The following is a 288,358-nucleotide window of genomic DNA, read 5'->3' on the forward strand; positions in this document are numbered from 1 at the left end:
GTTAATACTAAATATTGTAGGATACAATAAAATCCTGGAGTTAATTGTTTACACCCTCTTATGGGAATGAAAATAATAGATACCAATTATTCAGAAGTCAGCCTATACAAACTGTATAAACAATATTTTATGTTTTGTCTTGAAAACCAGTGATATAATAAATTTTACATAAAAGACTGCAAAATAATATAAATGGATTTAAACAGATCTTTACAATAAGAAATTCAAATGGAAACAGACAAGTAACAAAGAGAAGTAAAAAAATTTATTGCAGTATTCGCTCCACCAGGTAGTCTGGGGATCCCTTTTCTTGTATTGTTTTCAGGGTGACCTAATACATCAAAATCTACATTTACAAAAACTCCTTCTGCAGATAGGTCATAGATACTGCATGCTTTTTTTTTTTTTTCCAACAGAATAAATTATATATCCAGGAGATTCTGCCATTTTACAGCCTGGAAAAAACAATGCTTCCCTGGAAACTGGGCTAAGCTAAAGAAAGCCATCCGCTGCTAGGTTAAACTCCAAGAACACTTTATTAAGAACATTAACAGACTAATTTCCAACATTCACTTGTTTATTTTTAAACAGAAAGTTTTTTTTTCCAAGATATAAACAATTTTGTTAAACTATAATACAGTGGGAGTAAAAATGAACTGAGAATCTGTTTCTGCTGCACAACAGCGAAGGGAGCTCCCACAAAAATGTTTGCCCAACATTTCCTTCTTTTGTTCCTGCATCCCAGGTTCCATTCTTACTCTTCATAAAACTGATTTTTTTTTTTTGCCAGAATGTTGATATTCAAGTTTTTCTGCCTTTAAAAAAAACTCCTGTAAATTTGGCTGCATGTACAAATTCATTAGCTGGAAGTCCCATCCTTGGCGGCATACAGGGATCGTAAAGTCTGAACAACTTTATTAGTCAGCTTATTAGCACTCGTTAGAGCAATTTTTTTGTAAATAATGTCTGACTCTTTAATAGTGTCTACCCAAGGCACCAGTTTGCGGCCATCACGGCGCTTAGCCTCAGTCCAGGAGCCACTGTAGGAGCCTGCCATCCACTGAACACTGAAGCCACTGCTGGTTTTCTGTACTACTCTTGCAATTTGTGGTCGATCTTTGTACTTTGGACAGCAAATAGCGATGACATCCATGACGTCAACACTTTCATTCATCTGTGCTGCCAACTCCGTAGAGTCTGAATTTCGTTTTGACCTTCTCAATGACTAAAACATTGGGAGGGGGGAAAAAAGACCAAGTGTTACACAAAATAATTTTAGTGAAATTATTGTTTTTATTGCTTTTAATCCCTTGACGCCGGGAGTTGGGATTTCCCAGCACACTTCCATTGCCGGCAATGAGACGCACCGTGACCGCCAGCGCCAAGGGGTTAACATATATTTGTAAAACCATGTATCTCTTAATTTGTACCCGTGTCTTTACTCTTATTGATATATAAAATTATATATACATATGAACCATAAAGCTACATAAAATTTAGCAACAATAAAAAAGGGTAACACACATTAATACAATCCAAAGAAAAATTAATAACCTTTTATGCTGGATAAATCTCATTTCTGTTTTTTCTTTTTTATTGTCTTTTATGTTAAACTTTCTACAAAAAGATGTATAAATGGGTAAGTAGAGAATTTCTATCTACAAAATGTTTTCTCTCATAAGTATTACATTACTTGGTGTACATTGAATAGACTGACATATATAAGCACATAAAAATCATTTTACGTAATACGCTGCGAAATACGCTGACTCCTCCTCCGCCTCACCCCTGAAGTGCCTCCTCCTCTATCCTCCCCATCACTCTCATCATCTTCTGTCTCTGCTGCTGCATTAGTTTTAGGGCTGCCTCCTCCAAGCAGCGAGGTAATTGCTTTGTTCCGAGCATTTGTGCTGGCTGACACCTCCCCTTCTTCTTCCTCTTCATCAGGGTCCAGATGTTCCATGAGAAGTTTGAACTACAAAAATTAGATATTATCTTAGAATTTGAGGTAAACAATTCAAACAAGACTGTCAAATTCCTAAATGTTTTCCATGGCAGTAGTTTGATGCTGGTGAAAGAGACTTTAGCTACTGTCCAACTTGGGTGCTCAAAAATGTTTTTGGTAAAGAGCCAGATTGGAAGCATTTTTGGCTCTGCAAGCTAAAATGCAATACAGAAATGAATGCGCAGAGCTGTTTCAATAAAACTTTATTTTACACCAACAGCAGTTGACCAGATTTCGCCTATAAGCAAGATGTCACTAACCCTGATCCAAATTATCAAGCAGCCAGTGATTACTAATTACTGACAGACATTTAAACATTTTCTGTTCCTTCTGCTCTCCACCAAGAGGGTATAAGGATAAATGAAAGATGTGAAACAATTTTAAAGAACGAAAATAAATGCTAATTTTAAAGTATAAGGCTTGCAGTCTATGAATAATATGAAAACCGTTGTGTAGCTTACATTTGTAGTCAAGAAAATCATGATTAGTTATATTCAACTACCAGCTTTAAGTAGATTAAATTTAAAGACTTTATTTTTACTTTTTAGGACAATCTTGAAAAACATTTTTTAAAACATTAAAAAATTTTTATTGTGGTAAAACAGAAAATTTACCACTTTAAAGTGCTTAAGTCATTGACATGAAGTATGTTTAAAATGTTGCATAACCATCACTACCATTATTTCTAAAGCTTTTACATCATTCCCAAAAGAAACTCAATCTGTACCCATTTAATACTCCCTATTCCTCCCTCCCACTGGCCCTGGTAAACTTCGCTTCTATTTTCTGTCTCTCTGAATCTGCCCCCTTTATTTTTTTTTTCCCAGCTGCTCCACATGGCTTTCAGGATCTAAGTTCCCTGACCAAGAATTGAACCCTGAGCCCTCAGCAGTGAAGGTGTGGAGTCCTAACCAATGGACCACCCGGGAATTCCCTGCATTTGCCTATTCTTAAAGACATTTTTAAAGCATAATTAATACACTCACATACACACTTGTTAAATGGGTATTTACATACATATATATACACGTATGTGTGTGTGTGTGTGTGTGTATATATATATATACTTGTACTGCTTCTGTAAGAAAACATGAACAAGTTGTGACACTGGTTGCCAGAAGGAAAAGGAACAGAAAAGGCTAAAGACAGTAGCCCTCTCAAAAGTATTCACATTTTAAAAAGTCATTACCAAAATGAAACATATTTTGGTTTTACTACTCACATCTAGGTACTGTTTTACTATACTCCTCTTCACATCTTCAGTGATTTTGGAATTAGCCATATCACTCCGCAGGAAGTCCAGTGTTTGCTTGGGATGAAAATGAACTCCTGTTTTCCGGTTTATCGCTTTATCGTACACTTTTGCAGATTCAGATGGAGAATATTTCTGAATTTTACTGTTTTAGGAAAATAAAACCATTAATGTAAAAAATTTTTTCAGACATTTACATTTAAATGGATTCTAGTTAAGTTTTATTTACTTATAACTAAACTTTCTGTCATACAGATTTTAACCAGTGAAACTGTATACACAATAATTTTTAAAAGGGAAGTAAAGACACAAAATCAAAGATTAAAGAGTGCTATTCTCTTGCTTTCCTCAGTGCTTGTCTTGAATCGAGGCACCTTTTAAATGAAAGTAGTTTCTCATGTCTGTTTTCCAGTACCATGACTGTGACTGTAGCATAGGTTTAATATAATCACTCAGTGCTACCTAAGTGGCTTACCTTCTTCTTCTAAGATTTTTCATTCTCTACACGGCCAGAATGATTGTTTACAGACCTGCTTCATATTATTAACAACTTTATTTCAAAATCTTTCCATCTCCTTAGCACTGCTCCAAGATTTTACAAGGTTTTAAATTATTTTGAATTACAGGCATACCTTGGAGACATTACAGGTTTGGTTCCAGACCATTGCAATAAAGCAATTATTGCAATAAAGTGAACCACATCAATTTTTTGTTTCCCAATGAATATAAAGGTTACATTTACAGCATACTGTAGTCTACTTAAAGTGGGCAACAGCATTATGTTGAAAAACGTACATATACAATTAAAAAATACTTTATTGCTAAAAAGTATCATGAGTCTCCAGTGAATTGTAATCTTTTGGCAATGGTAACATCAAAGATGACTGATCAAAGACCATCATTAAAAAAACAATGAAAAACATTTAAATATTGTTGAATAACTACAAAATGTGAGAGACACAAAGGGAACAAATGCTGTTGGAAAAATGGAGCCAACAGACTTGCATGAAGCAAGATAGCCACAAACCTTCAATTTGTATAAAATGTAGTATCTGTGAAGTGCAATATAACACAGTAGGTCCTACAGCTGCTAGTATTTAACATCAAGGTTTTTCCATTAACATCTGGATTTTCTAGTTGCCCTTGAAAGAAATGGAAGCTTTGGCCACACTGTTCCCACCTTCTCCCATGGCAACAAGCTGATGAATATCTGAACCCCAAATGTGTTCTTTTCATTGTGCTAATGACCTACCTGGGTGCACTTTATTCATTTATCTGTCCCTATGAACATTTAACGTCATAAGGTTTCAATGAATGTGAAAAATGTCCAACATTCCATGGGTACAGGCAGTGTAGTGATTGATGACGAATAAAATTATAGTGCAAAGTTATTAGTACTTTTCTATCTCTTACCTTGATAGTGTACATTAAAGACTACTGGATCCTGTTAGAACTTAGCCTAGCTGGTCTGCATCTATTTATTCTTCATTCACAGCTCTTTAAAAACTTGAATTTGCCATCTTATTTTTTTAATATTTACTTGTATTGATTTTATTTATTTTGCTGTGCTGGGTCTTGGTTGTGGCATGTGGGATCTAGCTCCTTGACAAAGGATCAAACCCAGGCCTCCTGCATTGGGAGTGCAGAGTCTTAGCCACTGGACCACCTGGGAAGTCCCTGCCATCTATTTTTAAGGTTAGCCTAATTCTCTAATATCTTTTTAGGGAAGCCAACATAATAAGTCTTTTAATTTATGATGCATTATCTTCAATTAGAAGAATATAGCTCTCCTCTCTTCAATAACAGAATGCACAAATTATGGTATATTATACAACAAAAACACTATTAGCAGTTAAAAGGAACAAACTCCTTTTTATAAAAAAGGATTTTTAATATTCAGCATGCAATCAAAACTGAGTTTCATATTTCTTCATTATTTGAAGTCAGCAAGTTTTTCTTTCACTGCTTATATAATCTTACCTATCAGAAAATCCACAGAGATTCTTCAAATGTTGTTTTAACATCAGAAGCAATAAAATACCCTGGGAGACATTTGCAAACTCAATTAAAGGAGCTGAATTTTCTGGCAAACATTTCATCACCGAATTTATATCATCTTCTGAATCCGAATCTGAATCCGAATCTACACGTTTCCGTGACTTTCGAGGCCTGGAGACTTCTTCTTCACTCTCGCTTGACTCATTTTCCTTACCAGGAGATGATTTTCTCTCTTTCCTTTTGTCTTTTACCATAGACTGAAAAAAAGAGGAAATTATTCTGTCTAAAAAATAATAAAATGAAAATACCACTAACAACTATACATATGCTTCCTTCAACAGGTTCAAACGCACCCGCAATTTAATGTTCCATATATCAAAACTCTCTTTCTGTGAACAACTGGGGATGTAACCCTTAGGGAGAAAATAATGTTCCAAGACTAAATAAAATCCACTGCAACTACTGTGCCACTCTCCCTAAACCCTTCTGGAATGTCATTCCAAGGGAAAGAATTTTCTTATACGATAGCAATGAAAGATAAATTATAGAAGTAACAATCTTGTATATAGGTAAGCCATTATAGAGGAAAAGAAGTAATTATAATTTAATTATAGGAAAATATAATAGGTCTTGAATTCCCCCACCTTCTTTTAAACTCTCCCATTTAAGAACTTTTTAGCAACATAACATGCAGTTTTTCTTAAAAAATTAAATTGTTTCTTTGTACTTTATGAAACCGTTAGCTTTTTAAAAGAAACAAAGCCAACTGGTTTCCAGAGGTGGAAAAGATCAGATTACAAAGCAATATTCAAAATACAGCTGTTAAGAAATAAAACAGGAGAAACATGAACAAGTATATTTACAACAGTTAATGAAGTAAAATAAGATAACACGATGGATCAAGTTCCTGGGAAATGATTAACCTCTTAAACCTCAATGTGCATATTAAACACCTAGGCATTTTATCAACAATGCAAACACTGTGTCAGCAGGTCTAGGGCGGGCCTAAGGTTCTACACGTCTAACAAGCTCTCAGGTGAGGCTGGTGCTACTGGTTCTGGTCTGCACTTCAAGTAGCAAGGGTTCAGATACCTCTGTAATTCTAACTCTTAGGTATTAAAATAATCTCCCTAATTTATGAGTTTGACCAGGCTGAGTTTTGGGCACAACGATACTGTAAAATGAGAATTTTTACTTGTATCATCAGGTACATGAAAATATTCCAACTAATTTACAAAGAATGTAAACTACTGAGTGTACCTACTGTATTCCCAGGGCTACACCAGGTGCTTTTACAATTAAACCAACTATATTTTCTTCTTAAAAACCATGAAAGAAAAGATAAAGTTCACAACAAAACCTTAGTTAAGATTTTCGGCATACAATATACCAACTCCATTATGATTCTGGTGTTCAGGGATAAGGAAATCAACAGTATAAATTTTCTATGTTCCTTGTAAGTAAGCTATTTATATTCATATCTGTATCTCTTTAAGTGTACTATTGTTATCTACAGTATTTTCAGATTTATAAAAGAGCAAGGCGTTCTTAAAATGGGGTTTAAATGAATATATGAATGGACACTGAACATTTAAGGTCAGTGCTTAAAGTGGGAGAAATAAAGACATGGGATGGCTTATCAACAGAACAATCCATGTATGCATGCATGCATGTATGTGTGTGTGTGTGTGTGCACACGTGTGCATGCATGTAAGTATATGCATGTATAAATTCCACCTAAATGATCTGGAATGAAACGGTTTTAAGAACTTTCTTAATGGAAATGAAATGGCAACTCATTTCCTCTCTCCAACTCAAGCACTATTTAGATTTCAGTAAGTTTATTTACAAAGATTTTATATACCTGTGAAAACAATAAAAAGAACAATGAGAAACAAAACAGTGAAAATAGTGTGCCTGCATTTTGAAAGATGCACTAAGATTAGCAATGTGTGTGACTTACCTCCTTGAATGACTGCAGCAGGTTACTACCAGAAACAGAGAGTGTAATGTCTATATGATGCATTATAAACAACGGCTCTTCCTGTGTCTGGTATGGAAAACAGGCTAGATTGTCTGCTATATACAAGAGCATATTCACTTCTGTTTTCTGTAAAGAAAAAAAAAAGTACATATTTAGTAGATAATCCAGAAATCCATCATAAAAACCTTTTTAGAAAAAATATTACAGGGTACTTTCACCTCAGTTAATGTTTCAAAAAGGAAGGGACAGGGAGAGAAAGAAGGAAGAAGGAGGAGGAAGCAGAAGAGAAATGGATTTTACAGAATAATCTTAAATCCATTTTAAGAGATTTCCTAATGACTTAAACCATGGTACGTTGAAAAGGGAAGAGGTGAATGTTTTTTCAGAGACCCAGGCGGAAGTCCCGTAAGTTTTCTTATAGAGTACATAGAATCTTTATGATAAATACATACCACATCAGAAAGTACACATTTGAATTCATGATTATTTATCATTGTGCCTCTAAAAGTTTAACCCATATGGAGAGATTAGTTACACAGTTATTCTGTCTTCAAAAGTAAGAGGTAATAATTATAGTTCTAACACATGGGTTAAAAAAATCCAAGTTCATGTACTCTTAAAACAATTGTCAGTTTCCTGTGTGTGTATCATTTAAAATATCAGAGTCATTCTGACAGCTGCCAAAGATTCACACCATAAAAACGCTGATGTTGGCAAATGATGGTTACTAATAGTTGTTTGCTTTTAAAAGAAGTAACAGAGACTTTTTTTTAGAACTCCATGATCATACAGAATATAAACAGAAAGACATGTTAATATTTAAATTCCTTTAAAAATATTTATAGCTTAAAAAAAAAAAGGAAAAGAAAAAACAGGCAATTAAAAACACTACTTCCTGGTACTTCCCAGGTGGTATGGTGGTTAAGACACTGCTTCCACTGTAAGGGGCAGGGGTTTAATCCCTGTTGGGGAACTAAGATTCCGCATTGCCTGAAGCATGGCCAAAAGCTTCCCTAAAATCCCTCCCCAAACACACCTTCCTACCATCTCCCTTATCCTGCTGCCCAAACAACAGAAAATGCCCTATCAGTGGTAGCAAACAACAAAAATCCCAAAGGACAGATGGAATGAACTTGCTATTAGTATTCATGAAACTCCCACTCTATTTTTTATTTTTAAATATGTATCAACATGTACATGTTAAAGCTGGGAAAATACAGACAACCACCCTCACCTCCCTGAAACCTTTTTCTCTAGTTTTCTCTTCCTAGCTCTTTTACTATTCCTCTTCTATTTCCTTCTCAAACCAACTCCTTTTCAAACTGCTTTTAGCAACATTCTGTTTTTTGTGTGCTTAGGAGTCCTGAGAGTCCCTTGGACTGCAAGGAGGTCAAACCAGTCAATCTTAAGGGAAATCAATCCTAAATACTCATTGGGAGGACTGATGCTGAAGCTGTATTTTGGTCATCTGATGTGAACAGCTGACTCATTGGAAAAGTCCCTGATGCTAGGAAAGACTGAGGGCAGAAGGAGAAGAGGGCATCAAAGGATGAGATGGCTGCATGGCATCACCGACGCAATGGACATGGACTTGGGCAAACTTTGGGAGATGGTGAGGGACACAGAGGCCTGGCATCTGCAGTCCATGGGGCTGCAAAGAGGTGGACATGACTAGGGGACTGAACAATAGGACAAAAATATTCCAGTTATCCTTTGACTATTCTCACGTCTCATATAATTTATTCCTTCCTTGGTGTTTCTTCTTTCCTTCCATCCGTTCTTTTCCTTCCAACTCTCACCATAACAACTCAATCTCTTATACCTGCAGTGTGAGCACAATGCTAAAAAATTTGTGTTCCTAAAATGTTCTTTGTCACATGTCCTCATCAATGTATTTAACAACTTTCAATAGTTTTACAGAATCTATGAGTGAGTGAAAGTCGCTCAGTTGTGTCCGACTCTTTGCGACCCCGTAGATATACAGTCCATGGAATTCTCCATGCCAGAATACTGGAGTGGGTAGCCTTTCCCTTCTCCAGGGGATCTTCCCAAACCAGGGATCGAACACAGGGCTCCCGCACTGCAGGCGGATTCTTTACCAGCTGAGCTATCAGGGAAGATCCGCCATAAACCATGCCTCACTATGACCCTGCTGGTCTAGTTAAATAATGAATCTATTCATTATTTCCTACCTATTCTTATTTTTGTACCTTTATTTATGTTTTTACACCTGCTCTGCCTTAAACAGTAGATCCATCTTATTCACCTATGTCTTCAGTAATTTGTTCCTCCTCTGACATCTTCTGTTGGAGGTAGTCAGAAGAAAGCACTGTATTATGAAAACTAGATTTCCAATTTAGCAGGTTACATGCTGGGGTGACGAAGCATCCAGTTAATGACATACAGCAAGCAATGAAATCACGTAGGAATGAAGCTCAGGAAGAAGAGAAAGATTGGAGTAGATTGCCATTTTCTTCTCCGGGGGATCTTCCCAACCCAGGGATCAAACCCGGGTCCTCCAGTGTTATAGACACTTTACCTTCTGAGCCACCAGGGAAGCCCAAGAGAAGGACTAGGGTGATACAGATACAAACCATCTGGGACTCAGACTACGCTAATCTTAACCGCTATTTTACAGGAAGCAAGATCCAATGATGACTAGAGCACCTTATCATATCACTGTGGCAATGGCGTCCCACTCCAGTACTCTTGCCTGGAAAATCCCATGGACGGAGGAGCCCAGTAGGCTGCAGTCCATGGGGTCGCGAAGAGTCAGACACAACTGAGTGACTTCACTTTCACTTTTCACTTTCATGCACTGGAGAAGGAAATGGCAACCCACTCCAGTGTTCTTGCCTGGAGAATCCCAGGGATGGGGGAGCCTGGTGGGTTGCCGTCTATGGGGTCACACAGAGTTGGACACGACTGAAGCGATTTAGCAGCAGCAGCATCTAAACCTCTTACACACCATGAAAGCTTAATACTAATGACAGTCCTGATGATGATTAAATTATATTCCAAATGTTTCTAAAATAGAAGTTTATTATATTTATTTGTTAGATAATATAACCAAAAATTTCATGTACTATTTAAAAAAAAAAGGTCTAATAAGGCATCTGTATTCTGGTAATTTTTAGGGCTTCCCTCGTAGCTCAGATGGTAAAGAATTTGCCTGCAGTGCAGGAGACTAGGGTTTGATCCCTGAGTCAGGAAGATACCCTGTAGAAGGGAATGGCAACCTACTCCAGTATTCTTGCCTGGAGAATTCCATGGACAGAGGAGCCTCGTGGACTATAGCCTATGGGGTTGCAAAGAGTCGGACACGACTGAGCAACTAACACATAATTTTAATTTTACTTCATTGAAATAATCTGGTATTCGAACAGCAACAAAGTCAAGTCGTCAAGTGATTAAAATATGAAAAAAAAATTTTTTATTTTTAAAGCTTCACACAAGAACTGGTAAGTTCTATGTGGAAAGATACCACATCTTCATCTTCTAGCACAATGGCTACCATAATGCGTATGTTGAATACTGTTAAATGAAAACATTCAGAGGTAAGATTAAAGAATGGGATATTTTATTTTTCTGCCTTATAGTCTTGGCCAATGCAACTTGTGCAATAGCTCCTAAAGGGTCAAAATTGTAATTACACAAAAGTGGGCTTTTCATTAAACGAGGTCAGGTTGAACAAGCAGGAATCTCAGCAGCCTAAAACCCAGGACAGTTACTCTAAAACATTCGAGTCTGATACAAACAAGTGGAATTTCACTTTATCTATCTATCCATCCATCCATCCACCCTGAGAAGTGATAGTTTAGTAACATAGTTTATGTGAAAGCATGCTTAAAGGAACTGCTATAAAGTTTGTAACATACTCAGTATGGAGACACAATTATACTTTATTCCTCATTTTATTTTCATGCAAAATTTCCTCTTCAATACCTTGTAGTTAACATAGACCTAAATAAACACATTTAAGATAGTCACTATTATTTATTAAAATGATAATACTTTTAAAATGTTGCCTCAATTTATAGAGCATTTATCTTCTTAAAATAAGAAGTTTTTAATGCTTACTGCTGTGTCATCAAAGAGGTTGAGTAAAGAAATCAGAAAGGCGCGTCTGTGCTGGCGGTTTCCGCGGATCATGGAGTAAAGGTGTGAACACAAAGCACTGGAGGACTCATCCTGCCTGAAACCCCTTACAGGATCTTTCAGGCATGTGTTGATTGCCTGTTGTACCTGGTAAGACATCTTCATGCCAGCCACCGCTTTCATCTGAAATCAATAAAAGCCTTATTTTGTCACAGAAACTAAAAGAGCCAAATTAAAAATATAATTTGAGCATTATAGTTAGAGGCAAACTTTATAATTTGGTTTTATTTAAAATAATAAAATTCATAGAATGCAAGTACTGGAAGGAATACTAGAGACCATCTATTGTAACCTGCTCATTTTTATAGAAGAAAAAAGTGGAGACCCAGAGGAGCCATCACTGCCAAGATACACAGCAGGCACTAGAACCCATGCATCCTGGGCTTCAACCGGCATGCATGCTGTGCTGTTACTTTCAGCTCAATCTTAAAGAGCTAATTTTAAAAAGAATAAACACCTTGGGGGACAAACTTAGATTCATGTTTAGAAGTAATTAGTAAGCAAAATATTTTATTCGAATATGAATCTGGGTAGGACATTTGCCAAATAAATGGTTTACCAAAGAACAATATTTAAATTTAGGCTGCACAATTTAAAAATACATACGTGAATGAATCCAGCATATTTTTTGTCTATTTCCACAAGCTGCTGATCAGCCTTGTTCCGCATAGCTGGTTCTGGGTCTGTGCCCATAGCAATTAAATACGGCACACACTGGAAATAAAAATAAAGAATTCGTGAGACATCATAGTAGTAAAAGCTCTATATGTATCTTGACGTATATTAAAACTTGCTATATATCTGGGACATATGAATTTAACTCATTGGCTTTCCTATAAATGAATGCTATGTTTTAGTGTTCTTTTAAAATTTATTAATCTTCCCTTAGATTTAGCTAAAAGTAAAAAAGCACTGGAGCATCAGCAAAAATTTTAAAAAAAGTGATGTGGTGAACTTCAAGCAATTTCAATGTGAGTTTAAAGTTCTTTTATTAAAAAAAAAAAAAAAAGACTAAAGGGCTCCCAAAGTAAGGATATCCATTTAAGATTATGATATATACTACAAATTAATAATCCAATAATTTTTTAGGTCTAACTGAATTTTTTTTGTAAAGATAATACAGGGGGAAAAAATTTTGTCTTCCATACTCAACAACAGAAAAATGTAAATTCCCCCCCCAATGCTGATTTTAGATATGGCTTCAATGGTCTGACAGCTGGATAGCTAGTAATCTGGTAACAGCCATACTCACATACATCTAAAGGTCAGGAAACACCACTTCTATGTTAAGTGACTCTAAATTAGAGGTGAGGAAGCCAGAAAAATAGCAACAAACAAATAAAAAACAACTTAAAAAAAGTAGACATAGCACTGAATGGAATGGGTCATCAAGAATCAAACCCTGAATTGCAGGGTCGGGGGAGGCTCACAAAAAACATTATTAGCTTAACTTGTAAAATATGAAAATACATTACATACTATTGTATCAATGTTAAATTTCCTAAATTTGATGACTGCATTATGGTTTTATAAGAGAACGTTTCTGTTCTTTAAAAAATGTGTGTTGAGGTATTTAGAGGTAAAGAATCATGATATCTCAAACTTATCATCAAATGATTTAGTGTACGTATGGAGAGAGAAAGCAAATGTGGCAAAATATACGTAAAGAGTATAAAGGGTTTAATGTACCACTCTTGCAATTTTTTGATAAATATAAAATTTTTAAGTTTAAAAAAAGATACAATAAAAGCAAAACCTAAGACTATTAAGCATATCAGCAAAGAGCCCTAAGTATGTAAAAAACTGAAGAGTATCAACAGAGTACTGTACATTTTATTAAGTAATCTTGCCCTGAGTCACAAAGAACAGACTGAATATTCATTAGTGTGTTTTGTTTCAGGACACAGAGAAGAACACAGCATAATAATCAAGAACATATTTTTTAAAAGTTAAAACAGCCGAAATAAAAATCTTGAAGGGTACAGGCTGTTGTTATTTAACAAATTCACTTCTACAGCCTATGGTACTCTCCTGAACGTATCAGATGGTGAATACTACTACATAAGCACTAGCTGCCAATTCCTTGTACAAATATGTCTTGAGTACATCATCTAGGCTACAAATCCATGTTTTAAGGTATTGGGTGCTTGATCTTACTTCCAATTAAAGAGGAAGGAACAGAGCTCAGATTATATAGGTGACTTTTCTGTGGACTAAAATCCATACTGTTAAGATAGATTATACTCTTAACTCCATTTATATTACATGCTGTTGTTGGATTTTAGAGATAAGAGTCAATGTGAATTAAATCAAATCTATTATCCCTACTTAGAAGAAGTAATACTGAGTACATATTGTGCAAATATAAATTAAAGTTTGTATAATAGAGAATATATATGTACTTTGCAGTTAAAAACAACCCAAAAGATGGACTAAACTTGGGATTCCTAAGAGTTTGGGACAACACCGCCCCTCCCCCCTCCCCGAAATTGACAACTAAAAGGAATAAAGAACTACTTATTTTCTAATCACAATGTCTTCAAGTGGCAACAAATTCTTGGCTCTTTCTGTAAGTGCTATTGCTGTAAAACATACTTACCTGAACTGGATGAATAAGACCTTGGTTTAGAGTCAATGCAATGACATTTAGGGCAAAGTGGCGTACACTTGACTGGGTGTGGAAAAACGCCTCAAGCACCTGTTTGAGGTAAAGCTGCATGATGGAACTACTCATCCCTGAGGAAACATCACCCATTTCTTTCAAATCTTCCTGTTTTGCAACCTTCTTCCCTACAAATGGAAGTAAACATACTAAGAATATGTATATTAACTTTACTGCTGCTGCTGCTGCTAAGTTGTTTCGGTGGTGTCCGACCCTGTGCGACTCCATAGACAGTAGCCCATCAGGCTCCCCCATCCCTTGGATTCTCTAGGCAAGAATAAAATTAAGTCACAATCAAAAGCACAAAATGTGACAGCTGACCCACTGGTCCTTAGTTTTGTAATTTTTTTAGGTGTGTTAGAGACCCCTTGGAGAACATGATGAGAAAGTATAATCTCTCTCTGTCAAAATGTTAAGGTCTGCACGCACATTCAATTTATAAACTACTTCAGGGAGTTTATGAAGTTTCTTCTTTAACTCAACTCCTTTATCTAATATAGGGTAAGCAGGTATCAGGATTAAAAAAGAGTCTCAGAGTATGCTAACTGCAGCCCCACTGTGAACTCTGAAAATATATTTTCACTTACAGTCTCTATCTGCCTGCTGCATACGTGTATCTTCTTCTTGTAGGTAGGTCTGGAGGTTTTTTAACACTTGAATTTTTAAATTTACTGAGGAGTTTTTATCAGATAAAATATTATTGTATAGATTTTTCACCTCTTGCTCAAACATTAGACTTGGGTGCTGAATAAAGGCAAATCCTAAAGAAGACAAAAAAAAAATTCTCTTGATATATTCATATTAAAATTACATATAATTTATTGAAAATGTTGATAAAGTATATAAAGAGTTTCTTATTTCAAAAATTAAAACTTAAAATGATTGGAAGAATATGCTGGTGGCCTTACCTAGAGAAGTATTAGAGCAGGTACTTCTTCCCCCATGAATTAAAAACAAGAAATTGCATTTCAAAGGAGAATTTCACACAAGAGGAAACCTTGAGGAGGGAGCAGGGCCTAGTGGCTAAGGGAGTGGACTAGGAGTCAGGAGTCTTGGGTTCTATTCCTGGCTCCACCACTGACTTGTAGTGTGACCTTGAGTGAGTCACATAATCTCTCTGTGCCTCAATTCTCCATCTGTAAAATGGGGACAATAATATTTACCACCCACCTACCTCAATGGGATATTTTCAGGATTCAAGAGGTAATGTGTGCATTTTTAGTTCCCTAGTGGAAGGTACTAACCTTGGTGCTACTAAAATATATTCATCTGATGAAATGGAGTAATTCAAAAATAAAGCTAAAAATCTTGTATCTATTTCTATGTTGTTATAATGAAGCCACAATGCTGAATTCTATAATCACAAATTATTACCCATATTTATTACACAAAATAGTATTGCCCATGTTTATTTGTACAAAATGCTTATATTTATGAGATGAAACGAAGATCTTTGATGAGAGCAAATATTATGGATGCCAAATAACAAACTAAATTCAAAGCATAGAGTGATCAGATAACTAGCCCAAGGTGACACAGGATAACAATGGCCCAGGCAACTTTTATTAACTGGTCTAAAGGCACTATTTTCTGGATTGTACTGCTTCAAATTACAATTTACACTCTTTGTTCTCTGAATTAGATGTAACACTATTAGTTTTTGCCATTTTATAGAATGTATGTCCAGACTGAAGTACACATTTGACTTGAAAGGTAATACTCTACCAATACAACTCCCTAGGTATATGAATTTTTACTCTATTTGCTATATGTAATTTTCTGAAAGAGATGAAGAGGAAATAAGATATTAAGACTTAAATTATAAACTTTATTAATGCTACTAAATAAAATTTCTAAGTTATTAACCTTAATGAACACTTTATATGTATCTGTACAAAGTAAAACAAAACAAACAACAGCAACAAAAAACAACAGCACAAAAACATGAAGGGAGTGCTCTTCTAATTTTTTTTTAGTGCATTTAATTCAGGTATTAAGACTTTAAGGCTATCCTTCTCAAATTTTGCCCATATTCCAATATCTTTCCAGATAAACCTCAAAGATCTAACCTAACCACATGTATTTATTACATCAATGCTCTTGGAAAAATAATATAGAAAAAGTATACATCCAGCTGTTCCTATGTGGTTACCATGTGTTTTCTATTTATTAATAAATAGAAGCCTGTGTAGACTGCCCTCTGTTTTGTCTTTAGAAGAGGCAGACACATACACTGACAAAACTTTGCAAAGAAAAATAACAAAAAAATATACAACAGTACAAATTTTTCTACATCACTTTTCTTTATTAAAGTACTTTGAACCCTATAAAGTAGGGGGAGAAGAAAGTACTGTCACCTCTATTTTACTAATGAGGAAACTGACAAACAAGTTACATGACTTGCTGAAAGTCACCCAGGAAGTCACTGGATGAGCCAAGAATGGAACCCAGTTGTTTTAACCCCCAGATGTATATTCTAGACACCAGATCCTACTTTAAACAGAAACATACTTAAGTAAATCTACATTCTAGACTCACAAAATTTTTAAAACTTCCTCAACCTCTCAAACAACTAAGAACTAGGAAGAAATCTAGACTTAATTTACCTAGACCAATGATGGCTTTTGTTTGCACTTCTTCATCTGAATGCTTTGTAAAATACATCAATAGTTCAAGTACTTTATCCTTTATGTTAACCTACGGGGGAAAAACACATTAAAGTGTATAAGGAAGAGTAGCTTAGATCCATTTTCAACTGTGAAGGGAAAAAATATCTAAAAGCAAACTTCTGCATGTAAACTTTACTAAAGAATAAATCACCAATACATGTATAAGGCCATAAATTTTAGAACAATCTCATTCATTGTGACAGTTAAAAAATAAAAGTGCTGCCGACAAAGTGTGCCCACAAATACAAAGCAGATCTAACTTGCATTAATTTCTTATGGACTGGGACCTGACAGATTGGCTTCACAGACCATGTTTTGAATAGCATTGTTTTAGAATTAAACCAGACAACTCTAGGGACTTCCCTGGTTTGTCAGTGGTTAAGACCACTTGCTTCCAATGCAAGGTGTGCAGGTTCAATCCTGGGTTAGGGAACTAAGATCCCACACTCCATGTGTGCGTGCTAAGTTGCTTTGGTCGTGTCCGACTCTGTGCGACCCTATGGACTGCAGCCTGCGAGGCTCCTCTGTCCATAGCATTCTCCAGGCAATACTGGAGTGGGTTGCCCTGCCCTCTTCCAGGGGATCTTCCTGACCCAGGGATCAATCCTGCGTCTCTTACATCTCCTGCATTAGCAGGCACGTTCTTTACCACTAGTGCCACCTGGAAAGCCCTTTCATATGCCGCATATACAAAAAATAGAAAATAAAATACAATAAAATTAAAACAAAACAAAACCAAAACCCAGACTATTCTAATGCTGCTCATCCTGAGTCATTATAGTCACTTTTTAATGCACAGGTCACATAGTTCTATTTTTCCAGGATACTGAATTATATTAAGATCTTTACCTTACTGTTGCCTTTAAAATCTTCCAGATCAAAATCAAAATGCCGACACAGTGCCCCAACAGTGAAAAGGGATCTCAGAAGTGCTGGTTTGTTTGTTAGGAGTGAAGTGTTATTTGGGTCCTCTTGGTGTTGACTTTTTAATTTTGAAATGGCACCTAGTAAAATAAGTAACATTTATTTATATTATTTGTAACAAACCCTCCATTCTTGAACTGTTATGCTCAAATAATTACTGCTAACAAACTAAAACTAAATTTTACTAAAATTAAGTAAATATAAATTCAATTTAAAATGTACTAAAATTAAACTTTTCTAAGTATTAAATATGCCTAGAAATATGAGGGCATTCCAATTGAGCCTAAAAGAACTAATTTAAGAAAAAAAATGGTATTTAAATTTTATTTGACACAGTAGGCAAAAAACTTACAATATTCACTTAAGAGAAGATAAATTTCTGAAGTAAACACATTGGGTTATTGAGGGAATATAAAAGATACCCGGAAGTATTGCTTCTGAAAATGGACTATAGAGGACAATCACACCTCTTATAATTTACTTGATATTATCTTTTATCAGATATGTTAAAAAGGAACTGGACACTGCAGGATCTAGCAAAATAATTTTAAAGCCCAGGCAGTGAACTTACCATAGTATCTATTGAAACAGGCCCACACAAATTTAAAATTCTGTGTCACTTTATTTACAACAGCCCCAAGACAGCTTACACAATGTTGCACTACCTAAAAGAGAAAAAATGTTATTGTTTAGATAAAAGTTAAAAGCATGATTAAGTGATTTAAAAACACATGATTTGTGAATTGTACACTGATCAACAGAGGTGGCAAAGTGAATGCTTACAGTCATGCCATATTTGATGATAAGCTTCATTAGATCTTCTTCAATAGTGGCAAGGAAAGTTTCACTTGGATGTTCCATCAGAGGTACAACTAGTTCTAGAATTTTTGCAACATTGCAGATAACCATGAAGTCATTTTGTGTCTGTAAGGATAAAATCAAAGCTTTATGAATATCAAAATCTGAAAAGAAACTATATGCAGCTTTATGTATTTGGGGTTTTGGTATTATTTTATAGGTATCTTATATACATGTATGTATGTATGTGTGTATATATATATATATACACACACACATTAATAGCTTCCCCCCCCCCAAAAGAAACCAAAGTAGCATTATTAGGAGAGAGCTTTTTTAAAGTCTGAAGGGAAGAGGAGCAGATAGTGACAGAAACCTGGATTCTATTCTAGCTCTGTCACTAACTTACCAGGTGATCTTTGAGTCACTTAGTCATAATGCTACAGTTACTGTTTTTCTCCCTAATATGCACTAACAATCAGTTCTGAACAATGGTATTTAAATATTTAACAGTATTTTACCAAAGACTGGTACAATTTTTAAGATTAATATTTTTCAAATTAGGATAATAACAATGCAGTATCTTTCAATTGAGGGTGACTTTCCTGGTGGCTCAGATGGTAAAGAGTCTGCCTGCAATGCAGGAGACCCAGGTTTAATCCCTGGGTTGGGAAGATCCCCTGGAGAAAATGGCAACCCACTCCATTATCCCTGCCTGGAGAATTCATGGACAGAGGAGTCTGGCAGGTTATAGTCCATGGGGTTGCAGAGTCGGACACAACTGAGCAACTGATACTTTCACTTTGTCCCCCAATGGATATCTGGCAATATATGGGACAATTTTGGTTGTCATAACACTGGCATGAGGGTACTACTCGCATCCAGTGGATAGAGGCCAAGGATATTGCCAAACATCCTATAACATGCAGAAAAGCTCTTGAAAACAAAGAGTAACCAGGTCCTAAGTGTGAACAGTGCTGAAGTTGAGTGCTAACAATAGTGCTGTGTTAACCCCTTTTATGATACAGGAAAACACAAAATCCCAGAATTAGGTATAAGTCTCCTTTATTTTAAAATTTAAAATGTTAATATTACAATCTTTTTAAATTTTAGAGGTTTTAAAACTTATTAAAAATTGTAGGCAACAGGTGACTAAAGTGGGTGAAGGGATAAATTAGTTATTCTCAAGATAAATTCATTTGAAAACCTCTGACAGAATCTTACTTTAAAAATGCAGTAAAAATTTTTTGAAACATAATTGACTTGAAAAATCAAGTAAAGTATCTTAAAATCTAAAATAAAAATTTAAATGAAGATGAAAATCATGAAGGAAAAGAGCTGTAGAATATATGAAATATCTGAAATGAATATACATAAGATAGATCAATATCTCAAACATTTAAAGAGTTTTCAAAAAAAAGGTCCACAATTCAAAGGTAAAATAAGCAAAGGATAAGAACAGTCAAATTAAAGAAAATCAAGTTCAACTGGTTAATGTCATAAAAAGATGCTAAACCTTCTTGGAAATCAAGGAAGGGAAGCTGAAGCAACAAACAACTACATTCTTTTACATCTGTTAGCCTGGCAAAGAGTACAAAAATGACACAGAGCATCATTCACTGGTTTCCAAAGCGGCTATGAAACATGTCCACCAGCAATTTGACAAGAGCTATTCAGAAACAAAATCAAAACTGCAAAAACATTCCTTCAATCTGGGAAGTCAATTCCTCAGACTATGCCAAAGAAAAAGAAGCATGAATATTTAAAAGTATATGAATAGGAATGATTATTAAGGAATTGGTTGTAGTAGCTATCAACAGGAAACAATGTAAATAAAAAATAAATACTCGCCTAGATGGAAAAATGGTTAAAGAAATCATAAGATGTCCATAAGATGAATAATACACAGCTATTCAAAAGGATGAATATACATCAGTTGTTTTGAGATTAGGAAAAATGCCTGACAGATACATATATAACATGAAGTGATTTTTTAAAAATCTGGTTAACCATGTGTATAATGTGCGTCTGCAATTATAGAAACAGGGATAAAACGTGCAAGGTCACTCCAGATTGCTTATCCTGAAACAAGGGTAGGATATTAAAAACCGGAAAAAAAAAACACAAAAAAACCCAAAACCATTTAAAAAGGTGTCTATCATATATATGAAATAGCCTTATTTATATAAAACTTTATATTAGTGTGTGTATACATAACAAATTATACAAAATGTTTTCAAGTAGCCTTGCTTTAAAAAATATCCATTGAAACGGATACTCAAGGCTCAATTGTTGTTTAAATTCTACAAGTAAACAGACATGGTATTGAATTCTAGCTTTGGGACTCATTAGCTATGACACTGGGCAAATTATTTATATTCTCTAAGCTTTTGTTTCCTTATCTGTAAAACCAGGATAATAACGGTACTAACTTCATAACGTAAATGAGATGCTGCATGCAAAATTTTTTAGTGTTTGGCACTGTGCTCAATAACTATTAACTATTATTATTAGTCACAGATTATATATTAATCAGTTTATATCTGGATCTAACACAAGCCCTAAAGACAAATATATGTTGACTTAAATGTTGTTTCAGAAGTATTATATATATATTTTTAATGTATTTATCTTCTGATACTTTTCTCTGGTTTTAAAATTCCTCAGGACATCCTGAAGTTTTTCACCTAGAATTTATTAATTTAGATCATCAAAAAAACTGACCATAGCAGCAAAACAAATTTAGTAAACAGTTAAAATTAGCTTCTTAGGAAACTCGGAACATAGGAAGTAAAAAACTAATTACATTCACAGATTTTTAGAGTATTTTAAAATTTACTGTTGTAATAAGCCATTGAATTTACCATACTGTCATATAAACTGCTGGATTATCTGACCTAAGCAGTATTTAATCTTCACATTTGATTTTAGGAGAACATGTGTAATATTAACTTAAAAACCTAACATCTCTGATGATCCTTTATTTTTCATATTCAGTATATAAATACATTATATAAATAAAATACATCAAAAATAACAAATGAAAAGCAAAACCAGAATCCAAACGACAGTAAATTTCTCAGTGACAAGAACTTTGCTCACTCACTGTTTAAGTCCTAACAATAGTTACATTTATTAAGCATTACTGACAGTTTAGTTTGAGGAGCTAAGAGAGATGAAACCTGAAATTTATTTATAATACATCAGAAAAATGATGCTTGTAGATAACTTGCTACAAATATTAGAACCTATATTTGAGTACATAACCCAGTTGATCTTTCAGTGAAAATGACTGCCATCTGTCAGTGAAAAGGTGGATGACACAATGCGAACTCTAAATTTAAAATAGTTACTACATGGTTTAGATAAGAGAGAAAAACAGGACAGACAGCTCTATACTTACACTACATTTAGTGGTAAGATATGGCTGCATAGTCATGGCATGTTTAACCATGAGCTGGGGTCTTATTTTGCTGAATAAGAACAAAGTGGTTATGCAAGCTACCAATCTTCCAGAATTCACACCTTTATTGTCAGAGTCTGGAAAAACAAACAGAAAATAAGACACTAAAATATGACAAGGCAGTGGAAATGATACAGAATATTATTCAAATTACTCAGTACTATCCTCTGAATAGATTTAGTACATGCCTCAATACAACAGATTAGCATTCCTTATGATACTAGACTTCTTGCCTTTCTATATTATATAAAATTACATGTATTAAGGATAAAGGGCAAAAAGGCTGCACTATGGAAGGCAAGTTTCACATCAAGGGGAGGAGGACTGAAGTAAAAAGTAGAATGAAAGTTGGGAAGTTTAGAGATGGAATTCTGAGAATAAACATGGTGTTGGTTAGTATCTTAAAATGCATGGAAATGAGAATGGGAAAGAAATTAGCAAAGGAGGACAAAAACAATTTAGCTGAGGTGATACTGTGTTTAAGGGTACTGGGGAAAAAAGATGCTGCTGTGGTAAAATGTCAGAAGACAAGAATGATACATAAGTGGACCAGTGCTGTATTAAGACAAGTAAATGCTGTTCAGGTAAGAGAAAAGTGTAGCTAGTTAGGAGATACAATGTTTCTTGGTTCTTGGGAGTGTTGCTAGTTAGGAGATACAAAGTGTCTTAGTTCTTGGGCATTTTAGAGGACATTAGCAATTTCTTAACATTAAGTGACAACAGTATCACCTTTAAAATCTAGAAAAGGGAAAAACTGGGAAACAGAACAGGAGATACAAAGAAAAAGAAGTAAACATGGAAAATGAGAAAAAAAAAAGACTGCATTAAAATATAAAGACTATCAACAATTTTTACCTTAAATGGTACCTCTGTAAGAGGTAAATGGCCCCCAATTCTGAAAATTGACTGAGGCTGACTATTGTTCCTGATTAATATATATTAGGGGATGGGAAGTAATGTTAGTCTTGTGTGCTTTTAAGCAATAGATAACAATTATGACTTTTATGATTTTATAATCATTTATATTTTCATTAATAACTTCAATTTTGTGACTGAGTGATAGATAATATATATTATTAAATATTTAAGGAATCTGTCCATTTAAAAATTACTAACACCTTTCTAGGTCAAGATTAAGCACATTTTATATAATTATAAATGGTATTAGGAAGGTACTATAAATCATTTAAAAACATTTTTATAATAATTAACTTCATTTTGATAGAAATTTTTATATAATTTGAAAGATACTGAACAGTTTTTGGATAAGCACATTTACCTACATACATTAGTCCCTGGACTTACTTTAATTCTTGCTCATTATGACATCTAAAATTATGTTCTATTGAAAGATATGTGAAAGAGATGAGTCCCATGCTTCTATTACATTGCTGTAAATAATACCAGTCAACTATAATGTAACAATAACCTGGGATTCAACATAATAAAAAACAGAGTTCATTTAAAAGTGAAGTAATTATTAGGCTAAGCAGAGTGAGAGGCAAAAAGAAGAAATGTGCACAAAGTATTTTAAAATATCTTATAAAATCAACTTAATGACCAATATATAAAATGTCTTACCAGCTAGAGATTCCTCATATTTAAGAATGTGCTCAACTAGGTTATCAACAAGTTGAGTACAAGCTTTCTTCACAGGTTTATATGAGGAATCCTCTTCAGACTTCAACAACTATAAGTGTATATATATGAAAAAAAAAATCCCAGTATAATTCATTAGACAATAATAATATAAATGCATCAAAATGTGTCCACAAGTAATAAGATTTTCAATTGGTTATTAACAATTTAATACTGAAAGTGCAAATTCATAAATAAAAATATATAACAAATATTTTAAAATATAACCAGTAATTAAAGATATTTCCAAACAATTTTAGTATGAAGTTATTTAAATTGCTATGTATAGAACCTAAGGCAGAATATGAGAGAAATAAGAACACTGACCTTCCCTTAAGAGTACCCCTCAATGCTAGCTGAGTGATTTTAAAGAATTAGAATTCCATCTCTCATCATTTCAAGTTCTTTGATTTCTCAAAAAAAGTTTATTATGGGTTAATGACATTTTAAAAATAGCTGTAACTACATCTGACTTGCACCTTAAAATCTGCAATTATGAAACACAAGGCTGGATTTCTTCCCTGTGTTATCTTTTACCAACTTATTAATAAACAATGATAGAGATGTGCTACAAATAATGATATGAGAAAAGAGATCAGTCTAATTATAACTGTAAAATAAATACAATCTTTCATAATCAGAGGTCAATGGTAACAGCATCTAAGATACATTGGTTTTGTTAATAAAGAATAGCTAATACAATTCTTGGGTTATTAAGGAAGTTAAAAATGTGCAATTTCTGTCAAGGGTTCCAACGCTGTACAATTTTAACTTTCTGTAATGATGGATATGTTTTATATCTGTGCTGTACAATATTGCTGCCACAAGTGACATGCAGCTACTAAACACTTGAAACATAGCTAGTATAACTGAGGAATTGAAAATAAATAAAAATTCAAATAAAATGAAAAAATCACACGTGGCTAGTATAGGACAGAGAAGATTTAAACTTTCACTACAAGATGTGTGGATGATTACAACTGATAGCAATCAGAATAACGTATCACACACATTTCCCCTACTCCTTCCAATTTAAAGAAATAAATCAAGGTAGCTTCAATTTACCCAGTTTCAGCTCTAAACAGCAAGTTCTCCATGTCCTGCCTTGTAACTCAACCTTAAGCAGCTGTTAATATTATATGCTACCTTGGTCTTTTTGGGGAAGGGGTAGAAAACAGGTTCTTTACCCTTTTTTTTTTTGCTTTTTGCTCTTCAAGACATCAAGTACACATAAAAGTATTAATCATAAATTTTATGTTATGACACACTGCCAATACTGGTTATGTGCCCTTTTCTTTGAATATAAATATTATGGTACACTATGAACCTAACTTAAGAGTATCTCCAATAACTTATATTTCCCAATCTCCCAATTTCCTTTATCCCATCTTCCTGTTTCACTTTCAAAGGACCACTTATCAGAACTTTTCCCATTTCTTCACTTAAAAAAAAAAAAACAAAAACAAAAACCTAAGTTAAATACTGTTTCTAGTTTTGCTGGATTTTCAATTTTCTTAAAAGGTATCATGCTGGATGCAGTCTTCTGGGATTTGCCTTTTCCATTTACTATGTCACTAATGTAATCCAGGTTGTTGCGTGAAACTGTTACTTTACTCATTTTTGCTACTATAAAACAGGCCATTGTGTCTGTACTGCAATTCATTCATCCATTCTTCTGAAGACAGGTTAAGTATAACTTTAGTGGCATAATGAGCATTTTTATTTGTCTCCTGGTACACATATGTAAGATTTTCTTGGGTATGTACCTTGGCATGGAATTACTGGGTCATGGGTAATATGAATGTTCAACTCTGTGAAATAATGCTAGCCTTGATTTGCATTTCCCATATCATGAATGAGGCTGAATACCTTAAGTCACATTTCTTTTTTTCTTTATGAAATGTCCATTCATTACATTCTCCTGTTTTCCTATTGAGACTCTTGCCTTATATTGGTTTGTAGGAAAGGAGCTCATTATATTTTCTAACAATGCTCCTTTGTCAGTTATATATGTATCAAATATCTGTCCCACTCTGTATTTTTTCTGGATTCACAAATGTTCTTCATTTTAAGGCAGTGAAATTTATCAATCTTTTCAGGTTACTGGTTTTCTGTGACTCAAGAAATTCTTCCTTAAGAAAAGTAAAAAATATATTAATACATATACTGTCTTCTGGGGCTCCCCAGGTGGTGCTAGAGGTAAAGAACCGGCCTGCCGATGTAGGAGACACAAGAGACGCAGGTCAATCCCTGAGTAGGGAAGATACCCTGGTGGAGGGCATAGCAACCTACTCCAGTATTCTTGCCTGGAGAATCCCAAGGACAAAGTAGCCTGGCAGGCTACAGTACAAAGGGTTGCACAGAGTTGGACACGACTGAAGTGACTTAGCACACACATACATACTATCTTCTAAAAGTTTAAAGATTTCCTTTAATCTGTGTGTGTGTGTGTGTGTGTGTGTGTGCATGCGCATGCTCAGTCATGCCCGACTCTTCACTGAGTTGAAGAATTAAAAAAAAAAAAAAAAAAAAAAACCCTTATAGGTAGCCACTTATTCCAGTCCCATTTATTGAAAAGTTCAAGCTATCTGAATTACTCAATCTTTAATAAGTCCTGGTACCTGTTAAGACACATTAGTGCTCCTGCATTTTCAGAAGTGATGATTATTTTCAACTCTACTTTTCCATGTATGGTTTAAGAACACCTTGACATGCTTGATAAATATTTTCTATTCTTGATTTTTATGAGATCTCTTAACATCTTCCCATTTTGCATGATTTTTATTTTAGGTTTTATAGTTTATCAGATTTTACTTCTAGTTTACTAGATGTTATCATTCAAGGGTATTAAATTTTATCAACAATTTCTTTTGTATCCTCTGATATGATTACTTATTTTTTGTTTAATGTTAAATCATATACACATGTGATGTTAAATCAGCCCCACAATATGCATGCACAGATGTACATATATATGTATGCATATATAATATATATAGTATAAACATATACACATCTCTGTCCAATTTTTTGATGGGTAAGTAAGCTGTAGACATCAATATACTCTCTATCTTTTCCTTTAGAGATAAAATTTACATAAAATGATATGGACAAATCTACAGTTGCCCAGTTTTGTTAACTATATTCCCCTTTATAACTCAAACTCTCTACCAAGATAGAGGACAAACTTTTTCCATCTTTAAAACTTACATTAGAATCATCTGAAGACTGCTAAACTATAGAATGGTGGGCCCCAACTTCAGAGTTACTGATTAATTAAATCTGGACAAAAGTCTTAAAATTTTACTTCTAACAAGTCACAGATAATCTTGTTAACTTTTAAAACCACTGATATAGATTATTACCATCACCTTTGAAAATTCCCTCATGTTCCTTTCCATTTGATCCATGGCTCCCTGCAACCACTCTTCTGATTTTTTTCCATATAGATTAGTATAGCCTCTCCTAGAATTTCATATAAATAGAATCATAACATGTACTCTTCTGTATAAGACTCTTGTCACTTTGTGTAATGCTTTTATTATTTACCTATGTTGCTGTTAAGTATCAATAGTTTGTTCCTTTTGACATGCTGTACTATTTAGCTGTATAGATACATCAGGTTTTCTTTAGCCATTTACTGGTTGATGGAGACAAAGACACTATTTGACTGTAAACTCAGGCACGAGAAATCAAGCTGCACCTTCAACCCTTTGCTTAGAAATCTCCTCAGCTAAACATCCAGTTTCATCACTTGAAGTCTTCCCTTCACCAAACACTAGAAAAGGAACACAATTTAGCCAAGTGCTTCACCAAATTACAAGGACAGACTGTTCTCTGTTGTCCAACAGCATGTTCTTCATTTGCATCTGAGACCACATCATAATAGCCTTTTAACCATCCGTATTTTTAACAAAATTTTGTACATGATTATATACATCCTGAGAAACGTGTATGCAGGTCAAGGAGCAACAGTTAGAACCGGACATGGAACGATGGACTGGTTCCAAATTAGCAAAGGAGTAGTATGTCAAGGCTGTACATTGTCACTCTGCTTATTTAACTTACATGCAGAGTACCTCATGCGAAATGCCAGGCTGGATGAAGCACAAGCTGGAATCAAGATTGCTGGGAGAAATATCAGTAACCTCAGATATGCAGATGATACCACCCTTATGGCAGAAAGCAAAAAGCAATTAGAGTCTCTTGATGAAGGTGAAAGAGGAGAGTGAAAAAGCTGGCTTAAAACTCTCAAAAAACTAAGATCATAGAATTTGATCCCATCAATTCACGGCGAATAGGTAGGGAAACAAAGTAAACAGTGACAGACTTTATTTTCTTGGTTTCCTATGGTGACTGCAGCCATGAAATTAAAAGATCCTTGCTCCTTGGAAGGAAAGCTATGACAACCCTAGACAGAGTATTAAAAAGCAGAGACATCACTTTTCCAATAAGCAGCCTGCGGTGACCTCTAAAAATGGTGCGCTATTCACTCGAGCCAGAAAACCCCACAAAATCATGTAAATCAAGAGGTTCAAATCTTCATGTTCACTTTAAGAACATTCGTGAAAAGTGCCCAGGCCATAAAGGGTACGCATATCCGAAAAGCCTGCAAGTACCTGAAGGATGTCACTTTAAAGAGGCAATGTGTGCCATTCCATTGTTACAATGGTGGAGTTGGTAGGTGTGCACAGGCCAAACAGTGGGGCTGGATGCAGGATCAGTGGCCCAAAAAGGGTGCTGAATTTTTACTGCACATGCTCAAAAATGCAGAGAGTAATGCTGAACTTAAGGGCTTAGATGTAGAATCTCTGGTCACTGAGCAAATCCAGGTGAACAAAGCCCACAAGATGCGGCTCAGGACTTACAGAGCTCATCGTTGGATCAACCCCTACCTGAGCTCTCCCTGCCACATTGAGATGATCCTTACTGAAAAAGAACAGATTGTTCCTAAACCAGAAGAGGAGGTTGCACAGAAGAAAAATATATCTCGGAAGAAAGTAAAGAAACAAAAACTTAAGGCCCAGGAATAAAGGCCGCAAAAAATACATGCAAATAACAGTAAAGGAAAGAAAAAGGCAGAGACATCACTTTGCCAATGAAGTTCCATCTAGTCAAAGCTATGGTTTTTCCAGTAGTCATGTATGGATGTGAGAGTTGGACCATAAAGAAGGCTGAGCATCAAAGAATTGATGCTTTTGAACCGTGGTGCTGGAGAAGACTCTTGAGAGTCCCCTTGGACTGCAAGGAGATCAAACCAGTCAATTCTAAAATAAATCATTAGAAGGACTGATGCTGAAGCTCCAATACTTTGGCTACCTGATGCAAAGAGCCGACTCATTAGAAAAGACCCTGAATTATTAGCATAAGCTTAACCAGGTCAGGACTCCAACTGCAGCTCCTGTACCAGATGAGATGTCAGTGCTTCAACAAATTAACATCCTCTGGAACCTGGTGTACAGCTAATGATCTGTAAGATACCTTTTTTCCTCATCCTTGTTAAAGGCCCACCAGAAACAGTTCGCTTTTAACTGGCAAGGCCAGAAATGTATTGCACTGTCTCAGGGGTATCTTAACTGCCCAGTCTTACATTATAATTTAGTTTGTATGATGATGACTATCTTTCACTTTAACATGACATCACACTGGCCCATTACATTGATGACATTATGCCAACTGCACATAATAAGCAAAAAGGAACAAGTACACTGGACTTATTCGTAGAATGTGCGTGTCAAAGGGTGGGGAATACATCCAATGGAAATTTAGGGGTCTTCTACTTCGAAGAAATTCCTGGGGGCTTAGTGGTGTGGGACATGGTGTGATGTTCCCTGTAAGTAAAGAATAAGATGTTGCATTTGGTCCTTTCTATAACCAAAAAAGAACTCAATGCCTTAGTGAGTTTCTGAATTTTGGAGGCTTATTCCTCATTTGGGTATATTATTCTGGCCCATTTACTGAGTGACCTGAGAAGCTGCCAGTGCTGAATGTGGCACAGAACAGAAGGCAGCTCTGGAAAGGCAGGTCCAGGCTGCTGTGCAAGCTGCTTTGCCACTCATGTCACAGACCAGCAGCACTGAGGTGTCAGTGGCAGATACGGCTGCTGACTAGAGCCTCTGCCAAGCCTCTATAAGTGAACTGCAGTATAGGTCCTCAGGATTTTGGAACAAAGCCCTGCCACCCTCTTGGATAACCACTCTCTTTTTGAGAAATACCTCTTGGCACACTACTTGGTCTTAGTAGATACTGAATGCCTACCTATGGGCCACCAAAATCACCATGCATTCTGAGCTATCCATCATAAACCGGGAGACTGCCTCACCAAGCCACAAAGTTGGGTGTGCAAAGCAGCATTCTATCATCAAAGGTAAGTGGTGTACACACAATTAGGTCAGAGCAGGCTGAAGGGCACAAGTTAATTACATGAAAAAGTGGCCAAAATGCCTATGGTTCCCATTCTGCTACACTGCCTTCTCTCAGCCTGCACCTCTGGCCTCAGTTGGCCACAGGGAGTATCCCTGGTTTACAGATGGGTCTACACAACATGCAAGGATCACCCCAAAGTGGACAGTTACAGCAATACAGCCCCTTTCTGGGACATCCCTGAAGGACAGTGGTGAAGAAAAATTCCCCCATTGGGCAGAACTTCAAGATGTGCATCTTGTTCACTTTGCTTGGAAAGACAAATGATCAAAGTTGGTGACAAGGGAATCTGAAAAAGAGGCATCTCTGAATGGTAAAATATTTATATTCCACATGAATGTTCACCAAAGGGTGGCCTCAGCAGATAAGGGTCTTAAAAATCAAGTGGATAGGATGACTTGCTCTGCAGATACCTTCTCCAAGGGTAAGAGCCTCTTTTCGCAGCCACTCCTGTCCTCACCCAATGGGCTCATGAACAAACTATGTGTGGTAGCAGAGATGGAGGTCATGCTTAAGCTCAGCAACACGGACTTCTACTTACCAAGGCCACACTATCTATGGTCCACTCTGCCAGCAGTAGAGAACAACACTGAGTTTCTGATATGGAACAACTCCCTGGGATTACCAGCCAGCTACCTGGTGGCAGGTTGATTACAATTAGGCTGCCTCCATCATGGAAGGGGCAGCATTTTGTTCATACTGAAACAGGCACTCTTGATATATTTTTGCCTTTTCTGTATCAATACTTCTACCAAAACTACCACCTATGGACTTACAGGATACTTTATCTACCATAATATTTGTTGTTCAGGCTCTAAGTCATGTCTGACTCTTTGCAACTCCATAACTGCAGCACTCTAGGCTTCTCTGTCCATCACTACCTCCCTGACTTGCTCAAACTCATGGCCACTGAGTCAGTGATGCCATCCAACCATCTCATCCTCTGTCATCCCCTTCTCCTCTTGCCATAACACAAACCTGCTTTGGTTAAGAAAAGCACTTCAGTGCAAAAGAAGTACAGCAGTGAGCCCATGCTCATATTCCATGTTTCCCACCATTCTGAAACAGCTGACTTAGCAGAAGGTGGATACAGCCTTTTACAAATTCAGTTACAACATCAGATAGGGGGCAATATCTTGCTGTGGCTGGGGCAAGATTCTCCAGTAGGCTCCTATGCTCTGAATCAGCATCCAATACATGGTGCTGTTTTGTCTATAGCCAGGATTCATGGTCCAGGAATCAAGAGGTGGAAATTTGAAAGGCATCACTCACTCAAATTTGCTAATCAATCATTTGCTATATGAGTGATTAGCAAAATTTCTGCTTCCATTCCAGTGACTTTATGCTCTGCTGGCCTGGAGAGAGGTTCCAGAGAGAGGCATTTTTGTACCAGCAGACATAATAAGAATCCCACTGAACTGAAAGACTGTCAGTCAACTATGCACTCTTTATGCCTCTGAATCAACAAGTAAAGAAAGGAGCTGGGCTTTCCAGGTGGTAAAGAATTGTCTGCCAGCACAAGAGAGCTACGAGACACGGGTTTGATCCCTGGGTCGGGAAGATTCCCTGGAGGAGGGCATGGCAACCACTTCAATATTCTTGCTAGAGAATCCTCTGGAGAGAGGAGCCTGGTGGGCTACAGTCCAAAAGGTCACAGAATTGGAAACAACTGAACATGCACGCACCAAAAAGAAACTAGTGTAATATTCCACGATGGAGGTACATAAGAGTATGTTTGGAATGCAAGAGATCCCTTGGGCCATCTCTTAGTAATAAATACCAGCTATGACCACATTATCAGTTATAGATACAAGGACTTTGTCATGAGTATTTCCTGCTTATTTTGTCATAAATACATGTGTGTGTTATATGTATGGAAGTTGGGGAGAGGGCCAGGAAGAGAGAGACTGAGGGAGGGAAAGCGAGAAAATGTCTTTCTTCCCTCCCACCTCCTATTTCCTTACCACAGAACATAAAGTATATTGATTTTATATCAAAGTACTTAAATGTTATTATAAACTGACATGGTAGTAATTAAATTACGGGATGCCAGGGAGAAGAGTAAACATTACTCAAGGACTTCTTCTGGGAAAGGGGTTAGTGAATTTTTGGTTGTATGCAGGATAGCTGTATCATGTTAGATAGAATCATGACTTTGTTATTGTCTTTATTTGGAGATTTAGTATGGTATAAAGAGATGTATCAATATATGGGTTCCAAGTTAACAAAGGGTAGAGCTGTGATGATTAATTTTAAGCATTAACTTGGTTGGGCCAAAGGATGCCCAGTTATCTGGTTAAACATTATTACTGGATGTGTTGGTGAGTGAGGGTAGTTCTAAATGAGATTAGCACTTGAACTGGTGGACTCAGCATAGCAGACTGCCCTCTCCAATGTGGGTGGGCCTGAAAAGAACACAAGGTAGAGGAAGGAAGAATCCACCCATTCTCTGATCACCTGAGCTGGGACACTGGTCTTCTTTCACATTTGAACTGGGATTTATACTATCTGCTTCTGTGGTCCAGGCTTCAGGACACAGAACAAACTACACACTAGGGGCTTTTCTGGGTCTCCAGTCTGCTGACAGATTGTGGGATTTAAGAGGCTCTATAGTCACATGAGGGGCTTCCCTAGTGGCTCAGCGGTAAAGAATCCGCCTGCATGGAGGAGACATGGCTTCAGTCACTGCACTGGAAGATTCCTTGGGAAAGAAACGGCAGTCCACTCCAGTATTCTTCCCTGGGATGGCAGGCTACAATCCATGGTTGCACAAGAGTCAGGACTGACTTAGTGACTAAATGACAACAACAATCACACAAGACAGTTCTTACAATAAATCATTTCTCTGTCTCTCTTTTTCAGTATTTAGTTGGTTCTGTTTCTATGAAGAATATAATATTCTAGAAGAGATGACTGATATATATCCTTTCTGAGTAAATCCCTGGCTCCCTGAAATTACTCTTCTAAATTTTTTCAATACAGATTAGTTTTGTCTCTCCTTAAACTTCATATAAATGGTATCAGAATATGTACTCTCCTGTGTAAGGCTTCCCTCATTCTGCAGAGTGTTTTAATAAATGTCTATACTGTTGTATGTATTACCAGTCTGCGCTTCTATGATGTGGAGCACTATCAAATTATATGAATATTGATGTAGTCATTTTTCTATTCATTCACTGATTGATGGCAATAAGAGTATTTGATGTAAACTTCAAGAGGCAGATCTTATTTTGGATTACAAAGGCCAGGAAAAGATGAAATATAGGCTATATAAGTTTTTTCATTGCCTGCATTTTCTTGTAAACTAAAAAAAAAGGGGGGGTGCTGTAGTTTTAGAACATAAGCAATGAAAATTAGTGGCACTGCAAAATTAATTTTGGGTACCCACTATAGATTATGATAGTGATTTACACTGACTGGACCACTTTTTAGAAAAAGAAAAAGAAAAAAAAAAAAGAACTTTCATGATTGAACTCTTCCACATACTACTGAAAAAATTCAAAAGAAACCATGAATTCATTAAAAGTTAAAAGGGACATGAGTTTCCATTCATTAAAAAAATGTGTGTATGTGTGTGTGTATACTTTTATATATATATATATATATATATATATGTGACATTCTAACATTATGTAGTCAGCAGCAGAGTTTGATGCCTATGTAAATATGAAGTTATTTCATGTAGTACTTAAAATTTCCCAAGGCTATCACATTCCACAAATTGGGAATCACTATCTATATGAAGTCAATCCAACACAAAAATAATAATGAGACGTATCTAAAATTGGACAGAATGGAATGTGTATACATGAGCTCATGTGGAAATAGTAAGAATGTTGATTATTTTTGATTCAAGAATTTAAAATAATTCCAGCAGTCCCTTCTTTGTATCCTCAAGCTTTTCTGCAAATTTATGCAGTGTTGTTATTACCGTTAAGAGTGATTATACCTCCATCATGTATTTATACAAATATTTTAATAAAATGTTCTTTACTTCATAAAACTAAACTCTGCTAGTTTAATGACTATATCCAGAAAGTCACAATGTCATTTTGATCAATTAAATTGTTGGCAGAAACTAAAGCAGGAAAGCATAACACAGGGAGGAATAGAAAGAGCAATGAGCTTAAAAGAGGACTAGAGAGTAAAGATATAAAGAGTATAAAACTACTGCCAAGAAGTTATAAATCTAGTGTTCACTTATCTACTTCCAACTTGCCAATAACACACAGGAATGTTACCTTAGATTCTTTTTACTAACGACATTTCTGAGAGCTATACTAGTATCATATGAAACATGGGTATAGAGCTTTCTAGAAATTATTTTGTCCCCTTCGGAATGGTTGACACAAATATAACTAAGATGGTCATAAGGCTCTATAATACAGTTAATTATTTGACTTATGGGGGAAAGGGTATCAAATATATCACGTAAAATTATAAAATGGAAGATGATTGATAAAGAGAGTCTAAGATGTTACAGACTGGATAACGTAAGCAAACACCACGAGGGTGCTTAAAAAAGGCGTCTTGAAATTTTTTTAAAGGTAACATATTACTGAACACTACCAAAGGGTTAAACTTAAAAAAACAGACAATACCACGTATTGATGACAATGTGGATCAACTGGAACATTGCTGGTGGAAATGCAAAATGGTTCAGCCATTTTGGAAAAACAGCCTGGCAGTTTCTCACTCACATGACCCAGTAATCACGACCATGGGAATTGACCCAAGAGAAATGAAAACACCCAACCTCACAAGAACATGCACACAAGTAGCATTATTCATTAATAGCCTGAACTGGGAACAACCTGTAAGTCTATAAGTTTGTGAATTAACAGAGAAATTATGATACATCCATACTATTGCTACTACTCAGCAATAAAAAGGAATAAAACAATATACCAGCAACATTCTGCTAGAAGTCAAACACAAAAGACTACATGCTGTGTGATTCTCTGGACATGAAATTCTACAAAGGGGACAACTATATAGTGACAAAAAAGTGAATGCGTGGTTTCCCAGGGTTAGGGGAGAAGATCAACTACTACAAAGAGGCACAAGAAAACTTTCTAAGAGTGATATTCTTTACATCATTGTAAATAATTATTAAAATTAGTCAGGTTGCACACTTAAAATTGGTTAACATTTCTGCATGTAAATTATGTTTCAATAAAATAATTTGGTTGATTATTAAAAATATTGCTAAATATAGTTTAACTAAAAGTATTATTAAAAATTAAAAAGTAAACAAATAGAACAGATAGTAAACTGCTGACATATCAAACAGAAAAAACTATTTCACGATAGACTTTTAATGGTATGTGTTTAGTGAGCTACAGATAAAAAGAAATGCAAAAAAAGTCTTATACTGTATCTAGTCATCTTAATGTTAATATAACAGGGCAAAGCTAATAGGAAATTCGGAGAAGGCAATGGCAACCCACTCCAGTACTCTTGCCTGGAAAATCCCATGGACAGAGGAACCTGGTAGGCTGCAGTCCACGGGGTCGCTAGGAGTCGGACACGACTGAGCGACTTTACTTTCACTTTTCACTTTCATGCACTGGAGAAGGAAATGGCAACCCACTCTAGTATTCTTGCCTAGAGGATCCCAGGGACGGGGGAGCCTGGTGGGCTGCCGTCTATGGGGTCGCACAGAGCTGGACGTGACTGAAGCAACTTAGCAGCAGCAGCAGCAATGGGAAATTATTTTTGGAAATAAGATTTTTAGCCTAAAAGAAATAATAAAGGGAGCAGAATCTCATAGTCTTAAATTTGAATTAAAAATATTAATTCTTGATTTATTTTTTCTTTCTAAATAAATATATATATTTCTAGCTCTATCCTCTGAAAAAGTCCAAAGCTATGATAACCCATTAGCAATGACTATCCACAGTACCCAGATTATTCCCACAAAAGGCAATCAGGGCTCTTAGGAAAAAATGGCTGAGTTCAGATTTGGGACAGAAAATGCATAAGCCAAGTCTGGGGAATCTTGTAGAGATAGAAAGTAATCAGGCTACAAAAGCGTAATGAGGTTATACCAAAAAGGTACAAAATCGACTTGAAGGGAAAACTCATTATTCTGAAAACTGTTAAGTAATGGGAAAAAATAGAGTACTTTCCCTGCCTTTCTGGTACAAACTGTACTTCACAGCAACTAAATTTTCAGGATAAAATTCCTCTTTAAAGAAGAATCCTTGCCAATTAATATGGGATAAATAAAATAATTTGAAAAAGAAATCAGCATTTTGCAATTTGTAATGAAAATAATGAACCTAGGTAATAATCATTCGAAACCTACCATAAAAGACTTTATGAAAGATTAAGCACACAGTCAAAATCACTGAAAATGGGACAACCAAACATTACGTGCCTTTTGACGTGAGGCAACAATATTTAGCATCACTTGTGAAGTATTCTTGTCTGTTTTCTGAAAACTGAACTTCAATATCAGTAAACCTCTAGATCTAACTTAAGAGTTTACAGAAAAAAAATGGTGGACAGAGGAACACTAAAATGATACCAGAAAGAAGAGATCTATGAAATCTAGAACATGGGACACTCCACAGGAAAACGTAAGCGGCATGAGAAAAGGAACAGTGAAAGTTGACTTTTATTGACTAAGACTTAAGAGTCATGTCAACCAAAGCAACGGCAAGTCAACTATGAAAACACATTTTTGAGACAATCAGGGAAATGTGAACACGGAATAATTATTACATGTTAGGAAATAATTTTATTAAGTTATTTTGATACAGATGACAAAGATACTCTGGTTTTTCTAAAAAAGTCATCTCTGTTAGAGACAGATATTAAAGTATTTATGAGTGAAATGATATAAAGTATGGGATTTTCTTTAAAAGTGTTACTGCCAAAGAAAACTAAATAAAAAAAAAAATAGATGGGGTGGGAAAGAGATAAATAGGATATTAGGAAAATGCTAACAACTTTTGAAGCTGGGTAATGAGCACTTCTATTTGAAAATCCTTAAATAAAAAAATTCATAAGGAGCTAAATATTTCCATGTATAAAATTTTTAAAGAACACTAATTGTGGTTAAATCCTATACTACTATAGGACATTCTATATATTTTAAAACATGTCAAATAATGTAAACATATATTTAATGCAATCTATATACCTATTTATAGATCATGTCTATCATCTAGATTAAAGGGATTAAAAAATTATCTAGAAGGATGAGAAGAGAGAATATTAATATTAGTTATTCAGGAAACTTACTTGTAGCAAGCAATTGAACAACTGATTAAACAGGGGTATTAAACAAAATATTCACCCTAATACACTGAAATAAATTTTCCCTATCACAAAGTAAACACTTAAAAAAAAAACTGAAAAATTTCTTTCAAATCATGAAGTCTACAAATACTCACATTTTGAAGAAGCTGCTCAAACCAGTCATATCCAGTATCTCTGCATGCTGCAACCTAAGGGGAAAAATATGGTGCACCTATCAAAATTAGAAATTTACATTAAAACATACTTTTGCCTTGCTATAGTCTCAAGAATAAAAATGTTCAAAGTTCTAAATTTAAAAAATTATTTTCAGACTTATGGACATAGGGAGAGGGGAGGAGAGGGTGAGATGTATGGAAAGAGTAACGTGGAAACTTACATTACCATATGTAAAATAGATAGCCAATGGGAATTGCTGTGTGACTCAGGAAACTAAAACAGGGGCTCTGTTTCAATCTAGAGGGGTGGGATGGGGTGGGAGATGAGAGGGAGGTTCAAACGGGAGGGGATATATGTATACCTATCGCAGATTCATGTTGAGGTTTGACAGAAAACAAAATTCTGTAAAGCAATTATACTTCAATAAAAAATTAAAAGAAAAATAAGAAAAGAAAAAATTTTTTTTAAGTGATTGTGGATTAAATGATTAGAACTAAAAAGAAATTATTTTCAAATAAACTATTTTTTTCAGTGAGCCAATAATCTACCATGTTAAAGAACTTTACTCCAAAAGTATATTAGAAGCCATTCAAGATATTCACCTAATGTATTAAAATTAAAAATGGCATTACATTCTGAATAGTATATTGAATCACACACTATCAGGAAATCTGTAAGGTCTAAAACAATAAAAATGCAAATGTTTGCTTATTTTCCTTCTAGGGAGAAGATTTAAAGACATTAGTAAAACAGAGATGATCATGTAATCCCTAATATAAAAATTCTTAAGTTCAAAACATGAAAAGCATTCTGGGTCAAAAAAATTATAGTTTATGTGTATAATTAAACATGAAATTAATTTTAATTCATGTATTCTGGAAAAAGTAGAAATTACGGTCTCATTTCAGGTTGCTATTCATAGGTTATTATATCTTTTAATCTACTTCTCATTTCCCTTTCAATTTTCAATCACTGGAAGAGTCTGGAGAATTTTAATATCAGTGCTTAAGACAATGGATGCCCAAAAAGAAGTGGGGGTAGGTAGAAATACCACTCTCATCTTATTTGCATCCCTTGAGTTATCTCCAGAAATATGTAATAAGGGAAGTATCAGAGGGTAACCAAGTATCTTGTTATTGTCTCTCCCTTTATAAGACAAGGCAGGCCTCAGTGAAGTTTGCACCCACAGGAACCACCCTTGTTTCAGTCCTTCCTTACCACATCAGTGATATTTAAAATCTTCCTTGTCATTGCTTCTTTGTCATTGTGTGGAGTTGGAGTAAACCAGAGTTTTTGGAATGTTTCATTTACTAATTTCTAGGAGAAAGAAAAATTTCAAACTAATAAGTACAATAAATGTGGCAAAATTCTTAATCCCAAATTCTCATTAAAGCCCAAAGCAAAAGTATATATATGTGTGTGTGTGTGTGTGTGTGTATATATATATATATATATATATATATTTAAAACCCTGAAATTTCTGGTATGACATCCTCAGTTTCAAAAAGATCACCAATTAACTTATAAAAATTAGAATTTTTTTTCAGTTTGGCAAAGATTTTAAATGGGTTAATAATATGCCAATGCAGGAGATCTAAGAAAGACTTGGGTTCGATCCCTGGGTCAGGTGATCCCCTGAAGGAGAGCATGGCAACCCACTCCAGTATTCTTACCTGAAGAATCCCATGGACAGAGGAGCCTGGAGGGCTACAGTCCATAGGGTCACAAAGAGTCAGACATGACTGAAGCGACTTAACACAATACTATGTCTAGTATAGAAATGCTGGATATAATGCACTTAAATGCTTTTGATCAAACTAAAAAATAGTTTTGCTGCTTTGGTATAAGTTGTTAAAAAACAAAACAAAATCAAAACCCCAAAAAGAAATATAGGGACAATCACATATACATAGATTCACTAATGAACTCTAACTTTCAACAAAATATTTACTAACTTAGAAAACCAAGCACATACCATTTGAAAATAAATTTAATTTGAAATGAATTTCCTATATACAATGTAATCTCTACAATGACATTAAATATTACAATTGCAAATTGGTTTGATAAGATCAGATTTCATTAACTAATGCAGGACCTCAAAATAAAAATACCTAACCACGTCTTTTTCTTCAATTTATAGTCTATAATATTGATTTACTTTTACAGTTTACATATATACATAATTAACAAAACTTATATATATAAAGCAAACATTTAAATTACTTGGGCTTTCCTGGTGGCTCAGTGGTACAGAATCTGCCTGCACTGCAGGAGACACAGGAGACTTGGATTCGATCTCCAGGTTGGGAAGATTCCCCCGGAGGAGGTCATGGCAACCCACTCCAGTATGCTTGCCTGGAGAATCCCATGGACTACAGAGGAGCCTGGTGGGCTACAGTCCATATGGTTGCAAAGAGCTGGACACAACTGAAGTGACTGAGCATGCACACACATGTAAAACGTTAATGAAAAATGAATTTTTAAAGTAGTCAATGTTTTTAACTTACCTTAATGCCCTCTTCATCATTTACCCTGCGAATCATTTTTACACACATTTCTGTAATTTTTGGAAATGTTGGTTGTTCAATACAGATGTCTCTTAAAATCTTTATCACCCTTTTTCTGACACTGATACCAGTATCCTAGGACAGAAAGATATTCCAAATGTCAGAAAAGCTGAGATGCCAAGGTGTATGAAATTTGATAAAATAAAATTAGAAAATACCCAGAAACAGTATACATACATTTATTAACATGATAAACATGGTCCATATATTTTCTTTTTAAACACATTTATATTAATCTTATTATAAATGAGTTATTTAATTATGCTATCTTTGCTTTTAAAATGTAATATCCAACATATAGAAAATATTAAATAGCACTGAACCCAAGAGGACTGTATAAGCTTGCCAAAATTAAATAGAGTAACAAACATGAAACTTAGAGGACATGTTTGGCACTTAAACAGCATATGAAGTATATTTAACAAAAATGTTTATTTTTAACAAATCTTTCAAACCAGTATCACTATTTTATAATTTATAGCAAATATAAGGAAAAAAGGAACAGACCAAAGGAAACAAATCCATGAAAAAATAACAAGACTGGCTTGCCTTTTTAAATCTCTCAATGTCATGGTGGTTATGTGTAAGAAAGAGTTAAGAGAATACTCTAAATAAAACAGAGATGAAATACTGTGGTGGATACATGGGTGTTAACTGTACTATTTTTAACTTAACAGATTTCCATAACTAAATCACCTTTAAATAAAAAGTACTCAACACTCATTGTGCAAAATTATCTCCATTATGTAGTGTAGCAAACATGAAAATATTTTAGGGTATATTGGTAAGGTAGATGCTGTCAGAGTTCATTATACCTGAAAATCCTGTTGTTTGTCCTTCACTCTTGAAAAGAGTAAGACATTAAAAGTGAAAAAATTCTTCTACTTTTTCCTTAAAATTCTTTGTTTCCATCAAGATTTTATGCTAGTTGGAGATGAAATTATCTGTAACTCTCAGTCCCACAGTATAAATATTGGGCTAAAAGTGATAAATTCTTGTCAGTTTAGGAATACTGAAATCCTGTACCTAATGAATTTCTGTTGAGTTATAGAAGAAGTCAATAACCCTGCAGTGGGTGGTATGGAATTTCAACAGGTATTTTGTAATGCCAATGTTTCCTTTCATTTCCAAGGAAACACTTCAGGGCCACAGAATTCAATGCCATAGAAGAAAAGAATATCTTAGAATAGCATTTCTTATGTTTGCTCTTAAAACTCAAATGACTTTATTTAGCTTGCAGGTATCTGAGTCTGTCATAATTCAGCTTTAAGGAAATATGCAAATACACATAATAACCAAAAATATTGTCAGAAACCAAAGTTCCATATATAGCTCTCACTGAAATAATTCTTCCTGTTTATATACATATATATTTATAATTACTCAAGAATCCTATCCAAAACACTTAACTATGTCATGTAGCTCCTATCATTTACTCTTTGTATACCAGCATAATCAAAAGCTAATAGTAACTGGTAAAAGGAATCCAATTTTTACCAAAGATGTGCTTTACAATATTAAGCAGCCCTCCTCTTGAAATATGTTCTTCTTTAGAAAGTTGCTACAGTTTATATATTAGGTAAGATAAATACAGAATTGATATCTACTTTTTTACCTTAACATTTTAAAAAAGTGATATTAGAAAGGCAAAATTATATTTATAAATTATAATAAAAGTGACAAAACAGGCATACCAATATTCTTTCAATCAGCATATCATAATACTGCTCAGCAAGCTGAGGTCGACAAAGGACAAATCGACCTAGTAATTCCACTGCTGCTTCTCTGACACTAGTGGAGTTATCCATTAATCGCCCGTGAACTCCTCGCTGCATATCCAGCTGAAGAAAAATAAAGAAAATATAACTTATACTAAGTAGAGCTAATATTTTAATTTGAATATAAAAGTTACATAATAAGAATAATTTGTGTTCCTCTTTACCCTTGCTAGAATACTGGGGTCTACAGCAACAACCTCAGATAAACACTTCATGGCTTTTGTTCGAACGGCAATTGCATTTTCACCAAGAACTCGAAGGATCTGCCAAGCAAATATTAACATTTTCATTAATTTTAGAACACGTAACTTTTTAACAAAATACAGAAAGAAAACATGCAAAAAAGTATAGAAATATCAAACTTACTTTCCTTCAATTTTTATATATGTAAATAAAAAGATCTGTTATACTGATCCAAAGTTTTCACTTAAAACACTAAGGTATGGTGTTCTGTACTTTATGGCCTTTCCTTTCTTCTGTCATTCTCAATTAAACTTGTTTTTTATTGCTATGCTTCATTTGCAAGAAACTGTAGGCCCACTGAAAACTTTCTATGTGTAACTTTAATCAAGGACATTTAGTATCATTTAAATAATAATTTTGGTAACTGAATAATTTGTTTTTATAACATCAATCACTCTAACTATACCATCACTCTACCTGTACCATACAGATACATATCCACTTATCTGTAAAACAAGAATCAACAGGTAAAAAGCATGCAGAACAAACATATTTTAACAAATATGGAACAAAGAAACAAATGTTATTTTCATGATTTTTTAAAAATATCTGTTCTCAACAATGAACAGACATCACACACAAGTTTCCAGAATTAGAAAAATCAGTATCACTGTATAAGGAATTCTGGTCCAGTTTACCTGTGTCAAATAAATATCAAAGCTCTGGGCAAACGGCCTCATAGAGGCCAAGTATCGAACAATCAAACAAGCGTCATCATAGTCCACAGTATCAGAGTTCATTCTGCAATGAAAGTCATTAAATTGTAATTAATTTAACTTTTTTGTAAAGTAGGTAAATAGATATCAAAGAGACAACTGAAAACATTGGATCTTTTCCTTTTGGATCTTACTTTAATGTGCTGAACTGAGAAGGTGTGGTTTTGATAATGCTTCTAAGAAACTTCTTCCGGTTTTCAGCTCGATGCATAATTTGACCAGTTGTCTCAACTTCCTTTGCATGATGTGACCCTTCAGATGATTCTTCATCTTTTTGTGATTTCATTGCTTTTTCTGTTTCCAGTGTTGTATCACGGAACCACTGGGCAATATAGAATTTACGAGAAAACTGGAAAGAAATTTTAAGGCTTGAGTTTGATGAAATTAGTAACAAAATTTCCAACCTACTGACAAAGCGTTCACAATCAGAAACACAATTATCAAGGTTTACTTTAAAAAGAAGAGTTTAGAACACATGGATAAAACACTGAAGGTAGAACACTATAATTACTTTCAAAATTTTACCTACTTCTTCAAGAAATATACAGCCAATTATTGCTGAACTATATTAACACTAAGGTACATGTATAATCTGTTCCTGAGTTTTTTCCCCTCCACTTTATTGAGAAATAATTGACATACATCATTGTAGAGTCTGTTCTTTTCCACAAAGACTGAAGACCTGTAGTAGTTGGCTGAATAGCTTTAGCTATTTCCAACCTCTTTATTTTTAATTCTCCAAGTTCTGTAGATGCATATCCCATCAATTAAAAAAAATTAAAAGTGCCCCAATACAGTGTATAAATTTTACATACAAGCTTATTTTACTAATATTTTGGATATATATTAAAAAAAACACCAGAATTAAGGATTATATTTAATATATACATACAAAATTCTAATCATTTTATAAAAATTCACTTTTTATATGCTAATAGATTATTTCATACACTACCTGGCTCAATGATCTTTGTCTCAAAGATAAAACATGGAAAGATTTTGGATTACCCAAGTCACATAATATTAGGACACACCAATATCTGTATCAGAATTTGACTATCACATATTTCTATTTCAAAAATTAATATTCCAATACTGCTCTCCTCTTCATGACATTCTCAATTTTCTTTCAGACCAAATTTGAAATAAACATGTGAATATTACAAAACAAGGAATAGAATCCTACCACCAGTGAAGGATCAGTCTCCGTGTTTTCATCCAAGTAATCAAGCAATGCTTTTTGCAATTGCTGTATTTCATCTTCCCCTCCTGAAACCTATAAAACAAATCAGGTAATAACACAAAAATATTACTAATATATTTTAATAAATCATCTACTCACAAACAGAAATCTGAGGGAAAAAATCTTATAAATGATAAAAAATGTACAGGCATAGTTAACTAAAAGGAAGAAACAGAAGAATACTGTTTTTTGAAAAACATTATATACTGATCAGGTTACTTTCATGAATTACATGTTAACTTTTTATAAGGAAGCTCATAGGGAGCTGACATAATAATTATTAGAAAAATGTGTATGTAAATCTTCAGAGGTAGGAACCTCCTAACACTGGTTTTCTATTTGGTAAGAGACACCTCCAAACTTCTAATCTAGTAAATGGAAGCTGTTACTTGTATTGTTATGTATTATGGGTATCTTTGAGATATTATTGAAAAAGAACATTCTGAAAGGGAAATATTTGTAATTAATACAAAATACTTTATGTCACATAGATCAAATATACAGCTGATTTGGAAGCAGAAAGAGACTGAGTCTTTAGGTCCTGTCAAGAACAACGTTGTTGTTTAGTTGCTAAGTTGTGTCCAACTCTTTTGAGACCCCATGAACTGTAGCCTGTCAGGTTCCTTTGTCCATGTGATTTTCTAGGCAAGAATACTGGAGTGAGTTGCCATTTCTTTCTCCAGGGGATCTTCTAGACCTAGGGATCAAACCTGTGGCTCCTACATGGGGTACGCAGATATTTTACCACTGAGCTACCAAGGAAGCGCTTTCAAGAACAATACAGAGCAGGAAATTAACTCTGAGTTGACATTAATGTCTATAGCTTATACTCTGGTTTTACCTGTGTGAAACGCCAAATATATGGTTTAGATTATATATCTAAGCAGAAAACAAAGATGAGAATAACCTGTGTTCTGAGAGTGTAGTGAAATGGATATATTCAGAATGGTTTTATTTAGTTGCATCTGAGGTGTAGATTTTTCTTCTTTAAATTTTCAATTTTATATTGGAGTATAGCTGATTTAACAGTATTGTGGCAAGGTCAGGGAGACAGCAAAAGGACTCAGCCTACATATAAACGTATCCATTTCTGCCCAAACTACCCTTCCATATAGGCTGCCACATTAACACTGAGCAGAAGTTTCTGTAGTACACAGTGGGGCTTTGTTGGTTATCCATTTTAAATATAGTTGTGTATACCTGACTCAGTAATTCTTGGGAGACTCCTGAGAATCTGCATTTCTAACAAGTTCCTAGGTAATATAAAAGTTGGTGCTGCTTGTCCAGGGAATCACATTTTGAAATTCTAGGGTAATGGTGACATCCTGTCTGCTCAAAATGCTTCAGAAGAAAATAAAAATGAATATACAAACACATATGTATGTATATTCTAAAAGAGAATAATAAAGCAAATGCTAACCACTAAAGAAATCTGGATGAAAGATTTGTGGGAGCTTTTTGTGCTATGCTTAAAACTTTTCTGTAAGTTAGAGGCATTTGTCATGGCCAGCATGGATATGGTTATGGACATTAAAAAAATAAAAAAGAGTATAAAGAAAATGAAAAAAGCTTTACATGGTAGGATTACAGATCATTTGGGCTACTTGGTGGCTGAGATGATAAAGAATCCTCCTACAGTGTGGGAGACCTGGGTTCGATCCCTGGCTTAGGAAGATCCCCTGGAAGGGGGCATGGCAACCCACTCCAGTATTCGTGCCTGGAGAATCCTCATGAACACAGCAGCCTGGCGGGCTACAGTCCATAGGGTCACAAGTTGGATACGACTGAGTGACTAAGCCTACACATATCATTTACCTGTCAATTTTCTTAAGTTATCTTAGTATTACTATCAACTCCTCCACAATTTAAAATAAAAGTATTGTTAAACCAAATAGAAACTAGTATCATACATTCATAACAGAAGTTCACACACACACACAAAACTTAACTAAGGATTATATAAATCATTTGAAAGTTCCTGTTATACAGAATTCATCCTAAGGTATATATTTTCTCTGTGGCACTTTCACATGATTTTATTCTGAATCTACAGAATGAAATCCAACACTAACGTAAGAATACCTTAAAAAGTTCTTAACTATTTATGACTTATCCCCATAACATAAATTCTTTATCTCAATACCTGTTTTAAAATTCGTTCTATAGACCCTTGATCCATTTTGCTTGTAACAGCATCTTTCCTCAGTCGTGCAGCAACAGTTCCAAGGTAATCAAGAGATGCCACTCTTAAAGCCATCTCTGTTGACTTGTTACTGAACTGATGAACCTGCATATGAAAAATAATTTTAACTTAAAATATTTTTAATAGCAGTTTATATAAATTCCATATCTATGCTGTTTTACTTGAAATTTAAACATTTTTTCCCCGTCATATTGTCCCACAAAGTAATTACCCTTTAAAAATTTTTTGTTTTATTTTTTTGGCCGCATCCTGCACCTTGCAGGATCTCAGTTCCCTGACCATTGACTAAACGTGGGCCATGGCAGTAAAACCCAGAATATTAACCACTAGGCCACCATGGAACTCCCATTAATTGCCTTTTGAGTTTCCAGAATTTTAACATTTTCATTAAAAAGAAAAAAAAATTATAACTAAGTCTTCCTAAGAACACAGTCACTTTCTTTAAATGTAGGCTCAACTGTATAAAATGGGATTATAACTAAGAACTTCTTAGACTGGAATTTCAAAGTCTATTAAAAATATCTTGGTTTCAGAATAGTATTAATGTATTTTCCAACTGACAGAAAGTAAGGTTCCCAAAGCTCTGTAACAACTACACGAGTCCAAATGTAATTTAAAAATAAAAATCACAACAGCAGTTCCTTGTATTTATTTCCCTTACGGTATTACATGAGGACTAAAATGTGTCACGTTTTTAGAAGTCCTCTTAAAGATGACAGAGTTCATATTAATCAGTTTCATGCTTTGAAATGAATTAACTATAATAACATGACTCTGTGTTGAGATGCTTTTAACTAATAATACTTTCAAACAAATAAAATAAGTTTTTTAAAGCACTGTTATCTTATGTAATGAAATGAAAGCACCAAAAGTCACAACATTTCAAAATTTTATACAAGGTACCGACAGTATTATGTACAGTAATACATGCAAAAATAGAGATGCAATGGTCATATTTCCTTACACATTTTTAAAGAATTCATCATCTGTGAATCAGAGTACATCCTCATTATGTTGTCTTCTAGTAATCTAATAATCTTTAAATGCTATACTCTTACCAACAGTCTCCCTAACAAACTAAGGAGTAGTTCAGCAGCTGGCCATTCAGGCTTATTGACTGTTGAAAGAAGGTCTTGAACAAAATTTTCAAATAGTGGTCTGTAATCTTCTTCACCTTGCTTACTACCACATCTGTTCAAAGATAAATAATGAAAAAGCTGTGAGTTTAGGTGACATGTTCACCAATATGACTGAAATTCTGTTAACTAAGTTTCTCGACTTATATATCTAAACAAGGTGTAACAGAGCACATTAAATAAAATATGGTTTAAAATGAATCTATTTCTCAAGCTTCATTTTCCCCCCTACTACAGGAAATTAAATTCATTTACTGACTAATATTAACATTACTTTCTGGCAAGCATAATACACTTTAAATAATGATCACTGTTTTTCTATGAGATTACTATAAGTTCTTCTGAAAACTAAGTAAACCTCTATCCCTAAACTTTCCTGTTCAACCAGAACGTCTGAAAATTCAATGAAAAATTAAAGAATTTCAATCTTGTACTTTAGCTTCTAGAGTTCAACACACAAGAAAGTTCATGAAACTTTAGATTTTATAATATTCCAACCGCCTCATTTTAAAAGATAAGGATATCAGGAGTCAGGGAGATATAGTCAGGGTTTAGACTATGGAAGGAAGTTCAATTAATCTTTTACATAAAAGAAAACTATTCTCTCCATGGGGAAAAGAAAAATCAGATTATGTTAATTTTACTCACTTTTTAAGGAAGATGGAAAGGAAGTTTTGGGCTGTCCGCATGGCTGTTTCATAAGAATTGGTAATGACAACATCTTGGTCAACCTAGATTGAGAAAAATGGATGGACATAAGAAATAACCAACAAACAAATTATTTCAGTTGCTACTACCATGTTATTACTGACTATAAGGGCAACACAATTAAACACTAAAACTTTATGAACTTCCCTGGTGGTACAGTGGATAAGAATCTGCCTGTCAATGTAGGGGACACAGGTTCAATCCCTGATCTGGAAAGATCCCACATGCCACGAAGCCTGTGCACCATAAGTACAGAGCCGGCACCATAGAGGCCGGGAGTCACAACGACTGTGCCCATGAATCTCAACTACCTGAAGCCAGCACACCCTTGAGCTTGTGCTCTGCAATAAGAGAGAACACCGCAACGAGAAACCTACACACTGTGACTACAGAGTAGCGAGCACTCTCACAACTAGAGAGAACCTGCTCACAGCAATGAAGACCAAGCACAACCAAAAATAAAGAACTTTTAAAAATACTAAAACTTTAACTAAACTCTTATGTGTAACAGAAGATACAATCAGCACTGTTGTGTTCAGTCCCTCAGTCATGTCTGACTCTGTGATCCCACGTAAGGCAGCACACCAGTGTTCCATTTCCTTAACTAGCTCCCGGAGTTTGTTCAAACTTATGTCCACTGAGTCGGTGATGCCATCCAACCATCTCATCCTGTTGTTCCCTTCTCCTCCTGCCTTCAATCTTTCCCAGCATCGGGGTCTTTTCCAATCAGCTGGCTCTCTGCATCAAGTGGCCAAAGTACTGGAGCTTTAGCTTCAGCACCTGTTCTTCCAATGAATATTCAGTGATTTCCTTTAGGATTAGCTGGTTTGATCTCCCTGCAGTCCAAGGGACTCTCAAGAGTCTTCTCCAGCATCACAGTTTGAAAGTATCAATTCTTTGGAGCTCAGACTTCTTTATGATCCAACTCTCACATCCATACACAACTACTGGAAAAACCATAGCTTTGACTAGACGGACCTTTGTCAGCAAAGTAATGTCTCTGCTTTTTAGTAGGCTGTCTAGGTTCATCATAGCTTTTCTTCCAAGGATCAAGTGTCTTTTAATTTCATGGCTGCAGTCACCATCCACAGTGATTCTGGAGCCCAAGAAAATAAATTCTGTCATTGTTTCCATTGCTTCCCCACCTATTTGCCATGAAATGACAGGACCGGATGCCATGATCTTCATTTTTTGAATGGTGAATTTTAGGCCAGCTTTTTCACTCTCCTCTTTTCACCTTCAAGAGACTCTTTAGTTCCTCTTTGCTTTCTGCCATTAGGGTGGTGTCATCTGAGGTTATTGTTATTTCTCCTAGTAATCTTGATACCACCAGCTTGTGCTTCATCCAATATGCTTCATTCTTAACATATGTTAAGAATGAGAAACATGTGTAACAAATGAAATACGAATGGTTGTTTATCATGATCTCGGTCAGAACAATTTTGATAGAAAATACAAAAAGAATTTGAAAAAAATTTGCAGGTTCAGAGTTTATGAAATGCTGGAATATAATACTAAATAAAATTCAACTCCATCATTAGAAATTTAAAGATCAGTATATAGGTAATTCAAAGTTGTAGAAACCTGATACATGAATAAACATTAAAAAAATTCACTAGTAACCAGAAAAATGCAAAATAAAACATTGTATTATTTTACACTAACCAGACTAGGCAAAAATCAAAAAGTATGAATGTAAACTAGAATATCACTTTAGAGCAAACTGACCAGTTTCATTAAGTTAAAAGTGTATGTAAATTATGATTTAATATTCTACTTCTGAGTATACCTAGAGAAACTTATGCTTCAAGTTGTGTGTCACATATGATGTATTTAACCCAAGTCAAAAAGAATCTAGCATTAGCTACATGTATTAAAAACAATGGCATGTGAAAAAATGTGCTGTAAATGTCATTATATCATTTCTGTAAATTAAAACTTTATCAAATATGCAGATAAATAAATAAATAAAAGAAGATAAACATTCACAATGGTAAGGAAAGACTGTGAAAAGAGAATGAGATTAGGAGAAGTGGAGAACAGGGACCTCAACCTTTTTGATATTTGTTTTATACTTTGCACCTTTCTGATTATAGTAAAGAAATAAAATTAAACCTCTTTTGAACTTTTTGGAGGTAAAACTATAGAACCTGGAAAAATGTTAAGTGTTGATGGGTAAAAGCTACAAAACCAAAAGCAAATCATGGCTATAAGTTACTCAAATTGTTGTTGTTTAGTCTCTAAGTTGTATCTGACCCTTTTACAATCCCATGGACTGTAGCCTGCCAGGCTCCTCTGTCCATGGGATTTCCCAAGCAAGAATACTGAGTGGGTTTCCATTTCCTTCTCTAAGGGCTCTTCTGAACTCAAGAATTGGCAGGTGAATTCTCTACTGTTGAGCCACCAGGGGAGCCCCCAAGTTACTCAATAGAGAAGGCATAAATTCATTTTCAGCATGAATTAAATATTACATTAAAATTTTTTGTTACATGTGACTATAGATATTGCATACTATAATACTCATTTTCAAATTCAGTATCTCACTTGAACCTTACAACTTGTAATGGGCTTGTTAGGTATTATCATTCCCATCTTATAAAGAAACAAGATTAAACCAATTTATACATTTCATGAATGGTGGATACTAGAACTCAAGTCTCCTAAAATTTAGTCTAATGCTCGACAAGGATCTGAAAGCCCAGTCAAGAAAACCTAATTAACACCTTCAGTTTTATAAGAATGGCAGAGAATACAGGTACTTCTTCCTACAAAAGCAAACAGTTCTAAAACTTACAAATGATTCCTTACTTTTTTATTTGAGTCCTCTTCTGAATTAGAGTCCTTCTCTGATGATGGTAAGTGTACTACACACTGAATTAGTTGTAAAACCAGTGCTGTAACCATCTGAATATACATAGGCTCTCCATCCATATCACTACTATTTAACCTTTAATGGAGAAGAAAATATTTCAATCATACAGCATATGAAGAGAATTTCATTTTACATGTTATTTATGATCTGTAAGTTTCAGGATGCTTTCTTTACCAAAATTTCTAGGCATTATCCTTAGTGCTTATAACAGTGACCTTAAGTTAATTATTTTGGGAAAGTTAGAAATAATACCAACTAAATATCTATGTGTAGATCATTAAAATAGTCACAGAAAAAATGCAGTATATAAAATTCTATACTTTATATGTACTGCAGATTGAAAACTGTAATGTAAAACATCAAATATTTTTCAAAGTGATTTTAAAATGACAAGTCTTCAGGATTTCACAATGCTGAGGCATTCTGATATTTCTTTTCTTATTAAAATCTGCTCCATAGTCAGTTCTTGATCATACGTTAAGAGTATGAGGTCTGTGACACAGAATGTAAAAAACCAGATTTTAAATCTTTTTGTTTAAAAGAGTATTCCTTTATACACTGATAGCTTTTCTTCAGGTTTTAGTAGACAATAGATGTTTAGCAATACACAAGTGGTCCAAAAAAAGTAAGATAAAAACAATTATTTTATAGAAGACAACCTTCAAAGCAATCTAAATATAACCCTATATGCTAGGGTTATATTTAATCACCCAGGAATATTATGATAGTCATGGAAATTATGATGATCTATGCCAGCAAAGGCAATACTGCTAACAATAGTGGATAACATTTCTTAATCTGTGCTTAGTGATTTAAAGTCATGTCTATTGTCTATATTGCCATTAGAGCAATTTTTCAGCTCTCTTTTTCCTACTGCTCTTCTCACAGACCAATGGTTCTTAAACAGGGATGACTCTGCCCTTCAGGGGACCTTTGCCCGTGTCTAGTGAAAATTTTGGTGATCATAAATGGAAAGGGTACATTTCTTTTGGTTATCTAGTAGGTAGGGGCCAAGGATGCTGCTAAGCATCTTACGATGAACAGGCCAGCACTCCAAACAAAGTACTATCTGGCTCAAAATGTCAATTATGCCAAGACTGAAATTCCCTGCCAAAGATTTTTACACTTGACAATCACTGACCCTGTAAGTCCCTCAAGAGTGTATTGTTATTTCACGCATTTAAGCTATTCTTCATGCTGTTCTGACACAGAACTGCCTTTCTTTCATTCGATGATTAAAACAAAAATCAGAAATGATAAAGAATAAATATATGATGGCTATAGTATAATAGGGTTCTTCATCATAAACTTGGTGTTTGCTATAGTTAGTTACCTGAAGTTCCTTAAGCTCCTCTTGCTGGTAGGTAATCTTGCAAGTGAAGTAAAAATTTCTTCCAAAATTAACTGCCTATGTTTTTCATATCTTGAGAATACCTATTTAGCAATTGTAAGATTTCAACTTAAGTTATAATTATTTGAAAACAAACAAAAATGATACTACATTATGTGATAAAATTCTAATCTGCCATTTAGAATGAAAATGTTTTCAACATCTTCAACAGTAATGACTTAATTTGCTCAACTTTTCTATCATTAATTGTAACAATCTTATAGAAGTCATAGTATACTAGTTTCATGTAGAGGAATATGATATCTTGGGTATGGAAAGTAAGACAAGATTTAAATGACTTTAAATAATTGATTGTATTAAGAAATTATTAAATATTTTTAAATACTTAGAAGTGTTTAAAATCTAAGGCATACTAAAATAGCCCTCATGGAAAACTCAAATCTGCATTAGTTTTTGCAAATTTGTATTGAATGATATCAATATTATTTTTGGGGGGGATAACTAAAAATGTGTACTGATCATACTTACTGCAGTGACTAATTTAATGGCACACAATTGTAGTTCACTGACATTTTCCACAAAAAATGGTGTTATTCCCATTGAAGATACCTGCACAGACACAGAGAGTAATGATAATACACATCTGTAATAAATTTCAGTAACATTCTACATTACTAAGTCCCAAAACACTAAAAAACTTACTGAAAAACAATGAGAGAGCATTTTCTTTTCCCTCATCAATCAGTACCTAGTTTTTCCTTTGTCCCTTTCATCTTCAAGAAAATTAGTACATACCTTCCTTCCCAGATGCCATTCCTTTAATTACCAACTTTTAGACTGATAAATGTCACAGAAATGCAAAAAAACAAAACATAATTCACTATTCTGGAGAAATATCCTAACATATTTTAAAGGAAATGATCATATAACTTTCAAATAATTTAGATTTTAGAATTTACACTACATTTACCTTTCTTCTGCCCCAAGTGCTTCTTTTTAAAACTTCCCTAGACTTTTACTTCTTCCATTTAGATATAATATACTCAGAATAGAAAAAATTAACATAGTGCTGGTATTATTATTGAGTGTTCAAGGTTAAACTGAATCCAATTAGGTCCTTTACACTTGAATTATTTGGTCTAGAAATACGGAAAATGCTTTAAAAAAACTTACCTGAAGGATTGTTGTGTCTGTTAGAAGTTGTATTTCTAGTAGTTCTGATAAGCTGCTAACAATGTCACAAACTTTATTATAAAGCATTACTATTACTCTCTGCTTATGGGTAGAACATTTAGCCCGTTTTGCCTTTGAACTTAATAAGCCTCCTAAAATTAAAAAAAAAAAAACAAAAACAACAAAAAAAAACAAGGCTTATGTCAACTTTTAAAAATGTCTACTAGCAATGAAACTGCTTCCTGAATTAAAAGAACACATCTTTTTTTTCTTCCCTATATAAAACTTGGCAAAAAAAGCTATTTATTTATTGAAGAGAAAATTATTCTCTAGGGAATACTAAGAAAGTCACCATTGTTAGAACAGATTTTCAATGGCTATTAAATTCTTGTATCTTAAATATAAATTTATTTCTTATTTTTCTTTTCCATCGACTGGAGCAGGATAGTAAGATTATATTCCCCTTAAATCAACTTGCAATAATTAAATAATTATTTAATAGATAATTAACTTAGATATTCATGATTCAAGTTTGCCCTCCTCTCTTCAAATGTAAACATGTTAATATACTTGACTCATTTATAAAGATTATCAGTAAGAGGAAGAATATACATTTTTTAATTAATTTATTTTTTATTGAAGGATAACCGCTAAGAATAGACATTTTTAATCAACCCACTTTGTAGATAATATTTTAGGCAAAATTAGGGTGAAGTACTAAATGGAACCAGAAGCGAATATTAACATTATCTAAGATTGCCAGACCAGTAAAATTACTTGTTATTATATGTAAACAATTGCTAAAGAAATTATAACTGAACAAGTACCAGACTGAAAAAGTTCTATATTCCAGTCAAATGAAGGGCAGTGTTTATTACAATTTTATAATCTAGTAATTTTGGTGCCATTTGAAGTCACTGCATTCTGACCCAACCAACATGGCAAAATTATATTACAGGTTAATTTTGATATTAAACTATAAAATTATCAGTATAAAAGGGCAAACCAACCTCCATGAGGATCTAATCTGTAAACAGGATCATACTGAGGATAAAGTGTATTCTGCAAATGAAATTTAGTGTATTGTATAACTCTTTCGATTACATCCTCAATATATACAGCTTTTGGCATGTTAGGGGATGTCATGATGTTTATAGTTGTAAGACAGGCATCTGCTGATTTTGTCACTCTCTCCATAATAAGGTCTCTCCATAACCTTTCTTCTTCTTCGGTATCATTATTCTGTAAAACAGCACATTGTTAATGAAATGGAAATAAACACATTTATAGGTTAAAATATTTTTTAAAGATTATAATATATTTGACCTTCACTGTAAAACTCTGTGTCGGGAAGATTCCCTAGAGTAGGAAATGGCAACCCACTTCAATATTCTTGCCTGGAAAATGCCATGGGGTTGCAGAGTCGGACATAACTGAGTGACTGAGCATGCACAGTGGAAAATTTGGTAAGAGTTTTGATATGGGTCTATTTAAAGAATATCAGGAATGAAGTATAAATACTTATATTAGGTATGATTTTTGTGTTAATGTTTTGAAACATAATGTACTCTTACTTTCTAATTTCACCATTAGGTGACATTCCAATAACAAAGTTTTAGTTATGTTTATCTTCTGGGATAGACTTATTTTAAAAGTAAGTAAAATGTTGCAGACTCAATAATTTCTAATACCTATTTTTCAACAACACTGTATTTCTGAAACTGAGATTAAAAAGTGGTGATTACGCAGACTACTGAAAACATAGTTTATTTTCTAAAATAGATAATTCAACAACTGATAGACTACGTTTTAATTTATACATCAGCAATATGCATTACAATTGGAAAAAAGTGACTTTAATCTTACTTTTAAAGTGAAAATCCTTCTATCACATCCTGAGTTATAAGATATCGACTTTATATTCTAGGAATATTTTCATATGCATGCTATTGAAAGCTTATAACAGTGAGAAGAGGAATGAATAAAAGCATAATATATGTAAAGCAGAGCAGGGCTTTATACTAAGGCCAAAAAACTCCACATCTCTAGCTTTCTTTCATTTTACTACTTACATATCCACTAAAAAAAGTAACCATAAAATATCTTTTCTTTGATATTGAAACTGTTTCATCACTCATGTCAAACATTAAGGCTTAAAAGCAACACACTAAAAAGTGCTAAGGTTTTCAGGAATAAAAACAATTTCATTAAAAGTGACTCAGCAAGTTCTCCAGAACTTTGAACTCTAGATTCTTGCTATTTACCACAGTTTCTTGCTAAAGTATTAAACACACACACACACACACACACACACGAACACACACACCTTGTAAGACTAAAGATGTAGTATTGGGTTGGCCCAAAAGTTCATTTGGGTTTTTGTAATATCGTATGGGAAAACCTGAACAAACTTTTTGGCCAACCAATATACTGTCACTATAGTTTCTCTAATCCCTTAGGTTTATATGATTCAAAAGTTATTTTAAAAGGGCATTGGAAAAATATGGATATATTTAACAAACCACAGAAATACCACCTGAGATTACTTTTCTAAATTCCATGTAAATCACTTAGCACTCCCGTGCCTTCTGAAAACATCAAGAACACTTCCTTTCTTGATATAATCAAGATATATCAAGAGATTTATTTCGAGATATAATCCAGCTCATGTGCTAAACATATATACTATGTATGTATACATGAGAATGAAGTATTATCAATAATACTTGCTACCAGTTCTTCTTGCTAGATGAAAATTGGACCTTTTTCTGTTTCAAAATTTTCTATACTACTTTTATTATCAGTCATTTAAAAATAAATTTCATTCACTAAAAATATTCCCAAATTCTTATCTCTTACATTAAATTCCTATAAGCATTAGTGTTTGAATTTATTAATTGTTAAAGAGACACCAGGATCAATTCAAATGCACAGACAGTTTTGAAAGTCTGCTATGAAGGTTAGGAAAGCAGACCCTGGTTTATATAAACCATTATTATACCATGTTGCTACCGCTTTTGATAAAGCACACTAAAATGTAATGACAGCTGCAGTTAACATTTATTGAGAACTTACAATGTACCAGACAGTGTTAAGCAGGTTACATGAATTAATTGAGGAAACATCCTTTCAACAAACATTTGAGCTAGATATAAATATAATACATAAGGATCAACATTTTAGGATACATTAAGAAATTACCATATGGTTTCCAACTATTTAGTTCTCCAGGGAAGGTCAAGAAAAAGAATTACTTCCTACCAGCATTTTATAAATGAAAAGACATTTTAAAGACTCATCCACTGACAAAAGGAAAAGCATAATGTAAGATTAAAGAATGATCCTTTGAATTGAATGAATTTACATCTGTCACCATATTTATATCAAAGCTGTCAACTGATAATGTGTAACATAAATTTTGAACTACTAAGAATCAAATTCTAACTGCAAGGCTAAATGTGAATTAGTAAACAGTAGCAACAAGTTCAAATTAATAAATTTTGGAATTTTCCCTATAAATCAAAGTTGCTTATGAAAAACTGTATAATTTAATAGAGTAAAATTAACAATACAGATCTTAAACTTACATGATTTAACAAAGTAGAGAGCTTTGACCCATCTTGAATATTCTTTTCCAAGATATTTAGGACTTTCACAGTTTTGTCAGTGGAAAGCTAAACAAAAGCAAAAATTATTTTCTCAATCATTGGTAAACATAGTAAATTATTCAAGAAACATTCTGTACAATTATTCCCCTTAGTTTATGGATTATATAGCATTAACACTCGCTCAAAGAGTAGAAAAATAAAAATTTCTCACTTAGCTCCTCCACTCAGATCTGAATTATGTAGAGAATTACTTATTTATTTTTGAAAGAACAGCAAACGGAATGGGCATATACGTATGTTTCTAACGCAAATCCTACCATATAGCTAGTTAAGACGGAATTTGTTCTGGCCCTCTGCTCTGTGAAAGTGACACTGACATGCATACGATCACAGAGGCACCCACACATACTCTCTCTAAATATTTCATCTGTTGATTTTTTATTTTTAAAAACACCTATTTAATTTTTTACAAATAATGTTTTCTGTATTTAAAAAATTAGTAGTCATTGTAGAGGTTCTACCAGGAAGCAACTATTACCCATTCCTTTGACTAAGTCTCCCTATCATGTAGCTAGGACTCTCAATGGAATCAGTCAGAAAAGTAATATGGGAGGATCAAAAGAGTAAGTGACATCAGGTATATTTTCTTTATTTCTATACTGGTGTTGGAGAAGGATATGGCAACCCACTCCAGTACTCTTGCTTGAAGAATCCCATGGATGGAAGAGCCTGAAAGGCTACAGTCCATGGGGTTGCAGAGTCAGACACGACTGAGCGACTTCACTTTACATACTGGTGTATAGAAAAAATTTCCCCCAAATATATTGTTTTAGATAATTTCACAATAGATTAAACCACTGAAACTTTTGGTATATTATCCATGCTTTGAAAATACTCCGTAAATGGACTTTTTTGAAATAGCTAGCTAGTAGAACACTAGCTAATAGAAACATTATATATATTTTTGAAATAGAAACACTATAGAACTTATGACATAAAACCTAAAGGGGGCATTGGCACTTCGGAAAACTGATGCCATATTTGCATATACAAAATAAATCCATATATTCCTCACTGCACACAGTAATATCAATGTGAACCAATAGTACATTAATTCTTGGGTAATCATGTGAAATGTCTGTATAGCTTTAAAATCCTAACTCACGAAACTTCTGGCACTGTCAGTGGGAATGTGAATTGGTGCTGCCACTATGGAAAACCAGTATAGAGGGTTCTTTAAAAAGTTACAACCAATCTGTCATAATCAAGTGATTCCACCTCTAGGTACATATCTGAAGAAAACAAAAGCACTAACTTTGTAAGATACCTGCATTCCCATTTTTACTGTAGCAATATTTATAATAGTCAAGACATGGAAGCAACAAACGTGTCCATTCATAGATGAATAGATAAAGAAAATGTGGTGTGTGTGTGTGTGTGTGTGTATTTAGCCATGAAAAGAAGGAAATCTTGTCATCTGCAACAGTATGCATGGACCTTGATGGCATGATTCTAACAGAAATAAGTCAGACAGAGAAAAATAAATGCCATATGATCTCACCTGTATATGGAATCTTAAGAAAAAAAAGAATTTACAAATACAAGGAACAGGTTGGTGGTTGCTAAAGGTGTGAAGTGGGGATGGGTAAAGTAGATGAAGGTGGTCAAAAGGTAAAAATTTCCAGTTATAAGTCAGTCCTGGGAATGTAATGCAAGGCATGATGAATGTAGGTAACAATACTATGGTTTATGTCTGCAAGTTGTCGAGAGAATAGAACTTAAAGTTCTTATAAAAAAAAAATTATGCAACTGTAACTGTGTGTGGCCATGATATTAACTAGATTTGCTTTGTATCCTTTTCCAATACACACAAATATTGAATTGTTACACTGAACTCCTGAAACTAATATAAATGAATACAAATGAATAACTGATTATATTCTAACTTTGGAGAGAATATTAAAATATTTCCCAGTTTACTTTAAAACTAAATAAATAAGTTTAATTTTTGAGAAAACAAATTCTTCAGATAAATATAATCTTTCATTAAATCTTTTACTATGCTTGGAGAACAAATCATTATCTTTACATTACAGACTAAGTAGAAAATTTTGTAAAAGAGGAGGCTGATTAAGAGAGAAGAGGATTTTTTGGACTGTATTTGCACAGTAAGCATGCCGTAGTTTAGGAGGTGACTGCTGGATCATAAAGATTATGGGAAGCTAATCGTTGATGTTGTCACTACTGTTTGAAGTATTATTAAGGAAAAAAATTTCTGTTATTCCATTAGTGCAATGAGACTACTTGGCAACAGACAGCTCATAGGAAAGACAACCCACAGAAATTATTATGAAGCCTACAACAATGAGATTCTGTACTTATTAACAATTAATGTGTTAACAGACACAGAGAATAGATTTGTGGCTGCCACGGGGGGAGAGGTGGTAGGGGAGGGAAGGATTAGGAGTTTGGGATTGTCAGATGCAAGCTATTAATGTAGGATGTATAAGAACAAGGTATAATACCAGGAACCATTTTCAATATCCTGTGATAAACTATAATGGAAAAGAATGTTTACAGATGTATAACTGAATCACTCTGTTGTACAGCAGAAAGTAACACAACATTGTAAATCAACTATACTTTAATAAAATAAACCAACCCCCCCCCCTCAACAATTACTGTGTTAAAACCATGGCTTAACTCTTTCAATCAATGTAAATGACTAAAAGGAAATGTCAAAGAAAAATTTAGTGTATTTCTGCATTTAAATACTTTAAATATTTGGGACAATGAAAAAATAAACAGTGACAAAAAATCCAGGACTGTGTCGCTTTGAATGCAAAATATGATTTTTCTTTAGAATAATCTGCAGAATATGCCTTTGATTCAAGCCTTGTCATTTTTTAAAGAAATAATTGTCAGATTCTCAGAAAGAACAATGAATTGTCTTTTCATCATTACTTACTTTATATAAACTTTGAAATTTACCTTTAAAACTTTAATTTCAAACATGAGATAGTAAGTAAATTTATAAATTTTACTTTAGTGAGATACCTTATCCATTATACCCATTGCTTTAATTTTAGCAGATTCACTGCCAAGTTCATTAAGCTGATGTTTTCCTAAGAGCAGTTCCTGAGGAATTTCATCATCATCACCTGAAAAACCAATTCAAACATACATAGTTTAGGTAAAACAAATAGCTCAGAAATAGTTAGCTTTAGTTAATAAAATTTCTGCATATATACAAATAGACGTAAACAAACAAAAATAATATCCTAGGAGGCCTCTGTAAACCTCAAGCAAACCCTGAATAAAAGAGGACAAAGATTACAATTAGACTTCTGACTAAGATGGGAAGAGGAGATATATATCTTATGTTTACTACTTTATGACCCTTCTCAAGCAAACTTTCTGCCCCAGCAGGCTGACCTGTATGGACTACATCAACAGTCTCCCATGCCCTCTGGCTTCTGTTTGGGTTCAGCCAGTGGGATGCCCTGTCAGAAGATCAAAGAGAAGGAGAGTGAGGTCAGGGTGTTTATATTCCTGACTCCTTCCTTGCAAGGTCTCCTCAAGCTGCTCATGTCCTCTGACCAAAAGAACACTTGTTTTTGCAAGGCAACCTATTCTAAAACTTTTTCTTTTCCTATTGACTGAGTTCTATTGACTTCTCTTTACCCTTGCTCCTTTGGGGACAGGGGTGGTAACAGTTCCAAGACTGTTAACTTTGGGTTTCCGCTCTATTCTGCCCCTATCTTTGTAATCTTGGTCTCTTTGTAAGTAACTACTCAAATTATCTTAATTTGAGAATGTCATATGACTTCTTGTTGGGATCTTAAGTGACATGGAAGAGAGTTTTCCAGCACACAATTCTAAAGTTTTAGAAATGATGAAGTGGATATTCTAAGTTATCAGGGAAAGCATTAATGATACTTACACAAGTAACTGTCACAAAAACAAATACTTTTAAAATAAAGGTAATATACCTTTTAATGCATTTTTAAACATATGTACTCATACTAGGATTACTGTACTCCATCTAGTTTTTGTATAAATTAGGCACTAGTGTTTGTATCTACTGAAAGTGGCATAAAACTGTTGAGAGCAGCTCTAAACAATGTAAGCAGCTTAAAAAAAAATAAACCTCACATTTTTTATGTCTGTAGGTATGACCCATATATATTATTATAAATGTAACACAACATTACATTAACCCTACGTATTCTAATTGCTTTACAATTTTGTTTCCCACATTGGATACAGAATATGTACGTAATACATACGTAAACCTGGGGCTGGGGTATTTATGTTTGCATCTCTAGCACTTAACATACTACTGACAAGCAGTAATTATTCAATAAATATTGTCTTTTAGAATAAGTTAAGCAGGTTCTCATTTCTGCATCTTTTATTAGTACCCTTCTTCTCTAGGGCCTACTCAAGTTTCATCTGCATAAAGGCTTCCCTAATTATTCTAATTTACTATGGTAGCTGTACTCTCAGGACTCCTAAAACACTATCAGTACTAAACTAATTTAACATTTGAATTTTATACCAACATTTTCAGTTATTTGGTAACACAGACTAGATTTGATGCCACACTAGGTTTCAATTTCTTAAGAGCACAGATCATCCCTCTGAATCTACTAGAATAACTGGCAGAAAGCTTAACAAACAGGTAAATAAATATATTTTAAATTGAGTTTATATTTAGAGGTAAATAAATATATTTTAAATGATTTTACCAAAAGCAGTAAAATCCATATCTTCTAAGTTATCCAAAATATTCTCTATTGAGGCTGTGAATCTCTTAAAAGTTGAAGAATCCATCATTTCTGCAAAGGAAGAAAAAAATTCAAAACTTAATCTTCTACATTCCAAGTAGAAAACTGAAATTGATGACTATGAACAAAGACAAACTAAAACGTTACCTTCGGGTGTTAGTTTTGGTTCATAAGCTTTCCGCTTCTTCTGTTTTTCTTTTTTCTTCATTTTTCTAGCGACTAAATGAACAAAAAGAAATACTGAAATGCAGTAATAACAACCTAAAATACTTCTATGTCTACTTTCTTCCTGAACATTAATTAAAAACTTGAACAATAATCACTGCTAATACAAATTTTTGTCTTGATTAAAAATTAGCTCATAAAAAGGTATAAAAATTCTTCAAAGTTAAGACCTTAAGTTTAACATCAGCTTATGTAAGAAATCCATTGACACTGATGAATTACCCTCACTAAGGCTGGGAGGAGGAGAATAATCTTCCATGTCAGAATCTGATGGGCTTCGGTTTCGATAACGACCACCACCTGAACTCCTTCTTCCTTCATGAGAGTGGCCACTTCTCCTATGATCCCCAGAGCTTCTTCTGTCACGCTCTTCATATTCCCAAGCTTTATCATCATCTTTTTTATGTCGTTTCCTAGAGGCTAGAAGCAAATCCCCATGACAAATAATTTACCTCACTTAAAAGACTATTAAAACTTGTACTTTAAAAATGAACCACATTGGGCGGCGGGCGGGGGGGCGGGGTGCAATCTTCATTTGTGTGAGACTAGGAAATTCTGAGTCATTCTGATTAACCAGAAATATAAATTATGGTACAGAAATGGTATCACTTATTTTAGCATTTATCTAGATTTAGAAAATTTTACATGAACTTGGTTTGCTAATGAATATAGATAGGAATATTCTGGGAATTAAATCACACTGCTCATTTTAAAGAGATATTTGGTGAATCAATAATATCTAAAACTCAGGATTAATTAAGGCATGTAAAACAAACTTTATCTAGAATTGGATAAAAACCAGAAACACTTTAAAACATTTGGATTGCTGGTGGGAAGTGGGGTTTGGAGGAAAAGTAAACTTTTGAGCAACTGTTACAGAATGTGGGTAACCATGTATACTATCAATTAACAGCCAAGTTAAGCCCACAACATAGCTATAAATTCAACAGACTTGATCACGAGCTACCAATACAAAGACAGAATACACCTGTATAGTTGTAAATACCCACACACTGAATTCAGTTCTCCAACAATATACTTGCTTAAACCCAAAAAGATAGCTTTTAAGTTTATGCATGCTAGATAAGCATATTTATGTATGTTACCTTCAATCCCTTCCCCATCCTTCCAGAGGTATAAGCATTCTGCTAAAATCACCAGTACTGACAGGAGCCTCTAGGCAGAACTGGCAAACAGATTTCATCTGACACATCAACTCTGATCAACCGGTAGTAGCTGCCCAGAGCAAAATGTTGAGAATAATTCTGAGCCCTGAGACAAAGCACCATATTTCAGCAAGAAAGACTGATTAAAAATGTCTGTCCAGCGAGACTCGGAAGGAATACAAGCGAAAAATATTTAGCACATCTGTTCTAGGATATAACAATACCAAGTTAAAACCAGGATAGAGAACTGATGTGTTCTACATCCTGTGATCATACACTGGTTGTTGAAGTGACCACTTGTTGCTGACAGTGAATTACTTTCTAGTCTATGGTCCTGAACCTGACTCCTTTGCTTATCTTGTGACTTGCTTCTATTTTAAATCCTTAACTATCCCCAATACCCAAGTTCTTCACATGAAACTGTTGCTTGAGTCCCTAGTCCTCTGGTGCTAAGTCACTTCAGTCGTGTCTGACTCTGTGCAACCCCATAGATGGCAGCCCACCAGGCTCCCCAGTCCCTGGGATTCTCCAGGCAAGAACACTGGAGTGGGTTGCCATTTCCCTCTCCAATGCATTAAAGTGAAAAGTGAAAGTGAAGTCGCTCAGTCGTGTCCGACCCTCAGTGACCACACGGACTGCAGCCTTCCAGGCTCCTCCATCAATGGGATTTTCCAGGCAAGAGTACTGGAGTGGGATGCCATTGCCTTCTCCACCCTAGTCCTCTACTTGGCTAATATTTAAGGATGCCAATCTTTGGTTCATGTACTCTATCTACAGCTATGCCAATGTCTTGTGTGTGGATAAGCAATGTCTATGCGTGCTCAGTTACTTCAAGTTGTGTCCAACTCTTTGTGTCCCCATGGATTATAGCCCACCAGGCTCCTCTGTCCATGGGATTCTCCAGGAAAGAATACTGGAGTGGGTTGCTGTGCTCTTCTCCAGGGGATGCTCCCGACCCAGGGATCGAACCCGTGTCTCTTACATCTCCTGTACTGGCAGGAGAGTTTTTTACCACTAGTGCCACCTGGGAAGCCTTTTGCTTATGTATAGCATTCACTAAATATTTTTTCAAAAAGTACTGAAATACTTTGAAGAATGATAATTAACAAGCGAGTTCATTCAGAAAGTAGTATTCTTTGATCTCAAATATGACTTAAGAGCTTTTATTTAATTTCATAAGAATATATTTCAAGCCTTCAATTCTATGAGTAGGAAATGCTTGAAAAACTTTATAGTTAGCAAGTAGATATACTATGCTGAAAGACAGGGAAGCCTGGTATGCAGCAGTCCATGGGGTCACAAAGAGATGGACATGACTGAGTAACTAAACAACAACAATAATATGCTGTATTGGTGGCAATTTTTATAGCTCTTGGAAATTTCTGTTTCATATCCATTAATCTAAGCAAGTTGGAAAAAAAACAGAATGGCAAATTAAGGGGAAAAAATTCAACTTCTATGAAACAGTGTATATAGAAAAAAGGTTCTATCAAGACCCCAATTTACTATGATTAATCTTTCCATTCTTATATCATTTGTTATTTTGGAAAAAGTATGGGAAGAACTCAATCGGGTGTGTAAAATACGTTTTCCACGCTCCCTTTCTAAATTTCACCCATGTGCCCCTTTAGCATCTTAGATCTCCCCTCCTTCTTCCCCTGCAACCAAGTGACTTTATAATTGTACATGACTATCCATATCTGTGTGGCCCAACTTTTAAAGTTAACCCTTAATAGTTCCCCTTATTTTTCAACAAAACTATTTCCTTAGTTTTAGATTTTTAGGAAACCAATTTGATTGAACTGCAATAAAATTTTGTTTCATAAACATCTCTCTCCCTCAAAGCAGCATAATGCTTGTCACTTATGTTCTCATATTAGTTTCACATTTTGTACTGTACCCCCATTTTACTAATTTTTTGCTATGGTATAATGACAATTATGACAGCTAAGAATTGGAATTCTTTCATCACTCAAATCAGTGGCCAGCGAGTCAACTTTTCTAGTTACTTGTACAGAAATAAACCCCCAAAACCAGGAAGCTATTCTAAGATCTCCTGAAAAACCCAGAGACACTCCCCTTTTCCCAAGCAGAAGTTGAAGCTCAGGTTCCCTAACTAATATCAGCTTTCAATATCCTCAGACATATATATGAGGTCCATGGCTTTTAAGATGAAATATGTACTCCCATGAGACACCATCTCTCATCATAGAAAGCAAAGAAGAGAACAGAGGCTGCAATGACAACAAACATGGGGCATGTGAGGCTTTCTCTTCTGTTTTCCATTTGATGGGCTTTTCTGATTATGCCACCCTTTTTACTTGACTGTGAGGTAGCTTCAGAATTCTCATCAGCTTAGCAATGCAGGCAGCCACTCTCAATTAACTGGAGTTGAAGTGTGACTTGAAATCAGTCTGCAATTAAGGAACTCTTTAGTTATTCCCTTTAGAAATGGACGGGGTATTAGGGGAAGAGAGGGAAAGTGAAACAGAGGTATGTATATAAAGGGCAGTGAGTTTCTGGGCCACCAGATCGCCTTTCTCCTCTCCCTTTCCAGACCATATGTTCCCATATAAACAAAATATTTAATTATAATAAAAACGTATTAGCTTTAGCCATTGAAATATACTGCATATAAATACATCTCATTATAATACAATAACAATTATACATATAATTAAATGTCAGGTTAATTTTGCTGTATTTTATTTCAATTTTAAAACTGTATTCAGAGTTGTTCAGTATTCATAGTCTACTGTTCATAGCTCAAGAACTCACAATATTGAGAAGATCAGAGTAAATGAACATTGATCAAAAACTTTGGAGGTGAAGGGCTTCCATCAACAATAATACATTTTAAAATGGCAGCATGCATCTGTCCTTCCTGCCCTTGCTTGTCACACCTCAATCTACAGATACTAGGTGGAAAAGGTAGAACACACTGGTGGTCTTCCCACTTCTTTTGGTCATAATGACTAAGTCAGTTGGCACACAAGTGAAGATCTCCCATAGTCTGTTTCCACTGAATGCCGTTTAAGTCAAACAAGGTTGCTGACCCCTCTTGGCTAGGCTCAATTCTCTTGCTCCAGTAGAAGGAAGATAGGGATAAAAGAGAAGAACTTTTTCAGTGGACCAGTAGGAAGACAGGCGAGGTATAGCAAGTCTAGTGCAAAGACAGGTGATCACAGTGTTGTAGAGAGGTAGCTGTGTAGTGAAGAAGCCAGCTCTGGAAAACAGTGAAACAAGGGAGGAATTCCAGGACACAGCTGGGCAAAAAGGAGAAGCCAGGTCCAAACCACACAGATAACTGGCAATGTGGCTAATCCATTCATAATTTAGTGATAGTATGGTTTAAAATATTTCTTCATCTGGCTATCTCCTACGTGTCCTTCAAGACTCTAGTGTCACCTCTTCCAGTAAGCGCGCTCTGAACCCCAGTATAATTTTGATGCCAATCCAATTAATCCAATGTGCTCCCACAGCACCCTGGATTTACTATTATCATTGCTGTACTCCTCACTGTACTTCAACTATTTACATACTTCCCCCATTAGACTCAAGATTCTTCAAAGATGGGGTCACATACTTGCTATATTTTTATTCTCACTGCCTAAGATATAGTGGGAGCTCAATAAATGTTTGCTAAATGCATACAGAAACATACCTGTGTTATCTGACACTAATTATAACTCATTAAAAGATTTTTTTCTTGGTGCCAACTGATCTCATCTTTCACACATATTTTAAGTATAAAGTAAAAACTTGCTATACTATTTATTAAGATCACTGTTCTCTTGCTAACCCAAAAAATTATAAATGAAACAAATACATCAATCTGCTTTTTAATTCTAAAGTAATAATAAACTTATTTGATACTTACATTCAAAAGTTTCATCACTATCATTATCTTCATCTGAACTGATTTCAGCATATTTTGGTTTTTCATTAACTGTGCTACGCTTGCGTTTATTCATTTTCACACGTTCACAAAGTGGCATGGTGGATTCAATTTCTGCCAGGAGTTCGGGGGGTAATTCTTTTAACACTGATTGATCTATACTACCTATTAATAAAAGGTAAGAAAAAACATAAATCTGAAGATAAAAGGGAAATTTTAACTGTTAAAACACAAAATGAAATATTAATTATGTAAGTTTTCTAAGTTACACTTGTATTTTAATAAAACACATCCATATTTATAACTAGTCTTAACCCTAAACTGATAATGCAGTTTCTATACATATTATCATCATAAACAACTTTTAAAATAGATACTTGCTACATAGCAATAAAGGGTAGTTATATTATCAATTTTTGATATAATCAGCACCTTCATTTGTTTGCATTGACTGAGACCCACTTGCATTTTCAGGTGTATCTGTAGTAGGGTGTATACCTCACATTCTTGGTAGCACTCAAATTTGTTTTAGAGTTCTGGAGCAGTTAGTTTGAAAGTAATTATATCCCTCAATATAAATGTTAAGAGCTGGAGAGGATACCTGTCACCTCATTCTCTTCTATATGATCTTGGTGGTTGTGTATCGTGTCTGGGACAAGATTTCATATGCTTTTACCTATCTTTGTCTATGAGAGGCACAGTAATACCTTTACTATTACAGAAATTTTCCTCCAACCGCTAAACCAAAATATGTGTTTAACTGAAGATAACAGGAACATGAAAGGCAAGATAAACAGAAAAAAGCATTTTAAAATATGTCAGCTGAAAAGGGTAAATTCAAATCTGTTATGAAATAAACTCATATTTTTCCATGAAAGAATAAAGAATACTATTAAACTATTAACATAATATATACTATTTAATCCTACACACATATACACAAACATACAAATAGCTGCTAAGAAGAAATCAATCCTTAACATCCTGTTGAGAGCTTAAAAATAAAGTAGAACTAGCAAAAGTTATTTACTCAAGATAATTTGTCCTTGATGACTACTAAAGATGACAATTTTAACTTACTTTACTTACCCATGTAAATCTTTGACTGGAAGTATAAAAATGATGTCTTACCTAAATTTTAAGAACTGGGAGCAAAGAGTACCTTAGTGGTTTACAGCAGGAATATTAGTAACTATAATCAACATTAAGACCATAACATTCAAATGATAATAGTGCTTATGTAAAGATTAAATATAAATCATTCCCAAAATAAATAGGTACTGGTTAAGACAATTTAAACATCACAAGAATATACAACACTAATAATTTAAGAAGATGAAACATGAACTATCAGTCTCAAATGACAAATAATCCTTTTATTCATCATGAAGGAGTTATTTCAGCAACTGATAACTTCTATTCGTCCATATACGTGAATAGCAACAATTTACCCAACAAAGATGTAAAACTCATGACTAGTAAAATCCCAAAGACTTCATTGCTTAGAATCGTGACATACTAATGCTAAACTTAATTTATATAAGTCATTTTCAAATCATGTAATATTCCTTTGCTCTTTCTTAATTTAACTGTATTATATTAGTGAGGTTCACTTTCTAGAATATTAGTAGAGGTAAAAAAAAAAAATCAACTTCAGTTTTGGATCATCATTATCTTCAGTGCCAAGGTGAACATACTCTTCATCTCATTTACAAGTTCTTAATGCTCTGAACACCTCACTAAATAGGTGGTTTTTTGATGGAAGAATCATGTCATCCAGTATATACTTTCCCCTTTCTGCATGATCTATAATATTAAGTATGTATATGAAATGGTCAGTTAAGTGATTTCTGACTCGGTGGTTCACAATTTCTTATGTTCACTTACAGATGTACCACCTGTATAGTTTCGGAATTGCTGTATTTTATACAAATGAAGACAGCTCCAAATTTTTTAAAGATGGAAATTCTTTCTTTTTGTACTACATGAAACATTATAACTTTTGGGGATTTATAAATATGGATAATCCAAAAAGTATCTGGCTTTTAGTTCACCATGAGATTTTCTGAAGAAGCAAATTTGCCTGTTATGTTCTACTTAAGATTAAAATTTCCATTCATAAAGATATGCTGACTTGGTAAAATATCATAGAATTATTCTGGAGATAAATACACAATAAATAATCAAGGGTTAAGATATATATGGGTACTTGCTCTATCTTTACAATGGTTCATTATATCCCAAGAACAGGGACTTTGCTCTCTTCATTTTTTCTTGAGAAAAAAAAAAAAATCACAATAGCGAAACACAGAAAATTTATACCTTATATCTGACAAAGCAGGTAACAAAGATTATTCATTGTAGTTTACCATTTCTAATTCCTTAAATTAAAAATAATACTATCAGACTTAAGAGTTCTACTATTCTGTACATCATTTTAACTTCTGCATAAAGCTGATATAGCAACACAATTTAAAGACTTCGTGTTTCATTTCTAAAGATCATCCAACTAAAAAAAGAAAGATCCAGCAATGGTCAATGTCTCTCAATGTACTGTCCTCCAGAAGTGGACTTCCTCCTTTTGAACAGATATATCTACTTCATAGATCTATGTATTTTCTGTATTTCTTCCTTTTCATCAAACACTTTAGAAATTGACTCAGCAAGGTCCCTTGATTATGTAGGGTAGGCAATAAAATGCTTGACATTTCTATGCCAGAATCTTTATTACACTGAAGACTGGATAACTGACTCAGTTTTAACAGAAATGAATAAACAGTGAGTACTGTAAATGATTGCTAGAACATATTTGGTTATGATCATTTACCTGAATTAGAAAACAGTCCTTTAATAATGTAAAAACAATGTTTCACTGGCTGCATCTTAATATGTTGATGATTTTACAGATTATTGTTGTTATTTGTTCTTAAAACCCTGAGACTGCAGGTCCTTTATGATCATCTTTCTCACCTCTTTTCTCTCATGCCAACTACTTTATGCTTTAAATTAGGTTATTTGAATCACCACAAAATTTTAAGTTACTGGCTTGATAGTGCCATGTAGTTAATTTGGTGAGGCACCATACTTCTGTAGATGGATATTCCATTGGATATAGTGCATCTTTATCTTCTGGCTCTATTAAAGCTAAAGAATAAATATACTTCTACGTGTGCTACATTTTAGCACTCTTGAATTCCTAGCATAAATCACTCACACTAGGACACTTACCAGATTATTAAAATGAGAAGTTATCAAAAGATTAAAAGTCCCCGAAAGTCACTAATTTAATAATTAACACTGCGTTATGTATGTTTTTTCTAAATGGGGAAACAATCCTGAGATTAAAATAAACAACCCCAATCAATGGACTCTTTAGGATTGGCGTTTCAGACAATGGAAGCCAGAAACAATGTAGAAACAAACCAGAAAACTCATATAAACCTCAAAATTTTATGTCATAAAAAACATTTTAGGTAGGCAAAATGTAGCTCCAGTAACCTACCAATATTACAGAGGAGTACCATGAAAGATGATGCTGTGAAGGTGCTGCACTCAATATGTCAGCAAATTTGGAAAACTCAGCAGTGGCCACAGGACTGGAAAAGGTCAGTTTTCATTCCAATCCCAAAGAAAGGCAATGCCAAAGAATGCTCAAACTACCACAACAGTTGCATTCATCTCACACGCTAGTAAAGTAATGCTCAAAATTCTCCAAGCCAGGCTTCAGCAATACGTGAACCGTGAACTTCCAGATGTTGAAGCTGGTTTTAGAAAAGGCAGAGGAACTAGAGATCTAATTGCCAACATCTACTGGATCATCGAAAAAGCAAGAGAGTTCCAGAAAACATCTATTCCTGCTTTCTTGAAGCCTTTGACTGTGTGGATCACAAGCAACTGTGGAAAATTCTGAAAGAGATGGGAATACCAGACCACCATACCTGCCTCTTGAGAAACCTATATGCAGGTCAGGAAACAACAGTTAGAACTGGACATGGAACAACAGACTGGTTCCAAATAGGAAAAGGAGTATGTCAAGGCTGTATATTGTCACCCTGCTTATTTAACTTTTATGCAGAGTACATCATGAGAAACGCTGGGCTGAATGAAGCACAAGCTGGAATCAAGATTGCCAGAAATATCAATCACCTCAGATATGCAGATGACACCACCCTTATGGCAGATAGTGAAAAAGAACTAAAGAGCCTCTTGATGAAAGTGAAAGAGGAGAGTGAAAAAGTTGGCTTAAAGCTCAACATTCAGAAAACTAAGATCATGGCATCCGGTCCCATCACTTCATGGCAAATCGATGGGGAAACAGTGGAAACAGTGGCTGACTTTATTTCTTGGGCTCCAAAATCACTGCAGATGGTGACTGCAGCCATGAAATTAAAAGATGCTTACTCCTTGAAAGGAAAGTTATGACCAACCTAGATAGCATATTAAAAAGAAAAGACATTGCTTTGCCAACAGAGGCCCATCTAGTCAAAGCTATCGTTTTTCCAGTGGTCATGTATGGATGTGAGAGTTGGGACTATAAAGAAAGCTGAGCACCAAAGAATTGATGTTTTTGAACTGTGGTGTTGGAGAAGACTCTTGAGAGTCCCTTGGACTACAAGGATTTCAAACCAGTCTATCCTAAAGCAGGTCAGTCCTGGGTGTTCATTGGAAGGACTGATGCTGAAGCTGAAACTCTAATACTTTGGCCACGTGATGCAAAGAGCTGACTCATTTGAAAAGACCCTGATGTTGGGAAAGATTGAGGACAGGAGGAGAAGGGGATAACGGCGGATGAAATGGTTGAATGGCATCATCGACTCAATGGACATGGGTTTGAGTGGACTCTGGCAGTCGGTGATGGACAGGGAGGCCTGGTGTGCTGTGGTTCACAGGGTTGCAAAGAGTCAGACATGACTGACCAACTGAACTGAATTGAACTGAACTATAAATGGATCTTTTACTTCAATCAGGGGTAAAAAGAAGAAAAAGAAAAAAAAAAAAAAAGTTGAGCAGTGCAGGCTGTCAATCTGCCCTTCCTGGAATCCTGTGTTAATATGGTTTGAAGACATATTTTTTGGTGCAAACGGTTTCTAAACGCAAGCCAACTTTTTAATTTGAAACCACCACTGATAGAAAAAACATCCAAAGAGTATGAAATGCTAATGACATATCCATGAAAAAAGTTAACACTTGGGCCATAGAAACAAAGGGAGGCAATGTGAAGAGAAGCTGGAAAAGTGTGGGGTTCAACTATGAGACCAGGACATGAAATGTTCCTTCCAGAGGCAGCCACAAGGTTACCTAACCTGATGCAGAACAGGGGTAAAGATGAAGATTGTGTGCTAGGAACCAAAATTCAAAGCAAATGTAGGGACACTGATGAGGAAAAGTTTTGAGGTCACAGCTGACCTTAGAGGAAGAACTTTGATGTGTCTTATTTATTTTACTAATTATTTGGAGAGAGTAACAGCAAACTAGGAGAAAGATACTACTGAAGGGTTTGCTTTTTTGTAATGGTTTAGGATAAAAAGTATGAGATAATCAGGTCTAAAGTTGTCATAATTTTGGTAAAGAGGCAGAAATCCCAAGCATTAGCTAGAAACTTATTCAGGATTACAAAATTAAAAAAAAAAAAAATATATATATATATATAAAGACAGACCATTCATTTGTGACTATGGGGGGTCATCAGGGTCAAATCTGAAGCTATTCTCTTTCTGACGGTATTTGAGAAGACCATCCTGAAACTAATGTGAATCATTATATAATCATTACATAAAGATTAGTGTTAAACTGCTGGCAATTTTCAAGTTGCCTATTGTGACCCATGAGCAAGTTGTTGAGTCAGTTTTGTAGCTCTTAACTAGCAGTGTGCTTAAAATGAAAGAGAAAACGTGCCAGTAATAAAGGTAGGTGTTGTGTATGTATGTGTGTATTAGATCACAACATGCATTTTCTTTCTTACCTTAGTTCACAATCAAAGGAGTTTGAAAGTTTTCAAACCATAAAGACAGAAAAAAATATAGATGGAAAGGGTTCTTCTAAGTTAATCCACCCAGTTTTTTTTTGGCTATGCTACAGCTTGTGGGATTTTAGTTCCCTGACGAGAGATCAAACCTGTGCCCCCTGCAGTGGAAGCATGGAGTCCTAACCACTGGACTCCTCAGGAATTCCTAGCCCATCATTTCTTAAACTATAGGTTCAGTGAAAAATAAACAATAATTTGAATACTATACTCAAATTGATTTTACCCATTCTAAGTTGATACAATATTCACTATCTTGTATCAGAGAGCTTAATTATCTATGTTTATAAGTCTGATATAAAAGTAGCCCATGTTACTGTTTTGAAGCCATGTTACAATAAAACCTTGGATTATTCAGAAATTACTTTTATTTTTTATGTAAATATTTCTAAAAAGTACCATGAAAGTGAAAGTCACTCAGTCATGTCCAACTCTCTGCAACCCCATGGACGATATATACAGTCCATGGAATTTTCCAGGCCAGAATACTGGAGTGGGTAGTTTTTCCCTTCTCCAGGGGATCTTCCCAATCCAGGTCTCCTGTATTGCAGGCGGATTCTTTATCAGCTGGGCCACCAGGGAAGCCCAAGTATACTGGAGCGTAGCCTATTCCTTCTCCAGCGGATCTTTCCGACTCAGGAATTGAACCCAGGTCTCCTGCATTGCAGACGGATTTTTTTAATCAACTGAGATATCAGGGAAGCATCATATCCATCATTTTTTAACAAGATAACTTTCTTGACTCATGATCGCTATTGAAAAGATCAAGTTCTCCACTATGTTTATATGGCAATGCCTTTAGGAGTTAACTGCTATGCATAAGACTGTTTTAAAATGATATAAAATGATTTATGCTTTCCTTCTGAATTCTGTAAGTGTGCTTGCAATTAGTTGAAAGGTGGACACTCAGATTCTGCTAATAGTGTAGAATATATAACAGAAAACGGTGTTCGAATCTTTCAATCCATTTATACCACTTTTGGAAATTTATCCCAAGGAAATTTGAATATAACACAACAAAAAGCTCTATGAAGAAAGATGTTTAGAACAGTTTTATCTATTGTAACATCAAAATGTCCAACAATAGGGGACCACAGTAAATCACATTAGAGATAATTATGAATGATGATAGAACAGAGATAGTGAATGTAAAGAAAAGAGAATGCAAAATGACAATTATACACACTGTACGTTTGTAAAAGATAATTGTATCAGGAGTTGAACAAAACAAATGCTAACATTATACTAACTTAAGAGGTGAATTTTCCTAAAGAAATAGAAGCTATATTTTATGGAAACAAGAAAAAGGTCAATGATTATTTGTGAATGGCTAGAAGATATTTCATGATCACAGTGGGTTTTCACAGCAATGTGGTGGAGTGAGGTGGAGGATGGAGGACAGGGGCCTAGAACTAGGAGTTGGAGGCCATTCAGGAGCATTCCAGCTGTGCCTGCTCTGGACAGCATGATATTCAATAGGGAGAAAAAGTAGGTAAGGTTCAGATGTAACAGTCTTTTTAAGGAGGGAGAGAATCAGAATGTACTTTAGAAAAGTTATTATAGCAGTGATTTGTAGGATGGCCTGGAAGGGGAAAGACACTAGAAAGAAAATCTTCTAAGAGACAGTTACTATGTCTATGTCAAAGGTGTCTTCAAACTATGGTGTTGGAGAAGACACCTGAGAGTCCCTTGGACAGCAAGGAGATCAAACCAGTCAATCCTAAAGGAAATCAACCCTGAATATTCACTGGAAGGACTGATGCTGAAGCTGAAGCTTCCAATAGTTTGGCCACCTGATGCAAAGAGCCAACTCATTGGAAAAGACCCTGAAGCTGGGAAAGACTGAAGGCAGAAAAAGGGGCTAACAGAGGATGAGATGGTTGGATGGCATCACTGACTCGATGAACATGAGTTTGAGTGAGCTCCAGGAGTTGGTGAAGGACAGGAAAGCCTGGTGTGCTTCAGTCCATGGGGTCGCAAAGAGTTGGACATGACTGAGCGATTGATCAACAACGATGTGAAAGGTAAGAGAGAAGAGAAAGTAGATGCTATGAATTTAACCATTTTTGAAAAGTGATACTGTTATACACTTAGCAAACCAAACTTCAGAATATTTAGTTCAAAACAACTATTTAACATGTTTAAGATCATGAAGAAACCAGAAAATGTGAAATCGAGCACAACAAAACTCACATACTGATATCTGAATCAATCTGATCAGCTTATTAGTTACTCAACTAATTACTATTACCCTAAGCTAAATATACAGAGAATTAGCAACACTTATTTTATAGCATTCTACAAAGACATTTTCTAACACTCTAGAAATGGCATATTTTCTGATTATGTTATTACTACCAATGGCTGTAAAACAATTTTTAACTAATCTACTCTCACCTTACTTCTTCCACATTGTTCTCTTAATTAGCCAAATGGTTAACTTCTTTAAACTTATAGTGCTTTTTCCTACTGCCCTTGTGCTAAATACACTTGTGAATCATATTCCTCGGGATTCACACAGCACCTTTTTTTCTCCAGAGTATTACACGGTCACTACATCTGTAGTTATCCATATTCTCCATAGGACCATAATCTTGATAAAGCCATAAGACTGTGTTGCAGTTGCAGAATCTAACAGTGCATGGGATGCTGAAGACGGCCATAAATATTTACTGATGATCGGAGAAGGCAATGGCACCCCATTTCAGTACTCTTGCCTGGAAAATCCCATGGGTGGAAGAGCCTGGTAGGCTGCTGCAGTCCATGGGGTCCCTAGGAGTCGGACACGACTGAGCGACTTCACTTTCACTTTTCACTTTCATGCATTGGAGAAGGAAATCGCAACCCACTCCAGTGTTCTTGCCTGGAGAATCCCAGGGACAGAGGAGCCTGGTGGGCTGCCGTGTATGGGGTCGCAGAGTCGGACACGACTGAAGAAACTTAGCAGCAGCAGCAGCAGTGTAATCATTAGAATAAGTTTGCGGTCTTCCCAGAAATTTTTCCAGCTGAAAGTTCCTTTTTATATCCTGAAAGCAGTTGTCAGTTGTTCTATTTGACAATTATAGAGAAGCTACCCACAAAAAGAAGAGACTGAAGAGAAGATTTCATAATTGACTTGCAACAAGCGTAAAACATTTAAAGGTAATTTCAGAATGTATAGACTTGTTAAATGTTTTTAATATATCAATTATATATTACTATATTAATAATTTATGTATAATTCTACTACATAAAAATACTCACAAATAGTAAATATCCTGGCAAAAATACGGTACTTAGCTAATATCATATTGCATTTATAAATATTAGACAAAAAGGAAAATAATTCAAGTCTCTATCTAGATCAGTCTTTTTATTCACACATAAAAATTTTGAGTCTCATTTGCTACAGAATAAGGAAACTAGCTATCATATCCACCTATATAACAACTAAAGCCTGTGGGTTTAAATCTGCCTCACCACCCATTTTTGTATATAAGGTTTCATTAAAATACAGTGACACATAGTCATTCATTCACATATTGTTTTGGGCTGCTTTTCTACTACAGTGTTAGAGATCTAAATGGGACACAAAGCCTAACATATTTACTATCTGGCCTTTATACAAGTTTGCTGTCCCCTGGTGGATATTATGACATACTTTACTCAATATGAGATAAAGTGCCACTCACTCTGCAAGTGCTATCTATATAGTTATATTCTATATAGTTTAGGTCACAGCACATCAGTTTATTTAACGAAGACAAAATGCCAAGAAATTGGTTTATAGCAACTGAAAGAACGCTATTACAAATGAAGTATGCAGAAGAAAAGATTTTAAGAAAAATCTTGCTTTAAGCTATTGATACTGACTAGAACCTCAAAGATTTCATCAGTGTGTAGCTGTCAAACTACTATGAGGAAAAACTACAAAAAGAAACATTAAAAAAAAATTTTAAGAAGTGTATACTGTAAATGACAATTTACTACTATCTAATATAGAAAGGAGCAGAGATCATAAGATCCCTTCTTTCATATATACACACAGTGAGAAAAATAAACGGTATATCAGTTCAGTTCAGTTCAGTTGCTCAGTTGTATCCAACTCTTTGCGACCCCATGAATTGCAGCACACTAGGCCTCCCTGTCTATCACCAACTCCCGGAGTTCCCTTAAATTCATGTCCATCGAGTCAGTGATACCATCCAGCCATCTCATCCTCTGTCGTCCCCTTTTCCTTCTGCCCCCAATCACTCCCAGCATCAGAGTCTTTTCCAATGAGTCAACTCTTCACATGAGGTGGCCAAAGTACTGGAGTTTCAGCTTTAGCATCATTCCTTCCAAAGAACACCCAGGAATGATCTCCTTCAGAATGGACTGGTTGGATCTCCTTGCAGTCCAAGGGACTTTCAAGAGTCTTCTCCAACACCACAGTTCAAAAGCATCAATTCTTTGGCACTCAGCTTTCTTCACAGTCCAACTCTCACATCCATACATGACCACTGGAAAAACCACAGCCTTGACTAGACGGATCTTTGCTGACAAAGTACTGTCTCTGCTTTTCAATATGCTATCTAGGTTGGTCATAACTTTCCTTCCAAGGAGTAAGTGTCTTTTAATTTCATGGCTGCAATCACCATCTGCAGTGATTTTGGAGCCCAAAAAAATAAAGTCTGACACTGTTTCCACTGTTTCCCCTATTTCCCATGAAGTGATGGGACCAGATGCCATGATCTTAGTTTTCTGAATGTTGAGCTTTAAGCCAACTTTTTCACTCTCCTCTTTCATAACTACAACCTAACTTGCCTCAAGGAACTAGAAAAAGAATAAACTAAACCTTCTACTAAAAGTTAGTAGAAGGAAATAACAAAGACCATAACAGAAATAAATGAAACTGAGGCTAAAAAGAGAACAGAAAAGATAAATGAAAGTAAGAGTTAGATTTCTGAAATGATGAAGTTGATAAGACTTTAGGTTTGCTTACCTAGAGGAAAAAAAAAAAAAAGACTCAAAATTAAAAAGTAAAGGGGAGACATTACAACTAATACCACAAAAAGGATTGTAAGAGACCACTATGAATAATTATACACCAACAAACTGGACAACCTGGAAGAATGAATAAATTCCTAGAAACATAATCTACTGAGATTAAATCATGAAGAATTACAAAATCTGAACAGACCAATTACTAGGTGGCAGATCCGAAAAACCGCCCAGCAAAGAAAAGTCCAGGACTTCACTGATGAATTCTATCACACATTTAAACACCAATGCTTCTCAAACTCTTCTAAAAAGAGAAGAGAAGGAAACACCTCCAAGCTCGGTTTACAAAGCTAGCATTACCCTATACCAAAAGCAGACAAACACACTGCAAGAAAACCACAGGGCAAATTCCCTGATGAACAGAGAACCAAAAGTCTTCAAAAAAAAATTAGCAATAAAAAGATCATGCACTATGATCAAATGTGATGTATTACAGGGAAGCAAGGATGGTTCAACATACACAAATCAATGGATGATATACCAAATTAACAAAATGAATGATAAAATAATTATCTCAATAGATGCAGAAAAAAACATTTGACAAAATTCAACATCCATTCACAATAAAAACTCACAACAAACTGGATGTAGAGGGAATGTACATGAACATAGAGAAGCCCATGGTTGAAAATCCTAGCTAGAGTAATTAGCCAAGAAAAAGAAATAAAGGACATCTAAATCAGAAAGGAAGAAGCACAACTGTCAGTATTTGCAGATGACATATTATATATAGGAAACCCTAAAAACACCACTAAAATTTAGAACTAATAAACAAATTCAGTAAAGTTGCAGGATAAAAATTCAATACACAAAATTCAGTTGTATTCTGATACACTAACAATAAACTATCAAAAAGAGAAATTAAGATAATCTCATTTACAATAACAAAAATAATAAAATATCTAGGAATAAACTTAACCAAGGAGATGAAAGAGATGTATACTAAAAACAGTAAGACATAGCTGATGAAAGAAACTGAAGACATAAATAAGTGGAAAAATGTTCCATCCTCATGGACTGGAAAATTTTGTTGTTGTTGTTCAGTCAATCGTGGCTGACTCTGCGACTACATGGACTGCAGCATGCCAGGCTTTCCTGTCCTTCACTATCTCTTGGAGTCTGCTCAAACTCATGTCCATTGAGTCAGTGATACCATCCAACCATCTCATCCTCTGTTGCCCTCTTCTCTTCCTGCCCTCAATCTTTCCCAGGATCAAAGTCTTTTCCAATGAGTTGGTTCTCCACATCAGGTGGCTAAAGTATTAGAGCTTCAGTTCAACATCAATCCTTCCAATGAATATTCAGTGTTGATTTCCTTTAGGATTGACTGGTTAATCTCCTTGCTGTTCAAGGGACTCTCAAGAGTCTTCTCCAGCACCATATTTCAAAAGCACCAACTCTTCGGCACTCAGTCTTCTCTATGGTCCAGCTCTCACATCTGTACATGACTACTCAAAAAATGATGTGTGTATTTTATGTGTTAGTCACGCAGTCATGTCTGACTCTTTGCAACCCCATGGACAGCGGCCTGCCAGGCTCCTCTGTCCTTGGAATTCTCCAGGCAAGAATACTGGAGTGGGTTGCCATTCCCTTCTGCAGGGGATCTTGGAGATCCCCATAGCTGTGGCTATATGGAACTTTGTCTTCAAGATGATGTCTCTGCTTTTTAATATACTGAGTTCATCACAGCTTTTTTTCCAAGTGTCTTCCAGCTTTTTCACTCTCCTTCATCAAGAGACTCTTGTTCCTCTCGGCTTTCTGCCATTAGGGTGGTATCATCTGCATATCTGAGGTTACTGATATTTCTTCCAGCAATCTTGATTCAAACTTGTGCTTCATCCAATCCCATTTCACATGATGTACTCTGCATATAAGTTAAATAAGAAGGGTGACAATTGATAGCCTCAGCATACTCCTTTCCCAATTTTGAACTAGTCTGTTGTTCCATGTCTGGTTCTAACTGTCGCTTTTGCACCTGCATACAGGTAATGTCTATATAAGCCAGAGTAATCTACAGATGCACTGCAATCCAATCTTTATCAAAATTCCAATGATATTTTTCAGAGAAATAATCCTGAAACTTGTACAGAATCACAAAATAGCAAAAGAGTCAAAGCAATCTTGAGAAAGAACAACAAAGCTGGGGAAACCATACCTCCTGATTTCAAACTACATTATAAAACTATAATTAAATTGGTATGGATTGGCATACAAACAGACACAAAGATCAAGGGACAAGAACAGAGAGTTCAGAAATAAACTCATGTATATATGGTCAATTAATTTACTAAAAAGGAGCCAAGAATATTCAATGGGAAAATGATAGTCAATCCATCAAATGGTGTTGGACAAACTGGAAAGCCACAGGCAAAAGAATGAAACTGGACCACTATTTAATACAAAAAAATCAACTCAAAATGGATTATAGACTTGAATGTAAGACCCCAAACCATGAAATTTCTAAAAAGAGAAAATAGGCAGTAAGGATCTTGACACTGGTCCTGGCAATGATTTCTTTTGGAGCTGATACTAAAAGTGAAGGCAACAAAAATAAACAAATGGGACTACCTCAAACAAAAGCTTTTGCACAGCAAAGGAAACCATCAACAAAATGAGAAGGCAACCTACTGAATGGGAGAAAACATTTGCAAATCCAATATCTGACAAAGGGCTAATATGTAAAACATATAAAGAAATGATACAACTCAATACCTAAAGTAACCAAACAATCCAATTAAAAAATAGGCAGAAGATCTACATGACATTTTTCTAGAGAAGACATACAGACGGCCAGCAAGCATATAAAAAGGTGCTTAACATTACTACTCATGAGGGAAATGTAAATCAAAACCACGAGATATCACCTCATACCTGCCACAATGACTACTATAACAAAGACGAAAAATAAGAAGTACTGATGTGAATGTCCACACTCTCCTGTGTGCACTGTTGGTGGGAATGTAAATAGGTGCAACCACTATGATAAACAGTATGGAGGTCCCTCAAAAATTGAAAACTACCATATGACTGGGCAACTCTACTTTTTAAAATGTTTACAGGAAAATTGGTTTACAATGTTTCTGCTGTACAGCAGCACAAATGAGCCATAATTACACATATTTCACCTCTCTCTCAAACCTCCCTCCACTCTCACCATCCCAACCCTCTAGGTTATCACAGAACACCAAGCTGGCTCCCTGTGTTATATAGCAACTTCTACCAGCTATCTCTTTCACCCATGGTGGTGTATATATGTTGATGCTACTTCCTCCATTCATCCCACTCTTTCCTTCTGCCACTGTGTGCACAAGTCTGTTCTCTATTTCTGCATTTCCATTCCTTCCCTACTAATAGGTTCATGAATACCATTTTTCTAGATTCCATATACATATATATTAATATATGACATCTGTTTTCCTGTTTCAGACTTACTTTACTCTATATAACAGGTTCTAGCTTCATCCACCTCACTAGAACTGACTGAAATTCGTTCTTTTTATGGCTGAGTAATATTCCATTATAAATACACACACACACACACACACACACACACACATATACCACATCTTCTTTATTCATTCAACTGTTGGTGGACACCTTGGTTGCTTTCATGTCCTATCTATTGTAAATAGCGCTGCTATAAACATTGGGATACGTGTGTCTTTTTTAATTATGGTTTTCTCAGGGTATACTGGGCAATTGTACTTTCGGCTATATATCCAAAGGACATAGAACCACTATCTCAAAGACTTATGCACCTCCACTTTCACTGTAACAGTATTTATAGTAGCTATGACACGGAAAAAACACAAGTTATTTAGTACACTGATGGGTAAATAGATACAGAAAATGTGGTATATATACACAATGGAATATTATCCAACCAAAAAAAAAAGGAAACCCTGTCATTTGCAATGATGTGGTTGGATTTTAAGGACATTATGCTAAGATATTTAAGTTAGAGAAAGACAAATACTATATAATTTCACTTATATGTAGAATCTAAAACAAAACAAAAAACAAAATTCATAAGCAGAGATTGATCTTTGCCACAAGTAGGAGGTGGGTGAACTGGGTAAAGGCAGTCAAAAGGTAAAAACTTTCAGTTATATGTTCTGGGAATGCAATGTACAGTGTGAGGTGATGGATATTAACTAAACTTACTGTGGTAATCACTTCACAATAAATACGTACAGTCAACCCTTCGTATCTGTGGATGAGCAATCTGCAGATACAAACAGCTTACTGTACTATACCCTTTTACAATATATAAGGGACTTGGAAGCATCTGTGAGAGGTCCTGGCACCAACTCCTGTAGATACTGAGGGAACAGCTACATATCAAGTCATTATTTTATATACTTAAATGACTATAATGCTCTATGTTAATTTTATCTCAATAAAACTGAATGACATAAATGGTAACAGCAATGCCTTCAGATATACAGTGTATGTATACACAAATGAGACATCTTCAAAAATTACTTTCTTCATGGGATAAATTCAATTAAAAATAGGATGAATGCATTTCTTTATATTAAAAAATTGGACAAATTTTAACTTTTACAATAAGATTCACTTTGGTTTTCATGACTGCATAAAGTAGGAAGGAAACTGGTTTCTCTATTTTAAAAGTGAACGAGCTTTGAATCGTATCTTTGAACAAATCATAGCTATGTATAATGGGCTTAATGGAGAATTTTTAAGTTAGTATGTTAGTAGCCAGAGAAAGGCAATGTTTCTGTGGGTGGAGAAGAGGATCCATGTTAAAAAATTCAGATTATATTGTATCATATTATGTCATACTACAGTACACGTATACCATTAACTCTAATACATATTACTCTAACTGAATTCCTTTATTCTTAAAAAAGCTATTGAAAACTTCCTAGTACAAGAAACTGAGACAGATATTAAGATAATGAATACCTACTTGATATTATACTGTAATACATTATACATATAACATGAATTATTTACTATAATATTAAAATATTGTATTAACTATGTAATATAATGCTATGATATACTTAATTATGTTACAGTATCAAGTAGGCATCTATTATCTTAATATCTGTATCAGGCTCTTACAGGAGAGGATTTCAGTAACATTTTTTAGAATGAGAGGGAATTCAGTGTTTTAGAATAATGAGCATTCTCTTATAAACTGGAGTAAGTTCTCTCAAATTAATCATCTGTTTGTTTCTCACTGCTTTAATCATATTATCTATTTCTATAGATAGCAAAACCTTATAGAAGCTATGGCCTTGGCTGGTTTGAGATAACAAATGGGAATGAAAGAGACTACCACTAGCAAACTTTAATACATTTAACTTTTATGAAAAAATTCTATTTAATGAATCTCTTTAAATCAATATTAATTTCAGTTATCTACTAACCAATGCTTGGATCAGAGAAATTCTATGAATAGAAATCATGGACAAAATTTTTCAAAGAACTGCTCTGCAATCATAACAGCCAAGTATGTATTATGCCAATTTCTGTAACAAATATTCTCTAAAATTTCCCAAATATATTGCCAATAATAAAGTCTTTATCATAATTAAAAATTGAATGTTTTTAGAAAAACATTTTATATATTGTTCAAATGAGCCAAAGTAAATTTCTACTGCAGCATTATTAAGGATTCTGAATATGACAATCATAACTACTGAGAATCAACTTAGGAATTCAAAAACTATGCCAAAAATTCACTGTTAGAAACAGTATGTTCTCTCACACTTACAGAAGCCTAGGGTCCTAAACACAATCCAAGTAGACGGGTTAATGCTACATAAAAGGCAAAACCCAATTTTAGTGATCAATCTTTTACTACAGTAGTAACTAAGATGAAATAACTGTCTCTAATAATGACTACAATCATTAACTTATCAAATGAGCACTATATTTTAAACACTGCTGACTATGAGAACTATTAGATACTCTTTAAAGGCCTTGATCTCAAATAACAGATAGCACGTGATATTTCTTGAAAGCAGTAAGTGCAAATGATGGAAAATAATATACTATTTAGAAGGAAATAGGGGAACAAGAATAAAAAGTGATTTCTTTGAATATGAAACTAAAGTATTTTGAGATACACTGGAATTGCAAAAGGCCAAAATCAAACTGTTAAAGTGTGTAATTACTAACAATAAGCTGTCATCAATATAACGCGTGTTAGCTGATGATCATGCCTAGACTTAAAGATGGTGTGTGTGTTCATGGCAAGTCGCTTCAGTTGTGTCCAACTCTTTGCGACTCTGGACTGCAGCCCTTCAGGCTCCTCTGTCCATGGAATTCTCCAGCCAGCAATACTGGAGTGCGTTATCATTCGCTTCTCCAGGGGATCATTCTAAACCAGGGATCAAACCCGTGTCTCTTGTGTCTCCTGCATTGGCAGGCAGGTTCTTACCACTAGCACCACTTGGGAAGCCTAAAAATGGTACAATTTATTATTTTAATTTGGAGACATATTGTACATTAGGGTATACTTTAACCATAAAGATAATATTTTGGCATTTAATATACTGTCTGAAGTATATTTCAATAGAGATTTTTTTTTAATTTAAAGGTTTTACAAAGGTTATATTGGTTCACCACTGATCTCTTCTTGGCAAGGAAGAAACAAGGTGATGGTAAAAAGAAGGGGAAGATAACAGAAGTAGGAAATGAGAACAGAATGGATTCAGAGTCAATCTTGTAACAGGTATACAGCAAAATTAAGATAAAGAATAATTAAACAGATCTGACTGTAGGTCTCCTTTGGAGCTTAACAAAAACTAGGTAACTGGCAGGGTGGAAAGTTTAGGCAACATATGAAAATTACATAGCTCTTGAGCTAGGGGCTACTGGTGGGATCATAAAAGATGAATACACAATTTTAAACTGCACACAAACGACTTTTCTAAGATGTGAGCAACACAATCTATTTATTAAACAGATATTTAGTATGATCTTTTTATGTACTAGGTATTATGTTAGGTACTATTAACAGGAATATATACATATCCCCATAGAAATAAAATTAAACATAACATCACTTTACATTGTTCACATAAAAGACAAAAATACGTAACCTATACCAGGAGTCATAAACCTATACCCCTACCATTCAAAATTTATCAGCTCAAAGCATATTCAGAGAATTTAAAATTACCCTGAAGGATAAATATTTTAAATATGGATATCACATTAAAGTTTATACTCTTTCAAGAAAAGAAAATCTACCAAGAATTTTGGCCTGAGAAATCAACAACAAAATATCCCAGCAATACTCAGTTTTTACTCAGAAAACATAAATATGTCAGAATATGATTTTCTGTGACTCCAAATAAAATCCCAAGTAATGTATACTACAAAGGGTCAGTAATCCACAACTGGCATTCCTATGCATGTAATTTTAAAAATACACAATTATATACCTCTGCTATTGCTAACCTAACAGCAGAGATCTAAAATAAAACCAAAATTAGTCCATTACTGAAAAACAGATATTAAACCTATGGTATAAATAAAGCCAAAAGATATCCACGTAGCATCCTGAAATGAATCTAAAATTTGAATAAAGGGTCACTTTCAGTTGTATATGCACTGATATATGTGTGTGTATACACATACATGCACATGCATACACACAGACACCACACTCTTAGCAGGCAGACGTACCCAGATTAGTTACTAATATCAATGTATCAAGTATATGCATTTGTGTTAAAGGTATACTTAGGAAAAACACTGGATTAGTACTAAAAGTTTATATTCACAGGCAATGAAATTACATGTGAAAAAACCAAGAGAAATAATACAGTTGTTACTAATTAGGAACTATATTAATTTCTTGATATTTAGTTTTAAGGATTCTTTGTTAGAACAGAGTTTAGAAAAGCAAGGCTGGCATAAATAAGCTGACAGAGGGGCAGGGAGAAAAAGATGGTCCAGATCAAGGGGACAAGAGGGTACCACTTTCCATCTTTCCATCTGACTCTTCTATAATTGTATAACTATACTCTTTATTTTATACATATAAGCCACTCTGAAACTCTCAGTGAAAATTAATAAAGACAATCTCTATCTAAAAGAAAACAATTTTGGTGCTAGCCACTACACTGCAACAACCTCTTTTGCATAAATAATTCTGAAAAGATGCATTCAAGTTAAATACTAAAAACTATTCATTAACTAAAGCTAAGACTTTAATTTTTATAGGTCTCACAGCCATAATTTAAAATCTGAAAGCTTCACTTAAACTAGTACAAATATTAGTGATTCAGAGGCAATCTTTTTTCATTTTTGAAAGACAAAACCAAATAACTGACAGTGAGACAGTAAACATATGAGAAGACAAGAATAAAAACAGATTAGTCTTAACAAGTTATTTCTTTAAATAAAGAGTTTAGTAATAATACTATGTTTTCAATTAACGTTTTTTGATAAAAAAAGACACAACAGCATTTTACAAAGATAATAAGCAATACACCTTCTATATCTCCTAATACATCACATGTAGTTATATAATACAACATTCTGTGATGATGCAAATGTCCTCTCTGTGTTAATAACATCAGCACTTGCCACATTTGGCTACTGAGGATGTAAATTTTTAAATTTTATGTAGTTTAAAGTAAATAGCCTAAAGAGGCTATTAACTATCATTGGACAGCACAACTCTATAGAGTTTCATGTATTTATCAATAAGTATAAATCTAGGTTCTTAATGACCTTCTTTCACAGGATGTGAACTTAAAAATCAAACAAAGAATCACTTCTGTTACCTTAAAAACTATATCCCAACCTATTTACATTGTACAGGCTAAATAAGTCTAACCACATAGCATTATCAAATTTTATATAAATATATAAAAGAGTATACAAAATTATATTTTCTGTACAAACTGCTACTGTATTTTCAGCACTTGACTTTTCTTTTCCTCCTGGAAACAATACTATTTACATAACTAGAGAATTTAACACAGAAACCATGCAAACCCCCCCGCCCCAAAAAACCTAGAGCAGAAAATAAAAACACATCCAAACAAATTAAAAACACCAGAAATGTTTAAAACTGATGATTTAACCCAATTTAAGACATAAACACCATTCCCTATTATTCTTCCATAGAAAAGACCAAAACTCTGTATTTAAAAAAATAAAACATTCATTAACTAATCATCTTCTCCATAAAAAGATGAAATAACCTTTTATACAACTTTTTAAACTATATACATTCAAACCATTAATTAATGAATAATTAATTCTTTAATAATTAATAACTGATGTTTGTTAGAAAACAATATTAAAAGACATTTAATATTCTTAAAAGAATTTGTAATGTAGACTTTTGTATACCATATAGCTTTACTGAGACTTTAGAAATTAAATTCAGTCAATTTATTACCTCACTACAGAATGGATTATCTCTATAGTCAAAATAACTTTTTAAAAAGTTGTTAAATACACCTATGTTAATCGTGCATTCTAATCATTCACTTGATTAGCAAGCAACTTTCACAAATGCTGAAATAATTAAACAGCCAAAGGAACTTTTCTCTGTGAACCAAAAGTAAAAATCACAACTATGGTGAGTAGTAGAGGTGGGAGAGAAAGAATTTTCAATGAGAACTTTTTGTCTGTGTTACCACAAACAATTCACTGCTGCTTTATATTGTTTTCTTTTCATGCAGTAGTGTTTCAATTTTTGTAAATTTCCATTTTTAAATCCATAGTAACCCTAGAACTTAAAAGAAAACTCACTAGAATACAGATGACATCGAGTAAGTATTCTTACCTTTATTTGACTTTGATGGTTTATTCTTGAGAGGTTTAAGGGAACTTCTTGATTTATCCTCTCTATCTTTAATAAATTTTTGAACATCATCCAAAGACAGTTTTTGCAGGACAACTACAGGTTTAGCTCCTTTATTTAGATCTTCAACTAATCCCATTTTTTCTACTTTGTCTTTCTGCTCTCCTTTCATTTCCATTTTCTTTGTCTCCTGAGTAATATTGCCATCTTTATCCCTCTTGATTTTTGGAATGACAAAATTTTTCAACGCACCAGACCTGCCCCCCAACAAATAACTTGGAAATTCTGCCTTATTATCAGGGTGCGTTTTATTACTGTCTACTTTACTCTTGTTACCCTCTGTCCTTCTGTCATCCTTACTATTTGGAGATTTAAAACCAGGTTTATCAGGTCTTGATTTATTAGAATCTCCTTGTTTAACACGAGGACTGTCAGGTCTTGACTTTTGCTCCCCAGAAGATGGTCTTTCCCTTGAGTCCCCTGATTCATGTCTGTGTTTTCTTTCTAGTTTATCAGGTTTTGAACCATCAGATTTAATGCCATGGTCATTTCTACTAGAGGATCTCAATGTTTCTGGTCGTCGAACCCTAGACTGATCCCCTCGATGTCGTTCAGATTCACTCCTGTCATCTGACTTTTGTTTACTGTCATGATCACGTCTTAGTGACTCAGAGATAGATCGCCCATCAGGTCTCTGCTTTAAGGCTTCAGCTCTTTCTGATTTTAACCGAGGTGAATCAGACTTAATGTCCTGTTTATGTTTAGACACTTCAGGTTTTTTCTCTGTTGATGGCTTTCCAGAATCCCTCCTATTTTCATGTCTATGTTTTGGTGTTTCAGGCCGACCTTCATTTTTTTGCTTTGGAGTTTCAGGTCGGCCCTCACCTTTCTGCTTTGGAGTTTCAGGCCGTCCATCACCCTTTTGTTTGGGGGTTTCAGGACGCCCATCACTCTTTTGTTTAGGAGTTTCAGGTCGGCTTTCACCCTTTTGCTTTGGGGTTTCGGGTCTTGATTTTGTTGTCTCTGATCTGCCATTATTTTGTTTGTTGTCATTTGGTTTTGTGTCAGGCAGTCTATTTTCATTTTGTTTAGGCTCGGCTGTGGTGCTCTCATTTTGTCTGGATTCAATCATTCTGTTCTCATTCTGTTTAGGTTCTTCTGTTGGTACCTCAAGTTTAGTTTCTAACTTAGTTTCACTAGATTTCGTCTCTACCAATCTGTTTTCATTTGGTTTAGACTCTGCCAATCTACTTTCATTCTGTTTCATTTCACTCTTTAAAAGCTCAGGATCAGACTTTTTTTTAGGAGTCTCAGGATGGTTTTCTGGTGTAGATTTAAGATTTCCAATAATATCTTCCTGAAGAACAGAAATAGGTGCATCATTACATTGTTTGATTTCTTCAGGCTTTTTTATGGAGTCTGAATCCTGAGTTATAGAGGCCTGAGAGTCCACTCTTCCTGCCTGATGAAGATCAATGCTAACCATTAATGCTGGCCTTGACCCATTTCCCGTAGAACCCGTCTCCTGAGAAGCTGGTCTATTACCTCCTGTAGCACCCCCAGCCTCCTGTGGGTAAGAATCTTGTTTTCTTTTTTTCAAAGGCTTATCTGAAATTCAAAGATAAATATTCAGTATCAGTAATAGACATATATTCTTATCTTATTAAAAACCATATGGACTTTGACTATTTTAAAGTCACATTTTAAAAATATGTGGTGAATCAAATGTCAATATGCATATATAAAATAGTAGGCATGATGGCATAATACTTTTAAACCAAGGTTTGAGGAAATATTCACATCTGCTGTACCTCAAGAAATTTTTGTGACTAGAGTAAAAAGATAATTTAAACTGCTAATCTAATAAAAACTACAAAGAACCCCCAAATGCCAACATACAAAACAAGGTGCTTTTGCCACATGTAAGGAAAGTATGAAAAAGAATAAAACCCAAAAGAAAACAGAAATCATGTTACTGAAAAAAAAAAAAAGTATATGAGGAGAGTAAGACAGGAAAAAAAGAACATAATAGTTATTAAGCTTTGATCCAGGATTCAAATTCTTCAAGGTGTCAACAGCACAAATGTAATTTAAAAGCTAATGCACAGTTCATAAAATATATAACACGATAGAGCCTTGAAACTTTGCCTTAATGATACTTGCTGAATTGTCTGGCTATTTTAACAGTTATTTAAAAAATTTTTTAGGACCATCTTTATAGTCCCTTACAGTATTCATTAATATGATAAAGTATTATTTAAGAAAAAGAGGATCAAACAGTGAAAAGTCAAAGTGATCACTAAAAACAACCCCTTAAATATGACGGAACCAAGTTCTGGGGAGAAAAAAACACGTTTGTAATAGTAATGATGCTTTTATACATCAAAATTCCATCATTTTGTTTTCAAAATATGAAGCAGCAGCCCCCTACAGTTTATAATCTAATCAAATATTACTAAAATTTATTTTAGACATTTACCAGTAATTTTTTTAAGGAACTAATCATTCTGCTTTTTCAGTTATTCAGAAGTCAAATCTATCACTACATTTTCTCCATCTGCAAAGTAACTACATGATGATGATAATAAATTATGTTATCATTAAACTGTTTTCCCTAGTTAAAACTAACCTGGCAAAAACGTGTATGAAGCTTTTTGTATCAGTATTTAAGGAAAAAAGCACTCAGAACACTAATTTATAGAATTTTGCATCTGACTGTTCTGCCACACAAAACAACTTTTTTATCTTGCCAAAGGGCACACCAAATAATTACCTTAAAAACAGGATGCTTTATAACCTTATACTTATCCCTTAAACTTTTATAAGCATTTAGAAAAAAATCCATGCATCTAGAAATTTAAATGAGCATAATCCAAGATTTTTATATTTTTCAATGAAATATGCTTTATGAAAGCCATTAAAATGATAACCTAAGAATCTAAGAATTATTGACATAGATCTCAAACATCTGGAGACCTCTCTTAAGGGATGTGTGGCTCATCCTTTTACTAATATGAACAATCTGTCTTTTAGAAAAACATTAAAATATCATTAAGGCTAAATTTTAAAAGATTACAAAATACTTAAGCATTTGCACGTGAGTGATGTGTTAAGTTTGGGGAAGAACTGATAATTTTTTCTACAATGCATAAAATATTGCTAAATACAGAGTTTTAATTTTTGAACTAATGAAGGGTACTTCACCTCTTCTGTAAAACCCAGAATAATTCCATTACTACTGCAAAGATTCTTGGATATGTTAAAAGCACGCAGACTCTGATTCACTCAATCTGATTCAGCTCCACCAAAAACTTATTCCTGTAAAGTGGCTCTGAATCCACATAGGTCACTTTTGTCTATTCACTTTCGTTATTGGTCTTCACTACATGACCTTCACCTAATGACTGAAAGCCATCTCTATTAAGAATCATGTTAATATTTGCAACACCTGTAAGCTTTCTAAAGAACTGGAATTAGTAAGTTATGGTATTAAACTTTAGGTATTCCTGAAGAAAATGCACGTGAAAACATATCTTAATTTTGAGACCAACAACATTTGTCATCTTGATGCTGATATTTTGAAAATAAGATCTGACCCTTACAGAAATGATAAACTCAATTATGCTTATAAGAAACAAACTATATCACCTGTCTAAGTCTACTACAAGTGATAACTGAAAACACTTAAAGCAAAACAAGCAGAGCAATTGTACACAGAGTAGCTAATTATAAAAAAATGAAAACATCCCATCCCTAAACCAAAGTACAGGCTAAGTGACTAATTGTCCTATTCCTGTCCCAAATCCCAGTATCTTATTTCAAATGGCAATGGGTAATAATTTACTTCTAATAAGGGTTACAGTGCAAGAATATTTTAACATCATAAAAAACATTAGTGAAGCTAGGCCATTCCTTAAACTTGCTAACATGGAAAGTGGACCTTCGGAAAAGATGAAACAGGCAAAGATGAACAAAGAAACCCCCTCTTTAACAACAGAAAGCAGGTATTTTCAGCACATTGAGATATTAATGTCTATGACAGCTCATCCCAGAAGCAAAGAAAAATAGCCCTTTAAAATTAATTTATGTAATTAAAGATGTTAAAAGGTTGAGCAAAAGATTGAGAAGAAGGTCCTGTAGGAACATTATAAAATATTAGGTTGCACAGAATTAACCTGTCGGTGTATGTAAAACTGTCCAAGGAAGAGAGAACAGGCCAGAGGGACATGAACACACAGCAGCCAGAAAAGCATCTTCTGTGTGGACAGCAGTGCACTAGGCTATACCACAGCCTACGGGAGATATTCCTAAGGGTACTCTGTCCCTTTTCTTTAATTCCACAACTATCAAAACAATCGTGTTTGCTGAACTTTCTAATCTTATTCATAAGGTAAAGGTTTCTGACTTCTGGTCAACTGAGGGGAATGCTTCATTCATTCATTTATAACAAATATGATGGGAAACAAGCTTATAACCTAGAGCAGAGCTCTGAGCAAAACCATGTAGACCAGCCAAGTAGGCTTCTTTGTTCTTACTACCAGCAATAAAAGTTATAAAGAAGTACTCAGTGCCAAGCCTCAGAATACAGTAAATACCAATTTTACAATATAGTCCTAAGATGTAGCAGTAACTAGTGATAAATTCATTCAATACTTCTTTGAAGTATTTCATCTCTCAAGGGACTACCACTTCAGAAAACTTTAATTTATGACCTCAACTACAAACTTAGAGCAATACACCAAACCTTTAATCTTCTCAAAATTTCAATATAACTATTAATATATAAAACACTATCTCATTACACAATTCAGAAATTGAATACAAAATGACAAGATTTAAATCAAAGGTGTCAGCTAGTACCTAAATTCCAACCTTTTTCAAATAAAGTCATGGGGACATGGCTCTAAGAAGGCTAGGACAGCATTAATATAAGGTCAGCCAAATCAGCATAACCAATTTGAGAAAAATCATCTATATCAAACTGAAAATCAGACAGTTCATCTTTTCCCTTAAATCCTTACAGAACCAGCTGCCTCTGTAAGTTAGCTTACATTGTTTCAAAATTGTAAGTCAACTGTGGCCACTCAGCTTTTCAAATATCTTTGTTTTAGTCACGCCATCACAGATGACAGAGAAGATGGATAATAAAAATTTAAATATACATAACAAGTTTTAGGAAGAACAGTATTCTGTTTGTTTTCTTTTATTTTCCCAAAGAAAAGTTAGCAGTCTAAAATGCTTGCTAACATGCAGCCAGTATTTTACTATCCTTATTTCCATTCAGTTTTTAAAAGTAAAAACTATGGTTTCAACAAATATGATATAGTAAAAGTTCAAAAAAGTAAGGGAAAAAGCTCACCATTTTCTCCACTTTCATTCCAACAATTAAGTCATTAAAAAAGAATCATACTCTTTTTAAAAGAATGCAATTATTAAAAACACAAATTAAAATGTCATGCAAAAGTTCTCAAGGCAACTAATACTTCTTGGCAAAGAAATTACAGTAGTACATGCTTTTTTTACAAAACTGTCACAGGATTCAGGAAATGGAATAAGGTAATATTATCAAGAGTAGCTGAATAATATTGCTCTCTTCACTTGATATGCATTTATTTTTATGAGAGGCTGGAGGAAAAGATACATTTTGGAACCTATAAAATTGTTTCCTGAACCCCAAACTACTAAGCAAAGAGAAAAAGGGCAAGTGACACTTTATTTCATCTTTAATGTCTATGATCTGCTAGTTAAAAAAAAAAGTTTCCTAGCCAATAAAATGAAGACTTCTAGCAATTTTTTAATCTGCATCTATCTACATGTGATTTCTGCACTTAGCAAAGATGGTAATGTAACAATTACCAAGTACAGTTTATTCTTCCAGTAACATTAAAAACAAATGTCATGATAGGCAGGAAACATAATATGATCTTTGCATGTTTCTCAACATAGATACAGAATGATCTATAAGTGATCCTGTCACATGATGAGCAAGATCATATATAAAAACAACTTCAAGTCAACATCAGAAGTTTTGTTTAATAATGACCAAAGAGAAACTTGAAGAACTATAACTAAATCTAGAATATTTAACTATAAAATTAAATCAAAGTATTCTTTGGTTTGGATGGTCAAATATGTATATGCACCTACTGTAGAGACAAAATTTATAAATAACTAACTTTACTGATTTATTAGTCTCTCTAAAAATTTTCAAGAGATTTTAAACATAATGTTCACCAAACCAAACAACTAAGAACTTCACAGGATTTACTTTCATTATAATTTTTTATAAAGCACAAAAAGAAAGTCCATAAACTCACAGAACAGGTGTCTTGCAAATTCATCCTAATAAACCAGTCAGACAAAAGGGAACACCTAACTATAATCACCAACAAAAGATCCTTGATTCTTATTGCTATTTAATACTAACTTAAAATTCTTTCTTAATTTTTTTACATAAAAAAATTCACATTGAGATGACAAAATTAGAAACCAAGGGAAAAATCTAACTGCATAACAAACATACACACACTTTTTCCTTAAAACCACTGATGCAAAATAATCTATAGTGGTTAACCTTGTTTAGGTAGAAAAAAGGTAAAGATGCAAAATTATGTTAACATAATTTGTGGAAACAATCTTCATTTTGGAAGATGAGCACAGATAAAATCATTTGATATATAATAGGTGATAGACCTATTTGGTTTTATAGAATTACCAAATCTCAGATAGTTCTTTAAAATAAAAAATGGAATTAAGAATTTAACTTCTGAAGGATGAGCATTAGTAACAAAACCACAATTGAGGAGAAACATTAGAAATCATAAAATATAATAAGAAAAAAGAGTTAATATTAAAAACGTTAGGACATTATATAATTATATATTCACCAAGGGTATGAAGTGATAGTAATGAGATTATTTTACCTTTATCTTGAACTTCTTTTGAAAAACGCTCCCTTTCAATAGCTGATTCTCTCTCTATTCGCTCAATTTCAGCCAATGCATCCAATTCCACTTCATCATATATAGGTCCCTGTTGTGATACCTGTTGCTGATTCAGTACCACAGAAGTCTGGGGCTGTTTTGTAGCAACTGAAGTGTTCTGTTGTAAAACAGGCACTTGATTTGCTGGAAGGAATGCTGTTTGTTCTTGCTGCGACAAACACTGAGCAGCATTTAGTGGGCGGTTTACATCCTGTGGAGTAATGGGTGTTTTTGAAGTCTGTCCTGGGTACTGCACATTAAAAGGAATATCATTTTCTGAAACATTGCTATTTTCCATACCAGAAAGCATATCCTCTTGCTGGTCCATGTCTGAAGACCTTACACGAGTAAGTCTTAACGTAAGTTTAGTAGAGTCCTTGGATGGAGAGCTAATGATATCATACATTGCAGCCTTCTCATTCTGGTCTTTTTCATCTTTGCCTAATTTCATTTTCTTTTGCTTCTTTTGTTTTCTTTCTGGAGAATCTAACAAGATGTCTGGTGGAACATCTCGAGGTGATGAACAAGGTAGAGACTGAGACTGCAGGATTAAAGATGGTCTTGATCCTAGAAAAACAATTCAACAGGAAGGAACAGTTGTGCTAGTTTTATATTTTCAGACATATGATACATTAAATAAGCAACAATATAGTACTGCTAGAAAAAATGTAAACTATTTCATCCGGCTACTTATTTACAGACTATGAAAGCCTAACGATATATCCCCCATGGTCTTTCAGCTTGCTGCTAGATGACTCAGGTTTGAATTAAAGAATGGGTTTTCATCTTCCAGATCAGTACTATGTTTATTTTTTCACCTAAAAGTATAAGTACTTAGCTTGAAAACATCAAAAGAGTTCACTTTCTAAAGATGCAACACAAATGTTTTAAGAATGATAATCTCTATACTCTCAATTATTATCTAGAGAAAATGACATATCTAAAGCAAGAATAAGTTTGTCAAATTACAAAAAGGTTACAAATTAATCCTAGAGACTACACTCATAGGAATACTTAATGGTATAAGAAAAAGGAAGTGGGAAAAATTACAGGGATTAGTCTTCACTTACTTAACAAATTGGTGGTAAAGTATTAACTTATACCTTTATGTGGTCATCTCTTTTTCCCGCACTTAACACCATTTACATACTCTCTTCAGCTTGCTAATCCTCCTTTTATTAGAAAAATATGCAGGTTGAGCAAATTTCAATGCTCAATAAAACATGTTCAGCCCAGAGTCCATTAAATTAAACACTATATAAGGAAGTGCTAAAAATAAGCTAAACAAATGGGAAAATTTTTTGTTAACAAGTTTTAATGGTGAAAAATTGTATTGACATGCTTTAGAAACAAATGTAGAACTGTATCTGAATAGTATATACAATACTTGTCAATTAGACTACTTGTAAAAATTTTAAAAGACCATGAGAAATAATAAAAATCAGTCAAGGTAAAAGTGCTTTATAGAATGAACTTAAACCTAGGCTTGTCTTAAACTGTTTCAGTGTTTTTACTACAAATGTTAGTTTGAAGTTACATCAAAGATAAGACTGATTTCAGATGGAGCTTTTATGGAGACATTAAAAAGAAATGAAACTAACACTCTGGGCCCACTTATTTTGTCTCAGAGCTTGTACAAAGTTGCACATCAATTCATTTAAATGATTTACAACAATCTTGATGAGTATTATAACTATTTTGCAGAAACTAACATGACATTTATAGAGATTAAGAAATTTTTCCAATATTAAATAGCTAGCAAACCAAAAATTTAAACCCAGATCTGTCTAATGTGTGAATTATAATACATCATATTGTCTTTTCACTTAAAATTTATCTGTCAAATTATATATATGTTAGAACAAACTTTAAATTCGAACAATGAATCTAAAAACCAAACTAGGCTTACTGAAGATGCATTCAACATTCAAAACTAGTTGGAAAACCGCATGAGCAGAAATAGAAGCTTCTGAGGAGGAAAGTTAGTGAGCTTAGTTGTTCTAGCTTTCTTCTCTTTCTATCTAAAGTTATCTATCCATCTAACCATCTATTTATTAATCTATCCATCCTCAAGAGTTATAGGGAAAATGGTCTCATTATCCAGAATAACCAGCTATTCCACTGCTACTCTCCTCCCTGGCAGTCTAAATATTTCTCACTCTGAAAATACCTGTAAGACTTGTACCTAACTTTGACACTTAACCTACAAATGGAGTTGGCAGTTGTTCTCTTTTTCACAAACTGGGTTATTTTAATCCCTGAAAATTCATAGAATTAAAGAATTAGAATGGCTCAAAATTCTAATTATTGAATTAGAATTATTGAATTAGAATGGCTCATAAAAGTTCAGCTTTCACCTCATGAAGAATATCCCAAATCAAAGACCTGGAACATAAACTATGAAAAAGAAATTTTTACAGTGAGGCAGCCCAGTACATGTTTTAGACGGCCACAATTAGAAATTCTCATGAATAGTTAAAATTTATTATCAGCTATACTGCAATTAATTAAAAGCGAATTCTCTAAAGTGGATATGATATTCTCCTCCAACAAAATTGGATGATTAAGTTTTTCTTTTTAAGTCTGGACTTTAGTTTTAAGTGTTTTTTTTAAACTGAGACTTATTTATTTTTGACCATATTGGCTCTTTCTTGTTGCACAGGCTTTTCTGAGGTTGTGACAAGCAGGGGCTACTCTTCGGTGGTGGTGTACAGGCTTCTCATTGTGGTGGCAACTTTTGTTGCAGAGCATGGCCTCTAGGACGCACAGGCCTCAGTTACACCTTGCAGACTCCATAAAGTGTGGGCTCAGTAGGTGTGGTGCTTGGGCTTAGTTGTCCCACTGTATGTGGGATCTTCCAGATGTGGGATCAAACACTGCCAATGCAGTGTCTCCTGCACTGGCAGGCAGATTCTTCCAAGACTGAGCCACTGAGGAAGCCCAGTTTTAAGTATTTTTTAAAATAGCTCAAACCTGGATTTAAATTCAGAATTTTGTGATTTTACTATGCACAAAAGACTACACAAAGTACTTTGGGAATTAGAAGCTACAGAAAATGAAATTCATGTTCATAAACAAGTTATTAGAAAAAATATAAACATCTTAGAGACACTAGGGGAGAGTCCACAGAAGATCAGCCATTTAACTTAGAACTTGAAGGATTAACATGATTTTAGTAAGCAGAAATAAAGTAGATGTGCGAGATCAAATGAAGTAATTCACATAGAACAGGCCAGATTTTGATAAATGACTATCTAAGAAGTGAGAGAAGATTACGACAATTCAGGATTGAAATATCATTAAGCCCAACAAAAATGGCAGAAAGAACATCAAGAAAAATTTTGAACATGAATTTAAAATATCAGCTAGATGTGAAGAGGTTTTGTCTGGAATGAAAAATTACAATTTGGGAGACAGAACTGGAACCAAAGACACTGATTTTGGCGTCCTGTTCACAAAAATAACCAATGCTACTATCAAAACTGAGTAAAACAGTCAAGGAAAAAAGTAAAATAGAAGATAAAAATATAATGATAGAAATCTTGAGAAATGAGAGAACAAAGAGCTAATGAAGGGAAAAGTGACAATGAAAAAACAAGGAAAGCAGGTGGATTCACTACAAAATAAGTTTTGGAGGCCAAGGAGAGAAAGATCAATAATTTCAAATATTTAAGAAATATTAAAAGGATTATGGTTTGAAAAGACCATTGGGTAATCAGTAAGAATGATACTATATATATCTGAAAAAGTAAGTACAGGTTCCTTTTTTTCCTACAATAAATGGAAAGTCATAAAGAATAATTTTTTGGTACCTGCATTAAGAAGTTTGAATTCTTTACTCAATTTGAAATATGAAAATTTAAGGAAATTTTAGTTACAATGATACCTTTTGGAGTCCCATCACTTCCAGCAGGGGAACATACTGGCTGTGGAGACCTCAAGGGAAAAGACGCAGCATTCCTCATTGTTGAAGAATCTCCATCCTAGGAATAGAGTATAACAGTTATACCTTGAATGATGGAAGAGGCTTTATAGAAATCTTAAAGAGAACCAATAAAAGACATAGATTACTGACAGGTAAAGTGTTGGTATTCAAAAGCATAATTCTTCTGCACTTTCCTGTTTCCTTCGTGGTATATCTTAGAAGAATTGAAACTGTATCCAAAACAATCAACAGCCTAAGCATGGCAATGAATAAGAAAACTGGTATTACTGGTATGCTCCATTTTTGTTTACTATTTTATACAAAAGGAGCTCTGAATATCCTACTAGGTCATAAACGTAAATGTCTTGAAGGCAGAGTCCAATGTCATCTTTGTTCAACTTAAATACATGTAACGTGATAATACCACCAACAAATAACAAGACAAATTTCTAGTATGTGGATTATTTCAATAACATTAAAGTAACATTAAATTTCAGGGAAAAATGGTTTTTACAAGTCTTAGAGGGAAAAAGAGCTAAGTACTAATATATAAAGGCTCATAAGAGGACATCTTTGTGTGAACAAATACTTTAAGATGAAGTATGATTTCATTTAAGGACCTAAACCTCTAGACCACAGGTTGGCAAACTTTTTCTATAAAGAGACAGATAATGCACAAATTTTCTGGGTCATACACAGTTTGTCACATAAAGTTACTTGTTGCTGTTGTTCTCTTAACTATGAAAATCATTCTTAGTTTGTGGATCAGACTACTGGTGAGTTTAGCAACTCTTCTCTAGATTAAGCTTTAAGAGTGCAGCTAAATTCTCAGACATAGTATAATCCTCAAAAAAAGACAGATTTCCTTTTTATTATAGAATTGAAATACTGGGTTATGCGACAAATATTAGAACTATTTCATTACCTTAATGATAACTAATATGATTACATACGTCATTACTTAGCCTGTGCACCATGTGTAGGTAGTCATCACTTGAGCCATGTCTAGGATTATCAGCATGATGATTAGCAGAATTGCCAGACAACGAACCAGAAACTTTATTATCATGTAGGTTTCTCAAACCACCTGCAACAATGGGACTTGATACCGATGCTGAAATTAATAAGAATTTTAAAAGATTTATAAAAATAAACTGGTAAAATTCTTAGAGGATAGTAACAATAATTGTTCACAAGTAATACTTTTTCTTCATAAATTACAAAGACTAATATAAGCTGGCTGACTATACACAGCTTAATCAAATCTTAACATCGTGCCACAAGTCATTCAGATTGATTTCTGAAAAGAAATAAGATATTAGATATGGTTGAAGCTCTCCATATACCTGCATATACCTCCCCTTTATTTTCTTCCTCTTATTCACTAAAAGCAAGTGCTACTATTGAACTTAGAGTTTACTCTACCTATGAATATCTTTATAGTTTTGCTATAAATGAATATATTCCTAAATAACACATTACTGCTTAGCACATTATATAAATGGTATATGTATATATTCTTCTATAACTTTTCAATTTCAATATTGTGTTGAAATTATCTATTTTTATAGATGTAGTTTTAATTTATTTTAAATAAATAATGACATATAGTCTGCTGCATAATGTATACATTTTATCCAGACTTATGTTAGTAGTTTAGATTTCTTGAATATTTTTGTCATCATAAACAATGCTGTAATGTATTATGTATTCTTATAATGACTTATAAATGTGTCTAGGAGTGAAACTGCTAAATATTCCTGTTTTTAACCCTTGCTAAATATTAACAAATAGTTTTCCAAATTATTTATGACCACTTTACTAGTAACAGACAAGTATTCTTGCTGCTCTATATTCTTGCCAACGATTTTCATCAATATGAAGATGAGAAATGTCTCTGATGGTTACTTTGTGTTTCTTTCCTTAAATAGTAGTGAAGCCAAGCATCTTTTCATGTGTATTACACATTCAGATTCCCTACTTAACACAGAATCATAAAAATTACTCTCCGAAATTTTCTTTCAAAAGTTTCACAGTTTTGTTTTTTCATACTTAGGTCTTTAGTTCTAGTAAAATTAGAATATCCTTTCCATGAATGCTTGGTAGAACTTGAGATGGAACTGTCTGAACATGCTTTATAAACTCCCGCAGTTATAAAAGAGACAGATTTTGAAGAACTGAGGGAGATTTTAAACAAAAATAGATATTGTCAAACTGCTCTCTAAAACGGTTCTACCAATTTATATCCCTATGAAGACTGTATGAAGTTTGAATTTCCCTGCATACTAAAACATGTTCACTAATCTGATAGTTATAATAAAATTTTATTTCAATTTAATTTTGATTAACATCTCTAATTGTGAACCAGGCTGACCATATTAAACCTGCATCCAATTTGTTTTTCTTTTTCAGTAAATTATTTACTTCTTTAGTCAATTTACCTGTTTTTACTTGTTCTCTTCTCCTACATAGAAATTTATGATCAATTTGTTTTTTCCCCCATTTCTAGAATACAGTCCTACTTAGAAAGGCCTTCTTGACCCTTGGTGAGTAAATGAAAGTCGCTCAGTTGTGTCTGACTCTTTATGACCCCATGGACTATACAGTCTGTGGAATTCTCCAGGCCAGAATACTGCAGTGAGTAGCTGTTCCCTTCTCCAGGGGATCATCCCAACCCAGGGATTGAACCTAGGTCTCCTGCATTGCAGGCGGATTCTTCACCAGTTGAGCTACCAGGGAAGCCCATTTCTTGACCTAACTTTACCCAAAATTCACCCTCATGTTTTCTTCTTATAGTTCCATGAGTCAAAATACAAACAAACCTGTAAACCGTTTATCTACCTAGAACATTCTTCCTCTAGATGATCTAAGAATCAACTAAAATTTCAAAATGCCTAGCCAACCTATCCAACATGATTTACTTAACAATCCACTATTACATACTGATGCAAGATACCATCTTAGAATGACAGAATTGGAAAGAGAATCACTACTGGATGGTAAACCCTTTAGGATAAAGATTAATAGGAAACAGAGTTATGTGATCTCAAAGTATAATCTGACAAATTACTTACTAATTGCAAAGGAAAAATTATGTTCATTATAAAAGAAGTGGTTACCACCTAAACATTATTAATAGCAAAGCCACTTGTGATTATAAGTCTTCTGATGTGAGGCAATATGAAGTGCATATTACTTTAGTATCCTTTCCAAAAATATAAAACTAGAAATTAATAGAGCCTTTAATGATAAATTCCAGTTGGTAGGAAACATAAGGAGTATATGAGCAAATCAAACAACACAAAAGGAAATAGTGAAGTCTAGAATATGTGATACTCCACAACAAGGTAGCACAGAATTTCTTAAAAAAAAAAAAAAAAAACAGAAATTACTGTCCTGGAGAGACACTATGGGACCAAATAGATTTTTAAAAGAGTCAAAAGATGTAAAAACCAAGCACAATGTGTGAGAAACTAGATTAGATTATATATGGGGGAAAAAGGTTATAAAAGATGTATCTGGGGCATCTGGTGAAAACAATATAGACTGGATATCAAATGACACTACAGAAATGTTCTCAGTATTTTTGGGGGCAAATTATTACACTTGGTATTTACAAAGGAGAACTTTGCCTTCTTAGCAAATGTATTTAAGGACAGAGAGGTAGGATGCTATCGGTAAAATGGTCCACTGTGCTATTCTCTAGTTTTCCACGTGAAAACTTTTCAAGTTCTTAAGAATTTTAAATGTTACCTTTCACAAATTCTAAGTTCCCACAGACATCTGCCTTATTTCTGGAATCTTTTTTTGTCCATTTACCTATCTGCTTCTTACTACATTAAATGTTTTCTTTATGACAATTTTGTATCTATTTGAGGCTAATCTCTGAATATTATTTTTAGTTTCTCAAGTATCTGAACATTTCCAAGAAATGACTAATTACTGAATAGGCCCTCAAACTATGTATATATTTTTCGATTTTGTGATTTCAACTTATTCTTTTGAAAAAGCTGGGTTTATCTCCTTATAAAGTGACAACAGTATTTACAGTAAGAACTCATTTTTTTTCCCTACACATATATATGTAGATATTTCTGTAGGAAGCAAACGTGTTCTGTTAACGTTTCTCCTCCTTTTAATCACATTTAAAATGATCCTCATAACTTTGGCGTATGTGTGTGTGTTAGCTGCTCAGTCGTGTTCGACTCTTTGCTACCCCATGGACTATAGTCTGTCAGGCTCCTCTGCCCATGGGATTCTCCAGGCAAGAATACTGGAGTGGGTTGCCTTTCCTTCTCCAGGTAACTTTGGCATCCCAGAGTAAAATAGTAATATTTCACAAATATCAAGAGCCAGTCTACATGCATACTTCTGTCTGCATTCACACTAAATCCTATAATTTTGGAGGTGTCTATTTCAAAGGTGTGATTGATTGCCTGCAAGTTTTTCCCTGAGTTACTATATGAAATAAACTCAATCTAGTATTTCATTATCTAGTTTGGAAAACCAGAATCTGGATGTTTCAATAGATGACCCCAAGTTAAAACTTTATAAGATACTGACTCCACGCATAATAAAAAACTAAGAATACAAACAGGAACTAAAGACTGATTGTGACTGATAAAAATTTGCTGTTAATTATGAGGGACAAAAACATAGGTATATGTGTTATATTTTGTATTTTTCAAAATTTCTCTAAAAAAGTAAAAACAAATATATGTGAACATTAATACATTATTTGATAGCCATGGCATATATCCCAAGGTAGTATGATCTTAAAAAAGACATATTATCAACAACTAACTTCAAATAAGAACTAGTAATCTAATCCCAGAAAATTCTGCATCCAAGATTATTAATTTTCCTCTATTAGTACTGTAGTACTGTATATACTTGATACTAAATTTTTCACACTACATATACTTTACTAATTAATACATAATTCTTTGACTTAGTGCTACTAAAAGAAGCCTAATTAAATAAAGCAGTTCCTAATTTTATAACTAGATATACTCAGTTGTTAATATAAGGTAATCCAAAGACTGAAATTATACTTATCTTTTTACCTCCAAAATGATGAATGTCCAAGCAATAAATGTAATATGTTTTTAATTACATAAGCCATAAAGAAACATTTACTGATGAATAAGTATACAGTTTAGCATTTGTGTTTGAAAACTTATGAAAAGAAAAAAGTAAAGAAAAAAATGGATTTGCTGGAACTATAGGCATTCCTGTGGATAAGCACCAGCTTTCTTACCTTGCTGCATCTGTGGATGTGTTGTATAACTTGAAGGATGGGAATATGGCATGTATCCTGCAGGGCTTTGTGGGGCATATGGACTAGGCACTGGGCTATTTTGTTGTGGCATAAATCTGTTCCCAGAGCTTGTCTGTGGTGGCACAAACCGGCTAAAATCCAAAATCCAAATAAACAATATCAGGAAATGAAATGTGATATTCCTTGTTATTTCAATAAAATTGAATCTATGTACACAAAAAATTCTGAAAAATAATGTACAAAACTCATTCACAATTCATAACCTAAGAGTTATACTAAAGCAGTTTTCAAATAGAGTAATTCATTTATTTTACATGCTCCCTAAATTCTACTCCAAGAATTTTCTTATTTATCTCAAACATGCTCTATTTTAACACATTCTTTGTTTGCATTAAATTAAGTTACCATTTATTTCAAACAGTATATTAAAGCATTTTCACATTTAACATTTTAAGGCAAATATTCATGTGCTATGTAAGGATAAGCATCTAAACTTTTTAACTTTAGGTAAATTAGCTTTAGGAATTAACTTTAGGAATTTCACCATTAACCTAAATGCATGTACATACTGTATTTTTTTTTACTGCATATTTTTTAAACACATTCACTACAGAAAATAGCTCTTCATAAAATGATATATACATTACCTGGAGGGGCTATGTGAGATAGTGGTTTGTTGATAATTGGAAGATGCAGGACTACTGTGCATGGAATTCTGAGAAAGTTTATACTGAGACATCATCATTCCTACATAATACACAAAAACAGTAAGTGTGTTATTTTCTTCTAATGGTAAAGCATTCTTTAAGTGATTTAAATCAACTATTCTCTCACAAACACTCAGAAGTTCTTTCTGTTCTTTTCTTTTTGACCAACATGTTCATTTTGAAGACCAAAATACAGAAACTATAAATTTTAAGCACAACCAATTTTACCAAAACATCCTTTTAGCATGTCAACTAATCCAGGGACAGAGATAGAGAGCTATGTTTTTAAATATTACTTGCTTATTTACTGTCCTACATTCAGCTTTAGAACTGAAAAGAACTTTCAGAAGCCACTTCATCTAATCCAGGGATTCCCCAACCTCCAAAATGTGAACCAGTACCTCCTGTCAGATCAGTGACAGCATTAAAGTGCACAATAAATAGAAGGTGCTTGAATCCTCCTAAAACCATCTCCCATCCCTGTCCATGGAGTAACAGTCTTTCAGGAAATAGGTCCCTGCTGTCAAAATAGCTGGGGACCTCTAACCTAATCCCTTAATAAATACTACACACTTCTGTCTACAATAGGCTTTTGGATGGTATTTCCTATTATGCACAATATTTTATTACATTCATCTCCCCTCCAGTTCAGTTCAGTCGCTCAGTCGTGTCCGACTCTTTGTGACCTCATGAATCGCAGCACGCCAGGCCTCCCTGTCCATCACCAACTCCCGGAGTTCACTCAGACTGATGTGCATCGAGTCAGTGATGCAGAACTTAATTTTAACAACTCTATGTATTTTGTTGTGATTTGGACCTAACTTTTAAGAAGTACTTTTCTTAAAGGTCTAAGGTTTGAGGTATTGAAATTACCATCTCAGAGTCTTTTAATGAACAAAAGAATGTTCCTACTCTTTCTTTCACAATAATTCTTGCCATAAAATAGGGATTAAATGAACATTTGTTTAATGAATGAAAGTGTAAGAACAGCTTTCAGAGTCTCACATTTCCTTTCACACTGTTCTTTCAACTGTTACATTCTGTTATATAGGAGATGCAGAAAAATTCAGCTATTTAGACACTCTAAAATCAAAGATAAAAATCTATAATTAATGCTCACCTTTTTTACGATACATATAGCTACTCTTTTTGGGAACTTCAAGCATCACATTATTTCCCCAAAGTTCATTTTCTGCTGCTGATATGAAAAGTGCCTTTTACCAGAAACATCTAAACAAAAGTTACATGTTTATTTGCCAGGAGCTACAAAAAGGATTCTAGCTCAACGACAACAGCTGAATGACATGAGGGCACAAAATCACCTCAAAGTCTAACACTAATAGTATGTTTTCTTTTATAGGTAGTCTAAATTTCAGTTTATGAATTTTCTCTTCCAACCTAAATTCAGTACTAAGTCATATATCCCATGGCTTAATAATTTAATTACTATAACTACTGTTCCTGATTTTGATTTTTTTGAGAGAAGGGGACAAAACTCGAGAGTTAAAAAGTATTTTCCCCTGAATTAACTATCATTAATACGACAAGCTGGAATTACTAGTTTAGAGGCATTGGCTTTATAAATAAAAAGGTCAAATGAAATCCTAATAGTTCTTTCTGATTCTCTCAAAGATCCAAAGAACTGTGCTGTTAAGTTGCTAAGTCATGTCTGACTCTTTGTCACCCCATGGACTGCAGCATGCCAGTCTTCCCTGTCCTTCACTATCTCCCGGAGTTTACGCAAAGTCATGTCCATTGAGTTGGTGAACCTTTTTTTTTTTTTCTGAGCAGTAGGTCCCAACAGTGGGCTTAAAGTATTCAATAAACCATGTTATAAACAAATATGCTTATTATCCTGGTTTCTTGATCCATTTATAGAGCACAGGCAGAGTTGATTTAGCATAACTCTTAAGGGCCCTAGAATTTTCAGAATGGTCAACGAGCACTAGTTTCAACCTAAATTCACCACCTGTATTAGCTCCTTTGAAGCTTTGAAGCCAGGCATTGACTTTTTCTCTCTAGCTATGAAAGTGCTAGATGGCATCTTTTTCCAATAGAAAACTGTTTCTTCTATACTGAAAATCTTTTGTTTAGCATAGCCACCTTCATTAAGTATTTTAGTTAGATCTGGATAACTTGTTGCAGTTTCTACATCAGTACTCCCAGCTTCACCTTGCACTGTAAAGTTAATGGAGATAGCTTCTTTCTTGAAACCTCATAAACCAGTCTCTGCTAGCTTCAAACTTTTTTCTGCAGCTTCCTCAACTCTCTTAGCCTTGAGAACCAGAGTTAGGGCCTTGCTCTTGATTAGCCTTTGGCTTAAGCGAGTATTCTAACTAGTTTGATCTTCCACCCCGACCACTAAAACTTTCTCCATATCAGCAATGAAGGCTTTTTCACTTTCTTAACATTCAAGTGTTTATTGGGGTAGCACTTCCCATTTCCTTTAAGAATTTTTCCTTTGTTTTTGATAACTTGGCTGTAAGGAAAAAGAGGCCTAGCTTTTCTTGGCTTTTGACATGTCTTCCTCACTAAGCTTAAGCATTTCTGGCTTTTGATTATAGTAAAAGATATGTGGCTCTTCTTTTCACCTGAACACTTAAGAGGTCACTGTGGAGTTATTAATGGACTCATTTCAATATGTTCTGTCTCAGAAAACAGCAAGGCTCAAGGAAAGTGGAACTGCCAGTTCGGCCAGAACATACATTTATCTGTTAGTTCACTGACTTACATGGGTGTGGTTCCTGGTGCCCTCAAATATAATAGTGACTTCAAACATCACCATAACAAACACAGTGATAATGTTTTAAATATTGTAACAATTAGCAGAATGTGACAGAGACACAAAATAAGCAAATGCTTTTTGAAAAATGGTACTGACAGATTTGCTCAATGCACGGCTGCCATAAACATTCAATTTGTTAAACAGGCACCATCTGAGAAGTGCAGAAAAGCACAGTGCAATAAAACAAGATATGCCTATAGTCTTTCTTCCAATCAATGATGTCTCCATATTTTCTTTCATTCCAGCATTCTTCCAGAGTATGTTTAATTCTAGCTTTCCTTTCACCATTTCTATCTGTGACCTACTACTGCCATCCAAGACTGATGAAGATACAGTCTTGTCCTGCATACCTGACTTCAATTTCCTAAAAGGAAATTTCCCTAGATTCACTTTGGGAAATGGATAGCAACTATGCAATTGCTTTAAAAACACAATTCACACATAAGGATACACCATCAACATAGTAATACTATTTAAAAACAAAACTAACTAAGAAATGGAATGATGAGCTTCATGGAGGTACTGTCAGCAAATGTGGCAATATTCTTGAATACAAATAATCAATTAAATAAACTGGATCTTCCTGGGTTGTCTAACTACTCCCTTCTGGCTGTTTTAATCTTGAGAGGGAAGCAAGCATTTGAGCTTCCTAGATTCAGTAAGCTTCAGACCAGAACAAGGCTCCTAACTTAAGGATTCTCCTTGACTACAGAAAAATTATATGCACTAGATGTAGTATTTTTATGGTTTTTCTAATGCTTATTATAAATAGTTTTCCTTAATAGTAATACTTTAGTTATAAACCTTTTTCTATTTCTAAAGAACAGAAGTATTAAACCAATTACTATATAACCATGAATGTAATCACCATCAGTACTAAAACTAATACTTGGTATATTTATTTATACACATACTACATTTTGAGAAGCTCTGCAGATATTTTTATTATTTGATTAATGAAAAGACTTCTTTCATATCTATTCTAGGTTTCTAAAATAAAAAGCTCTTTCGTTGACTAAATTAATACATTTTGAAATATCTAGCAAACTGCATATTAAGTTTTGCCTAATTGAAATAAACTGCAAGAATGTTACTATCTATTATTTAGTTTCCTTTTTGTTCTTGGTTTGATTCAAGGTATCACAGAGCATTCACAGATGACAGGCTAGTTTGTTAAAGGAGACAGCTGAATTTACACGTGAAGCAAGTTCTGATACAAGACACATTAAAAATATATATACTGTGAAATTCAATTATTAAAAACCTCACCACTTTGTACATATCTGTTCTGCATACTTTTCTCCCTGAAAACGTTAGGACTCCTCGCCAGGACGGCCTGCAACAAGACTGGTATGTCGCCTTCTGGATCATCACTGCCAAGGTTGTCTTTCAACTCTCTGGCATTGAAAAAATAAATATAAAACATTAAAAAAGTGATGGTCATTAAGAATTCTTTATTTTCTATTACTTAGATTATAGACTTCTTTCCTTTCCCCATTTTAAACAACAGCAACAAAAAGAACCCCAAACATTATTTCATGGATTGGAAGTTTCTGTAAGAATGTTTATATTAGCATAAAAGTGTAAAATAAGTGTCTACTCAAAATAATGGAAGGGTAAAAGTGATAATTATGCACAGAAGTTGATATCCGGACTTGGAATATATTTTCTCCCTTATATCTAAATATAAGTGAGTTTGTCTTTTTGAGAATGTCCTCTGAATGAAATAATGTTGCCATGTTGATTAAGACGAGACCCAAGGTTATATAATTTCCCCCTCTTTATTCTCATCTCAAATAAAGCCACTGGAGAGAAAAAACCCAAGTAAGTGGTTAAGAATAGCTGCAGTTAGTAAGCAGCAAGTTAAGTTCACAACTATAGGTAAATGCTAAGAAATAAAATTTAGGCAGTATTTAAAATTTCACATTTTACATGTTACTGTTGCACTCATTAAATCTAATAAGAAAGATTCATAAAGATGGTGTCCAATGATAAAATTAAATACATTTCTGGGAGCAATCAAAGCAGCTCACCATATAATTAATCATAATTGTGCTATTCCTCTTTATCTCTCTAAATATGTGGTGAAAATCTTTCGATTAAGGATGTTCAGGTAGGGCCTTCCCTTGTGGTCCAATAATTTAAGAATCCACCATCCAAAGTAGGGGACACAGGTTTGATCCCTGGTAGAGAAACTATACCCCACATGCCATAGGGCAACCAAGCCCTCGAGCCACAACTACGAGGCCCACACACTGCAACTTCAGAAGCCCCCACACGCCACAACGAGAGAAAGCCGCGCACTGCAATGAAGAGACCACAAGCCGCAATACAGTCCCAACAGAGCCAAAAAGAAGAGAAAGCACAGGTATGAGAAGCAATAAAATACTCAGACACTGTTGAATTTCTGTAGAGATATACTTCCTTCTGATTTTAAACAATCATTTCTCAGTTTCCCATCAGAAAATTCACATTTATTATTTCTCCTAAATTCATCAGCTTAAAAAATGGCCCCAAAGTATGAGCTACAGGTAATGGCAGAGATCTGTTCATTATAATGTGTTTTATACTCATTCCCCTAAATGAATCTTTTAAGTTGAAAAAATTAAAAGAATGGAAGGGCATAAGTGTACCACTGTGCAGTGGGTTATGAACTTTTTATACATTTTTGTGTTGCATAGTGTGTTTTATACATTGTATTGAGTATATATATATACTGTTTTGGTAGTAAAAAGTAAATTTTAAAAAGTATACTTGTGCAAAAAGTCTGTAAATAAGCTATATATTTAAGTTCATATCATTTTAAAGTCAACTGTGTGAAAATACACATCTATGTTCACACTGTACAATAAGTCCTGGAGAAAAATTAGTTCCAAATTCTGTAGCAACCTTCCTTGAAATTAATCTCTGAGTTCTTGCTATACTTTACATGAAAAGCATATAAGCCTATTCCAAACAGAACCATCATTAAACTCCCTAGTGCCCAGGAATCCTAACTACTCCAGCAATTTCAGGAAAAGGAGCTAAATTAATGAACAACTTGAGACCTCTGCACAGATCCATCTTGATGAATCCCAAGATTATTCCAAGAATCAAAAAAATATTCATAGAATTACATGCATCAGAACTACCGTCTCAAAGTAACTATGGTCTATTTAAATCTCATTAATATCTCATCACAATAAGGCTATATTTTCAAGAGGATATTCCAATAATTTAAAATTATGTATTAAACTTTTTTAGAAGTAAAAGTTAAACCATGAATACTGATTCTCTTACTAGGAGCAAAACATTTCATCTTACTTTAGAATATACTTACATGTGATCTGTTGATACCTGGTTGAGGCTGTGGACAAGCTGTGAAACCAAATTATCATCCCTACAGGCCAAAAGGCAGTTCACTTCTTCTGCTATTCGTGCATTAAAGAGAAGGCTCTTTGTAGTTGTAGCAGGTAAAGGGGATGGAAGAGGCAGCTGGTTCAGGACTATTTGGAATAAAATCAGAGAAATTAACTGAGTAACAGTATGAAACCTCTTTCATGCTTAAATATATATATGGGATTAAAAATAAGTTGTAAAATATCAGTGTGACAAATTATTAAAAGGCATTCTGTCTCTCCCCATACAAACCCCAAACTACTCTACAAAACTCCCCAAAAGTCCCTTTGGCCACAATAGATTATACTACTGAGACTAAAACTCTGTGCTAACTTCTCATGTCTTAATATCTTTATTAATTTTATAAATAGCCAAAAAAGTAGGATTAAAAAAATAGGTAATTTCTAAAAATTGAGTGTATTAATTAATCCAATTTACTTCTACTGTAAAGATTTATCATAATCAAATAAATAAACCAAGTAACAATATCTGACTCTTCACCAGATAGACAACTAATGTGTGTTTTTAAAAGCTTGGGCAAATACAAAAATAGCTCACTTTGGTAGGAGAACAACATGCATAGAATAGGATTCTCAAGAAAGAAAAATATCTAAGGAATTTTGTTTTAAGTTGTAGATTCCTAAATAATCTCTTCATTCTATTCTGACAGCAAAAAAAAAAAAAAAGACATCAGTGTTCACAGTTATTTAAATTCAGTTACTTAATGTCTCTTCACATAGAAGGAATTTGTTCATTCGTTTAAAATAAAAGTTAAAAAGTTATCAACATTGCCTTTGTTTTTGGTTTAATTTTTAATCACCTATATAGAATTAACTATCATGCCACTCAGTCACTATGGGTAATAATAGGTTTCTGTTCATAAAAACATTGGAAACAAATCATTACTTAATAAGCAGAATTTATTGGGCAGAAAAAATTTTTAAATGAGGTACAGCTGAGATAATGCACAGAACTCACCGTCCCCCAACCAAAAAAAAAAGAAATTCCTGGTTGTTTATTTGACTCTGCACTCCTACAACGTATCAAATGAATTTATGCCTTACTTGAACAAAGTGATAACCAAAACTAAAGACTATTTCAAAAGCTTTCTTACCTATTTTAACCACACCAACTACTTTCTTGTTATATCAGATTTTATAAACTAGCCCTGCTTCAAAGCTGTAGGCCGTTATCTATTTTACACCCACTTAAACCAGCTGGAAATTAACCACAGAAAAAAACAGTATTTGGGGGAACATAAATGAAAACATTTCTTAAAGTTATTTTCCTATAGCTGCTTTTATGAAACTTTATATCTTGCAAAATGCTTGTTTTACAAAGAAAGGATGTGAGCTATTCACCATCAACCCTTCCTTCTCATATGTCTTCTCCCCTTTATTTATCAGGTAGGATAAGGACTAACATTGTGAGTAGTTTTTACACAAGGACTAAGAATTAAAGTTGCCTACCAAAAGAATGAGTCCCTAAAATACTGCACTCCACCAATTAAACCTGCCAACAAAGGTCCATCTAGTCAAAGCTCTGGTTTTTCCAGTAGTCACTTATGGATGTGAGAGTTGGACCATAAGGAAAGCTGAGTGCCGAAGAACTGATGTTTTTGAACTGTGGTGTTGGAGAAGACTCTTGAGAGTCCCTTGGACAGCAAGGAGATCAACCCAGTCAGTCCTGAAGAAATCAGTCCTGAATGTTCCTTGGAAGGACTGATGCAAAAGCTGAAGCTCCAATACTTTGGCCATCTGATGCAAAGATCTGACTCATTGGAAAAGACCCTGATGCTGGGAAAGACTGAAAGCAGGAGGAGAAGGGGACGACACAGGATGAGATGGTTGGATGGCATCACCAACTCAAGGGACCTGAGTTTGAGCATGCTCTGGGAGTTGGTGATGGACAGGTAAGCCTGGCGTGTTGCAGTCCATGGGGTTGCAAAGAGTTAGACATGACTGAGCGACTGAACTGAACTAAACCTCAAGTGAATGACAATGTTCTTAAGAAACTTAAGTGTTCATGGTAAAATAGACTCCTGACATCTGTGACAAACTCCAAAAGATTACCAAACATGATACCCAAAATAAATATCACTAAGAAATTAGATTAAGTGGGGCTATCAAATTTTCTTCTTTGAAGGGCAGTTTCAGTTACCATTTCCCTAAATGCTTTTTTAAAAGTGTGTAATAATTCCTATATGCAAACCATGTTTCTTCAGTTTCGATTTTTCTTAATGATTGTTTCACCTTCTCTGATCCTTACTTTTACATTTATCCCTTTCATGTAAGATCTTTAAACAAAAACATACTAAGGACCCATTTCTTAATGGGTCCTTAGTATGAAAGAGAAATTAAGGTCTTATTATTAGTTCACTAATTTTGTTACTTTCACACTTACGCCAGTAAACCAAAGGAAATAATAATGTGTCATTCAAAATCTAAACTCTCTACACACTTTGTGTTATTTATGACACCACCAACAATTATTGTCATAGTCTCTTTAAAATCAATGTCAGAGTAGAACGTTAACCAAACTTACGGTCTGTAAGACTAGCAATCCCCGCAAGAGTAGTGATGGGGACATGGGGCATATCCCCATTCATCCTGAAGTTCTGGAATGGTGTTGCCTATGAAAGTACTTAGTTCAGGTGCCAGCTGTCATTACTTTCCATTTCCCAAACACTGCAACAAAAAACAGATAATTATTTGTAACAATGTCAAATATATTACTTCTAGGGAAATGCTTAAAAAATAAAATGTTCTGTTTTCTTGCATACTCAAGCTATATATAACAGTAACAGCCATCACCCATATATTATTTACTGTATGTTCACACTGCAAAGTGCTTTGTATGCAACAACACATTTAGTCCTCACAACAATGAAGTAAGGTAGGTACTCTTTTTTTCCTGCATTTTACCGATGAGAAAATTAATTTACAAGGAATTTCAAGTAATTTGTGGAGCAAAGGTCAGAACCTAAACAATGTGGCTGTATTATTGGACAGGGATAGATACTCAATTTTGACAAACACTATTTTCTTTTCCACATCATATATGCATAAAAATTTATCTTCAACTTGCCTTCCTTAAATAATGTGCACATTATTAAAAGATGAGCCTTCAAACAATAAAGGCTGGAGAGGATGTGGAGAAAAGAGAACCCTCTTGCACTGTCGGTGGGAATGTAAATTGATACAGCCACTATAGAAGACAGTATGGAGATTCCTTTAAAAACTAGGAATAAAACCACCAGATGACCCAGCAATCCCACTGCTAGGCAAATAACCTAAGGAAACCAAAATTGAAAAAGACACATGTAGCCCAATGTTCACTGCAGCACTATTTACAATAGCTAGAACATAAAAGCAACCTGGATGTCCACTGACCGATGAATGGATAAAGCTGTGGTACATATACACAATGGAGTACTAGTCATAAAATGGAACACATCTGAGTCAGTTCTAATGAGGTAGATAAATCAAGAGCCTATTATTCAGAGTGAAGTAAGTCAGAAAGAGAAAAGTATTGCATAATAATGCATATATATGGAATCTAATAAGATGGTACCGATGAATTTACTTGCAGGGCAGCAGTGGAGAAACAGACATAGAGAACAGACTTATGGACATGGTGAGGGGGGAGGAGAGGGTGAGATGTCTAGAGAGAGTAACATGGAAACTTACATTACCATATGCAAAATAGATAGCCAATGGGAATTTGCTGTATGTCTCAGGGAACTTAAACAGGGGCTCTGAATCAACCTAGAGGGGTGAGATGGGGAGGGAGGTGGGAGGGAGGTTCAAGAGGGAGGGGACATAGGTACACCTATGGCTGATTTCATGTTGATATTTGACAGAAAACAACAAAATTCTGTAAAGCAATTATCCTTGAATTAAAAAATAAATAATTTTTGAAAAAGATGTGTCTTTATTAAATAGCTTCATAAACAGCAAACAAAAAGAGTCTGTTCTACATCAATTAACTAAGACACAGTGCTGAAATACAAAGCTGAATTGTAATTTTTAAACAGTTTAAATACTTCTCTTTTTTTAAGAGAAGCTAGTCAGTAACCTTCAGGAGAAACCTATGAGTTTTTTGGTTTATAATCTTCAAAACAGTATAATGATATAACATTAATAATTCCCCTTACTCATACATCTTAATTCAACTTTAAAAATTTAAGTTTTTATAAAGAGATTATAAAGAGTGCTTTAGAACTGTCTCCGAAGGCAGTGCTTTATTTAAAATCTGAATGGTGACTGATTTGTAGATTGTAAATTTAATGGGTTGAGATCAATTTTGAGAGGGATGAAACAGAAATATAAGGCTATATTGCACATTGCTTTGTGAGTCAAGGTAACATGTCATTCTAATTATGAGTCACCAAATCAAAGCAGTCTGAAAGTTGCTGGCTTAAATAATGGAAGAGTAAAGAAAGTAGCCCCTTCATAAGTGGTAATAAGAATAAAACAAAATAATGCATGTAAATCACCTGACATACTACCTGGCACACTGTAAGTAATGCAGAAAGTTAACTGTATTACTGCCAACTGGAAAACACTTCAGAGGAACAACAGGTGGATTAGTGAAAAGGAATCTTTCAATATAAAGTACTCCCTACGTCTGAAAACCCTACTAAAAATTATTATTTGAAATTCCAGTATATATTTCACCATAGTATTACAAATATGTATAGCAGTCCTAGGGACTGTGTTGCACAAAATTATTAATGGTTAATCAGTGGGAGATATTATGCTAATCTCTTACTTCAGCCCATTATAATGAGTCTGAAGGGACCTTCTAAGAACTTGGCAAGATTTATAAAGACCCCAGTTCTTCACTCACTTAATTTCACTTCAAAATATGATTTCCTCATGTAAATGATAGAAATGCAAATAAAACAGTATTGGTAAAAGTTACAATAATAAAATTCAAATCGAAATGGATTTGGAATAAAAAACAAGTGTATAATCTGATGGTAGATAAACATTTCTGGACAGCCACTTTTGTAACCCACAGCCAAAAAAATGTGTATAATCTTGTCTCAACAATCTCACTTAGTAATGAAAACTTGGCAGGATTGATAATTTAACATTTATTCAGCACCTACTATTTAATAAAAACTGATATATAAAACACTTTAAATGTACTCTCATTCAACTTTTATATAAACCCAAGGTACTAACACTCCAGGTAAGTGAAGTCGCTGATTGTTCCAACTCTTTGTAACCCCATGGACTGCAGCCCATCAGGCTGCTCTGTCCATGGAATTCCCCAGGCAAGAATACTGGAGTGGGTTGCCACTTCCTTCTCCAGGGGACATTCTTAACTCCGGGATTGAACCCATGTCTCTGTTATGGCAGGCGGATTCTTTACTTTCTTTACTGTCTGAACCAACCAGGGTGAAGCCAGGGAAGCTCCTGAACTCAGGTGTTTCTAATCTTATCTTACATTCCCAACCATATATGAAGGACATCAAACTGGGAGGTATCTACAATGCTATGACAAAAAAGACAAACCAGTAAAAAAGGTAAATGAAACGTTCCTCAGAGAAGAAAAATATTTGTTTAAGGTCTCACAGCTTGTAAACTGACCTACAAAAGTTTGGATTTCTAGTTCAGTGTTCTTCATGTTATGCTGTCTTACAGGATTATATTATTTTGAATAAACCAACATTTTATATGTGTGGACTATTTAGCTAATTTAGTTTTCCTTCCTTGGTAATACTAATTTCTCCTTTTCTTTGGTGAGGAAGGTGGGAGGGAGGGCTTAAAACTATTATATTTTTATTGTCTCAGTTTATATTACATTTAATAGAATATGCTGCCTCAAATTCTTTTGGGAAATAGGTAGAATATAAATCCTAAGCAGCTAGGTAAGTAAATCTATGTTGTACTATATATAGTACAATATAACAAGATTGATTTCTTTATCACAAGATGATTTCCTATACAATGGGATCAGAAATGCAAAAATCAAACAATGGTCATTTTATTTCTTCTAAACGAGGCTGAGGTCTTAAGGAACTATAACATTTAGATGTAGGTCTCAACTTTAGACCATAACACACTTGATGATATATAATCAATTGAATCTAAAATGTAAGAGAAAAATGTTTTAATGTTAAATCACTGAACAGTCCACAAGAGGGCACACTTTCAACGACTACAAAATTTTTATATTCACATTTATTTTCCCACTAGTCCAAAGACTGGCCAGATTCTTCTGAAATAATCATTCACCACCACTAGAAAGCAACAGATTCTGAAGTTTGTAAAATTTTTTTTAACACATATAAGCAATTTTTGGGTGCATATAAAATATAAGAAAAGCCTGAATACATGAAGACTTCTACAGTAATATTAAGTGATAAAAGCAAGTAATAGGTTTATCATTCATCTTCGTCCTATTAGCTATCTGCGATTTGTCTGCCCTTAGAATCTTTTCAAAAAACTCTGGTTACTCTGATTTTTTCGTTTTGATGCCACAGTAAGTTAATAAACATCTATCATCTCATACAAAGAAATTTTCTTGTGATAAAAACTTTTAAGACCTACTTGCTTAACAACTTTCATATATAACATACAGCAGTGTTTAATTATGTTTATCATGTTACACATGACATCTTTAGTGCTTTATCTTGTAACTGGGAGTTTGTACCTTTTGACTACCTTCAATTTCCTGACCCCCTCCCCCACACCGCAATCCCAGCCTCTTTCTGATAACCACAAATCTGATCTCTGAGTTTGCTTGTTTTTGAAGCTTAACTGATCTACAACACTGTTGGTTCCTAGTATACAACATAATGATTTGGTATTTTTATACATTTCAAAATGATCAACGTGGGAAGTCTAGTTACCATCTGTCACCATACAACAATATTACATTATTTACTATATTCCCCACACTGTACATTTCATCCTTGTGCTTCATCTATTTGCTAACTGGAAGTTTGTACCTCTTAATCTTTCTCACCTATTTTACTAATCCCCTCACCCATCTCCCCTCTGGCAACTACCTGTTTGTTCTCTGCATCTATAACTGTTTCTGCTTTCTTATGTTTGTTTATGTTTTGCTTTTAGATTCCACATATAAGTAAAATCATATGCTATCTGTTTTAACCTGACTTATTTCATTTAGAATACCCTCTAGGTCCATATGCGTCGCTGCAAATGACAGCATTTCATCTACTTGCATGTTATCAGCCATAAAAAAGAATATATGTATATATATATACATGTGAATAGGTACATATCTATACGACATCATTTTTATCCATTCACCTATCAATGGGCACTCAGGTTCCTTTCATACCTTGGTTATTGTAAATAATGTGATGAATACATAGTATATGTATCTTTTCAAATTAGTGTTTTTGCTTTCTTCAGAGAAATACCCAGAAGTGGAATTGTTTTGTATGGCACTTCTGTTTTTAATTTTTTGAGGAACCTCTATACTGTTTTCCACAGTGGCTGCACCAATTTACATTCTCAGAAACAGTTCATGAGAGTTCTTTTATTTGTTGACTTTTTGATAATAGTCATTTTGAAAGGTGTGAGGTGATATCTCATTGTGATTTTGAATTGCATTTCTCTGATGATTAGTGATGTTGAGTATCTTTTCATGTTCCTGTTAACTATCTTTAAGTCTTCTTTGGGAAAATACCTATCCAGGTCCTCCGTCTGGCTATTTTGATCCTATTATAATAAGTCCCTAGAAACAATGAATTCTTTAAGACAACTCAGTAGGAGAACAAATATGTTTCAGGTACTTTAGGAAATTATTCCACAGCTTAAGATCATTACTTAAAGTACCGAAAAGAATAACTGAGAAAGAGTACATGCGCGCTTGTGCTTAGTCACTTCAGTCGTGTCCGACTCTCTCTGACCCTATGGACCATGGTTTGCCAGGCTCCTCTGTCCGTGAGATTCTCCACGCAAGAATACTGGAGTGAGCTGCCATTTCCTTCTCCAAAGAGTACATAAAGATGTACAAAAAACAAATCATGATTGCTCATGTATAATGCACATTAATGATCTCTGTTCTGTGCTAACGCATTCAAAGAGGTCATTTCCAACAACCTTCTTCTCTCTCCTGTTTCATCAATTTTCCCTCTTATTGGATCATTCCAATCAGCATATAAACATCTATATGCTGATAACTGCTACTATTCCCCAAGAACAAAACTTAAAAAACCCTTGTCTCCTATATCCTCCACCGAATTGCTTCATTTTCTGCTTCCTTTCACAGCAAAATACTTCAGTTGTCACCTCTAATTCTTCTAATTCACCTCTAATTCTTCTACTTTCTCTCAAGACCACACTGGGTTTTTATTCTCATCATTCCACCGAAAGTCTTACGATGGTTAGTAATGGCATGAATCTACACTGTTAAGTGCAATGGACAAAACTCCTATTTCATTATTTGACCCAGCATTCAACAGAGCTGATTAATCTTCTGTTTGCACAATTCTGTTTTCCAGAAGAACATATTCTTTTGGTTTTTCCTCACAGGACAGGCCACTCCTGAATCCTATTTTGGTTCCTTCTCATCTTCCTGTTCTACCTATGCTGTTAATCTCATCTGATCTAAAGATTTTAAAACAGCACCTGTATGCTGATAACTCTAAAATTTATATCTCCTACTGTGACTTCTCCCCACAAACAATACACTCAATCCAACTACCTACTCAATATCTCTGCTTTGAAAAAGCTGGCTTGAAACTCAACCTTAAAAAAACTAAGATCATGGCATCGGGTCCCATCACTTCATAGCAAATAGATGGGGGGAAACTGGAAACAGTGACAGATTTTATTTTCCTGGGCTGCAAAATCACTGCAGACAGTGACTGCAGCTATGAAATTAAAAGATGCCTGCTCCTTAGAAGAAAGCCATGACAAACATTGTATTAAAAGCCAGAGACATCACTTTGCTGAAAAAGGTCCATACAGTCAAAGATATGATTTTTCCATAGTCATGTATGGACATGAGTAAGACCATAAAGAAAGAAGGCTGAGCACCAAAGAACTGTTGCCTTCAAACTGTGGTGTTGGGAGAAAACTCTAGAGTCCCCTGGACTGCAAGATCAAACCAGTCAATACTAAAGGAAATCAACCCTGAATATAAATAAGAAGGATGGTTTCGGGATGATTCATGCACATTACATTTACTGTGCACTATACTTATATTACTATTATATCAGCTCCATGTCAGATCATCAACTATCAGCTAGAGCTCCTGCTGAAGCTCCAATACTTTAGCCACCTGATGCAAAGAGCGGACTCACTGGAAAAGACTCTGATGTGGGGAAAACTGAAGGCAAAACGAGAAGGACAGGATGAGATGGCTGGACGGCATCATCAACTCAATGGACACGACTTTGAGCAAATTCCAGGAGATAGTGAAGGACAGAAAAGTTTGGTGTGCTGCAGTCCATGGGGCTGCAAACAGTTGGACTTGAAGAACAACAAGTGCAGGTCTAGAGTAGAGGTTGGCAGTTGGCAATCTTATTACTGACTTCTGAGAGCATGAATTATATGCTTTAGACAAATGTTCTTTATTAGATACTATCTGCAAATACTGTATCCTTATCTTTTGCCTTTTCACTCTCTTAACAATATCTTTTGAACTTTTTATGAAGTCCAGCTTAGCAGTATATTGATGGTGGTGGTGGGATGCGACTACAAAGAGACATGCAGAAAGTTTTTGGTGTAATGAAAATGTTCTGTATCATGGAGGGATGTTGGTTATATGAGTATACCCAAGATTTCTATTTTTCAATATATATATTACCAAATTCCAAAATACTACAGAAGTAATAATACTGCTACTAATAATTTAGCAGTGGTTACAGAATGGATGGAGGTATGGATGAAATTAGAATGACAGCATGCTGATTACTGTTGAAGATAAGTGACGGACATTAGGCATTCATTACACTCTTCTGTTTGCCTTTCATGTCCTTTAAGTCTCCCATAATAAACAGCCTGTTTCATATGTACCTTGCTCTTTCTTTTTTAAAATTTCTTTGGAGTAATTTAAAATGTGTTAACTTCCACATTTTATTTTAATTAAGGGAAATTTTTTGCTAGGTACAAAATATCATCTCATACTTAGGATTAAGTAAAGCCTTTCTTTTAACATACCTATTACTGTGAAACCATGTGATATGAAGTGAATGTTTCTATCTCCCCCCCTCACCCCATTTGTATAAGGAACCCTAATCCCAGTATGATGGTATCAATATTTAAAAGTGGGGCTCATGAGAGGTGATTAGGTCACGAAGGTGAAATTCTCACCAGTAGGATTAATGCCCCTAGGAAAGAGACTTCAAAGAGCTCCTCTGATACTTCCACCATGTGAAGATACAGCAAAAATATGGCCATCTATGAACCAGAAAGCGGGTTCTCACAAGATACTGAATCTGCCAGGACCTTCATGTTGGAATTCCCAACCTCCAGAACTGTAAGAAACAAATTTCTGCTGTTTATAAGCCACTCAGTCTACGGCTGTTGTTGTTGTTGAAGTTGCTAAGTCATGTCCGACTCTTTGTGACCCCATGGACTGCAGCATGCCAGGCTTCCCTGTCCTTCACTGTCTCATGGAGTTTGCTCAAGTTCATGTCCACCGAGTCGGTGATGCTATTCTTTTAAGAGACTGAATGGTAAGACATCATGTTTCCCTCAGGCTTTATTTCTGTAATTGGTATTAAAAAAATAAAAGAATTTAAAGAGATCCAAATATAGTAATTAAATAGTATAACTTATGAATGTGAAATAACTATATTAGGATAATTTTCAGGGAAAATAACCTTGTAAAAAGTCAATTAAGACTAGTAACTAACAACTCCTTTCTAAGGAGCTAAACTTCAAAATTATTTTAAATAGTCTTTCTTATAGGAAAAGAATAAAAACAGAGAAAAGCAACTTCTTACCCACATTACCTATAGTGCTTAGTCGCTCAGTCATTTCTGACTCTTTGTGACCCTCATGGGCTGTAGCCTGCCAGGAAGCCACCAAGGAAGCCCACATTATCTACAGTAACCTTTTTAATAATTTCCACTAGATCCTTCCCACTATGCTATTTTATAGGATGTAAATATATAAATTGGGCTTCCCTGGTCGCTCAGATGGTAAAGAATCTGCCTGCAATGCAGGAGACCTGGGTTTGATCCCTGCTTTGGGAAGATCCCCTGGAGAAAGGAATGGCTGGCTACCCACTCCAGTATTCTTGTCTGGAGAATTCCATGGACTGAGGTTAAGCATGTTATTTTTAAAATTTAATATGCTAATATTCAATGAACTAACCATAAAATACAGATTTTCATAACATCAAACGGCATATCCTTTCTATACATAAAATGAAAAAATATTTAGTTGTTTAAATTGCCATTATTGATAAATCTTTTATTAAGAAAAATGGGTTTCTAAATTTTAAATGAAGTTTCTGATGTATATGATTAGTCCCACAAAAGTAAAGTTACTATGAAACACAGATTATTAAAAAGAAAATAAAACATTAACTATATCCTGAGCTAGAAGGTTAATAGGAATACAAAATGTAAAAAGATATCTGTGTGTTATAAAGCAGCAGCCCCCAATCTTTTTGGCAACAGGGACCAGTTTCACAGAAGACAATTTTTCCCTGGACTGGGGAGTGAGGGGATGGTTTTGGGATGATTCATGCACATTACATTTATTGTGCACTATACTTATATTACTATTATATCAGCTCCATGTCAGATCATCAAGCGTTAGATCCCGAAGGTTGGGGACCCCTGTTATAGAGGACTTTCATGGTTGTTTACAAAATCTAGGAAAACTGATGGGGATAGGGGAGGTGTGCAGAAAAGAGGGATATAAAAAAATAGTTTTCTCAAATAATATTTTGACACAAGTCAATATCACAAATAAACACAAAAGCAAACTAAACTTAAAATGGAACTGAAACACTTTCCATTTCAGTCAGAATACTGAATTGCCTGGAGTTGAGGAAGCAGTTTGGCTTCTCTTTACCAGTACTTGATAGCTGATAATATTACATATGCTTATCAGCAGGTAATGAAATTTCTAAGTGACTTATCTCCATTTACTTGATGATCTGATTTCTTGATTTTTAAAACATTAAATCTTACGTATTCACCATCATGCATTTAGCATCTACTACCTAGAATAGGATCTGACAGTGAGTTTTGAGCATAATGTGGTTAAAAAAAAAAAGTTTAAAAACCACCCCAAACATGGTTAATATCCTCATAGAGCTTACAGAATCCATTGGTAGTGATATTATGACTAATCACCATGTAACAGATGATCACATTGTGATAAACTTCACAACAATAATAATGGATGAATACTTAGCATCTACTATACACCTGGAATTGTTCTAAGGGACTTACATGTTTAATTTCATATTAATTTATATTTAGTTCATCTTTACATATCTGAATTCAGTTAATCCTTATCCTATTTAACAGGTAGTATTATTAATTTAAGATAATAAAACCTGGGGCATATGAAGGTAATTAATTTGTCCAAGGTCTGATTCCAGAGTCCCTGATCTTAATATTTTGGAGTTCTTGCTCTTTTCTAAATGAAAAGAACTGGGCACTTTGAGAGACAAAAAGACTGCAACCAAGTTTAGAGTGAAGGGTGGACAGTAACAATGTCTCATTTAGGAAGTCTCATTAATATGAGTTACACAGGCAAAAGGCAAAGAAGAAATGGGGACAGGGTGGGGGCGGTGAATAGCATGCTCACGTCCCTACAGAAGGACAAAGGAAAAGGGGATTCTGTCGCTGTACACAATGATGCATTGATACAAGACTAAGGAGAAAAGATACATATAAATTAGATCATACCTAGCCTAATAGGTCAGGGCAAGGCGCTTTTGATGTCAAATCATGCCACTTAAAAAAAAAAAAAAAAAAAAAAGACCCTGATGCTGGACAAGATTAAAGGCAGGAGGAGAAAGGGACGACAGAGGATGAGATGGTTGGATGGCATCACCAACATGATGGACATGAGTTCGAGCAAGCTCTGGGAGTTGGTGATGGACAGGGAAGCCTGGCGTGTTACATACAGTCCATGGGGTTGTAAAGAGTCAGACACAACTGAGCGACTGAACTGAACTGGCCATTTAACATAAAACATAAAACTGAATGCTAAGTTAAAACATGCTAAGTTAAAACATATCTTAGTTACTGAATTCAGCAACTGTAGTTCCTTAATTTTTGAATCCATTTCTCTGTTTTCATAGAGACTCTATATACTCCTGAAAGATACCAACTTGAATTCAGCTCACTGTGTTTACAAAATTAGACATGGATTTAAAAGACTAGAAGGAAAAATGGTTTGTCACAAATATAGTTTTTCCAACAATCATGTCAAATGTGAGAGAACTGGACCTAAAAAAGGCTGAATGCTGAAGGATTGAGACTTTCAAATTTTGGTGCTGGAGAAGACTCTTGAGAATCCCTTGGACAGCAAGGAGACCAAATCAGTCAAACCTAAAGGAAATCAATCCTGAATATTCATTGGAAGGACTGATGCTGAAGCTGAGGCTCTAATATTTTGGCCACTTGATATGAAGAGCTGCACTGGAAAAGAGCCTGATACTGGGAAAGACTGAGGGGAGTAGAAGAGGATGACAGGATGAGATGGTTGGATGGCAGCACCAATTCAATGGACATGAGTTTGACTTGTGTGCTGCAGTCCATGGGGTCGCAAAGAGTTGGACATGACCTGCAGACTGAACAACAGCAACAAAGTATGAAAATTACTGCCTAAGAATAAACTTTAAAACATAAAACTGAATGCTAAGTTAAAAAAAAAAAACAAAAAGTAAAACCAAAAAATGTTTCTTGTGTGAAATAAACTTACGTTCATGCAAAAACCTGCACATCACTGTTCACAGCAGAATTATCTATAATAGCCAAAAACAGGAAACAACCCAAATGACCTTCAGTGCATGAATGGCTAAACAAGTTGGTCAATCTACACCACAGAATACTACTTAGCAATAAAAATGTACCAACTATTCACGTAACAACTTGGATGAATCTCAAGGAAATTATACTGAGTGAAAAATGCCAATCTCAAAAATATATACTGTATGATTCCATTCATGGGATACTCCTGACATACCAACTTGAGGATGAAAGGCTGATCAGTGGCTGCCAGAACTTGGAGATGGGGAATGCAGGTGTGACTATGAAGCGACAGTACAAGGAAGTGGTTCTTGTGGTGACACAACAGTTCTATATATTGAGTACAGTGGTGTTTACATATAACTACTTGTCTGTATGCTTGTGCTCAGTCCCTCAGTCAAAGTACATTTAGGATAAAACTATATAGAAACACACACAAAGTACATGCATAGCTGGCTAAATCTGAATAAACTGGATTGTACAAGTGTCAATTTCCTGGTTTTGAAATTTTAATACAATGTTACTTTTGTTGGAGGTTGGATTAATAAGGGTATACATGATATCCCCATACTCTTTTTTTTTTTTTGCAACTTCCTATGAATCTGCAATTATTTCAAAATAAAGAATCATTAAAAGCCAATTATAGTCTGTGGGTTCTAAACAATACCTAGTTCATTCACTTTATGGGCTTTTATTATTGAACCAAGTTAAAAGTTCTGATAGCTGATTTAGAAATTTTGCAAAGCAATTTATAGGCAGAAGTTTTTTTTTTTAGTTTTTCCTGAAGGCTTCTTTTTTAAAAAATTTTCTTAGTTGAAGAGATAACTTTTAATTTTGATATAATTTCAAGCTTACAAAAAGTTAACAGAGTTACACAAAACTGCTATACAAGAAACTGCTGTAATGTTTACCCAGATTCACTACCTGCTTACCTTTCGCCTGTCTGCTTTACCTTTCACAATCCCTTCCTCCTCCCTGTCCTCCTTTGTGTGTGTGTGTATCCCCCTGAACTATTTCAGAGCAAGTTGGAGTTGTCAGAGTCCATTTCTCTCAATCCTTAATTATGTATTTCCTGGAAAAGTCAGTTTTCATTCCAATCCCAAACCAATCCTAAAGAAAATCAACCCTGAGTATTCACTGGAAGGACTGATGCTGAAGCTGAAGCTCCAATACTGTGGCCAGCTGATGAGAAGAGCTAACTCACTGGAAATGACCCTGATGCTGGGAAAGATTGAGGGCAGGAGGAGAAGCGGGCAACAGAGGATGAGAGAGTTGGATGGCATCACCGACTCAACAGACCTGAGTTTGAGCAGACTCCAGGAGATACTGAAAGACAGGGAGGGAAGCCTGGTGTGCTGCAGTCCATGGGATTGCAGAGAGTCAGATACAACTGAACAACAAAAAGTGTATTTCATAAGAGCAAGAACATTTTCTTAGATAACAAGAAGCTAATGGAAAAAACCATGAAATTTAACATTTATAAAATAATATCTAATCCCAAGTCCCTATTCTATCCACTGTCCCGATAATATTCTTTTTTAACTGTTTTTCCCCCTTGGTTCAGGAACCAACCTAGAATCAAATATAACATTCAGCTGTCATGACTTTAAGTCTTCTTGAATTTAGATTGGTTCCCTGTACTTTCTTTGCATTTATTGACTTGTTTGTATAATCCATAGATCTGGAATTCCAGTGATATGTTATAGTAGGTATTATCATAGACTCCTAGTGCATTATAACAGGAAGCATCTGATACCAGTTTTTTGCTAATTTGATGTTAACTTTGATCACTTGATTAATGCAGTGTGGGCCATGTTCTCCGTTATTAAGTTACCCGTCTGCAGTTTGTGGAAAGAGGCTTGTGTAAGGGAGACTACTAAATAACTAATTCCCACTGAACTTATACTACTTAATTTTAATACTATCAATGATTTTCTATCAATGTTTTATTTATTTATGGTCATTCTACTGTAATGGGACATTTCCCTTCCTCCCTATTCATTCATGTCAGTATGGACTGGGCAATTTCTTTTTTACTGAATGAGTTGCAATCTATTATTATTCATTTATTTTGATGCTCAAAATTTTCCCCAATTTGGCCAGGGGCAGTTCTTGCCTGGAGAATCCCAGGGACGGGGAAGCCTGGTGGGCTACCGTCTATGGGGTCGCACAGAGTCGGACACGACTGAAATGACTCAGCAGCAGCAGCAGCAGCAGCTTCTCCAAGCTGACTTTCTTGTCCTTCTGTTATGTCCTATCACTCTTTAAGAGATTCCTTACTTTTCAGTGCAATAAGATATGCCAACCTCATCTCATACCTTTCCTATCCCAACAGTGGAAACCAGCCTTTTCTTCAGAGAGGTGCTCTGATTCTATTTAGTGGAGAATATTATTCAGAGACAGCACTAGTTGTGCTGTTACTGGTATATCATTGTAAGCCAAGCGCATTAAATGAAAAAATAGAGAATCAAGAGAAAATAAGTAAAACATGAGTTGCAAAACAATATAAATGTGAAAAACAATTTATAAATTCCAGAATCACACAATTTCATAGGTGAAAAATATCTCTGGGAAACAAACATCTATTTTATAGGCAAGAAAACCAAGACCTAGTGATAGTAGGTATGTTAAATATGGTCACAGAATAAATTATTAGCCAAAGTCAGCAAATTCTCAATTCAAAGTTCACCAAGTTTTGCTCTTATACTATTTATTCAATAAGTATTTACTAAGTGCCTATAACATGCAATACACTGTTGCAGCTAGGGATATAGCAGTGAACTAAACAGATAACAATTCCTGTATGGCCTCACAGAGTTTAATTTTCCATACGAAAAGGTGCTTTAGTTCATTAGTCTTTAAGAAAATGTAAATGACAACCATAGTAAGATATATTTAAAGTTAAAAAGTAATCACCTGTTGCAATGACAGCATAGTGACAACAGGAATGCTCACACAATGCTGGTGGGAGTATATAAAATGGGTACACACACTCTGGAGAAGGGACATTATCTGTTGGGTGATTACCCTAGGCCCTGTAATTTCACTCCTTGGTATATACCCAACAGAAAGCTAAATAGCTTAAAGCTCTCAATCTCCTCCTAGAACCAGTGGGTCAGGCTAGACATGTTGGTCTTCAGAGATGGCAGAGACACAAAAAGTGCAAGCACAATCTTACAATGTTTTTTCAAACCTTTGGTCATGTCACTGGCAGGAACTACACATTACTTGGGAAAGAGCCTGGATGCAGGCAGGGGTGAAGGCCTGGAGCTGTTAATACAATCTATCATATCCACCCATTCCAAGATGTTTCAGAGATGGAAGCTGATATTTTAACAACACTCCCCTGCAAGGTGATTTTGATGCTTGCTAAAGTCTGAAAACCAACAGGCACCAGAGATTGCTGGGTCTTATGCCCAGAGTTTCTAATTCAGTAAGCCCTGAGTAACAGCCAAGGATTTAGCATTTCTAATAATTTCCCAATGATGCTAATGCTACTGATCCTAGGGCTACAGTGGTAACTACTGGGCTAAAAGACAGGGAAAATCTTCTGAGGAAGATGTCACCTGTAATGAATTTTGAAAGCTTGGTATTGATGAAGAGTAGGAACGGTGTTGCAGGCAGAGGGAAAAGCAAGTGCAAAGGAAGAAAGCTGTGAAACTGCATGACGCCCATGTGGTCTGAGGGAGGTTAAATAGACAAAAGCCAGATTATAAACAAGCCTATGTGCTAGGTTAAGGAGTCCAAATTTGAAACACTTTATATTAAGAAAATTATATGAACAGATTCTGTTATTAGAGCATGATCTATAGCAGCACTATGGAAGAGAAGGTGCTAAACTTGTAGAAAGGTACTAGAAGAAAGGAAGAACAATTAGGTAGAAATAAACTACCACTTGAACAAAGAGAAAGCAAGGTTAATAGCAAGAAAAGGGCAGATATACAGAAAGAGATTAATCTGGAGACAACTTGGATGTGGAGAGAGAGGGAATCTAGGACAACTTTCAGATTCTAGCTTGGGTAACTAAAGGTGTAACATGCCCATATACATGCATTCATAAATACAGGTATCACGTTCTGTGTTGTTCTATAAGGATTTGAAACAGTTTACTACAAGAATACATAGGTTGAAAGATAAACAAGTGAAGGATTCTGAACAAGGGATACACTGAGATAAAGAAAATAAATAAAAATAGTACAGAGTAAAGCACAGTATAATGCTCTCCAAAACTCCCAAGAGTTGACCTTCAAATATGGCTTAAGTTCCCTAGTTAGGAATGAAAAGAAGTAAATACATAGTGTCTATAAAGTGAATCAACTGTTCAGGAGAAGTACAGCTTTTCCAAGATACTGGAAATCTGAGGGAAATTTCACCAGTGAGTTCACATAAAGAAGATTCTGGATGATATAACGAAGAAAGTCCTTGAAGGCATCCCTAAAAAAAAACCTCCCCAAATGTTTCGAGCTACTTTGCTTTTTTTAATCACATCCATTTAAAAGGACAATTCAGTAAAAACAAACCAACAAGGGGCCAAAATAATGCAATCCATCCAAGTACACAGATCTCTAATAGTATGGTTCTATCGAAGAGTAAAATTGTAAATATTCAGAGGAATGGATGGACAGAAAGTTGCCACTGAACAGTCCTTCATTAATTTTTCTCAGAACTGGACTTTTCAAAAACTGAGATGGTCCAGAGTACATGTTTGAAATGGAAAACAAACACGCAGTATTACTAAGGGTAGCAATATAAGTTTTATTAACCAACCAATCTAGGCAAGGAAAATGAAGAGAGCTAACTTCACAAAGTTTAAGGAGCTTACTCAAAATATGTTTTACATAGAAACTTCAGGGAGGTTAGAATCTTCTTTGGAAAAAAGTCTGATGCTGCTCTAACACATGGATCATGCTGCCAAATTTCTACTAACAACAGATTATGCAAAATGTTATTACAATTTTCAGAATATGAAAGCCAAGAAGTTAATAAAACACCCTGTGTGTGTGCTCAGTCGTGTACAACTCTGCAATCCCATGCACTACAGCCCACCAGGCTCCTTTCACTCTAGGCAATGTTCTCTACACTATTTAACACATCATAAATTCTCTGTTACAGAAAAGTCTTTCCCTCTCTCCCTCTTTCTCCCTCTCTAAATACACTTTCACCCACTGCCCCTTGGCCCCCACCTTGGACACACACTTACTAGACTACCTACTAGTAGGCAGTATATGTATATAAACTGAGGTATATATAGAGAGAAAAAATATATATTTTGACTACTTGCTAAGTATGTGCTGGGCACTGTGCCTGTTGCTTTACATTCTCCTCCCCCCCCCCTTTTTTTCATTTGATCTTCATAATAACTCAATGAATAGGTCTCATTTTAAAGATCAGAACAAACGTAAATGAAGAGCAGAAAGTATAAAAATTAATTAAGATGTAGACTCAGTATTCAATAACAATTTATCATCATTCAAATCATTCAGATATAAAAGCTTTAATAAAATGGCGCTTAAACACACAAAAAGAGTATGTTCAGCCTTACCGTTACTACAAGAATTAAAACTATACTGAGAGCAAGTTTCTGAATTCCAGCCAACCTGATAAATGAGAAATGTCAACACACTATTACGGATGCTGTTGAGAAACAAGTACTCTCATACAATGCTGGCTAGAATGCAAAATGTAGTTTAATTTGGCATATATATCAAAACTACATGGGCTTCCCAGGTGGCGCTAGTAGTAAAGACCCTGCCTGCCAATGCAGGAGAACAAAGAGCCAACGGTTCAATCCCGGGGTTGGGAAGATCCCCTGGAGGAGGAAATGGCAACCCACTCCAGCATTCTTGCCTGGAAAACCCCGTGGACAGAGAAGCCTGGTGGGCTACAGTCCATGGAGGTCACAGAGTCGGACACGACTAAAGTGACTTAGCACAGCACACACATATACATTTACATAAACTTTTGACTCAGTAATCCCATTTCTAGAAGCTGACCCTCCACAAATATGCAGAACATAAGCAAAATGTTATTCATTACAGCATTATTTGCAATATAAAAATTTGAAAACAATCTAATGTCTCAGCACAGGAATCTGACTGTATAGTACATCCACATCATGGAATATTATATAGTAGTTTAAAAGAATGAGAACTATGAACTGAAACAGAGTAATTCCTAGGAAAAACTAAGTGAAAAAAAAAAAAGGTACAAAATAAATGTATACAGAATGCAATCTGTCCTGAATGAAGGAGAAATGAGAATACGTATAGGTACTGCTTAATCATAAAAAGAAATCAGGGAAGACAAAGTTGAAAGTAATGTAATCATTATCCCCAGGGAAGGTAGGAATGGGATTGTAGTGAGGCTCTTGAGTATACCTTCCCAATACCTTCCCTATTGGGTTGACTTTGGAACCATGTAAATGTTACATTCAGAAATCAGTATTAAATCAAATTTTAAAAAAAGCAATCTCTAAAATCAAACACAAGCAGCATAACTATATTATCAAATAATATAATCATCAGTCTTTAATATTCATTCACCAGTCCTGAATATTCATTGGAAGGACTGATGCTGAAGCTGAAACTCCACTACTTTGGCCACCTGATGCAAAGAACTGACTCATTTGAAAAGATCCTGATGCTGGGAAATATTGAAGGCAGGAGGCGAAGGGGACGACAGAGGATGAGATGGTTGGATGACATCACTGACTCAATGGACATGAGTCTGAATAAACTCCGGGAATTGGTTATGGGCAGGGAAGCCTGGCATCCTGCAGTCCATGGGGTCACAAAGAGTTGGACACAACTGAACAACTGAACTGAACTGAATAACATCATCACACACAAAAAAACTTAACCAAGTAATTCTCACCACAGGACTCTGACTATATAAAATTATTGAGTGTGGTGGGTTGCACTGTAAGGCCTCCTCCAAAATATGTCCACCTAAATCAATGAATGTGACCTCATTTGGGAAAAGGGTCTTTCAAATGTAAGAATCTCAAGATAAGATCACCCTGAATTTAGGGTGGACCCCAAATCCAATGAACTTATTCTTATGAAAGACAGAAATGGGTGACACACTCACACACAGTGAAGAAGGCCGAGGGAAGATGACAGCAGAGACTGGAGTTATGCAGCCACAAACCAAGCAATGGCTGGAGCCACAAGAAGCTGGAAGAGGGCAAGGAAGGATTCTTACCCAGAGCCCCAGCAGGGAGAATGAGACTGTTAACACCTTGATTCTAGACTTATGGCCCCTAGAACTTCGAGAGAATAAAATCCTGTTGTTTCAAGACACCAAAATTATGGTAATTTTTTACAGCAGCCCTGGTAAACTAATACACTGGGATATATTCTGACGACAGAAAAGATTAAAGAGAACTCTTAAAACTTGCCTAGTGTGTTTTATTTTGGCAGTGGTGTCGATATAGGAATTCAAATACAATATATTCTTAGAAGTCAAATAAAGAACACCTTCTACTGTGTCACTATTGAAATCTGAGAACTGTTTTTATTATTTATTTCCATAAGAAACCTCAATAAAAACATCTACAAACTTAATTCCAAAGTCCCTTTCCTCATTTTTAGTTTATTTCTATTTCTATTTTCCTCTGTTCCAACATAAACTGTCCATTCTTGCCATACTGATCTTTTCATTGATTCCAAAATAGGCTTATCCTCAAACCTTGCATGAACAGACTTCCTTATACTGTTCTTTTTCCTTTCTATACCAAACAAACTCTACCTATTCTCCAAGCTCCACCTCTTCTTTGAAACCATCCTCTACTACTGTGCTTCACAATCTTTTTCTTTAATGAACTTGTGTGTTACATGTATCTAAGTAAGGATCTGTCTATGCATCAGCTCAGTTCAGATCAGGCGCTCACTCATGTCTGACTCTTCGTGATCCCATGGACCGCAGCAGGCCAGGCCTCCCTGTCCATCACCAACACCCAGAGTTGACTCAAACTCGCATGCATTGAATCGGTGATGCCATCCAACCATCTTATGCTCTGTCGTCCCCTTCTCCTACTACCTTCAATCTTTCCAAGTGTCAGGGTGTTTTCGAATGAGTCAGTTCTTCACATCAGGTAGCCAAAGTATTGGAGTTTCAGCTTCAATATCAGTCCTTCCAATGAACACTCAGGACTGATCCCCTTTAGGATGGACTGGTTGGATCTCCTCGAAGTCCAAGGGACTCTCAAGAGTCTTCTCCAACACCACAATTCAAAAGCATCAATTCTGTGGCACTAAGCTCTCTTTATAGTCCAACTCTCACGTCCATACATGACTACTGGAAAAACCATACCCTTGAGGAGACAGATGTTTGTTGGCAAAGTAATGTCTCTGCTTTTTAATATGCTGTCTAGGTTGGTCATAACTTTCCTTCCAAGGAGTAAGCGTCTTTTAATTTCATGGCTGCAATCCCCACCTGCAGTGATTTTGGAGCCCCCCCCAAATAAAGTCAGCCACTGTTTCCACTGTTTCCCCATTTACTGCCATGAAGTGATAGGACCAGATGCCATGATCTTAGTTTTCTGAATGTTGAGCTTTAAGCCAACTTTTTCACTCTCCTCTTTCACTTTCATCAAGAGGCTCTTTAGTTCTTCTTTACTTTCTGCCATAAGGGTGGTGTCATCTGCATATCTGAGATTATGGATATTTCTCCCGGCAATCTTGATTCCAGCTTGTGTTTCCTCCAGCCCAGCGTTTCTCATGATGTACTCTGCATATAAGTTAAATAAGCAGGGTGACAATATACAGCTTTGACGTACTCCTTTTTCAATTTGGAACAAGTCAGTTGTTTCATGTCCAGTTTCAACTGTTGCTTCTTGACCAGCATACAGATTTCTCGGGAGGCAGGTCAGGTGGTCTGGTATTCCCATCTCTCTCAGAATTTTCCACAGTTCATTGTGATCCACACAGCCAAAGGCTTTGGCATAGTCAAGAAAGCAGAAGTAAGATGTTTTTCTAGAACTCTCTTGCTTTTTCAATGATCCAGCAGATGTTGGCAATTTGATCTCTGGTTCCTCTGCCTTTTCTAAAACCAGCTTGAACATCTGGAAGTTTATGGTTCACGTTTTGCTGAAGTCTGGCTTGGAGAATTTTGAGCATTACTTTACTAGCATGTGAGATGAGTGTAATTGTGCGGTAGTTTGAGCATTCTTTGGCATTGCCTTTCTTTGGAATTGGAATGAAAACTGACCTTTTCCAGTCCTGTGGCCACTGCTGAGTTTACCAAATTTGCTGGCATACTGAGTGCAGCACTTTCACAGCATCACCTTTAAGGATTTGAAATAGCTCCACTGGAATTCCATCACCTCCACTAGCTTTGTTCGTAATGACACTTCCTAAGGCCCACTTGACTTCACATTCCAGGATGTCTGGCTTTAGGTGACTGATCACACCATCGTGATTATCTGGGTAGTGAAGATCTTTTTTGTACAGTTCTTCTGTGTATTCTTGCCACCTCTTCTTAAGATCTTCTGCTTCTGTTAGGTCCATACCATTTTTGTCCTTTATCGAGCCCATCTTTGCATGAAATGTTCCCTTGGTATCTCTAATTTTCTTGAAGAGATCTCTAGTCTTTTCTATTCTATTGGTTTCCTCTATTTCTTCGCACTGATCGCTGAAGAAGGCTTTCTTATCTCTTCTTGCTATTCTTTGGAACTCTACATTCAAATGGGCATATCTTTCCTTTTCTTCTTTGCTTTTTGCTTCTCTTCTTTTCACAGCTATTTGTAAGCCCTCCTCAGACAGTCATTTTGCTTTTTTGCATTTCATTTTCGTGGGGATGGTCTTGATCCCTGTCTCCTGTACAATGTCATGAACCTCTGTCCATAGTTCATATTTAGGGTGATGACATCAGGGAGTCATGACTGAACATAATCAGATGATCTTAAAACAATGATCTTCCTATGCTAGGCTTATTAGCAGCCTCATATTTGCTTTTATTGGTAAGCGAACCAAATTTTAAGGGAAACCTACAGTTAAACACTAGAATACTTTTTCGTGCTTTCAGTATCGTATTAAGGAAAATAGAAAAATTAGTTAGTGTTTACATAAATTGGTAATTTAATATCCTTGGGAAAATCTAGGGGCTTCCCTGGTGGTCCAGAAGCTAGGACTCCACACTCCCAAAGCAAGGGGCCCAGGTTTGATTCCTGGTTAGGAAACTAGATCCCACATGTCTCACTGAAAGATCCTGCATGATGCAACAAAGACTTGGTGCAGCCAAATAAATAAATAAAAAACTTTAAGTCCTTGGAAAAATCTAGATCAAAACTCAAAACAGCTCTATGTTTTTTGTTTTATTTTCATAAAGCCACAATTTTGCAGTGTAATAAAGCACAATTTATTCTATTACAAAAAAGAAGCTAGTAATATTACTAGTTTCTTACTTATCGAACATTAATGCTATAGTGCTGATGAGGGCACAAAAAAAGTTTAAAAAAATCAAATCCACTTGGTACCTTATCTATGCTGAATTAAATGAACTCTGTTAATTTTTACTATTGATTTCTGAAACCACAACTAAAATATGCTCAGTCTTAGATTTAATTATTACATTAAAAAATTAAATCCTTTAACAAAAATTACCATTAAGTTGCTACTAAAAACAAACATCTACTTTGAGCAAGTGATGGGGTTCCTAAATTTATAAGCCTCCTTTTTCTTCTTGAAATTAAGAGGTTAAGTTCTACACTAAAGCCCAGAAATGTTTCTACTGATATCGATTAGACATCAGCCAACACTGGGTAAGTTTTAAATAGGTGTGTTATTCAATCAGTCATGTTCAACTCTTTGCAATCTCATAGACTGTAGCCCGCCAGGCTCCTATGTCCATGGAATTCTCCAAGTGAGAATACTGGAGTGGGTAGCCATTTCCTCCTCTAGGGGATCTTAGTGACCCAGAGAATGAACTGGGGTCTCTAGCACTGCAGAAGATTCTTTTCTGTCTGAGCCACCAGGGAAGATATGTAAATGTTTCAAATACTATAATTTCCATAAGATACTTTTGACTAAATAGAATCAGAGAACTTCAAGGTAGAGGAAAAATTAAGCATTACTAGTCCAGCTTGCTTATTGTACATAAGAAACAGGAATGCTGCATATTTACAAAATATGGGGAGCAACAATTTGGAGAAATATTACTATAGCTGTTGTAATGGAGAAACTGAATTTATTACAACTACGAAACTCACATAATAGCAGAACTATATACAGCCTCTGATAACAGCTTTAGATATAAATTCTATTAAATACTGACACATATAGTTACCTACCACGAAAAATACACTAGAACAATATCATAACTTAGAAATATAAAATAAGCGAAATAGGGAGAGGACCTGAACACACATTTTCCAAAGAAGACACACAGATAGTTAACAGGCACAAGAAAAGATGCTCAGCATCGCTAATCATCAGAGAAATGCAAATTAAAATGACAATGAGATATAACGTCACACCTGTCAGATCAAATATCAACAAAAAGACGGTAAGTAACAGACTGGCACGGATGTGGAGAAAGGGTAACGTGTGCACAGTTGGTGGAAATGGAAACTGGTGGAACCAGTGGGGAAAACATCATGAAGCATCCTCAAAAAACTAGAACTACCATATGATCCAGCAATTCCAATCCTGGGTATAGATATAAAGAAAACAAACATTAATTCAAAAAGATATGGGCACTCCAATGTATCTAACAGCATTATTTATAATAGCCATAAGCAGTCTTAAGTGTCCATCAATAGATAAATGGATATTTTGCCATTTGCAACAATGTGGATGGACTTGGAAGGTATTATTATGCTTAAGTAAAGTCAAACAGAGAAAGACATGTATCATGTGATATGACTTACTTCAAAAAAATAAACTTGAATACAACAAAAAAGAAACAGATTCACAGATACAGAGAAAAAACTAGTGTTTACCAGTGGAGAGAGGGAAGAGGAGAGGGGCATGATAGAGGTGGGATTAAGAGGTACAAAGCACTATGAATAAAATAAATAAGCTATAAGGATAGCATAACACAGGGAATACAGCCAGTATTTTATAATAACTATAAATGGAGTACAATCTTTAAAACTTGTGAATCACTATGTTATGCATATGAAACTTACATTATATTATAAACTATACTTCAAAACAAACAAAAGAACAAAACATAAAAATGAAAGACAAAAGAATTATCAATGTATTAAAAAATGATTATTCAGAAAGAACTTTTATTTAGTACTACCATTCTAGACAAGTGTAATTTTAAAGTTTCATTTTCCAGTACTCTATTGGTATAAAAATTCAGCTATAAAGGTAAACTGTGATAAGCTGAGATGCATATTGTAACCCATAGAGCAACTTCTAAAAAATAACTTGTAAAAGTGGCAAAAAAAAAAAAAAAAAGAGAGAGGAGAATTTAAATGGTACACTAAAATAATATTCAGCACAAAAGAAGGCAGTTTTCATTCCAGTCCCAAAGAAGGGCAATGCCAAGAATGTTCAACATGCTAAGTAGCTTCAGTTGTGTGTGAGCCTATGGACTGTAGCCTGTCAGGTTCCTCTGTCCATGGGATTCTCCAGGCAAGAATACTGGAGTGGGCTTCCATTTCCATCTACAGGGGATCTTTCCAACCCAGGGACTGAACGCATATCTCTTAAGTATCCTGGACTGGCAGATGGGTTCTGTTCAAACTATCACACAAGTGCATTCATTTTACATGCTAGCAAAGTTATGCTAAAAATCCTTCAAGCTAGGCTTCAACAGTATGTGAACCAAAAACTTCCAGATGTACAAGCTTAATTTAGAAAAGGCACAGGAATCAGAGATCAAACTGCAAATATCCTTTCAGTTCAGTTCAGTCGCTCAGTCGTGTCCCACTCTTTGTGACCCCAAGGACTGCAGCACACCAGGCTTCCCTGTCAGTCACCAACTCCCGGAGTTTACTCAAACCCATGTCCACAGAGTCTGTGATGCCATCCAACCATTTCATCCTCCGTCATCCCCTTCTCATACTGCCTTCAATCTTTCCCAGCATCAGGGTCTTTTCTAATGAGTCAGTTCTTCGTATCAGGTGGCCAGAGTACTGAGTTTCAGCTTCAGCATCAGTCCTTCCAATGAATATTCAGGACTGATTTCCTTTATTGACTGGTTGGATCTCCTTGCAGTCCAAGGGACTCTCAAGAGTCTTCTGCAACACTACAGTTCAAAAGCATCAATTCTTCATTGCTCAGCTTTCTTTACAGTCCAACTCTCATACATGACTACTGGAAAAACCATAGCTTTGACTAGATGGACCTTTGTTGACAAGGTAACGTCTCTGCTTTTTAATATGCTGTCTAGGTTGGTTCTAACTTTTCTTCCAAGGAGCAAGTATCTTTTAATTTAATGTCTTTTAGATATTAAATATCCTTTGGATCACTTCCTCTGGATCATAGAAAAAGCAAGGTAATTCCAGAAAAACATCTATTTCTGCTTCACTGACTACTCAAAAGCCTCTGTCTATGTGGATTACAAACTGTGGAAAATTCTTAGAGGGATGGGAATACCAGACCACTCTACTTGCTTCCTGAGAAATCTGTATGCAGGTCAAGAAGCAACAGTTAGAACTGGATGCGAACAATGGAATGGTTCCAAATTGGGAAAGGAGTACATCAAGGCTGTATACTTCATTGTTAATTTAGCTTATATGCAGAGTTCATCATGTGAAATGCTGGGCTGGATGAATCACAAGCTGGAATTAAGACTGCCAGTAGAAATATCAATAACCTCAGACATGCAGATGATACCACCCTTATGGCAGAAAGTAAGGAGGAACTGAAGTATCTCTTGATGAAGGTGAAAAAGTAGAGTTCAAGCTGGCTTAAAACTCAACATTCAATAAACTAAGATCACGTCACCCAGTTCCCATCACTTCATGGCAAACAGATGGGGGAAAAATGGAAACAGTGTCAGGTTTTATTTTCTTGGGCTCCAAAATCACTGTGGATTACACTGCAGCCACAAAATTGAAGAAATTTCTTGCTCCTTGGAAGAAAAGCTATGACAAATCCAAACAGCATATTAAAAAGCAGAGATATCGATTTTCCAACAAAGGTCTGGATATTCAAAGCTATGACTTTTCCAGTAGTCACATATGGATGTGAGAGTTGGTCCATAAAGAAGGATGGGTGTCGAAGAATTGATGCTTTCAAACTGTGGTGCTGGAAAAGACTCTTGAGAGGTCCTTGGACAGCAAGGAGATTAAATGAGTCAATCCTAAAGGAAATCAACCCTGAATATTCATTGGAAGGACTGATGCTGAAGCTGAAGCTCCAATACTTTGGCCACCTGATGTGAAGCGCCAATTCACTGGAAAAGATGCTGGGAAGAATTAAGGGCAGGAAGAAAAGGGGGTGACAGTGGATGAGATGGTTGGATGGCATCACCAACTCAATGGGCACGAGTTGTGCAAACTCCAGGAGATAATGAAGGACAGAGAAGTCTGGCATGCTGCAGTCCATGGGTTGCAAAGAGTTGGACACAACTTTGACTGAACAACAACAAGCATAAATTCAGTCATATCAGTAATCACATTAAATGGGAATAGACTGAACATGCCACTCAAAAGGCAAGATTAAAATAATGGATAAACTATCCAGATCAAACTGGCATTACTTCCACAAAAGACAGACTTTAGATGCAAAGGTAAAAACAGGTTGGAAGTAAAAGAATGGAAAAGATATTCCATATGAACAGCAATGAAAAGAAAGCTCAACTGGCTATAGTAATAGCAGATGAAATAGAGGAAATAAACAGTAATAAAGACAAAGAGGGATCATTTCATAATGATAGAAAAGTCCATAATTATATTGGGAAGATACAGCATTTACAAATATATTCACTCATACGTAACAACAGAACCACCAATACATGAAGCAAAAAGTGAAAGAATGAAATTGAACGAACAGAATTAGACAGAAAATCAGCAAGAATCCAAAAGACTTGAACAACACTATCAACCAACTTGACCTAACTTACATTTATAAACACTCCACCCAGACTATTTAGAGACACATTCTTTTTAAGCACACATAGAACATTCTCCAAAACTGACCACATTCTAGGCCACAAACAAATCTAAACAAGTTTAGAATCATAAAAACGATGTTTCCTGACAATAATAGAATAAAATTAAAAATCTGTAACAAGTAAATCTGGGAAAACTTCCAGGTCAAAGAAGATAACAGAAGGGAAATAAAAATATTTTGAACTGTAAAAACGAAAAGATAACACATCAAACTTTGTATGTTACAACTGAAGCAGTATTTACATTACGGTATTCACAGATTTAAGTGCCTGTCTTTGAATAGTCTCAAGCCAATAGCCTAAGTTTCTATGCCTTAAGAAACCAGAAAAAAGCAAATTAAATCCAAAGTAAGAAGAAACAGTAAATATTCAAGGAAAAATGAATGAAATAAACCTCAGAAAAACAAGAGAAACATCAATGAATTCAAAACTTGGTTCTTTGAAAAAAAAAATTAAAAAATTGACAAACCCTTACAATGATGAAAAAATAAGAGACAAGAGCAGGTACCACTTACCAAAATCAGAAATGGCAAAGAAGAAACCACTACTGCTCCTATAGAAATAAAAAGGATCACAATGGAATGTTATGAACAACTTTAAACCAACAAATCAGAGAACTTATATTAAAAAGAAAATACTAGAAAGATACAACTACCAGAACTGACTACAAGAAACAGAAAATCTGAATAAATCTGTAACAGTTAAGGACACTGAGCTACATATTAAAAATCTTCACACTAATAAAAGTCTTAGAACAGATGGTTCGACTGATGAAGCTTATGAGATATTTAAGAAATGACTTGTTCTCCGAGGTCATTATTACCTTATACCAAACCTAGACATAAACACAGGAAAACTGTAGATCAATATCCTTCTTAAAAAATTAGCTAATTGAATTCAACACTATACTGCTGCTGCTGCTGCTAAGTCGCTTCAGTCGTGTCCGACTCTGTGCGACCCCATAGACGGCAGCCCACCAACCTCTGCCGTCCCTGGGATTCTCCAGGCAAGAACACTGGAGTGGGTTGCCATTTCCTTCTCCAATGCATGAAAGTGAAAAGTGAAAGTGAAGTCGCTCAGTCGTGTCCGACTCTTAGCAACCCCATGGACTGCAGCCTACCAGGCTCCTCCGTCCATGGGATTTTCCAGGCAAGAGAACTGGAGTAGGGTGCCATCGCCTTCTCCCAAACCTATACTAAAATGAACTATATGTTATCACCCAATGAGATTTATCCAGAGAATGCAAGGTAGGTTTAATGATCTGATGATCAATTAATTAATACAAAAATTATATTCACAGAATAAAGAACAAAAACTACATGATCATTTCAATGAGATGCAGAAAAAAGCACATGACAAATTACTCAACACTGTAGCAAAAATGCTCAAAAAACTAGAAACAGAACTTCTTCAACTAATTAAAGGACACCTATAAAAAGTCTACAACAAACATTATACTTAACAATGAAGGCTTTCCCCCACATAGCAGAAGAACAAAGATGTCTACTCTTACTACCTCTTCTGAATGTTGTACTGTAGATTCTAGCCAAGGCAGCAAAGACAGGAAACAATAAACTTTAAAAATTAAAAGCTATTATGTACATTCAGACTAGAAGAGGCAGTCTACTCCACTATCCTTGCCTGGAAAGCCTCACAAACAGAGAAGCCTGGTGGGCCAGAGAGTATAGGCTCGAAAGAGTCAGACATGACGCAGCAACTGAACAACAAAACTGTTATTACCAGATCACACTAGCCTGCATATGGAAAATCCTAAGAAATCACTAAAAAGCTACTAGAACTAAGAAACGAACTTAGCAAGGTCATAAGATATAAGATCAAAGTATAAAAAATAAACCACATTTCTATTTTCTAGTAAATATGTGAAAATGAAAATAAGAAAAACAATTCCATTCAAAATAGCACCACAAAGAATATTTAGGAAAAAAACTTTTTAAAGAAGTGACAAGGGTTGGAGGAGGGAGGGGTGGGGATTAAATAAGGGCAATAAAAGGTATCCCTGTGCTGACAGAAATGTTCTATACCTTGACTGTTTTAATCTCAATATCTCAACTATGATACTTATTGTACTACACTTTTACAAGATGTTACCATTGGAAGAAGCCGTACAAAGGATCTCCCTGTAGTATTTCTTAAACCACATGTCAATCTACAATTATCACAAAATTAAAAGTTCGATTTTGGAGACTTCCCTAGTAGTCCAATAGTTGAGCATCTGCCTTGCAGTGCAGGGGATGAGGATCTGATCCCTGGTCAGGGAATTAAGATCCCACATGCCACCTCCTCAAAAAAAAAACAACCACCTTAGACCCTTACCCCACACCATTCACAAAAATTAATTCAAATGGATCAAAGACCTAAATGTAGAACCTAAAACAATATAATGACTTAAGAAAAATATAAGAGAAAACCTTTGACTCTTGGTGTAGGCAAACAGTTCTTAGATAACATAAATATGAGTAAATGATAAAATTGATAAACTGGAGTTCCTTAAACTTAAAAACTTTTGGCATTTTAATAGATACCAGCAAGAAACGAAAAAGACAAACCACAGACACGGAAAAATAATAAGGAAATCATATTTTTGACAATACTCATGTAAGAGAACACAAATAGACTTTCTCAACTGAATAAGACAACAATCCAGTTTAAGCAAAGGAAAGACTTGCTGGAATAGACATTTCACCAAAGACGACACATAAATGACTTAAAAGCACAAAGACACACTCAACATTATTAGTCATTGAGAATATGCTAATTGAACACACAATGAGATATTACAACACATTAACTAAATTGGTTATGACCAAAAAGACAGATCATATCAAGTGCTGGTTAAAATATGGAGGAATTAGAACCCTTAACATCGCTGGTAGGAAAGAATAGACACTTTGCAACACAGTTTGGCAGTTTCTTAAAAGTTAATTTATCATATGACTCAGCAATTCCATTTTTGGGAACCTAAGTGAAAACATACATCACAAAAAGACCTGTCCATGAATGTTCAATGGGCTCAGTCAGTAAAGAAATTCCCTGCAATGAGCAAGACCTGGGTTTGAGTCCTGGGTCAGGAAGATCCCCTGGAGAAGGAAATGGCAACCCGCTCCAGTGTTCTTGTCTGGAGAATCCCATGGACAGAGGAGCCTGGCAGGCTACATCCATGGTGTCACAACAGTCAGACACGACTTAGCGCTATTTTTCTTTATGAATGTTCAAAGAAACATTACTCATAAAAGTAAAAAACTGGAAATGATCCACATGTCTATCAACCAGTGAAAGAATAAACTAAACATAGCATATTAATACAATGAAATATCATTTAGCAATAAAAAAGAACAAAATACTAATACATGCTATACCACGGAAGAAGCTAAAACACATTATGCTAAGTGAAAGAAGCCAGGTACAAAAGACTACATATGTAGTATGATTCCCTTTAGATGAAATGTCCAGAAAAATGTAGAGAAATAGAAAGTAGATCAGTAGTTGCTTGAGGCTGGGGAAGTGGTGTAGGAGTGAGAACTAAGCACAGATAGGCTGGTGGGGTGTTTTGGTTATCATGGCCAAGTCCTAAAACTGCATTGTGTTGACTGTACGACTCTGATAAATGTTTACTAAAAATCATTTAATTGCAACATATACTTGCAACAGATGACTTTTATATTATGCAAACTATACCTCAATATGCCAATGCAGAGAATGTTCAAACTACTGCATAACTGCACTCATCTCACACGCTAGTAAGTGAAGTTGCTCAGTCGTGTCCGACTCTTTGCGACCCATGGACTGTAGCCCACCAAGTTCCTCTGTCCACAGGATTCTCCAGGCAAGAATACAGGAGTGGGTTGCCATTTTCTTCTCCAGGGGATCTTCCCGACCCAGGGATTGAACCCAGGTCTCCCACATTGCAGGCAGGCGATTTAACCTCTGCACCACTAGGGAAGCTAGTAAAGTAATTCTCAAAATTCTCCAAGCCAGGCTTCAGCAATATGTGAACCGTGAACTTCCTGATGTTCAAGCTGGTTTTAGAAAAGGCAGAGGAACCAGAGATCAAATTGCCAACATCCGCTGGATCAAGGGAAAAGCAAGAGAGTTCCAGAAAAACATCTATTTCTGCTTTATTGACTATGCCAAAGCCTTTGGCTGTGTGGATCACAATGAACTGTGGAAAATTCTGAAAGAGATGGGAATACCAGACCACCTGACTTGCCCCTTGAGAAAACTGTATGCAGGTCAGGAAGCAACAGTTAGAACTAGACACAGAACAAAAGACTGGTTCCAAATAGGAAAAGGAGTACGTCAAGGCTGTATACTGTCACCCTGCTTATTAAACTTATATGCAGAGGACATCATGAGAAACGCTGGGCTGGAGGAAGCACAAGCTGGAATCAAGATTGCTGGGAGAAATATCAATAATCTCAGATATGCAGATGACACCACCCTTATGGCAGAAAGTGAAGAAGAACTAAAAAGCCTCTTGATGTAAGCAAAAGAGAAGAGTGAGAAAGTTGGCTTAAAGCTCAACATTCAGAAAACTAAGATCATGGCATCCAGTCCCATCACTTCATGGCAAATAGATGGGGAAGTAGTGGAAACAGTGGCTGACTTTATTTTGGGGGGCTCCAAAATCACTGCAGATGGTGACTGCAGCCATGAAATTAAAAGATACTTACTCCTTGGTAGGAAAGTTATGACCAACCTAGACAGTGTATTAAAAAACAGAGACATTACTTTGTCAACAAAGGTACGTCTGTCAAGGCTATGGTTTTCCAGTGGTCATGTACAGATGTGAGAGTTGGACTGTGAAGAAAGCTGAGCGCCGAAGAATTGATGCTTTTGAACTGTGGTGTTGGAGAAGACTCTTGAGAGTCCCTTGGATTGCAAGGAGATCCAACCAGTCCATCCTGAAGGAGATCAGTCCTGGGTGTTCATTGGAAGGACTGATGTTGAAGCTGAAACTCCAGTACTTTGGCCACCTGATGCAAAGAGCTGACTCACTGGAAAAGACCCTGATGATAGGAAAGATTGAGGGCAGAAGAACAGGACGACAGAGGATGAGATGGTTGGATGGCCTCACCGATTCACTGCATATGAGTTTGGGTAAGCTCCAGGAGTTGGTGATGGACAGGGAGGCCTGGTGTGCTGCGGTTCATGGGGTCGCAAAGAGTCGGACACTACTGAGCGACTGAACTGAACGAAACTGATTTTTCCATAGGTCGTTTTTTCTTTAAAGGTAACCATACATAATTTTTAAAAAAACTTGTTGTACATATTAGGCATATACTAAGAGAGTTGGACTGTGAACAAGGCTGAGCACTGAAGAATTGATGCATTGAACTGCGGTGTTGGAGAAGACTCTTCAGAGTCCCTTGGACTGCAAGGTAATCCAACCAGTCCAATCTGAAGGAGATCAGCCCTGGGAGTTCTTCGGAAGGAATGATGCTAAAGCTGAAACTCCAGTACTTTGGCCACCTCATGCCAAGAGTTGACTCACTGGAGACTCTGATGCTGGGAGGGATTGGGGGCAGGAGGAAGAGGGGACGACAGAGGATGAGACGGCTGGATGGCATCACCGACTCGATGGACGTGAGTTTCAGTGAACTTTGGGAAATGGTGATGGACAGGGAGGCCTGGCATGCTGTGATTCATGGGGTCGCAAAGAGTTGGACACGACTGAGCGACTGAACTGAACTGAAGAATTTCTTGGAATTCAAACACAAACATTGATTTGGTGGTATTAACTAGCTCTAACCTGCACCTGACTAAAACTTTTGGTGAGGAATAAGGAAAGCAATCACATTATTTAAGCAAGCTCCCTGCCTGTCGCATGTAAAGACTATTTCACTGTCCCTATGATGGCAGTTACATTCAATACAATTACTTTGCTTTGAACAGAATCACCGACATGTAGGAGAGGGACGGCATCTTTATAAATTATCGAGTCCCATCCCTTTGTCATACATATGAGCAAATAGATGAAATGACACATTCAAGAGCGTACTTGCAAGGTTAATTGTAAAATCCTAGTATAATTCCAGTCTCCTGACTCTGCTCATTCTGTGCATTGACTATGATTTTATTGAAAGAAGAAAATGGTAGATTATAAAGAAGAAATAATAGGGAACTTGTTTATATTTCTCGCCTGGAGAATTCCATGGACTATACAGACCACAAGATCGCAAAGAGTTGGGATACAACTGAGAGACTTTCACTTTCAATAATTGGGAAAATATCCAGGAAACAGTTAAACAAATGACTAATTGTTCACCTCCTATTAGCAAATCTCTTGTAATCCCAATGTTGGTTCCTTTTGTTTTCTAGAAAAAGGAAAGAAACTCTGAGCCCTTTACATATTTATTATCTCATTTAGTGCTCAAAATGTCTTCATGAAGAGAATTACTTAATAATTGGAGAAACTGAGATTCAAAATAAGTAACCTGTCATAGTTACCAGAAATCTTACAAATAAATGATAAAGCTAGAATTAAAAAAACCAAACTTAATCTGATATCAAAGCCAATGCCCATTTTTCCACACTTCTTTCAGACACTTCACAGCAGTGACCTCCAAATAATTCCTTTCAGCAGTTTGTGCTTACATCTCCAAAATATAAGAATTATGCTTATTAGAAAAGTCACAACAAAATAGACATTTCAAAAGGATAATTTTTTTTTAATGTCTACAGATTCTAATTTCCTCTGCTTTTGCACAATAAGCTTAAAGCACACCCCCAGTCCTACCTTTCTAGGCTTTTTCCAGTACGCATTCACCACTTCGTAAATCGCAAGATACTATGGTATTATTCCAGAATTGAATACCATCCTCCTTTGAAATTTTCTCTTACTCTTGACACTTTACCCATATTTAAAGCTTTAATTCCTGTAGATCTAATTAATTAATTCCTTTATTAAACATATTTTTTCTATTCTTATTCTATTCTTGCACTCATATCCACTGAAAATGTTAAACAGCTCCATCAATTAAGCTGGAGTTTTATAAAAATCAGTTTTTATACTGAGAATGGACATGTGGACACAGATGGGGAAGTGGGGGTGGGATGAACTGGGAGACCAATTCTGACATAAATACACTGCCCTGTGTAAAATAGCTAGTGGGAACCCGATGTATAATACACAGCACAGGGAGCCCAGCTTGGTGCTCTGTGATGACCTACATGGGTGAGATGGGGTAGGAGATGGAGGTCCAAGAGGGAGGGGATATATGTATGCATGTGGCTGTCATTGTATAGCAGAAACTACTACAATATTGTAAAGCAATTATACTCCAATAAAAAAAAGTTGTTTACATGTCTGTGAAGAAACTGTAAAAAGAATTGAAAACTATAATGTTTCTGACAGACAATGTTTTGTTAAAAGGTTTACAGTGCTCAGGTAGGGGAAAGAATTAGGGAACCAAAAAAAATTATGTTCATAATACTAACATTGGTTTTTAAAAAATACTTGGACTGAAAGCTCTGATGCACTACATCAAATGTCACACTATCACAAAAGTTATGCTGGTGATTCTGTACTCCGGTCGATGTTCCTGCTTAGCTTTCTGGCCATCTTCACCAAGTGGCACTCACTGGATATACCCATCTTGAACCACACAAACCAGTGAGTTCAACACCTCCCAAGTAGTCTCCATCAACACCATATGAACAATGCTGAGACCTTCCTGAATTCTTGACTCACAAAATCTTGAAACATAAGAAAATGACTGTTAAATTTAAGTCACACTAAACTCTGGAGTATTTTGTTACACAGTAGCAGATAACTGGAATAGTCATAAACATTTTTATTAAGTCAGCAAGAAAGAAATTTAATAAACCTATATTTCCTTTTCCTTTTTGGAAACCAAATATATGTACTCTTTTACACTTATTTCCCACTTTACTCCTTAAACCTTAAATGACAACATACAACTATTCTAATCCTTAACTCTCTGATTTCAATACATAATACAATATTCTGAAGTTTTTGTCAATAGAAAAATCTCATTTTATATTTAAAAAATTTTGTACACTGAGAAATTAATAAATTACAAAAAAACAAGTAACTTCTTACATTTAAAAAATATTTAATCAACTAAAGCATAAAGGTGTAACTTCCATCTAGAAAACAAACAAATGACATGATTAAGAGGAAGTAGCAGTATGGCCCTGGGAAGACTGTAAGGGAGTGATATACTCAAATAAGGAAAAAATGAGAATAATAAATGAAAAACAAATGCAGAGTCTGCTGTCACTATGGTATCCAACCAACTGGTTTTTTAAAAATTACTTGATGCATACCTGTAAAAAGAGTCAAAATCTAGAACACTGAAAATACCAAATGCTAGTGATGATGTGAAGCAATAGGAACTCTGATTTACTACAGAAGGAATGTAAAACAATACAGCCACTTTGGAAGCCAGCTTGACAATTTCTTAAAAAGTTAAACATACAATCCAGCAATTGCATTCCTTGGTATTTACCGCCAAAAGGTGAAAACATATGTCCACACAAAAACCTTCACACAGATGTCTACCATATTCTATTCTTAACTGCCAAAATTTGGAAGCAACCAAGATGTCCCCCCACGGGTGAATGAATAAACTGTGATATATCCAAACAATGAAACATTATTTGTGCTCTAAGAAATGAATTATTAAGCCATGAAGACATGGAAGAAACTTAAACGCATATTCAGTTCAGTTCAGTTCAGTCACTCAGGCGTGTCTGACTCTTTGGAACCCCGTGAACAGCAGCATGCCAGGCCTCCTTGTCCATCACCAACTCCCGGAGTCCACCCAAACCCATGTCCATCGAGTCAGTGATGCCATCCAACCATCTCATCCTCTGTCATCCCCTTCTTGTTCCTGCCCTCAATCTTTCCCATCATCAGGGTCTCTTCCAGTGAGTCAGCTCTTTGCATCAGTTGGCCAAAGTATTGGAGTTTCAGCTTCAACATCAGTCCTTCCAATGAACACCCAGGACTGATCTCCTTTAGGATGGACTGGTTGGATCTCCTTGCAATCCAAGGGACTCTCAAAAGTCTTCTCCAACACCATAGTTCAAAAGCATCAATTCTTCGGTGCTCAGCTTTCTTTATAGTCCAACTCTCACATCCATACATGACCACTGGAAAAACGCATATTATTAAGTGAAGAAAGCCAATTTAAAAGGCTATGTATGGTGTGACTCCAAATATATGACATTCTGGAAAAGGTAAAATTATGGAGCCAATAAAAAAAGATCAGAGATTGACAGGGATAGGGAGACGGGGAAGAGAGAAACAGACACGTAAAGAAAGCACAGAAAAATTTTAGGGCAATGAAAATATTGTTAAGATATTATAATGATACATATATGTTACTATGCTGCTGCTACTGCCAAGTCGCTTCAGTCGTGTCTGACTCTGTGCAATCCCATAGACGGCAGCCCACCAGGCTCCCCCATCCCTGGGACTCTCTAGGCAAGAACACTGGAGTGGGTTGCCATTTCCTTCTCCAATGCATGAAAGTGAAAAGTCAAAGTGAAGTCACTCAGTCGTGTCTGACTCTTCGAAACCCTGTGGACTGCAGCCCACCAGGCTCCTCCGTCCATGGGATTTTCCAGGCAAGAGTACTGGAGTGGGCTGCCATTGCTTTGTCCAACATGTTACTATACTTATGCCCAAATCCAAAGAATGTACTGAATATAACACCAAGGCTTTTGAGTGATTATCATGGGTCAACGTAGGTTTAAAAAAAAAAAAGGCACCATTCTCGTGAATGATTTTGATAATAGGTAGGAAAGGCTACACATGTGTGGGAGAAAGGGTAAATCTCTGTAGCTTCTCCTAAATTTTGTTGTAAACCTAAAACTGTTCTTTAAAGTCTTTTTAAAAATTGCCTGATATAACAGTCAAATAATGGGAATTAAAAAATGACATGTATATTAGTTAATGTGAGAGCATGAAGACCAAATAACATAAATGTAATATATACACAGTTATTACTCATGCAAGTCATTTACTATTTTGAGGTCTATTTTTTTATCTGCAAGCTGGGATAGTTGCTGCAACCTTACATGGTCACTGATGGTCAGAAACAACATACACAGAGCACCTTGCACCGTATTAGCCCCAGTGCTGAATGAGAAGTGCAGTAGTACAGCTTTAAATTATTATTATTATTATTATTATGAAGAAAAGGCGTAAAATAATATATAACTTATAACACAGCAATCAAATAACAGAACTTACAAAGCAACCAAATCTAAAATGTAACTCACATAAAATGCTATGGTCACATTCATTTTACTAGTATTCAGAGCCTACTATAACTTCCAAGTACAATGCTACTATAAGAAAGAATAGACTGACAGAAGCATTTTATGGCTACTCAATTCTAATCTAGGCTAATAACTGAGAATACAGTAATTACAGAAGTGACTTTCTGTCACTGACAAAACTGAAATCTTAAGAAAAAGTATAGTTAACTAAAATCAACATAAAATAATTGTAATAAAAAGAAAAATTCTCCCTTGCTAAACAGGTTACTAAAAGTCAACAAAGATGTATGTGACAAATGCTCAAAAGTGGTTAAGATTTTTGTGAAGACAGCCAAAGAGATCAAGTCAGGAAAAAATATTTATTCTCACAGGAGTAACAAGATGAGGAAGTTACCGAATGAACTGGATTAGGAATAGGTATAAGAAGAAAATATTCACAAATGAATACCTAGCAAAATAAGCAAAGCAAAAGATTAAAACAAATTTATGACCCAGAAGTCTAGAAAAGTATGGAATACTGTGTTCTTGCTGAAGAACGGAAGAAAAAAAAAATCAAGAAATGTGAGTGGAATATGGGAAAATGAACAGATAACACAAACCAAAAGTTATGCAGGATGTATGTACTTTCTCTTGGCACAGCCTCAAAAAGAAACAGACTTCAAACAGGAATAGTGGCAAGAACAGAGGTTTTAATTATAATTCCATCACTTAAGAGTAAATGACTTTGGATTATTTAATTAGCCTCTTTAAAGGTTTTATCAAATATAAAGAGATAATAGTACCCAGTGCACAGTCATTTTAAAGATTAAATGAGATAATGTATACAAAAATCAATGAGAAGACAATAAACACTGTCTTTTTGAGTAAACACTGTCTTTTGAGATTATATAGTAGAAAAAGTGTTTTAACTTTCCACTTTACATTTATGAAATACCTGTGTAAGTAGACAAAATGACTTGCTTAATAACACTGTAAAACACTGTCCTTTAAAAATGCAATTATTGTCTCTTAATCTGATGATAGTAAGGATATATAATATATAAAATTACATTAACAAAGATACTGGTGTGCTGAAAGCAAGAAGGAAAAGCGCCTTTGGCAGAGGCCCCTGGGAAATATCATAAAAAACTGAAGTAACATCTTGGATGGGGATGGGGAAAGCAAACTTTTGAAAGACAAAATCAGATGAGGATCTAAGAAAATTCATGTCATGTAGCTAGACTGGGAGTTTTCTATTATTGCTGATAACAATAGCAGTACTCCTATGCAAGGTACTAGCTGCTTTATATTCATATAGTACTATTTAATTTTCATGGCAATCGTGCAATAGAGGTATTATTCATCATTAAAAACTGATTACCTACTAGGTACCAGACACTATGAGCACAACCGTACACCAGACAATATAGTGTCCCTGCCCTTACCAACTTGCAGACTACTGTAGAAACTGAAACTCTTTTAAAGAGGTAAGCAATTTGCCTAAATTTACACAGTCAAAAACGACAGAGTGAAAATATGAACTCAAATCTAAAAATCCATGCTCCTAACCATTTAATACAATTTTAAAAAAATTTCTACAATGCTGACAAACTATGAAGCTATTAAGTGAAAGTCACTCAGTCGTGTCTGACTTTTTGCAACCCCATGGACTGTGGCCCACAAGGCTCCTCTGTCCATGAAATTCTCCAGGCAAGAATACTGGAGTGGGTAGTCATTCCCTTCTCCAGGGATCCAACCCAGGTCTCCTGCATTGCAGACAGGTTCTTTTACCATCTGAGCCACCAAGGAAGCCCTATGAAACTATATGAACTTATCTAAAATTTCCTTAAGAAACATTTTGAAAAATTATACTATTCAAATGTTTTATTAATAATTTTATAAAATAATTTTATTTAATTTTAATTCAATATATTCTGTGTTAACTTCAGTTTTAACACATAAAAGATTAAAAATTCAGATATTAGATCTGGAGAAAAAGAGCTGTTATTCAAATTTAACAGCTGTTTTCACTGAGTTTCACATTATCTGATCTAGTTTGATTAATCACTTAGGCGATACAAATTAAAAAATCCTAAAGATAAAAACAATAATGGCTCTGCGTGGAAAGCAAAGACTGGAGCAAACAAATTAGAACAATGCCATCTATAGGACAATTAGTAGAATGCAGACAACTAACTGAATTCTTAACCACCTTCATTAGGAACTTCTAGAACGGAAATTAGTCATCAATAAAACACTCAGAACTGGAACTTATCCTATACCTTATAAGACTAAACATTAATAAGACTCTATCTGTAAATCTAATATACTACTATATTTCAAGTTTCTACAAATAGTAGTGAATACATCTGCCAATGCTGGCTGGGTTTTATAATTTATTAATAAACACCCTGTAGTCTCGTATTCAAGCTAAACAGCTGGTATATAATACAGACTTTATAAAGAATCTGCCTGCAATGAGGGAGACCTGGGTTCAATATCTGGGTTGTGAAGATTCCCTGGAGAAGGGAACGGCTTCTTGCCTGGAGAATTCCATGGACAGAGAAGCCTGGCAGGCTACAGTCCGTGGGGTTCAAAGAGTCGGACATGACTGAGCAACTTTCACTCACTCATTCTTTGACTATACAGACCTTTGTCGGTGAAGTGATGTCTCTGCTTTCTAACACACTTTCTAGGTTTTCCATAGCTTTCTTTCTAAGGAGCAAGTCTTTTAATTTCAGGGCTGCAGTCACCGTCCTAAGTGATTCTGGAGCCCAAGAAAATAAATCCATCACTGTTTCCATTCTTTCCCCATCTGTTTGCCACGCTGAAGTGATTGGATCACATGCCATGATCTTAGTTTCTGAATGTTGAGTTTTAAGCCAGCAAGAGTCTCTGCAGTTCTTTGCTTTCTGGCATTACAGTGGCATCTGCATTATCTGAAGCTGTTGGTATTTCCCCCAGCAACCTTGATTCCAGCCTGTGATTCTTCCAGCTCTGTGTTTCACATGATGTACTCTGCACATAAGTTAAATTAACAGGGTGACAATATATGGCCTTGACGTACTCCTTTCCCAATTTGGAACCAGTCTGTTGTTCCACGTCCGGTTCTAACTATGGCTTCTTGACCTGCATACAGGTTTCTCAAAAGACAAATAGAGTTCTGGTATTCCCATCTCTTTAAGAATTTTCCAGTTTGTTGTGATCCACACAGTCAAAGGCTTCAGCATAGCCAATGAAGCAAAAGTAGATGTTTTTCTGGAATTCCCTTGCTTTTTCTATGATTCAACGGATGTTGGCAATTTGATCTCTGGTTCCTCTGCCTTTTCTAAATCCAGTTTGTACATCTGGAATTTCTCAGTTCATGCACTGCTGAACTGAGATTTTCAGGATTTTGAGCATTATCTAGCATATGAAATGAGCGCACATGGATGACAGTTTGAACACTCTTTGGCACTGCCCTTGTTTGGGATTGGAATAAACAGAAGCTAACTTTAATTGGTTCAGTTATTTTAAAAAATTCTCTTTCAAATGTATTTTTCTTCAACTCTGTCTACAGAAATATTACTGGGAAGTACCTAAAAATACTGAAAGGTGGTGGAAGCAAGTGATAGTTCAAATCTAGAAACATACTGCCTATCCACCATGTCATCACTTACATTCTTTAAAATCCCCTTTATCAAAGATAGGGTAAGGTAAACCAATTTCCAAGGGTTTGCTTTTTGACATTTCATCATTTACCTTGTCAACAAAACTGCTATGATTCATTAAGAAAATAAACAAAAAAGGCAATCTCAGAAAGACTGTTACTTGCCCAGCTTCATAAAATGAGTAAGCAGGAAATGCAAATTCAGCACCTTCTATAATACAACCTAATGTAAGTTTTATGCTTTATATTACTTTGTAGTAAACCCAAATACCATGGAAAACAAGTCAGAGTGAACCCAGAGAAATCAGACAGAAGTATGCTTGATACTTCCCACAACTTATCCCAGTTTAAAAGTATAATCCTTACTAATGGCCAAAGGAAAACTGAACTCCAGTTTTGTTTCACGCATAGTTTTTATGAACTCAAAAATTTATAGGTAACCTCCAAATTAGGTAACCTCAAAATGAGATTTAACCTATACTATCAATAGCATGATTTTCCTTATTCAAAAATCCAACAAGTATATTTATGGTAAGAGATCAGCACAGAAATTATGATAAGGACTCAATTTTTAAGAAATGGATCAAAATCCAAGGTCATTATGTATAAAACAAGAGGGCAGGAAATGGGTAGCAACAGAAAATTTATCTGACTCATGGTAACATGTAATTTACATAAGTCCATAATGAAAAAATCAGAATAGTGAGAACAAAAGAACTTTGCAGCAGTAAAAGAAATGGAGTGAAGAGCAGAGTGGAGTGGCCATGGCAACATACATTTAAATCTATGCATGATTTAGACATCGTCAAAGTCTGATATAAACATTATGGTTAAGCCTCATGATTAAACATTATGATTTAAACTTTTTCAAAAGTTGCTAAAACAAGTCAAAAAGTACTTTAAGATGAGAGAAAAGACTCAGGTAGTCCATGAAAGAAATATAAGAAACCAACATATAAGAAATATAAGAAACAAACATCTTACATAAGATATGTAAGATCCCAGATAGGTTAAAGATGCCACTGAAAATATATAAGGTAACCAAGCTACTGAGATGAGGAGTGCAATGGTGGTGATGGTCTTGGCAATGAGCAGAGTTATTCTTCGCTGGAAAACAATTATAAAATGAGTCTATTTTAAGAGCAAAAGAACGGAATATGCTGTGTCCATTCTTTGAAGTGATATGAAAGTCTTATAATTACCATTTGAGAACATTGCTTCTTGTTCTATGTTAATGCGCTCTTTATTATCAAGAGTATCAGTCAATAATTACCAAATTCACCCTACTAAAAAAATTAAAGAATCAACTCTAAACTTATATAATCAAGTATCAGAAATTGAGAATCAACTCTAAACTTACACAATCAAGTATCAAAAGTTGAGAGTCACATACATCCTCAGGTGTTCAATTCTCATGTGAGGTCTACCTGTATGATTTCACTGAGTACCAGCTGTGTACCATTTTTTACCTAATGTCTTTCTTTAAAATGGCTATTTGTTGAAATGCTCGCACAAATCATTAAGATGTTTGTAATAAGTACTTCTCAAGTGACACAAACCTAAATGCCTTTCAAGTTCTGACATCATCTATTTATATCTTCTTAGTCTTTGAAAGTCATTTTGTGAAGAGCGTGTGTCACTTCCCGGAAATACTTTGGTTGGCCGAAAAGTTTGTTTGGGTTTTCCGTAAAATATTATGAAAAGCCTGAACAAACTTTGGGACCAACCCTAGGGGCTTCCCAGGTGGTGCTAGTGGCAAAGAACTATTTTACCAGCCAATGAAAGAGACGTAAAATACGCGGGTTCAATCCCTGGATCAGAAGGATCCCTTGGAGGAAGGCATAGCAACCCATTCTAGTATTCTTGCCTGGAAAATCCCTTGAACAGCGGAGCCTGGCAGGCTGTAATCCATAGGGTCACAAAGAGTTGGACATGGCAGTAGTGACTTTATAAGCTCACACAGTCTGTGAAGATGCTTGCGTTTGTGTCACCTGTGAAAAGCTTTTTCTGACTACCCCTTTTTAGCCCATGAAATCAGGGATGTAATGTGCAATAGTTGTAATTTTCTGATATCTACATCCCCAATCTCTTACAGACCTTCAACCAGGGAGATTCAATCAGGCAGTCGGTGATGGACAGGGAAGCCTGGCGTGCTGCAGTCTGTGGGGTCATAAAGAGTTGGACGCAACTGGGCAACTCAACTGAACTGAATCTCTTCCCCAAAAGTCGCTTAATGTAACAGCTAAAAATGATGAGAGCCTATACCCTGAAAATGGCAAAAGAATATTATTATCAAATGTGCAAGAGAGATTTTATTGAGTTTCAAATATAACAACCCATGTTACTCACAGTTTCTTAAGTAGTAAGTGGCAGAGCTGGGATTCAAACCCAGGAAACCTGGCATCAGGGACCAAGTCATTAAAGACTGTACTATATAGACTTCTTGTCACAACCCACTGTAGCATTAATAAGATCAACTATAATATCTGTCAAGTTTTAAAAGGTAACTTTAGAAGATAATGAAGACAGTTCTGTTAAAGACTATATTCAGCTTACTGAGTATTAAGCCCAGTATTGATGACTACTAAACACCTAGTTTGTGTTGTTCTAAAAAAGTTCTATTTCTGTAAACACTGCAGTTAACAAGAATATGTAGAGCAATGTCATCAGAAGCTTCTCAATCATGCATATGAATCAATTTGCTATGTTAGGAAAAAAGTAGACAATTCTGTGCTTATGTAAACAAATGTACTTCAAATGCAAATATCTTGTGTTATCAGTCATGAACTTGCCACATACTTTCCCTACAAAATCAAAAGCTCCTTTTCTATTGCAATAAGCACTGTAAACTTCATCACATGATATGTTCAAAATTATGCTTTTCAAATTAGGATGAAAATAAAATTTATAGAAGCACATGGTAAAAGAAGAGAAAGGTAAGGCAAGACATAAATATAGCAATGTGATACTGTCTACTAACATATGGAAGGACTGCCTTTGGTTCTGAAGTTTTATCTTTCCTGCTTTACCCTTTTTCTGTTAAATATGCCCCCTCTTGAGGGGAGGGGAGATAACAATTCTGTCCCACAATTTCATCTAGTGAAACACTGGTATTAAACACTTCGGTATTTCCAATACAAAAGTGAAGAGATGGCTTTACTTTGGCCGGATGCTAACTTGTTTCAGAAAAAGTTGCCCATCTCTTCTCAATTAAAGCAATAATTTAGTAAATAACTTCAAAAATATAGGTTATCTGTCTAAATTACCAGAAAAAAAATTCCAACATCAAATGAACTTGTAACTTTTATAAAGCAATTATCTACTTTTATTAGAAAACTTAAATTTGGATAATGTGTACTGAAAAAAGAAATTTCACTAATTTTTCTTTCCTTCAGGAAGTAAGTGGTTTGGGAAAAAAAGAAAGAAAGCAAAATTACCACAAATAAAATGACAATTCATTTACAACTAAGTACAGTCATTTCACATATATTTTTCTACTGGAGATAATGATGTGGTAAAGAAATGGATACCAGATGCTTTTTAGTCTGTTTTCTACCAATGATAATAAATGATGAGATGTGATTTCACTGACTTATAAGCTAACAGCTGGATCCTTAGGGAGTGTGGTATAAGTGTAAGGTATTTCTGATATGTTCAGCTAGCATCACTTCTACAAAACATGAAGGCATGCCAAGGACATCCTTAGGCATATGTTACTGCTACTACCATGTGATAAGATCTGTATCATCTTTCTATATCAAAAAAAAGGTCAGAAACTACTTTAACGAGAATGATGAACAGGAACGGCTATTTTTTAAAAAATCCTCTTTTGACTATGAGGACTTCCCTGCAGTTCAGAAGGAAAAGAGTCTGCCTGCAATGTAGGAGACCCGGGTTTGATACGTCAGTCAGGAAGATCCTCTGGAGAAGGGAATGGCAACTCACTCCAGTATTCTTGCCTGGAGAATCCCATGGACAGAGGATGCTGCCAGGCTACAGTCCATGGGGTCGCAGAGTCGGACATGACTAGCAACTAACACTACTAACACTATTTTTGACTATGAATGAATAAAAGACAGTAACTGTTCCAACCGTGTAAACCTCGTGCATGCATGTGTACGTGCTGAGTTGCTCAATCATGTCCAACTATTTGTGACCCCATGAACTGCTGCCCACCAGGCTCTTTTGTCCATGGAATTCTCCAGGCAAGAATACCAGAGTGGGTAGCCATTCCCTCCTCCAAGGGATCTTCCTGACCCAGGGATCAAACCCAGGTCTCCTGCATTGCAAGCAGACTCTTTACCATCTGAGCCCCATGTAAATGTTAATACATTCCTAATACTAAAATAATTATCTCCCTTTGATTCTATAGTTATGATATATCTTCAGTGTGTTTTCATAAGAGTATTGTTTTGAGAACAAAACTCCCATCAAGAATTACTGGGGCAAAAAGATGGCATTGAACCTGTGCTGGTGCTTAGTTGCTCAGTCATGTCCAACTCTTCGCAGCCCCATGGACTGTAGCCTGCCAGGCTCCTCTGTCCATGGGGATTCCCCAGGCAAGAATACTGGAGTGGGTTGCCACGCCCTCCTCCAGGGGATCTTCCCAACCCAGGGTTCGAACCCAGGTCTCCCACACTGCAGGTGGATTCTTTACTGTCTGAGCCACCAGGGAAGCCCCTGTACTGACCTCAAAACTTCATCAAACAAGAGCTTTAGGCCTATAATTTACCTAATATGATAAAAAGATGTATGCAGGAAGAGTTGGTATAGGGAGGGATCAAGTCAACTGAGAGTCTGGTTAACTGATTTTTTTTGGAATAGATTTACAACAAACATATTCAAAATGAAGCTTTCTATTATTTGTAGTTCTACCCAAAATTTTAATATTAAAAATAAGAATAAAGAAATGATTGTATATAAGGTATATAATACAAGTGGTTACTAAACCACACTGAAAAAACACTAATGCTATTTTAAATGTAAATAATATAAAATTTTAAATGAAAAATATAACCTTTATGAGGAAATGCCCTTTTTAAAAGTCTCAAAGAAAGTTGGAAGTTAAAATAGTATTTAAAATGTAGCTATTATTAAAATTAAAATGGCAAAGCAAAAATCTCAAAACTCCACAAGTTCTCCAAATGATATACTCTGTAACTGAGCAAATTACTAAACTCCCCTCAAATTCAGTTTACATTTACTTTATAGTTTTGAAGGTAATAAATAAAAATGGGTTATGTGAGAAATAGTCAATATAAAAGTAATAACCTGCTTTCTGGCACTGAAAGTAATAAAAATTTTTCCTACGGTTTAATAAGCAGTTATGGCAACAATAGCCATTATCCATAGGTTTAAAGACTATTGACATTCAGTACTTATCGGGGTGAACTACAAAATGTGAGACATTTATTGTTCACCAAGTATCCATGTGCTGTGCACATGTCCCAGACCCGTACCAACAGAGCAGGGCCATGCGACTGGTTCTGGTTAGTGGGATATGAGTAGAAACGACCTGTTTGTCATTTCATGACTGAAACATTTAAGAGCCAATGGAACAATGGAAAACTAGACATTTTTATAAAAATACACTTCTACCATAAGTTAAAAAAAAAAAAACTTATGATATAAACCCATTTGTTTTACATCTTTTTCTTTACCTATACACACTTATTTTTGCATGCTGAACCACTTGATTTAGTTTCATTCTGACACTTCACCCTAGAAAAAGAACATTCTCCTACAAAATAATAAAGAATCACACTTAAATTTAATGTTGATAAAATTATCTACTATATAGTTCATATTCAAATTTCCTTAATTACTTCAATAAAGTCCTCTAAAGGGACAATCCAGGATCAAGCAATTAATCAACGATGACATTGTATCTTTTAGTCTTCTTCAACCCAGAACCATTTCCCAAACTATGTTTCTAATTTTTTTTTTTTCTTTTTTTGCGGAGGTGGAAGCTGGGGGAGGAATGTGTGTGGAGTCTGTGGCTTGAGGGATCTTAGTTCCCTGAGGAGGTATCAAACCCTGAGACCTGGCAGTGAGTCCTAACTACTGGACTGCCAGAGAATTCCTGTTTTTAATCTTTCAAACCACTGATATTTTAAGGAGCTAACGTCAATTGTTTTATAGAGTCTTCTTTAAGTTAAACTGTTTTGCTTTTTTCTCCTCATGATCAGAGTCAGGTTAAAAGAGGCTGGTTTTTATATATACGTGGAGAAGGCAACGGTAACCCACTCCAGTACTTTTGCCTGGAGAATCCCATGGACGGAGGAGCCTGGTAGGCTATAGTCCATGAGGTCACGAAGAGTCAGACACGACTGAGTGACTTCACTTTCACTTTTCACTTTCGTGCATTGGAGAAGGAAATGGCAACCCACTCCAGTGTTCTTGCCTGGAGAATCCCAGGGATGGGGGAGCCTGGTGGGCTGCCGTCTATGGGGTCACACAGAGTTGGACATGACTGACGAGACTTAGCAACATGCTGTGCTTAGTTGCTCAGTCGTGTCCAACTCTTTGTGACCCCATGGATTGCAACCCGCCGGGCTCCTCTTTCCATGGGTATTCTCCAGGCAAGAATACAGGAGAGGGTTGCCATGCCCCGCTCCAGCTTTATTTACATACATAATATTTTAATATATATTTAATAATATGTAGAATATTTTATTTGTATATATAAATATTTATTTTATAAATAAAATTATTTTACTTATATATACATATATACATATATATGTATATATATATACACACACATAAAATAAACATAACAAATCTTGGCTAGTGCAGTCATCACAGAAAGCACTGAAGATATGGGGTTTTAAACTCTAGAATACATACTCTCCAGGCAAACATTAACCACTCCCACTTCAAAACTGCATGCTCAATCCTGACCTCTCCCTAAGCCTGAGGCTTATATAACCAACTCACTGTTGGGTATCTTTAACTGGCTGTCCTACAGAAAATTTAGTAGGTTCAAAACTCATCTCAGCCACAAAACTTAATGCTACTCTCTTCCTCTGATATTCCTTCTCTAACTCAAATTCACCCAATCTCTAAACCCTGGTCAAGACACTTTCCTCTGCCTTTACCCACAATAACTAAGACACCAAGATTTAATTTGTATTGCTTAAGTCCATTCACTACTATCAAACTAAACTGTCTTTATTCTAGAATTTTAGGGTTTTTCTTTCCTAGATCTCTTGCAACACAGCATTCAGTCTTATCATCTTCCTCATTGTTACAGGTTAACGCATTCAAAACTAAAACTTAATCAAATGACTCACCTCTTAAATCCTTTTGATGCTTCCTCTTTAAGGAATGTAACAGAATTCAAACTCAACATCACCTACAAGGATTTACAAAGTTGCTTACCTACATTTCTAGACACTTCGACTTGCACTGGTACTTCTTCCAGTTAAACTGCTATCTTCACTTTAGTCACTGGATATCAGCTTTGTAATTTCTGCCATAAGCCTTCTCTGGGGCAAAAGACATTTCATGGAGATAGAGGAACAATGACCTTTGAAGATCATTAACTTTATTCTATGTAAATTTCACAAATACTTTGATCAGGAAATATTTGCTTAGCTCCCACAGTATGTGAAAGACATCCTATTAAGAACTGTAAGAGGGACTTCCCTGAACCCCTCTGTTTCCAATGCAGGGGGGCCAGGTTTGATCCTCAGTCAGGGAACTAGATCCCACATACTGCAACCAAGACTCAGCTCAGCCAAATAAATAAGAAGAAGAACTATGAGAGATACAAGAAAAGTTAGACATAAATCCTATTCTAGGCAGAGTTTCCAGAACAGAATGCAGATTTTTTTTTTTTTAAGGCACATATACAATTACAGGTAGGCAGAAAAGGATCACAGTTTTAAGTATGATTAAAGTAAGTTTAGCAGAGGGAAAAATTATTTCTGAGTGGTAAAGGCTGGAAGGAAATCAGGGAAGGTTTCCTAGAAGAGGTGGCAATTGGCAGCCTTGAAGAATATGAAAGGTGGACATGGATGTGAAGGAAATAATCTTAATTATTGCCAACTCACTGTCTCCAAGGCAACTATTCTGAATCAGCTTTTGCCCCTACATACATGAGGAATATGATATATTATTTTAGTAATAATGGCTCATTAAAACTGATCCTCAAAGGGAGAATGGTATAAGCAGGATGCCATCTCAGAATCTGCTAAGTGTCACTTGGGGAAAAGCTCTTGAGGTACTTTTGCCCTCTAAATGAGAATCTCCTCTCAAGAGGTGCTGTGTGCCAAGTCACTTCAGTAGTGTGTGACTCTTTGCAACCCCATGGATGTTAGCCCGCCAGGCTCCTCTGTCCACAGGATTCTCCAGGCAAGAATACTGGAATGGGCTGCCATGTCCTCCTCCAAAGGATTCTTCCTGACCCAGGGATGAACCCACATCTCTTATTTCTTTCTGTATTAGCAGGCAGGTTCTTTACCACTAGTGCCACCTGGGAGCCCCTCAAGAGAACACCTTACCAATTTCTAAGCAAGTTTCTCCAGATTCCTATTGTCTTCATACAGGTCACACATCAAGACACAGATTCACAATATCCTTTTTTTCCTCTTAGTTTAGCTAAGAATTTCTCAAAGGGAAGATGAATGACATCAAAAGAATAAAGCAATATAAGAATTTACAGATATTAAAGGAGCAGACATGCTTATTCACTATAGCATTTCTATCCTAAAACACAATTCACCATTTAAGTTTTTCCCATAAATAAAACTATTTTAAATATTGGATATAGTAACATCCTTTCCTCCTGGAAGAGCTGAGTTAGTGTGTAAGCTTATATATTATTTAGAGATAGACAACTGGTACTGAAAAACAGAAGTAACAGCTTCTGTATCTCCCTTTTCTTTTACCTTTTCTCCCCAATATTAAAAAAGGTGAGATAAAAGTTTATTTCTTTATAGAGCAAAGAGGTACAAATTGCAAAAGCAACATTTTTATTGGAGTATACCCTGCACAGCTGAAAATACACAACACAAAACTGCTTCTGCAAGCACATTTAAGATAACAGTACTAATCCTGACTATCATATGCTCACAAGTCATTGTTTAGCAGGAAAATGGAAGGGGCTAAAGCTAAAAGGAAACAGTTTCATTGGCTATTATAACAGTCAAAACATAAAGTAATGAGAATATAAACTAGGGTAAAGGCAATGAAAACAGAAGTACATATGAGAACAACGTTTTGCAGGTTGAAGTGAAGAAAAGATACAAGCAACGAGAGAGATAGTCAAAAAATACTTTTGAGCCTTGGGTGCCCATGAAGAAAGTGCCACTTACTGATCCTAGATCTTTTTCAAGCCTTCTGGCGTAGAGATTCAAGAGGTAGGCTTTTCTAGTAAATTTAACTGGGTTGTCCAAAGAAGGAAATGAAGGTAAATGACGGAGGCATCAACTGTGTGCTAGAACAAGGAAAGTATTATATTCTTTCTCAACCTTTGAAAGTCTTGGTTCTACTTTTTAATTTGTTCATTTAAACAATATTAAAAATCACCTTTTAGACCTCACATTTACTAACATGTATGCACACACAAAATTGCAAAACTAGGACTGCAATAATCATACTGTTCCAACTTGGTTATTTCCTTTAATGGTATATTTTTGCTGGTAAGTCACTTCAGTCATGTCTGACTCAGTGCGACCCCATAGACGGCAGCCCACCAGGTTCCTCTGTCCCTGGGATTTTCCAGGCAAGAATACTCAAGTGGGCTGTTCACTAAGCAGCACACTAAGCTGCTTCAGGTGTGTCTGACTCTGTGCAACCCTATGGACAGCAGCCCACCAGGCTCCTGTTTCCACAGGATTCCCTAGGCAAGAATACTGGAGTGGGTTGCCATTTCCTTCTCCATAATGTTATATTACTTGTTAGTAATTTATCTAGTATACAGAGTCCTACTTCTTAAAAAAAAAAAAAAAGATGCACAGTGTATATACCATCAACTATTTAACTGCTATTTATATTCATTTAGTTAGTTGGGTTTTTTTGTTGGTGGTGAGTTGATCTTTCAACTTTTATGTATTTATATTTCACTATTACCAATACTGCAAAGGGACATTAAAAAATATGAATTTTTATGTCCTCCAAGATTTCTACAGGCCAGATTCCCTGAAGTGGGATTAGTGAGTAATGGGCATTTAAAATTTAGACTGACACAGTAGTGCAAAATTATCCTCCAAAAAGGCTGTAACAAGTCCTCTCCTGCATTTCTAAACCATCAATTGTTGGAATGAAAAAAGAAGACCCAAATCCCTCCCATTTGTTTCCCTAATACACCGAACCCTAATCCTTTTCATTCATGTCCAATGTGAAGTTTCTATCTTAACTCTACAACATTAACTTAATCTATTTTTAAAAGAGCTAACTGGCATTCTTCCAGAGACTGGACTGATAAATTCTTAACAGAAGGTGGTACTCACTCATCAACCAACAGAAAACTGTGAGGGCATTTTTGGTATTAATAATACTTGAGGGTTGCATTTGGCAGTACTGAGTGGGACACTGAACCTCAGAGCAGTCAAGCACAATGACTGTCTTACCCAAAATGCCAACAGAACTCTCCTAACCTGCGGTTGGGAAATATACAATTGAAGTATGCTGCTCAATTTTAGGTGTTAAGAAGTCTGGAAAGACAAAGAGGTTCAAGTGGGGACATAATAACAATTTGAGTTTTGTGAACTATCTGCAATATTGTAAGTTTCTTTTCCTTGACCTAGTTCCTTAAGTAAGACTTTAGGTTTCTAAGAAACTGCATCTGACTGATGTCTTCTGAAATTCTCTGCCTCAATTTTTGACTACTGTGGCTTACTGGTATAGATTATTTCTCTTCTTGTTCTCCAAGATTTAATGTATATGTTTGTCAGTGGTTGCACTATTTTGGATGCAACCTCGGACACTGGAAAGAAGAAACTGAAACCAGAACTTAAGAGATTTTTCAAAAGATGCCCAAAGTTCTTCAGCGATTTCTGAATTAATACCTTTAATACTTTTTAACTTCTTAAAATCATAATTTCTTTGTGGCCCTAATTCTGTGTTCCCTACACAGTACCTGGACAGTAACTGTACTACAAATAAAGTCAGCTCAATAAACTTTCAATAAGAGGTTGGCTTTTTAATACTAGGAAATTTACAAACAAATCTTAATGAAAACTGGTTTATTACTTAGGAAACTTCTATAGGACATAGACTGAAGAGGGCCCAAAACATAAAAACAAACAAAACCTAAGCATCCATAATATATAACACATGGTTGTTCATCCCACAGTCAGAGGGCTATCATACATAAAATTAATTTAGACATACTTGGTTTCATTAAGCTGTAGAGACATTTTGCAAGATTAATTTTTTGGCAGTCATATCTTTACACTCAAATCAGGACTTCTATTTTTTTAAAAAATTGTCTTTAGGCACGTAAATATTTTGCACAGTGGCAGCTGGAGTGTGCACAGTATTTTTGTGTTTTAGTGCCATTATATTAAATATAATCTTTCTTTGCATTAAGCATACTGCCTTTCAAACGGCTGCATAATGCCACCAGAAATGAATGAATATATTGGTTTTTCTTTACCTTGTCAGCATTGGGAATTGGCTCTAAAGCACTTGTTTTCGGAGAAGGTAGGTACCTACCTGGCTATGTGTAAAATGTCTTACTAAAGTTGTTTCAGATTAAAAAATATTTTTTCAACTGTTCACTTATAATCTGTACTTCTATTTATATGAATTATTCTTTGCTCCTCTATTGAGATCTTGATTTCTGTATGAACTGTCAATTATTTAGTCAGGCATGTTCTTCAGAAGCATTTTTGTGAAGTCTAAGGTTTTTTTCTTTTTATTGTGAAATTAATATTTGCACATTGTAAATATTTGAGACTGCAGATAAAGGAGAAAGCACCTATTATTCTATCACCCTAAGGTAACTACAGTATATATATGTGTGTGTATATTATATATATATATATATATAGGTCTTTTATGAGCAAAAGCATTTTAGTTTTAGCAATACTCCTCCTACAGTATTTAATTTTCTTTACCTAAGGGGAGAACATGATGAAATGCTTCTTAAAAGTTCTAACTTTAACCTGGTGTCTTAAAGCTACCAAAAAAAAAAAAAAAAAAAAAGACTAATTTCTGGTAGCTATTTAATTTTTTTTTTCTTATCACATATATGAATTTTTCATAATGAACATGTATTACACTCTCACAGGGGTGTTGTGAGCTTTAAAAGAGAAAAAGTATATGGAACTCACTTAACAAAATATCTTGCGATTATGAGAACAGGAACAGAATAAAGTACTTTTTGAATAAAGACATCACTAAACAACTAAAGTCTATCAACTGAAGCCTATCTAGGCAATTTAGTATTCTAGAACCTTTCTGCTCCAAGTGTGGATTAAGGGCCAGGTGTACTATACTACCTGGTTGTTTGTCAGAAACTCAAGACTCTCAGACTCTGCTGCAGATTTACTAAATCACAATCTGCATTTTAAAAGATGTTCAATGAGCATCTCGCAAGAGTGTTTCTTAAACTCAGCTACATACTTAAGTCACCTGGAAAACTCTACAGGTACTTATGCCTTAGGTACCACCCCTGGATATACTGATTTCACTGTTAGGGGAATGGGCTGGGAACAAGGATTTTAAGTCATCCTCCTGGTGATTTGTGTCTAGCAAAGTTTGAAAACAACTGCTTCAGAACACAGAAAACTGAAATGGCTCACCAAGATAGATGGAAACCACTTCTTACCAGAGTCATTATCTGTGCAAAGAAACACACCATGGCATTTTAGTACTACTCTGAAACTCACTTTCATTTCTTGTGGATCAATTTTCCCACAGCAATATAATGCTTAAAAAGCTATCATTCCCTCAAAGAACATAAAGGTTAAAGTTCTAGAAAAATTCAAAACCTAGCACTTTTCAATTCTGTACCTTTTCCTCCAATATTCAGATTTAGAAATCACTAAGTATTAATTATACTTTCTATTAAAAACTTAAGAAAGATAATCATCCTGACAAAAAATCAGGTCATAACAAATTCAATTGTTTTTTTTTTTGATCAGTGTAGAAAGGTAATTTCACGGAAAATCATTAGGGACAAATGAAAAGTCCACGTACTATCATCAAATTTTCACCTGACTTCCTTCTGCAAATTACAATTTTTACAGTAACTAAAACAAAATCTGTTCAGGTTACAGTGGCATGTTTCATATAAACAAACAAATAAATAAATAAAGGAGGAAAAAAGCATGTGTTTAATACTACAGTAAAAGAAAGATTAACTAGAGGGCTTCTGCTCCTAAGATCATTTTAAGATCACTGATGGAGCAATATGGTCTTATAATGTATATTGGGCATCTTTTTGTGTTATAAGTTGGGGGTGGGACTTTGAGAACTTGAATCATTTTACCATTAAAAACTTATTTCCCACTTGAGCAAAACTTGGAGCTAAATGGAACAGTATCAGGTAGATCCTTGGTTTCTTGCTATTTCACTTTGCCACAGAAGTTATTTACTGAACACCTTTTAAAGTGGTTAGTGGAGATGGAATCAGAGCAGATAGATAGCACTGAAGACTCTAGAGCCACCAAAATTGTCATTTTCGTTGATGCATTCAATGAATACAGGCAGAACAAATTTTTAAAAACCACTGCAATAGTAGTTTTACAGAAAAAGTCACTCTTAATAGACTAATACAAACAACACAATGACTTTAACAAGTGGAAAAATTATGTAAATAGCTTCAAAGATTATGCTTGACATAAATTACATTCTTTAAAAAATTGTCTTAAAAAGAATCCCCAAATATCATAATACTATTAGCATCATTATCATTATTTAAAATTTTTTTTGGAAGATCTAAAAATACGCAATTCCCTTATATATTTTATGTACATTTATTACATAGTATATGTAATATACCATGATTTACTGCATAGTGATGTTTTAGCTATTATCGCTTGATAATATCTTTGTGACAGCTGGACTATAAAGAAAGCTGAGTGCCAAAGAATTGATGCTTCTGAACTGTGGTGTTGAAGACTCTTGAGAGTCCCTTGGATGGCAAGGGGACCCAACCATTCCATCCTAGAGGAAATCAGTCCTGAATATTCATTGGAAGGACTCATGCTGAAGCTAAAACTCCAATATTTTGGCCACCTGATACAAAGAACTGACTCATTTGAAAAGACCCTCACGCTGGGAAAGATTGAAGGCAGGAGAAGGGGACAACAGAGGATGAGATGACTGGATGGCATCACTGACACAATGGATATGAGTTTGAGTAAGCTCCAGGAGTTGGTGATGGACAGGGAGGCCTGGCGTGCTGCAGTCCATGGGGTTGCAGAGTGGGACACGACTGAGCGACTGAACTGAACTGAATGCTTGTTTGCTTTCCTCTCCCTATTAAGTCACATTTTTCAAATTTTTTGTATTTATTTTTTAGATAAACTACAGATATGTTATTCTAAGTTTCCCCAACATCTCACTAAATTTTTATTGAAAATACATTAAACAAATAATTCAGAAATACATAGGCATCTTCAAAGTATTTTCTCTATTTGCCTTTCTCAAAGTTTTGAGGTGTTTTTTCTGTGTCACATACATTTCTCATTAAAATTGATTTATGAAAGAGGAGAGAAAAATTAGAGGGGAAACTGCCCTTCTCATACACGATAAACTAAATTTAAGAAAGTATTTCATTTTCAAGTCCAACCCTGATCTTATCAGCAAACTGTAGGCTTCTTTGCTCATTCACTATTAAATCTCATATTTTCAAATAAGACTCCTCTATTAGCAGATCTCCTTCAACCAGGAAAAGACTTCCATATCAGAACCAGCACAGATATGAGAAACCTGTAGCAAGAGATGACCCTATTCCATGAAGGCACACTTTGTTGTAATACTGTCTTTAAAGTTAGATTATTCAAATTCACTCCCTATTTCCTTTTCCAACTAACTCCTGACAAACTACCTATTTTTTCTCTTGACTAATAATTTTTGGCAATTCATCCTTTATGCATTAAAAATAATTTTTGAATAATTCAATTTGTACCCTGTTTTTCTTTTTGGGGGGCTGCACCATGTAACTTACAGGATCTTAGTTCCCCAACCAGGAATTGAGACCGGGTCCAAGCAGTGAAAGTGCCAAGTACTAATTACTGGACAGCCAGAAAATTCCCAACCTGTTCTTACTTTTGTTGCATCTTTTTGTTTTTTAAACTTCTGCAATACTCAAATCCTTATACTAATCCCATAGGGCACTGTGGTAGGCAGTCTCCAAGATGGCCCCCAATGATGCCATCATCCTGGTACTTATGGCCTGCGTAACTCCCTCGTCTTGACTGTGGGCTGAACCTAGTGATTTGCTTCTAACAAATGGAATACAGAAAAAGTGACAATAAGTCCTCCTGAGGTTACATTATAAAGAGACTACTGCTTCTGTCATGAGTACCTTCCCTTACTCTAAGGTAAATCAGCTGCTGTATTGTAAGCTGCCCTACAGAGAAGTCTAAATGACAACAAAGTCTCTAGCCAGTAACCAGTGAGGAACTTTAGCCCACCAAGAGCCAAGTGAGTAAGCTTGAAAGCAGATCTTCTGCTAACTGAGCCTGGTGATGACTGCAGCCCCCAATGATGCTTTGATGGTAGGAGGATTATAGCTTTGGGAGACACCCAGAGTCTAGAGGGCACCCAGCTAAACCACACCCAGATTTCTGGCTCACAGGAATTGGGAGATAGTGTTTACTGTTTTAAGTTGTGCAATTCTGAAGTAACCTGTTATACAGCAATAGTAGTTATAACTAACACAGTTTTTGACAAAATTCCTGGGAATCATTTAATTTATGGTATACTAATAGTTTAATAAAATTCCTTTTGCAGAAGCTAACATAAAGCACTATCCTATTTATAAGCACTTCTATTCTTATTATCTCTACTGAACAATTCTATGTACAATGTGGTGTGGGTAAGAACAGATAAAATTCTGACTTATGCCCTGTATTTAAGGATCCTAGAATTTAATCTAATATACTCCTTTCTATACTCAACAAATTCTTAGATAACTTGCTCATTCCTGGATTTTTGTCTTATCTATGAGCATATCTTTTATTAAGTTTTTCCCTCCTTTTTAAAATCTTTTTCCCCAAAGGATAAAGATGTCAAAGAACTTCTTAGAAAATCCTAATAAAAATCTTAAGATACTATAGGGTCTCAATTATTAATATTTTTGAAAGCAGTTTAGGGGAATGATTTTTCATAATCTAAAGAGCAGCCTAAAGTCACAAAGCAAATGACAGTAATTCAGAGGTGACAACATTGAAATAAAGTCCCTCAACACTTATCTACAAGTCTATTTTAAGCTTGTTTGTATGAAATCATTCAGCTCAAACATTTAATAAGCACCTAAAGTGCCAGAAATTGTACTCAAGTGTTGAATTCAACTGAGACGAACAAGACACTGTCCATCACCACCCCTCTCCTCACCTCTCCCATCCTACAAGGATCCCCAGGACAGAGGAAGAAGACAATTACAATATGACATAATAGGTATTTTTAAAAGGTTAAAGGGAAAAAATGGGTGTGTCAAGAAGGGAACAATAAATCTTGCCTAAAAGAGACAAGAAGCTATCATAGAAAAGATGAAACTAGTTGGAATGTGAAAAATGAAGAGAAACTTGCCAGGTACACTGCCAGATATAGGAAAAATGGTAATCTAAGAAAAAAGAACAAATCACGCAATGCAAATGAGATTCACATGGATTCACTCCAGAAGACTCATGGCTAAGACTAATGAACCAGTCTTTCACAACCCATTTATTCATTAAAAGAACCTAAACATATACCATATGCCTGGCACTTGCGCAATTCTCAAATTCTATGTCAGGTAACAAAAAAAGAGCTATAAATGTGATATTAAGTTTTGACCTCAGGGAGCTTAGAGTCTAATTGAACTTCGGAGGAGCACGTGTTCATTTTAATTATGCCAACTCCAAATCACTCCCATTTCCTTCCTTCTCTTATCCTTTGGGCAAGCCATATTCTTTGCAAGCATCAATTTCCTAATTTGTAAAGTGGGGGTAATATTATATGTGTGCCTCAAGGATTGTGCTGCTGCTGCTGCTAAGTCGCTTCAGTAGTGAGGATTAAATAATGTAAGTAAAATATTCAAAACAGTGAGCTCAATAAATATTAGCATTATTGCTTTTACTTTTATCATCACTGCTAAAAATAAGGCAATTAAGGGTTTCAGTAAAGAATTCTTCTGTTTTCTAAATCATAAAAGAACTGAAAGGACTCTTTTCTGTTTAGTTCCTTCCAGTTTCTACAAAGTATAAGAAGTGGTAATGTTATTATCAACTAAGGCATTAAGTACCCCTAGTCTGTCACCATGTCCCCCCAAAAGGGTACTGAAAATAACACCTAATATATCAACATAGTCTCTGATGATATAACACAGGATTGATTCTATTAGTAGTCAGGACTTTAAACTCTGTGTATACAGTGTACTTTAAAAGTAATACTGAATAACTCAGGCAGAAAACCTTAATTCACTAAGGTTCTAAAATACAAAAAACTAAGAATAAAAATAAGAAGCTATTATACATTGGAAGGGATGTTCTGAGGAGCATGAAATAAGAGAATTGCAGTAACTGATGAAAAAAGAGGAAAGGAAAATACGATGGCCTAAAATAAAGAAATAGAAATTCACAGAAAGGGTGACTGAAGCTTAAAACTGAAAAAAGTTCACAAAACCTGGAGACAAACATGTCTCTGACCCAAGATTAAGACAGCAATTCTTTGGAAAGATTATGTTATTTTAAATCTATTTAAAAATTAATTTTTTAAAAGGGCACAACACTACTCAAAATTTTGGATGATTTCTTTAAGCTAAATTTCGTTCTACAAAATCCTACTGTTCAAAGTTCAAGATCAAATTCAAAACAAAGATCTGCACTGAATGTGGAATTCCCAAAGCAAGGTATAAAAACCAAAAAGCAAATGATATAAAACTTCCATAGAGGCTCAATCAAAAAGAAATAAATACTTACTAATTTTTAAGTACTTATTCCACTTATTATATTTTTGCACTGATAATATCTAAGGTAAGCCTTCAACACAGAGAAGGAAACTTAGGATTATTTTACTCTTCTTAACTTTACCCATCATCTCTTTAAGCTGTAACTTCTTATCCTAAAATTACTCAAGGAACTCTCCCAGGACGTTTTTTTTTTTTTTTTACTAAGTCTGTTAACTTCTGGACTCAAAGTGTGACTCCATGAGTTTCAAGAGCCAACTTTCCAAAGTGAAGACACTAAGGAATTTCTAAAACCACAAAAACTGAGTGATACCGCAATACTAGAAGAATGGGCAAATATTCTATTTGATTTCCAAAAGCAAAGACTTAGGATTTTTCCTGAAGTAAAAGTAAACTTCAATTTAAAAATTCTGCTCTAAGTCTTATTTAATAATTATTTTAAGGATCCAATGAGTACTATGTATGACATTATCAACCTCAGTACAAGCTCCTCAAAGGAAGTGGAGAAGTAGTATTTGTATAATAATTAAGATTTCAAAACTAGGTTTTAGAAACAGAAAAACCTGGGTTCAAATTCCCCTTCCTCCTGTGTAAGCTGCATAATCTTGACTTCCTAAGCTTCAATTTCCTTACCTGTGAAATGAATGAATATCTACCCCAGGAGGTAAATATTAGGTAGATATTTTTTAAGTATGACAATGAACAATATACGGAAAATTTTTCATAAATGTTTGTTTCAAGGGGAGTGAGAGTAGGAAGAACTACCCTACCGATCTTTATTATAACACCTAAATGTTAGCGATAAGAACAACATTAATGCTAATGGAAGGTAAAACATTAATATTTCATGAGAACACTTTTAGGGTACTTTTGCATTTAATTAATCTTTGTTGATCAACAGAACACATTATAAGCTAACTACAGTACACCTTTTCATTTAATTACTACTGATACTGAACATCTTTTTATATATGTACCTGTCATTTTAGGTTCAATTTTGACACAGGTTAAAAAACAGAAGTTAGAATTTGAGGAATAATAATGAAACTCCAGTCCTGTGGCCACCTCATGAGAAGAGTTGACTCATTGGAAAAGGCTCTGATGATGGGAGGGATTGAGGGCAGGAGGAGAAGGGGACAACAGAGGATGAGAGGGCTGGATGGCATCATTGACTCGATGGATCTGAGTCTGAGTGAACTCAAGGAGTTGGTGATGGACAGGGAGGCCTGAAAGAAGAGAAGCAAAAAGCAAAGGAGAAAATGAAAGATATAAGTATCTGAATGCAGAGTTCCAAAGAATAGCAAGAAGAGATAAGAAAGCCTTCCTCAGTGATCAATGCAAAGAAATAGAGGAAAAGAACAGAATGGGAAAGATTAGAGATCTCTTCAACAAATTAGAGACACCAAGGGAACATTTCATGCAAAGATGGGCTCGATAAAGGACAGAATGGTATGGACCTAACAGAGGCATAAGATATTAAGAAGAGGTGGCCAGAATACACAGAACTATACAAAAAAGACCTTCACGACCAAGATAATCACGATGGTGTGATCACTCACCTAGAGCTAGACATCCTGGAATGTGAAGTCAAGTGGGCCTTAGAAAGCATCACTAGGAACAAAGCTAGTGGAGGTGATGGAATTCCAGTGGAGCTATTTCAAATCCTTAAAGGTGATGCTGTGAAAGTGCTGCACTCAATATGCCAGCAAATATGGAAAACTCAGTAGTGGCCACAGGACTGGAAAAGGTCAGTTTTCATTCCAATTCCAAAGAAAGGCAATGCCAAACAATGCTCAAACTACTGCACAATTGCACTCATCTCACATGCTAGTAAAGCCATGCTCGAAACTCTCCAAGCCAGGCTTCAGCAATATGTGAACCGTGAACTTCCATATGTTCAAGCTGGTTTTAGAAAAGGCAGAGGAACCAGAGATCAAATTGCCAACATCCGATGGATCATGGAAAAAGCAAGAGAGTTCCAGGAAAACATCTATTTCTGCTTTCTTGACTATGCCAAAGCCTTTGACTGTGTGGATCACAATAAACTGCGGAAAATTCTGAAAGAGATGGGAATACCAGACCACCTGACCTGCCTCTTGAGAAACCTATATGCAGGTCAGGAAGCAACAGTTAGAACTGGACATGGAACAACAGACTGGTTCCAAATAGGAAAAGGAGTAAGTCAACGCTGTATATTGTCACCCTGCTTATTTAACTTATATGCAGAGGACATCATGAGAAACGCTGGGCTGGAAGAATCACAAGCTGGAATCAAGATTGCTGGGAGAAATATCAATAACCTCGGATATGCAGATGACACCACTCTTATGGCAGAAAGTGAAGAGGAACTAAAAAAACTCTTGATGAAAGTAAAAGTGGTGAGTGAAAAAGTTGGCTTAAAGCTCAACATTCAGAAAACGAAGATCATGGCATCTGGTCCCATCACTTCATGGGAAATAGATGGGGAAACAGTGGAAACAGTGTCAGACTTCTTTGGGGGGGCTCCAAAATCACTGCAGATGGTGACTGCAGCCATGAAATTAAAAGACGCTTACTCCTTGGAAGGAAAGTTATGACCAACCTAGATAGCATATTCAAAAGCAGAGACATTACTTTGCCAACAAAGGTCCATCTAGTCAAGGCTATGGTTTTTCCAGTGGTCATGTATGGATGTGAGAGTTGGACTGTGAAGAAAGCTGAGTGCCGAAGAACTGATGCTTCTGAACTGTGGTGTTGGAGAAGACTCTTCAGAGTCCCTTGGACTGCAAGGAGATCCAACCAGTCCATTCTGAAGGAGATCAGCCCTGGGATTTCTTTGGAGGGAATGATGCTGAAGCTGAAACTCCAGTACTTTGGCCACCTCATGTGAAGAGTTGACTCACTGGAAAAGACTCTGATGCTGGGAGGGATTGGGGGCAGAAGGAGAAGGGGATGACAGAGGATGAGATGGCTGGATGGTATCACAGACTCGATGATCGTGAGTCTGAGTGAACTCCGGGAGTTGGTGATGGACAGGGAGGCCTGGCGTGCTGCCATTCATGGGGTCGCAAAGAGTCGGACACAACTAAGAGACTGAACTGAACTGACTGACCAATGGAAGACAAAGACTTTAGAAATTACTAACCAATAGAATTTATTTTGCATCCATATGTACACAACGTTCTCATAAGCCTTTATTTATTCCCACAACAAACATCTGAGATGGCCGTTACTACAGGTAAAGCACATTACTTTAAGTTCCAGGCCACAATTCCTTAATTTTTAATCCTATGCTACAGCCAGATAGTACTAAATGAAAATTTTGACATAACGTGACCACAGCTTTTCTTCTGAGCTCTCTAATCTTACTTTTCATATATTCACGATTTTTTTTTTAAAAAATCACAAAGCAGCAGGTTTGGACAAACATGAAAATTTCTCTAACTACTGTTGGCATGAAGCGTCTGCAAGAGTGGAGCAGAGCAGAATGAACCATACTGAACAAACACAAGCTGTCCCTAGAAAAAGAAGTACAAATTACAGCTAATAAAGAAGTTCAGCAAAGGTGTAAGATACAAGATCAATATATAAAAACCAACTGTACTTTCATACACTAGCAATGAACAATCTAAAAAATAGAGTTAAGAAAATAATCCCACTAACAATATCATCAAAAGGAATAAAATGCTTAGGAACACACTTAACAAAAGAAGCACAATACTTGCACACTGAAAACCACAAAACTTTTTCAGTGAAAGAAATTAAAGCTTAAGAAATAAAAAGGCATCCTATGCTCATACATCAGAAGACTTAATATCGTCAAGCTAGCTGCTGCTGCTGCTAAGTCACTTCAGTCGTGTCTGATTGTGTGGCCCCATAGACAGCAGCCCACCAGGCTCCCCCGTCCCTGGGATTCTCCAGGTAAGAACACTGGAGTGGGTTGCCATTTCCTTCTCCAATGCATGAAAGTGAAAAGTGAAAGTGAAATTGCTCAGTTGTGTCCGACTCTTAGCGACCCCATGGACTGCAGCCTACTAGGCTCCTCCATCCATGGGATTTTCCAGGCAAGAGTACTGGAGTGGGGTGCCACTGCCTTCTCTGGTTTAGCTAGCAATACTCCTCAAATTTATCTATAGATTCAAAGTAATTGCTGTCAAAATTGCAGCTGCCTGTTTTACAGAAATAGACCAAGAGAACCTAAAATTCATATGACAATGCAAGAACTCTACCATACTAAAACAACCTAAAACAAAAACAAAGTTGGAAGACTCATGTTTCCCAATTTCAAACCTTACTACAAAGTTACATTAATTGAAATAGGGTGATACTGGTATAAGGTGAGACACATAGGTTGACAGAATAAAACACAGTTCAGAAATAAACTCTCATATTTACATTCAATTGATTTTTGACAAGGTGTCAAGACCATTCAATGGGAAAATAAGTCTTTCAAGACACGGTAATGGCACAACTGGATAGTCACATATAGAAGAATGAAGTTGGATCTGTACCTCATACCATATGCAAAGAAAAAACTCAAAATATATCAGACTTAAAGAGCTGAAACTAAACATAGGTGTAAATCTTCATGACCTCGAATCAGGAAATGGTTTCTTAAATATGATATCAAAAGCACAAGCAACCAAAGGAATAAAACAGATTAAATCAGACACCAACAAAATGAAAAGCTTTTGTGCTTCAAAGGATACTATCAAGAAAGTGGAAAGATAATCCACAGAATGGGAGAAAATATTTGTAAATCATATACCTGATAAGGGACATGAATCCAGAATATATTAAAAACTTAATAATTTAAGAATAAAAAGATAATCCAATTTAAAAATGGGCAAAAGATTAGAATAAACATTCCTCCAGAGATTTATATAAATGACCAATAAGTATATGAAAAGATGCTCAAAATCATCAGTCATTAGGGAAATGTAAATTAAAGCCACAATGAGATACCACTAGCATACCCACTAGGATGGCAATACTCAGACAATAAGAAGAATTAGAGAGGATGCAGAGAAAATATAAACCTCAAATAATGTTAATGGAAAAGTAAAACTGTAGCCTCTTTGGAAAAGTCTAGCAGTTCCTATGTGTCTACTCAGAGGAACTGAAAACACAGAAGCTTTATTCATAATAGCCAAAAGGTGAAAACATCCCTAATGTCCATCAACTGACAAGTTAATTAAAAGGTGGTATACCCACACAATGGAATATTATTTGGCCATAAAAAGCAATTAAGTACTCATACATGCTGCAACATGGATGACCAAGTGAAGATGCCTGGTACAAAAAAGCCACACTGTATGATTTCACTTATGTGAATAAGGAAATCCACAGCAACAGAAGGTAGATAGTGGTTGCTATGGGTTGAGGGAAGGGAAGAATGGTGAGTGACTGCTAATCTGAGGAAGACAAAACGCTCTGGAACTAGACAGTGATGATGGTTGTATACCTTTGTGAATATACTAAAAAACCATTTAATTTTTACCACTGTACACTTTAAAAGTGTGAATTTCATAGTTTTTGAGAATGTGAAATAGTCTCCGAATCTTTTTAAACTAGTTCAGATGAGCCACTTAAGTTATCAGCAAACACTTGCTAAAAACCCACTCTGGGCAAAACACTTCATAAGGTACCACAGGCAGATCCTGCCCTCAAAGAGTTTATAATTTGATTGATAATATAATGTGAAAGTGAAACAAAATAAACTGTAGTTTGACACACAATATGAAAATGTAACAAGTTAGCATATAACTTACATAAAGAACTCCTACAGAGAGGTATGTATTAGAAAAGGAAGAAATCACACGAATTGGCCCAAGAGCAAAGAGAGAAAAAATAAGTTTGAAAACACACAAACCAACCACCCTATGCTATCTCCCTCCATTACCCCCCAAAACCCCTAAGAACTTGATAGAAAGAAGGTAGGATTTGGATAGATGGACAAAAAAGAGATAAATGGTTTTGATTAAAAGGTGTGAAGCAGGAAAATGAGCTATCGAAATATAGTGACCATATTTGTGTGTACTGTATATATACTGCCACACACAGCAGTACAGAACAATACCTTTAGAAGCATAATTAACTTAAGAAAACAGATTAGTTAAGTTCCTTGTATAAGCTGAGTTATTATTTGGGATACTTCACTTGATTTGGGGTACACAGACAAGTTGTGTTGTGAAGAAGCAGCAGCAGTGAAGTCCCTCAGTCGTGTCCAACTCTTTGAGACCCCATGGACTGTAGCCTACCACACTCCCCCGTCCATGGGATTTTCCAGCCAAGAGTACTGGAGTGGGTTGCCATTTCCTTCTCTAGAGGATCTTCCCCATCCAGGGATTGAACCTAAGTCTCCCGCATTGTAAGGCAGACGCTTTACCGTCTGAGCCACCAGGGAAGTTGTGAAAAAGAACTTAGCATATTTCAATACCAGATGAAATTGAGTTGATTTGATAACTTTGTTTCAAATATCTTCCAGTAATTATGTCACAAATCAGCAGATTTTGAAATGGCAACCCACTCCAGTACTCTTGCCTGGAAAATCCCATGGATGGAGGAGCCTGGTTGGCTACTGTCCATGGGGTCGCAAAGAGTTGGATACGACTGAATGACTTCACTTCACTTCACTTGACAAGTATATTTTTCATCAAATCACACAATTCAAAAAGTAGCTGCCAACTAGTTAAAATAATAAATATTTGCTGAGGACTTACTATTAAGTGCACAGCACTATTCCAAGCATTTTACACATGACTTTAAAAGAGTGTGTATTCAACATATACAAAATAAAGCAATCTGACTTCTGAGTAAACTTTTTAAACATAAGACACCGCTAGGACCAGATCAGTCAGTTCGTCATTTTTTAATTTTACTCTAGGTAGTACTGCCAACTTGTATTTGTTTTTAACTTCAATTTTTCTCACCAATTCTTTCTGCCAAATTCATTTGTAGTATCTGCTATTCTTCCTTCCTCAATTCTGCAGCCTCTGTAGTATTCAGAAACTCCATTCCATCCTTCTGTATTAACATACCTCTCCTTTCTGCAACTAGTTTTAATTCTAACTCATTAATAACTCTGCCCACCATGGTTCCTTGATCCTTCATACCTCACAGCTGTTTTCACAGAATAGGAAAAAATAAAATAAAGCTGGGGGGAGAGGAGGGAAGAGGCATATCTTAGGCAGCCATGTAAATCTGAGAGGGAAGCTGGAAAAAAAAGTCCTAGCATCAAATGCCTAGAATTCATTGCTGAGAGCATAGTAGTTATTATATTAATTATTGAAGAAGATTAAAAAGCCTAAAGGACTAATAGAGAAACTTATAAAACTTATCCTACATCACCATAAAAGGGTTATATCAAAAGTTTGAAAAAGTTCCCTAGATGATTCTGACATGCCGTCTCTCTAATTACAAAAAAAAAAAAAAAAGTACATTTACTTAAATGTATTTAGAGCCTAGGAAACCACTCATTTTTATTTTGAAGCTGACCTAGTCAATTATTTTTGTTAATTAAGTTTGATTCTTGCACAATTATTCCTGTATATAATATTTTAAAAACAAGCCTTAAATATATTTGTAAATATGATCTTCTCATAAGCAAAGTAAACACAGTTCTCACTAAAGATCTCCTAATATGTATGCATTTAGAATAAAACCAACTTAGAGAAGCGGTCTTCAGATTAAGCTGGATTGACAATACATCAGAAAGGCCCTAAGACAGCCTATACGATAGAAAATTGTCATATAAGAACATACATTTTGTTTTTCTAAGTTTATAGTAATATAGTCAATACACTGGAAACCAAAGCCATAAGAAGAAATGGTATTATTATCTATTATCTTCTAGTAATTCAAACCAAGTAAGATTTAAAAAAAAAAACAAACTACTTTTAACCTTGAATTAAGACTGTTTGGAGAGACATTTTAGGTCAGCTTTGAAAGTCATTTTCAAATAGCCATTAGTATCTATAACAATTTGACCAAGTCACTAAATTGTTTAATATCCATTCATCCAAAATGTGGAAAGTGATACAGGGATAGATTGTATTCTTTTTAAGCAGCCAAAAGTTACTCAACTTATATTGGCTTTAAAAGCTATATGCTAATTCTAATTTGTATATCTGTATCAGAACTATAATAATAAATTGAATAGTACCTTGGATATTCTCAGTTAATAAAGAAATTCTAGGATTTCAACACAGTTTTACCCTTAAATTTTATATATCCTTTTTAAAAAATCTACATAGACTTAGAAATGCTGTCCTCATAAAAATAATTCTCTAACAGACCAATTAATAATTATGCACCTTGCCAAAGAAAAGCTTAATGTCGTCTCAGCTCTGAGAACCTGAATGGGGACTCCCACATCTACCGCACACCTGAATGTCCCGCTGACAAGCCTAAAACTGTAGTATCATCTCCCTCCCTTCCGCCATACCTTCATCTTTTAATTCTTATAACCTTCTCCTCTTATATTCCTGATCTTAGCAAGTGGAACCTTCATACTTCAAGGTCCACAAACATGAAACTTGAGAATCAATCCTCAACTCTTTTCACTCTCCATTACTCCACTGATCTACATATAAACACCAAACTGTATGCAGGCTAATTTCTTAATATTTCTGTGCATTTCCCCCTCCACATTTTCACAGTCCTAACTAAGAACTTCATCAATTCCTAGATGTCCTCCCTAGCCTTTTTCCTATCTCCTATCAAATCTCTGCATTGCTGCCAAAATTTTTTGCAAATACAAAATATATTTTGTTACTAAGTAATTTCTTGGTTTCCCAACATCTTTAAAATGAACAGAATTTTTAAAAGCATATACATTCATCCATAATCTAGACTCAGCCCCTTTCTGCAGCTTCAAATCTTTTTGGAACATTCCTTTTCCAACTCTATGCTCCAATAATCTAATCGTTTGCAGTTTCTACAATCAAACTGTTGCCCCATACTCCCAAGTCTAATTAATGGCTTGCTAATGGCACCCCACTCCAGTACTCTTGCCTGGAAAATCCCATGGACAGAGGAGCCTGGTAGGCTGCAGTCCATGGGTCGCTAAGAGTCGGACACAATTAAGCGACTTCACTTTCGCTTTTCACTTTCATGCATTGGAGAAGGAAATGGCAACCCACTCCAGTGTTCTTGCCTGGAGAATCCCAGGGACAGGGGAGCCTGGTGGGCTGCCGTCTATGGGGCCACACAGTCAGACACGACTGAAGCGACTTAGCAGCAGCAGCAGCAAACATGGTTTATATACCATCTCTAGTCTAAATTAGGTAAGCCCCCTCAGTGCCCTTACTGTATCCTCTTTGTTAATCTTGGTATTATAACAAATTCTTTATCTGTCTTTTATTAGACTGTTAAGATCCTTGAAGGCAAGAATGAAGTATTTTATTTCACCACTGGTAATGTAGAGACATTACTTTAAAAACAAAGGTCTGTCTAGTCAAGGCTATGGTTTTTCCAGTGGTCATGTATGGATGTGAGAGTTAAGATGAGTGCTGAAGAACTGATGTTTTTGAACTGTGGTGTTGGAGAAGACTCTTCAGAGTCCCTTGGACTGCAAGGAGATCCAACCAGTCCATTCTGAAGATCAGCCTTGGGTGTTCTTTGGAAGGAATGATGCTAAAGCTGAAACTCCAGTACTCTGGCCACCTCATGGGAAGAGTTGACTCATTGGAAAAGACTCTGATGCTGGGAGGGATTGAGGGCAGAAGGAGAAGGGGACGACAGAGGATGAGATGGCTGGATGGCATCACGGACTCGATGATTATGAGTCTTGAGTGAACTCCGGGAGTTGGTGATGGACAGGGAGGCCTGGCATGCTGCAATTTATCGGGTCGCAGAGTCGGACACAACTGAGCAACTGAACTGAACTGAACTGACTGCCTTGTAGCTTCTGTGACAGAGGAAACACCTGATGTTTGATGAACAAGAGAATGAATATGAAATCCCAACCAAGGCCACATCACACTAGATACTTCATATCTCAAATATTAAGTCTACCCACGCACCTGTGGGCTTCCCTCATAGTTCAGTTGGTAAAGAATCTGACTGCAATGCAGGAGACCCAGGTTCAATCCCTGGGTTCAGAAGATACCCTGGAGAAGGAAATGGCAACCCACTCCAATATTCTTGCCTAGAGAATCCCATGGACAGAGAAGCTTGGCAGGCTACAGTCAATGGGGTCAGAAGAGTCGGACACAACTTGGAAACTAAACTAGCACCACCTCGCACCTATATTCAATGGGGCAGAGACAGCCTCTTCAATAAGCGGTGCTGGGAAAACTGGACAGCTACATGTAAAAGAATGAAATTAGAACACTGCCTAATACCATACACAAAGATAAACTCAAAATGGGTTAAAGACCTAAATGTAAAACCAGAAATTATATAACTCTTAGAGGAAAACAGAGGCAGAACACTCAATGACATAAATCAAAGCAAGATCCTCTATGACCCACCTCCCAGAGTAATGGAAATAAAAACAGAAGTAAACAAATGGGACCTGAATAAACTTAAAAGCTTTTGCACAGAAAGGAAACTATGAGCAAGGTGAAAAGACAACTCTCAGAATGGGAGAAAATAATAGCAAATGAAACAACTGACATAAGGATTAATTTCCAAAATATACAAGCAGCTCATACAACTCAATACCAGAAAAAAAAGCAAACCCAATCAAAAAGTGGGAGAAAGACCTAAATAGACTTTCTCCAAAGAAGACAAACAGATGGCTAACAAACACATGAAAAGATGCTGAATATCTCTCATTATTAGAGAAATACAAATCAAAACTACAATGAGATATCACCTCACACCAGTCAGAATGGCCATCATCAAAAAGTCTACAAACAATAAATACTGGAGAGAGTGTGCAAAAAAGGGAACCCTCCTGCACTGTTGGTGGGAATGTGAATTGATACAGCCACTATGGAAGACAGTATGGAGATTCCTTAAAAAACTAACAACAAAACCACCAGATTACCTAGCAATCCCACTCCTAAACATATACCCTGAGGACACCAAAACTGAAAAGGACACAGGTACCCCAATGTTCACTGCAGCCCTACTTACAATAGCTAGAACACGGAAGCAACCTTGATGTCCTATGACAGATGAATGGATAAAGAAGTTATCATGCATACACACAATGGAGTATTACTCAGCCATAAAAAGGAACACATTTGAGTTGGTTCTAATGAGGTGGATGAACCAAGAGCCTATTATACAGAGTGAAGTAAGTCAGAAAGAGAAAGAGAAATATCATATAGTAATACATATATATGGAATCTAGAAAGATGGTACCAAAGAATTTATTTGCAGGGCAGCAATAGAGAGACAGAGAGAACAGACTTATGGACACTGGGAGAGGGGAGGAGAAGGTGAGATATATGAAGAGAATAACATGGAAACTTACATTACCATGTGTAAAATAGATAGCCAATGGGAATTTGCTGTATGTCTCAGGAAACTCAAAACAGAGGCTCTGTATCAACTTAGAGGGGTGGGATGGGGAAGGAGATGGGAAGGAGGTTCAAAAGGGAGAGGATATATGTATACCTATAGCTGTCTCATGTTGAGGTTTGACAGAAAACAACGAAATTCTGTAAAGCAAACGTCCTTCAATTAAAAAATAAATTTAAAAAGAGAGAAGCAAAAGACAGAAGGAAAGATATACCCATCTAAATCCAAAAAGAAAAAATATATATTAAGTCTAAGTAATAGGACCTATCAAAGAACTAATTTTTCTTTTTAGTAAATGGCAACCCACTCCAGTATTCTTGCCTAGGAAATCCCATGGACAGAGGAGCCTGAGCCTGGCAGGCTACAGTCTGCTGCTGCTGCTAAGTTGCTTCAGTCATGTCCCACTCTTAGTGACCCCATGGACTGCAGCCTACCAGGCTCCTCCATCCATGCAAGAGTACTGGAGTGGGGTGCCAATGCCTTCTCCAGCAGGCTACAGTCTATGGAGTCACAAAGAGTTGGAGACAACTGAAGCAACTGATCACCCCATCTAAAATCTACTTACGGCTTTTCTGCAGATAAAAAACTGATGATGTCTTAACTAAACTATATCTCTATGACCTGCTTACTCTCTTCTTTCATTTATCTAAATTTCTTTTTTTCCCCTTTGCTTTATGTTTTTATTAGTCCATAAAAATCCTAAAACCTGAGAACTCCTTCAGTTTACATTTGAAGAAATGGGCTTAGTGACTGGTCTAAATGTTACTTGGCTAGTAGCTAGTTTAGACTAGAGTCTATGCTAATTTCACTATGTGTACAAGACCTCCAAATGATAACAGTTTGAAAAATTCATAAATTTTACTATGAAATTCAAAAATATATTGAAAAGAGACCACACCCACAACAATAGAGAAGAGGAGCATTTAAATGACCTAAGAATAATCTTAATAGGAAAGAGGAATCCATATAAAACAAACAAATTCACTGAATAAAGACATGGATGAAAATAAAGATTAAGAAAGAGTAAACTATTTTTTGAAATACATCTAAAGAACCATAAAAAGGTTCACACCTTTTTGCCTAACTAGAACCAATGGGATTCTACCCTAAATGAATAAAGCCCCCAAAGGGGGAAAAATGTACATATAAAGATGTTCTACTACCTCATATTTGTACAGAAGAGGTGATAGCAAGTAAAATGTCCCAAGTAGAACGACTGATAAAATTATGGTTCATCCACTGACAAAGTGTTGGGTAACGTTTTAAGTATTTATGAACACTATGTAAAAAATGAGGAAAACCTTTATGACACAACCTTAAGAGAAAACAGGACTAGGTACATATATTAATACCATAAACACATATTTAACCAGAATTACATTCATATACATATTTTTATTAAATAAATAAAATTTCTTGGTTCCCAAAAAATCTAAGGGAATGGAGAGTTGTTGAAGTATGAAATTTTGGTAAAGAACATTAAAATTTTGGTGGCTATCCTCTAGTTGAAAACAGAATCACTAAAACCATATGACAGCAGAGGTAGCAACACGGCTCAACAGCGAGATAGCGTATTAGAGATTCAGATACTGAACTTCACCCTAGGACAGTCACAGTTCAGTTCAGTTTCTCAGTCGTATCCGACTCTGCGACCCCATGAGTTGCAGCATGCCAGGCCTCCCTGTCCATCACCAACTCCCAGAGTTCACCCAAACTCACATCCATAGAGTCAGTGATGCCATCCAGCCATCTCATCCTTTGTTGTCCCCTTCTCCTCCTGCCCCCAATCCCTCCCAGCAGCAGTTTTTCCCAATGAGTCAACTCTTCACATGAGGTGGCCAAAGTACTGGAGTTTCAGCTTCAGCATCATTCCCTCCAAAGAAATCCCAGGGCTGATCTCCTTCAGAATGGACTGGTTGGATCTCCTTGCAGTCCAAGGGACTCTGAAGAGTCTTCTCCAACACCACAGTTCAGAAGCATCAGTTCTTCGGCACTCAGCTTTCTTCACAGTCCAACTCTCACATCCATACATGACCACTGGAAAAACCATAGCCTTGACTAGATGGACCTTTGTTGGCAAAGTAATGTCTCTGCTTTTGAATATGCTATCTAGGTTGGTCATAACTTTCCTTCCAAGGAGTAAGCGTCTTTTAATTTCATGGCTGCAGTCACCATCTGCAGTGATTTTGGAGGCCCCCCCCCCCCAAAAAAAAAGTCTGACACTGTTTCCACTGTTTCTCCATCTATTTCCCATGAAGTGATAGGACCAGATGCCATGATCTTCGTTTTCTGAATGTTGAGCTTTAAGCCAACTTTTTCACTCTCCACTTTCACTTTCATCAAGAGTTTTTTTAGTTCCTCTTCACTTTCTGCCATAAGAGTGGTGTCATCTGCATATCTGAGGTTATTGATATTTCTCCCGGCAATCTTGATTCCAGCTTGTGATTCTTCTAGCCCAGCGTTTCTCATGATGTCCTCTGCATATAAGTTAAATAAGCAGGGTGACAATATACAACCTTGACACACTCCTTTCCTTATTTGGAACCAGTCTGTTTTTCCATGTCCAGTTCTAACTATTGTTTCCTGACCTGCATATAGCTTTCTCAAGAAGCAGGTCAGGTGGTCTGTATTCCCATCTCTTTCAGAATTTTCCTCAGTTTATTGTGATCCACACAGTCAAAGGCTTTGGCATAGTCAAGAAAGCAGAAATAGATGTTTTCCTGGAACTCTTGCTTTTTCCATGATCCAGTGGATGTTGACAATTTGATCTCTGGTTCCTCTGCCTTTTCTAAAACCAGCTTGAACATATGGAAGTTCACGGTTCACATGTTGCTGAAGCCTGGCTTGGAGAATTTTGAGCATTACTTTACTAGCGTGTGACATGAGTGCAATTGTGCGGTAGTTTGAGCATTGTTTGGCATTGCCTTTCTTTGGGATTGGAATGAAAACTGACCTTTTCCAGTCCTGCGGCCACTACTGAGTTTTCCAAATTTGCTGGCATATTAAGCGCAGCACTTTCACAGCATCATCTTTCAGGATTTGAAATAGCTCAACTGGAATTCCAGTCACAAGCATGTTGTAATTTAGAAGTCATTTTAAATTCTAGTGTTTAGGCCCCCTTACCTCGATAGTGAGGACATACAATGGCACTTTGAAATAAGCTAAAAACCATGAATAACTGGAAATGACTGAAGACCTGTAATACCTCTCTCCCTATTTCACCAACACCTCCCAAGTCCTAATATGCATATCTGGATTATGCAGGTCATTTTAGCCCTGAGCCTATTAAATTGTCCCTTACCAATGAGGATGAAGTCTAAACTAATACTTGAAATCAGAAGCAAAACTGTTGTGGAAACAAAATAGAAAGAACTCAGAAACACTTTTGTACATAGATCTTCCTCTTTTCCAGCCAAACAAACGTAACTGTCCAACTACAAGTAGTTAAATCACACAATTCTTTGCTTTAAAGGCTGTCCTATCTAGTGTTCTCTTCCTTCTGTCTAATTTAATATTTAGCAAGCTCCATCTATCATCTGTCACTCCAATCAATCCTTTATCTCAAAACTGTAACACAATTCCAATTTATGTATTCAACTGTTTGCTGAATGCTTACTACGTGCAAGCCACCACAAACTCAATACCCAGGCAAGGTTCTAGGTCTTCGTAAACAGCCTTTGTATTGATCCTATTTTCTCAAAAACATGGCAATTAGAACTAGAGCAAAATATAGCACCTATTATTTCTTTAGTTAGAAATTCTAGATACAGTGATGAAAATGTCTACTTCATTTTTCAAGATAGCATCACATTTTAAGATACCCTTCACAAGAGATACTCAGGGTTATTTAAATCAGTAACTAAGCAGACCCTCCTTCTGTTCCAACTGGGGAATAAGGAGATAACTTTATTCTAAGAAGAAACATTGTAAGCTTATACAAAACCATAAGCAAAAACTTCCAAACTCACAGACAAACAATGCAGCTACAATATATGACTCTTGCCATTAAAAATGTCTGCATGCCTAGCAACTGAATGGTACCATATCCCCACTGCTTTTACTCCTTTAGTTTTGTTATCTGCAATAAAAGTGAAAATGCTATTCAAGTAAACTTGTTTTCACAGTAATAGGAAAGTCAATTAAAAAGCCTTCCTTTGCTCCTACATTCTCACTTTCTTTTTAATTCAGACTCTGCTCCTGAACACATAAACATACAATTGTTAAATGAATGTACAAATCTATGAAATACAGTGCTCTAAAAGTAAGAAAAAATTGTTGTCCTTGATACACTGGGCTCTAAAGAGGTCCTGGATTTTAAATATGGGAATGGGTACAGAAGACATTCACATTTAAGCTATAAAACATGAATGTTACTGAAAATGATACCTTAATTTTAAAAATATCAGAGCCCAAACATATGAACAAAAAGTATCCTAACACTAAATATATATTTTGCAATTACCTCTAAATCTTTCTTAAAATGCTATGTTATTTCACCCAACTAAGTGTATGCACATGCCCACTCTCAGAATCAAATAGTAAAGGAGGGATGGATTCAAGTGATATTCAGATATACCATGTCAGAACATGGTAAACAACTCATTTGGAGATACACTAAAGAAGAAGGATCAACTATTATCACCAAGTTTCTAGTTTAGGCAACTTGAGTTAATGATGGGAACATTAACCTACTTCACATAGTTCTAAGAATAATTTTTCTTTTTGAGTGGGAGGGGGTAAGGGTAGGGAAGAACTGACAAATGAGTTCAGATTTCTATAGTACTTCTGAATTTATAGTATGTACGGGACATCAGGAGGTGCCTAGTAAGACAGCTGGATCTGTCTCAGAAGAGAATTCTATTCTACAGATAGATTTGTGAGTTATCAGCATGTAAAAAAGTTAAATAAATAGATTAAATCAATAGGAAGAGAGAACAGAATGAAGGCTGAAGAACCACCTTGGGGACACCAATATTTAAGGAGTGGGCAGAGATCGAAGAGTTAGCAAAAAGATCTGCAAACGAGAGAATGATATCCCTGAACCCAAGAGAACGCTGTTTCAAAAAGTGAGGGGTGAGGGGGAACAAAACAGGTGGTCAAATAAAATGACCCTTCTTTTCTCATTATCTGCTCCAACTTCCAGTAAATAGCACTACTTTAAGCATTAGAAGAGAAGCAATGACTGGTTCTTCACTATAACCTATGCTCTATTTTTAGTTTAAACAACACATCTGGAATCAACAAAATGTAAACTCAATTTCTGGCTGTAAACTCACCACTGTTTCAGTTGCTATGTGCTGTTATGTTCAAAATACATGAAGTTACCTATTTTAATTATTATGATGAAAAAGAGGCCAATATCTATTTTACCTACTTGGTAGAGCATCTAACCTAACAGAATTAACTAGTATAAATAAACACCACTCAACAGTAATGTAAATCACAACATTTCTGGTGTTGAGGGGTGAAAATGTGAAAGCGTTAGTCATTCAGTTGTGTCCGTGACCCCATGAACTGTAGCCCACCAAGTTCCTGTGTCCATGGAATTCTCCAGGCAAGAATACTGGAGTAGGTAGCCATCTGCTTCCTTGGGGGATCTTCCTGACCCACGGATTGAACCTAGGTCTCCTGCACTGCAGGCAGATTCTATACCATCTGAGGGATAAATATGGGAAAGCAAGATTGTGTCCAATAACAAAGCAGCTGCAAGATCTGAGACAAATATCTAAAACTGTTCGAAGTATTTTTCAACAAGGTAGTACCAAAGTTGTAGAGTACATTAAATTCAATTTTAAAACTGAGTTACCAACAAAATATTAATACATGCAACAACATGGATGGAAAACTTTATGCTAAGAGAAAGAAACCAGACACAGAAGCCTACATATGTATGATTCCGCTTATGTGACAGTCTAGAGAATATGGAACTATAGGAACAGGAATTTAGATCTGGCTGCCAGGAATTAGAGTAGGGGTGAGATACTGATCACAAAAAGAAATAAGGGAACTGCTAGAGGTGATGAAAATATTATGTCTCTACTAAAGGTAGTAATTGCAAGATAATGTTTCTCAAAACTCAAACTGTATAGCAGCAATAGTGAATTTTACTGTATAAATTATACCTGAATTAGCCTAACTGAGACAGAGGATGAGATGGTTAGATAGCATCACCGACTCAATGGACATGAATTTGAGCAAATTCCAGGAGACAGTGGAGGGCAGAGGTCGCAAAGAGTCAGACACCACTTGGCAACTGAGCAACAAGCCTTACTTAATTCACCATATCACTATTTCATTTAAATAACATTTTTAATGCTCTGTTCTAATTACAGTTGACTTATCTAAATTGTTATTAGATATAATATTTAAATTAGCAAAGAAAATAAAAACTACAATAAACCAATCTTAAGCTTGAAACAAGGTATTTAGATACTTCCCCTCTTACAATAAATCACAGTTATCTTACTTGCAATTCTGCTACCCAGGGAAGCAAAACAAAAGCCCTTTCCTATGTTTTACAATCCTAACAGCCAAAAAAAGAACTTTCAGGTTTTCCTTTATATATGTTTCATATGGCTTGACTGGGATGTATGTAAACACTATCATACAGTTTAATTCTAATTAATCGGTTCAACAAAAATGTAATGAATACCTACAACACAGGACAAGCACTGTGATGGTGTTACAGACATAAAGATGGAAATAATAGTCTCCTTGCTTGCATAGAGCTGATTGTTTAGTATGACTGAAGACATAGGAACAAATTATTTTATCAAGAGATATAAGTAATAAACTGACAAATGCTATTAACCTAAATGACCAAGGAAACTTTCACAGGAAAGTTTGCTTTCTCCTTAAAAAAAATTTCTGGTCACTGAGCTGATTTTTTGAGAAGTACCATATCTCTAGAATGAAGTAAGAATGCTAACACAAATATACATTTTCCAGTTAGTATCAAAATGCTTTTTCACCAGCAATATTCTGAACTTATGAAGATTGCAGAATCTGAGGCCTTTTAAACTGCTCTAGGTTTCATAAACATTAATAATACCAACTATATTCACCAAGCTATGTAAAAATTTGCTTAGGAGGAGACACAGATTAAATAGACACTGACAGAAAGAGGAAGAGATACACAGAAGAGGGAAAGAGAATATTAATAGAGTTAAATAAAAGCACATGTCATATGTGTCTTACAGGATAACAAAGTAACTTGAAGTAGGTTATGGCATAAATGTTGGATTTTTAATCCTTTTTTCAAAGGGAAAAAACGGTAAAAGTAGCATTTAGGCCATTACATTTCAACTTTCCACCTTAACAATTTTCTAAGACATAGGCAGTACCCTAGGAAAAAGTATCATGTTATGTGCATCATTAAAGAACAGTATTTTTTTTTAATGGGAGTTAGGCCCATTATATACCCAGGTAAAATTTCAATTTGATCATTACCAAAGAAAAACTAAATTACATATAGACTACACTCAGAGCATCAATTTCTTTAGACAGAAACTGGCAACCCATAATCTTATCACACAAAGAAAACGAAAAGTAGATTTTAAACTCCTGAAAGGGTTAAAACAGATAAGCAACAAGGTTTATGAGATAGCACAGGGAATTATACCCAAGAATTATATCTTATAATAACCCACAATGGAATATGATCTGCAAAAATACTGTAAATCAATATGCTATATACATAAAATTAACATAATATTGTAAATCAATTATACTTCAATTAAAAAAAATAAAACATAACAAATATAGGGGAAAACTAAGCAAAACAAAAAACAAAAGCAAAAAGAAAATCTTGAAAGAGTTGCCAAATAGCAGTGTTGAGAACACTCAGTGATGTATTTCTTTACTAGGATTAATTTCAAGAACATGTTAGTTGATTAAAAAATTAAATACATCATTATAAAATTGTTATTTTTAGAGTAAACTCTAGTTTGAGTTTTAATAATTCCATTAGTGTTTCAAGCACTGCTAGATTTTGAGGTATCTAGAACCAATGACTATTAAAAAAAAACAGTACTCATAAAGTACATATGCATTTCACTGGCACAAGACTAAAGAACTGAGAAGTACAGATGACCCAAATAAGCTCATTCTAACAAAAAGGAATCCAGTTATTTCAAAATTATGTCAATGCTTCCAAATTTCTTAGGAGAGGTAAAAGTATACCAAAGTACTTTAACAAATAAATTAATGTTACTAATTCCATGTTTTTGCATCCCGAAAAAAGTTTTTAAGAGTTTGATATATTATGTTAAATGACATGCTATGCATATGTAAGATGGCAAAAAAAAACCCTACATCAATTATGTTGAAAATTTAATGTATTCTTGAGAACACTTTTTAATGCTTAATGTTTTGATAAGAAATAATTCAAGAATCACAATAATAATTGTGAAAATAAATATTGTGGCTTTTCCACGAAAAATAAATGTGGCTTTTCCACATTTTCAAAAAGTATAGCATGCATTATATTTAAACATCAATATTCTATTTAAATACACATTTATACATGGAAACATCTTGCATGTTTTATATGGTATGTTTTAAAAACGGTATCAAGTAATGAATCAGCTATAACTGACCAAAAAATTTTAGAATTCCTCTTTTCAAATTATCTTCAGAATCTCTTTATAAGCTACACAAGAAAAACAAGTGTCACTATTTTATAACCAAGCCTACCTTTTTTATCAAGAAATAACAGACAAAAAGAACTATTATAAATCTTGAAAAGGCAGCATGGTAGAATGGAATGAATAGATGTTTTAGAATCAAGACACATCTGAGTGGGATCCTATCTTCAATACCTGTTAGATTTGCCACTGTGGACAAATTATTAAACATGATGAGCTTCAACTTCCTTGTTTGTAAAATGAGAACATTATCACTAACCTCAATGGATAGCTGGGAGGTTCAAATCATGATAAACAGTGTAGTGGTTAAGGCTAATGGGTAAAGCATCAACTTTAGACTCCTTTCTCCACTTTCTGCCACTTGTTAGCTGTATGACCTTAGTCACTTAATCATTCTGTACCTCAGTTTTCTCAAATATCTTAAACTCATACTGTACCTTAAAGAATTGAGAAAACCCATATAAAGTGCCTGGCACAGTCTTTGGCACATGGGATTCACTCAGTAATACTACAGATGACAAATGTAAGGCACTGACACAGTGCCTGGAACAAAAATAAAACTTAAATCTTAGTTTTCCTAAATAAAGTTCTAAATTACTTTTTTTTGCTATCTGTAAAACTCAAATTCACCCCTGAAGATAAATATTTGCCATTAAAGATGAGAAAAAGACTACTTCAAAGTCTATGAAGGTATTTACTAAAGGAATCCTCCTAAAACTGTATGTAATGACAATAGCTCTGGAGTGACTGCACAACTTCCCAAGTTGAGAACTTCAGAAGGATCCACATTCTTTGACTACACAAATACTGGAATTTTTTTTTAAAGTACGAGTCATACTTATTTATAGATTCATATACTGTGACACAAGTGATCACATATATTTCTATGAATAAACGCTCTACGGTTCAATTTTCTCTTTCTAAAAAGATGCTTTGACAATTTCAATTCAATATAAAAAACTTAAAAGTAAAAAATTCAGACTTATTAAACTCAAAATGAAAATATAAGGCAGTAAAGATTTGATTTCAAAATTATTGAAATTACTATTAATGTATATAGCACATACAGTCTGAATTTTATTTTAGTTCTTTGCCTACAGTACATAATTTCCTTGACTACATGACTTTAAAGTATTGAATTAACTGAGGAACTAAAGGATAATATTAAGAATTCACTAAAACTAGAAATGTGGAATCCTAAATCCTTAAGAAACAATATAAATCAGAGTAATTATAAGACAACAGACAATTTTCTGACATTTCTAGCCTCAGTTTTTTCATCTGTAAATGGTGGGTAATAACTGTTTCTATTTCATGAGCTTGGGGAAGAATTAGAGTGGGGTCACCCATATGTAACACAATTCCTGGCAAATAATAAGCCCTCAAAATCTTATCCAGTGGGCAATTCTGTATCAACAAATGATCTCTTCTAGTAAATCACTTTGGGAATAGAAAGGAACCTGCCTTAAAATATAATGCAATCTGACAAAACTCAATTCATTAAAATTGACTCCAGATTTGATGCTTAAAATTGCTTTTAAATCAAGTAGAAACGCTAATATTCCACTCTAGTCATTAAAAAATTGAATAAAAATAGAACTTTAAGGAGTCATTATTTACTACAAATATAGTCAATTCACTTACACTCCTGAACAGAGACATGTAAATAAACTCAACCACTCAAACAGCCAACATATATACACAAAGGGAAGATATCTAACAGAAAAGTACTATTTTCATACCAGGAAAATACAACCAAAAGATAGGTATCATATCTCTCTATGGAGATGAGAAAAGCACCTTGGACTCAGATAATCGGGAAAAAAAAAAAATCACAGATGGTATCAGTGTCAGCACGGAGCAATACCTAGCTTCATGACCAAAGCTCACACATTACTTAAAGCAACATAATCTAATAAGAAACTATTAAGAGTCAGAGAAATACCCTAATCTCCCACTGAGTCACTAAGTGAATCTACACAAATCACGTGGCCTGAGTTTTTTCATCAAAAAGTTGAAATCACACTGATCATTCATCTTGCAGGGGAATGAGAATATTTATGAATGAACTCAGGTCACCTTGAAAAAGAACCAATGTAAAAATAGGAAGAATAATTACTGACAACTGCTAAAAATAGAAAAAGAACTTCCTTCAAAAAGCATATTTTAAAATGATTTTTAAAAGCTATATGAGACCATACATTACCACCAAAGCCAACTTAGTATCTTAGGATATTAAAATAAACATGTCAACTAACCACTTAGTTACTAGCTCCTGGTCAGTAATTTCCTATTTATTTTATAGCAAATAAACATGATAAACAGAACTGAAGTTACACATGTATGAAAAGAATTTTTATTTAACTCAGCCTTCTCAATCACTTTATATAAAACTGAAATCTTACATCATCTTAAAAATTTCAGAATTACTTACAAAGTATGCTTTTCCTAATAAGCAACGGAGTGGGGAAATTTAAATGAAACTGTGTAAAACTGAAACTCTTTAGTTTTTATCTACTTTTTATTATTAATGTTTACATCTTATTTTGGGAGAGTAAAAATACTACCATAGATCATACCAAAATATAACGCAGATGTATTCAAATGTTTAGACAGCAGTCTGATAGTGAACTGGTCACCAAAAAATTAAATATGAAATTAGTTAAGGAAGTCTTAGAAAATACATGCTTAAGTTGGGTATCGTGGCTCCAAAGAAAGAAAGGTTCACGTCTGAATTGGTACAGCTTTTGCTCATATTATTTTTGAGATTCAATAGTGATTATTATGCAGAAAACCAAAACTAAGTTTACTACCATACTAAAAACTCTCACTTTTCATCCCCAAAGAGAAATTGAAATTTCTTCAAATACAAGTCTTTTCTTCCTAAAGGTGGATAGTACTATAATGATCCCTAGCACAGGTTCAAAAAGCTTTCGAACTACAGTAAACAAATTTGTTGAATGGCTTTCAAAAGGAAACATCCAATATACTCATCTCAAAATACTAGAAGTAATTATTTACTATTCAACTTTAATTTACTAGACTTTCATGACATACTTCAAAACTATTTTCAAGTAATTATTGTAAGTTACTAGTAACTTCGAAGACTCAAAAGAAACAATAAATCATACTGCTGAAATTTCCTCTAGGTATACCATAAAGTATTTACCCAAATAATATAACTAGCACTGTAAGATCTGTGGAATACTTGGAGCTGTTTCCTTCCACTGAATTTAAAAAAAAGAAAAAGAAATACAAGATTAGCCCTGGTGAGTATTCCAACCAATACAGGGGAGTAGAGCAGACTATTCATAATCTCTAGGGAAACAAATTATTCTTTCCAACTAAGTTATCAAGGATGTAAAGTTCAAGTTTAGGTTTTACTGAAGTTTCGCAATATCTTCTCCTTTAAAAATAACCTATTTACCTGGTTTGGACCAAACAAAATATTTCCAACCTACTTAAAAGTAGTATTTATGCTAGCTGAATGAAAGGTATCATACAACCTGTATTACTTACGGATTACCAAATATGTAGAATTAGGAAAATAAGGTCTAATAAGAACTAATTCACTATAATGCCAAAGTCACAACAAAAAAATCAATCACACAGACATATGACATACTGATTCAAACAAACATGTGTAAGAAAGCTCCCTTTATAACTATAAAACGCCAAAGATAAGTTTTTCCTGTTGATGAAAACTAAGCAAGCAGAACTCCACTTTCCATTACCTTTAACTGAAGGATGTTCATCCCTTGACATACACCTCAGTAGTTTATTTAAATAAAGTTGTAAAGACAATCACAGGTTCTTATCAGGGCCTTTTTCAACATTAATATTGAAGCCCTTACCCCGCCCCCTCACCCTCAAATCCTCCGCTTAAGAAATGAACTGTTCCTACCTTCCGTATTCTCCTCTCCGCCCCCAGCCCCAAACCCTTTCCCAGTCCCCATTTGCGTGCCCCCCACCCAGTGTAGGCCTGAGGCCCTGTAGCAAACAGTGTCTAACAGGAGCAGGCAGCACAAAGACAGGAATGGGAGATTAGTGGGAGGGAGGGAGGCCGGGATTGGGGCTCAGCAGGAGCTTCAGGCTTTTTAAAATTCAAACTGCTCCCTGACCAATACAAATCACGGACACGCTACTGACTACTACACGGATTTATAGCATTAAAAACATGCCTAGTACGTGACAGCTATATTAACTTCACTCTTTCTAACATTTATCCATACGTTTGCAGGAAACGTGGAAGAATTTACTTTAAGCAAAAGGCTAAACTCAAAAATCACCTCCAGAAAAGTTACTTGTTCTACGATGACATAATAATTTAATGAGAGGCAAAAAATTTGAACCAACGTAACACTCACCAATAAAACAAGGGACTTTGTTGATCGGTGTTGCTTCATTTTAACCAATGAAAGTTTTCCTTCAGTGAATATGAGACAAAGTATCAAAACAGTCTAACCCAGGAACAATTATTTTTCTATGCAACTTGTATGGCTGAGCACTTTTAAACTGGCTTTTCCCTTATACCAACCTACATTATCAACGCCTCCACAAACAAGCTCCAAGCACTTAACTTACTTGTGAGCTAGAATTTAAGATAAAATTGATATTTTTCTCCAGCATTTACAGATACATTTGACCTATTAAAATGACACCTCTCTCATTACACAGTCAAACATCATGGGCACAAACAGCCAATGACAATCCTGGGACCTCAAGAAGATCTGCCCTGACATGAAAGGATGGCACCTTTCACATTTTTTTTTAACCTCCCAGGGATTTTAAGCATAACTTCATTTCTGTCCTTTTAAAGGAAATTGGATGTACTTATATCTCACCGCAATTCTCAGAACATTTAAAAACCTTTTTAAGCTTCTACACGTTTAGATCAGGAAGTACCTGAGTGTTTCACGTATAATCAGTTAAAACTGTCCTTATATAACGCACACAAATATAAAGAGGCAGGGTAAACCTGTCAAGTACTTTACACTTGTCTCTGAATAAAAAGTCCATGTGCAACACACTGTCAAACAACAACATAAAAGCGCTTTGCGTGGGTGGGGGGGTCATATGCAGTGTCTACTATACTATAGTTTTCTGTATTAAATATTCATGTGGACGATTTAATTTTCCTTAAAAAGAAAATGAGTCTTTATTAACTTTCCAACGTCCAAACAAGTTCTACACAGGAAAAGAATTACCACTGGATCCGTGTCTGAGTATTTACATTTGTCTCACTAACTGAAACTACTTCCTCCCTTCATGGGGTCACAGGGGGAAGAAGGGGGGTTGTTTGTTTCACTGGGACGTTCCCCACTCCCGGACCAGGAAAGTTGTAAATATGGGGACGGAGAGGGCACATTTGCTGTTAGTTGTATTGTTTCCGCCTCCTCACTAGCTACAGCTCTTCTCCCGGGCGAGGCCTGTCACCGACCAGCAGTAGCTCCGCTCAGCCCGGAGCTCTCCTAATCCCCGAGCTCAAGTAGATTCCGCTGGCCCGCGGCCTGCACTCTCCGCCGGGCCTACGCCTCCCCGGCCGCCCGGCAGGAGCCCAGTCCCCGCCACCGGAGCCGGCCGGGAGAGGGTACAAAACCACCGCCACCCAGGGCGGCTGCCACCAGAGAGGAGCGAACTCTAGACTCGCCCGTGGAGGAGACCTGGGGCCGCTAAGGAAACGGCGGGGAGGGGAGCGAGGAGGAGAGACGCTGAGGACCTGGCGCCGCCGCCGCCGCCGCCGCCGAAATAAAGAGCAGGAATTTACCTGGGCGAATCGGCGTCTGAATCCAAGGGGAGGCCGAGGCCGCTGTGGCGAGAGACTATAATCCGGGCCGGGAGGGGGGGTGGCTACGGCTCCTCTTCCGTCTCCTCAGTGCGGGGAACATGTAGAGCCGGGGGGAGACCAGCCGAGAAGACAAATCGCTGCTTCTTCTTCCTCCTCCTCCTCCTTCTCCCACATAGAAACACTCACAAACACCCGACCAGGGGCCCGAGCTACCGGGGGGGCATCGCCGCCGGCCCGGGAACCAATCCTCCAGTCGGCGGGGGCGTCCCTCCCTGCGGCTTGGTGGTGTCGGGTGAGTCGGTACCGACGGAGGGAGGGGGGGGAGGGCGGGGGGGGAAGGAGCCCTGTGTGTGTCTCTCTCTCGTTCCGTCTCTCCCTCTCAGAACAAAATGCCGACCGGAAGTGCAGCTGCAGGAATGACTCCCTCCGCCGGCGCCAAACACTAACAACCACCCCCTCTTCCCCACTCCACTTCCGCCACCGCCGCGCCGCCGCCGCCACTTGGGCTCGCGTCTTCGGCCTCGCCGCACTGCACAGCCCGTGCCGCTCAGCTCCGCACCGCACCCGAGGCCCGGAGGCGGCCGGCAGCGAGGCGGCGGGGGCCTCTCCTCCGCGCCCTTCTCGTCGGGGCGGCTGTGGACGTTGCCTTTTAGTGTCGATCCTGCGGAGCGGCGTTTTCGCTGTGGCACGAGCGGGCCAGGTCTTCCTGGTCTTTATTTTCCTGGAGGCCGGCCGGAACGGGGCCTGAGCCTCGGTGGTGGTCGTATGCGTGGGGGGCGCTCAGGCCGGGACCGGCTCGCAGACCACGCACGCCGCCCCAGCTGCTCGTCATTAGCTCTCGGGAGCCGAGCTCGGGGCGGCCACGTAGAGGACGCCCGCGATCGGACGGCGACCGAGCATTTTTTAAATGGTGTCCCTGCAGCCGGGTGGATGGATGTATCGTATTGTACACTCTTCTCTCTTTTTGAGAGGCCGGACTTTACTCCCATCTCTGCATTATTTCTGCGGAGTAAGGACGCAACCCTTGAAGGAGACGAAGATTCTCAGCTGGATTGAATTGGAATCGTGTTTGTAATGCATTTATTTCTGGAAATATGTGGTCTTTTCTGGGCTCGCTTTTTGTTGATGGTGGTTTTGGCTCTTGCCTAGCAGTCGGGATAAAGGCCTGTAGGCGACGCTGTTCGAGCGAGGAGCCGGCCCGCGGTGGGCCCGGAGCGCGCCCCATTCTAGGTGTGGGTGGAGCCGAGCGCGCGGGGAGAGCCGGCGGACTGCGGGCCGGGCCGATTTCAGACATCGTTTTCCTCTTTACGCTCGAAACAGAGGTCCTGACCAAGGCTGGAGTACAGATGCGATTCTGTGTACAGTACCGAGCCTTCTGTAGTCTCTTACTGAAACACCTGAAATAACTTTATCATACAGTTCACTATTAAGTTTACTATTTACTTCTGTAAATATAGAGGGTGCTATTCTTCAGGTAAAAGTGCCTAGGTAAGCGGATTTTATTCAAATGGGACGAAATTTGTGTTATATTATCGTGAGTTTACTTAAGTTGTATGTGAACTGTATTTGTCTGTGTACCAGTACGCTGAAAGTTAAACAGGCAAATTTGCCCGCGGGCCATTCCTTTTGCTTCAGAGATCGCTACAAGGACTAAATCAGATCTTACGCGTCTCTCGAGCCGGCATTTGCTTAGCCGGGAGTAAAAGCCGAAGTCTTGACCACGGCCTGAAGGCGCTGCGCGCGGTGGGGCGCGGGGAGTCGCCTCGGTTGCGGAGCCAGCAGGGTGTCTGCTCCGCCTTCTACCAAGCTCCTTCCACGAGTGCCACAGAGTTTCTCTCTTACTTTCAGGGTTTTGCTCGGCTGTCTCCTCGGGGCTCTGTGGCCTCTCTTTAAACTGGACGTTCCCGATTCCCTCCTCATTTTTATCCTGCAGGCATTCTACTTATCATGCTTGTTTATCTCATCTGTACCGATAGAATAATGTAAGCTCCAGGAGGGCAAGGTCCTCCCCCCTCGCCGCCCCAAACTGGAGTTTTGTGTAGAAAATACTGCCTGACACACAGTATTTGCTTAATAGCTGGATAATGAATGAACGACGATTATAAGGGCCTTGACCTCACCCCACACATACACCCGTTTCTGAACTCTATTCCTTACGTGTATATATACTTATATGCTACAGAGAACTTTTATGAAAAGTGTGTGAAAACAAAAGAAAACCGGGGGGGAAAGTGCAAGTTTATTACAAAGTTCTAGGAAACGGCACTACTTCTAGACATTGAAAGCCCCCTAGAAGCACCAGAAGCCCACAAACGAGTGATAGTTACATGTTTTTAGATAAATGGGCTTGCTCGAGGACAGTACATTATGTGATCCATTGGATTATGAGTATATTCATATTGCTTTCCTCTCTTCCTCAATCAAACTGCATTCTTCATCCATTCTGTACTCTTTCTTGAAAACCATGCTATTTTCACTAAGTTAAAGTATGTGAAAATTTGGTTGGCTTAGTCCAAATCCAGCACTGCTGTAGAAATTCATTCAGCAAGTACATATCGAGCACAAAATATATTCCGCCCGGCACAATGATTCAAAAGGTGCTGTGTTTCTGAGGCTTAAAGGACCACATATGGCTACTTTGGTTACTACTAAATTATGCTGTCAAGCAAAGCAAACGCTAGTTAGATTTATTTTTACAGTTTCATTCTGAAGAAAAGGTTCAGTGAAAGCTGAGGTCAGGCTTAGTTTGGATATTTTAATTCACCTTTTAGTTTGCTGTTCATTTACTTACTTTATTATGATAAGTACCACGTATACCAATAAGTTAACTGGTAAATTGATTTTTGAAAACTGAAACATGTAGAATTTTTACTTACTAGTGGTTGGATGAACAAGACTTTAAAATATATGCTATAAGCCTTTGGGAATTATTTCATGTATGGAAATTTTGGACAAGAAAAGACAATCTTGATAAGTATTTCATAACCATTAATACAATTAAGTAGACATTGTCTAGTAAATCCAACAGTTTGTTCATTATTAAGCACAGCTTTGAGTAATATACAGATGGTTCAGAATGTGTTTTTCATTCCTTTTCAGAATACTAATATTTCAGTTTTCTTAGAGAAGCAAAATTATCTTCTTATATACTTCCTTAAATGTTACTGTTAAGCTGAAAATTTTGCATGTTCAGGTAACAAAAGTCTTGGCATTGTTGTACCATTTAATTTAAAATTTTAGGTATTTTTTTTCTTCCCTCACTACTTAAGAGGAACTTACTAGGTGCTATAATTAGCTTTTACAGTAGGCACCTCCTAAACATTAGTGAATTAAAAACAGGGTCTCTGCCGTTAAGTGGTTTAACTTGTAAAGTTTATAACAATTTTTTTCCAAATCTTAGAACTAATGAAATTGTTTCAATGCATAACAGGATATTTCTCCATTAAATCAACTAGTGTTTTGTTTTCCTAAATTTAAGTATCCAAGTTGAGCTCTTATGTAGACTCTACAAATATAATCTTAGTGTTTAAAACTTTTATGTCCAAAATCAGTTGATTTATGGTGGTGGTATGTTTCACTGCTAAATCCTTGATTTATCATTTCTTAGTTTATAGGGTAGCCCAATAAACCTTTAATCTGACCTTGTATTGTCTCCTCTAAGTACTGAGTTGTACTACTCACTTTTTTTGCCAAAGATATTCCTGTATATTCCTATATGTATTCTTAATAAGCTGCAAAAGATTTAATAAAATATTTTAAATGTATTTTAAGTATTAACTATTGAATGTCATTAACAGGAATTGGTATAGTTGGCAAATTATGAATTATTTTACTTAAAATATCTTTAAGATAGATACAATTTTCCATAAAATGATAGGGATAAAAAATTTTAGAAAGTAATTTTCTTCTCATCATGTCTACCATTTATCAGTGATAAAATTAACTTACAGAGACAAATTTTGAAAAAACAGACATGTAGTATATATATGTTTTGTAGATTATTTCAGACTACCAAAATCATTTCATATATAGGATAATTTAAGTTACTTTAGGATGATTTTTGTCTTAAATTTTGATAGTTAGTCATAGATGTTGATTTGAGTGTGAGCTACAAAATTATCAGTCTGTAAATGTTTCTATTTCAAGTTTTCAAAGTAAATACCTTAATCTGTGACAGTGTTTATGACAGTTACTCAGCATATCTTATCCATTTTTGTTAAGATGGTAGAAATGAATGGTTTTTCACTTGAATGACTTTATTCATGTTGGCCTTTGAGAGAACAGGCTTTGTCTTTTCATTAATCCTTCTCACCTCCAATTAAGGATTTTCTCTAAATTCATAGATTTTATTATTCATTGTTCAGTCGCTGAGTCGTGTCCAGCTGATTATTCATACTATCCATTTATAATCCTGTGACATTCCTTTATTGTTCTTTATATTTTTGTGTAGCTATGCCTTGTGTTCCTAGATCAAAGTGACTGGTTATGTGTTAAACTACATTGTAAGTTTCACTGTGCATTACATTACTATGGGGCCCTCAAAAAAAAATACTTCTGAAATATAAATTCAATATAAAATTATTTAGAATCATTAAATCTTCACGAAAGCCTAACCTTATGGAACCTACCCATGTGCTGAATGTGAACCAAAGAATTAAACTCTACCTGCATTTTAATACTAGACTAATGTGGAACAACTGTTTAAAATTGATTTTATCAATGAAGGAAAACATACAAACTGCATTGAAAACATCTAAAATGGGTATAAAGGGAGTGCTTAAGATGCACACTGGGTCATGTACCATTATGGGTCATGAAATAAACTCGATGGGTTAAGAATAGCGTTTTACTTGAAATAGATGAAGCAATCAAAAATCTTAAGAGTACATCACACATAAAATCTGTATTTATTAACATTAATTCTGTTTATGTGTGTGCATGTGCTGGATTACTATTTTTTATTAGGGATATTGGCCAGAAAAAGTAGTGTTTTATCTACAGTTCAGATTTTCCTTTACTTCCTTAGAAAATGAAAAAAATGCTAGAAATTTATGACTGCCTGTGAAATAGGAATTTTAGAGGAGGCACTAGGATATTTCAGAGAAGATTTGATATTACCTAGTCACAGACGTTCAAAGCACAAAGTTACCTTCACAAAGTAATTATCATAAGAACAAGTTATTCCCTGAAGATAATAGATACTCCCCTGAAAGATAACAAACTTTCAGTAAGGGTTTTCTCTCTAGCCAAAGTAAGAAATAATTTCTTAACTTTATGTAAATAGTTTCACTTGCCATCTAACTCATCTATATATTTAAGTAAGTGTACTTAAAATTGTGTACAGAATTCAAAAGGAGAGAATTGTATAAAGAACTGCAAGGGAGGCAGTATGCTGTGATCAGTGGGATGAAGACTACCTACCAAACAGAAAATGATTAAAATTTAGACATTTCAAAATTTTAAGCATTTCATTACTTAACCATTTCACCTTATTTCAATCTAGATATCAGTATTGTGATGTTGGTGAGGGTTAATAAAAGGCTTTTTTCATACATACGATACCAGTACCCTTTCAGTTAGTTATTTAAGACCTAGTTTGATTAAAATCTTAGCTAAACACAAAATTCTAGAGAACTGACATGAGCATCTCTAATTCAATTACTCAACCAAATTATTCACCCCAAGTATTACATTTCACCAATAAGATACAAAGCCTATTGAACTAAGAAAGGACTTATATTACTAACCAGCAGAGGGAGCCAAGTCAGTCCTGAAAGATAGGAGTACAAAGAAAGACCACATGACTTCCTGTTTTGAGTTTGTTGTGGCAGCTGTTCAGTTTAGCCTACCAAAAAGCCAAGTAAAAGGATAGGAAGGTTACCAATGTATCAGATGTGGATAAGGTAACAGTTGTAACTGTCAAAATTACCTTGCAGGAAGCAAATTGAAAGAAAACATTTATGCTTAAATTGAGGACAGCCCTGCAAAGAAAGTGCAGCATAAAAGAGAATTATTAAAAAAAAAAAAAAAACATTAAAAATTAAAAGAGTAAAGTATGGAAACTAACATTGGCTTTCTTTCTACTATAGGTGGTGAAACTCAGATGGATCAGAACAAACTAATGATAAGCTTATTAGCCATTGAGCAGAAGCAATTCAAGTAGAAATATTAATATAAAAGTGGAAAATGTCTCAGTATAACCTGAAAAATAGTACCTTAGGACATGATGAATTACTAGATGTAACAGTAAACCATTTCTTAATCCATTTTTATTGAAAGCTGAAAATAGTCTCTAATAGGCACATTTTAAATAAAGTTGGTACATAGATTGATCTTACAGTAACGTTATATGTAATTGTTCCCATTACCCTCTATAAACAAAGCAAAAAGTAATACCTTCTTGGGTTTCCCTGGTGACTCAGTGGTAAAGAATCTGCCTGCCAATGCAAGAGACAGGTTCAATCCCTGAGCCAGGAAGATCCCACATACCTCAGAGCAACTAAGCCTGTGTGCGACAAATACTGAGCCTGTGCTCTAGAACTGAGGAGCTTCAACAAGTCTGGATGTCCTAGAGCTCCACAGTAAGAGAAGCTGTTGCAATGAGAAACCCACACAACACAACCAGAGTGAGCCCCTGCTTGCTACAACTAGAGAAAGCCCGTGCTGCAACAAAGACCCAGCACAGCCAAAAATAATTAACTTAAAAATTTTTTTAAATTTAAAGTTGAAGCTAAAGCACAGTTCTGCTGTCAGGTTATTTAATATCTTCTAAGAACCTCAAAATCCTTGATAGAATGATTTTTGGAAGCAAATAGTAAGAGCTGGGTGTTAGCCAACTATCAAAATTTAGAGGTCTAAACAATTTTAGTTTAATAAACTAAAATAATGGTAGTCTAGCCACTTACTCACTGAAAGGTATGTGGAAACGTCCAAAGCACAGACAATAGATTCAGCCAAACTTTAGCTATAGATGTATTTACTTAGGAGCTTCCCTAGTGGCTCAGTGGTAGCGAATCCTGCAATGCAGGAGATGTGGGTTTTATCCCCAGGTCAGGAAGATCCTCTGGAGAAGGAAGTAGCAACACCCTCCAGTATTCTTGCCTGGGAAATCCCATGGACAGAGGATCCCGGCAGGCTACAGTCCACAGGGTTGTAAAAGAACTGGACACAACTTAGTGACTAAACAACAATATTTACTTAGGTGTTCATTATGAATATATACTCCTTGAACACGTACTATCTCTATAGGACATAGAGCATGTCTTCATTATAACCTCGACAAAATTCTTAATATCTTGTTGAAAGATTTCATTATATGAAGAGTCATAGAAATTCAATATGCAATCCATTGAATCCAAGGAGATAGCTCTTGGAAGCAAATCATTTAGTATTGAGCACTAGAAGGTAGACTGTCAACCTCTGTAAGTCAGTTCTTTTATAATACTGCATTATACTGACATTCTATATATTGTCATCTGGTGTCAAATCAGTTAATCACAGCAATGACATGTAGTAAGTAAAATCCATCTAATACCAGTCCTAGAGACATTTTAGTGCCAAAAAAGAATTTAACCAGTATTACTACTAATTATGTGCTTTTTTTACATGTAACTTGCTATAAATATGAGCTGTTAGAATTGCATAAACAGCCTGACCTTTTAATTATACTTTTTATTTAGTGTTTTCATCCATGGGAAATGCTATAATGATCTTTTAAAATTTTCATTAATTAAGTGGCAATAGTTGGCCATGAAACATTTCTTTATTGATAAGCATAAGAGTAAGTTAACTCATCAAAACTCAGTAAAAACTATTAACTCTGTCACAAAAGTCAACATTTCACAGTCTAAAATATGGAGTATGTTTTTCTGCTTTATCTAGATTTAACAGTCTGCAACTCTGTGAAAATAAACTCAAAACCAAAGGAAAGAAAATAGCTTGTTTTATTCCATACCTTGTTTTATTCCAGAGTAGGGGATGGTAACAGATTAAGAAAAGCACCAAAAAAGTGACTTCTAGTGAACAAAATTAGATTTGAGTAAAGAATTTTGGTTTCCCTAAGAAAAATTAAATATAACATTTTAGTCAAGAATTTATACCCAAACATGGATACTGTTTTTAACACTGCTTTTGAAATACTTGAAATACTTTTTTCTTTGAAAAACAGCACCAAAACCCATATTGCTTTAGAAATCATGTTTCTAGTTTATCATCTCGGCCTTACCCTGTTGAATTCTGCATCACTTTTAAAGCATCTCTCTAGCCTTCTCACTACTGCCTTCTCCCTAGTTCTACCATCAACATTCATTAGCTTTCTGCAGTATATTCAGCTGATTCTCATGATCTTACCCAGACAAACTTTGTAACTTTTGCTTTATGTAAGGAGAAATAGCTTATTATGAACTTAGAAGAGCTATAGTAGTACTTGACAATATATATGCAAAAGTATTTTTAATTTGAAGAACTTATTGTGCATCTTACAGGCTTTGTGTTAAAAAATTTTTAATGTCTATTTTGTGCTATAAGCTTAGAATTGATAATGATTTAATGTTTAATCCTGTGCTTACATTAAATTCTTTGGGAAATGCTCACCAGAAAACTGGCTTGAAATTATCCTGACTACAGTGTAACTATTATATTCAGTATGGTAAGAGTTAAGTGTGACTTCTGAATAAATGTGTCTATAATTCTTAGTAACAGAAGACAACGTGCTTTTTTAAAGAAATTTTGTATTTGTATATCCAGAGTTGAGATAAGTGTGTTTTAACATACATTTACATTTTTACTATAGATCCTTCATCCAATAAGCATGTGCCAGCGCCTATGTACTGGAAACAGTGAATCCAAATGAATAACCTTGTCTCTTCATACAACTCACAGCCAAGAGAAAGACTAGATCAAATACATTTAACACGGTGAAATAAATATGGAAGTGTTGAAGGTGTTAGTTGCTCAGTCATGTCTGACTCTTTGCAACCATAGGGACTATAGCTCACCAGGCTCCTCTGTTCATGAGATTTCCCAGGCAAAAATACTGGAGTGTGTAGACATTCCCTTCTCCAGGGGATCTTTCCAACCCAAGGATCAAACCCAGGTCTCCTGCAGGCAAATTATTTACCGTCTGAGCCACCAGGGAAGCCCAAATGACTATGAGTTGTATCAAAAGTGCTATGAAAGTACCAGCAATACTGGAGGTTTGGAGAAAAGCTTCACAGAAGAGGTAAAATTTGAAAGTGAAGGGGAAATAATTTTTTAAGCAAAGAAAGACAGGAAGAAAGGAAATTAACCATTTTGAAGAGGGAGAGGAACATATAAAAAGGTATGAAATTGGGAGACTGGGATTGACACACACTGTTGTTCAGCCAGGCTTCACTGTTCTTCACATCTCCTGGAGCTTACTCAAATGTGTGTCTATTGAGTCAGTGATGCCGTCCGACCATCTTGTCCTCTACTGTCCCCTTCTGCCTTCAGTCTTTCCCACCTTAAGGTCTTTCCTAATGAGTCAACTCTTTGAATCAGGTGGCCAAAGTATTGGAGCATCAGCATCAGTCCTTCCAATGATTATTCAGGATTGATTTTCTTTAGGATTGACTGGTTTGATCTCCTTGCCATCCAAGGGACTCTCAAGAGTCCTCCAACAGACCTACTATTAATATGGAGTGATATTGGGTGAGTTGGTTGGATGGCATCACTGCCTTAATGGACATGAGTTTGAGCAAACTCCAGGACAGTGAAGGACAGGGAGGCCTGGCGTGCTGTAGTCCAGGGGTCTCAAAGAGTCAGACACAACTTAGTAACTGAACAACAATTAATATATAGCACAAGGAACTCAATACTCTGCAATGACCCATATAGGAAAAGAATCTAAAAGAGTTGATATATGTATACCTGATTTACTTTGCTGTACAGCAGAAAATAACACTATTACTAGTGTTAGTAAATAGTTAAATCAACTACTCCAATAAAAATATTTTAAAGAAAAAGGTATACATGTATTAGAAAGTTCTTTGTATTTCATAACCTGAAAATTGTTTAGAATGCAGATTAGGTAAGGAGTCTGGGATCTGCTTACTCCAGTATAAAGTGTTTGGATTTTATCCCACACTCAATAGGGTAAGAATTAAAGAATTCTGCATTAAAGAATTTTATACCCAAGACAGTATGATAAAATTTACATTTGAGAATTACTCTGCAAATTAACATTAAAAAGTGTCTTGCACATTGTAAATCAATTTTTCTCAGACAAAAAAAAGTACCTGTTGCATTAGGGGAAAAAAAATTGTTAAAGTGTGAACCTGGAAGTTTCATACTACCTAGAAATATATTCCAACTGAGTATTCATACTCATACACAGAACTTTCTCACTTGGACTCTTGATGTGGCTTTTAAAATTTCAGTTGAAACAGAAGCTTAGAAAACTCAGTGAAGGAAAGATGGAATGTGAGAGAGGCTGGAGAGATGTAAATCAATAAGAAAGCTAACGTAATTGTTCAAATGAGACAAGGCTGGGTTATGGGAGCAAGGCTAGAGAGGTGGACATACATTTGAAAGATAAAGTAGAACTCAGGAGTCCTGGAACCAATGAATGTGTAAAACAGGATTAAAGTAGGGAGAGGCGGGTTCCATTTTACTGGCAATTCAGGTTTAGTTCTCCAGATTGGGTCTGATGTCAATGAATTAGGAATACAATAAAATATACATATAGGAGAAAGTGTAGGCTGAGAGCAGAGAGGTGTAAGAATAAATTTGGGATAAATCTGAGTTGCCTATTAGACTCCCAGTAAGAAATACCCAGTGTGTGCTTGCTAAGTCGCTTCAGTTGTCCAACTCCTTGAGACCACATGGACTGTTGCCCGCCAGGCTCCTCTGTCCATGAGGATTCTCCAGGCAAGAATACTGGAGTGGGTTGCCATGCCCTGCTCCAGGGGATCAGGAAATATCCAGTAAGCAGCTGAAAATATGTGTGGATACTCAGGGAGACAGAGCTAGGGATAAAGAGGTGAGAGTCATTTAGATGATAGTCGAAGCCACAGAGTTGAACCCAGGGAGTTTATAAAATGAGAAAGAGCCAAAAAATTATAAGGACTTCTAAGGAAAAAGCAAACTACCAGTGTTTGTTATGGTTTTGCCATGACTTTACAATCCACCAATTCCCCCCCTGAAATATATTAACCCTTTTTATTCATAACACATTTATTTAAACATAACAGATGCTTGGTTCTCAAATCAATAACCTATATTATATAATCCTGGAAGTTATTCAATTACTCTTTCTCTTAACAATTTACCAAGAAATGGGGCAATAAGAGAACAGTAGTTGATTTCTTAAGAGAATAACAGAAGAAGTTAATGACATTTTTAATAAGTAAATTCTTCTTAACATTACATAATATTTACAACCCAGATCTAGAAAGTTCAGTAACAGTGTCTAAACTTTCTAAGTAGTTTCTGCTATGCTGGCTCCAAGGTGTCACTCCAATCCACAAGCCAATCTACCTGACTGTTCTTGCTGTTTTCACTTAGATCATTCCTTCTACACCCTGTTTCTCTTATTTCCAACCCTCCCATAATATCTATTCACCATTGGTTTCCACTGTCTGCACACATTTTGATTCCTTTAAGTCAAGGGTAATATCACAATCTTCACTGTTCCTGTACTTAATTTAGTAAGACAGAAAGCTAGCATTCCAGAGTTGAAATGACGACTATGAAAGCAACAGAGTACAGAGATACCCATTTTTTCAGTGGTGAAACACAACAATCAGAAATCCATATATCTGTGGGCCATATATGTTGTAAATCATAATGAATTATACTCTATTAATTTTTCAAAGGTAGTTAGCTTTATAGTGTCCAAATAGTTTACTAAGCTTTCTTCATATAATAGTGCACAATTAGGAGCCAATTACTAGTCTTCAATCAATTTTAAAAAATCAGTGAGAATATTATTATACGATAGATAATATTGCTCTTAGGTTGTTCAACAAATGGTACTGGGACACCGAGTTAGCCACTTGCAAAAGAATGGAGCTGGACCCTTACTTCATACCATATGCAAAAATTAACTCAAAAGTGCATTAATGACCTAAATATAACAGTAAAAACTACAAAACTCTTAGAAGAAAATACAAGGGGCAGTCTTCATGACACTGAATTTGGCAAAGGATTCTTAGAAATGAGAAAAAAGCATGAGCGACCCTTTCCCTGCAGGAAGAAAAAAAAAGCAGCTTGAATTTCAAAATTAAAAACTCTTGCACTTCTAAAGACACAAGAAAGACAAACGAAAACTACAAAATGGCAAAAAGTATTTGCAATTCATATATCTGATAATGGATCTGTATCTAGAATATATAAGAACTCTTCAAACTCAAAATAACAACTTTTAAAATAGGTTAAAGATCTGAAAAGATACTTCTCAAAAGAAGAAACACAGTCACTAAGCACATAAAAAATATGCTCAACATCATAAATCACCAGAGAAATGCAAACCAAAACCACAAGGAGATACTATTTCATACTCACTACAATTGTTGGAATTAGAAAGTCAGATAACAACAAGCATTGGCAAAGATATAGAAATACTGGAAACCACGCACACTGCTGGTGAGAATGTAAAATAGGGCCACCACTTTGGGAAACAGCCTGTCAGTTCCGCAAATGATTAAATATATAGCTACCATATAGCCTCTCTAAGGCTTTGAGCTTCCCTGGTGGCTCAGATGGTCAAAAATCTGCCTGCAATGCAGGAAACCCGGGTTCAGTCCCTGGGTTGGGGAGATCCCCTGGCCTGGAGAAGGGAATGGCTATCCACTCCAATATTCTTTTCTGGAGAATTCCATGGACAGAGGAGCCATGAAATAGGTGGACTAGGGTCGCAAAGAGTCAGACACGACTGAGCAACAATCACACAATACTACCATATAACCTAGCAATTCTACTGTTAGGTATATACCTAGGAGAAATGAAAATATATGTCCACCTGGAAGCTTGCACACAAATGTTTATAGTAGCATGATTCAGAAATCACCAGATGGTGGAAACAACCTAAATGTCTACCAGCTGACAAACATGTAACAAAATGTGCTCTATCCATACAATGGAATATTATTTAGTCATGAAAAGAAATGATAGATACATGCTGCAACATGAATGAATCCTAAAATCATTATGCTCAGTCAGTCACAAAAGATCACAGACTATATGATTCCATTCATATGGCGGTCCAGAATAGGGAAATGTGGACAGACATAAAGTAAATTAGTAGTTGCTTAAGAGTTGGGAGTGTCAGGAATTAGTGAATGGGAGAGGTCATAGTGTTTCTTTTTTTGTGGTGAAGAAAATGTTCTAAGGTTAACTGTGATAATGATTGAACATGTTTGTGAATATACTAAAAACCATTTAATTGAACACTTGAATGCATTGTAATGTATATAAATTCTGTCTCAATAAAGATGTTAAATAAAAAAACAAAGACTCTATACAGAGAGGGCACATCTCAATTTTTACTCCAGGCTTAAATTACTGAAAGGGACCCTCAGATTTGATTTCCATGGTTTCCGAAAAGGGAACATAATACACATTAACGGAGTTAGAAGACTCATATATTGCAAGAATTTGGCCACAGAGCCAGAAATTTCTTGAGTTGTTTATGATGTATATATTCATCCCCAATATCCTGGAGACACTATGGGTTCTTGGTGGGCATATTTTGCTTTCAGCATAATCAGTACTTCTTTAAGTACAGTGATGTTGAGAAGGCAGATGCTTAAAAAATTCAAATACATCATTCTAAAAGTCAGCTGCAGAAACATAAAGAATAATTCATGCTAATGAAAATTTGTGAATTTTTCAGAAATCTTGATTTTTATTTCTACCAAATAGCTCGGCAGTTCTTCAGATTTTGTGGTTCCATTTAGCACAAGGAAGTTCTGATTTGGGACATGAATGCACACTCCAAGTAATATCTACCCACTTCCCATGTTCTGATGTGAATATTAATGACTATAGTTCTTTTGAGTCATCTGTTCTTTTTTTCTCTCTCTCTGCAGTCTCGAGTTCAGTATATTCAGTTATCCTGCTTGTGACACCAAACAGAAAATATAACCATGTTAGCTATTTGGGCTCTATTCTGCACTGAATGTTTATTTACTCCCCCAAAATTCCTATATTGTAGTCTTAATCCTCAATATGATGGTATGCTGAAGCTGAAGCACTAATACTTTGGCCACCTGATGCAAAGAGTCCACTCACTGGAAAAGACCCTGATGCCAGGAAAGACTGAAGGCAAAAGGAGAAGGGGATGGCAGAGGATGAGATGGTCAGACAGCATCTCTGACTCAGTGGACATGAATTTGAGCAAACTCTGCAGTCCATGGAGTCACAAGGAGTCAGACACGACTTAGTGACTGAACAACAAAGGAGATGGGGCTTTTGAGAAGTAATCAGGATTAGATGAGATCCCTATGATGGGATTAGTGCCCTTAATACCACTCTCTTTCATCTCCTTGGTACCCCACCAATTCAATCAATCACCAAGTCTTCATTTTGTCTTTGAAGTATCTATTGAAACCGTCACTTCTCTGTCAGCACTAACACTAACTTAGTCATTAGCTATCATTGGTAGTCAGAATGGTTCTCATCATTTCTCACCTATTACTACTACTTTTGGGGCTTCTGGCCTCCACAATGACCCCCTCCAACTCTTTCTCCTCCTGTCACAGCAGTCTTTTGAAAACATAAATTTTATCATGTAACCCTTCTGCTTAAAATCTTGGGCTTCCCTGGTGGCTCACTGGCGAAGAATCCGCCAGCCAATGCAGGAGATGCAGCTTCTATCCCTAGGTTGGAAAGATCCCCTGGAGAAGGGAATAGCAACCCACTCCAGTATTCTTGCTGGGAAATCCCATCCACAGAGGAGCCTGGCGGGCTACAGTCCATGGGTTCACGAGAGTCGGACACAACTTAGCGACTAAACAACAGCAACAAACAACAACTTTTAAGATAAAAATTAAAATTCTTAATGTGGAACAAGGTTCTGGATAGCCTGCCTTTGCTTACCTTTCCAGGCTCATCTCACATTAATCTCTACCTTGCAGTCTTTGCTTTAGGCACCCTGGCTCTCTTCCCAGTGCTTTGAATGATATCATGCTCCCTGCTGCCAAGGAACCCACATTCCTTTCCTTTAGGGATCTCATATCAGTTTGTACTTATACATTTATTGTTATGATTATTTGGTTTATGTCAGTCTTTACCATCTAAACTGTAAATTCCACTAGAGTAGGGACTAAGACTGCTTTACCAGCACTTAACAAAATATATACTTGACAAATAGTCACTTAATTAATAGCTTAAAAATAAATGAATAAAAAAGAAACTAGATTATCCTATTCACTAAAATATAGATAAAATTCTAAATTTTAAATGTAAAAACAAAGTAAATCTATCTAAAAAATTATAGATTACTTGGGTAAACTAGTAGAACTCATGATGTGTTCAGACTTTTTAAACAAATATTTTGGAGAAAATCATAAGAAACAAAACACAATATTAAACGTGTAAAAACTTAAATACCTACCAATTGAATGTTTGTTTTAAAAATATATACTATATATTTTTTAAAAACTGGATTATAGGAGAATAAGTGCATAATACAGTTTAAAAATCACAGTATACACATATATGGATAAATATTATAATTCCAATTTTCTAATTTAAAAATTGGCTAAAAGATATACACCAAAATGTTATCTCCGAAAAACTGACTTAAAAGTATCCCATAATTTTTTAAAAAATACAAACTTTTAATCATTAACCAAGAACAACCAACCAAAGATACGTACTTTTAATGTTATTTAAAAATTACACTGAAATATTACTGAGTTCTGACAGATCATCAAACTTTTATGGACTGAAGGATTTCTGTGTTTAGAATTTATTCAGAACTTACCTTTCAAACCACCTTGCTTATTTTTATTAAACTAATATAATTCTGAGGCTAAAATATAACCAAAATTTCTTAAGATGGAAATAAAATCCTCAAAAATTTTAATTCAGTAGTTACCTAAAGAATTTACCATAACAATTGTGTTCATAACATTATTAATATAAGACATAATACATCATATCAAGCAATTAAGTCAGAATATACATAGGATCATCTCAACAGATGCTCAAAAAATATTTAATACCCATCACATGTACAATCACTTGGAAAGCAATACAGTGGGGATTAGAAATTATTCAATAAATGGTGCTATAAAAACTGACTGAACATTTGAAAAATATCTATGTAGTGTCTCACTCATTTCCATATACCAAATTCTACCTATTTCAAACAGGTAAAGTTAAAAAAATCAAACAGTACAATATGGATTAACTTGACAGAATAGAGAACCCTGAAATAAACCGGCATACCAACAGTCTTTGACAAAGGAAGCAAGAATATACAATGGAGAAAAGACAGTCTCTTCAGCAAGGGGTATTGGGAAACTTGGACAGCTGCATGCAAATTTATGAAGTTAGAATATGCTCTTACATCATACAAAAAAATCAAAATGGCTTACAGACTTAAATATAAGCCAAGATACCATTAAATTCCTAGAAGAGAACATAAGTAAAACATTCTCTAACATAAATCACAGTGATGTTTTCTCAGGTCAGCCTCCCAAGACAATTTTTAAAAAAGCAAAAATATACAAATGGGACCTCATCAAGTTTATAAGCCTTTGCACATTAAAGAAAACCATAAAGAAAATGAAAGACAACCTATGGACTGGAAAAAAGTATCTGCAAATGATGTGAATGTGACTGACAAGGGCTTAACTTCCAAAATATACAAACAGCTCATACAGTTTGATAAAAATAACAACAACAAAATCCAAACAACCCAATCAAAAAATGGGCAGAAGCTCTAACTAGACGTTTCTCCAAAGAAGACATATAGATGGCCAATAGGCACATGAAAAGATGCTCATCATTGCTAATTATTAGAGAAATGCAAATCAGAACTACAATGAGATACCACCTCACACCAACCAGAATGACTATCATCAAGAGATCCACAATAAATGCTAGAAGAGGGTGTAGAGAAAAGGGAACCCTCTTACACTGTTGGTAGTAATATAAATTGGTGCTGCCACTAAGGAAAACAGTATGCAGGTTTCTCAAAATCTAATGTACAATTCAGCAATCCCCCTCCTGGACATATATCCTGACAAATCTGTAGTTCAAAAAGACACATGTACCCCCATGTTCATAGCAGTACTGTTTACAATAGCCAAGACATGGAAACCTAAATGTCCATCGACAGATGAATGGATAAAGAAGATATATTACATATACACAACAGAATACTATCCACGCATAAAAAGAAAAAATGCCATTTGCAGCAACGTGGATGGACCTAGAGATTATTGTACTAAGTGAAGTAAGTCAGAGAAAGACAGACAAGTATCATGTATGTGCAATCTAAAATACAGTACAAGTGAACTTATTTACAAAACAGAAACAGAATAATAAACATAGAAAACAAACTTATGGTTACCAAAATTGAAAGAGGGTGAGAGAAGGATAAATTAGGAGTTTGGTTTAGCAAATGCAAACTACTATATATAAATAGATAAACAACAAGGTCTTACTGTATAGCACAGAGAACTATATTTAATGTCCTGTAATAAACCATAACAGAAAAGAATATGGACAAGAACATGTATATGTGTAGACATATACATATATATATATATACATATATAACATATAAGTGAATCATTTTCCTAAACAACAGAGACTAACATAACATTGTAAATCAACTATACTTCAGTTTTAAAAAATCAAGCAGTAAAAATCTTGAAGAAAATATAAAGGTTTTATTGCAAATATTTGAGTGAGGAAGGATTTAAAGCTAAAAAAAGTATGAAATTTTTAAAAAAGAAAATATGGATAAATTAAGCTATAATATTCATAAAGTAAAAGTGAAAGTCATTCAGCTATGTCCAACTCTACAGTCCATGGGATTCTCCAGGCCAGAATACTGGAGTAGATAGCCATTCCCTTCTCCAGGGGATCTTCCCAACCAAGGGATTGAACCAAGGTCTCCCACATTGCAGGCAGATTCTTTACCAGCTGAGCCACCAGGGAAGCCCATAATATTCATCATCATAGGCCAAAGAATTTTGGGGATTTATAATCAAATAAATTTGGGGGATTTATAATCAAAATGTTATCTGGGGGATTAATAATCAAATGTAACCTAAATTCTAAATAGAAAATTTGTCCTAGTGGCATAAGCTATGCAGACTTTTATAGTAAATGATAAATCAGAGACTTTCTTCATTCCTTGGTAGTTTGTGCAGGACTTAACACATACATATCAATATATTCTTAATATATCTGCTTTCTTTAAAAAATATATATCTTTCCCCCAACTACTCTTATAGTTTCAGTAGCTACACAGTGCTTGGCTAGGCACTCAATAAATATTTGTTGAATGAATGACCTCCAAATAACCGTATTTCAATAAAAATTTTAAGAGTTTCTTTTTTTCCCCTTAATCTCACATACTATCAAGGCAAAAAAATATTCTGTAGTTTGGAATAAAAACTAGGGAGAAAAATCAAGGACTATAAATTGGGATAAGACTTACTAAAATACACAGTTTGGCAATTCACTAATTTTGTGTGTGTGTGTGAACAGGTTAACAATATGATACCTAATCAATTTTAACATAAATTAACTAGACTGAATCACTACACTACTATTTCCCAGAACATCAGTCTTACAGAATGATCCAGAAATAAAGGATTCTTGGGACTTCCCTGGCAGTCCAGTGGTTAAGATGCCACACTTCCAAGGCAGGGGTTGCAGGTGCAAACCCTGGTCAGGGAACTAAGATCCCACATGCTGCTCAGTCAAAAAGAAAAAAAAAAAGATTCTTTTGCCATATTTCTCTCTTGAAGATTTATCATGTATATCAACATATTGAATGTTCTGAAAAGTTCCTCAGTAAAGAAACCTGTTAAATTTTGTCTGACACATTTTTGATAATGACAAATTCTGTCATATAACTTCTCTTAATATCTTTAATATTAAAATCAAGAACTGCAAATTGGGATAAGACATACTAAACTACACATTTTGGCAAATCACTAATTCTTGTGTGTGTGTGTGTGTGTGTGTGTGTGTGTGAACAGGTTGACAATATGATATTATTTGTACCTAATCAATTTCTGTACTTTTCCATGGAAAACCACATGGAGTTAATAAAAATTGTTCAAAATATATTTTTAAAATTTAAACCAAATAGGCTCACATTGTTAAAACAGGCCCAATTCTCTTAATTATGTATTGTTAGAGTTTATGGGATTTTTGCTATATAAATAAGCTGTGCCTTCTTTAGTTGGGGGACCAGGACCTCAGTGCCTTCTTTCCCAATGTGACTCTATATGAACTTTCAGCTGCGGCATATTAGGACAATGGGGAGAGAATTAAAAGGACATTTTCATAAAGAACCACAAAACATTAATCCAGAGATTGAAACAAGAAGGACTCCAGCACAGATCAATTTCCATTCCACCGGTACATAGCAGTCCTGAGCCAAGGTGGTGAAGCAGGGTAATATTTGCATCAACTATGGAGTAATTATTTCCTGGTTTCATACTTGGATTTTTAACCCACTCACATTTCTCACAGGAAAAAAAATAATAAGCTGTTAAGTCAACACATATTTATCTTTTCAAAAGTTTTAACAAATTAAACAAGTTAAGTTTTAAAAGTACAATGTAAGTAATTTATTCAGGTAAAATCAATAATATATTTTGAAAAATTTGAAGTAGCAGAATTTATACTGAAGAAGAAATACAATATTAGAAGAATGGGTCAATTTTAGCCTATTTTCGTAAAATAGAAGTAAGAGTTACATCCTAAAACATCATATTTTAGTTGAATCTTGGTTGTTATTGAAATTTTATTTCTAATAGTGAATTTCATCAAGGACACATTGTAAAAATTTAGATATAAATAAGCAGTTGGTAGAACCTGGGTAATCACTTAAGTCTTAGAATAAGTCATTTAACTCTAAACCTTTGTTTCCTTCATCTATAAATTAGAAATTATAGTTGTGGCTAACTCATATGGCCAAAGGGTAAGAATTAAAGGACATACTTCTAAAGTTTTAGCACAATGCCTAGCACATAATCAATTCTAAATAAATGTTTGTGATTATTGGACTATCTCAAGTTTTAATTCTAACTCTAAAATTAGGCAAATTACCCAAAATAACCCAGTGTTCATATTTTTCAAGTACTATCTAGCCCATCAGTTCAGTTCAGTCGCTCAGTTGCGTCTGACTCTTTCCGACCCCATGGACTGCAGCATGCCAGGCTTCCCTGTCCATCAGCAACTCCTGGAGCTTGTTCAAACTCAAGTCCATCAAGTCAGTGACGCCATCCAACCATCTCATCCTCTGTCATCCCCTTCTCCTCCTGCCTTCAATCTTTCCCAACATCAGGGTATTTTCTAGTGAGTCAGCTCTTTGCATCAGGTGGCCAAATTATTGGAGCTTCAGCTTCAGCAGCAGTCCTTCCAATGAATATTCAGGACTGATTTCCTTTACTATTGACTGATTTGACCTCCTTGCTGTCTGTGGGATTCTTAAGAGTCTTCTGTAACAACACAGTTCAAAAGCACCAATTCTTCTGCATTCAGCTTTCTTTATGGTCCAGCTCTCACATCCATACATGACTACTGGAAAAATCATGGCTTTGACTAGATGGACCTTTGTTGGTAAAGTAAGGTCTCTGCTTTTTATTATGTTGTCTAGGTTGGTTATAGCTTTTCTTCCAAGGAGCAAGCGTCATTTAATTTCATGGCTGCAGTCACCATCTGCAGTGATTTTGGAGCCCAAGAAAATAAAATGTCACTGTTTCCATTGTTTCCCCATCTATTTGCCATGAAGTGATAGGACCAGATGCCACAATCTTAGTTTTTTTAATGTTGAGTTTTAAGCCAGCTTTTTCACTGTCCTCTTTCACTTTCATCAAGAAGCTCTTTAGTTCCTCTTCACTTTCTGCCTATCTAGACCGTAGGACTGATGTAAATATTTTGCAGTGAAAAATAATACTAAAAAATTATATCACTTGAGAATTTAAAAAATGCTTTCCCTCTTTGATTTCTCCCCTTCTCCAAAAAAAATAAAGATTAGCAATTAACTTTCCAGATTTTTCTGAATCAGTCCATGTTCCTGAAATTATAAACCAGGAAACATCCTTGGCTTTATTAAGACATGAATATGCTGTGACTAAGGACTATAAGATTGCACCAATTCACTGATGAATAAACTATCTGAAAATGATTGGCCCAAGTCACAGACAACTGGCCCAAGTCAGGAAGGCAAAAAAGAAGCTGTGCAAGTCCTGATACTCAATTCATGTCACAGGAAATAAAAGCTCAGGCTCTATACAGCTACTTACATTCAAGTTATCATAGAAATGGTATACGTACTACCGCATTCTTGGGTACTGCTTATTATATGCTCCAGAGGGGGGAAGAAAGATTACTAATATTCTTGACTTAATTGGTTCAAAGGACAGGATTAAAAAATGCTTTTCACATCTTCATTTCTGCTTTGGTTAAAAGCAAATGGTATAATTACCAGATGCTGTGAGGGCTAGAAAGCAGCCTGAATGACAACATCTATCTATGTTTCATTTTGATTCTAACATCAACTAGTAATCTGACCATTTGAAATTGGTCTTTCTGGTTAAATTGTTTCACCTTAAAATGAGGTAGATAACCTAAGTAACTGCTGCAGTCCTTTACTTAGAAGTGGTAGATACTATGGAAAAAGCATGGATTTAGGAGTCAGATCTGGGCTCCTATACTTATGCTGTAATTTCTACTAGTTCTGTGTCTTCCAGCAAATTAACTTCCCCAAATGAAATTTCATCCGATTTTTTCAGTGAATAGTAAGTGAGATAAAAAATATGTAAAGTCCCTGGTAGGAGCACAGGATAAAACTTAATAATTCCCTGTCAAACCTACATTTCTCTCTTTCTTTGCAGAAACAGCAACTTGAGGGCAGGGGAGAGGAGGAGGAGGGATTGGCTTCAGCTCTTAATAATAACCAAAAATCTGGGCATGTGGATATTTTTCTATTTAGTCTCAACATTAAAGCCAGAAAAATCGAGTGACAATACATTTAATTACACATTAAACAAGTAACCTTCGTTGAAAATAATCCATTTACGTGAAACCAGGTCTGTCCTGATAAATCCAAGACACATGGTTTTCCCCCTTCTATTGTACACAGCAATCTCCTCAGGAGTCTAAAGTATTTCAAGTGTAAAGTTTAAGTTCAGATTCTATTTATAGCATGTGAGCACATCCCACGTGCCCTCCCAACCCTTACCTGCACACCTGAAGGACGATATCCAGAACTCAGCATTTCTATTCGCTGTTGATAGTTTGGGGGAAATTCATGAAGAGGGTCAGAGACATGCTTGTACTTCTGGAAGGAGACACCAATAGGACTTTGGTGTTATTAGAGAATTATATAATTAGTAATGAGGAGGAAAAAACTGTGAAGTCTCTTACCTGAGCGGGAAGCTTCGGATTGAACCATTCCTCCTAACCAGTTCCTATATTTAGAGAAAGAGAATAGCAACTTCAATATTTCACCTCAGGTTCACTCATGTTATCGCACAAATTTGTTTGTTGTAATTTATTCTATTAATTTAATTGGTGATAGTGAAGTTCTTTTATGAAATATGGGTATAAGTAAGTTATATTTCTAAGAAAAATTCCCCCCATTGCTCGAGGAAAATGGAAGCGTCCACGAGCTGTCCTTGCGGGTCTACACTCAGCTCAGTGAGTGGCCCCGCGTGTGGCTCGCTGGCTGTGAGTGATTCTGTATTTGGCTGCGTGTGAGTGAATTATACCAAAGCAAAGACAATTTTCTTATTTTAAGAGGTAGCTCATTCTGATAGGGATTTTTTTTTTTTTTTTACCATAAACAATGATAAAAGAAGAGAAGGAAAACATTAGAAAAGAAATCTAAACTGGTTTTAGGATACTCTTTTGGACTGCAAAGAGATCAAATCAGTCAATCCTAAAAGAAATAAAAATAAAACCTGAATATTTATTGGAAGGACTGATGCTGAAGCTGAAGCTCAAATACTTTGGCCACCTGATGAGAGGAGGCCATTCATTAGAAAAGACCCTGATGCTGGGAAAGCTTGAGGGCAGAAGGAGAAGGGGAAGACAGAGGAGGAGATGGTTGGATGCCATCATCCACTCAATGGACATGAGTTTGAGCAAGCTCGGGGTGGTGGTGAAGGACAGGCAAGCCTGGCGTGCTGCAGTCCATGGGGTGGCAGAGTCGGACAGGACTGAGCAACTGAACAACCCCTAAGATACTCGACTACAGTGAACTAGTTTAATTTTTACTTTTTACATGATTGACATGATATGAATGAAGTGGATTTTCATGAATAATTTTCTAAGTGTGAAGCATTTCTGAATATAAATGTAAAGCATATATTTCATGATGTAAAGCATACAGAGTTTCAAGTTTGTGAAAAGCAATACATGATGTGTATTTTTTCAAATGAGAATGGCTTTATATTTTTCTGACTTTCATACATGATCATTGTTTTAAAAAATCAAAACACAAAAGCATAAGAAAGTAAAACCACCTGAGATCTCACCACTCAGAGATAAGCACTGCTAATCATCTTGTAATACGTGCACACATATATACACACTTACATGTAATTTTACATAACAGGACATTCTATATTCATTTTTCTTTATACACGGCTTTCTAATGAAATAATCTATTGTATATATCTTCTTACATCATTTTTAATGACTGGGTAGCATGGTTGAACAATAAATTGTTTACTCAACCCCTGTTAAAGGATAATTAGATTGTTTCCAATTTGTTTTATAGTATATAATATTATAGAGAATGTCCTTATGTATAATCTTTGAGTGTTGAAATTACTTGGAGCAAAAAATTATATCCATATGAAAATATGGCACATGTTTTCAGTCATCCTTCCAGAAATATGATGTCAATTTGAAGTCTCTTCAGGCACAAAGGAGAAGGCAATGGCACCCCACTCCAGTACTCTTGCTTGAAAAATCCCATGGACGGAGGAGCCTGGTAGGCTGCAGTCCATGGGGTCGCTAAGAGTTGGACACGACTGAGCGACTTCACTTTCACTTTCATGCATTGGAGAAGGAAATGGCAACCCACTCCAGTGTTCTTGCCTGGAGAATCCCAGGGACGGAGGAGTCTGGTAGGAGGCCGTCTATGGGGTCGCACAGAGTCGGACACAACTGAAGCAACTTAGCAGCAGCAGCAGCAGCAGGCACAAAAGAATGTCCACTTCTCAACACTCTCAATGTCACTGAGTATTATAAATTCTTTTAAACTTGGACAGTCCAGCAAGTCTGTCTGTCTTTCTTTCCATTTTGTTTATTAATTAAGCTGAATATCTTTTCTTACACTTATTGTTCATTTGCATTTTATCTTCTGGCATTTTTCTTATCATTTACATATGTTTCTATTATAGCAGCCATATATCTCAATTATTTATAATTCTTTATATATTATGAACTTTAACTTTTTGATCCTATTAACAAATATAAACATGTTTTTCTAAGTTATTGTATTATAATTTTTCCTATGATGTACTTTCGACACTATTTATTTAAAATGATCAGATCTCTATATTTTTCCTACCCTTACTACTTGATTAGTTGTATTTTAAAGTACAAGGATACATAGAATTATGAAGTAGAAACCTTTCCTCGGATTGTCAGTGCCACCATTTTGTGAGGTATGTCATATGATTTGTTTGATTTGTCTTCTGCCCTCCTGAAAGTATTTTTACAAAAGTCTTCCTGTTAGAATTTCATTAAAATGTAACAAACTAACAATAACATAACCAGAAAGTAACTTTAATCTGAGGGATGGCTCACATACAATAAGAGACAATTCATTTTCACGTTATTTCATCTTCTCCAGATACTCAGAGCCTTCACACAGACTCTGGTCTAGACAAGAAAATCGTTCTTCCTTGAAAGCTTCCAGCCCTAGAAAAGCATAGCAACCTTTAGAACCTCTCAATCTTTTATATCCTGTAAAACATCACCAGGTCTGTGCCTTGCTGCCTTAGAACGTTAAGAGTCACTATCAACTGTTGATGTTTTGGGCTTTCCTGATGGCTCAGTGGTAAGGAATCTGCCTGCCAATGCAGGAGATGCAAGTTCAATCCCTGATCCGGGAAGATCCCACATGCAGCAGGAAACTAAACCTGTGCACAACTTCTTTTTTTTTTTTTTTTTGTGCACAACTTCTGAGCCTGAGCTCTAGAGCCCCAGAGCTGCAACTACTGAAGCTTGCATGAGACGCTTCTGCACCCCACCTAAAGATTAGCCCCTGCTCTCCTTAATTAGAGAAAAGCCCTCGAAGTAATGAAGACCCAACACAGCCAAAAGTAAATAAATAAAATTTGAAAAAAAAAAACTGCCGATGTTTGCTATAACACCTCTGTGAACATTGTTTTATGAAAAACTCTTTCTTCTTTTAAGTTGTCTTTGACAAAAAAATCACAAAGATGGGATTGCTGGATCAAAGGATATAAATATTTATTTAGCTCTCGTTGTCTAGTACTATGGAGGCTTTGCTTGCAGCTCAGCTGATAAAGAATCCATCTGCAATGCAGGAGACCCCAGTCTGATTTCTGGCTCAGGGAGATCCCCTGGAGAAGGGTTAGGCCACCCACTCCAGTATTCTTGGGCTTCCCTAGTGACTCAGATGATAAAGAATCTGCCTGTAATACGGGAGACCTAGGTTTGATCCCTGAGTTGGGAATATCCCCTAGAGGAGGACATGGCAACACACTTCAGTATGCTTGTCTGAAGAATCCCGATGGACAGAGGAGCCTGGCAGGCTACAGTCCATGGGGTCCCAAAGCACTGGACACAACTGAGCAACTAAACACATCTAGTACTATATTTTTCTCCAAATGGACGATACTACTAAAAGTGATTTGTGTTTTCATTCCATTTCAACTTTAATAGTTTTGAGTATTATTAATAATTATTTTAGTTTACTGAGCATAAAAGAGAAGAGTATGAATAGTTTTAAATTCGTATTACTTTGATTTTCTCACATCTTAGCTTTCCATGTTCTTTTGTGTATATATTAAGTTTTTAAAATCATGATAAAATTTATTCGATGTCTCTAGAGATTTAAAATAGGTAGGAAAAAACTGGAAAAATCTCTTTTTAAAAATAAAGAAAATATACCTTTTTGAGCAGAAAAATAATAAAAATACAAAATAATACATTCTCAATCCCTGGATTCATTTTTCATTAGTCTTTGCAGGCATTTTTACAGGTGTAATCAAATTTAGAATTGGACCTGAAATTTTCCACAAATTTCCAGATGGCAGCTAGAATGATCTTTTAGAAACATTAGCTTAAGACCCTTAAATAAAAGTCTCAAACCCTGGGGCTACCCTGGGGCTACCCTCGTGGCTCAGATGGTAAAGAGTCTGCCTGCAATGTGGGAGATCTGGATTTGATCCCTGGGTCAGGGAAGATCCCCTGGAGAAGGGAATGACTACCTACTCTAGCATTCTTGACAGAAGAATCCTATACATTGCTTTTTAGCCTCACCATGATCTGACCTCTATCTGCTCTTCCAGTTTCACTCTCAGTCCTGGCCTTGTGTTATGTTAGTTCAGGAAATCTCTTGTTGTTAGTACCCAGTACACTGTCCCTTCTGCCTGAAAGGTTTCCCCAACATTCTTTTCTCCAAACACATCTTCATTCTTCAGCTCTTGGACTATTAGTGAAGATGAAGTTTGATGAAGATTGTCAAGGAAGGATCTCTAAAAAGTGACAATTACATGGAGATCACATTAAAAAAATAATACAGAAACATATATCTTGGGCCTCTCCCAAGAAGCCTTATGCATTTAAAGGGTCCTGAAGTTTAACTTTCATAATAAATCCACTTTTGCGTGTTAATATCTGCTTGACCTCTGTTACAGGGTCATGGAGATTTAAAAAATAGCATATCTGGGAACAAAATGAAATTTAAATTATTCAATTTAGAGGAGTTACCACTTTTCTTAATATTTTTCTTTTCATAGGGACAACAATACAATTATTTAATCTCAATAAACTGACAAATGTTATCTAGACTGATAAACAAAGATAATCATTTGTTCATTTAATTTATGGATCACTCTACTCTTTGGGGGATGTTAGCTTGTCTGTACTGTGCACAAATCAGCCACAATAATACATTTTGCTTGAGTTAATACATTTTCCTTAACACTAATAGTTGCATTTAAAAACATATTTTGATGGGCTTGTGGCATCCTCCAATAAAAGTAGTTAAATGATTATATCAATATATAAAGAGAAGTGCCAGACTAATTTTCTGGTCCTTAATAGATATAGGTTGAAGTGAAAAAGTGGAAGTGTTGGTTGCTCAAGTCATGTCCAACTCTTTGTGACCCCATGGACTGTAGCCCGCCAGGCTCTTCTCTCCATGGAATTCTCCAGGCAAGAATATTGGAGTGGGTAGCCATTTCCTCCTCTAGGGGATCTTCTTGACCCAGGGATTGAACTGGAGTCTCCTGCATTGTGGTCAGATTCCTTGCTGTCTGAGCCACCAGCGAAGCCCAGATATAGGTTGTTCAGTCACTCAGTCGTGTCCAACTCTTTCTGACTTCATGGACTGTAGCACGCCAGGCTTTCCCTGCCCTTTACACTCCCGGCCATTGCTCAAACTCATGTCCATTGAGTCAGTGATGCCATCCAACCAGCTCACCCTATGTTGCCCCCATCTCCTCCTGCCCTCAACCATTACCAGCATCAGGGGTACAATTTTTTTATATTTATTTTTCTGCCCAACAGACAAGAACTTTAGCATGCAATACATCTTTTCTCCATGATATACCTCATTAATTTTTACAATCAGTGATAATTAGTTTAAATTAATTTTCATTGGCATATAGTTGCTTTTACAATGTTGTATTAGTTTCTGCTGTACAGCAAAATGAATCAGTTATATGTATATACACATATATCCCATCTTTTTTAGATTTCCTTCCCGTTTAGGTCACCGTAGAGCACTGAGTAGAGTTCCCTCTGCTATACAGTTGGTTCTCATTAGTTACCTATTTTTATTTTTATTTTTTAGCATTCCCCAAGCATGCTGCTAATGAGCCGTCTTTTTCCATCAGGTGGCCAAAGTATTGGATCTTCAGCTTCAGCATCAGTCTTTCTGATGACTATTTAGGGTTGATAGTTGTTAGATATTCACTACAATATATACTTGTAAAAAGAAATTCAGCTGATGAGTAATAGAGAAGGGCCCTTCATGTAGCGGGCTAAGCAGAGGGCAGGAAGACAGGTTCTTGAAGAGGAGACAGAAGAGGATGAAGGCAAACTCCAACTACTTTGCAAGTCTTTGGACTAGTCTGGGACAAAAGGGCATAAAGATGAGCATTTTTATACTGTTATGAAATTTTTTTATGATTTTCCTTTTCAATTGCTTTAATTAAATTCAAATGAAAGTCAATTCTGTTTTGTGTTTCAAAATAAAATAAATCTGTAATGAGTATTCATCTTGAGAATTTATAAATGTTTAAGTATACATTATGCCTATGATTCCAAAATTTTATTTTCAAAGTATATCTTGTGGTTATCCATTCATTCACTTAACAAATATTTTTTAAGCATCAACTAGGACACGACTGAGCGACTTCACTTTCACTTTTCAGTTTCATGCATTGGAGAAGGAAATGGCAACCCACTCTAGTGTTCTTGCCTGGAGAATCCCAGGGACGGGAGAGCCTGGTGGGCTGCCGTCTATGGGGTCGCACAGAGTCAGACACGACTGAAGCGACTTAGCAGCAGCAGCTGCAGCAGCAGCAGCAGCAGCAGCAGCAGCAGCAGTATTTATTTGGGGGCTTCCCTGGTGGCTAAATTGGTAAAGAATCCACCCACAATGCAGAAGACATGAGTTCAATCCCTGGGTCAGGAAGATCCCCTGGAGAAGGGAATGGCAACTCATTCCAGTATTCTTGCCTGAAGAATCCCATGGGCAGAGCAGCCTGGCAGGCTAGATACAGTCTATGGGCCAACACAACTGAGCAACTAAGAGTCCGACACAACTGAGCGACTAAGCATGCATGAGTACTTACTGAGGAATTTTTTAAGTGCGAAGGATGCAGAGGTAAACAGAAAAGAGGTTATATTTTAGTGAGTGAAAATTGTCAGTGAATAGAAGAACAAACGAATATTGAATATGTAAGTGTGATGAGTGCTGTGAAGAAAATAAACGAGGGAGAATGATGACAGATGGTCAGGGCAAGGTCTGTCTGCGGAGACAGCAATTGAGGAGAAATGTGAATGAAATGAGAGGTGAGCCATTTCAGTGTCTGGGGAACAGTTTTCCAAGCAGAAGGAAAACAAGAGGAAAGATGAGTAAGATGCACAAGATGAGTAAGAACTTGGCATGTTTCGGGAACAGTTAAAAAAGCCGTTTTGCTTCTGGAAGAGTCGAGTTTCTGTCAGGATGAACCAACTGGCAAAATCCCTGTTCTCCTGGAACGTGCATCGTACCAGGTGAAGAGAAACAATTAAAATGAATAAACCATCACATAAGTATATGTGGGGTAGTGATAAGGGCTTTGAAGGTAAAGAGCAGATCAGGAGAAAAGGAGGAGAAAATGAGTGCTGTCTCAGGGTGGGGAGAGAAGGCTCCTTAAAGGAGATAACAGGCAGGAGAGCTGTGAGTCCAAAGGCTCTGAGAGGCTCAGAGAAAAGCAATGAGTGTGAAGGAGAGAAAAAAGCAGGGAGTCCAGTTAAGAAGTCACTTGGGTAGTCTAGATTGTAGGCAAAGGTGATTGGATTAGTGGAGGTGGAAGAAAGGTGTCAGTGTCTGGATATATTTTGTTGGTAGAGCCAAAAGGATTAAAGAATGAATTAGCTGTGGAGTGTAAGAAAATAAGAAAATTTGTTTGCTGCTAGAAGGCACTTGAAAAAAAAAAACAGGTAGAATTATGTATTTATAAATGTAATCCAGTTTGAAATGGTTATGTTTTAATTATTCAAAGATGTTAATAATGCAAATATAGATCTGATGAATCCATTCATCTAAGTTCATCTAATTGTGATGGTTTTATTTAAATAAGAAAAAATAATTCTCTTGTTTTGGCTTTTATTTAGTATCTGGCCATATATGTGTGCTCTGCTCAGTGGCTCAGTTCTATCTGATTCTTTGCTACCCTATGAACTGTAGCCCACCAGGCTCCTCTGTCCATGGGATTTTTCAGGCAAGAATGCTGGAGCGGGTTGCCAGTTCCTCCTCTAGGGAATCTCCCCAAGCCAGTGATTGAATCCAAGTATCCTATGTCTCCCTTTTTGGCAAGCAGATCTTTGCCACTGAGCCACCTAGAAAGCTCACTCTGGCCATATCAATAACACTCAAAATTAAACTACTTGGTGACAAGTTCACCAAATACTTGCTGAGCTTGGTTGGCACTGTACCTAGAACTAGGACACATGATCAATCAGGTACCAATCTGGATTCATATTTAATCTTCAAAATTACTATTTTTAGGCAGATGGACATTAATGTCCATGCTAGTGGTTGTGACACAGTATTATATAATACCACAATGTACTTTAAAAATACTCCCTATTATAATGCTGATGGGAAATATGACTACCTTTTGGCTGACTTAGGTGCTGTGGCCTTTGCAGTGTAGGTAAATTGTTTTAATTTCCTTAGGATAGAGTGACTTAGCATTCATATACAGTAATAATGAACCATATGACAAAGAAGTTTTTGAGTACATTTGATTCAAGTTAATGATGCCCGATTTAGGTTTCTTCTACAGTAACCAGATAGGATTACTCTTTGAATGTAATCCATTACTGTATAACTTTTATTTTAATACCTAGCCAAAACTGTTGGTAATAATTGTCTAATTATTTTGGTAACATTCTTAACTCATCCAGTGAATACTGCACCATCTTTTAGAACTGCATCTCTGTAATACCACAATATTTTTAAAGAAATATTTCCCAGCTTTTTAAAAAATACTATCAACGGTATCATTGCTGGCTCACTTTTTCTAACAATGGCATGATATCTCAATGAATACTTCTGTTAGTGTCACTTAACTAATTGTTACGATGAACTTTAGTCCAAGTTTAGCTTATTTTACCAAATTACAAAGATAGGGTAGCATATATGTTAATAGTTTTCTTAAAAATTTAACCTGTCCTTTATTTTTGTTATTGGCCTTTAACTATCAATGAAAAATTGTTTTCTGATGAATGACTGAGGGAGAAAAAGATGGATTTAGGCTTATAATGTATGCCTGTCATGCTTCTAATTAATACTTTGTGCATTGTTTTTGTGCATATTTTAGGGCCAATTAATATTGCAAAAGTGTTCAAATCATTAACTTTTTCTAAGCAATTCTTTCTTGTGCAATTCTTTTTTTATATTTTTAGCATAATAATTTATCTGGAATTCTTTTGTTATTCTGGTGAAATTACTGTAAATCTTTGCCTATCTGACTTCCATCCTTCAACAACTCTGAATCTTCAAAAACAGCTCTAACCCATAATTAAAATAAACACTGCAGAGAAACTGTCAAATCAAAACTTATCCTTTCTGCATCATGATGGTTGAATTAACTACATCAACAAGCAAGCAAACAAACAAAACAAAACAAAGAACCACCAGAGTACTCTGATTGAGTAATCCTGCTCGTAAAAGTGATTTTGCTAACTTTTGTTTGGTAAATCCATGAAGCAGGGGATGAGTGGAGAGAGTTAGAGAAGAAAGAGGATTGGAGGCTAAAGGGAACAACTGCAAAAGTGGCAGAGGTTAGAAAGGGCAGACGTGGTGAGAAGAAGCTATGGGCATGGGTGGCAACAGAGAGCCCTAGATGAGGAAATAGAGGTTGGTCAGCTCTGCAGCCCACCTGCTCTGGGGCTCCTGAGAGCATAGCTCCTTTGTGGACTGTTTGCAGGAGAGAAGAACTGCCATGGAGGCATAACCTTTTCTTTTTTATTGAAGTATAGTTGATTTACAATATTATATCATTTCAGGGGTACAGCATAGTGATTCTATATTTTTACAGATAGTACTCCATTAGAAATTATTACACAATAATGGCCTGTCCTTTGCTATCTGCTAGAGTTTGCTCAAAGTCATGTCCATTGAGTAGATGATGGCATCCAACCATCTCATCCTCTGTCACCCGCTTCTCCTATCTTCAATCTTTCCCAGCATCAGGGTCTTTTCCATTGAGTTGACTCTTTGCATCAGGTGGAGAAACTATTGGAGTTTCAGCTTCAGCATCAGTCCTTCCAATGAATATTCAGGGTTTTGTTACCACTATATAGTTGGGTTTTTTTATCTGTATGTTTCTGTTTTACATATACATCCATTTGTATTATATATTACGTATTTTTTAGATTCCACGTGTAAGTGATATAATACAGTAGAGGCATAACCTTTCTGTAAAAGGTAGTGAGTAAATTTCTTTCAAGCTAATATAAATGAGACCCATACTTTTTCTGTTGTTCTGTTGATAAGGAATACTAAGTAACACACAGTTTAATAGTTTATGAATAATTACTTATGCCATGATTTTTGTGAAAGAAAGAACCTTAAATGTCTTCCTTTTCTATAGAATTGCTGCTGCTGCTAAGTCACTTCAGTCGTATCTGACTCTGTGCGACCCCAGAGATAGCAGCCCACCAGGCTCCCCAGTCCCTGGGATTCTCCAGGCAAGGACTGGAGTGGGTTGCCATTTCCTTCTCCAATGCATGAAACTGAAAAGTGAAAGTGAAGTCGTTCAGTCGTGTCCGACTCTTCGCGACCCCCTGGACTGCAGCCTACCAGGCTCCTCCGTCCAAGGGATTTTCAAGGCAAGAGTACTGGAGTGGGTTGCCATTGCCTTCTCCTTCTGTGGAATACTAACCTACAAATGAAATATTTTCTCTCTTATTGGCTAAATGCATTGTGCATAAATGGCAAAGTTTTAAGACCTAAATCATCTATCTGCCTTAACTAATATTTGTAGAATGAGATAGGGTACATGTGCTGTCACTTCAGTTGTATCCAACTCCTTTCAACCTCTATGGACTGTAGCTCACTCCTCTGTCCATGACATTCTCCAGGCAATAATACTGGAGTGGCTTGCCATGCCCTCCTCCAGGGGATCATCCCGACCCATGGATCGACTCGACCCAAGGATCGAACCCGCATCTCTTATGTCTCCTACATTGGCAGGTGGGTTCTTCATCACTAGTGCCACCTGGGAAGCCCTGAGATAGGGTATAAATAAATACAAATATATAAAAACCATGCTAAATGTGATTTTTATCCTTTGTAATTAGCTTCATAACTTCTGTAATTAGCTACCCAAAATAATCATTTTTGTACTTAGCTTAACCTAGACTACACTGCTCTCTTATTTTTTTCTTTTTTACTATGTGACATCTTTTAAAAAATGCATTAATGTGAAAAAAATTGGTTTGTGTATGATTCATTTTTCTGTAAACCACTAAAGTGTCATCAGCTTACAGTAACTGGAAGAAAAAGTTAGCAGTGTTTACCGTAATATAGTGCTTTTCGAAATGCTGTGTTCTGTGTAGCTGTTGTAGGCAGAATTATACTCCTACCCTACCAAAAATGTTCATGCCTTAATCCCAGACTTGGTAGATGTGATCAAATCTATGAACAAATCTATGAACTGTGAGATGAGAAGATGATCCTGGGTTATCCTGGTAGGCCCAATCCAATCATGTGAGTCCTTTAAATTGGAGAAGTTCTGGCTGTGATCAGAGAGAAGGTTCACAACAGACAAGGGTCAGAGAGATGTGATGTGATGAAGGTCTCCAACCCATTGCTGGCTTTGACAATGGAAGAAATGAGCCATGGGCCAAGGAATGCAGACAGCCACTAGAATTTGGAAGAAGGAAACAGATTCTCCCCTAGAGACTCCAAAAAGGAATGCAATTCTTTTGCTATCTTCATTTTGACCCAAGGCAGATTACAGTTCTTACAGTTCTAACCTATAGAACTGTAAGATAATAAATTTGTGTTGCTTTAAGTCTCTAAATTTGTGGTGATTTATTATGGCAGCAATAGAAAACTAAGGCTGTTTCTCAAGCCCAGTGTTGGAGAAGGGACTTCTGGTCATGATGGAAAGGCCTGGGGAAGGCCACAGACTCACCCATGATCTTCCCATTTCCTGCTTGCATCTACTTATCCTTCAACCACATAGTTTCTTATCTGCTTTATAATGTTATTGGAATTCCATGTGGGATTTTTGGGGGAGGGGGCAGCACATATATGTATGTGTATGTAGTTGTGGTTGTCATGGTTTAGTCGTTAAGTTGTGTCCTATGCTTTGCGACCCCATGGACTGTAGCCCACTAGGCTTCTCTGTCCATGGGATTTTCCAGGCAAGAATACTAGAGTGGGTTGCCATTTCCTTCTTTAAAGGATCTTCTTGACCCAGGGATTGAACCCTGGTCTCCTGCATTGCAGGCAAATTCTTTACAGCTGACCTACCAGGGAAGCCCATGTATTTATTTATAAACATTTTATTTAAATAAACATTATACATTTAAAAATAATAAGTAAATATTTTGTTTTCCAGCAGAAGTGGTTATGATTAGTAACACTTAGGGGCTTAGATTTTAGCACTATACTGAGTAGGGTTCAAATCATAGCTCTGACACTTACCAGATATAATTCCGAACATCAATTTGTTCATATGAAAATTGCAACATAAATAATAACAGTACTTATCCTTTGAGCGTTCTATGCACTCAGCACTGTTCTAAACATGTTATCTAAATTAATCTTTTAACCCTCCCAAATGGAAACTAGTAATAAGATGATTCAGTTCAGTTCAGTCACTCAGTCATGTCCGACTCTTTGTTACCCGATGAATTGTAACATGCCAGGCCTCCCTGTCCATCACCAACTCCCCGAGTTCACCCAAACTCATGTGCATTGAGTCGGTAATGCCGTCCAGCCATCTCATCCTCTGTCGTCCCCTTCTCCTTCTGCCTGCAATCCCTCTCAGCATCAGGGTCTTTTCCAATGAGTCAACTCTCCGCATGAGGTGGCCAAAGTATTGGAGTTGCAGCCTCAGCATCAGTCCTTCCAATGAACACCCAAGACTTTCTCCTTTAAGATGGACTGGTTGGATCTCCTTGCAGTCCAAGGGACTCTCAAGAGTCTTCTCCAAAACCACAGTTCAAAAGCATCAATTCTTCGGTGCTCAGCTTTCTTCACAGTCCAACTCTCACATCCATACATGACCACTGGAAAAACCATACTCTTGACTAGACAGATCTTTGTTAGCAAAGTAATGTCTTTGCTATTGAATATGCTGTCTAGGTTGGTCATAACTTTCCTTCCAAGGAGTAAGCGTCTTTTAATTTCATGGCTGCAATCACTGTCTGCAGTGATTTTGGAGCCCAAAAAAGTAAAGTCTGACACTGTGGTACCCTTATTATCACCATTTTACATGCGGATACTGAAGGGCAGAGGTTGAGTAGGTGGCAGAACCAAGCAATCTGGCTGTGAATCCTGAGATCTTAAACATCTATACTTTTCCTGGATTTTGCCTCTGTAAAGAAAACTGAGCACTGAACTGTTGATGCTTTTGAATTGTGGTGTTGGAGAAGACTCTTGAGAGTCCCTTGGACTGCAAGGAGATCCAATCAGTCCATTCTAAAGGAAATCAGTCCTGAATATTCACTGGGAGGACTGATGCTGAAGCTGAAACTCCAATATTTTGGCCACCTGATTCGAAGAGCTGACTCATTTGAAGAGACCCTGATGCTGGGAAAGGATGACAGAGGATGAGATGGTTGGATGGCATCACTGACACAATGGACATGAGTCTGAGTAAACTCTAGGAGTTGGTGATGGACAGGGAGGCCTGGCATGCTGCACTCAACGAGGTCACCAAGAGTCAGACACGACTGAGCAACTGAACTGAACTGAACTGTGACATGACTAAACAGAAAAGAAACAGCAACTGAGGCATTCAGTCCAACCACAAGGGTAAAACTTTCTTCACCTCACATATCTGAGCTGTAATCAGCACTGGAGAGATAACAGCCTTGACTCAGGAGATGATAGAGTGCTAAAACTGCCTATCATCCCTAGAAAGAGAAACTGGTCAGGTCTGAACACAATGGGAAATTAATGCAATGATCATAATGACTACCATGAATCTAATATTTATAATATGTCATGTACTGAACTGAATACTATTCATATATTATCTCATTTACTCCTTAAAACCTATGAGATAATTACTATGGTTTTTTCCTTTATACAGAGAAGGAAATTAAGTCTCAGAGGATTAAGGACATGGACTAAGGGTCAACCAGCTAGGAAGAAACAGAACAGAAAATTTCATTGAGATTGCCTTACTCCAGAGACTGGGCTCTTGGCCAGTTTTTTACACTGTATTAGGTAGGCAGAGTAGAAGCTTGCACGTCTGTGAGCTTCTCATCCCACCGTGTGATTTGGGCTAATACAAAGAAATGTGATGACTGAGCAAGGCCTGTAGAGTCTGAATCTCAGGAGTCCATGCAATGTATCTCCAACTTGCTTGCTAGTACATGAACGTGTTGTGGGTAACTAATCTGGTTTGATGAGCTCCTTTAAGATGCCCGAACTTGGCTATGCAAAGTGCACCACACTTTTTCTAAGAGGCATCACTCTGGAAGCTTAACAAAAGCAAACCACAAGCTTCTCTTGCTTGAATCTTTAGAAGAGCCATTGTGAAGTTGAGACTCATTTCTGCTACTTACATGCTAGTGCAAATTATTTACATTTCTGAGAAAGTTACTTGCCCCATCTGAAAATGGGTGTATAAATACTTTATATAGAGTGGTATAAAGATTAAAATAAGAACATAAATTTGAAAATGTCTGGCAAGTAGAAAATGCTCAGTCAAATGAACTAAATGAAATAAAATGACCTTATTTCCACCTTCAAACTGTCTCTCCAGCCTCTCTCTGCTTAACTTCTGTCTGACTTGCTATGATTGCTCCATCTCCCAATTTTTCTCCCCTCTGGCAGTCTCTGCAGCCACCTTCATAGGCAACGTGGAGGAAGGTCTTGAATCAGGAACAGAGCTCCTGACTCCTGAGCAGGAACAGAGCTCCTGACTCCTGAGCAGTCTTTAAAAACCTAGTTCTGACATGTTTAATTATTTTATTGCCTTAAAAAAACACAATGTACTTCCATTATTTTTCCAACTAAAAGGTTTTTTTAACTCAATCAAAAAAGTTGGAAAATTTCAGAAAATTCAGAAAGAAGAAAAACCCACCATAACCCAGCAACCTCTAAATAAACATAACTAATAGCTGGATGTGTGTATTTAAGTGTTTTTTTATTGATATAACTTGAGAAAGGGAGTCTGGTCTCTTAAATGTTTTATTATGAATTAGAAATTCAGTCATAAAAAAGCTAAGTCAGCTCAAATTAGCATTTGATATTGAGGACCTACTATTTGGAGAGGAGTCTCCTCTGTATTGAGGAGATGTTTGATTAACAGTCTAAAGAATTTAAAAGTGAAATAATCAGTTTTACCTCAACAAAATATAGGAAGGCAAGCTAGAACATACTATGAAAGGTTAGATGAAAATATAAGGGCTAGATCATAATAAATACAAAAGTTGGAGAAATATCATATGGCAACTCAAAAAAATCCTCAAATGAGCAATATTAGTAGTCAGTACTATGAGTCCAAACTTGCCAGGATCTTGCAGCTAAAGAAGAGCAATTATGAAAAGATGAAGTTTTTGATGATAAAATGAGAATAACATAGGTCCTGTGTCAGGTTGTAGGTAATGTTGTGAGTCTTTTTTAAACTAGAATAAACAGGTTTAGACTTAGGATTTAGACTCCAGGGAATTTGTTGATTTGAAAAAGACTTGGAAAGAACTTCTAGGCTAGAAGTCACTTTTTTTTTTCTGTATTAATTTTACAATCTTTTCCTCCTGAGTCACAAATAAACAGAGATGAAGAAATAGTAGGGAATCTTGAAATATAACTTTTCATTCACTTTATTGAATGTTTATTGAACACCTACTGTGTGCCAGGCCCCTAGAAAGCAAAATGCCACATATATACATACAAAGACTATGACTGGATTGAGCAGTACACAATTTATACAAGTGTTTGTGACAACTTTGCAATAAACATACAGGCAATGAAATTACACTGTATACTATAGTCATAGATATATGCCATCATAAATTTGTCCACAGGATATACAACATCAAGAGTGAACCCAATACAAACAAGGGCATTTGGAGAATTATGATGTGTCCGTGTAGGTTCAGACATGACTGAGCGACTGAACTGAACTGAAGTGTAGGTTCATAATCTGTGCTCCTTTGGTGTGGGATGTTGATACTGAGGGAGGCTATGCATGTGTGGGGGTAGGGTATATATGGGAAATTTCTGTATCTTCTATTCAATATTGCTGAGAATCTAAAACTACTCTAAAAAAATAAAGCCTATCAAACGTAATGAATAGATCTCATTATACTTATGTTTACATTTCTTTCAAATTTGCTTTAAATTTTCTTTTTAAAATTTTATAAACATTTCTTCTTATCTAAACTCTTCTGTCATTTTAATAACCAAAATCACATATGGGTTTGAATCACATTCAAAAACTAAGATCATGGCATCTGGTCCCATCACTTCATGGCAAATAGAGGGGAAAAAGTGGAAACAGTGACAGATTTTATTTTCTTGGGCTCCAAAATCATTGTGGACAGTGACTGCAGCCATGAAATTAAAAGACATTTGCTCCTTGGAAGAAAAGCTATCACAAACCTAGACAGCATATCAAAAAGGAGAGACAACACTTTGCTGACAAAGGTCTGTCTGGTCAAAGCTACGGTTTGTTCAGTAGTCACATACAGATGTGAGTTGGACCATAAAGAAGGCTGAAGATCAAAGAATTGATGCCTTCAAATTGTGGTGTTGGATAAGACTCTTGAGAGTCCCTTGGACAGCAAGGAAATCAAACCAGTCAATCCTAAAAGTAATCAACCCAGAATATTCATTGGAAGGACTGATGCTGAAGCTGAAGCTCCAATACTTTGGCCAACTGATATGGAGAGCCCACTCATTGGAATTGATCCTGATGCTGGGAAAGATTGAAGGCAGGTGGAGAAGGGGGTGACAGAGGATGAGATGGTTGGATGGCATCACCAACTCAATGCACATGAGTTTGAGCAAGCAGCAGGAGATGGTGAAGGACCGGGAAGCCTGGCATGCTGCAGTCCACAGGGTTGCAAAGAGTCAGACATGACAAAGCAACTGACAACCAATCATATACAATCATATACAGTTTTTACTAGAGTTCTCTATTTCTCTAACTTCCCTTTCTGTATTTGAAGACCTAAAGCTGCCCTCCAGCTTTGCCACAGGGCAAAACCCCTTTCCTCACTTCATCAGAAAGTGTAGAAGAGTATGGACTGTATGCCTTGCCAGCAGGCTGACTCTGGGGTTCTAATTTTGGGCATTTTCCTTTTACTGTAACAGTTTACCTCTTAGATTAACATAACTACAATATGAGATACTTATGTTATTTAAAATTTTTCTAGTAGTCTCACTAAAAAAGTAAAAAAACACAACTGGTGTTTGATTTAGCCAAATATATCTAAAATACTATTGTTTTAACATGGGATCTTAATCTAACAAAAACTTGTTAATGAGACATTTTACATTCTTTTTCATAATGCCTTCTAACTCCAGGGTAGGTTTTAGGTTTAATAGCCCATTTCAGTTCTGACTAGATACATTTAAATGTTCCCCAGCCACATGTGGCAAGAGGCTATCATGTTGAATAAGGCAGTTCTAGATCTTACTTCCACTGACTTTCGAGACCTGGTAGGAGAAGGCGATGGCACCCCACTCCAGTACTCTTGCCTGGAAAATCCCATGGACGGAGGAGCCTGGTAGACTGCAGTCTATGGGGTCTCGAAGAGTCGGACACAATTGAGCGACTTCCCTTTCACTTTTTACTTTCATACATTGAAGAAGGAAATGGCAACCCACTCCAGTGTTCTTGCCTGGAGAATCCCAGGGACAGGGGAGCCTGGTGGGTTGCCATCTATGGGGTCACACAGAGTCGGGCACGACTGAAGTGACTTAGCAACAGCAGGTTTCAATCTAGTTGATCCTGTGGTGACTGGGCCTCTTGTTTTGGCTTTGACATGATTTCCTGTTTCTAGATTGCTGTTCACTTTGAACCTTAAACTCCTCAATTGCTGATACCAGAAATGGATCCTTTGCCTTATTCTCTCCCTGTGCCTGCTCCCTAGAACTAACATTGCCCTGCTGTACCTACTAGATGTGACTTAAGTAATTAGCCAGATTTTTCTGCATTAGAACAGATTTCTATTTTTATCAGGAAAGTATCACTGAGCGGAAAAGATGCTGAATTCACTATGGTTTATTTAAATTAACTGGTGGGGAGATGAACTACTTAGAATGTAAGACTATTACCTGGTTATCACATCCACCTATGGCTGCTTATTGCTTGCTGGCACGGTAGACAGAGGAAAACTGTTTCTTAATATCAGGAGCTGAATATGACCTTGTTCTTTCTTTTTAAATTTTTTCTATGAAAATTCCTAATCTTCACCCCAGGCCAATGGATGATACAAAGTTTCAAGTAGACTGGAGCCAATGTCCTGTGCTCAGAAAGGCATAAAAATAAAAAAGACCCATAATAAATCTGTATGCAGGTAAAGAAGCAACAGTTAGAACCGGACATGGAACAACAAACTGGTTCCAAATTGGGAAAGGAGTATGACAAGGCTGTATATTGTCACCCTACTTATTTAACTTATATGCAGAGTTCAGTTCAGTTCAGTCCCTCAGTTGTGTCTGACTCTTTGTGACCCCATAGGCTGCAGCACACCTGTCTTCCCTGTCCATTCCCGACTCCCACAGCTTGCTCAAACTCATGTGCATCGGGTCGGTGATGCCATCCAACCATCTCATCCTCTGTCATCCCCTTCTCCTCCTGCCTTCAATCTTTCCCAGCATCAGGGTCTTTTCCAATGAGTCGGTTCTTTGCATCAAGTGGCCAAAGTATTGGAGGTTCAACTTCAGCATCAGTCCTTCCAATGAACACTCAGGACTCATCTCCTTTAGGATGGACTGGTTGGATCTCCTTGCAGTTCAAGGGACTCTCAAGAGTCTTCTCCAACCACAGTTCAAGAGCATCAGTTCTTTGGTGCTCAGCTTTCTTTATAGTCCAACTCTCACATCCATACATGACTACTGGAAAAATCATTGCCTTGACTAGATGGACCTTTGTTGGCAAAGTAATGTGTCTGCTTTTTAATATGCTGTCTTGGTTTGAGATAGCTTTTCCTCCAAGGAGCCAGTGTCTTTTAATTTCAAGGCTGCAGTCACCATCCACTGTGATTTTGGAGCCCAAGAAAATAAAATCTGTCACTGTTTCCATTGTTTCCCCTATCTATTTGCCATGAAAGTACAACATGCAAAATGCCGGGCTGGATGAAGCACAAGCTGGAATCAAGATTGCCGGGAGGAATATCATTAACCTAGCAGCAACAGCATGCAGATAACATCACCCATACGGCAGAAAGCTAAGAGTAACTAAATAGCCTCTTGATGAAAGTAAAAGAGGCGAGTAAAAAAGCTGGCTTAAAACTCAACATTCAAAAAATGAATGATGTGAAAAAAACCTGATGCAAAGAACTAACTCCTTAGAAAAGACCCTGATGCTGAGAAAGATTGAGGGCAGGAGGAGAAGGGGACAACAGAGGATGAGATGATTGGAAGACATCACTGACTCAATGGACACAAGTTTGAGTGAGCTCAGGAGTTTATGATGGACAGGGAAGCCTGGCATGCTGCAGCCCATGGAGTCGGAAAGGGTTGGACACAGCTGAGTGACTGAACTGATAATGATTTCCAAAATATGCCTAACTCTTTTCTTCCCAGTTAGGTTGGAAATGTCAATAGGCTTTTATTCTGCTATGTTACCTTGGAAGGCAAAACTCTGTGGTTGCAACTGTATGCTCATAGATGAAATTCAACCCTGAAAATATGTTTTATTGACTCACACAGAATTTTAAATTCTTTTGAGCCACCATTTATAAATTAGGAGCTTTCACATAAACCTTCAGTTTTCTAGCTTCCCCTAAAAAAAACTGAAGACTCATCCACGTTGAGTGATCTTCCTACCTGATATCTTTTGGCTGACTCAATGGACATGAGTTTGAGCAAACTCCAGGAGATACTGAAGGACAGGGAAGCCTGGCATGCTGCAGTACATGGGGTTACAAAGAGTCGGACAGGACTCAGTGACTGAACAACAATAATATTTTAGCTGGGCTCATTTGGGAGGGTCTATGGGATTTCTTTGGAAGGAATGATGCTACAGCTGAAATTCCAGTACTTTGGCCACCTCATGCAAAGAGTTGACTCATTGGAAAAGACTCTGATGCTGGAAGGGATTGGGGGCAGGAGGAGAAGGGGACGACCGAGGATGAGATGGCTGGAGGGCATCACTGACTCGATGATCGTGAGTCTGAGTGAACTCCGGGAGATGGTGATGGACAGGGAGGCCTGGCGTGCTGCAATTCATGGGGTTGCAGAGAGTCGGACACGACTGAGTGACTGAACTGAACTGATGCTATTTGTATTTTGATATGGTTAGTTACCCCTGGCTCATTTCTTTTATATAGGAGATAGATCTGTCCTTATCTGGGCCTTTGTTTTGTTAGCCTCCAAACTCATCATTTGCCCTTTATCTTCCACTGTTCTCTAGGGCCCAGGCTATCTTCAGTTTTTGAAAGGACTTCTTTTTAGCTCCTGAATCTTCTGAACATTCAGGAGGTGTAGAACAATGGAGATAAACTGGAGAAGTCCTTCAGATGTCTAAGTCTCAGGTGCAGCTCAGCCAATTTCCTTGATTGCCTGGAGTTTTAGAGGACATTTTGGCCAATGATCTGAGAAAATTCCTTTTGCTTGCTCGATCCTTGGAAATAATAGGTCATTTTGTAAGCTAATGAGTGAAGTTTCAGATGTCAGTCATAATAATTTTTTAGCAAAGTCTCTTTATTGTCTATTCAAAATAATATTAATGAATAATGAAATCTTACTAAATTAGTTACTCAACACTCTGGTGATGAAGTCTCTTTTGCTAAAATTTGAATTATTAAAAAACAAAACAAAACAGAAATTAGAGATCCTCTACTCTGTATCTCACCCCAACCACCTTTTCTCAGGGGAAGCAGAAAGAACAGAGATTTGTTTAGGTAAAATGTCATACCCATAAATTGGTTGTCACTTCCTTCCTGCAAGTCTTTGAGTAATAGTTTTACTTTCTCCTGTGGAGCATGAAATTGAAAGACACTTGCTCCTTGGAAGAAAAGCTATGACCAACCTAGACAGCATATTAAAAAGCAGAGACATTACTTTGCCAAGGTCCATCTAGTCAAAGCTATGGTTTTTCCAGTAGTCATGCATGACTGTCACAGTTGGACTGTGAAGAAAGCTGAGCGCTGAAGAACTGAAGCTTCTGAACTATGGTGTTGGAGAAGACTCTTGAGAGTCCCTTGGACTGCAAGGAGATACAACCAGTCAATCCTAAAGGAAAGCAGTCCTGAATAAGCTGAAAAACTCCAATATTTTTGCCACCTGATGTAAAGAACTGACTCATTAGAAAAGACTCTGATTCTGGGAAAGATTGAAGGCGGGAGAAGGGGATGACAGAGGATGAGATGGTTGGATGACATCACCCACACGATGGACATGAGTTTGAGCAAGCTTCGGGAGTTGGTGATAGACAGGGAAGCCTGGCGTGCTGCAGTCCATGGGGTCGCAAAGACTGAGCAACTGAACTGAATTGTGGAGCACTGAAAGGCAGTTTCTATCAGAGATGATCCAGGTTAAGTTTAAAAAAATTAGTAGTCACTGAAAAGTGAAAGTGAAAGTGATAGTCTCTCAGTCATGTCCAACTCTGCGACCCCATGGACTGTCCATGGAATTCTCCAGGCAAAAATACTGAAGTGGGTTGCCATTTCCTCCTCCAGGGGATCTTCCCAACCCAGGGATTGAATCTGTGTCTCCTGTGTCTTCTGCATTGCTGGCAGACTTTACCCACTGAGCCAATGCGGGGGCAGGGGTGTGTGTGTGTTGCTGGACCATGTTATTTCCTTGTTATCCTTTATGTTACCATTGATACGTAAGTGCGTTAGTTGCTCAGTCATATCTGACTCTTTGTGACCCCTTGGACTGTAGTCTGCCAGGCTCTTCTATACATGGAATTCTCCAGGGAAGAATACTGGAGTGGGTTGCCGTTCCCTTCTCCAGGGGATCTTCTCAACCAGGGATGGAACCTGGATCTCCTGCAATGCAGGAAGATTCTTTAGGGTTTCAGTCACCAGACACCTTCATTAGAATGGGGAACCTTACTGTGATGTGCTTTCCTGATGAAAGTTTCAAAGTTAGTGGTGTTAACTGGCAAGAAACATGGCAAATGGCCAAGAAAGCCTCCAGCTGGCCCACTTCTGGGTTACTTAAGGGTCTCAGGCATCCCATCTCAAAGTCTCCTTTACCTCTAACCTAACTCTATTTGAAACAAGTCACCTTAAGTCTGTGGTTCTCAATCTTTAACAGCGAAGAAAGTTACAATACATATTTCTGGGTCCCACCTTTAGAGTTCACTTTCATCCATTCTAGGATGGGACTGGAGAAGGGAAGGGCAATTCACTCCAGTATTCTTGCCTGGAGAATCCCATGGACAGGGGAGCCTGAAGGGCTATAGTCCATGGGGTTGCACAGAGCTGGACATGACTGAAGCGACCTAGCACACAGCATGGGACTGAGGAGTCTGTGTTTTTAACAAGCCCTGCTGGTGTTTCGGAGGCAGGTGATCGGTGTACACACATTGAAAAATCACTGCATAAGGCCATCTAGCATCTTAAAATCATACTAAGGTTATAATTAATATTTCTTTCTGAAAACACATTCTAATGTTGGTGGTGGGGTTTGGGAGGAGATTGAATACTTTAAAAGTTGGCACAGCACAATGGTAAGGGAAGGGTACTTAAAACCTGAAGTATTTAAGGTACTTAAAATGGGACTTTGGTTGTACTTAATTCTTTCTAATTTTACAAAGCTTCCTTCCTAGTAACAAAATCTTGTTAAAAACAAGAATAGATGCACAGGATAAGAGAGGTAAAAGAAGGGGAAATGAAAACATTTCTCTACTCTAATGAGGTGTCATTAAACGGCTTTAGAAAGTGCTTGAAGTTAAGAGGAACAGACAAAGTGTTACCTTTTAATCTTCAAAAAATGAGCAGATTTTTTGCTACAAGTAACAGATTACTCAACCATCAATTATATAATCCATAAAGACATTCAGTTATCTCATAAAGCAAGGAACCTGCTGATAGGCAGTTGCAGAGGTGCAGCTCAATGATGCAGGCTCACTCTTCTCTGCTATCCTCAGAATGTTGGCCCGCTGTTCTAGACTTACTACCTCATGGTGGCAAGATGACTGCATCTTCAACCTTTTAAGAAAGAAAAAGAGGATCATCATTTTTTGAGCAAAATTCTTCCCTAAAGTACTCCCAACAGATTTCCCCTTATCTCATTGTTCTGAACTAGCCAGACTTGACTCATACCAAATATTAACAAAGGAGAATGAGTTTACACTCTTGGTTTATGCCAGTTATGGTCCATGTTCCAACCTTCTATGAAACTGCTGCTCTAGAGAAAAATTCAAGGTCCTTTAAATTGATTATTGTTGTTCAGTCACTCAGTCGTGTCTGACTCCATGACCCCATGGGCTGCAGCATGCCAGGCTTCCCTGTCCTTCACCATCTCCGGCTGCTCAAACTCCTGTCCATTGTGTCGGTGATGCCATCCAACCATCTTCTCCCCTGTCATCTCCTTTTCCTCCTACCCGCAACCTTTCCCTGCATCAGGGTCTTTCCTAATGGGTTGGCTCGTCGCATCAGGTGGCCAAAGTGTTTGAGCTTCAGCTTCAGCATCAATCCTTCCAACGAATATTCAGGATTGATTTCCTTTAGAATTGACTGGTTTGATTTTTTTGCAGTCCAAGGGACTCTCAAGAGTTTTCTAAAACACAATTCAAAAGCATCAATTCTTCAGCAATAAGTTATAAAGATTTGATGAAATAACGATAGGCAGGTAACCAATCATATGATTTGGCTTTGAAATTATACCTTGTATTTTAGTGGTTGTAGAATCCTGGGCATGCACTGAGAGTGGGGTGGTAAAGTGGGAGGGAAGGATATGATCAGAATTGCTTCTGAGGATGGTGGGAGGATGGAAGGGAATGGCAGAAGACCTGGAGAAACAGTTGGCTTTCTTTTTTGACATTTTGGTCAGTCATGCCTTGGTAAGAACTAGAAGTGTTCATAAAGATCGTATTGCCAAAAGAAACAATAAAATAAAAGTGACCGCAAGTCACTTTTTGTCAGCTAATAATCTTTGGTTATTTCCAAACCCTATCAGTAAGATCACTTATTGCACTAATTTAGTATCTTACCACCTTCTACTTAAGTATAAAACAAAGTATTAATTCAAAGAGATGTTTGCACACCTATGTTCATAGCAGCACTATGCACAATAGCCAAGACATGGAAACACCCTAAATGTCCATCAACAGATGAATGGATGAAGAATATACGGTACATAAATACAATGGAATATTCAGCCATAAAAAGAACAAAATAATGTCATTTGCAGAAACATGAATGCAACTAGAGAATATCATACTAAGCAAAGTCAGAAAGACAAATACCATATGATATCACTTATATGTGGAATATAAAATATTTTAAAAATGAACCTGTCTATAAAACAGAACAAGAATTACAGACATAGAGAAAAGACTGGTGGTTGCCAAGGGGGAAGGGGTTGGAGAAGGGATATAGAGGGAGGTTGGGGCTAGGAGATGTAAACTTTTATATATAGAATGAATAAACAACAAAGTCCTACTGAATAACACAGAGAATTATATTCAATGTCCTATGATAAACCATAATTACAATAATATTTTAAAACAATGTATATATATGTATAACTGAATCACTGTACTGTACAGAAGTAATTAACACAAGATAAATCAACCGTACTTCAACAAAAATTTTTTTAAGTAAAAGAGGGAAAAACAAAGTGTTGCTTCAGCTTCTTATAACTTACAGGAAAGACCATGACAAATACTGCTGTGTGGTCTTTGCTTTTATCTTCAGCTCTGGAGATCATACAAGGCATTTAGACATGTTGGTAGGAAAATATTAACTGTATACATAATGCACTTGTTTGTTTTATGCTTTGCTTTTTTTCAAAAATACTTGAAGTGGCCTAAAAGAATGCACCTGATACAGACAGTAGTAAGTGGAAATGTCAGCCTATCACCTAAGTAGGACACAGTTACTGTTTTTAAATTATATATTAATATAATGCAAAATGATGAAAATGAATTTAATCTTCTCTGAAGCTGCTGCTACTAAGTCGCTTCAGTCGTGTCTGACTCTGCGACCCCATAGACAGCAGCCCACCAGGCTCCCCCATCCCTGGGATTCTCCAGGCAAGAACACTGGAGTGGGTTGCCATTTCCTTCTCCAATGCATGAAAGTGAAAGTGAAGTCGCTCAGTTGTGTCCAACTCTTAGCGACCCTATGGACTGCAGCCTACCAGGCTCCTCCGTCCAGGATTTTCCAGGCAAGAGTACTGGAGTGGGGTGCCATTGCCTTCTCCCTCTGAAGCTAGTGTTAGACTTTCAATGATTATTATTTCAAAGTTAAAATCTAAATTACTGCAATTGGAAAGTCTTTACTTTCAATTTTGTTCTCATTAGAGTTGTTTTTAACAAAGGAATTTATTTCTTTGGTAACAATTTCAGAATAATAAACTTGAACACTAATATTCATGTCACTATACTTAATGGTTATTGAAATTTTTGCTTTATAAAAATTAAATTTCTATTTCAGAAGTAGTATAATAACTATTGATATTTTAAACATTTAAAGACTTTATCAATATAAACAATACAAAGAAATAGGTACTGGTTTACCTGACACTTTAATATCTTAATAGATATATTTTAACACAGGGAAGTTAAATTCCATTTAAGTAAATTGGAATTACTGTTGCTTTAAAAACAGTCAATGCAATACTCTTTAATAACTTTTAACAATACTGTAAAACATTTTGAAACAATATTCTTGGAATATGAAAGAAACAGACAACACTGTATAGAATAGTCATTTTCAACTAAAATTTTGCCTTTGGAAAATAAATCCTGGAAAATGGCCCAATAATAGGGATTCTCTTGAAATTTTTTTCAGTTCAACAGCGGTAAAGATTGTAATCTCCTTCCCCTCAGAAATGAAAAACATTCCATCTGTGTTAATGGTTTTAAAACTTTATTCGTAAGCATTTTGAAATAGAATATGAAGTTTTTAATACTGGACTTTAGAATGAAAACCAAGTTCAACCTAAATTATAGTGTTTTAATGTGTGTATGTATATAAATCTGTGTGTATGTGTGTGTGTCTGAGAGAGAGAGAGAAGGAGAGATCTGAGAAACTTTTCATAATCATCTGAAATATGATTTTCAAGATCTGAAAGGTGAGTTAATTGAAATAACTATCTGATTAATTTTCATTTATTCAAGAGTTAAAAAAATTATTTAAGTTAATGATTGACAAAAACCAAAGCACATAAATCAAATAGCATGAAAAGGTAACCTATGGAGGTTGAGTAGAAAAAGAACAATCTAATGAAGTCTGGGCAAATGATTAGATTAAGCTTTGACTCTTAAGAGTTAAATGTTAATGAGAAATGGACTAAAGTGTTTAAATACTTTTTTCTTCAAAACTTACTGTGCATCATATTTGTCATTTCCCTTAGTAATGTCACCTAATGCTAAGAGCCGACTCCTTTGGAAAAGATCCTGATGCTGGGAAAGATTGAAGGCAAAAGGAGAAGAGGGCAGCAGAGGATGAGATGGTTAGAAAGCATCACCAATTCAAGGGACATGAACTTGAGCAAACTCCAGAAGATAGGGCAGGACAGGGAAGAGTTGGATGCAAGTTAGCATCTGAACAACAACAACAATGTTATTGAAATATAAGTATTTATGAGAAGTTACATTTTGGAAAAGGGAAAAAAGAGATTGGAAAATTTACTACCTAACATGGTTCTTGGGTAAATATACCTGGGGTAAAAATACTGTGTGACTGATACATACTACTTGCTCAATAAATACATACTGGAAATTAATGAATATGATGGGTTCATTTGAGCAGCAGAGCTATATGTAGATTTAGTTCTTCTTAGTTATGAATAAACAACTTGGACATTATTAATGATAGTAATATCACTATTACTGAAGGGAAGCCACTTTATGACAGTTATTTGACAATGCCATACTTCAAGGAAATGAAGAAAAGCACTTGGGAAACAGAAAAAGATATTATGTAATCATTGAAGAGGGATTTGCCCACAATGTCAAAATTAATATTTCTTCTATATAATAATTTTGGAGTGGTTGAATCATGTGTATTGCAAAGTCTAGTTACACTAAAATTAGTGTTTTAATCATGTTCATCTTAATTCAAAGTTTATCTGATATATATGTGATGATAGCCATAATTGTACTAATGGAAATAGTGAGAGACTTTATTTTTGGGGGGCTCCAAAATCAGTGCAGATGGTGACTACAGCCATGAAATTAAAAGATGCTTGCTCCTTGGAAGAAAAGCAATGACCAACCTAGACAGCATATTAAAAGCAGAGACATTACTTTACCAACAAAGATCCATCTAGTCAAAGCTATGGTTTTTCCAGTAGTCGTGCATGGATGTGAGAATTGGACTATAAAGAAAGCTGAATGCCAACGAATTGATGCTTCTGAGTTATGGTGTTGGAAAAGATTCTTGAGAGTCCCTTGGACTGCAAGGAGATCCAACCAGTTCATCCTAAAGAAAATCAGTCCTGAATATTCATTGGAAGGACTGATGCTGAAGCTGACATTCCAATACTTTGGCCACCTGATTTGAAGAACTGACTCATTTGAAAAGACTCTGATGCTGGGAAAGATTGAAGGCAGAAGGAGAAGGGGATGACAGAAGATGAGATGGTTGGATGGCATCACTGACTCGATGGACATGAGTTTGAGTAGGCTTCAGGAGTTGGTGATGGACAGGGAAGTCTGGTGTGCTGCAGTCCAGGGGGTCACAAAGATTCGGATACAACTGAGTAACTGAACTGAACTGAACCTGATCTTTAGGCAACAACAGTAACACAGGGATCACAAGCATGTATGTATGAATGAATATTCATCTTATGAGATTGGGCTAGGGTTAGTGGAGGTAGATGAAAGGGATAGAAGGAGGTGGACAAGAAGGAGGGTGGGTCAATGATGGGAAATTGAATGGTTCAGGAAGTTGCTAATATCTAACTTTCTCCAAAAAAGGAACTGGGAAGTTGCAAAATGTCCCTTCCTCCTCCTCAACAAACATTGTGTTTCACTTAAAGGAGAAATCCGTTTGATAAAATTAAGGGTTGTTGGACTTCCCTAGTGGTGCAGTAGATAAGAATCCACCTGCCAATGTAGGGGAACTGGGTTCGATCCCTGGTCTGGGAAGATTCCACATGCCACAGAACAACTAAGTGTGTGAGTCACAACTTCTGAGCCTGTGTTCTAGAGCCTGCAAGCCACAACTACAGCCCACATGCTGCAAATAATGAAGTCTGTACACTCTCAAGTCTGTGCTCCAAAACAGAAGAAGCCAGAGCAATAAGGAGCCTATAGGCTGCAGTGAAGAACAGCCCTCGCTTGTTGCAACTGGAGAAAGCTCGTGCACAGGAACGAAGATCCAGTGCAACCAAAAATAATAAAACAAATTTTAAAAAAATTAAGTGTTGTTCACATGCTCTCAAATCTTTAAATCCTATAAGGAGAAAGAAAGAGCTCTCATGGGTGTTATGGACTTAGGAGTGGCTTCGGGAAAGGCATTGAAATATCTGCAGGTGTAAAGACGCTAACACCTCTGAGAAATCTGAAAGGAAGTTATCAATTCAAGTTTCAGTCATTCATTCATTCATTCAGTGAGCATTTATTGAACACCAGTGTTTTCTCCAAGCCACTATATAGATATAATGCAATTCCAAGGACGCTGGATCTAATCTCTGTTGTCAAAGGCCAAGAGGGCACTTTGTGTTTGCAGTATGACTATTGCTTCCTAGATGTCTTTGCTTTCATCTGTAGGGAAAAGAAGAAGCCCTAAAGACATTACTCCCTGATCACAGCCTTGCTACCAGGATCTGCTGTGGACCCACTAAAATTAACCTCATTAAAACTGCAAGTAGCTCCAGAGTCCCATTCCTAATCATTTCCTACTGGAATTCCTATACATCCTCTATTTAATTCCTTTCACCCACTTGTTCTGACTCCTGAAACATTTAACACTATGTCCTTTGGAACTTCTGGATCCATCATCAACAAATTGTTCTATAGCCTCAGCCTTCTCTGAAGGTTCCCTTTACTTCTTTTCTCTGAAACCTGATGCTCTCCTGAGTCTAGTACTGCACTATCAAGTGATAAGATGCTTTCTCTCTCATAGGATTGGACTTGGGGAGGAGTATGCAGCCTATTCCTTATCAAAACTTTTGGAGCATTCTCATTCTCCTTCTTCCCTAAAGAAATACCCAGATGTGAATTTCACATCATCAGACTATCCCTGCAACCCCCATTATTGCTTCCATCTACTGGCCCCTGGGTCACTGCTCTTTTCTTTATAATATTCATTTATTTTTATGTATTTATTTGGCTGTACAAGGTCTTAGATATGACATGCAGGAGCTTTGGTTTGTGACATGTGAAATCTTAGCTGTGGTGTGTGTGATCTAGTTCCCTGACCAAGGATCAAACCTAGGCTCCCAGCATTGGGACTGACGAGTCTTAGCCACTGGTCCACCAGGAAAGTCCCTCACTGCTCTTCATTTCTTAGTTTAACTCCTGATCCACCACACAGTACTCCTGTCTTAATACTTGGTAATGTCAAGAAACACATGGGCAATCCTTCCAAAACTCTGGTTACTTAGTTCCTTCACATCTTTTTCCCAATAATCTTGACCTTACCTTAGCTCCTCACCCCACAATTATATCCTAGATCTTCTTATTATCAATAATTGCGACAGCTTTGTAATTTCAATTTGCGGCATACTATTCTCTGACGAACATTTTTCTAACTCATCTCTCTATACAGTAACTCTAACAAGCTTTAGATCCAACCAGAACCTCGGTCCATTGATCATATATAATCCTATGTAAATCACTCTGTAAGCACTATAATCGCTCACATTCATTCCTCAAATCCCTTGCCCTTCCCTCTTACCTCATGACACTGCCATAGCAAAACCACAACCCTGGTTAACCTAGTCATTGCTGCTGATTGCACCCGTGCGACCGGACAGAGCTAGGGAACAACACACAACTGCACTTTGGTCTCAATTGAAATTGAGGACCAGGAACCTCACTGGGCCCTTCATACTTTCTGAGAATCATCCTGTGTCCTCCTAGTCCATTCACTTTCCCACTCTCCTAGATGACAAATTCACATCTTCTCTTTTCCCCTCAGACCTCTAATATCTCCTCTCATATCTTCATGCAAGTGAAGTGTAATTTTTTGATTCCAGCCTCCTTTTAAAGGTCAGTCTCATCTTCTCTTGTCCATTAAAGCACATCTCCAGAAATTCTCCTGTCTCCAACAGTATCATTTTTTCCCTCTTCATGGTCATTCCCATTATCATTATCATACAAACATTCTATTTGTTCTCTCATATTTACTTTAATGGAAATATTTATTGCCCATCTACTAGTGCCAGAGGTATGAGAATGATAAAGAATCATTGTATTCCAGAGGTAAAACTTATCTAAGAAAGATTTTAGGATTAACGGTTGTAGATACAATGACTTAGAGTACTTTAATATTACCTGTGAATTTCCATAACACCAGCTTCCTATTGACCAGGTAATATTTATAATAGAAGTAATTTTGCTCAAAATAGAAGATTTTTATAAGTCTTTGCACACTTCCTGTCACTAGAGATGATAATTGAATTTAATTATGAATTCTCATGCATAGTACCTGGCTATTTTCCTTGCAAATGACAGAGAAGACTGCTCCTTAAATTAAGAATAGGGTAATAATAAAATGCCACAATTTGTTAAATGTCAATAAATTTACTGAATGCCAGACTCTTGGCCCCGAGTTTTTGTAAATCTGTTTGTTTAATCTTCACCACAATCTTGTGAGAAAAGAGTGATCTCAGTTGAATAACTGAGAAGCAATTTTTTACTTATAATAAAGGACCTCTTCATGAGTTCTCTAAAATTTTTATTTTAATTGGCACAACATACAAATTCTGGTTTGAATAGTCAAAGACGAAAAAAAAAAAAGCATGCACACAGATGGTCTGAACTAAATAAATCATGTGCACTTGAGAATGAACGCTGACTTTTATGAAAGAGGACATGTCAATGGCTACAGTGGATTTATTGTGTGACACCAGAAACCCTGGCCAATGACAGGACAATTTAGCCAACAGACAACTGGTACCAGTAGGGGACATGCGGGCAGGAGGGCATGGGTGAGAAAGGAGGAGGGAACACCAGTTGTTGTTAGTTACCATGTACTTGTAAAATTATGTAGGTTCATGTTTTTATTCTCATTTTTTATTTTGAACAATTTCAAACCTATAGAAAAGTTGAAAGATTAGTACAACAAGCAATCATTTACTATTCATATAAGGTTCAAAAATTGTTACTATTTTGCCATATTTGCTTCTCTCTATATATTTATTTATTTCTCTCTTTCTCTCTCTTTTTTTGTGGCCACACAGCTTCACTGTGAACTTCCTTCCCCAACCAGGGATTGAACCTGCACCTTTGGCAATGAAAGTACAAGTCCTAACTACTGGACTACCAGGGAGTTCCCTCATTTATTTCAAAAGTTAGTTGCAGACATCTTGATGTAACTCTTAAAAACAAGGACATCCTGCATGATAACAAGCCTATCTATCACACTTAGCAAATTTGACATGAATCCATTATTATTATCTAACATGCAGTCTATTTTCAAATCATCCATATTGCCCTAATGTCTCAATAATACCCAATAGAAATTATTTTCACTCTGCTTTAGAACCAGATCTCAGGTACTACACTGCATTTGATTGTCAATTCTCTTTGTCTGCTTTAGTCTAGAACACTCCTCTAACCTTTTTTCTTTTTAAGACATTGATCTTAAAGACGAGTCCAGGCCAATTGTTTGCTGGGCTGTTCCTCAATTTGGATTAATATGATTTTTTTGTCGTATGATTAGATTTGCGTAAAACATTTTTGGTGAGAGTACTACACAGACAATATTAAGATTAATTTTAACAAATTAATAAATGTATTACCACAACTATGTTTTATTTCAATAATTTACATGTACATTAAAATTTTTTTGCTTATAATGCAATTTTACTCAAAACTGTTAAATATGAGATGACATGTCTGTACTCATTGTCATGAATAAGAAATCCTTTCAGATTAGCAGATTATATATTTTCATAGACAATTTTAAAAATTAAGAATGTTACAAGCTAAATTGTGTGGATGTGTACCAGATGAAAAAGTGCACTATATTATTTTTGTCATGGTGACAATGAAGCAATGTGAACCCTTTTCAGCAAGTCCTAATATGTCTTTGCTGCAAGGTGGAGTAAAACTGTTTGGTGAAAGATGCCAAAATCATAAATTATAGAAGCAGGAAATAGAGAAAAATCTCCTGAAATAGCCTAATGATTGTTTACAATATTTATTTGCAAACTGTTAATGCATGGTTTATAATAACAATGGCTGCAGTTTATTGAGTATGTGACAGATCTTTTACAAGTATCTCCTGTAATTAGCATAGCAATCATAGGAGAAATATATAAATATTAACATTTTATAGGTTGGAAACAAAGCAGCTTTTAGCTATTCTTCTAAATCCCTTTGGTTTTATCAGTCTACAGATGTGCTATATTTTATTGCCATGACTGATGCCGTAGTGTATTCTAAACTCCAGGGGTTGTGTCTGTGTCTTTTTTCTTCTAAAAAAAAGATAAAAATAAAATAAAATAAAAATAAAAAAAAGATAAGAGAATGGCTTAAATTGACATCTTTGTAAAATGCATTTTTACTGTTTCCCCCCGGCAGAGTCTTTTATGTTCTTGATAGGACTCTGAGGATAGTATTTTTTTTTATTGTTTATCATTTTACTTTTTCAATAAAAAGTACTAATTTGGTATAATATAAACAGTTATATAAACAGCTAAGATGGCTAAGAAAGAAAGCTGCTGTTTATAGATTCTTTCCTCACAAGTGTTATGTTTGCTTTGGCTAAATTATCATTTTTACAAATTTTAATTTTTGTTAACATTTTTTCCATGTAAAAAGTGATGTGAAGACAATTTTAACTTCTAAATTTTGAATCAAATTCTGAAATGAACATTAAAATGATTAACTACAATATTTCTTTATTACATAAACATCTTATGAATGAGTTACAGTAAACTTCTTACATTAAGGTAAATGTGGAAGGCAGGAAATCCATAGAGGAAATTCTCTTATTATTAGTGCTTAGTTGTCAAAATGAGTAATCTTTAGTTCAAATCTTCACCTTAATTTTAATTTCTAATTATAATTTTAATTTCTGCATGATCCACCTACGTGGATTTGTAGAATGAAAAAAAAAAATGGAGTACCTGAACAAATTTGCTCCAGTATTACTCCTATAAGATTTCCCCAAATGTCTAGCTAAGCAATCAGATGAGGCAGATCTGGGGTAAAAAAAAAGACTTTTGGACACACGTATGTACCAGAGAGATCAGAGAAAACCAGGGTCTAAACATGTAAGGCAAGTGCTGTGATTCGACACACTTATTTAATTTGATGATTTACAACTGTGATAAGAGGCAGGCAAAATGCGGTGTCAAATTCAAAACAAAGTGTGGTGATCTGCCTTGTTTTCAACTTGTTGCTATCTGATGAAAACACTTTTCTACAAGCAAGGCTGATGAGCAGATGGTGCTAATAAGGCCAATTAAGTGCTAAGCTTCTGGAAATGTTTTTGTTGAGTGACATCTTCAGACTGGTTCCTGCTAACATGCATCTTAAGCCATGTGTTTCTAAGGTGCAATAGCATTAATGCGAACGGTCACTGAAATTTACATTTTCAAGAACATGTGCTCAGTCAAGACAAATACAAACCCTTTGCGCCAGTTCCAAAGATAGTACGTGAAGTTGAACAATGAGATTCTAACCCTTTTGGGATTCTGGGGGGCTCAGTCTAGGTCACTGGTTTCCAGTAACTGGTGCATGAAGAAATTTTCTCTAGTCTGTTATGAAAAGAGAAATACACAAAAATGATAGAAAAGAAACTAAAAAAAAAAAGGTAATAGATTTTCGGAAGTGCTTTCCCCTTATCCCTCTTAACTTTTACTTTCTTTTTTTAAATTCTAGTAGTTTGGAAGTAATTGACCCCATCCTTGAATTGATTTCTATCTGCATAGTGTTTTACTTGGATCACAGGTAAACAGAATTGGATTAACTGTAATGCATTGCTGTCATTGATCCAGGAACAGTTCTTCTTAATTTTTTATTTTATTTTAAATTTTTATTTACTACCCTCCCAAAAGATGTGATTAATACTCACCCAAATCAAGGCTGAATCAGAGGTAACATTCTATCCTCCTATGCTGAGTTGTTGGTGGAAGGATGGCTACCTGACCTCACATGGACCAGTCTTAACATCTGAGAATTTCATTTGCAACTTTTGTTGGAACTGTTGATCTATGGTATAATCTGTCTCCTGGGGTTGCTAGTGGCCAATTTTGACACTTTGATAAGCCCATAACTACGAATAATTTACATCTACCTATATATTCTTCTCTTATCTGTCTACCTATATAAGACTCCCTGCCTGTCTCCTTCCCCCATGTATATATTGCCTTTTCCATGTATGCGTGCATCTCCACAATTCTCCTTTTTTATAAGCACACTGGTCATAGTGGACTAGGGCCTACCATAATAACCTCATTTTAACTTGATTACCTCTGTAAAGACTTTGTCTCTAAATGTTATGTTCTGAGGTACCAAAAGTTAAGACTTCAACTTATAAATCTGGGGGAAAACAATTCAACCAAGCAATAGAGAACTTGCTTTTTTGTTTATTATTATCGAATTAGCAGTGTGTTTCTCGAAAAAAAAAGTCGAAGAGGACTAGATTCAAATCCATTCCCAGAAAAGAAAGTGAGGGAAGAGAAAAAGTGGAGAAATGGGAAAAAAGAAAGTTTTGCCTGCCCAGAACTATTTTCTCTTTCTTTTGGTAACATCACCTTGATTTTGCTCCATGCATGGTTCAACCAGGGGCTAAATCAGAGTGTACCAGTCTATCCTCCTATGCTGAGTTGTTGGAGTAAGGATGGCTTCTTGACCTAACATGAGCCAATCTTATCATCTGAGAATGTTCTTTGGGACTTCTCTTGGAGCCTTTGATCTGTGGTATATCTGTCTCCTGGGGTTGCCGGTGGCCAACTTTGACACTTCTTCTAGAGGACCTTAGTCAGCACAAGAGAAAGTAGAAATGAAAGATGGAGCAAGACGGAATTACAATAACATCATCTTGAGTTCTTACATTCGGCCATGCCTGAAGTTCACCCTTTAAACTTCCAAGTTACATGAACTGGTAAATTTCCTTTTGGGTTTAGGTTAGACTCCTGTTATTTACAACCAAGAGTCTGTTTTTAAGGAAAGATAACGGGAAATAGGCAATTAAAGACGTGAGATAATTTGTCATATGCTTCAAATGAGTGCACAAATAACAGAATAGCTCTACATTTTTCTAAAATGAACTATTACTATATTGTCTCTTTCCTTTTTATCTTTCTTTGATTGCTTAAAAGCCTCTATTACTGACCTCTTTTTTATTGTGCTTTTTTTTTTTTACAAAGTGTGCTTTCATATATTTAACCTTTCTTTCCTCTTCCAAAATAATCAAGTGCAAAGAATACCCACATTGTCTATAAGAGTCTGGATCTGAGCATCATTGATAAGCTTTAACTCACATGTACTTATTAAATATTTTATTATTAAAACATTTCTAATAAAGTTGCCATGCTATTGTTGGTAAGACCTTGAGCATATATGCTCTGAAATTCCATATTCCAGATGGAAGGCTATTAATCTGTAGGTAGTCACCAATTTAGGAACAGATCTGTATTCTAGACATTTACATTTTAAAAAAGGCTGGAAATTAGAATATCTTGCCACAGAAAAAAAGTTATATAAAGTTGTTGTATACTCAAGATAGCAGCTATGGAGAGAGGCAGTGCAATATGTGCTAGATAAGAACTTGGCTCTAGGACTCAGGCTACCTGGGTTCAAATCCTAGCTTTGCCACTCACGAGTTTGTCTTTGTGCAAGTTATGCCTACTATAATACTGAAAATGAAAAAGACTGACCATACCAACAGTTGATGAGTTGGAGCAATAGGAACATGGATACACTAATGGGGGAATGTCAAACAGTACAACCATTTTAGAATCTGTTGGTTGTTTCTTAAAAAGTTAAATTTATACCTACTATATGATGTACCATTCTACTCCCAAGAAAGTGTATTTCCACATAAAGTTTAATATGTATATATTCATGACTTTATTTGTAACAGCCCTAAACTTTAAACAATCCAGAATTCTATCAAGCAGGGAATGGATAAACAAGTTGTTGTCTATCTACACAATGGAATACTACTCAGCAGTAGAAAGGAACACACTGCTGATACGTGCTACAACATGGATGAGTCTCAAAGTATATACTGAGTGAAAGGAGTCAGACAAGAAGAGTACTTATTGTAGCATTTCATTTGTGTAAAATTCTAGAAAACAAAAAGTAATTTACAGTGATAAAAGTAGATGGGGGTTGCTTGGAGATGGGGTTGGGGAATAGAGAAAATTAGATTATAAAGAGGGATGAGGAACTTTGGGGAGGTGGATGACTTTACAGGTGTATTCACGTGTCAAAATTCATTAAATAGTATACTTTAAATGTATGTTGTTTATTGTATGTTAATTAGACCTCCATAAAGTTGTAAAATATGTTTATTTATTATTTATTTTTAAATATATATTTTAAAAGGTTCTCTTGAAGCTAATTCCTGGAAATTTTGAAAAACAAAGTATTTTATTCACACTTCCTTTTTCAACCAGTCCATTCTGAAGGAGATCAGCCCTGGGATTTCTTTGGAGGGAATGATGCTGAAGCTGAAACTCCAGTATTTTGGCCATCTCATGTGAAGAGTTGACTCATTGGAAAAGACTCTGGTGCTGGGAGGGATTGGGGGCAGGAGGAGAAGGGGACAACAGAGGATGAGATGGCTGGATGGCATCACTGACTCGATGGACGTGAGTCTGAGTGAACTCCGGGAGTTGGTGATGGACAGGGAGGCCTGGCGTGCTGCGATTCCTGGGGTCGCAAAGAGTCAAGACACGACTGAGCGACTGAACTGAACTGAACTGAACTGTCTTTTATTAAAACAACAAAGGCAAAACACTAAAACACTAGGACAAAACAAACAAGCAAACAAAAACCAGACAATTCATTCTGTTTTTAAATTATTCATTCTATTTTTTAAATTTAAAAAAATACAAAGGCAAGAAAATAGTCGTTTATTTTATATATCATATTAGCTTATGCCAACCTTACTTATACAACTAATATAAGATATTAAGATATTAGGCACTGATATTCTATAATACACCACAGTTTTATCTGTTTATATAGCAAATAACATAAATCTTGTTCTATTAAGTTTTCAGCTTTTAATGACATATTTTAGGAAAACTAAGGTGTTATTAAAACTAACCCTTCAGCCCTTCTACATTGTAGTCTAAGAAAGAACACTCTGCCGGCACATTAGTTGCTGGTAATTAGTTAATTAATCAAAAAAGAGGTTAATGCAATGAATAGTAAATAAGTCCTGTAATGTGATGCACAGTGTGGTATATATAGACATGTGATGCACAGTATGGTATATATAGACAATATTTTGTTATAATTAAACTTGCCAAGAGACTAGATTTTAATTATTCCAGCCACTTACTTAAAAATGGTAACTATGTGACAGGATAGAGGTGCTAGTTATAGCTATAATGGCAATCATATTACAACATATAAATATATCAAATTAACATGTTGTATCCCTTAATTTTACAAAATATTATATGTCAAATATATTTCAATTAAAAAGTTGTTGAAGGGGGAAATAATACCCCAAAATGCATAAGGTGTTTCAAAAATGAAGCTTGTGTATTGTTCATCAAATCTTCAGGGGAGACAAGTTTTTCCTTTGGATTTTGTCATCTGATTGGAGTTTTGAAGTTTTTTTTTTTTTTTGCATAAATCACACTCCTATTTGCATTATCTTCAATTTCGTGGTTTCCATTTCATTAATATGGAGATAAAATATAAGAATCTTTGTGCAGAATCTTTCTGGATTTTTACAGTTAAAGATTGCCAAACAATTGCCTCACCTGCATTTGATAATACTTTTTTAAGCAATTTACTTTTTAAGCATTTTTAAGCACTTGACTTAGTTTTCATAGAATGAAAGTCTTACTTATTTGCACTTGTATTTCTCATTTTATGTAATGTTTAATTGAATTATATAATTATAACAACTAATACAATTGGCATCAACAGAATTGGAGATAAATAGCTCCAAGAGTTTTAATTTGGTTAGTAGGAGGTGGGAGGGAGATTCAAAAGAGAGGGGATATATGTACACCTATGGTTAATTCATGTTGATGTATGACAGAAATCAAGTCAATATTGTAAGGCAATTATCAATCCATTAAAAACAAGTAAATATTTAAAAAACTCAAATGTAGAAGCAGAAGCTCCCAGATTCCCTACCCTTAAGTGTTATGAGTCTGAAAAATATGTTTTAGAAACTAATACAACATTGTAAATCAACTATACTCCAATAAAAGTGTTTTTATTTTTCTTTTGGAAGAAATAGAATGGTGGCTTTTATTCTCAGGTAGTGGAGAGGGGAACACAGTATGCTCCTGCCTCAAGAACTGCGTCCCTAAGGCAGGTGCTCACAGTCAGGAGCAGTCAGGAGTCGGTAATGAGGAAACAAAGGTGGTAGGATCTTGATTTCTTCCTCTTGCATCATTTCAAAGACAGTCATAAACTGGCATCAGTAACCCAGTAACTGCATCTGGCAGTCTGGCGGCTCTGAGGCCTTCTTTCTGACATGTAACTACAAGGGAAGGCTGTTGTAAAGGTAAACATCAGATAGAGGATGTATTTAGCATAGAGTCAAGTGAAGAGTAGCTCCTGCAGAGTTAGGGAGCAGAAAAGCAAAACTTAGGTACAGACATTCGGAATCAGGAGCAGTTAAAGTAAAATAATCTAGGAATGTTCAGGCCTGCTCACTGTTCTTCTTTATCTTCTTTGCTCTCAGAGAAGTCAAAAAGAAAAACTCATTCCTCTTTTTTCCTTTTCACTGCAATAATTCCCCCATCAGCCTCCTAACAATGGAGGAAGGGAAATACATCATTCTTGCCTGGCTGAGGACAAACTTCAGTTTTGCTCCGTTTGAAAATCACCAGCTGTTCAGCCCAGGGACCATCTATCTCCTACTTTAAATTTTCCTTGAGACGTGAACCCCAAGAAATCTTTATTGGGGTGATGAGGGACAGATGGTTAGTCTTCTGTAACTTCTTTAATGCTGACACGGGACTCATAGACCCTACCTAGTTGGGGTGATGGAGGTCTCACGCTGTTCTATTAAGGGGCCCCAGGGTGACTTTTCGGAGAAGGCAATGGCACCCCAATCCAGTACTCTTGCCTAGAAAATCCCATGGATGGAGGAGCCTAGAAGGCTGCAGTCCATGGGGTTGCTGAGGGTCAGACACGACTGAGTGACTTCACTTTCACTTTTCACTTTCATGCATTGGAGAAGGAAATGGCAACCCACTCCAGTGTTCTTGCCTGGAGAATCCCAGGGACAAGGGAGCCTGGTGGGCTGCCGTCTCTGGGGTCATACAGAGTTGGACACGACTGAAGCGACTTAGCAGGGTAACTTTTGTGGTTATTCCCGCTGGATCTGTTTGGAGGAGTGGCTGTAATCTCTTTGGGGGCATGGGTTTTCTTTGCACATCATGTTTATCTAGATGTGAATCTGTGTCATCTTAGGTAACTGGGGCCTGTAATCCTGCATTCTCAGTTTCCTCTTGGTTCACCATAGGGAGTGGTTGGAGTGGCTATAGTTGAATGAAGGCCAGGTGGCAGGCATTCCCCTTTCTCAGGGCCCGCTGACTCACACTGAAGGGCTGCAATCGCTCATTCCATGTCTCAGGTCTTTCCTTCTTGGTTATGAATGACCATTATCCTCCTGGAATTTAGTCTCCAGGTTCTGCTTCGAAGTCATTTATAAGTGATTCACCACCGCCTCCTCCTTCTCCCACCTGCTGCAACTACCACCCTCTACTCTATCCCACCCAGCTTTGTGTCAGAGGCGCCGTCAGGCACCGCCAACTGTATATACCCAAAAGTGTTTTTAAATGTTTTACTTTTAAGCTATTGCTTAGAAGTATTGCTATCACTCAAACAATGATTTTATACTCTGTTCTATGTAAAAATGTAAAATTAAAAGAAAAGACCATTATCACAGAAAAAAACAAAGAATGGAAGCAATTTTAAAGAAAAATTGCACAGAATAAGATTAACAAAACAAGATGCTAAAAAAATGATTTATCCAAGCTATAATTATGAAAGAAATAAGTGTTATCTTAGTGAAGTATTAAACACATTAGCATGTTAAAATTGTCTATATGATCCAGGGGAAATAGGAATCAATATTTCATACCCTAAATGGCTAATTCTAAATATTGAAGCAGCTACTTTCCTGTATTGCAAAACAACGTTTATATCACTGAATATTTCAGTTGAGTAATAAAAACAAAAACATGCTGCTGCTTTGTTTACATTGTTTATCAGTTCTTCCACTTTATCTATTTATTCATCCTCCACACCAGTTTATGAGTGCATTTGGGTATTTTCTAGTATTCAGGTTTTATGGCAGAATTTTAACTTTGACATTTTTTGTGGGATTACATAAAAGAAAAACAACAGATTTTACACCAACAGCTAATTAATCATTTTCATCTTCTGAAGAGATTCTCGTGGAATATAATGGTGTGCTTTAATGAAGAACTTATTTTATTGCGGGAGAAAGGTGATCCTAAGGAGTCTCAGCAATGATCAGGCCACAGTGGCCTCCACAGTCACGTCTTCACAACTATTACTAGGCAGTGAAACACTGAGATGCCTGCATGAATGTTTTGAGTTATAAAAATCTTGCCTAGCTTTTCTCATGGTAATCAGAATCTATTCTAACAGTAGAATAACCTCTGTCTTTGCTGGCACAAGGAGTCCAAAGAGACCAGATGGTATTCATAGTTTCAAGTTCAGAGAAATTCTTCTTGCGTTCTCTAGAAGAAGTGTTCTCTTGAGAATGATAATCTAATCTGACAAAGCCCAAAATTTCAGAAAAGAGAAGCACAAAATCTGAAAATATATCACTGGTAACGATGGTGAGAGGGACTAATCTCCCTTCTAACTCTCATTTTCTGGATCTTTGTATTCCAACCATTAGTGAATTAGCACTGTATGTAGATTACTGGGGCTTTCCAGGTGGCACTAGTGGTAAATAACATGCCTGCCAGTGCAGGAGATGCAGGAGGCACAGGTTTGATCCCTGGATTGGGAAGATCCCCTGGTTGAGGGCATGGCAACCCACTCCAGAATTCTTGCCTGGGAAATCCCATGGATAGAGGAGCCTGGTGGGCTTCAGTCCATGGGGTCACAAAGAGTCAGACATGACTGAAGTGACTTAGCAGGCATGCACACAGCTGTTCCCTAGCTAACATATTTATTTTTCGAATGTAACTCCTAAGAGGTAAAATAACTCCCCACCACTGGCAATAGAAAGATGGATGAAGAAGGAGAAAAGAGCAGAGTTTGGGGCCAAAAAGGACCCAACTTTGGTAACCCAGAATTTAACCCAGTCCAGACTCCTAATAAATGGTAGAACTGGGGAGGGTTACATATTCATTAATAGTATTTTTCTTCACACACACATAGGTCACTGATTCAAAACTTTCCCCACATTTTTGGGAGAGTGCTCTCTCTCACCTTCTTAGAACACTGTCCTCGAATTGGAGAATTATACCTGAGACTATTAAAGTTCATTTAACCACCTAATAAGCTAGATTGTTGTTCATTGTTCAGTCACTAAGTCATATCCGACTCTTTGCGACCCCGTGGACTGTAGCCCGCTAGGCTCCTCTTTTCATGAGGTTTGCCAAGCAAGAATACTGGAGTGGGTTACTATTTCCTGCTCCAGGGGATCTTCTCAGACCAGGGATAAAACCTGGATTCTTTACCTGTCAATGCATGCTCCTGCACTGACAGGTGGATTCTTTACCACTGAGCCACGAGGGAAGGCAATAAACTGGAAACTTTGAGGCAAAGAGGTATGTGACAAAATGAATGTGGCTCGTGCTCATGTACCCACTGACACACCCATTTTGCCATAAAATAGGTCCCCTCGTTAGAGATAATGTTGTGCTAGTGGCTGTGAGGCTAAACCAGTCATTCTGTAAGCCTCTGAAACCGTCCTCCCACGGCTCATCCAAGACTGAATCAGAAGTAACATCTAATTCAGAGAAAATGCAGTGATTTGTGCCTCCATCAATATTTAAACACTTCAGGATATGTCTCAAGAATTCATTACATCCCCGTGCCATTTACTTATTTAGTCTTTACAAAACCTTTCAAATAAAAAACATTTGGGACCCACCTTGACAATCATTATCATTAAATGACTGCTACTGCAGGTCCCAGCACTGAGCTTTCAACCTGCGCTTCATCTCAGCCTCTCGCAACTGACAGTCTCAGGAGTTGCAATGGGGTCTTAACGCTGTGAGTGATTCAGTTCCCAAGTCCCATCCTGAGGGCCTGTTTTCTAGGTCTACTCTTGGTGCCAATTGTCTTTGGTTTAGTATCTTAGATCAGGTTTCCTAGGAAACATACTCTGGGGTGGATATTTACATGCAGGAGGTATACCAAGGAGTGTTGTCTACAGCAACACCTGTAAGGGAGTGATAAAGGCAAGAAGGAGCAGAGGGAGAAACTAAACTGTGATGCAGTTACAACAGAGGCTTTGGGTGGGTTCCATGGACATTTGGAGCTGAGCTGGTCTTTCTATTAGAGATGCCTCAAATGGAGGCAAGGTTACTTTACCCACAGCTCTACCAGGCATTGGGTTGGGCAGTGGAGAGGAGCTGCCAGCCCGGGGGAAGCAGCTCCTTTTGGCCAGTTGTTGTTGTTGTTCAGCTTCTCAGTCGTGTTTTGCGACCCCATGGATGGCAGCACGCCAGGCTGCCCTGTCCTTCACCACCTCCCGCAGCTTGCTCAAACTCATGCCCATTGAGTCGGTGATGACATCCAACCATCTCATCCTCTGTCATCCCCTTCTCCTGCCTTCAATCTTTTCCAGCATCAGGGTCTTTTCTAATGAGTTGGCTCTTTGTATCAGTTGGCCAGAGTATTGGAGCTTCAGCTTCAGCATCAGTCCTTCCAATGAATATTCAGGGTTGATTTCCTTTAGGCCAAGGCCACACCCCAAAGGTCCTCAGCTGTGAACCATCACCAAAGTCAAGGTCCAGGTGGTATACCCTGAGTTTACTACTTTTTTTTTTAATTTTTATTTTTACTTTATTTTACTTTACAGTACTGTATTGGTTTTGCCATACATTGACATGAATCCACCACGGGTGTACATGTGTTCCCAAACATGAACCCCCTCCCACCTCCCTCCCCATAACATCTCTCTGGGTCATCCCCATGCACCAGCCCCAAGCATGCTGTATCCTGCGTCGGACATAGACTGGCGATTCAATTCTTACATGATAGTATACATGTTACAATGCCATTCTCCCAAATCATCCCACCCTCTCCCTCTCCCTCTGAGTCCAAAAGTCCGTTATACACATCTGTGTCTTTTTTGCTGTCTTGCATACAGGGTCGTCATTGCCATCTTTCTAAATTCCATATATATGTGTTAGTATACTATATTGGTGTTTTTCTTTCTGGCTTACTTCACTCTGTATAATCGGCTCCAGTTTCATCCATCTCATCAGAACTGATTCAAATGTATTCTTTTTAATGGCTGAGTAATACTCCATTGTGTATATGTACCACAGCTTTCTTATCCATTCATCTGTTGATGGACATCTAGGTTGTTTCCATATCCTGGCTATTATAAACAGTGCTGCGATGAACATTGGGGTACATGTGTCTCTTTCAATTCTGGTTTCCTCGGTGTATATGCCCAGCAGCGGGATTGCTGGGTCATAAGGTAGTTCTATTTGCAATTTTTTAAGGAATCTCCACACTGTTCTCCATAGTGGCTGTACTAGTTTGCATTCCCACCAACAGTGTAGGAGGGTTCCCTTTTCTCCACACCTTGTGGAGAAAACAGTTTACTACTTTTTAAGAGAAAGCAGAGTTAAGACAAATGCTTGCTGTAGATACTCTGTTTGGGAAGTGATCTCAGAGAGCAAGAGTGAGGCACAGGAGAGTGATAAAGAAGGAAGAAAAGCCAGTGCAAAGATGTGCAATATGGCTGGTGGCTACTTTAAAAGACTGCTGCTCATGCGCGAGATCTCAGGAGCCTTAGGAAGTGCAGCCCAGAAGCTTACGCCTGGGGCATAAAGAGAGAAACACTTATCAGTTGGCTCTCCATGGTCAGGGGTGGTGCCATGGGCATTAAACTTCCCTATGTTTCTAGGTTTCCCACGCGTGAGCCCTGAGAGTGCCAAGAGAAGGTGCTGTCGGGTTGTATTTGCATGAAGCTTGTGGAAGCCAGAATGGAACCAGCGACCTGGGAGCAGAGTGCAATCAAAGAGTATCTACCACTTCTGAAAATATATGGCAGAATTTAAAATGTAAACACTCTGTGGTCCATGAATGTCACTTACAGGAGTTTATACTAGAGAAACTTGTGTTTAGAGGTGCAAATATTCGTGTGAGTTTGACGGGCTTCAGGGCTCGCTGCCCTGGTTGGAGGCCAGGCTCTGCCACTGTAGATGAGGCACCTATAAATGATGTCTTGTCTCACATAGGGTTATTTGACCAGGGTTCTTGACCTTCCCCAAACAAAAGAAATTGACTAGAGGCCAGATGACAAATTCAGGCAAGGCTTTATTGGGCCCATGTGGCAGCAGTGACGAACAAGAACAAATGACAGGTTTCCTGGCTTGCTCCTTGGGAAGGGAGAGGGGACGGCAAGCTTGTTCCAGTTTCTTACATGGAGTGAGGGTAGGGGTATGTCCAGGAGTCAGGCCAGAGAGGTGGCTTAGGTGTTTAGTCCACTAGTTACGTGGTATTGAGTGCAGGGGGCATGCTCCATACTTTGTTTATGTTTCTGACACCCCTCTTTTATTCCAAGCTCTTCAAAAGCGATAGTTGGGTTTTTTTGGTCTTTTTGTATCTTATGAGTCCAAAAATTGACCCCACCGTGACTGGACGCAGTTATTTTCAGTCCCACCTGGTTTCTTTGCATTTTGTTGCTGGAGAAGGGGTGTGTCCAGGTGCAAGCATTGCTGCACTGCTGCAAAGGGTCCCAGGACCCAGGCCTGTGTCAGCTTGATAAGAGTATGAAGTGTGTTAAGATATGCAATAGACTTTAAAGAGTGCCTTGCATGTGGTACGGGCTCAATGCATGTCAGTTGTGATTACTCTTACAAGGATATTTATTATGACTACTATTGCTAGTGATAAAGATGAGAACCTAAATATCTATTAATTAAATACTAGAGGAAGAGATTATAGTATGACCACACATGGGAAAGCGTCACATGCAACCTGCCTTGTAAAGTGCGAAAACAAAGTGGTGAAAAGTGTGCCTCACGTGCTCCCCTCGGTGTAAAATACGTGTGTAAGTATATACGCAATACAGATTTATTAGTGTTTATGGCTAGCTGGTTCTCTTCTGGTTCCTGAGCACACAGAAGATTGTTCGTTCCAGTTAAGTGGACCATATGATTAGCTCTGGTCAGTGTGAGACCAAGGAGGAGAGACAAGCCCCTGCGTAATCTCTCAGGCCTCTCTTCCCTGGAAGTTGCAAGCTGAGATGGCAGAGACACAGTGTAGACATGTAGATTGATGCAGACATGAAACACTTTGCTGTGTCCAGCCATTGAGATGTTGGGTTAAATTTGTTACCACAGCACAACCCAGTCTGTCTTGACTAGTAGAATATGATTCCATGAAGGAGATGAACAAATTGAAAACACTAGTTGCTCCTGGGGAGGAAAACCTGGGGGGAACGAAAGGTCAGGGGTTTGAGGGAGACTTCTTTTGCCCTCCATACCCTTTCATATAACTTGAAATTTTAAATTACTAGTATATAACATTTAAACATCAGTGTTGTTTGGGTCTGACAGAAATCATCAGCCTTCTCTGAAACTTAGGAGAACCTGCAGCTCTCACCCCCACTGAAAAACAGAACAGAAACAAAAGACAAAAACCTTCCATCTCACCTCCCCGAAGAGACAAAAACAACAGAAATCATTTAGCCTAATTACACTGCTTTCTCCAAGAATGTTCAGCAGCTTCAATAAAGATGCAGGAAAAGAAGCTTTCTGGCAAGGAAGGCAGTAAATGTAGGAGGAAGTGGCGGTGTGTGGTAGTAGATGGGGAGAAAGGCCTGGGGTCACTTCACTGGAGGTCTCCAAGGGGCAAACAGTGTATGTAGTGGTGAGAGAGGAAAGGATGAAGGGGGATAATTCCTGGTAGTCAGGAGTTAGACACTTGAAGAAAAGATTTGCTAGGTAAGATGGAGTCTGGGAACTGGCAGCTGAGACAGGGTAAAGTCAAGAGGTAGCATGATTTTGATATTTTAATAAGATAGTATAAAAATTGGTCTACTTTTATATCTCATGATGCTGATAATATTTTGACTGATTTCAAAATACACAGCATATTTTATAACACAAAAGGTGATGAGGAAAGAAACCTTTATCATTTTTCCCTCAGTAGTGTTTGCAGAGACATTTCTGATTTTTCTATACATTTCGCCTGCAAAGGATGGCATAACATATTGTGGATCAATAGGGACCAAGCCGGATATTTGTAGGACAGTTATGACAAAAGAGGATGGCAGTTTCAGAATAAGGATGAATAGTGGGGAGGATAAAAGATAATCTTGACAGATAACTCAGTTGAGAGGGAAATTGCAAAGTGCGTAAAGACCCCAACTCAGGGGATTTCCCTGGCAGTCCAGTGATTAAGACTCCACCCTTCCATTCGGGGGCAATTCATTCCAATAGGTCATTCTTTGGGATTACATCTAAAATAATAAGTAATATTTATACACATGATTCCCTTGAGTCATAGAAAAATTTCTTGGTGACTAGAGAGCTATAACATTTTGTAAAATAGATGAAGGATTTTTATTCACATGAAATAATAGAACTTTTCTCAATAATACTATAGTAAATATTGTGGGAGAAGATTAATTAGTCAGAGTAGTTATTTAGCAACTACGGCATGACTAGACCACCAGATGGGTGCTGTTTGAAGAACTATGTTGTCTCTGAACCTAAGGTACTTCTGGTTCACTTGGAGAGATGTGTAATAATGGATTATAGCTCACAAAAATGATAGAAGTAAAATGAGGTAGTAATCATGGATGAATCGCAAGGTAAAAAATCAAAGTGGTGTAGAAACTCAGAGAACAATGAGCTCAGTGTATTTGAAATATATAGTGAAGGCTCAATGGGGGTTATTGTCAAGTGGATTTGGAATTAGGAGACATGGATTAGAATCTGGTGCTATCAGTTGCTAGCTTGTGATCTTGGGCATGTTTACTTAATTTGCCTCTGCTTCTTAACTTGTCAAGTAAGAGGCACTATTTACCTTGCCATATTGTGAAGAGTGCATTGTATTATGAACAACGCCTAGCTGCCCTCACATCTGTTTCTTGCCATTTCTGTATCACAGTTGAGTGGGGGTGGCAAGTGGCTGGATTTTCCCGAGTACTGTGAATTGAATTGTGTCCTGTCAAATTCATGTATTGAAGCTCCTCAACTCCTCAATATGATTATATCTGGAGATAGAGTCTTTAGGAGGTAGTTAAGGTTAAATGTGGAGAAGACAATGGCAACCCACTCCAGTGTTCTTGCCTGGAGAATCCCAGGGACGGGCGAGCCTAGTGGGCTGCTATCTATGAGGTCGCACAGAGTCGGACACGACTGAAGCGACTTAGCAGTAGCAGCAGCAGTAAGGTTAAATGGGGCTTCCCAGGTGGCTCAGGGGTAAAGAATCCGCCTGCCAATGCAAGAGACACAAGAGATGGGGTTCGATCCCTGGGTCGGGAAGATTCCCTGAGGAGGGCATGGCAACCCACTCCAGTATTCTTGCCTGGAGAGTCCTCGTGGACAGAGGAGCCTGGTGGGCTACAGTTCATAGGGTCACAAAGAGCTGGACACGACTGAGAGACTTAGCACACAGCACACACAAGGTTAAATGAGGTCAAAAGAGTGGGGCCCTAATCCGAGAGGACTGTGGCCTTATGAGAAGGGGGAGAGAGCAATCTCTACCTTGTGCTTCCCACGGCTGTGTGAGAACACAGCAAGAAGCCTGTCTTCTACAAGCCAGGGAGAGAATCCTCAGCAGAAAATGACTACACTGGCACCTTGAGTTGGGACTTTCCAGCCTTAAGAACTGTGAGAAAAACACTTCTGTTCTTTAAGTCAGCCAGTCTATGGTATTAATATTTTGTTATGGCAGCTGGGGCTGATTAAGGTAGCAGGTTCCCATGTCAGGAGCGTCAGGCCAATGGCAGGTACAGGAGGAGACTGAAAAGTGGGATGAAGGGAAAGGCTAGAGTGTTTCTCTTCCCTCTGCCTCAGTAGCATCTCCAGCCTCCTTCATGACCTCAGCTCCCTGCATTTAGGCAGACTGCTACTGCTACTGCTACTTCTGCTGGGAAAGTGTGGCCCTGGTTTCCAGTAATGCCACCTCCTTCTCCTTTTGCTGACAGCTCTCTGCTGTTACTCATCTCTGAGTTGCCTTAACTGTCTCCTATTTCCCTTTCACCTCTTGCCTCATCTGTGTTATCAATTTTCTGTATTAAGGTCCCTCTGTCATTAATATGTAAACATGTCTTCTATTTTCTGGTCGAATTTTGACTAAGACAAAGAGTAAATTTTAAAATGTAATCCTGTGAAGCTATATGCAATGTGCCATACTAGTAATAAGTATACACACTCACAGATGTCATACTATACATATCTGTTTTTACCTGTCCTTACAGCTGTGTGGCCATGTTCGTGATGTCTTTTTTGATCTAACTCATAATTCCGGAGAACCCAAAGAGGGCCCATCACAGGGCACAAAGCTGATCTAATTATAGTCCCTTTCTCAGAAACTGGAACTAAGAAATACTGAGGGACATTCTAGCTGGTGGTAGTCACTGGAGCTGAGAAGCCAAGTTATGAAGTCATGTCTGATGACCATGCTCCGATAAGTAGAAGAAGCTAGTTAGGAGAGAGAGGGGACCGAGGGGTAAGTCACATGGCTTCTGAGAAGTAGAGAGTGCAGCGTTGGTTCCAGATGACTTTCCATTCCCCAGTTCCAGTTTGAAACAGGCATGGTATAGTCCTACCACTACATTTTATGAGATTCTTTTATGTGCTTTCCATAAGTGTATCTGCATTAGGGTTAGCTTACTTGGATATCTGTGTTTTTGAATCCTAATTAGGACTTCCTGTACACACACACACACACACACACACACACACATACACACTTTCAGATTTTGAGCTGTCCTTAAAAATATTTAGCTTGGGATGGGGCAAAGAGACAGTTATATATAATTCTGTTTAGGATGAACAACATGAGGAAAAGTTTGTGGATAAGAGAGATTAGATGCTAGAATAACTTGTTGACTGCCCTGCTTGCTCTTAACTAACCGATAATTTAATCAAGATATCTTAAAGGTTTGGGTGAAATTGTTTTAAAACTAACTATAGTTGGAATTTTATCACCTTTATTCTTTATAGTTAGCTAATAAGGTGTCTGTTCCCTGATGCTTGCTTTAAAATAATGTAAGTTTATCACTCAAAGCATCAGTAATCATTACATTAAAATGCATTAAAAACTAAATTTATAAGCAGCATGCTTCCTCCATGTCCTGAAGGTCATGCCACCAGGTTTCTGCAAAATCAGGTCAGGAAGAGAATGCTGTAAAGAGGGGCTTTCTCTGGAAACTATCCTATTTGTAATTTTGTGAAGATAAATTTTTTAAACTCACTCAGACCACTTAATGGAGCTTAAGGACCAGATACAACACAGGTTTTGTGTGTTGGTCTGTCCTGCCCTCAGGTATTTTGCAGTCGTTCATTCCCTGTCCTGAACCTCTTGATACTCAGATGAATATCATGCCTGTGTTGATAAACATTTACATTCTAAAACAGATTAAAATGTTTTTTGGTTTCAATGGGAAATACCATAACCAAGAGGGGACTTGGTTGGAAATGTGAAATGGGCTGCCAGAGAAAAGTCCCAGTTACAAAGCTGTAAAAGATATTGGTCAACTTCACCAATATCTGGAATTTTTTCTTTTCAAAAAAAGAATATTTTCTAGACACAGTATTTGTGGGTACTATAGTAGGTTTTAGCTGATTATACAAATCCATTTGTTGTCAAAGGGCAACATTTATCTTAACGAACTTTTTGATCATAGTTATGTATTTTTTATTATCTATAACTATATAATTTGATCCATCATTAAAGATCACATAGCCCATGTGATAAAACACAAGAGTTTCTCCCCACTCCAAGTATTGGGTGATATTTAATGATACCAATAATTATTTATATGCTACATCTATTTGACTTCTACTGTAAAATGGTCAAATGTTCAAAGTTAAAATGGAGAGTGTTATCTTTTATGTTATCAGAAATAATCAGTAGGATGGGAAAGGGTTGGATTGAAAGTTTGGGGTTAGCAGATACAAACTGATAAATATAGAACGGATAAACAGCAAGGTCCTACTGTTTTACACAGGGAATTATATTCAATATCCTGTGATAAACCGTAACGGAGAAGCATATGAAAAAAATGTAAACATTTGTATAACTGAGTCACTTTGCTGCACAGCAGAATTTAGCACAACATTGTAATTCAACTATACTTCAATTTAAAAAAAAATTAAAGGAGCTTCCCTGGTGGCTCAGTGGTAAAAAATCTGCCTTCCAATCCAGGAGACGCAGGTTCGATCCCTGATCAGGGAAGATCCCACATGCCACGGAGCAACTAAGCCCGTGTGCCACAACTATTGAGCCTGTGCTCCAGAGCCCAGGAGCTGCAACTACTGAAGCCTGCCTCCCCACAAGCCTGTGCTCTGCCAACAAAAGAATAATAACATAATAATGTGTGTTCAGTCCTGTCCAACTCCTTGTGACCCCAAGGACTATAGCCCATGAGTCCCCTCTGTTCATGGGATTTTCCAGGCAAGAATACTGGAGTGGGTTGCCATTTCCTTCTCCAGGGGATCTTCCAGACCCATGGATTGAACCCCAGCCTCCTGAATTAGCAGGTAGATTCCTTACTGTAGTGCCTCGTGGGAAGCCTGCAACAAAAGACGCCACCTCAATTAGAAGCTCACACGTGGCAACTAGAGAAAAGCTCAAACAGCAACAAAGACCCAGCACAGCCAAAAATGAATAAAGTTATAAAAAAATAATTTAAAAAAGAAACAATCAGAGGTCATTATTAGAGACAAGACTGATCCTAGTTTTCTAAACCTGTTTGTCTCTTTTACAGAACCATACTTCTATAAAAAGGTCACAGGGAAAATTTTCTGAAACCTAATGTTGATGAATTAGTTTATTAATAGTTTACTTTTCTATTGAAGGCTTCAATAGTATAATGTAAAATTAGTACCAGAAAATATTTCTTTAAAAGGCAGGTGTCTTGTCCATTTTATAATTGAATGTTTTAAAATAAGACAAAATTACGTTTAAAAGTTGGTCCTACTGGACTCTTCAACCATAACAGGTGCTGTACTAATAGTTACTGTTTCACATTGTGTTGTCAAGATCTGTCTTTTAAGTTCTGACGCTTTTCTGGTTTTTAAAGTTCTGCTTACCCTTCTGATACCGATTTTGACATCACCATGAGATGAACCTACTCCATAAGCCCAGTGGTCCCAGGAGGTGGATGAGAGACACAGAGAGCAGAGCTGCCTCAGACAAGCTGCCCCAACAAGCACAGCCTAGATCAGCCAACCACAAGCTCATGGGCTAAATACGTGCCTATTAATGTAAGGCTAATGAAGACTTGTGGTTGTTTCTTAAGTGTCAAGTGTCATTGTTGTAGCCATAGTTAACTGGTACAACAGTAATGGTAGTTTATTATTGAACTCAGTAGTTCCAGTAATAACCTTTTGGTTCCCTGTTTTGTGATTGTGACAAATTTAATAGCTTCCCTAGTGGGTTGGTTTTTGGTGCTCTAGGAATCATTCTGGAAGCCCAGTCTAGAGTTTGCTTCTCCAGTACTTCAGTTCCCTTTCTGCTTGAAGTAACTGTACAACCCCACATCCACTAGGGTGGCTACTAGAGAAACACAAAACAGAAATAACAAGGATGTGGGGATATTGAAACACTCCACATTCTTGTTGGGAATGTAAAATGGTACAGCTTCTATGGAAAATAATATGCTAAGTCCTCAAAAATTAAAAATAGAATTATCATATGATACAGCAATTCCACTTCTGGGTACATACCCCAAAAAATTGAAAGCAGGGACTTGAAGAGATATTTGTACACCCATGTTTATAGCATTATTCACAATAGGCAAGGGGTGGAAGCAATCCAAGTGCTCATCAACAGACAAGTGGCTAAACAAACTGTGGTGTATACAAACACTAAAACATTTAAAATAGTTAACAGAATACTTAAAAAGGAAGGAAATTCTGGCACACGCTACAACATGGATGAACCTTGAGACTATTACGTTCAGTGAAATAAGCCAGTCACAAAAGGACAAATATTATATGATTTAACTTATTTGTGGTACTTAGGGTAATCAAACTCAAAGAGATAGAAAATAGAATGGTGATTTCCAGGTACTGGAGAGAGGGAGTTCCCGGTATTATTGCTTAATAATACAAAGTTTCAGTTTTGCAAAATGAAAAGAGTTCTGGATATTGATGGTGATGGTGTTTATCTGACAGTGTAAATGAACTTAATGCCACTGAACTGTACATATAAAAATAGTTAAAGACATAGAAAACAAATTTATGGTTACCAAAGGGAAAGACGGAGGGATAAATTGGGAACTTGGGATTAATAGATATACACTTTATATAAAAAGTATATATACTTTATATAAAATAAATAAACATTTACAGCACAAGGAAAATCAACTGTACTTAAAAAAATAGTTAAGATGGTAAATTTTGTTATATGTCTCATACCACAATGAAAAATAATTTTAAAATGAAAAAAATAACTAGAGAGATTTAGTTGTCTATACTAAAACCTGAATGATTCACATCAGATGAGAGCAGAGAAGGACCATGCCAATCTTTGAGGATGATTTCCAAACTAGGCCTCTGTATCTGATGTCCTGTATGACATTCTGCATCTCCCCACCTGGTACAGGGAGCCTAATTAAGGCTAAGGGAGAGAACCTCTTTTTTTTCTGTTTTCAATCATGAAAGGGTGTTTCTTCCTAATCTCAGTGAAGAGTGGAAAGTAGGTAATTCAGTCTTATGGTGTCTTATATCTGCTATTGTTTTCTTTCATATGAGTCTCTTCGGTGGCCTGTGTACACTGGTTACTCCATATATACTCATTAGGATGTGCAACTAATGAGCAACTCATTAGGATGACTGTCCACTCGGATGAGAGTATTACAAATACCACGTAAGCAGACCCAGAAACTCATGGAGCCTTCCTGGTGGAGCTAGGTGTTCCCTTGTGAGGCCACCCATACCTGCCAGACCATCTCTCTAGCTTTCCTCCAGATCCCTGGCATCTGGGATTTGAATTTCAGAGACACACTATGACGCCTGAAAAATGGACCATGATTCAGTCCCAGTAAGTCCCAGCAGAAAAAGTCAGGAAGTCCTAGTGTGATAAACTGAGATGGGTGTGGGGTAGGTTGCGGCAGCAAAGAACAAATTAGGGAAAAGCAAATCGAAAGGGTGGAAGCCAGTTGCTAAAAGAGGGAACCTGGGACCTAACTTTCACTTTTACTGAGTTCTGGTTGCACAATGTGTGATGAGTCAGCCTGGGTTAAAGGCACTGGTGGAGATAAAATGTAAATTATCTTCTTTTTCATACAAAAAAAAACTTATCTTATTAAAGTTGATAAAAATTCTGGCCTTGAACCTTACTCTTTTTACCTTCTGTGTTAAAACTACTAAGAGGGAAAAGTCACTGCAGGTGGAGGTTGGCTTGAGGAGTTACTCTGGGCTCTGCTTCCCTATCAAACTTTGTTCTTCCTGGTTTCTGTCTTGTTGATTCCACACCCACATTATTGCTGTAAAACCAAGAGGATTAACCACTCTGGCCCAAACCTTGAGGAACTCAGTCTAGTTGAGGACAGTTATATAAACAGATTCAAATAGCAAGTGCTAAAACAGAGACAGAATTGAAGTGCTAAGAAAACAGAAGATGAAGTAGCAAATTCTACCTGGGGCCATTAAAGATGCATGAACACAAAAGCTCTGAAAGATGAAGAGAAAATATCCAAGCCGAGAGGTGAGGACATTTCAAGCAGCAGGACCACGGGTCTCTGCCTAGTTGTGATTCTTGGGACCTTCATTTTTAGGAAAGTTAACATTGTGGGGCTGGTTACGAACTTGGAGACTCCCCATGTGTTCCTAGACTGCTACTGGGGAATGAGAGTCCATTTGGAAAGTTAGAGTTTGGAGAAGTTTTTTGAAATGTTAACTCTTCTTGGTGATGGACAGGGAGGCCTGGTGTGCTGCGATTCATGGGGTCGCAGAGTCGGACACGACTGAGCTACTGAACTGAACTGAACTGAACGGAACTAACTCTCCTTGGAGAAGCTGTCTCTGATATGTAGCTTCTAAAAAGGTAGGCATTTGCTTCTTATGAACTGAGAATTTCAATGGATAAGCTATATAATTTGAAAGTAAGAGCCGCAAAAACATTAGTGAGGGTCAAAGCACAAGTCTAAAGTCAACTTGGTGTGTATATTGCTTTCTTATTAAAGGAACCGAATAGCTAGAGTTCAAATTTCAAAAGCAATTATCAAACAAGTTTGGGCAAGGTGTGAATTCAGGCCCTCATTTTTCATCTAAAAATCCACTGTTTTTTTTTTTTTCTAATGAAGTCTTTTTATCTTTTAAAGTGCCATTATAAAATGAAGATTTTGGAGAGTTTTAAGTAAGGAGTGAGAATGTTACTTTAATTGCAGGGCTAAACAAATATTAAAGACCCTTTTCATTTTCATTTTTTGATAGAAATTTTTAAAATTTAGGTATGGTTTTCCAGTGGTCATGTATGGAAGTGAGAATTGGACTGTGAAGAAAGCTGAGGACTGAAAAATTGATGCTTTTGAACTGTGGTGTTGGAGAAGACTCTTGCAAGTCCTGCGGACTGCAAGGAGATCCAACCAGTCCATCCTAAAGGAGACCAGTCCTGGGTGTTCGTTGAAAGGACTGATGCTGAGGCTGTAACTCCAATACTTTGGCGGCCTCATGCAAAGAGTTGACTCTTTGGAAAAGACCCGGCTGCTGGGAGGGATTGGGGGCAGGAGGAGAAGGGACAACAGAAGATGAGATGGCTGGATGGCATCACTGACTTGATGGACGTGAGTCTGAGTGAACTCCGGGAGATGGTGATAGACTGGGAGGCCTGGCGTGCTGCAATTCATGGGTCGCAAAGAGTCGGACACGACTGAGCGACTGAACTGAACTGAACTGAACTGATGCTTTTCATTGCAATTATGGAGTTAATGTGAAAGTCATTTTCACTTGAATATTTGTATTTGTAAGAGATTTGATATTTGTGGGAGATTAGATACTGTGAAGGAAAATATTAATAATGAATATGTAACCCTCCCCAGTTCTACCATTTATTAGGAGTCTGGATTGGGTTAAATTCTGGGTTACCAGAGATGGTAAGGTCCTTTTTGGCCCCAAACTCTGCTCTTTTCTCCTTCTTCACCCATCTTTCTATTGCCAGTGGTGGGAAATTATTTTATCTCTTGGGAGTTATATTTGAAAAAGTAATATATTATTTAAGGAACAGACTAGGTGGCTGTAAAAAAGGAGACCCCAAAATATAGTAGCTTAAGCAAGATAGACTATGTCGTTCTCCCATGGAAACCTGGAGAGGTATTCTAGTGACAATATGTTCCATGGTGCCAGGAGCCCTATCTTGTTACTCAGACATCATCAGCACTCAGGTTCTATCTGTTGTTTGAAAATGTCATTTTAGCTACAACCAACGATCAGTTCACTGTGAAACTAACGAAGATTTAGCTTCAGGATCTTTCACTTCCATGTGTTTTTCCCACGTGTTATGTAATGGAGGGGCTGCAGGCTTTTCTGGGCTATGACTATAAGGGTATTTTTGTGCCAGAGACACCTTTGGCCCTTTTGGTGAAGTCTAAGGACCCCTTCTCAGAGTGTTTTTAAAAATTTAAAGTAAAATACACAGGATTACAAAGAAAATCCATTAAAGTTCAATTGTCAAAATATACTTTTATATAGAAATATATACTTTTTATTATTGCATTTAATAATAAGACCTAGTGATGAAACTAATGACTACAGTAATTTGGAAGTAGTGATGGACATTAATGATATTTCACGTATTTGCATTAATTGAAATGTCATATGAACACATTTCATTTCTATTAGTGACAAAGAAGACTCTTGAGAGTCCCTTGGACTGCAAGATCAAACCAGTCAATCCTGAAGGAAATCAACTCTGAATATTCATTGGAAGGACTGATGCTGAAGCTGAAACTCCAATACTTTGGCACTCCAATACTCCAATACATCTGATGTGAAGAGCTGACTCAGTGGAAAAGACCCTGATGCAAGAAAATATTAAAGACAGGAGGAGAAGGGAATGACAGAGGATGAGATGGTTGGATGGCATCATCAATTCAACGGACGTGAGTTTGAGCAAACTCCAGGAGATAGTGAAGGACAGGGAAGTCTGTTGTGCTGCTGTTCATGTACAAAGAGTTGGACACGACTGAGCGTTGAACAACTACAAGTGATGAAGTTACAGGCAAAGTAAATATAACTATGCTTTATTGTCTACATTTATAGTAGAGGGAGCACTAGTAAAATTTATACTCCTTGCAGTAGTAGATCTAAGCGGTACATTTTCATGAATTCTACACTGGTTTTCTAAACAAGAGAGAACCGTTATCCCTGTATTTGATTATGTTTATCTTTCATCTCAGTTTCCTTCTGTGTTAATTTCTTCTCATTTTCTTTAATATGTTTTGTGATTATCTCAGGATTTTCTTCTATATCAATAAATCAGGTTTTTTTTAGATTATTTTGTTTCATTATATGTTTTCTAATGATATCATTTTAGTCCTCAATTTTTCTTTACATCCACAGCCCTGTTTTCTTAAGTCATTTTGATCTCTTAATTTGCCTTTTGCCTTCAGTTTATATTCTTATTCATGTTTTTCATACAGGTGAAGTAAAGTTCAAGAAATTTCCTCTGTTTCTTTTTTACATCTTATAGGCTTTTTTATTTTTTTTTAACTCACCTATAATTTCAGGTTTTTTTTTTTAACTTTACAATATTGTATTGGTTTTGCCATACATTGACATGAATCCGCCATGGGTGTACATGTGTTCCCCATCCTGAAGCCCCCTCCGACCTCCCTCCCCATCCCATCCCTCTGGGTCATCCCAGTGTACCAGCCCCAAGCATCCTGTATCCTGCATCGAACCTGGACTGGCGATTTGTTTCACATATGGTAATATACATGTTTCAATGCCATTCTCCCAAATCACCCCACCCTCTCCCTCTCCCACAGAGTCCAAAAGACTGTTCTATACATCTGTGTTTCTTTTGCTGTCTCGCATACAGGATTATCATTACCATCTTACTAAATTCCACATACATGGGTTAATATACTGTATTGGTGTTTTTCTTTCTGGCTTACTTCACTCTATATAATAGGCTCCGGTTTCACCCACCTCATTAGAACTGATTCAAATGTATTCTTTTTAATGGCTGAGTAATACTCCATTGTGTGTATGTAACCCTCTGTTTCTTGATTAGTCTTCTAGTTTGAGGTTTTTGTCTGTTTCTTCAATGCTTCCTTCCTCCTCCTCTCTTTCTCTTTTGATTTTCCTTCTTTCCTCTTTGCTTTTAAAAGTTTTTCAGATTAGCTTTCATGGTTGTTATACTATTCTTTTCCATGCTTGTCTCTGTCCAGGAGTACATTCTATTTGCTCCTGTATAATGCAAGTGGTTTCTTGACTCTCTGTCTTTTCTGACACCATGTTTTCCCTCTAAATTGTAAGGTGGGGCTGGGGGCTCTGTTCTCCATTTACTCTTCTTTAGCTTGAGGAAATGTAGCCTTTAGTATGATTGTGTATGTGTGTGTGAGAGGGGATGGTTTCTTTGTTATCTCACTCCATCCCAATGGGTGTGTGTACCACTCCAACAGGAGCATACTATGTATAGCACTGAAGCCTTCACTATTAACTGGTCGAAGAAAACCAGCTTTGCTATTTATTTTCCTTGATTTATCCTCTTCTTTTCTAGTTTTCATTGCTCCTTACTGAAAAGAAGGATTTAAAAGGAAGAAGAGAAAGACAAGGTCGGTCAGTCAGTTTACTTTCCTCCGGACTTGAGATTAGTGAGAATTCTCAGAATTCATTACAATATCTGGATGGTGGAGGTGGTGTTAGGAGATGAAAGAGTTGCTCTTCTGCTCAGACCCTAAATCTCCTGTTTCTTTCTTTGGATGCATGTTTTTGAGGTTTGTAGTATTCTTGCCTGGAAAATCTGGTGCACAGAGGAGCCTGGTGGGCTGCTGTCCATGGGGTTACACAGAGTCGGACGCGACTGAAGCAACTTAGCATACCTGAAGCGACTTAGCATGAATGCATGCTTTGGAGAAGGAAATGGCAACCCACTCCAGTATTCCTGCCTGGAGAATCCCAGGGACGGAGGAGCCTGGTGGGCTGCAGTCTATGGGGTCGCACAGAGTCGGACACGACAGAAGCGACTTAGCAGCAGCAGCAGCATTAGTTTAAACATCTTTCCTTGTTTGGTGGTTGCTAGTGAGTATTTTGATCATTTTGTTAGGTAGGATAGAAGTTCTTTGAAGAAGTTTCAGTCTCCCATCATATCCAAGGAGTGTGAACCTCACTTTTTTGAATAATAAAATAGATCTAAGTATATCTACGGAGAAGGAAATGGCACCCCACTCCAGTACTCTTGCCTGGAAAATCCCATGGACAGAGGAGCCTGGTAGGCTGCAGTCCATGGGGTCTCGAAGAGTCAGACATGACTGAACGACTTCACTTTCATGCATTGGAGAAGGAAATAGCAACCCACTCCAGTGTTCTTGGCTGGAGAATCCCAGGGATGGGGGAGCCTGGTGGGCTGCCGTCTCTGGGGTCGCACAGAGTTGGACACGACTGAAGCGACTTAGCAGCAGCAGCAGACAGTATATCTAAGTCAAAGAGTTGCTGTGATGGTAAGATTGATTGATATCTGTGAAGTGCCTAGCACAGCCTCTAATGTGAAGAAGGTAGGTAGTAGTAGACAAAATGCATTTAAGTAAAATAAATTATTTGTCAAATATGCCCCCAAATCTGGGAAAAACTAAAGTGAATAATTATAGTAGTATCTTCATATATATTATAAAATATGAAACATATATGTTATAAATCTCCCCCTCAAGATATGTCCACATTTCTAATACTTAAGAATACTACTTTTGGGACTTCCCTGGTGGTCCAGTGGCTAAGACTAAGTGCTGTCAATGAAGGGGGACCAGGTTTGATCCCTGGTCAGGGAATTAGATTATGCTGCAATGAAGATCAGAGCCACAACTAAGCCTTAATACAGCCAAATAAATAAATAAATAAATATTATTTTTAAAAAAGAATACTACTTTTTAATACTACTTTAAGAGTACTTTGAAGTGAAGTCTCTCAATCGTGTCCGACTCTTTGCGACCCCTACCAGGCTCCTCTCTCCATGGGGTTCTCCAGGCAAGAGTACTGGAGTGGGTTGCCATTTTCCTTCTCCAGGGGAGCTTCCCGACCCAGGGATAGAACCCCGGTCTCCTGCATTCCAGGCAGACACGTTAACCTTTGAGCCACCAGGGAAGCCTAGCAAAGAACACCTGATCAATTCAAACATCCAAAGTAAGTGTTATGCTTAGGCGGTAAGATTAATCTCTAATTAATTTCCTAAATTATGGCCTTTTTAAGGTGAGTTGGGAGAGTGAAGAGAAATCACAGTCATCTGGAAAACATGTCAATATATTTGCAACTGGTTCTTCGTTATCTCTGTGGGGACTTTCTGCATGTTCGATTATCAGTGCCTTCCAGATGATGTCTAGAAAGCAAGACAAGCTTATGCTTTGATATTATACAAATTAAGGTTTTTTTTTTTTTTCTTATTAGTGAAGTCTAAGCCGAATGGTGATTCCCAATCAGACCCTTATACTTAGGAGAGTCTATAAAAAGAATTTCTTTATACCAGCCTCACATTAGAAATCTGTACCATCTCTTCCATGTACGTTTTGAAAGAATGACATATTTGCCTTTATTACATGGAGACTTAAAGGAGATAGGGAAAGTCTTGTAGAAGTACTTGGCAAAGGAATACATGTATTTGATGAAAATAAAAAATAAAAATTTAAAGAGCTACAGAGAGGACAATTTAAACTTTTCCCTCCGTACTTTCTTTCTCCCTTGTTTTTCCCTTGTATGATTGTAAATTCCTTTAGAGGGAGGAATTCAGTCTTACTCATCTTTTTATTCTTCTTTCTGCTTTTTGTTCTTTCTGGTCCCATCACTGGGCCCGTAAGTGGCATATTTTTTGAAGAAATGAACATATGTGTATTTAATATGAATACACATAAGAATAAATATGGATGAATAAACACTCCAATCTGATTTATAGGCATCTTCTATTGAGCTTGTCAGATCCAGAAACAAATTTTTCATTTTTCTGAGGAACTACACATGTAATTAGAGGACTGTACTACTAGCCATTGTCTAATGCTACCTGAGGAATTGCTGATAGAACCGTTCTTGGAGACTAGACTATTTCCAAGCTTCCTTCTAGTTAGGGTTAAGTGTATCATTTTGCCTCATCCTACTGGGAAGACTAGATTCTAAAAGTCACTTGGAGAGGACATTATGGAAGCAGTCACCGTATCTTCCCCAGGATGATAGTATGATTTAGAGATGCCTCAAATTTCATAGCTATGCCCTGATGATAGCCTTTTGTCAAAAAGTAAATGACTCCTTTTTATTATTTGGGTGTGTGTGTGGGTGTGTATTGAACAATACTTTTGACCAATGACATTACAGCTAAACAGTCAAGAAAAAGTTATGACTCACACTTCCTTGGGTGTTCGCTTTCTTGGTTGGTGGGTGGCTTACGTAAGTCAAGGCTATTGCATTCTCCAAAATTAACAGGCATGTGCCTACATATTGTGTTTTAATATATTTCCTTTCACAATCGGTAGCATTATTTACTTAGAATCAGAGGGTATCTAAGTGCTGAAAAGGCTTTACTCTTCCCGTTCTCCATGCCTTTGCTTATCCTCATCTTTTTGTAGTGAACGCCATCAGTTGTCTCTACATATCTGTTGAGATCATTTCTATCCTTTAAAGCCCATGTCAAATGCACTCCTATCTCACACAGGGCTTTTCATTATAGTACCGTTTGTCTTAGCAGCATTTTTTTGTTTTCGTTTTTTCTTAGACAATGTTTAACTACACATATATATCTTGAGTAAAGAAGAGTCAAGAACAGCATGACAGGAAGCCAACCAGGTATGGAGAGACCCACATGAAGTACTTTGAAAACTCGAATCAGTAATAAGAATGTAATGATACCTGGGCTGGGAATATAGCTTTAGAATTCAACATCCCTACATCATTTGCTATTATCCTTCATGTTGTAGTATTTTCCACTCATTAGGCAGATTAGGGTGGGGAAGTGGGCAGTATTTTGTGGTATCTTGCATATGAATCTTGCAAATTGTTATGGGCTTACACATCTAGGACATAAAACCAGTCAGATCAAGTGAAATGAGCTGGAAGATTTTTGATTAGCTTTGAAATGATGGCCAGCCCAGGCCCATATTATTTTTCTTCAGGTGACCAGATCTCACTCTCGTTAGCTACATTAATCCATTAATTAATACAAGGAAATTTAGTAGGCACTTATTCTATACCAGTAACTGTGCTTGTTGCTGACACTGTGTGAAGGGCTATATCACATTTACTGACATGGGGACTTGTGGAAGGTTTATGGAATGTACAATACATTTAAAATTTTTTAATTTTAAAGTTATATTTTGAAACATTAAAACAAGTATGAATAGTTCAGTCTCTCCATTTTTGTGACATAACTATAGTTTCATTAGGAAGTTTAGCTTTGTCAAAATAATTCTGAAATATCTTGTTAAGTGTTGATGCATGAGGGTGCTTTCTATTCATAGAAGGGAGGGCATACTTTTTTCCAGGAGACCCTTTTAAAAATAATTTTATTGCTTCTTTGAAAATTATGGAGACTTCTTGGTGGTTGGGTGGTTAACACTTCACCTTCCAATGCAGAGGGTGCAAGTTTGATCCCTGGTTGGGGAGCTAAGATCCCACATGCCTCATGGCCAAAAACCAAAATATAAAACAGAAGCAGTATTGTAACAAATTCAATAAAGACTTAAAAAAATTCTTTAAAAAAATCTAGAAAAGATTGTGTAATGAGTTGAGATTATTCTTACATGTTTTGATTCTATTCTTCAATGAATTTAGTAAGACAATTCAAGCCCTTCTTACTTCCTGATTCTGAAACTTTGATCTACCTATATTTTAATTACTTGCGGGGCCTCCTGTCATGAAACAGTTATAGAATTTTATTTTTCACTCATAAAAAATGTAGGTTTATGGTCACTGGTAATTATTTAGTATAAAACCCCATGGTATCCATAGTGATTATGGGGACAAATCTTATCTTTACATTAGCTTGAATAAGGAGAGGCAAATTGAGCTTCCTGAAACCTTGCCTTTGAAGGAGAAAAATTAGGATGATAAAAGAAAGATTAAATAAATGTGACCAGTCTCCAAAAGGGAAGAGATAATCTGATCTGAGATTACTGGAATTATTACTAATGATGAGAATTATTTTATGAATATTAGCTATTGTATGCAAACTACATAAAAATTAGACAAAATAATATTCTTTCAGATCTGTGGAGGATTATGTGGCAGCTTAAATATATATCCACAAATTCTTTGACACTCCTCCTTTCAAGGAGTGGATCCTAAATTCCCTCTCTTTGAGTGTGGGCTGGACTTAAAAGATTCACTTCTAACAAACACAGTAAAGCAGAAGTGATAGCCTGCAACTTAGAAGACAAAGTCACAAAAGGCACAGCAGCTACCTCTTTGTCTTCTCCCTTGGATTGCTTTGAGGGGATTTGTCAGCTATATTTTTAGGACACTCCAGGAAGCCCAAAGAAGAGACCCATGTGGTGAGGAAATAAGGCTTCCTGCCAAGAGCTAGTAGAAACTGAGAATTCCTGTCAACAGGTTACCAGTGAGCCACCTTGCAAGTGGGTCCTCCCACCCCAGTCAAGTCTTCAGATGATTATAGTCCTGTCTGATATCTTAATTGCAACCACAGAAGAGGCTTTGAGCCAGAAGCAGTAAGTAAATCTTCTCCCAAAGTCCTGGCCCACAGAAACTGTGAGAGAACAAATATTTGTTATCATAAGATACAAAATTTGGGCACAGAGGCAGTTTGTTACACAGCAAGAGCTAACTAATACAAAGTCCTATAATAGGATTTTTTTTTCAAGAAACAGAACTTATATCAGCTGTTTGAAACTTAAAAAGGTGTAATATAAGGAGTTGAGAGGAGTAGAGGAATGGTATTTAGGCTATATTTGCAGAATAATACCACTATTTTCACCTACAAGGGGAGCTGCTGCCTCTGCTCCTGTTAGGAAAGTGAAAAATTGGGACACTCCCCCTGGAACTGCTGACTTCAATGAGCTCTGCTTAATGAATCAGGAAGTCTCTGCCACTACTGCTGTTGCTACTATACCCACCAAGTCCCTATTGGATAGGGGAATGTAACTGCAAAAAACAAACAGAAAAAACCAGTATGTGTATCTGTAGCATCAACCAAAGCATCAAAAAAACTTTGTGCTTTACTTTTGCCTTCCAAGTCACATGAAAATACATCTAGTTGGCAAAAATATAACCCCAAACAGGAACCAAACAAAAACTTGTTTTCAGGACCCTAGCTGTTAGGGTATCTGAGAAATGCTGTCTGTAGGTTTCCAGTCTCTGTAGTACAGGAAGGCACACTTGTTGGGTGCCAGCTATTTTTATATTTCTAGAAATATTTCTGAGCTTTGTTCTTCGACACAGGTGTTACTTGAGCATGTTTAAATTCTTTTGAGTTTTTGCTTTTAGGAAGCTAGGGTTGAAAGTGAAAGTGTTAGTCATGTCCTACTCAGTCGTGTCTTACTCTTTGTGACCACATGGATGGTAGCCTGCCAGGCTCCACTATCCATGGAATTCTCCAGGCAAGAATCCTGGAGTGGGTAGCCATTTCCTTCTCCAGAGGACCTTCCCGACCCAGGGATTGAAACTGGGTCTCCTGCATTGTGGGCAGATTCTTTACTATCTGAGCCAATAAGCTAGGATTTGTCTAGGGCTAATTATTTTCCACTATTGAGGCGAGAACCTTCCAAGAACTCTACCCAATGCCCTGTGGACTATGAAGTGTTTCTGGTCTGACTGTTTCAAGGCCTGTGCAGACACCAGGCACTCCTTTCTCTGGCCTAAGGTATTTTCCTCACCGCATGAGACATGCTGAATTCTGAAGGAGTAGCATCTGCAGATCCCTGGGGTTCTTTCCTATGTCTCACTCTCTCCTACCTGTCATGGGAACTTTGTCTCACCGGACATTCCACTCCTTCTCCTTAACTCAGGGTCTCCATCTGGCTCTACTTGGGTTTTTCCTCCTGCACTATAGCCTAGAAACTCTCTCGAGCCAGTAAGCGAGGGTAATCATAGAGTTTACCTCACTTGTTTCTTTTTGAAAATTTTATTTATTTATTTATTGGCCTTGCCCCACAGCATGTGGGACCTTAGCTTCTCAACCAGCAATCAAACCTACTCCAAACCCCCTACCCCTGCCCCACACTGAAAGTGAGGTCCTTTGTTTCTTGTTTCTCAGGGATCACAGTCTTTATTGCCTGATGTCTAGTGTCTCCAAAACTGTTTTTTCAAATGCTGTGTCCTTTTGTTGTTACAGTTGAAAGCGTAAATCGGGTCCCAATTCCATCTTAGCCCCTTATTTATTTTTTATATCCCACCCAGTAGGAGTGCATTCTAACCTAACGCAGTATTATTTCCCAGGTGACACTATAAGTGAGTCTTCAATAAGTCATTCTATGGTTCTATCAGACTGCTTGCTTCTGTGTGATGGAATATGTGGTAAGCTCAGTGATTGCCATAGGCATCAATAAATTACATACTTAATTTTTCTGCACATTTTAGCTCTTTGGTCACTAGTCTTATGAACATGGCATTTATTAACTGTGGTCGAAATATGACAAAGAGGAAAGATGATCCAGAATCCAGAATCCATCTCTATTTCGTTAGAACAATCTCTGCTTCCCTATGATGGAAAGTTTCCTGTGTAGTCCCCCTGCCTCTGAGTACTAGTTTATGGGGCACTGTGTGTGTGCATGCTTAGCTGCTCAGTTGTGTCTGACTCTTTGTGAACCCACGGACTGTAGCCCTGCAGGCTCCTCTGTCCATGAGATTTCCCAGGCAAGAATACTGGAGTGGGTTGCCATTCCCTTTTCCTAGATAACACATTAAAAAGCAGAGATATTGCTTTGCCAAAAAGGTCCATCTAGTGAAGGCTATGGTTTTTCCAGTGGTCATGTATGGATGTGAGAGTTGGACTGTGAAGAAAGCTGAGCGCCGAAGAATTGATGCTTTTGAACTGTGGTGTTGGAGAAGACTCTTGAGTGTCCCTTGGACTGCAAGGAGATCAAACCAGTCCTTTCTAAAGGAGATCAGTCCTGGATGTTCATTGGAAGGAGTGATGCTAAAGCTGAAACTCCAATACTTTAGCCACCTCATGCGAAGAGTTGACTCATTGGAAAAGACTCTGATGCTGGGAGGGATTGGGGGCAGGAGAAGGGGACGACAGAGGATGAGATGGCTGGATGGCATCACTGACTTGATGGACATGAGTTTGAGTGAACTCCGGGAGTTGGTGATGGACAGGGAGGCCTGGCGTGCTGCGATTCATGGGGTCGCAAAGAGTTGGACATGCTGAGTGACAGAACTGAACTGAACTGAACTGAGCCACCAGGGGAGCTCTTATGGTACTATTGTAGCACTATATTATGGGTTCATTACTAGGTGTTGCCATCTGCAGAGCTTAGCAGTGAGTACCTAGCAGATTAGCCTTGGTGAGGCAAAGTTCATCCTTCCCAGCATGGCTATCTGTTCACAAGTCCATTGAATACATCCAGATTGGTTGGAGAATGAGTCTAACTGACATCCCTGAATAATTCTACTTGTCCACCAGGGTTTTGAGAGCCTCATATGCAATGGTTGACTTTTGGCAAGCTTTCATAAGGGCACAAATAAGTTTCCACTTTGAGACAATTCTGAGATCTTATCTGTCTATTGCCATGTAACAAATAATCCCAAACTTAAAGGCTGAAGACATTTATTTTGCTCATGAATCTGCTATGCAGGCAGACCTCACAGGAATAGCACATTTTTTTTCTTCTTAGGGTCACTTGCAGTGGTTTGAAGGCTGGAGGTTGGATTATGCCAAAGGCTTGCTCACTTGCATCTGAAGGTTGATACTCTTGCCTTCTGGGTCTTCAGCTGGAGCTGAGACTGGAACACCTATCCACCTGTGGCTTTTCCAGTTGGCCACTTGGCTTCCTCATAGCATGATTGTTGGGTTCCAAAGGCGACCGTCCCAAGAGGACTAGAAGAAAGCTGTATTGCCTTCTATGACAGCCTTGGAAGTCATATGACATTGCTTCTGCCATGACCTGCCCAGGCTCCAGGAAAGGAAATATAGACCTCATCTCTCAATGGAGGAGTGTTGATGTCATGTTGTAAGGAGCACACGTGTGTGGAATATACTGGTGTGGCCATCTTTGGAAAATAGAAGTCTACTCCACCATCATATACCTCTTCTCCAGACTTCCTTATCTCTAATATTTCACTCTGGTTCCTTCCAAGATCCTAACCATCTAGCCAAATTGGCAGCCCTTACCTATGAATCAATATTGGCTTATCCTTTGGAGCATCTCCATTTCCAAGCAGAGGATTAACACATGTACTGCTCCACATTCTCCTCACTGAGAGGATATGTCCGCCTCATTGCTCTTCACAGCCCACCTGAGTGGCACTGTAATGGTGAGACAGTTCACTTACAGAAGGCGCCAACACAATATGCAGAGTAAGTCTAAAAACCTTTCTAATAGCAATTTTATTATCCCCCAGGCAATTGTCATAACTGATTAGATGAGCAGGATGTGACAGTGCATCAGGAGTAGGAATATTAAGAATGTAAGTTGCATGTTTGTGAAAAATACCGGTGTCTACAGGACTTGCTTGGGCCTGATCTTTTCCCTAGAGGATGGAATGCAACTGCATACAAATTTAGAATTTTCTGGGTCAGATAACACCTCCGTTCATGATGGAAGATTAGGTTGCACAGTCACTAGAAATCCAATGGTTAGATGGTGTGGTAGGCTAAATAATGGCCCCTCAATACATCTACATTTTCATCTCCAGAACCTATGAATGCTACCTTCTATGGCAAAAGGGACTTCGCATATGTGGTTAAGAATCTTGAGATGGGAAGATTTATCTGAATGGATCCAGTGTAATCACAACATTTTTTATAAGAGCAACGTAAGAGGAG

At 36.3% G+C, this 288,358-nt stretch overlaps 1 protein-coding gene and 1 long non-coding RNA gene across 9 annotated transcripts; one reads left to right on the top strand and one right to left on the bottom strand.

The window, feature by feature from the left end:
- Positions 1-243: 243 nt before the first annotated feature.
- Positions 244-198,240, bottom strand: NIPBL (NIPBL cohesin loading factor). 7 transcript variants are annotated; one of them, XM_060400491.1, is made up of 48 exons: positions 197,829-198,240; positions 140,508-140,545; positions 113,532-113,674; positions 110,929-111,094; positions 108,906-109,006; positions 104,765-104,864; positions 104,097-104,248; positions 99,790-99,950; positions 98,798-98,894; positions 94,852-95,478; positions 87,911-89,536; positions 67,062-67,244; positions 62,238-62,435; positions 61,938-62,009; positions 61,752-61,841; positions 60,058-60,161; positions 56,980-57,066; positions 54,403-54,634; positions 53,393-53,544; positions 52,748-52,828; positions 52,202-52,302; positions 50,805-50,943; positions 47,937-48,019; positions 47,211-47,343; positions 46,093-46,236; positions 43,893-43,982; positions 42,841-43,055; positions 42,629-42,731; positions 41,912-42,010; positions 41,664-41,810; positions 39,910-40,044; positions 38,618-38,716; positions 37,378-37,431; positions 23,495-23,603; positions 21,854-21,990; positions 18,436-18,576; positions 18,224-18,317; positions 17,578-17,732; positions 16,666-16,756; positions 14,647-14,820; positions 13,997-14,187; positions 12,004-12,111; positions 11,320-11,520; positions 7,219-7,365; positions 5,238-5,512; positions 3,228-3,402; positions 1,787-1,975; positions 244-1,225 (listed from the first exon to the last, which is right to left on the bottom strand). In XM_060400491.1, exons 3-48 carry the CDS (start codon positions 113,593-113,595, stop codon positions 860-862), a joined length of 8,388 nt encoding a protein of 2,795 aa, XP_060256474.1. In that variant the 5' UTR covers positions 113,596-113,674; positions 140,508-140,545; positions 197,829-198,240; the 3' UTR covers positions 244-859. The 7 variants fall into 7 exon arrangements, with proteins under 7 accessions (XP_060256474.1, XP_042089788.1, XP_042089789.1 ...); XM_042233854.1 differs by having other exon boundaries at positions 108,879-109,006; XM_042233855.1 differs by lacking the exon at positions 140,508-140,545.
- Positions 198,241-274,739: 76,499 nt separating this feature from the next.
- Positions 274,740-282,575, top strand: LOC121816774 (uncharacterized). Of its 2 annotated transcripts, XR_009596810.1 has the most exons (4): positions 274,740-274,927; positions 275,140-275,266; positions 277,060-277,443; positions 282,134-282,575. It is a non-coding gene; the product is annotated as an uncharacterized LOC121816774 (long non-coding RNA). The 2 variants fall into 2 exon arrangements; XR_006056458.2 differs by lacking the exon at positions 282,134-282,575 and having other exon boundaries at positions 277,060-277,718.
- Positions 282,576-288,358: the final 5,783 nt, after the last annotated feature.

The sequence above is a fragment of the Ovis aries genome, chromosome 16, assembly GCF_016772045.2.
Source record: "Ovis aries strain OAR_USU_Benz2616 breed Rambouillet chromosome 16, ARS-UI_Ramb_v3.0, whole genome shotgun sequence".
Classification (NCBI taxonomy): Eukaryota; Metazoa; Chordata; class Mammalia; order Artiodactyla; family Bovidae; genus Ovis; species Ovis aries.

What these genes read in the sequence shown, in the direction of transcription:
- NIPBL (XM_004017042.5), bottom strand. Translation starts at nt 113,595, where the DNA reads ATGAATGGGGATATGCCCCATGTCCCCATCACTACTCTTGCGGGGATT. An exon ending in TCTCTACTTTGTTAAATCAT is followed by an intron (nt 54,635 to 56,979) that starts GTAAGTTTAAGA and finishes GCTGTTTTACAG; the next exon opens with AATAATGATACCGAAGAAGA. An exon ending in TGCTGCAGTCATTCAAGGAG is followed by an intron (nt 5,513 to 7,218) that starts GTAAGTCACACA and finishes TCTTTTTTTCAG; the next exon opens with TCTATGGTAAAAGACAAAAG.